Below are 243,709 nucleotides of genomic sequence, written 5' to 3'. Positions count from 1 at the left end.
GTACATTTAATATGGTGCTACAGTTTGTTTCTATACCATACTTTCTACAATTAAAAAAAGGGCTGTTTTTTCTTTTCTTTTTTATTGCCAAAGTTTAAGCCTCTCAGAAATGCTTGACATAAGGTAGCTGATTAACATAACATACATAAAAATGAGTCAAGATGATCTGAAATATGATTTCAGGTAAACACTAGCGATCAGTGCCATCTGGAGCAAGATTTTCTTTGCTTTGTCCCTTGTTTTACATTAGCAACCTACAGATTAAAAAAAAACCCACATCAGAAGTCTTTCTTATCTATTTGCTTTGGTCTCTCAGTTAAAATAATAAGAATTAAAAAAAAAAAAAACCATTACAGTCCTAATGGGATGAGCTATTTTTAAAAGAACGCCATCACATCTGTCATGTTCACTTTTCATAAAGGCCATTTTGAGCTAGTTTATAAACTGCAATGAAGCAGCAGCATGGGAGAAGACTGATGCGCCTCTCCATCACCACTCCACCCTCTCCCAAAAAGGAGAGAAATTAATTAAATTCTGGGTGAGACAAAGGCTTAGAACATAAAGGGCTGCTGTTAGCATTTTTCTAGCCCATTGATTCCTTGTTACTACTGCACATTATGGCACCCCGAACCCTCATAAATCAATTCATACCCTATTGTCCTTTTCAGAAGGCCCTCTTCACTGTTGGCTCTAACATGGCCGAGGTGACAATAATCTATTGTTTCAGTTTAAAGCTCAGTGCTGCACCCCAGACCCATGGCCGCTGAGGGCATCAGGATGTATGTGCTGCCTGCAGGAAGCCAGGGTGAGGGTGGGTGCGAGGACTACTGAGCAGTGGCAGAAAGACGGGTTGATCTCTGCAACACAGGAAATCTATCTTTGTCTTTCTGAGAGGTATGCATACTGTAGCAGAAATTTAGAACATGCTGGTGAACCCTTTGTCACTTGACTACTTAAAATACTTTGATTTCATCTAAATGAAGTTCAAAAAAACTTGTAGGAAGACGAAATTCAATCACCAGATGAAAGTGCGCGGGCTTGTGTTGGAAGAAAAGTGATTTCCTCGAGTGTGGACTGAAATTGAAAACTATTTAACAGAAACATAATGTGCCACTTCTCTGTTCTCTGCAGTTTTTTTTAATGATTGTGGCTTTAAACGTTCCCCGAGGTATCTGTTTGGTTAGATTATAATTTATTTTCCATTTTGGTTTATCAAAAGGTACTGCATGAATCAAAATGCAACTCATGTGCCAACATGTAGAAAGCTGGTAATAAAAATGTCCTCTTCTAGTTATTAAAAACCAAACAGAGCCTGGTACAAACTGCTCATTTTCAACAAAAGGTCAGGTATGCCGGAGAAGAAAAGCTCTCTAATTAAGATTTTTCCTCTGTTTTGTGTGTAAAACTAAATGGGTTATGAATTTCTTACAGTCATATTATATGCACACACCTTTAAAAAGACAGGATTTTAGTCATGCACATGTGTTGTGAGGGCATCCATCTAAGCAATAGGAGATTTCATTTCAGTTTAATTGCCTGTATCAGAAAGTTTAGTTAGAAACTCTTGGGGGTGAGTGTGTTATAGACTGTGACTCAGGAGGTAAACATGGGAGAAAAACCAACAGAAAAACTGTAAAAGTCCTTTTTTTTTTTTAGCTTAGTTGTTTGCAGCTGAGTTACACTCACACTCCAGATCGATCGCAACTGTCCGGTGGACTTTGGTGGACCAGTGAAGCAGCTCGTTAGACATCAGAGATTACCCTGGGATCGTTACACATGACAGATTGATAAAATAGTAATATATAATACAATTTTGATCTTATGTCACCGAAACATCCTCTGGGGATAGCGAAGTGAAACAGAAGATTTAATCCTATAAATTTAAAGCTTCTGTAAACCGCGGGCTGAAGTCAAAGCCAAAGAAGGTGTTGAGCTAATTTTACTCTTAAATTATTGTACAGTTTAATGCAGTTGTAGTATTTGGTGCATACAAGTTTAGATTTTGACTACATGGTGGCAAAGGAGGAAAGTCAGATGTGACTTTTTTTGGGAATATGAACATCACAGGTTATCAAGTTTCAACTGAGGGACCATAAGTATCAATAACCATAGACAGAATAAAAAGATGGCCGTAGTTACCATGACGTGGTGTATTGGTGTCTGAATTATTGTTTGGTTGGCTGGTCTGAGTGGGGGGGGGTCTGAATATGAAACTGCTTGCTCGTCCTCTAACAACTTGTCATTAGTAGGCTATTAGTCTTTGCACATACCATGAATAATCATCTTTTCGGTTCATTTTTTATTCCATATGATCCTGAAGGAGCGACTGAGTGCATAAACTCATCAGGTAAGTGTTTACAGAGCTCAAGGCAGAAAGCTATTTTCTGATAGACCTCTATAGGACCAGAAGAGTTATTTCAACCACAGCTGTTGCCATCTCTTGGCCTTCAGACAGAATGCAGGTTTAAGACACTTCCACAATGGTTTCATTTTTTCCGAACCAGTCTGCAAGAATTGGCCCAACAAAGACTTCAGTCCAGCCCACGGAAAGCTGCGGAAAATTTGAAGGAGTGCATAGATTTTAAACTTTTAACCGTTTTACAGCTTTTCCATTAATAATAATAATAATAATAATTAAGTAAAGTAATATATAAAATTAATTAACAGAAAAGTTCCAGTTTCTATCCGTCTACTACAGAAATATCTGCTGAAAGATTTGTCAAGGGAATGAGCTACCACAACCTTTTCTGTAATTTTACACATTTATCATGCGAGACTATCACATTGAAATTGCACTTCTTTTCCTGGTATTAAGACTTCTCGGGGATTAAATGTGTAGTTAAATGTCTGATAGGAAAGGAAGTTTCATTGGTCTGGCCCACTTAGGATCAAAATGCGCCGTATGTGGCCCACAATATGAGAAATGAATTTGATGTCCCTCTCCTACGAGCTACACAAATCCATTTACAGTGAAGCTAGTTTTTGAAATGTTTTGGTCTGGACCAAAATGTTGAACAGATGAATGTACTGTATACTCATTGCCCTCCATTAGATACATATTTTTATAAATATTAAGCTGAGAAAATCCACTGCACTCTTATAGTAATGTGTGAATGTTATAGGATAGCTGCCCCTACTTTGATTCATATTTGTTTCATGTATCATCACATTAAAAAGCCTATTAAATATGTAATATTGATGAAAACAATAGTTTTGTCTCTAATGGACATACAGTGTTACACGTTATATTTTTTTCCTCTCACGTAGAAGAAGCAAAATATAATATCTGACTAAACCAAAAACCACTCTTGCTGGATTTGTGTTCTAACATATTATATCTGCCAAATATAAAAAGTATAAAAAAACATGAGTGAATACAGTACTGTATTTTTATGTAATGTGTCATATTTGTCCTTTTACGACAAAACATTTTTTCCTGCTTTTCACTTCAGAGATTTGCCAATGAAATCTAAAATGTGCCGTTTTCTCATGTACCTGTCCACGCTCGCATTAATACTGATCTAAAATGCAGAGCCAGAGACACACTTGACGAACCACCTCAGTGACATTCAGCTGCTTTGGGAAAAAAAGAAGAAAACTTGTATCTGGAAACAAGCACTCACTCGAAGCTTGTGTTCACAAAAAGCACCACTCACTGCTCAGAGTGCACCAATTTAATCACCTGCTATTCTGTCACACTTTATGCATTCTCTGGAGTTCGATATCTTGACTACAATAAATCTTGTTGCTTTTGAATTGCAAGGTGTGATGGCCTTGAGATATTGGTGTGGGAGTGTGCTGCTGAGCTCAGAGAGGTCATTCGGGGCCAATACTAGCCTGACAACATCCTATGGGCACAGCTGTAGGCACTTAACTAAAGGTCACCCTGGTGTGACCACACATCCTCCCGCAAAGTCCATCACTGACTGCTCTGCCAAAAAAACTGACATGTGATGTTGCCCTTTTTTCTCTATAAATCAGACTTTGTACCTTTTACCCACTTTGACAATTTATTTAAAACACTTAAATATCTCACACTTTGTTGCAAATATGCTTTGTGTGACTCTTATCAGTATAACGTTAACATGATTTAAATAAACTTAGTGTATGTTTTAATGTCTATTTCTTAATTAAGAAAATATAGTTTAGAAATATTTTATTCTGGCTATTGTGCTTTTATTTTGAAGGTCAAGTTTTGCTAAGCTTTTTTGTGTGAGTGAGACTCTTAACTTAGACCTGCAAGCTAGTAGCAAGCAATTTTGTGCACTTTTAGAGAAGTTTATGCTTTCAGAAATGTTTTTCTTTTTTGAACTTTTTGGATTTATGTTTGGAACATCGCTCACTTAAGCAAAACCTTTTCTTGACCACCATTTTTGCAGTTCTATTCAGCAGCCCTGCAGGGAGAAATACATAATGGAAGAAATGGAAGAATAGTTGATACCAATTTTCTCCCCACCAGTAGCCACACGGGTCAAAATACACAGCAGCCACTGCTTCCACCTACTTCCAGCCTCTGCTTCCACCACAGCTTTTTTTTTTTTCCCTTTTGTCGGCTGTTTGCACAGCAGAGCATTATTGCTTTATTCTCCTTCCACACACTTTTCTTGAGTAGATAAATTATAGCAAAATTAGATTCTCAGCTGCACATGCAGAATACACCAAAGACAGCATTTTCTACTGAATGTCCAAAAGCATTTTGAGAACAATACAGAGCTAAAAATAAATATCTGTGGAAGATTGCGTTGGGTAAGAAGAAGTCAAAAAATAAGGCTCTTTTTCAAATAGCATGGCAGTTACAGGGAACAGCTCTGTGACGTACTCTACTGTAAAACGTGCACGGCATCACATGGTATGCCGATCTTATGCTTCACCTTTTCACTGCATGGTTTCTTTAGTGCATATGGTGCACAGGAAAGTGCAAGTAAACAGTCAGAACTTAGAAAACTGCTCCCTCCCATACCCCACCCACACATTTTGTAAAGATGAAATTAAGGCAAAAATGCAAAGTGTCTCAACAAACTTATTGCAGGAGACAGAAAACTAAGCACGATAGCTTTCAAACAAGATATTTGAGGAGGATTTAGCATTTCCATTAAGTGACATCTTGTAATAAAATTATAAAACTGTCCAAATATTTCCCAGAATCTGCCACCCTCTTTAAACATACTGTAGCAGATTTTTAATGGGTGGTACTGTTTTCTGAAACAGAGATAGCACATTTAATGGCACTAATTTAACTAAATAGTAGCTTGTATTTGATACTGACAAATTACTGACTATTAAGTGTCCATGGTGATGAAGAAAGCATCCATCCAGCCATGCAGTTGAGGATCATGGGGTGCTGGAGTCTATCCTAACTGTCACAGGAACAGGCGACAGGTACAACCTGGGCATATCACCAGTCTGATGCAGTGCAAACACATTCACCCCTACAGGGAGTGCAGAATTATTAGGCAAATGAGTATTTTGTCCACATCATCCTCTTCATGCATGTTGTCTTACTCCAAGCTGTATAGGCTTGAAAGCCTACTACCAATTAAGCATATTAGGTGATGTGCATCTCTGTAATGAGAAGGGGTGTGGTCTAATGACATCAACACCGTATATCAGGTGTGCATAATTATTAGGCAACTTCCTTTCCTTTGGCAAAATGGGTCAAACGAAGGACTTGACAGGCTCAGAAAAGTCAAAAATAGTGAGATATCTTGCAGAGGGATGCAGCAGTCTCAAAATTGCAAAGCTTCTGAAGCGTGATCATCGAACAATCAAGCGTTTCATTCAAAATAGTCAACAGGGTCGCAAGAAGCGTGTGGAAAAACCAAGGTGCAAAATAACTGCCCATGAACTGAGAAAAGTCAAGCGTGCAGCTGCCAAGATGCCACTTGCCACCAGTTTGGCCATATTTCAGAGCTGCAACATCACTGGAGTGCCCAAAAGCACAAGGTGTGCAATACTCAGAGACATGGCCAAGGTAAGAAAGGCTGAAAGACGACCACCACTGAACAAGACACACAAGCTGAAACGTCAAGACTGGGCCAAGAAATATCTCAAGACTGATTTTTCTAAGGTTTTATGGACTGATGAAATGAGAGTGAGTCTTGATGGGCCAGATGGATGGGCCCATGGCTGGATTGGTAAAGGGCAGAGAGCTCCAGTCCGACTCAGACGCCAGCAAGGTGGAGGTGGAGTACTGGTTTGGGCTGGTATCATCAAAGATGAGCTTGTGGGGCCTTTTCGGGTTGAGGATGGAGTCAAGCTCAACTCCCAGTCCTACTGCCAGTTTCTGGAAGACACCTTCTTCAAGCAGTGGTACAGGAAGAAGTCTGCATCCTTCAAGAAAAACATGATTTTCATGCAGGACAATGCTCCATCACACGCATCCAAGTACTCCACAGCGTGGCTGGCAAGAAAGGGTATAAAAGAAGAAAAACTAATGACATGGCCACCTTGTTCACCTGATCTGAACCCCATTGAGAACCTGTGGTCCATCATCAAATGTGAGATTTACAAGGAGGGAAAACAGTACACCTCTCTGACCAGTGTCTGGGAGGCTGTGGTTGCTGCTGCACGCAATGTTGATGGTGAACAGATCAAAACACTGACAGAATCCATGGATGGCAGGCTTTTGAGTGTCCTTGCAAAGAAAGGTGGCTATATTGGTCGCTGATTTGTTTTTGTTTTGTTTTTGAATGTCAGAAATGTATATTTGTGAATGTGGAGATGTTATATTGGTTTCACTGGTAAAAATAAATAATTGAAATGGGTATATATTTGTTTTTTGTTAAGTTGCCTAATAATTATGCACAGTAATAGTCACCTGCACACACAGATATCCCCCTAAAATAGCTAAAACTAAAAACAAACTAAAAACTACTTCCAAAAACATTCAGCTTTGATATTAATGAGTTTTTTGGGTTCATTGAGAACATGGTTGTTGTTCAATAATAAAATTATTCCTCAAAAATACAACTTGCCTAATAATTCTGCACTCCCTGTATGAATACTTTTGAATCACCAGTTAACTTAGCATGCTTGACTTATAGGAGGAAGACATGTAGAGTGCATGGGTAAAACCTACACAGACAGAGGACGAACATGCAAACGCCACACGGAAAGATGTCATGTCCCAGTCATGCAACCTGCACAATGATAATAACATAGCAGTAATATGTAATATGTATTGCATACAAGTTGGTATTTGGCATGATGATGATGGCAGAGATGGCATTCAAATTTACTCTCTGAGGACAACGACTAACTAAAATGATCCACGGCAGCTTCCAGTGGAATCGGCTCATTAGTTTTAGGATACATGAAGATACCTTATCCCTGAACTACACCACTAGCATAATACCAAAGGTCAAATTTACTAATCTCCTGGCCACCATAAATATTCATTATAAGCTTGCCAGTCAATTGTTGTTTACTTACTTTCCTGTGGACAAAATGTTCAGCAGATGAATGCAACTGTTAATCCTGTGACATTTTCTCTCTGTTAAAATGTTAGCAAGTGCACAACAGAGGGAATCCTCTTTGCACTCTTAAAGCAAAGTGTGAATACAAACCGAAATTAAGCACAGTGACTCAGTTCTTGCTTTATCACTCACCGCTGAACTTTTGCTGCACTGCGAAAAAAAATGCACCTTTTGATAACAGTAGTGGGTGTAATATTTTTAATCACCAAAATAGAGCTGCCTTGTGGCAAGAGATTATTACCTCCATTATACCTGCGTGAGATTCATTTGATTGTAAAAGGTCAAACAAAACAGCTTCTGGAACAAAAGAGTCTATTGTGTTGCTCAAAGAAAAACTGGAAATTTTCACTCGGGGTTACTTAAAATACAGTAAGTCCTTTGTTGATTTTATTAATGATGAGTGGGGGTGCTTTTTGTCCAGCTGTAAATTAGTAGTCTTGAATGAAACCCACATGTACAAGACAGAGATATAAAGAAAAAAGTTGGGAACAGGAAAATAGAATTTCTTCCAAATTGAGGTAAAGACTCATTTCTAATGCTATAACGTGCTCATGAAGGTCCACGCATAGGAACCCATTTCATCAATAAAGTAGGTAAATATTAGTATGACAAATAAAGGTTTTATAAAACATGAACATTTACTTTCTTTCTGCTTCTTTGGCCTCTTTGAGCAGTGCCCCTTTTCCATTTCCTTCATATTGATTTCCCAGCGATTTTATCATGAGGCTGGTAATGTGTTTTTGCCATTAAGAAAATTTCTTAAGAAAATAGATTTTCCTAAGCTGCATGTGCGTCTGACTGCCTGCGCTCCCTGCTGTTGTCACCATCCTGCAGATGTTTCTTGTAAAAGCAATTTCTGTTTCAGGCATCCCTATGAGTCAAGCTAATTTAGCCAGCCGGGGAGAGAAGAAGCAGCATGAGGAAAGGACATAAGGTTAAGCAGATAATGTGCTTGCTATACCAAGCTGTCATCCCTTGTGTCGCCACGGTTGTTCCTTTGTTTGTTTGCTTTAAATTTTCTAATAGGCCTTTCCATTCCCGGCCAATTTCCGCCCTCGGCTGTGCTGTCGGTGTTGGTCACCGTTTGGGGTGAGGCGAAAGATCGCTGTGGCCAAGGGCACGTCTGCTCGCCTGTGACTTTACTGTCAGCACTAATGCATTCAGGGCAGAGCTACATGCTTTTTCAGGTGTGTCGCGGTGTGCGGCGTCAGCAGATTGTAATCAAATCCAATCTGGTATTAAAAGACGATCTTGACACTTGACTCCGTCAAAAGAAAACAGGGAAAGTTAGTCCGTATAATGTGATTGTAGACGGGGTCCCCGATGATCTTCCCGCCTCTGGTCACCTTATAAAACTTAATATGGATCGCATGCTAAATTAAACCGTTTTGAATGGAGTCGATAATAATCCTTTGATCTGCATCACAGCATGGTGAGCCGCACTGTGTGAATTGTTGATGTGCAATTTCCACTGTTGGTCGGACGTGACTAAAATCCAATGCAATGCATACTTCCGTCAATGACAGATATCTTTAAAGGTGGTCGGTCATGAATTTGGAAACCTGTTTTTACACACATCCCCGCTGCTACATCAGGTAAAAAAAGCACTTTGAGAAGATTGGCGTTTGCAAAGCTGGCCTTAAATCTCAGTCACTGCTCAACAAGGAAGCGTTAAGCATTCATCTACCCTTTTCACTCATGTATTCATTCAGGTACACAGTGTCACCTTAAAGGGAGAAACTGAATTCAGAAGAAAATCAATATGATAAACTGCTACTTGTTTTGTCCCTAAATTGTTTCAGTTTGGAAATCGATACAGAAGCCAGAGCCATTCATCACCGTTTGAGAGAAGTGGGCGCCCCACGGGAAAATATTAGGGCCTCCATGTGGAGCAGAAAACAGAAAAAAAGAAAATGCAATGGGTGGGTGAAAAAAAAAGGAGGTAAGCTAATGGGAGACAGGGAGAGAAATAAGGAATAAAGACAAGGAGAATAAATACAGTGCAGTGAGACAGAGAGAAGGAAGAAAACAGAGTGGGATGAGGAGAATTGTAACATGCTTCAGTCTCTCCATCCTCCCACTCTCTTTTCCCTCACAAGGATGGATGATGTGCAGGGGTTCATCAGGCACTGACAGACACAATAAAAAATAACCTTCCCAATGTGGGGCCAGTTCAAATTAATACAGTGCAGCAGGTGACGTCTGAGCCGGGTCATTAGGGGCCACTGACAGTGTCATTAAGACAATGGGCAGATTACAGCAATTACATGTGACAAACTGTCGATGCGGACTTGGCCGTGTTCCCCAGATGACCTTTGGTAAACATTATCACGACTGTGTCAATCAGGATGGAAGGTTAAAAAAAGGGAATATTATGACTCGCTTCAACCGATGTCTTTTCCGGATTCTTTATTGCTCTTTGCCGTTCCCCAAATACTATATGTGGATGGTAGGATGATTTGTAGGATGGTAGAATCTAATGAAAATGTTGTTGGTGTGTTTTTGTTTAATAAACGGCACCGCAAATCAAGCGTTCAATTCACATTTAAAAGCTATAAACCGCTCACGTCCCCGTCTAAAACATCCGAGTGGCATATTACGTGGGAATTTATTGTGAGTCGGGGATGCTGTGAAGCTGCATCTCGCTGCCTCGCCTGTTGTTTTTACAGTAGCAAAGTTAAATCTCAGATGGTTAAGGAGACGGAAGTTAATTAAGCAAAACTGTAATTTTGCATTTAAATCAACTCTTGTTGTGTAAATGAGTAAGTCTGTTATACTTCGAAAGAATATGACCTTGGTTTTTGGTGTTAATTAGAAGTACATTTGGAAACTAATGCCCAGTGGTACAGCGAAGACTGCAACAATCTTTAACTTGCTAGTTTTTGCATATCATTTCATTTAGTGGGGGGATGTCTCTATGCGTCTGCTTTTGCAGATACAATAAAAACATAGAGGGCCTCGTCCTCTGCAGTCTGTTGCTTTGCCACGAAATAGCGTGTCTCCTTCTTTGGAGAAGTGATAGAAAGTCAAAATAATTAACTGCTGTGGTGTTACTACTGCTAACAACCTCAAAGGTCAAAATCAACATTACATTTGGCGTGGACTTTAAAAATGTAGTAAACATCAAAAAACTGATGTGTGTCTTCCCTCTGGGCTTAGAACAAAGAAAATGTCACACGCTTTTTGCTGTGTGTGTTTGAAACACAAAGATTAGATCCAGTGAAAGTGAAGGTCTTTATTGGCTTTGCTTGTTTTTTTGTTTTTAGTTTTTTCTCTGCCTCAGTCATGACTGGGAGATTTAGATGAAAGTGGAGGCTTTCAGGAAAGTCAGCATCATGTAAAAAAAACAAACAGATTCTACCCGGCCAGGTGAAATCTGAACAAGTGTTAGTCATTAAATGCACTGCAGGTTTGGTACACAAAGCATAGCAGGTGAACAGATAGACAGAGGAGAGAGAAATTACTTGGCAGCCAGTGTTGCCGTTTTTTTTTCTTTTTTTCATTTGCAAAAGTACAACCTGCCATGAAATTAGCTTAGAGTTCAGTACGCTGGCAGCTTCAATATTTGCTTAAGCAACACCATGAGTGTGCTGCAGTATAAATGGCTGCAGATGCTGACATACAGTGTTAATAAATCATGATAAGAAGCAACAACACGTGTTAATTAGGACTAAATACAAAGTGCCACTGAGGATGATGGGAATATTAATATTTAAAAGAAATCAACAGCTACTTGATAATATTTGAGCAAGATAAGATAATGCACATCAGTCCGTCTAATACTTACCGTTTGGGTATTTTTTTGAGCCATTTTTGATGGGTTTTGCTGTAATATCAAGGTCGTGACACTGCAGGTGTTGAGTTTAGCGTAAATGCAAAGCGGGGAAGTGTGTCATCTTTCTGTCCTATAGTGTCATCGCGTCAGATCCTCTCTGAGTCAGGCATTCGGCATTTTGTTCTACGCGTCTGTCACTGCTGCTTTGTTTCGCAGGAGAAGCAGCGGCAGTAAATAAAACACTGCGGTGGAGTGTTCACCCTGCTGTAAAGTACTGATCATAGAGTTCATTGCAGCACTTTAGAGCGAGTGCAAACATGACTTCTCATCACTGTCTCTTCAGCGTTTTGTAAGATAAGGCACTGGTGGGGGAAAAAAAAAATCCAATTTGTGTAGATGTGCTTTCAGAGATTCAGTAGCACATAAGAGTTTTGGGTGATGCCTGTTCAACAAATATCAATCAAAAAAAGAAAGTCAGCTGTTTTATGATGACATGTTTTAGTAATCCAGTGCTGATCCATGAAATATTGAAAGCAGAGGTATGTTGGTGTTGACTTTGATCACTGTTGGTCTTGCCTGTCTTCTGCAGCTCTCCTGTGCTGTCAGGCCAGATCAAAGCCTACAGCAACATGTGTTTCAGGCCAGAGTTTCACCCAGAACTCGCATTCACCTTGTTCTGCTTATCTGCAACAATGATGACTCTTTTAAATTCAGGGTGCTGCACGGACCTCATTAATTTATTTATTAGCCCACCTCATGCTGTGTGTCACTCTGAAGTGGAACCACTGGTGCGCTCGTGTCAGCGCCGGGACACGAGCTCTGATTTTCGACGCTCGTCGGTGAACCAACAGAGACAGTCGACTGCACACCGACAAATTAAGCCATGCATTGCGAGGCAGGCAGTTCTTAAAGAGCTCTTGTTTTTTTTCTCGGAGTGAGAATCAGACAGGATTTAAATGACACAGGTGCTGCAAAAATAACTCCTTGAACGTGAAATAGCTTGCCTTTTACATTTGTGTTTGCAAAGACTTTCTGGCGGGTTTTAGGCATTCTTCTGCGACATTGGCACACAACTGAGAGACCTTGTGTTCTAAAAACGTATGTTTCAAATAAGAGAAAATGCATTTAATGATGTTTGCAGTGGGATTAAAGAAAGCCTTGCAATGCAGACTTAATGGTCATACTCGGATAACTGTTGCATGCACAGATTTAGGCAAGAATTTACCATTTCTGAGGTCTCAAATCCCCAAGCAGTACCCGGCTTTGTGAATAATTAATACAACTTAATTAATCCATTAATTCGGTTGTGGCACAAAGAAAAAGAACACAGCAAAGTATACACACAAAGTAGACTTGGTAGTGTTATTAAATTGGTTTCACATTTAGAGCTATGTAAGAGAAATGCTTGTCATTTCAAATGAATGTGTTTTTCTGTTCTATGTACATGCACGTGGGGGCATCCGACAAGTTGGCAGAACTCGCATTTGCATTTTACCGGCGTTCTGTTTGGTCTGTAGACCATCATCTATTATTTGTTGCTTGATTTTGGTGATACTGCGCGTACCCCGTGGGCATATCTGGATACAGTAATTGCAATAGAAGGACAAAGAAGGCATTTAAAATGCACCTTTAAAATACTACACTGCGTACAAGTTGGCTGAAAAGATTTTCAAATCTCCATTCTCTTTTGAATATTTCACACCATTATATTCAAGCGTTTCAATGTCACTTTTAATAGTTTTTCTTCATATGAAACCACGTGTACTGTGAAGTTCGACCTTATCTCTTATTTAAGCTCTGTCTTTGCTGAGGGATGTGATTTTTCTTGGAAAATGGGAAACAGGTGCAGCAATTCATTGAAACATGGGCAAACATACATGCAATATATAAGGCAAGAAAAAGCATGACAGCCAACATTTGGTATGAACGTCTTTATTCTTCGACATAGCCTGAACTCTTTTAGCCAAGCTTTCTTGTTTTAAAAATAGGTTTTTCAGATGTTTGCTGCCTTTTGTTCCAGTGTACATCGAGACGATCCATGACTCATACCGTAGGTCAGTGGTAAGTGGCTTAACAAACAAAAAGAAATACCTCTAATAATGTGCAGGAACAAGGACTAGACTGAAAATGACAAGAAAAAAAGGAGATCTATTTTATTCCTGCTTTAGTTATATAGCTATAGTTTTTTACTAGCTACTTTAAAAAAATTATAAGAGAGTCTGGCTCCTCTGAAGCAAAATATATAGGGATGATGGGTGGCTTGAGACTTCTGCACAGCACTGTAGATGAGAGTTGTAGCATGAGCAGAAGAAATACTCATTAAAACTGCTGCAAAATCCTTTAACTTTCTTTAAATTGCACTTTAAATTGCAATTAATTTACTATTAAGGATAAAATCAGATTGTGAGTGATTCTCTGCAATGGATGCAGCAAACAGTCCAATGGCCACAATCTAAGCCAAGTGGCTTAGCGCGCTCAGAGCCTGGGAAGTGATTGAGAGGAACAAGAGTCCCGGGGGAAGGAGCTCTAAGTAAGAGCGATTCTCTCTGCTCTCTCAAAGTATGAACCACCATCACAGTGACCTTCTGCTTGCATGCGGATGAAATTGGATGATTTCTTGCTGGGGCTGAAGAGGAGTGACAGGTGGCTGTGCTCCCAAGCCTGAAGGAGAGCTGGTTTACTAAATCCAGTCCCTGACTCCTGCTACCTAGTCCCGTGCCCTCTTGCTGTGCTGTCATCAGGAAACATCTCACAACATCATCACTTATTAATGGATAGATATGAAGAGCTATTTTCCAATCTCACTGGATATTTAAGATGTTTCAATATATGCACTGGATTGCTCTATTTTTTTTTTAAGCGTAAACATATTTATCATCAGAGCTCTAATATGTCACGGATGCTTTGCTTCCAGGCTTTGGTTGTGTTTCTGCTCTTTTTCCGCCAGTTACTTACCTTGCCTCTAAAATTTGATCAGTTTAGGACACACAGGTTGTGAAGTGGAAAGTCTTCCACAGAGCATTTATCTCTGTCTGTCTTTTTTGTGCTTTTGCTTAGAAAACCAAAGAACAGAAACTCTAATCTGGGATGACAAGCTGCTGTACAGCTTCAAGCACCTTCACTGACCATGGATGGAAGACTGAAATTGTGTACTCACACTATGTTTGCCTGAAGTTTTGCATCCAACTGAGATTAATAATAATAGCGCTATAACTTTCAAAGCAGAAAATGTGCACCGTTTCCAGGAAAATAATTCAGGAAACTATTGTCGTCGTGTTCTCCGTCATTTGAAATTCATCTCTGCGGAGCTGTGCATCGCTGAAACATCAGAGACACACTTGAGTATTCATGCACATGGGAATGTGTGTGTGAAGGGAAACGTGCGAACAGATACAAGCGCACACCTTACAGCCGCACACATGCATAAACAGCGTGCCGAGAGCGACTTTTGTTTTGTTCAGGAGTTTGACTCTGCATCCAGGTTGCCATGCACACTGCATGCAAAATGTTTCACCGCTATCATCCTTCCTACCAGGTCATGTGAGGGTGCCAACAAGCACATAACCGCTTTTCTTTGTTGTGTGCTAATATTGTACAAATGAGTCCTTGAGTATTGTATTTCTTCAAAGGAACATAGATGAGAAGAACAATGGAGTCACCTCTTTCCTCTGTCATCTTTGTTCTTAATTTGCTCAGCATTGTGGGTGTAAACCAGCTCACGCTGATGTTCTATTCGAGTCAAAATAAAGAAAAAAAAACTGAAATAATTAATGAATAAAAACCCTCAGGGAGGGCTTTTAAATCTACATAATATCAAACTGCAGCTTTTTCTTTTTTAATAACAAGGCGTATTGGGTTCTGTGATGTATTTCTTGCATGCCTAATTACTGAGATATGAATTATCTTTCGTCCTTTGCAATTTAGTAAATAAATCCTGAGGGAGCTCATTTGAAGCAGGAAATAGGCCATATTTCTAAGTGGAGAAACCACCGTGTGAACAAAGTTCCATAGGGGAAATATGTAACCAAATCAGTCATGTAATGGAGGAAATCAAAGCGGTGCACAACCTTGTTTAAACCGAGGGTGGTTGCAATCTTTGGTCAGACAGAAACATAACCAGACAACATCTCTCCCGCTTTTCTTCAAAACACGTCGTTCTGCTTTTGCAGAGTTAAACGGAGGGGATTAGGATCAATAAAATAACAACGTGCACAGGAGTATCCAGAGAATTCAAGAGTAAAGAGATGCAAGAGAGAGGGGCGAGTCCAAAAAAAAGGTGAACCTATAGGCTGGTTATTCTGGGTTCTTGCACATACGTGTAGGAGATGGGCAGCCCTGCAGGTACTGCTCTCCCTGGGCCGAGACTACTCCAGACAGACTGCAGTAATTTACATTGACAAAGCTGTCAGAGGAGGGGTGGCCTCCTGCATGGTGATGGATGCTGACCTGGGAGGAAGAAGTGAGAGAGAAAGAGAAGAGGGAAAACAAGAGAAGAGGAGAGGAGAAAGAAAATTAAGGAAATTAACACACACAAAAAAAATCAAATGCAGATATATGATTTTTTGTTCTGCAGTACTGGAAAAATATTGAGCACCCGCAGGGATGAGATATTTAGCAGTACAATGTGGAGATTTCCACTTTGCATAAGAGATTGAATTCAAAATGAACCCAAAACTGCTACACAGACCTGTGTGTATGTCAAACAGTGTCATCAGTGCTAGGTTGTATAATTTTTTTTCCAGGCATAATACTATGATTGTGTGTGTTTGTGTCTCTCTGTGTGTGATTATCATGGCAAAATGTTGTCCAGGAAACACCTGTGGTAGCAAAAGTTACCACATAAGTGCAGTATAGTCACTTTACATGTGAATACTTATATATATATAATTTTTAAAGGAAGTTTCAGTATGGTCGTGGTTTGAACCTTGAGTCTAAAGTTCTCATGTTGTATAGTAACGATGTGAAGTACTGCGAAAAAGCACTTTTTTGTATATTTTTCTTGGAACTTAGGAAATAGGTGCAGCAATTAATCAAAACATGCAAACGTGCACTTTTATATAAGACTAAAACAGAGTTTGTGAAGTTCTAAAGAGCTTGAAGGTCAATATTTGTAATGGCCACCTTTATTCTCCAACACAGTCTGAACTCTCAGGCAGCTTTCTTGTAATTTCTTTAAGTAGTTTTCAGGAATAGTTCTGGGGCTTCTTGAAGGACGTTCAAAGCTCTTCTTCACTGCCTTGTTCACTTTTGTTCCATTGGCTGTCAAAATGAACCCAAACAGCTTCAATAATTTTCCGACTCAAAGAGTTCTATTTTGTGTTTTTCTATTCAGGCATGCTTTTACTGAACTAGCGGTGTGTTTGGGATCATTGTTAAGCTGAAAAACTAAGCCTTTACCGATCACACGTATTTCACAGTGGATCAAAATGTACTTTTCTGCATGCATAATTCCATTAATTTGGACAAGATTTCAACACTACTGGCTGAAACGCAACCCCAAACCATGACAGAGGCACCACCATGTTGTTCAGATGGCTGTAGACACACGCTGTTGTACCTCTCTCCTGACCTCCTATGAGCCACTGATTTTCAGTCCAGTTCTTGTGTAATTCACTAGACTTCTGACAGGTACACGGAAGTATGATCATATTCCACCCATTCTTAAACCGTGCACTGACTTTCTCAGAAGCCAGTGTTTTTGCAACAGACTCCTCGTAACAAAGTGTCCAGAGATATAACTTAAGGCAACACTGATTCATCCCTTGAGTCAGATGCCTTTCTATGGTTCAATTATGCATAACTTGGTATTAAGTGACTTAAGAATGAAAAAAAATCCTTGGATTGATAATGAGAGATAAAGCAGCCAGTGTGCAAAGAAGAACTTGGCACAACTTTCAGAAAGCTTGGAGAACTATTGCTCAAGAACACCTCAAAAGTGCAATAAAGTATGGCTCCTTGGAAGCAAAATATAAAGAAAGGAGGGGTGATTCAAGACTACTGCACTGTACTGCAATGACTACTGAGCAGATTATTCACAGATCAGAAAATCAACATTTTGACAGAGCTCACAGTGTGATCCTATAAGAGGCGGCCTTGCCACTGTCTTTCTCTCAGACAGGGGTTAGTGGAGTAACACAATAAAGTAGCAGTAAAGTGGGAAAGAAAGGAAACTGATAACTTCTTCCCCTCCCCGTTTTTCTATTCCAGGTTCCTGTAGAAAAATGTGCTGATGCTGCATCTCCCCGGGGCAGGTGCTGTATGGTGTCAGGGGCCCCCGGTGAGCAGCTTCTCGCTCCTGTCACCTCTACTCACACCGGCCCTCGTCAGCAGGGGCCGGCGCCAGCGCCGCAGCCTCCCTCTCCTCCTGTCACCTGTCCTCACGCAGGCCAAGGTGACTTTGTTCCCTCCTGATGGAAAAATGACAGCTACTGCAGCTACAACATCCGAAAAAGTCAGGGAGCAACCAGTTGGCATCTCTGTCCTTTTCTCACATTCTTTATTCCTCCTTTGCACTCCCTCTCGCTCCATGTCTCTCAGCCTTAGGTACATTATGCGCATTTACTTTTTCTTCAGCTCAAAATCCCAGCATGGTTCTGCTGTGTAAATTTCATGCTCACTGCTCCTTTGGTAGGAGAAAAAATCAAGTGAAATTAAAATTCCAGTAACAACGCATCAACCGGTAACAGTCCTAGCCTTTTTGCTAGCTAGCTTTAGCACCTCAATGCATATAAATATCCCAGCAACTGATGCTATGCTAACAGACGCTTCACTCCTATCCCTGTTATCATTAACAGGAACTTTACATTTTCTAATGTGAACATTGCATTCGAGAAGTTAACTACGCACGACTTTTGATGACTAGTTTTATTTTTGGTTAGACAAAGAAATTGGAGGCCCAGGGAGGAAATGTTTTAAACTCAGTTACTCTTTTTTTCTTTCAATCCAAATCACATTAAACCTGCTTCGTCCCAGCTCTCTCTGTCGCAGCTACACCTCTTTGCTGTCACTGTTAGTTGGGTTGATGCAGACCAAAATGGATCCGATTTGATAGAGCTCAGCTCAGGGACCAATTGTCCTGGCTGATTTAGTGTGGCATCATTTTTTTTATCCTGCAGCTACTTTGATGCAACAAAACAGACCATTAAAATACATTAATTTCTGCCATTAATGCATACTAACAATCCTTCTTTGTATTTTCATTATACTCCTTCTTTACAACTCACAAATGTGCCAGAGGGGATTTCCCCAAGCACTGCAGTCTAAATTATCTCACTTGACATGTTAGCTTTGAATTAGCATGATATACTGGCTTAGGAATCTGTGGAGTAAATAGTGAGATTTCCCTGTGTTGGTTGAAAATGCTCCATTTGAATTACAGATGGCACTGGGAGCATTGTGGCATGACTGAAGTGAGAGTAATTTGTGAAATGGAGATGACACACAATGCCGCACGCATTAGTGCTGCAACATATCCTGAAATTGAAGCCGCTTACTTCATTTCTGGATGCTCTTACTCTTTTTTTGTTTTCATAGCACAATGATTTGCCTACTCTTCTCCTGTTGCACTGCAGATTGCGTCTTGAGCTTTTGAGCAGCTTGCATGAAAAATGTCTGCTGTCAACACAGTGTCTCTCCTGGACAATGGTAGCCCAAATCCTGTTTTGAGTGTCCTTTTTTTTTTTAAATGGGTAGCAGAGACTAAAACCTGATGAAATGGAACAGTTGTGTTGAGCATAAGCGCGCACACACAAAGGGAGAATGGAAGGAGAGGGGCTGAGGCGAGAGACAGAAAAGATTTCTATGTTTCTCAGTCCCTTGAGCACTAGAAGGATGTTGTTGTGGGGACTCACGCTGTGATAAAAGGGGAGAAACGAGTTACAGTATCCCACTCTTCTGTCCACCTGCTGTCTTCCCTCACATTCATCATTAGATGAACCTGTCATATAGAGGCCATGCCTTGGTCAATTATCACCATCATCCATTTCATGCTTGAGACAATATATGGTGAGTGGCCATCTGCTGTAATATATCTGGAATTATGGGTCATGTAATTGGAAAGTGTCTTAGAGCACGGGAGGGGGGAAGAAATCTTTGGAATAGTTGACCTTTGGTAACTAAAGTTTTACAGCTCAGAAATAGGAAATGCACCTGGGGCTCTTTGAGTATTACAACACATTTTCGAGTGAAGACGCTGATGTGAAATTTTACCTCACGTGTTCGCTCTTTCCTCCTCTCGCTCTCATGTATGCCGCACTGCTGTGTGAGAGATATCTCTAACAGCCTCGTGTTGACTCATTTAGGATCTGGCACTGCTTGTCGCCAGGCTCCATGCATCACGGGCGGTGCTGCAACATGTCTATATTTTCGCCTAATTTTCAAGGCCTTTCACACCGCGGACAATGATGGCAGGTGATGACATCATCATTCATGCATGGCAGGGAAGGTAAACATCTGGTGAGCACTCTGCCCCCAACTGATGTATTCAACAGCAATTCTGATGCTAGCTCACAGATATTATTTTCTACTTTTCTAAGCTTTTCTTTCCATCAGGGCTTTTTTTCCCCAGGGGTGATAATATAACAGCACTGAAAGATAAACATTAGGTCCAACTTTGAGATGCTTTGAATGAGTACACAGTGTTTTCAATCTCAGGAGTGCACTAGAGGTGAGGGGATCAAGCACTAGTATTGGTATTGGATCAATACTGAATACAGAGGCTAGAAACAAAGTATGTAGCCCACTATATTATGTTACTTTTTACTTTTTAAGGTTTTATGGAACTATACTTCAAGTATATACTGTAGCAAATGTGTGAACCTTTTTGTGTTGACTGTCAGATCTATTTTATTTTTAAAACATTTAAACAATAGAAGCTGACCCAAAGTGTTTTCGAGGCAGGCACATTTACATTCCAGGTCTCCAAAAAAACAGAAAAAGAACAGTTTCAGAATAAAAGCCTGTATAAGCTGCTTTTACAGGTTAAAAGTATTGGTATCAGCTATACTGTATTTACTTGGCATTGGATCGATAAACTCCACCCATTTTAGGCATCAGCCCCTCTTTTTACACAACATTGTCCTCATTTATTGTGACAACTTTCCAAAGGATATTTTCATCATTCCAGTTGTTACAACAAAACCTTACAATTAGCCGTATTTCTTCTCACTGCAAATTTCTGTGGTTTTCTGTGGTTTTCTCCTATAAAGGCTTCCAATAATGTTCAGAATAAACTAATTAGTTTTGAATAACAAACACAGTTTTTCTTCCCAAACAATGTTACTGCTACCAAGGCGCTGTTATTATATGATTTAGAAACTGAAAATTAGAGCATCGTGGCCTTTGAAGATTAAACACCAGCTGATGTGCCTTCATCATCCTTGTAACGTAATGGCTATTCTTACAGGTAGCTAGCTCTTTATTGCAGCTTCATCATTTATTATGTTCATTATTCCCAAGGACCGGTAAGTGCATTTCCAAATTTCCCCATTTCTGTCTCATCTGTGACTTTAAAACCCGGAACTGGAAATCAAGCATCCCTTTGTTCGCTGTTCATTTGGAAGGCAGACTTTGCTGGCGTGTCCCTCTAAGCAGTGATATTGTGGAAGCGGCTCATGGCAAGCATCCTCGGAAAAGATATTCTGCTCAGCTTAGCGGGTTCATGAATACTGAATACATTGTAAAGATCAAACAGAACAAACGTGGTGTTCCAGCGTGCATGCTGGAGAGCAGTACTGTAGACACTTTGACACCTGCAATTGTATTGTCATTACTGCGGAGTGATGGTTGCGGGGAAATGTTTATTGAAATGAAAATTTGCCACGAGGTATTTACTGTAGTTAGACATTTTGTAATACTTGTGCTCACATTTACAGTTTGATGTGAAAGCAAACTTCTTTATTTGATCCGTCATGTGTGTAAATGTGCTGCTATATTAGAATTGGGCCAACTGTGCCACTTGGGTTTTTTTTTTGGCATCTTTGGAAATGATATTCTCAGCCTGATTCCTGAGTCACTCTGTCTGAGTTTTTTTTTTCTAAGTTTTGAATAACATCCAGATTTTGAAAAAATGAACCTCAGTATTTTTCTCTGAGATATAATAGCAATACCTGCATTAAATGGTGGGCTGAGGCTGTCATGTTCTTCCTTTAGATAAAAAAAGAGGGTGCTTACACCTGCCTGGTGCTCTGTCTTGGCTGTTGTAAATCCTTTACCTGTCCTTGTCCTTCATTTTTGTTTAGAATCCTTGGACCTGTTTTTGGGCAAATGAGGTTCACGACCCTGGCTTTCTGCATCGGCAGGCTCTCACATAGTTTCCTCATGGTCGAGGGGGAGAGGCTGGCACTCAGATGGAAAGCACTCTCAGCAGACGGTTTAGTAATTACACACTGGAAAGCAATCAGCCTGAACACTGCTTCTTAATTAGCAGAACAAAACAATAGTGCATGGATTGGAGGACCCTGGAGGTCACACACTCCCCTCAGGTGCCCCACTGAGGTGCACTTTAAAGAGCCTTGATCCATTTTTGGACACTCTTCACCTCCCTGATCAGGCCGACAAACTCCTGGTGATCACAGCTGCGTTTCAGCAGGTAAATAAAAAAACACTCTTGTAGACCAGATGAAGGAGCCAGATCCCACTGGATATGACACATGCACTTTAAAGGTGTGACTGTTTGGTTGCAAGAAAGGATGAGCATTTGGGTCTCTTCACGTGGATGCAAGCAGGAGAGAAGAGAGGTCACCTAATCCATTCTAATCAAGGCTACAGCAGCAACACACATGGTGTTCATTAGTAAACAAGAGAAAGAGCTGCTTCGCGACAAACAAGTCGGCCATAATTAGCATGTAGAGGATCTTGCAGTAGACAAAGCCCCTGATAGGGGTCAGGACAAATAAACCTTCAGTGCGGTGTGCAGTAAAAGCACCTTGTTTAATTCTTATAATCGAAACTCGAAATCCGTACTTTTCCACCGTCTGATTAATGCTCGATCTATAAATGGACTTGTGCATTTCTCTTGCACATTTGATATTTACAGAGATATTCATAATATCTCATAATGGACCTAACATACAATAACTCATCCTTGTAATACTACCCAGCCTAAATTATACCAGAAGAAGACTGTGTTCAATTTCCTGCGCAAAAGATCTTAGATGTCCACAGTCTCTTGATAAGGCTTTCTTAAAATGACAGTAAAAGCATCTCAGATGAAGAAAAAAAAGCAATATGTGTAGATAATAAGCACGAGAGTTAGTATGTAACAGAAGGAGTGGAGCTGCTGCAGTGTGACATGCAGCCAGGGAGTTTTTCTATTCCCTGCTATTAACAGTTAGGTAGAGCAGGCTGGTAATAGTTTTTTCCTGTCTATTAATGTCTCTCTCCAGAGCCAGCAGTTACATGCTGTGTCATTAAAGGTCAGAACAAATTGGATCCTCAAATGAAGACAGTGTGGAAAAAAAGCAGGATTCCTTAATAGCTGGCATAGGGATGCCAATAAATGCTCTGATTATTTTTAATGATTTTTCTCTATATTGATTTGGCCCTGTCTTGTTGTTGACGTCTTGGGTGATCTCCCACAGTTAAACTATAAATACAAAGTACTCTGAAACAGCCAAGCACTACTTTACCTTTTTTTCCACTTTCTTTTATAATATACAGAGTATACACTCACAGCCGCTTTATTAAGTACGTCTAGCTTTTACCAGGTTGGACTCCCTTTTGCTTTCAAACTTGCCTTAAATATTTGTGGTAAAGATTCAAAAAGGTGCTGGAAACATTTCTCTGAGGTTTTGGTCCGTATTGGCATGATAGCATCACACATGTTGTTGGGGTGGCTTAGCTCAGAAGGTAGCGCAGGTCATCTACTAATCGGAAGGTTGGTGGTTTGATCCTTGGCTGCTCCAGTCTGCATGCCAAATATCCTTGGGCAAGATACTAACACCAAGCTCACACTCTAATGCATCCATCAGAGTGTGAATGTTAGATAGAAAGCACTTAAGCAACGGAAAAAAAAGTGCTGGTGTGAACAAGGCATGGTGTATGAAGCCCTTGGACTGCTCAGGTAGAGTAGACAAGTGCTATGTAAGAACCAGTTCATTTACCAATCTCTCATTCCACCACATCCCTAAAGGTGCTCTATTGGATTGAACTCTGGTACTGTGGAGGCCATTTGAGTACAGTGAAATCATTGCCACATTCAACTAACCAGTTTGACATGATTTGAGTTTTGTGACATGATGTGTTATCCTGGCAGAAGAAGTGGTTGTAAAGTGATGGACATGATCAGCAACAAGACTGAGGTAGGCTGTGGCGCATAAATGATGCTCAGTTGGTAGTAAGGGGCAGAAACTGTGCCAAGGTAATATCCCACACACCGTAACACTCTGGCAGGTGAATGTCACAGCAGAAATCAAGACACATCAGACTAGGCGACCTTTTTCCAATTTTGGTGAGCCGGTGTTAACTACAGCGTCAGTCTTCTGTTCTTGGCTGACAGAACTGCTACTATTTGTGGTCTTGTGTGGTCATTAGCCCATCTGCTTCGAGGTTTGATGCGTTGCATGTTCAAAGATGGTCTTCTGCGCACCTTGGGAGCTGTTTCCTTCCTATCAGCTCAAAGCAGTCTGGCCATTTTCTTCTGACCTCTGGCATTTTTGCCCAGAGACCTGCTGCTCACAGAGTAGTTTCTCTTTTCCAGACCACTAGAGATGGTTGTGTGGGAAAATCCCAGTAAATCAGCAGCCTCTGTAACACTTAGACCAGTCCGTTTGGCCTCGGCGCTGTTTCTTGCTCATTCTGATGCTCACTTTGAACCTATTGGTCATCTTGACCATGTCTACATGCTGAAAACCATCAAGTTGTTGCCATAGCTGATTAAATATTTGCATTACTTGTACCTAGTGGTATAACATAGTACTGTATGTGGAACTGCTGCATATAGCAGTGGCAAGCATTATTTTTCTGAACTGGACAAGTATAAAACTAGGGTGAGCTATGTGCCTGTTTAAAAACAGTACATATACTATATAGGGAATTGTGCATTTCACATTTTTCACAACAGTGATGCCCACTGTTCGTCAACTCCTGGAGGACAGTAACTTTATTTTTCAGTTTTTAATATTAGCCACATGCAACCCACTGAGGAAATATGGTCCACTTGCAGATTAATATTAATGATGCGAGCGCTTTCTTCAGCATTAGGAAAATACATTATTAGTGGAGACACAACCATGGAGCTGATCAGGGACTATTAAAAATTTGTGACAAGCTGCAGTCAGTAGCTAAATGACTGCAGTTGAAAAAGTGTAAGCACCGAAAAAGAGACATATGTTTTTCTTTTGCATATCAAAAAAGGCGCCATTACGACCCAGAGCGAACCATCATTTATCACTGTCTGATCCTGTTTTTTTATATATCAAATGCTCTTCTGAAAAATATATTCAGTTTGACTAACTGCACTCAAAAGAGAAAAAAAAAGGAAATACAGCAGCAAAAAGCATGCTGCCTCTTTTCTGACTGTTCCTTTCCCACAGTAATCTCCATTAGTGTCAAAATCATCTTCACTTGCAGCTGGTGCATTGGAATGTAGCATTACTGCAAAAATTATTAAAATTGACTCATTCTGGTCTTTTCTGCTTCTGGTTTGCTGTCATCAATACACAGGGTGCCAGAGTCCAGCACTCACCTTTGGGGACAACAGGACAGAAGCACCTTCCCCCTCACCATCATTTCTCTGCCATATCGACTGCCAAGTTGGTATTTCAGGTTCTGTTATGTGACATTTGGCTGACTGAACAGAGGTGCTGGGGACAGTCATCACCAGCAGAGGAGATGGGGAGGGCGGATGAACGAATGGGGAGATAGAAGAAGCAAAGAAAAAAACAAAAAGAAAAGAGAAAAGAAAAAAACAAGGAAGGAGAATGTTGAAAGAGTCACAGAGAAAGAACTAAGAGACACTGAGTGAGCTGGAGAGATTGAAGCAAAGGAGGGAAGGAAGGGAAGAGAGAAAGAACTGTCATATCCACCCTTATCACAGCAGTCTGCAGTTTTCCAAATGTCTCTTTTCAAGTAGCAGCAGAGGGTGCATATTAACTGTAATAGTGTGTCTTTGTCCAGACTCCTGCTAGGCCATTCACATCCCGCACATTCTCTGCAGGCAAACTCCACCATGCAACTGCACACCCATCAAGCCTCGAAGCCTCACCAGCACTACAAATACTTGTCTCCTTGTTTTACGATCAAAGTGTTTCTTCTTTATTCTTTCCAGCGTGCCACGGGAAACTTTGCCATGATTTTTGAACGAGAAGTAAGAAGGAGAGCGGTTAAAGGCACAACGAGCGAAGATGCTGAATACTTTATGCAGCACCATAGATCAGGCGGATTCTGATATATCGTTTTATTAAAAAGAAGAAGAAGAAAAAAAGCCCCCAGTGACCGGTGTCATATATGATCTCTATAAGTGCAAGCACTTCTGGGTTTTTTTCGGGTAAACTGACCAGATGCAGTGTCCCTAGCCTGCTTCAAGTAGCTCACATGAAAGCTGTTAAGCAACGATAACCTTGAAGTCCAGCTCGATCTGTAGACGCAGTACTGTAGAAACGTGAGGCACATAAAACCGCGCATCAGATAAATACGCCGAGCCACATACCCAGGTGAAATTTTAATGAAATCCCTACATAAGATATCTACTTGGATCTGTAGTGTGTCAGGCAAACACACTGACTCACAAGTGTTTGTGTAATATAGGCTTGAGGGATATGTGAGTACACTTCATGTGCAGTCAGGGATTTATATGATTAGTTGAATGAGTAAGAGCAGAGTGTGATTAAGCCTAGTCGGGAAAACGTCTTTATCAAACAAATGTCACCACCAAGGTAAGACGCAAACAAGCTGGAAACGAGCAAAAAAAATGCACCCTGTAGTCTTCATACGGAGCCAGCCGTGTTTATTCGAATGCTGTTCTACTGCGCTGGGAGCAGAAGCCAATTTGTTTCTGCAGAAATTATGAGGAGACTAAACCAGGCTATATTGAAGGTAGACTACTATATAGGGCTGGCGCAATCTTAACTGTAAAAAAGGATTTGCAAGGATTGAGGAATGAACGTGTATTCAATTGAATTGTTTTAATTCATTCTAGTCACTTGAAGGTGGCAGAGTTGTGCTCAAAGACGTATGAAAGTATTAAAATAGTTTGTCTCCATTACCTAACCCAAAACCCACACTTTTAAAATTCCTACATGTGAGAGAATGTATAGTTTCCTTTAATGAAAAAGGGTAAGGCATCCAGACGCGTCATTAAAATGCTGAACTTTCTAACTTTTACTCAAATCTAAAGTCAGATTGCAAGCATCAAAGCGAGACGGGCTTTTTGTTGTTCCACTGATCGAACCGAACTAGCAGAAGAATGGTGTCTTTTCACTTTTAATAGCTGAAAACATCTCACATCAAATTTTAGACTTCAACCATGTCACGATCCTCGTTCGACTTCACGCTGTGCCTTGTCTGACAGCTCTGCTAAAAAAAAAACCCAAAAACCTTCCTTATGCCACTGTTAATTAAAATCTGTAGGTTTAACCTTTGTTAAGACTGTACTTGTGCCACCCACCTCCAATGATCCAAAGAAGAGAGGCCACTTAAACATATTAAACATAACTTCAGTGTTGTATACACTGCAAATTCCACACATGCTTTTTTACAGCATATAGGAGCAGAACGCTTGTCAGATACAGTGTAGCTTTTTAAATGTGTTCGCTTCATTTCCCTGCGAATACTAATCCAGTAACTCTGGATAACCTGTCCAAGTGTCAGAGTCCTCAGTCGTGATACTGAAAGACAAGTCTACTCTTGCATGCCAGCTCCGCTGCCGTTAGGTTGTGAATGCATGTGTGAATTAGAAACACTCTAAAGTGCTTTTTCAAGTTAAAAGACGCTGTGGTAGTGCATGCCACTTAGTTCAGATTTTCCATTCCCACATTTTTTTTGGACCCTGTCGCATCAGTGCTGCTGTTGTTCTATGTTTTCACCTTGTGTGATTAGACAGTTTATAATTAGCCTGGATGTACTCAAATTATTTCCTCACAGTTTATCATGAATATATTGTTCGCTTGGTTTTAAAAGCAGCAGCCACAAAGAGATGAGGTAAACGCATAAAAAGAAAAAAAACATCACAAAGGAGGAAATCCACTCTTTGGCGCTTAGTTCTCTTTAACCTTAATCTGAAAGTCTGCACTTTACTCTGTATTCATGTCTATATGGTGAACTACTGAGACTAAATTGTGAAAACTGTTTCAATGTCCAGAAATTTCCCAGACCTAAGTGCATCGCCTGATCGACAGGTTTCTCCTCTGGTCCCACACTTTCTTGTTCCATTTATTGGTTTTGGCTCTCTGACACTTTGGCTTGTCTAAAGCTACAGTTGTGTTTCTTCCTGAGGGCATAGTTGGATTGAGGAAACTAAAATCTATAGACCAAAGATCCAAATCAATAGAATTAAAGCTGCATAGAAGCAGTGATAGGCTACGTTCGCACTGCAGGTCTTAATGCTCAATTCCGATTTTTTGATCAAATCCGATTTTTTTGTCTGCTTGTTCACACTACAAATAAAATGCGACAGCAAACGCGCTCTAGTGTGAACGCTCAAAGCGGCCCGCATGCGCAAAAGAAGACATCACACACAACGTGCTCTGTTTAGACCCAGAGCAAACAATATTGTTTGACTAATGGCCCTTAATATAAAGACTTCGGACTTTACGTTTCCAAATTTTTGCTTTAAGTTATTTTGTTATTTACATAACAATGTAAATAACAAAATAATTATCCTTATTGCTGTTTTAGAGAGGAGCGGTGCTTCAAAGGATAGTTGCGGATTTCTGTCAGATTTCTACGTTAGGCTACATTCACACTGCAGGCGAAAGCGCATCAAATCCGATTTTTTTGACCCTATGGACCCATATCCGATCATGGTATGACAGTGTGAACGGCACAAATCCGATATTTTCAAATCCGATCTGGGTCACTTTCGTATGTGGCACTGAATCCAATACATATCCGATGTTTTAGAAAGCGACTGCTGTTTGAATGGTCATGTCGCATTAAATCAGTCTTTTACGTCACGGACACAAGACAGACGCCAATTATCAGCCCTGGAGAAGCGCCCGAGAAGACATCGCGAACGCTTCCTGGCCATCCGGTGAAACTGTTGGGAAGACAACGTTGGAGAAACGTTAACATTTTATTTGTACTGCATAATCTGCAGATTCTGACAGAAATCTGCAACTATCCTTTGAAGCACCGCTCCTCTTAAACAGCAATAAGGATAATTATTAGGTTATTTACATTATTATGTAAATAACAAAATAACTTAAAGCAAAAAGTCTTTATATTAAGGGCCATCAGTCAAACAATATTGTTTGCTCTGGGTCTAAACAGAGCGCGTTGTGTATGACATCTTCTTTTGCGCATGCGGGCCGCTTTGAGCGTTCACACCAGAGCGCGTTTGCTGTCGCATTTTATTTGTAGTGTGAATGAGCAGACAAAAAAATCGGATTTGATCAAAAAATCGGAATTGAGCATTAAGACCTGCAGTGTGAACGTAGCCTTTGTGACCTTCAGATTTATTAGTATTAATGACTGGTTGTATGAATGTAAGAGTAAAACTGAGAGAAACTTGCACCCAAAATGCTGTTTCATAACCTTTACAGTAGCTGGGTCTTTAAAGTGTGTGTGTGTGTGTGTGTGTGTGTGTGTGTGTGTGTGTGTGTGTTTTATTTATAGTGTGAGTTGTCAAGGAGGTGACCTGAGAATGGATTTATCCTACTTTGAGATTCTTCGTGAAGGCTGTGCTCTAAGACTAAACAGAAATCATATGAATTGCTTTAACTTGCAGTATGCACTTGGTCTGCAGGCCCACTGCTTCTCTAAAGAGAAGCTGTTGTTACACAAAGAATCATATTAGTCAACCCAACACTGCTGTCAGCCGCATTATAGAAACTGCCTTTTTAATTGTTAATTTCATGGCAGGAGATCTACCGTGACATTTATTTATCTTACACTAATAGGGCTGCGCATTACATTATTCACATTGTTTGCAGGTACAGGGCAAAAATGTCAGACACGCGCTTTCCCTTTGTTTATTGGTCTACGCCACACTAAAGACATTGGCGCATGAAAAAAAGAAAGACAGAATAAGAGACACAGAGTTAGTGAAATTAACCAGAAACTGAAATTTGGTCCTTGTGTGCTTGTTGTTAACTGAGTTATTAAAACCCTCAGAATCATTAAGATGGAAGACAGTGCTGTGAGATATTGCAAATTGTGGTATCGATCCGATACAAGGCAAATAATGCCAATACCAATAACAATATTTATATATTTTTAACTATATCAGGGAAACCTGCCTGTCATGACTTATGAGATGAATTATAATGAATTTTCAAATTCCGCGATCATTAAAATGACTGCGAAATCACTTTTATTTCTCACAATAATTAGTTAATACAACAAAGCGCACCTTTCAGCTTTTCATGCATTTTGAAACTGGGTTATCTGGAGACTTGGAATGTAAATGTGCCTGTTTCTAAAGAACTTTGGGTCAACCTTTGTTGTTAAATGTGCTATAAGATTTAAATAAAATAGATCTGACAGCCAACACAAAGTTATACCGATACCAGCTCTGGTATCGATGCTGTCGATGTTTGAATCGATCTGCCCACCTTCAGTGGAAGATGTCCTACATGCTCATAAGTTCAGTTTACTAAGTTACAAATTCACAAATTTTTCATAGCTGACTGGCAGTGTGATAACATGTCATTGTTTTATATCAGCTGTATACTGCTTTAACTGCCTACGCACCTTATAAGCTCAGCCTCTCATTGGACTCATTACTGAAACCAAAATCTCAGCGGTTGATCCACAAGCTCATTATCACATGTTTTGCAAGCACTATTATGAAGCATATATTTCCAGAACCCTACCTGTTTAAGAAGCTCCTTCAAGCTTTGAGTTGTCTTTGTTCACTGTAATAATAAGACCCGAAAAAAGCATCCCGGTGTAACTGTTACAAATTCCCGCTGACAGCAGCTGCAGTTTCCTGCACAGACCAAACCTTTTAACACCTTTAATAGGAGCAGGTTAAGAATATTGGATGGAATAATACCTTTGTGCATAGCTGAGATGTCTAAGTGGTTAAAGAGATAAGAACCTAACTGAGCCCATGTCAAATTTATTGATTACTCTCAATTTAAAGTGAAATAATGATTTTGAAGGATCATATTTTGTCTTTGAACCAGTTAAAAGTATGTAATACACACTCTGGTGTAGTGGAGGGCGTCTGGTCAGCGTCACTCTCCCATCGCCAGTGCAGAGGTCCTCTGTGATTCTCTTTGTCATCATCTGACACCTGACTCCATTCGCTCCGTGTCTGTTGGGCCAGCAGGTACAGGTGGCACAGATTAGCATGGCCAAGGTCAGTCTGAGTGCGTTGATCTGAGTGAGTTGCAGCAAAGGTGAGCGGATGCACCTGCTGGCCCTCACTGATTGATTTAATTAAGAATATGGGTGCACATTTGTTCCTGTGATATCATGAAAGGCCAAAGTGACTACCATGGGAGAGAAGAGAAGAGAAGAGAAGAGAAGAGAAAAGAAGAGAAGAGAAGAGAAGAGAAGAGAAGAGAAGAGAAGAGGTAATCAAAAGAAGAGCACAGCTGAATTGATGAATGAGCTTTTAATCTGCATAGAAATAGCTTGGTTACGAGACTGAGCTGTAGTCTTCATGGCCCGGCCTGATGTATGAGAGTGCTGTGGGATCCTGTGGATGTAACCCACACCCACTCTTTATTAGAATATTTTTGTCCTTCCAACATTGACCTTATTCCCGGCCTTAATTAAATACTCCCTTAATGACTTCCCTGTCTAAGCATAGCTTTGCTGACTTGTTGTTGCCGGCACATGCGTGTGCCCCCACACCATTTTAGTTTTTTTGGTACTTTGTTCATACCAATATAGGCAAAGGAAGGTTGTAGTACGTGTGCATGTGGGAGGTAGATGATATAAAGCATTATGTGTAACTGCAGCATGATGTGTGTGCCAGCTCTGCGTGAAAGTCCCAGCCACATATTTGCTTGTTTTACATTCTTATTTCATTAACCCACATGTCTCTAATTGCATTGCGGATGAGTTAAGGCTGCTGAAGTTACTGTGGAGACTTTATATGAACCACCAAAACCAGCTGATTAAAAGGAGGAGTGGAAGCCTGGGAGTGCAGGGTAGAGGGAGGCTACTTAATGAGATTTTTAACCCACTAATTCAATAGTCAAAAAGTAAACAGTAAGGAGCTGGGGAACGACAGGAACACTGGGGGCGTAGCCAGCTAGCATGGGAGCGTGCATGCAATCACTCTTACATTAGCACCGTGCCATTATTCTGCACCACCGAAGCAACTGAGTATTAGCGTGCACATGTTTCATTTCTTTCTTCTACTCGCAGGCCCCTCTTATCCCTCCCACCTAGCTTTAATCCATCAGCCAGGAGACTAATCATTTCAAACATTCAAAGCAAGAGCCGGGAAGGTTGCAGCATGATCAATTACAGACTTTCATCTGCTGTCTCAGTCCACGGCGTCTTGCAAACATCGGTGCAAACACGCATTCATTTTGTTGGCACCGGGTTTTTTTTGCCATTTTTCCTGCTGTCTCTTTTCAGTACGTGCCAACCTGTTTCTTTACATCGATAGCACATTGTAATTCTGCACCACTCGATACACTTTTGCATGAAAAACTTTCACCTGTGTATCTTGTCCGTGGAATGTCTTGTGATATTTCTCAGGAAGAAAAAGAAAACACTGATTTGAAATCCACCTTGGCTTGCAGAAAACTGAGCCCAGTCATCTGTACTTTTTAACCAGTAAAAGACAGAATAATAATGACTTAGAATTTGTTTTTCATGATGGTGTGGAACAAAATGTGTGTGTGTGTGTGTGTGTATATTTATATATATATATACCGATTTGTCTTCTCGTTTCGTGCTCTCTAACAAACACTTTACCGTTTTGCACACTCTCTCATTATCCTACTAGTGAGGCTAGGGGTGTAGGATGGGAAGCAGAGGGTTCGGGGCTTCAGAGTTAATTCCTCTGCTGTGTTACCCGAGCCAGACTTTTTCCTTGCATTGTTTCACTGTGGCCTACATAATAGCCAGTGTTCTGTTGAAAAGGATCCTGAGGGGCGACTCTAATAACCCAGATAGATAGTGCTGTTACATTTCTTTCTCAAGGCACTTTGTCTTTGCCTGCCAGCGCCCAGGTGCTTTACTCACAGCATTCACAGCACTTCCTCTGCCATGTAAATAGTATCTATCACCTGGAGAAGAGTTTGAAGCCGAGACTGGAGGAGGTTGAGGGTAGCGGTGGCAGCTCAAGTCAGGAGAGAGCCAGACTTATGGCAGATTGCGCATAAAGATCACACCCACGTGTTTTGTCAAACGGTAGCTGGTGTGATTATTCATGTTTTGCATTATGTTGTGTGAAAACGATTTTTAGAGCGTGCACGTGCGCTCTGAGATCAACTGTCTCGCTTGTTGTGAAATATTATATTGATAAAATATGGCTTGCTATTGTCAATGGGCGTACTCATGGCGGTGAAATGGACCGTGAAATGCATTAGGCTTGCGTCAGTCTCCAACTGGTCAGCCATTAAATCCTTTATTTTCTCAAGAAGGAAAACAGCTTACAAGAGATATCCAGTATCTGCTGCGAGACACCTGTTCGGTCAACTTGTCAGAGCACAACTGCAAACAAGGCAAAAACTAGCATTTCAAGTTATTCTGTGATAGGAAACTTATGGTTTACACTCAAACTCAGCAATTTTCCGGCATCTGTGCAATCTGTCTTAATTAGGACGTACAATTTTAAGCAGAAAATGCACATTGTTCTGCCTACATCATAAGCTTCTTATAATCAAAGCACGATACTAACCACACAGGACCACTTGACCCTGTATTTCAGCAGAGCCTGCCCCCGTTCCACCTGATTATATGTGAACACCTGAGCATATAGCGTTGACCTGAGGTCACATGTGTAGTGGCGTGTAAGAAATATCCATCACATACATACGTTCTGCAGTTTGAAAAATGGGGGCATTGTTCTTGAACGTTATGTTTTAAAGTCAGGGTCACATTCTGCACTGACTCTGCAGGTCTGCATATCGGATCCCTCCTTCTTTAACCAGGTGGATAGTTCATGTTTAGTGCTCTTACACACGCCACTGCATACCTAATCTAGATGATATACGACCCTACAGCATCTTCTCAGCATGCAAAGTGATTGAAAAGCTGTATTATTGGAGTAAATGAGATGACTGGAAACATTTTTTTTTTTCAGGAGACAATCCTGTGATCCTGAAGAGAATTATTTAGATAAACGTTATCATTAAATTGTAATAGATGATAAATCATTATCGCCAGAAAGGTGACAGATTTGCTTCTGAATCTGAAATTAATTCTTAGACTGCTGTGCTGTTTGATGGAGAAGGAAGAAAAGATTCACGAACTGGTACGTTCATGTGTTAACTTCCCGTACACTGACATGGAACTATAGCACAGCTTTCACAGTATGACCAGAGATGAGATGGATTTCAGAATGAATGTCAAAGCAGTCTCGGGTGTACAATTACTACAAGACCACGGGGCCTCTGCTGCTTTGCACACGATAGAAGGTGACCTGATTAACCTGCAAATTGACATTACCCATTAACTCTCTGCATTTCCATGCCACCCAATATAATTCGGGGGTTAATTAAGCACTTAACACATGAAATTGAATGGAACAACCAAGTAATAAAGTGTTGACCAGGAACCGAGACACATTTGCTCATAAATAAAAAGCACAGACAGTTGCGTGAGATCATATATCAAACTCCTGGTAGACCCCAAAAGAGAAAACGTGTTTGGGTTCCGTAAACACGCCTGAGTGTGTTTTGGAGGCATTGCACCACCATTACAGAACAGATAAAGGTTTCTTTTCTATAACTTCGGTGTGAGCAATGGTTGAAAATGATGAAACTCTGGGGGCTTTGTCTGGCCTGGCATGACAGATGACTCTGCGGTGAAAATAGGGCATTGTCCCACACTATCATTTATTATGAGTGTTGGCCAGGTTTGATGGAGGGAGCCAGGCAGTTGGGAGCGCAGATCATTCATCCAGAATGGGGCTGGACTTGGTAGAGATCTGCTCCTTTGCCAGCAGACGAGCTGCTACTGCTAACCTGCCCTGAAGACTACTCAGACGTGGAACGTGCCCGCTGACGTTTATTTGGTTGGACTGTGAGACGGAGCAGTCATGCTGGACTTCACTGTGGAAAACAATAACTGTGATTCTTTCCAGTGAAATCTGCAATTCGAAACAAAAGGCTCTCAGTGGGCTGGTTTTGTGTTTCACTGTCAGTTTCAGTGTAGAGTAGGCAGCTGTCACACCTCCTCGGTGCAGGAAAAGCTGTTGACTTTTGAATACGTGCTGTTAGCTTACAAATCCATGAGCTAGCTTAGATTTAGGCTTCAGGAGTTAGGCTCTCTGATCTGCTACTGGGATGTGTTAGCGGACTGATTGAGTGAAATAGGGCAAGGTGCTCTATCTCGGATGTCACTTGGGGGTACATTCTGCTAATGTATCTCGCTATCTTTTAACATATCGCAGAGGAAGAATGGTGCTCGGTTAAATGAATTGCACTTCTTATCATCAGTGAGTTTCCACAGATGACTCTGGCCACTTAAGCGCAAATATTACCAGCTTTAGCTCACTGTAAACTTTCTCTACCAGAAAAACGAACACAAAGATGCCTTTATAGCTCATGCCAGTGTTACACAGCAAGGAGAGAAAGAAAAAACAAATAATCTATTTTTTTAGGTTCGCAATGCCATCTGCACTGCACCTTAATATTTTATTAGGCTGCATGTTTAATGCACAATTCTCGAAATCTGAGCGTTTCTGTCAGTAAAACAATAACCCAGCCATTTGTGATTACATGGAGCCACTCTGCTGCTGCTGGAACAATGCTGAAACTTTCGAAAGCCTTTTCAGATAACCTGCTGAGAGAGCACAAACTCCGGCAAGCCACAGTAACTTCAGAGAGAACTTTGAATCTGGTTACAAACAAATAACCGGTAATGATGGATCAACCGAGCGAGGCAGCCAATTAACTATAATTAACGCAATCAAAGTACTCGCGGAAAAATAGCTGTAATGACGCGCATGTTTGGCAAATTTACATGGAAGTCTATGATTGTGCACATGCGAGCATGCACAGCTATTAAACTGTGTGTAATTTTTATGCCAGTGCGTGTATGTGTGTTAGGTGACGGGGCTGGGGGTGGGGTGGGGGGCATTTTGGGTTCTTCTCCCTTCCTCTTTTCATTAAATGCCTTTCCGTGCACACATACACACACACACAGTCGACTGCAGTTCATTCACATGCATCTCCCCGGCAGATGAGCTTGTTTGCTTTAATTCAACAATGGTGCGGTGAGCACTTTGTTTCTGGGTAGTGGTGATGGATAGCCACAGTGATGGACATTTATTAGCATGGCTTTTAGATAGGCCCATGAGTGCTGCACTTGACAGAAATAATCCTTCTCAATAGGAAAGATGCTGCCCTCTTTTTGCCAACATGACTGTGCTGCACTCAAACATCTCCCCAATCTGCACCGAGTAGTGACAGTTTGGCTCGTGCACATCTACTCCAACACACAAACAAACTGCTGCTGGATTGTATGAGGTCATGATGATTTTTCTCGAAAGGCTTTGGTGTCCACAACATTCCACTTCGATTGCAGTAGCGGTAATAGCTGTAATGACAACGCGATGCATTTAGCCTTTATGTCAAACAAAGCTCTGTTAATTACAGCGCATACTTTCACATGAAAACACCAAAGGAAGGAAGAAAAAAATTTGTAATTTCCTCCCTTTTTGACAAGAATCTTTTAGTTTTTGAGTTCTATAGGACTTTGGTGATAACCCTGCACACAGCCAATTAAGATTTTCTGACAATAACAAATACAGATACAGATAAGTGTTGGATTATCTTGGAGGTTTGTTCTTATGGAAAAGTCGGCTTCAGTCGATCTTTATTTTAACAAATCCAGAGTGTGAGATTGATATTAAACGTTAAATCAGCAAAATATATATATATTCATCAGATGATCCTATTTTACATGTATTTCATTTAGAATAAAATGGCTCCACATTGCGTATCTCCATTAATGTTCCTTAAATCTAAAAGAGATACAGTGTCATGTGAATGTCAGATAACAGCTTCATTTCATGCCTGGTCTGGAACGACTCTCTTTTTAAATGTAATGTGATGTACTGTGGGTCACAAAATATGCATTTCATAGCTGTGAACATCATGGCTGAGTAACTGACACATATCTGTTCATTTAAAAAAAAGCCCATCTGCTTCTTAACTGTCATCTCCAAGTGTTTTAAGTTACATTGATCTTCACCCATTTTCTCTGAAAATTCAAAAGACTGATGGAATCAATTCATCTGATAACCAGGGACGAGAGAACACAATAATCTTATTTTATTCTGTCGTATGTTTAACAGTAAATGAAAGGCTAAAATCGTTATTTTATCTTAAAACGAGAAAAAACATTTCTTCCATACACTAAAATTCTCTTGGCCTGCAGTGCCACTCATCGGCTAATTAGTCTTCTTCCGGACCTTCTTCATGCTTTGGCACGTGAGAGCTCAGAGGAGAAGCATCCAGAAACAGCCGGGCAAGACTGCTGCTGGGCATGTGGGTAGGAACACACTGAAAGCACAGTGTGTTAAAAAGTAATTATCTTCTCATATATAAAACCCAAAGTAGGAAAGTATGAGAAGAACCCAAAAAGAAAGAGAAGTTTAATACGGTGATGCATGGGCTAAATGATTTTATTCTGAAAAGTTCCAACAGCTTTGTTCATATGAAGCCATGAAGTCCTGAAAAAAGTGCAGACATGAAAGATCAAAGTGCAATTCAAATTAATTTACCTTGACAAAAAGCAATTTAGACATTAGGATGATAAATGAGTGCTCACTGATTAAGGTAATTAGCTACATATGTTAATTTTCAGTTATCTTTGTGTTGGTTTAGGAACCAGTGATCCCCCAGAGTCTTGTTGCAGTGCTAGTGTAGTAGATGTATAAAAGTGTTGTGTAACCAAAGGAGCTGCACAGCATTAGAATAGAAATATACTCTATTAAATTACACATTCCTTAGCCTTTGCAACCTTGAGTATTGGCCGAGGATTTCAACAGACTGCTAACAACACCATTAAGGAAGAAGGGTTATCCTTGGGGCCTCATACACCAGATTATTAAGGTGCTTCTAAAACTGCCATACCAATATTTTTTTTTTCCTTTCACATAACATTTTAAGGGGCCAATCAAACAATGCAGGATAATGATCATCTCTGGCTGTCAGGACATCTCTTCTTACACTGTATATTCACTCAAGGACCTTATTTTTCCAATTTAGCGGTTTTAAATGAATAAAACTGCAAAAGTAAATATACATATTAACACAAAGGATGTTCTAGCTTTGATTACTACGAAGCTGTAACAGTGTGTCCAACATGCGCTTTATCTAATGATGTGTGTGTTTTTTATGAGGTTTAACATGTGTGAAACTAGCAGGGAGAGAGACCATAAAGAAAGGAGACAGGCTGCAGGGCAGCTTCAGGAGCGATGGGAGTCCATTATAGAGCCTCTGCAGAGCTCTAACAGGTAACACTGCCAGCCATATGTCAGGTGCTACTGAATCCACATTTTTGTCTGGATACCCTAATTATAAAATTTCTTCTGGCATAAGGGCCACATGCCATTGCCATGGCTATAGATGCAACACCATGGCAACTGTATGCTTAGTTGCCATAGAGGCTTAAAAAGTTCAAGTCCTGGAGGTGCACTGAATGATCGACATTTCAGCTTGATACAAAAAAATCATATAGTTACAATAGCCAGAAGCCTAATAAAGTATATATAATACAGGCCTGCACACAGAGCTGCTGGATTTAAGCCCAATTTATTGGATTTTGTCATCTGCTGTGGATCAGGCGCAACCCAATCATTTTGAAACTCCATCCTTCCTGCCTGCTCAGAATGTTTGAGCACCGTGATTGATCGTACTTGATGGAGTGTCTGCTAAAAGCAGCCCTGCATAACCACTTGGATCCTTTAAGCAAAGAGATCCGAGGACAGTTAACTTCACAATCACAGATGAAAGCAAGACAAGACGTATAAACAATATGCTGGTCCTTTATCATGCAGTGCATGTTTTTTCTTTTCCGCTGTAATTCATTTTTACCAAGATGTTTGCTGAATTACTTTTTTTCTGTCCACCAGGATGGATTGCTGTGAAATCAGATACAGATCTTCATGGTTGCAGGAAGATGAATCTTAGTGATTTAGGTGACCAGTGGTGTGGGATGTTGGGTCAAAATTTGGTATAAACATATCTGATCCACAGAGGATGAACCTGAGTGACGAGTCATCATCTCGCTTTTCATGTAGCACCATCAGCTTGCTTATATATTTCCATATGTACAGCAGTAGTGTGCTGTGACTTTCACTGAAAGGCAAACAGAGGTGATGACGCCACACTTCCTTCACTGTTTAACAAGACAAACTCGGCCAGATTAAAACATAACCTTTTGTGCTGCATGTCCTTTACTGTTTTATGCTGACAGCCTCCTGCAGCTTGTTGCACTCTTCCTGGATGTCTTGACCTTCTGCACTTATTCCTGGCTGAAGAACTATAGAATACTGTTGCTAGTTCGATATATATTTTAGTTAAATAAATATTTAGTATATTACCAAATTTTTATTGGACAAAGACAAGCAAAAGAGGCAACAAATCACTTTGAAAACAACTCATTGGACATTACACTATTATTAGCAAGTTGTACACAAAGTTTTAAAGATAAAGAAGAATGTTCCCCATGAGTGGATTAAGCTTGAGCTCATTTTTAAATACTTTACATACTTGATATTGTTTAATCTCTAGTATTATATTCTAGAAAATACATAGTTCTTTTTACTATATTATATTACACATATCTCTGAAAAAGAGCTGTTAATTGGCTCAGAAACCAAGGCCTAACCCTGATTTTAACCATTGAAAAATTTAACCACTAGTATTGTAATGTAACACCTTAATTTTTCTATAATAGCTTTAATCCCCCTGTAAATTCATACCATGCCACTCAGAGCTTAAAGCTTTTTATTTTAGATTTGATTTTATTTAATGCTAATATATTTAATATTGGACATCGCAGGCTCTGACCTCTCCTCTCCATCAACGAGGTTTTGTTTGCTAATGTGGCAATGAAAGAAAGAAAGAAAAACTGCGCTCTAATTTGTTTGTATTACATCTTGTCCAAAATGGTCAGTAAAAAGAATTTGTATCTGTTAAGATGATAAATCTCAGAAGATCATCTGCTTGCTTAAGCTAGTTTTGTTTCTACAAACATGTGCTCACAGCGGCAGATTGTCTCGCATGCAAATCTCCCAGCAGTCTCCTCTCAAAGATCAGAGGTTTATCAAGTAACAACCAGGAAAAATCGGCTGGCTTCTGAGTAACAAAAATCAAGTCTTTCAAAAAGAGACACCACACCCATGAAATCGCTGTGGATTTCATTGGAATCAGAGGCAAGCTGGCTTACTGCAAAAATAGCCTACTGTGACCACAAGATGGCAGTAATGGATGCAAACAGGTGAGAAACTTTACAACAAAACACTATTTTTAGATTTTTGCTAGGCAAGTACTGCTTGCCTTGCTTGTCCTGATGAAACCTTACAGTACATATAGTGCATTTGTTTCTGTCCGTGCAGTCTACCTCTGCAGACTTCATTTCCTCATCAGAATTTAGAAGCAATAATGTTGCTTTTATCCCTCTGACTTTTTATAATAATAACATACTTCAAATACAAATAATAACATTCCAGTTGATAGGTTTGCTTAACTGCCATCAGTATTTTGTTCAAAGCCGATTATGAATGGCCAATCAAACACATACGGTTTGCATCGCTCATTCTCACTCTCATGAATGAGCTCCATGAAGTGGGTGCACTGCAAGTGATGCACAGCAATACAGCTTGTCAGCATGATTAGAACAGACAAAGCAGCTACCACCGGTACTGCTGAATACACTCCATATGGACATCTGAAGGAGTTTAATGACTGAGTAGTATAGACTCTGCTGCTTTTATGCAAATTGTGCAAAAGGTCTGAAAGGACAAGTCCGAACATCAGCAACATCTGCAGCAAATTTGAAACATCACATTGAACGGAAGCATCCCGCCGGTCTTGGCAGATGAGAGTGATAGATGATAACAAGCAATCATCACCAATTTGTAAGACCATGAACCAACAGGTGCATAAATCTTGAAGAGCTTAATTATATTTCAAACCAATCAGTTTTCAGTTTCTTTTAACACATTAGGTGTTAGAACAAATGCCTGCTTTGTTCGTGTTGTTTTTTTGTTTCTGTGTACTCTTTAATTCTGTTGTAGTACAGTAATCTATTTAGATTTGGCAATGGCTGTGGGCTGCATTGATATTCGATAGGTGGGGAGTTTCTACCTTTCCTACGGAAAAGGATTAAGTTGCAGTAGATATTTTTAAAAAAGAAAGAAAGAAATGAACTAAACTATCTCATTTTGGAGACTGTAAAAATAAAAAGTTTGTAACTGTGATTAATAACCTGAATTTTCAGCCATTTCTTGCAAAGTGTGCATTCACATTTATGAATTATTATGAATTTACATGTAGGTTTGCAGTGCACATTACTTTAATGTAAAGTCAATGTAAAGACTTTGTGGGTGAGAAATACCATAGTGAAGGCGCCTGCTGTCAAAGTCATACAGCAGGAAAAAATAAGAAAGTGAAGGCAAGATTAGATAAGCAACTGGAACACAGACATGCTCATACAGGCAAAAGTGTTCAAATTGCTGTCAATGACGTCTCTTAGCCCACTCTCACAGTATTCTTATAAAATATTTTACAGTTATATATTTATTTCCAATCGTGCTTTTCCAGCATAGTCTCTGGTCAACAGCACTCTGTAATGTGGCTTTCTCTAAATCTCAAGGTACTTCCTAACTTTTTTTTAACCTAAATGTAATTAACCTTTGTAAGAGCAGGAGAAAGTCTGCATGTGATAAAGACCTGAAAAATACTCAAACAATATATTGCTTTAAAAGAAATCCCTTTCTTGTGTTGCCTATTATAGAAGATGTAGTTAATTAATCATGTAGTTTATTTTCTGCCCCTGATAAATAATTTCTGGCAGCTAGGCCCTATGTTTTTACACAGTTCACCATTACAACTTCACACCACGCTTTGAAGCCCCAGCCCACAGAGCTTGTTTAATCTTATTAATCTTATTTGGTGTTTGATATGAACAGATCGATGTAGCTGCCCTCATTGAGAAACAAGAGCATCCTTATCTCACTCTGCCTCTCAGGCATGAAGACCCTCACTCACAATCTATGTTCACATGTTAACATATACACCTACACAGGTCTAAAACTTGGATGCTTACAATTCCTGAAAAGGAAGCAAAATTATCTTAGTGCCCAGGGTGCAGAGAGGGGGGGAAGCATGCAGGGGAACAAACTCACTGCTTTCCTTATACAGTGTGCAGATAACCAAGCAGGCTTCAATCCGCGGCGCGCTGATAAGATTGCGATGCGATTGCTTCCTATCAGTCACTGATGATCAGCTGTTTGGGCTGTCCAAGCAGACAAATCGCACATAATGGCTTCTCAAGCTGCTGGTTCCATCACAGCCTCTCACATTTAGCAAACCAACTTGCTTCTTTATGGGCAATGAAATGACTGCTCTTGCATCAGTTATGTTAACTTGCTTTGCTAGCAAAGACACTTGCAGGTTTCTAATATGGCACTTACTCAGCTGTGCAGATTAATTTACATGTAGATTCCTGTAAAGAAATGCTGAACGGTAAAAAGTAAAAGGGCTTTTGTATGCCAAGAAGAGGTGCGGTTCCAACTTGGTTTCAATCAATAGTAATGCTAAAAGCGCATTCAACCATTGATCAAAACAAGCACATTGTGAAACATAAATGAATACATGCACGACCACAAATTCACACAAAAAGTATTGGATTTCTTGGAGAAATCTCATCCAGAGGCACATTATCAGTTAACACAATTGGTCTGTTTTTTTGACCTACTTATTGGGTTGATCCTCCAGGGTTCAGCCTTTTTGCAGTTGTTAAGTGAGTACAATGGCATACTCCTTTGATGTGCAAGTATCGATTTCAAAGATACAAGGCTCTCACCTGACCTATAGCATATTGATTCCAGAAGGCTGTCTGCATTCTGCCTCGTCTCTAACTTGATAAAACCGATCTTTCAATAAGCTTGTAAAATAAATCTGAAATTTAGAGATGCATACAGAAAACAATCAGTGGAAACATTAAACCCAGGACACGTCCAGAATGTTCAGACTCTTATTAGATTCTCATCTGTTATTTTCAGTATGGGATCACTCCTGCCGTTTCTCCACCCCCCCTCCTCCCACCCTGCATTGCCATTCTTGACAGGGTTTACAGTGAAATGCTGGATTTATACCCATCTGCTCATTCAAAGGTCATTAGGTCGTTTCACATCAGCAGGTAATGGAGTTGACAGGGTTCATCTGAGCGCAGTGTTCTTACAGCCTGAAGGGCCCTGAGTGAGTCCACATTGTCTGCAATCAGCAACCAAAAACAACCTCACAGCTCGGTGGTTCGGTGATAAGCAGGATGACTGCTGGGCGAATTCTGCAATTCTTTATGCACACCGGGACAAAGGGTGTCGGTGCGGTGCCGATGCGAGGTTTGCCACTGACAAAGTTCAGCATGTGCATCAGATCACAAATCTGCTCATTCTGTCTGCAGTGAAGCTTAATGTGACAAAATGATCCAATTCAGGAAGCAGAATTATGGCAGAAACAGGACACCGAGCAGGATCATGGTGTGAGGAGGAATGCGTGCAAACTGGATTAGGATTGAATAGGATGGGTTTTATCATTTGAATATGAAGTATGCTCAAATATCGGTTTTATTATTATCTCTAAAAAAATAAAGAAAGATTTAAGCAGACTGCCTGCACTTTCAAGTGTGTGGAGCACAGTGGGGAGTGGGCATTCAGGGTTCAAATTAGAACCTGATGAGAGATTATAATGATGCTGCTCCATGGTTCAGTCCACATCCAGAGGGGCCAAATATCCAATTAAAACAGTCTATCACTCCCCTCTCTCTCTCTCTCTCTTTCCCGTTCAGGAGGTAATTACTGGAAACCCTGCATGTAAATTCAATTCAAGATAATATCTCTGGAGGAATGGTTCCCAACAACCCCACCAAATGTCACTGGTGCTCTGTAATTGTCATTTTACTGGATTTAATCCATCATACTGGGCATTTGATATCACAAATACCACCTTTATCTTTATGCTCTGCCGTATGGCGAATCAGAGGCAGGATGGTATTTAATCACAGGTAATTCCAAATTTTGTTGAGCTCCATTAACTCAAACAGCGATTGTAATTTGATGCTAATTGCTTCTGCATCCACCGTTACTAGAGGTGTTCATGTAAATTGATGACATTAAAGGGTGTAGTATCAAAACAAGCCCGGATCCATGGCTGACAGGTGGGAAAGGGCAGCTGAGCTAAGCTGATTGGTGGTACAATAAGAGTGAGAGCTACTTTATTTCCTGACCTTTTGCTGCTTGCTTTCGTGCCCCTCTCTCCTCTGTCAGTATCACTGATCAGTTTCACAGCTGTGTACAGGCCAAGTCCCGCATCCAGTCCAGATGATCTCGGTGCCCAATCTGTCTCTATAATATTCCTAACCCCACGCCCCTGTCTTTTCATCTCTGCGCTGAGATAATGCATTGGATGTGGCAGAGCAACCGAGCAGTGGACACTTCCTTTCATGAATACTGTAGATTTTACTGTATGTGCTGTTGTGGCAGAATAGAGAAGGACAGCTTTGTGCTCTCAGTATTCATCAGGCTTATGGTCACGGGCAGCTGTGTCACAGTGCAAAGGACGCACGTTTCAAGACTCATCTGAATCACGCCGCTTAGGTTACCTCTCGTGTTGTTTTATTTGTATGAGTCTCCAAACGGTAATTGGTTTCAAGCATTCCTCATGAGCCACATTCACATGTTATTTGCCCTCGAATTAATTATTCCATTCCTCTGGCTCACTCTGTCCAAAAAGCCCCTCTGTTTAATTGAATGACCTAAAATAACCATACTCATTGGCAAGGTTAAGATCAGTTTAACCCGTGTTTTACATACTATAATTATGCTTGACATGGTTTTGTTTGATGATTAGTCTGCAGAACTGCACAGAAATTTAAAATGAAATTGCAAAGCCTTTCACTTTAATGATGCCTCGTGCCTTCAAGTTGGAAGTTATCTCCAAGCAGATTTACTTCAGAGGTGTAAGAAAAACCTGAGAAACCTGAAATTAAAAAAAAAAAGAGCAAGAGCAACTGAAAGCTGAAAGTCTGTTTTTCCCCATCTGAAAGTGGCACAAAACCACCTGCTGAAAGTCAATTAACATAACCCTGACATAGACCAACACAACAGAGAGATACAAACAGCAAATTTAAATTCAGGAAACCTGCAGGCATTCAGATAAAGCTGGCGACAGAAGCTGCACAATTTACCTGCAAATAGAAAAGGTATGGATAAAGACATCCATGAAGACTTTTTTCTTCGAAATTTGGGTAAGGGAGAAGCTGATCTTTATTCATAATAATTTAAAATCTCACTTCCACTAAGTAACTTCTGTACATTCTTGCAAAACTTTCTGGACATGTGATATTTTTGTTTGGTGGAGAAAAAAAAGAAAAGTTTTGCAACCAGATATTTGTTTATGACATGAACATTCACTGTGTCCTCATATTAAATTATCCCAATATTTCTCTCAACTTTTTACCCTTGCAGTTTCTATTTGCTGTCTCTCCTACCCTATAGATCTCTCCTATAGAACATTTGTAATGGTGGCCCTGAATGGGCTCATTCAGTGAAAGAGACAAGGCTTTTTGGCTGTATCACCTATAAATGGCTAGGTGGACAGCAGAATAGGCTACCTTTCAAGTCTTGATTGCAGCTGCACAGCCCTCACCATGTTTTCATTGTGTGCAGCCACTGTTATAACATCAGAGTGCCATTAACAGGGAGTCTTTGTGTCCTTGAGAGGTCATTTCACCTCCACTAGAAATGGATTTTAGCATTTGCTACAGCCCACATTTGATTATAGGTACCAAACTGGCACTTGTTGGGCCTCAGAAACAACTGCTTTTATATGATTATCATTAATTAGGTGAATGTTGGCTTCACAGGTCTCTGGACCCTGACCAGAAAAATCGACCCGTGTGCTACGTAAATGATACTTACGTCATGTTTTACACTTTTGACCCACCACCTTTACACTGTCTTGCCTTCGGAGATATTCATAACTCTGATGACTTCAGAGTGCTCCCTCTGGGACTGATCATGTGATCTAACCACACTGGCTAATTGATTCATAGCTCGTAGGAGGCAGGGAAAAGTGTAGGCATAGTAAAATGTCAGCTAACACTGGCCTTTAATGTAGCCATCCAAATGTACTTGGGGGCCTGTGTGTCTGTTTATTCTCTTTAAAGTGTGAGAATAAAGGATTTTGGATTTAGAACCCCCTCAAGGACTCATGTCACAAACGCACACAGAAACACTCTAAACAAATTAAGATGTCCAGCTGTACAGCTGCGACTAAATATGAATAGTATTGCAGGGCAGGGATGGCAATATCTTCTGGCTGGTCTTCTGTTCATGTAAGAAGGAGCTTTGCAGTCACTTTAAAAAGATCCCTTGACTTAAATGAGGCACATTCTACAAAGGTCACAAAATCATAGGAACATGGCCTTGCGGGGCTGAGTTTCTTTACAATATTCACTTTGACAAGTGTTGCTGTCCCACGAGTAACGCTTCATGATAAAATAACTAAGCAGAATTGCTGTGTGCCTGACTGTCCTGTCCGGCAGACTGTGTGAAAAGCCTGTATGTGGCATGTGCTCCCTGATGGGGCCAAGAGGGAAGGCTTTGAATTCACCATGAATTTATGTTCACACACATGCTCAGTGTCAGGAACAAAGCCGGGATCCTATTGCTACTGCTGCTGCCGCCGCTCGTCGCCACCGCTGCTAGTTTTGCTGCCGGAAAGCAGCTGATTGTTTGTTGCTGTTCCTCTCTGTTTCGTTTGATACTGTTAATCATGAATTCTTTAAGGGCCGGGGCTGTTAAAGTACATGTGGTCGCAAGCAGGCCAATATCACACCTCACCCTGAACCTGCAGACTGACTGAACCTGTGAAATCTGTAATGCCAGAGTGGTGTGAAATTCTTGAATCTCATCATGGTTTTCTCCGTCATCAACTCGAGCGATGACTAGAGTCTTTCTATTAATACAACACTTCAAAAACAAAGTTAAAAAAAAAAATTAAGCTTATGACACAAAGGTTTTTTGGTTTTGTGGTTTCTTTTTCTAATGCAGGGATGTCAAACTCATTTTACTTGGTGGGTCACATACAGTCTGCTTTGACCTTAATCAAAACAAAGACCAGTGAAAGTCCCCTTTATGTCAGTGTAAAGACATTTATCTATGCATTTAATCCCTGCGATAGCTTAATATCAGGAAAAGAAGTCAAATTTCAACAGTGTGTGTCAGTTTTTTCTACATGAAAAAGAAGTGAATGAAATCTGTCAGCATGGCTCATACAAATAATCTGTAAGGTTTAAATGGTAAGAACGTTTAACATGTAAAATTACAGGGAAAAAAAGTATCCAAGTGTACAATGGATAGTGTGTTAGGGATACAGAGTATAGCCTTTGTATCCATAACAATAAAAAAAAAACTCCATTACTTTAGCACAGCATGAATGACCATGTAGAGAATCTCCATCAGTAAAGATAAAACTTTAAAATTTATGAAACTACTGCTAGAAGTACAACATTTAGGCCTGCCCAAAGCTGTCCAGCAGGCCAGATTGGGGTCTTTGCTGGGCCGATTTTGGTCCCCAGGTCTTATGTTTGACACCCCTGCTCTATGTGTAGCTAATCCCTTTTGCCTACTCTCACTATTTCACATAACACCAATTAAAATTGTGGTAGCTCTCAAAGCTGTGTGTTTGTAGACATTTAAACAAAACAATTAAAAGAGAAAATGAAAAATGAACACATTCAAATTCCTGATAAATCTAAATGAGACATGTGACTGTTAACTACGTGACACGAACTTCCCCTTGTGGGACAATTAAAGGATTGTTCTATTCTATTCTTGTTTTGGGCAAGTGGCAATCAAGGTGACAATGTAAGGTCAAGTGAATAAAGTTGAGTCACACAAGCCCAGGGATGGGTATCGTTTAGGTTTTATCCGATACCGGTGCCAAACCGGTACTTTTGAAACGGTGCCGGTGCTTAAACGGTGCTCGAACTGGTGCTTAAAGAATGGAGAACACAAACTTTGTCCAAAAACCTCTCATGTTTAGCTGTTTTTTTCTAAAAAGATAACAATGTTAGCCGCTTTGCCTTGGGCATTTTTAATCTGTAGCTCTGCTCTAAAAGAACGTACGTACCTGGGCCCGCCTACTATCCTTGGAAAGGTAAAATGATTGGCTAGAATCCAAAGTGTATGACATCTCAGGAAAAAAAAGCACCGAAATAAAGCACCGAAATGTGCGCTGCTTTTCGGTCTGGTTATACCGTTTATGTCAGAATGGCACCGGATACCGGTACCCATCTCTACACAAGCCTAGAGACTGGTCTGCAATCATGTGGTCTCACAAGGAAAACTATGCATTCTCCAACTAGTTAACAAAAACCTCCTTACAGTTAGTTTGATCGCCAACATATTACTGCAGTTGCTCATAGTTTGTTTGGTTCCAAACTTATATATAGTTTTTGAGAAGGAGTGCTTCCTGAATTCAGACTGTTTCTCCTTCAGGTACTCTTCAGAAGGTATACACATGCACTCAGACACTCTCTGTTCAAATCAAAAGCCTTTATTCTCATGGCATTGTCATGTTTAAGGTGGAAAACTCCAGTGTGTTTTTGGCACACAAACCAGTGAAGCTCCACCAGTAAGAGGAATCTTCCTAACCTGGACAGATGCAGGAGCCCAACGCATTTCGACACAAAGCCCACAGTTGTCGCCAAATTCAATTAACAATCAAAAAAGTAACGTACAACAGCAACAACCACATCATGAAGTCATCTCCAAAAGGAAATAAGGTTGATCAAAACCTGTCCAGATTTTTAAGATTTCTGACATTGGTGGAGTTTGACTGGTGGGATATTCCATTCTTTTCCAAGGGTGGAGCTTCCCATCAGTGGAAGATGTCTACTAAGTGGAATGTCACTAAAAAAGATGCAGTTTGTTCATGAACTCTCTTTGACTCTACGATTAAAGCTTGTTTGCTAAAATGCAGTGGAGGTTTGTAGGTTACAAATGACCAAGCAATGCAAAAATACATTAAAATTGTATTTGAAAACAGAGTGAATGGACTTGTTTCACAATTTAGTCTCAAAGTTTTTGTAACAGCTGCACTTCTGAGGCACGACTTTTACTTTGAAAGCAAACATTCTCCCTCTCTGCTTTGCATGGCACTTTTTCAAGTTTTACTTCCCCTCAGCTAGTTGTAGCTGACTGTTTAAAGACAACTCGCCATCACAGCCAATCCAATATGGCAGACAGCTCTTAAGGATTATGTACAGGAGATCACAAGTAATGAGTAATGTCTTCCTTAGGTTTTCTTTGGCAAGCAAGCTGTATCAAAACACCAAGGTGGGGTCTAAACAGTACAGCCTGAGATGCTGAACTTGGGGTCTAATTATCTCTAAATTAAATTATCTGAAAACAGCCTAACTATAATTTTTAGATGGATTATGGCAGCTGGACAAGAGGATACTGTTTAAAGACAAGAGCGAGGGATAAAAATTGGGACTCCGAGACCCAGTAGAAGTGGCACTCTCAGTTGCCACTCTGGAAAACATTTTTTCAGCGTTCACTCTGCTCTGTGCACCTGCTGTAACGGAGGAATACATAAACCATTGTAATTAGATAAACTGCACAATGATTTTGTGAGGATTTTACAGCTTCATCAGTGTCAAATAAAGCATCAAGTTGTTGTGAAGAGAGAAAGCATTGCAACCTGGATTCTGAAGGGAAAAGCGTGGGTGAAAAAACCACTGAGGATAAAGTTACAATGAAGACTGTAAGTGGCTTTTTGTACCCTTTTTTTTTTATTGTAAACACACCCCTGGTGCGTGGACATACAAAACCAGCTCACAAAGACACTTTATATCGAATTGGAGGCGTGTTCGGGGAGGGGGGGCTTTGATCGTTTGCCCCACTTCTGAACCAAACCTGAGGGGTATTGCTGATGCTATCCAGGTTTGAAATGCACTGTGTGGAAAAGGAAGGTGACTAAAGTGGTGGAAGAGCAGGGGAGGAGCAGCCGAGGAGGGTGCGGGTTGGGGGGGGAAGTGACCTGAACTTTAACAGGATGGAGCCAATTCCCTGAGGAGTAAACATTCAGTAAAAGCTGAGCAGCCCATATCTGTGGAGTAAATGGGCAGCAGAGTGGAGCATGTTCTCTCCTAACAGGGCCAAGGTGCACTGCCAGGAGATCTGGACTTGTAATTCCTGTCCACTACTTGACTCATCGTCAGGCATACTGGCTTCTTTTTATGCCAGAAAACACCACTGCTCTGCTAAAGATAGCCATTAACAGGATTAGAAAGGCTACTGTATCACCGTATTGAGATGAGAATGTAAAAAGTACTTGAGCTCTTGCAGGCAGGGCCAGTGATATTACCAAGAAGTAGTGAAATTGGACTGAAATAATGTCAGATCCGCTTAGTATCACTTGTGTGTTGCAGCTAGAGGCTATTTACTGGTAAGTCATGCACTTGGCAATATATTTATAGTTTTCACTTCCTGATGTGTTTCAAATGTGCTCCGCTGAAGCTACTCGATCCAGTGTTAAACCCTTTTCTTAGGTGTGTGCTGGGGAGCAGGCATATTGTCGGTGCTTATCTTACACATGTTGGAGTTATTGCCTCGGTGTTAATTCTTCTAAAGCATGTGAATATAAAGCCAAACACCTCTTGATAATTGCAGTCCTCTCAGGGAAGCTAAGGGCAGCCATCTGTGAATGGATGAAGAAATAATGGCGTGGTTAAGAAATGCTTGGGGGAACTAAACACATTTATTTGTGCAAAGTGCCACGTTCAGAAAGCCACAAATGAGTCGGGGACCTTTCATATGTGTGTCTCTATTTGAAATTCCGGTGCCAAGGTGAAGCAAGGAATATTTATTGTGTTTATAAATAGAGAATCATCTCTTTGAGAGGGTTAAAGACAGTGAGGGAAACAAAGCGGGTTTGATGCCTTCTCTGTGTCATGATCAAACTGTCCACAGCCTCGGGATGAGGGATGCGGGGCTGTCTCGGTTTTGAAGGAGGGGAATTTCAACCTGCCTTCTACGTGACACTCTGACAGCGCCATCCCCACCTTATCTGTCCTCTTTGCCCCCCTCACCCCCTTCATCACCACACACACACACACTCCCCCTTTTTTCCACACACCTTCCACTTCCATCATCCCCTGTGATAAGCGCACCGAATTAAAATGATTTCTTTTTAATTACCATTCACATGAAGTGCAATGTGAAGCGCATGCATTATATATGTATGTTTCATTCCATTCTGTGTGAAGATTAAACCGTTGTGGGCGAACCTTGCCTGGGGGCAAAATATACAAATGCAATTAAATTAATTTCAGTGGAGGAAAAAAACACAAGAGAAAAAAATTCACCCTTTTTCTCATAGTTTTTGGGAGAAAGAACAAATAAAAAGGGGATAGGAAGTGGGGTTCGTTTTATAACAAATAATGAGCAGAAAAACAGTTTGTTTTACTAATTAGGAGGAACTTGTTTTATACCTTCTAGTGTCCTGAAGGGCTTATATGACAGCTGAGAATTGTTGTACGTCAAATGCTCGTCAGCAGCATATGGAGACGTTTGGCCACCTTGATTCTCATTTCATTTTAAGACAGCATTAGCATGCAGGCCGTCCCTCGATTTCCTCTGAGGAATAACCCGACTGAGGTGCTTAACAAGAGTCAACTGTACTTCTTAGAGTGTATCCTGTGTATCCCGCTCGTACTGTGTGTGCTGAATTTCTGTGGCTAAATTACATGTCCTTTATATCCTTAAAGCACAGATCAATAATTTGTCTTTTGCTGTCAAGAGACTGTCAGAAAACTAGATAAGAAAGCAGATGGAACAGAGACCAATTACAGCTGGCAGATCTTGTGTCTGTTGAGAGGTCAGTAAGCTCACCTACACACCTGCCACTCCAGGCCCACGCTACCTCGCCAGAGCTGAAGCTGCACATCAAAAGGTACACTACTTGAACTTGAAAACTTGAATTGCCCATCCTCAACCCCGAGAGACATTTGTGTCTTTCAAAACCCGAAGGGAAGCGAGTCAATCCACACATAGGCTCCTTGATGACCCGCGAGGCATAACACGAATTCGCCCTCCTCCTCGCTGTCATGCTCTGTTTAGAAAGCGGAGACACAAAGATAACCTGATGTGTATGGATTTTCTTTTTAACAGTTGTAAGGGTGTCGAGGGTGGGGCTGTACAGGCTGCGCGAGGATTGGAGGGGTGGGGGGGGCCCACCAGACGGCGGTAATTGAAGATGACAGCGGGTTGAGCACAATGACTCTGTGGATAACAGCAATCATAACCGCCATAATAATCACAGCAGCACTTCACACTTGCAAAGTTCTTAGGTAAACAAAATTACCCAGCTGACACCAACCACCTTATTTCCCCATCCTCGTTGATTGTCGGAGCTTTTCACGGCTCTGGGCCTGTGAGCCTTTCGTGACGTGAAGGCTCCCAAAAGTTGCCGTGCTGAAGGTGTTGCATGTTTTGCAGCTGTTTTATCTCCAAAGCCCTTTAGCTGTCAGCACCCCTCAGGTACTCCTCTGCTTACTTATGTGTGTCTTGAGAGATGCCATCAGACTAAGAGTAGAGTTAATGACAGAAGTTTCAGAGGCAATTTCAGTAAACATAATGAAAATCTGCTTTAATTGGGAAAAAAATAAAGAAGGTGTTTTTCCAAGTCAGAAAGACGTTAGATAAATATAGCTCCTGTCTAAAGGCAGTATTAGATGTCAAAACAAGTGACACAAATTGCCATTTATTACAGACATTTAAAAATAAGGGAGGCCAATTATATCCGCCATTTGTTTTAATGGTGCGCAGCTTCAAATGAATCCTGGGTAATGTTTACTTTTATTTGTTATTACAACCTTTTTTTCTTTTTTTTCTTTTTTTTTACTATTATTGTGTTTACGTCTTGTCACAGCATTAATGATCTTACAGTTATAGGATTTTATATATGGTCTTAGTGGTTTGGGAATGTTTTATTTAATGAAGTTACAGCATAGTATTGAAGCACATAAACTCTCAAGCTTATCAAGCACAACATCAGCCGGCGTTAGCGATACCTAACCTGAATTTATCTCAGGTTGCTAAACATTTTGGTTTGGTTACTTGTAACTTACTAAAATGTGAATACATATAAAATTGGCAAATGGGCTGGTTCTTATATAGCGCTTTGCTATTCTATATTTGAGCACTGAAAGCACTTTAAACAACATGCCTCATTCAGCCTTTTACACAAGGAGTCGAAGGAGGTTGGAAAGAAAAGCATCTGGACTTCTTCAAGTTTCCTTGAAGACGTTTCACCTCTTATCTGAGAAGCTTCTTCAATTCTAAGAGGAACTGGTGTAGAGTCCCAAATTTTAAGCACTATGGGAGTGTCCCCAAGAGGGTCATGGACCACCTATTGATCCTCAACCTAATCACACGAGCCAAGGTGTGAAAACAGATGTGGGTCACAATCAGCCAAGGCCAAAACCGTTGTGACTACGTCTACACTAATCTGGATAAATTTGAAAACTGCGTTTTCCTGGTCCACGCTATTGTTTTCAATCGTTTCCGAACAGTTGTTCATCCACACTGAAACGACTGAAAACGCTTACATACGCTTATTGCACATGCGTGAAATGTAAGACGATTCGACCTGCATCATTTCTGTCTGCCGTTTATTTACTTCCCGGCTCTTTGAAACACCGTGGCAAAATGTCAAGAAAAGGAGTTTTTTAAATGGACTGACAATGAGGTGGAGTTGTTGCTGCGAGTAACACAAAAGTACAAAGTTGCAAAAGCGAGTGAGAATTAAAGAATTTAAAGAAAAGCTATCTAGAGCATGTACAAACTGATATTAATCTTTAATAGGGCTGTCAAAATTGAGAGCAAACAAAACAACTGCTGTATAGCAGTTAGTTTAACTGGTCATATGACTGCATCATATCACCAAAATACGTTGTTTTCAAATGTATCTGCTTTTCAAAAAGCTCTGTTTCCCTTGACCAAAAACGCTGTCCCAGTGTGGACGGAAGGACAAAACGGAGAGAAAAAGATGCGTTTTCAAACAAAAACATATTAGTGTGGACATGGCCTGCGAAACCTAGCCCCACCCTATCATGTCAAATGGCCCGGGGTGTGAGTGGGCGTTAAGGTGTCTGGGAAGGGATCTCAAAACTGGATTATAGATGGCAGACAGTTGGTGTCGTAAGCCACCGCCTCTGTTCAAAGATGGTTGTTCACAGTGGACATAGATGGCTTCTTTCATTCCTCTTTCAAACCATCTGTCTTCTCTGTCCAAAACGTGAACATTGGCATCCTCGAAAGAGTGACCTTTCTCCTTTAGATGCAGATGGACAGCCGAGTCTTGTCCCGTCGAGGTGGCTCTTAACACAGAAGAGCCACCTCGACCTGGATGACTGAGAACCTTCACAGACCTTTTTTTCTACACCTAAGTGCTTTCTAACGTTCTCATTCTAATGAACGTATAGGAGAGAAACTGGGGGTTTGGATATCTTGCACCGATATTTCCCAAGGACACTAGAACAACCTGAACCATCAGTTAAGAGTGTACATAGTTTATTCGGTTAATGCAGTCGGCGATAGGTGGTAGCATCATTTACATTTACAAAATAAAGAATACATATTGAAATCAAATAAAAACTAAAAACCCTTTGTCGTCTCACTAGGAGGAGATCCTTGAACATTGTTAAGTGTTTTGCAGGTGGGACTTTGCAGATCCAGTTAAGTTAAACAGGGACTTTTTCTTTTGGACGTAGGCATTTTGATGTCTTAACAAACCAAACATAAAATTTGCTCATTCTAGGAGCATGAATCGCAGGTTCAATATGCAAACGGATCTGTTTGCAGTAATTATAGATTGTGCATCTTGGTGCACTCGAAGCAAGCACCATCATATAAAAAGGAAACTTTTTAAGCAAAATGCATCCATGTGAACGAGTGTAAAAGAGTCAGCCGTGCCTGCCTCACGTTATGAACAGATATACGCACACTCCTTATAAAAAGAAAACAATCTTCTTTCCTTATTTCACTATTAATTAATTTCTGGTTTTGATGAAGTCAAAACCTAATTGCATGTGAGTCAGAGCAAACAGCTGTCCTCATCATTTTCAATAAGTTCAAGCTGTCAGGCATGTAATCAGAAAATCATCTGCTGTCAGTCATATTCCATTACAGTCAGCTCAGTTTTAACCAAGACGTGGCTTTTTGAATGTTTGATGTTGGTTTCCCTGTGTGAACAGACTGAACAGCTTCCAGACCTCCAGGACTGGTGTTGCAGTCCTATGGCGATGACAAGGAAGGAAAAAAATATGATTAATATGATTTTGTGTTCAATCACATTGCAGGTCCAGCTTTTTCCTTTTTCAACAGACAAGCATTTGAATTGCAAATTATTTGTGAATATTACTGTCACTGGCAAAAGTGTTCAGCAGGAAACAAAGTTAGCCGCCTCACAGCTTGGTGCTGATAGATGAAAGAGGTGGTGAAGTGTTATTATGGCTGGAGTGTACTCAAAGGAATGCAATGGATGGCCACTCTAGGGTCAACTCTGCTCACTCTGCCCTAGGGGAGAAATCTCCAGCTGAAGTATCACCTGCTTTGATATTGGGATGGTTGTAGAGCTTGTGCTTTTTTTTTCACCAACACAGACAACTGTCTGCAAAGATAGATGGGGAAGAAAAGGACAAATGAAATGATTATAACACATGTGTCTGTCTTGGACATATTGAAGTTGTAACATCAGTGCACACGAAAGCAAACAGCGATGTTCAAGAAATATTTGAGCGTCGTGCTGTTTAATTCACATAATTAAAGCAGTAAAATTTGCAGAGGAAGTAAAATTCTGAAGAAATGAGACAGTTTTTAAATCTTCAGACTCAGTTGAGGTGACTCCAGGCTATAAAGCCAGCAAGCAACCCCAGTTTATTCTACTTTTTTTCCTTTTTTTTTTATAAATCTCTGGTTGGCGACAGTCTTCCAACACCCAAACAGCCTCCCTCCAGTCCTTTCTGGCTCTCATTAGCCAGACCAGAGGTGTAGACAAATGGTGAGAAATGAAATGGATATGCTTTAAAGTCTCGGTAATGGGTTCATGCAATGCCGTGAACGCAGCTAATTAAGGTCAGGGGAGTTCTCATCACAAGCAGCCTACCGTTGTGTATGTTTTTATCAAGGGCTGGGCTGTCTTGCTTCACCAGAGTGAAGCAAGGAAGAATAATTATTATCACTCTCACACTATTACCAAACTTCTCAAAATGTTGTTTTGGCTTTCCTGGGCTGGCTAAACGTTAATGATGCATGATGAAATCACTTCATTGCCAAATATAGTGTAAAATGTAAGAGAACAAACATCTGGACAAGGCTATCGATTCTATTGTCCCCGGTTAACCTCGTGTGCTTATCTGTAACATGTGTAATGATGCTGTATCAATTAGTTCAACAAATAGCCCACTGGTCATTTAGGTAAAAGCTCCTATAAAATGCATAATAGTCCAGGTGATCACGCACACTAACAAGCATTAGGTCACACATCTATCACTTGTATCACTGTTTGCCATGACAGATAGATGAGACCATAAGACCTGTGAGATTGCTGCAGAGGCAATTAAAAATTTGGACTCATCACAACATTGCCATCCTTAAATAAATATTAGTTTGCAGGGAAAATGAGAAGCTAACGTTAAAGCCACAGATTCTGAGATTTATTTCTTTTACTTGCCTTTAATAACTGAAAATGGCTGATGTAAATAAATAATTGTGACAACACAATAAAGAAACATAAACTGCACCTCTTAAAATTTGCCATTAATGGTGGTGTTGTCTCCATATAAAAGGTATGCAGAAAGTAAATCACCTGTGCATAATTTGTACATAAACCATAGTAATTGCATAGTCAAGCCAACACAGAAATTTCCAAGTACTTGGCTGCAGGTTGCTAAATGTTTTGGCTCCAGTCACAAATCCTCTCATCTGCGGAATTAACCTTTATTTTAATACAAGGCATTATTATCTGTTTTAAACGATATTTTAAGATGAATTTGGATTCTGAACTTTTCCACAAAGGTAGCTTTTATTTTAGATCATCTTGTGATCACATTAGTCATAATCAGTCATTATATTTCTAGTTAAATGAAGCTAATTACTTTGAATGACAGACTTCTGCAGGACAGCTGCTGAGCAGGATAAACCCTTTGTTTCATCGAACAGTTAAGCCCAGTGACTTGTTACATTCAGACACAAACATTAAAGGCAGATATGAAACAATAGCTCATACAATAGTTTAACACGGCACAGATTTTTATTTTAGTAAATAAATATATATTTGTGTTATTTTTTAAAATTTTCAGTCTCTAGGTGATAAGCATCAGAGTGACTTATTTTCATGTTCACATTCAAGTATCGCATTACTGTCTAATCTCACGCTCTAAGGAGCAAAGCTAGATGAAGATCTGGGAGATTTTCACTCCCAGCCTGTTTTCGAATCAACCATTAAGATCTCTCTGTTTGGTAATCCTTTGAATGTCATTCACTTCTGATTTTAATGCTAGGCTGTGCACAGAGGGACAGAGGCAGGAAAAGCTATGCTTTGTGCAGTTCTTAGAGAAGTTGTAATGTGGAAAATACATTATCATCCGGGCAGTGTGGTAGCAGTTGTGCAGAAACTCACATGCTACTTTTTTATGAAAGAAGTCTATGCATCTTCACTTACCGAACAAATATAAAGCAGATTGTGTCTGACGGAATCGGGCACCCAGTGATATTAAGACTGTGATTTAAAAATAATTTTGGTTGCTGTCCTGTTAATGCATGTAACACAAAACACAAAAAGCAAATAGTAGCTCCTTTAACTATTACCATAAACCTTGAAAGATGTTGATGCGTCTTTTCCTTACTGCTACTATCACTCTTACAGCTGAATGTCCAAACCGACACTGACACCAGTAATTACATCTTTTTACTGAATTATTAAAAAGCAGGAAAACATTTTCAAAAGTGGTTACAATTTGTAAAACAAAATAATAATAATAATTCTTAATCATGATCACCCTCTGCACCAATTACTAGGCAGGTGGTGGAGCACCTTCTCTAATTGGCTGGGTGGATCTCTAAAACACGGTGGAGGCTATGTCACGGTTTAGGGTGTATTTCAGCCAGTGTTGCTGGGGAGCTTGTCAGAAATTGGTAGAACTATGGACACAGAAAATGGTTTGATTCACCATACAACACCATCTGGAAAGTCTATGATTGACAATAACTTAATTTTTCATAGTGACAATGATTCCAAAGGCACTGCCAGTGCAGTAAAAGCCTGCAATGATAAAAAAAAAAAAAAAAAAACATACAATGGACCTCCATGAAATATAAGAAGTTCAGACTGCCGTAATGCCATAACTTAAGATTCAGACACATGACCCTGAAACTAGTTTTATTACAGAAACTAGAAAATTCAGAGTTTGAGTTTAATAACAGGTAAAAGTTAGTGAGTGGTTACCTGTTTATCTCTTTACCCAGCAATGAGGGGAGTGAGCAGGCAGGCAGAGAAAGTTTAGAGAAGGCGAGAGGATGAGCATCAAAAAGTGGGCAAGCACTTAAGCAAGAGGAAAGTAATGTTAACGCTTTCTTGCAGGAGATGATCGGCTTCAGGGTTCAGTCGAGTGATTGCTGGCTTTTATTTTGGCGGGCTTGAAGGTTCCAGAGAATAAGCCCCAGCCGCCTTTTGAACAGGGCATTTCACACCACAGGGGTGGCAACAACAATCTGGCAACGAATGGAGGCTCAAGCAGGTCTTTAAATACTGCAAGAGAATGAGCAGATGGAAAACAGGTGTGACAGCTGAAGCCCGAGAACCCAGAAGGGCTCCGCCCGCAGGCAGGATGAGGAGCAAAAGCCAGACCAGCGGTTCACCTGGGAGAACAAGACAAAAGCCAAGATGGGAGAGGGAAAGAACACGAAGGACAGTGGAATAAAAGCAAGCCTGCCAGGAGTATGGCACAGGCTGTGCTGAACTGTAAAGATGGCCACAACAAATACTGTACAAATACAAATTTCATTAGAAATGCACAAACTTTTTGCCTTATACACCGCATTTTAATTTAGGTCTGCACTTTTCAATAAATCATTGCACCCATTTAAACATTAAGAAATGAATGTCTCAAGACTTCTGCACAGTACTGCACAGTTATGAAACTGTGAGCTATGTATATATAATACTCATACAATACTCATTAAAAGTGCTTTTATGTGACTGTTGTTTTCCACCGTTTGATCTCAAATTTTTTCTTTAGCTCAAAAGAATCATTAAGGAGATATTGCACAACCTTGTTTCAAACATCTTTGCAAAAGCACATTCTTTTGAACTATCTGAAACAGTTATGAAGAAAATAGTCTGTTTATTAGGATTAAGCCAATAATTCAAAATTACTATGAAAGCACTGAATGCATCCATATCAGGAAAGCTGCAATCGGAATCTTACCATACAGTCCTGAGCCAGGAAGAGAGCTGAAGAGTTAGATAATAACACGTTGTCACATTGTTTTCCCAGTGTAATTTCATAAATTATTCTAATGCAAATAGATGACAACACGAGGACAAATAATCAATAATTCAGGGAAAACGTGTGGTTAAGATTAACTTATTGTGAATCAATTCCAGGGTTCGACGATCACGTGGAGTTCAGCTTTGTCACACAGTTGTTCGTGTTCGTAATATGAAATGATATAATAGGATTTTTAATAGGTTTGTGACTTGGGCTCTAACAGAACACACTGTGCTTTGAAGCCTCTGCGACAATAAAAAGATGAACAGACAGGGTGTAATCAGTGTGTAATATAATGCAGTGGTACCCAGCAGTTTAGATTAAATAGATGAAGGGACGCCGACAGACTCTGCAAAAATAAACTTTCTCCTAACAGTTCAGCAAAAATAGAAAAGAGGAGGCAGCTGAGAGAGTGAGAAAAGATAAGGAATGAACAAAACCTTTAGTAAATACAGTAATTTGTAATATGTATGTGTGTTTCTCTGTGCGTGTGCATCAATTTAAGTACACCCAGTCGAAAAAAATGGCACACCACAAGTGAGAGGGTGTGAGAAGCAGCTGCAGCCACTGTGGAGTGCATAAGGCCAGTGGTGATTAAGCTATTGTAATAAATCAATATAATGTCTAGATATGGATAAGTTTCAGTGTAACAGAAGTTGTTGTGCATAGTGTTCGCTGCCATATAAAAAAGGAAATAAAGGCCCAGTTCATGCAGTGTTATGACAGCCTCCTTCTAGTCCTCCCCCTCATCACGGCTCCAAGGTTACAGCTAACGAGACGGCTGGAGTAAGAGCACACTGGCATTTTAACTTCTGGAGAAAACTTTCAAAGTTCATTTGAATCTCTGTAACTTAAGTTGCAATCTTCCAACAACAATACACATAGCAAAGTAGCCTGCTTACATTATTATTTTAATGGAGCCCAAACAGTTAGATTCTTACATTTCCTGCACATTTTTATGCCTCAACATCAGGGTTTTGTTAGCTGTTATAGAGGCAGAAATTACCACAAGACAAGATGTTAAAGTAACAGTAGCAGGTTGACCCACAGCTGTGGGGGTTCAACATACAGACACAAAGAACAGCTAATTACTTACTAAGTAACAGACTAAGGAAACACTAGAATGTCCCTCAACAAAAGTCGGACACAAACTTCTTCGACTTTTTGCTGTACCAAGCAGTAAGCTATAATATTTTGTCAGATCGTTGCATTAAAAATTCTCCAAAAGGCTCCGACAGCACAAACGTAGGGGAAAGATCCAGTTCAGTGACTCCAAGTAGTGGAGGTGAAGCCTAGCTGATAGGCTCTAGTTTCCTGTTGGGACACCTGTGTACAAATGAATACGTTTTTTATTTTTTATTTTCCTTTAAATCACCCCATGTAGAGTTGTCATGAGGGGGGAAATTATCCACAGAGGCCAAATCAGTATTTTTGTACCAGGCTGTAAAAATGTGTTATAATGGTGTAATTTGGGGCATTTCAAAAAGGAAGTTTCAAGGAACTGACTTGCTTTTGGAGCCAGTCTCAAGTGACCACTTTTGGCACCTTTGTGCTGGTTGCAATTTTCAGTGCTGTAGATCGCTGCTTGGTTGTGCATGTCAACACCTTGTGGTGCTGAAATTTAATGAAGTATGTGAAGTGTCATTAGTAATTTTTATGATAAAAAGTTGTATAAAGTTCTCCAAGGTCTTTAGGTTGAGTTTTACATGTGTAATATAAATGTACACTGCACCACTAAACAGCCACGTGTGAACATAAAAATGTGTTTTCTGTATGGAAGTAAACTCAGCTCACTCTGCAGAAGCATACTGGCACTGTCCAGACACAAAGAGGGGATGCTACCAATACTTTTCCTAGTAAATATTATTATTCCGTAATGTTATTCTATTAGTATTCTTGCCCAACCTCCTATCAGGTCCCTAAATCTCTTCATTTAGAGAATGAAATTCCGATAGCATACTTTAATGCATGTTAATTTGACAAATACAATGTAAACTCTCTATTTTGTTGCAAGTCTGGTGGTTTGCAAGTTTTTTCAGGAACTGCTCAGAGCCAGTACAATCTATTATTGCCAACCAAAAGAAGAAGAAAAAAATAACACAAGCAGAGGTGCAGTAACACTGCACTGTGTGTGCTATAATGATGCCACTTTTTCAAATTACATTTTGCTAATAAATGATCTGGTAAATAGACGATGTTAAATTTTGTTGATAAACAAAATTTAGCATGAATCTGTGTTGGGTTATTGTGTTCAGAAACACAAAGATATATTTATTTTACATGCATATAGTGCTTCAATCTCCACGTTTGTACACTGATAATTTAATAGTGGCAGTTGCTGGCAGTCACTGGGTGAAATCAGTTGCAAAGAAGGCGCAGCATCAAAACCTCCTGGTGATTGCTTTGGTTTCTTGTCACAGTTGACTGTAGTTTTTCATGTTTGTTTGCAAATACTCGCTAACTACTAGCCCAGCTGTTGTAAATCTTGAAAAAGTGCAACCCAAGTCAGAAATAAAGACGATCTCAGTTACTCCAGTAATGAACAATATGTCATTTATTTGTTATTAATTTAGTCAAAGGTTGCAAAAGCATTACCTTCTTATTCAGCATTAAACAAACAGATCTCATGAACTGAATATTCAACACTCTTGATTTGTGGAAAAAATACAATGTTTGTTCATGTGTGTGGTTTTCATACATGTATGTATTTACTTTCTTACAAAACACTGCATATCCTTTGCTTCACGTTGCATATGTTTGTATTTTAATGCTCATGTTGCTTATAGAAAATAATGTGAAACCCAATCATACAAAGTTCCAAATAAAGTTTAAAATTAAAAAATGGAGAGAGTTCAACTTCAAAGTAAAAGTTGTGCCTCAGCACTGCAGCCTCCATGCTTCAAAAGTCTTTTACTTTGAAGGCAAACCTTCTCCATATCTGGTTTGTGTCAGACTTTTTATCGTTTCCCTGCAGCTCAGAGAGCAGCTGAAGGAGAAACTGCAGCAATATGCTTGCAGCCAAAGTTGTGGCATACATGTTTTTCTTTAACAACAGGTGCTTTCCTGGGAATCACTGCCTCTTTGACTGGAACTTTAACAATAGTCTTCATACCAACTGTCATAAATCTCCAGGAGCCATTCACAGCTGTCGGGGATATACATTTTTCCCCTTACGACCAGTGGCTACCAGATGATTGCACACCAGTCTCAAGGCTTTTGTGACTAGAGCCTTATTCTGTTGATTCTACACTACATTGTTCAGAGGTGGGAAGTAACCAAGTACTAATACTTTGTTATTGCTCTTAAGTAGAATTTTCAGGTATCTGTACTTTACTTGAATAGTTTTTTTTCCTGACTACTTTGTACCTTTACTCCCTGCATTTTTAAATACATATCTGTACTTTCTACTTCTTACATTTTCAAAACAGACTTGTTACACTTGCTTTAACATATTTGAATTATTATTTTGTCACTGCAAGCCACATCAAACCTATTTGAGCCTAAACACACATGAAAGGCAGCGCTGTTCCCGTATTAATCACCAGAGGATGTCACATAAAAAGAGATGATTTGTGCCGAAGTCAGGGGTTAAAAGTGGGATGGTGGTTTTTTGCCACAACACCAGTGTCCATAAGTTGCGGTTCTTTAGGAGTGAGCATAAAGGGAGTGACTTTTTTTTAAGTGTCTGGTAATTTCAAATGCAGCATTTCATTGAGCTCAACAAACATCAGCAAACACACAAACTGTTTATGTGCAGTTTGTCTCACAGTGTCTTGCTAGCAAAAGGTCCAGCTGCTGAATTTCACAGGGAGAAAAGGAAAGAGAGCTAGCTTCACCCAGAGATGGAGAAAGATAAGAAAGACAGGACAGGAGAGGAAGAGGGTATAGATCAGGGGTCTCAAACTCCAGTCCTCAAAGGCAGATGACCTATAACTTTTTCATGTGTCCCTGTTGCAACACACCTGAATACAATTAGTAGGTCATTAGCAAGAGTATAGAACTTGACTGGATGCTGAGGTGGCATTTCAGCCATTTGATTCATGTTATAGCAGCTCATGAGTGAATTAACATGGTGAAGTAAAAGTACTTTTAGAAGTACATTTTCCCAATCATTTACTTAAATTTACTTGAGTAGGGTTAGGGGCTGCCACCTCAGCATGCAGTCAAGTTCTATACTCTTGCTAATGACCTACTAATTGTATTCAGGTGTGTTGCAACAGGAACACATGGAAAAGTTTCAGGTCACCGACCCTGGAGGACTGGAGTTTGAGACCCCTGGGTTAGATTTAAAGGTAAGGACTTCTCAGTAGGATTTAGTAGAGTGCAGATTTAAAGCTTACATGTAAGTTGTTTTTAAATCAGATATTCAATCTGTACACATATTTTTAATTTTGTAAAACATGCTGTAAACTGAGGAGGGATGATGGTGTTATTTAAAATTTGAATGAAACAGGTTAGTTTGCTGTAATGTGATGGATTTAAAGTAAAGAACAGTGTGTGTGATTGGTGCACAGTGGCTGTGGTTTCATGGCCACAGTAGCAGACATTTTAGCTGATGATGCTTGGATCCATTGACTGAATTCCACCTTCATACCAACTTTATACCATCTAGAAAACAGACAGCATAAACAGTGCACTGTCAGTGTAGAGGATGGAAATCAGCCAGGGTACTCATGAAACATCTGCTGACATCTGGTTGAATTCAGTTGTGTGCATCAACAAAATGCAGCAGGTCAGCTGATCACAGCCTGTACACTAAGAAAATCTACTGGAGCTCTCGATAGAAATTATTGAACTGAGTTATGATTCGTTTCCCCGCACTGAGCCATTACAACCAATTTTAGGGTTCCCCCACCTTCTGAATCCCACTTTAAACCAGTTTGATTTTCCTTCTTTTTCTTCAGGTTCAAGCTGAACACAATTAGAATTTTAAAAAGTTAGACTAAAGTTTGTATTCCCATCTACTGATATTATTTTATCATTATCTTAATATAGAACAAAAGTCAGTTAGTGTTGCACAAAAATAGAAACCTCCTCCAAAGAGCTACTTTTCACTTTCTTACTTGAGTAGATTTCAGAGTCTGTACTTTTTTACTTTTACTTGAGTAAATAAGTTGAATCAGTGCTTCAACTTTACTGGAGTATGTTTTAACAGTAGTGTTTGTACTTCTGCTTAAGTGCAGAATGTCTGTACTTTTGCCAGCTGGTTTCGTTTTTGTATGGTCTGTTTAATTCTAACAGACTAGTTTATTTACCTTATACTGGGCCTTAATGAAGACCCTCAGTTCAGCTGTCGTCCTCCTCTCCATTTGAGGCTGTGACCCATAGACACTCAGTACTTACACTGGATTATAGTCCAATATAGAGATGGATTTACATTTGCATTCTAGTTAAAATTACCTTTGGAGGAAAAACTTCACTTGACTTGCAGAATGTACAGTCACATAGTATGCACAGGAATAATTAGAATATGTAAAGGGATCAAACTTGCCTACAACAATCTATGTAAATGACCCATTTTTGCATCAATCTTTTTCTTTGTGTGTGCAACCCATGCTCATCAGTAATATTGACCATAAGACTTCTCACTGTGAGAAAAAATGTGGGAATGTTTAGGAACACCGCTGTCAATGCTGAAAGGTATCTTACTAGGGGGTCTTTCTAATTAAACTGGTGCCCAGACCAAGGCTGTGGGAGTTTGGGCATCTGCTATGCAAAGTGGTTTGAATCCTCCAGCTGCCCATCTGCAAAACTTTTCATCTGGCTTCCATCGAAGGAGGAGGTTTGGGAAAATGCCTTTATTTTTCATAATCCCCCCTCTCTCTCTTCTGCCTTATCCATATTTCATGAAGCGCTCTGGAGGTATGAAATTGTCTGAAACTAATCCACTACTGGATATTTAGTCCCAGATTAAAATCACTCGCTTCAGTGCCTCATAATTCTGTTCCTATTGATTGCCTGGGTCCAAATATAAGTCAAGGATGTACAGAACACTTTTCCCGGGACTTTCTGAAATTCTATCAGCACGTCTTCTCTGCACTGAATTCATGCAAATGGTGCCATCCACAGTGAGCATTTGTCAGGCTTTTGCAACTCAGCACTGCTTTTAGTTTGTTTATGTTCATGATTTAAACTTGTTCAACACCCCTATTACTCAAGAATCCGTACACCTACACCACAGTTTAAAGAGAATTCAAGCAAACCTGACTACAAACATGAATAATCCCTAATGATCAAATTAGACAGCGCGAAAGACTTGAATTTTTGAAGTTAGGGATTGTGCGAGGCTATTGTGATATGTTAGTGACACTCAGGAGAAGATCAAACTGCCATTGCCTAAAGAAAAAGTGTAGGTCTTTTCCCACAGGGCTGTAAAAGAGCCCTGTCTGTCAAGAACATTAAAAAAAAATCCAAGGTGCCACAGATCTTACACTAATTAAATCTACCATAAATAGGCATGTAGGGTTTATTTTAGTAATGTTACATACTGTTTTTTCTATGGCACGTTTTCTCCTCACATAGACTGTTGCTGCTTTTCTTCTTGAAAACAATCATATCAGGCAGGGAATTCTGTACAAGATGATAACATCGCCGCACAGTGACATCAGTACTAACACAGTCTTCAACAAAGTCTTCAATATATAGAAGAGACTAATGTAAGCACTTTCTGGTTGGCTGGTATAAGCTGCTGCTTGTCTGTCTGGAACTTGAAGTCCCACAGGATCTTAACCCTGGTGTTCACAACAACTTTCTAAGGTTTCTCCGACTGGAATTTGGTGGCACAGACAAACCTGTAGACCAGGGGTAGGCAACCTTTCTGATGACGAGTGCCATTTAAAATTTCCTCAGAAGTCAGTGTGCCATATGATTGCATTAGCAATAAATTTAATAACACTCTATATGAACAGTTACACAATATATAGAACCACTTTATAGAATTATATTTGTTCACAGATGTTGGCAGCTATCAGCGAATAGTTATCAGCTGTTATTAAACAAAAAAAAGACACTTTTTATCCATAACAAGAACTCCACAACAGCAAATGAACTGTACAACAGAAAATACAAATGCTATTTATGGTCTCCTCGCAACAATGATAAGAGAAATAAACTGGGCCAATATGGCATGTTTGTTAATATTCAACCCAACCCTTCAACTCATTCATGTCACCTAAAAGGTAAACCTGTTTCTCCATCACCTGTTCAGCTCTGATGATTCAGTGAGGACATCTCCTGGTTTCATCTTCATGTTTCCCTCTCACCACATATCCAAACTGATATCATGACCAGCTGGTTTTACAGCTGTGGCTCCAGCAAACATCAGCTACTAGAAAGAAATATTAAATAAATTCTAACAACAGCTGATCAAGCTTAAACGTGCTGCTGTTGTTTAGCGTGACATCCGGCGGTTCCCTCTTTCTGGCGCAAAGTGGGCGATAAACAAACAAGAGAGAAAAGCCGATCAGCTTATGATTGATCAGTTTCATGATTGAAGTAGCAACAGGAGAGGGAGGGGAGAGAATGAGAGAAGAGGCAGCTGTGCAGTGTAACAGAATAAATCCACCTTTGTGTCTTTTTCCATTCTAGCTGAAGTATGGGACAAACTGCTCCCTTCTCAGCTCAACACCAAACGCGTAATATTTTCTCTGAATACGGGACGATTCCATCTTTTTATGGGACGGTTGGCAACTCTACTAACTAACCTTATGAATAAAATAAAGTTCACTATCAGTAACATCATAGCACCCACCCAGCTGTATAGACACTCCGTCATGCTAGCTAGTACGCAGTACGAGTTATTGTAACTGACTGTAAAAAGTCAGCACAACGAAATTAAACTCCACCTAAACTTGGTTTATATCTGACCCAGATAGACTGTAGGTCATAACTTCTTACCTGAAGTTCAATTCACCTGACACTCGGACCAGCGGCCGCCTCGGGTCTCTCCTCTTGCCTCCCCTTTCTCTCATCCACCTGCTGGCATCCACCACTTATCAATGTTATTGAATCTGTGGAGGCTCCGCCATAGCCACCACCAAACAACTGAGTTAGTTTTTTACACACCGACCAGCATCTGGCCAGTCCACCACTTTCATTGTTTATACCGTTACAAACAAACAAACAAAAAAATCATCAGGCAACCGACCGAATGCCCGTCCAGCTATGGTCGTGCTACCACTTAACCCTTCGCGTGCCAACTGTGGCACGCGTGCCCAGGGTTGCTGACCCTGCTGTAGACTATCCCAACTGCTCGGCTGTTCCTCTAAGTTTATGCTGTCAGAAATTGCATCTTGCAACATGCTACATGTGCTGTACTGCCCATCGGCGTAACTTTGTGCTGAACATTCGTGGGGTCAAGATCTCTGTCTAAAAAATAAATAAATCTGGGTGAATTCCCAGATGATTAAACATGCAACTTTCGCTGGTAATACCTGAAATGAGTAAATAAAATCAACAGCCTATTTATGCAAGATAATTCATAATTTTATCGATGGGTTTATATTGGTTGGGCCTGATTATTTGGGGGGGGTCATAACCCCCCTGGAAATTACACCCCTGGTACTGGAACTTCATGCCACTTACTTCCATTATTGGAAGTAGCTTACCATTTTGGACTTGGTCTTGTATGATATTTCCTCTTCTTCCTGATCATCATCTGTATTCACCTATCTGAAGTACACTTAAAGCAGTTCGCCCTGTGAGGTTGCATGTTGCTGGTAAATTCATAGATTGTCACAATTTCATCTTGAATCATGGCTTTGACACTCAAACTGGTGACCTCCCTCTTTTCATTGCTCATAGAGTTTCAGGGTGCACTATTTCTATCTGTATCTGTTCTTTGTAATAAGTTAGCTGAGGGGGTCAAGCCTACATAAAACACCTTGGTAAATGCTACATTTGACGGTGACTTGTGCAATGACCTTGAAGCTGGCGTCCTGTGTTGCTTTCCACAGCCACACTGAGCTGTATAATTCCTAGTATAGTATCAGTGACTCAGTGCCCCACACAAGCATCCTTGTATGCCACACTGAGTCATGCACTTTCTTGAAAAAATTCCAGGCTGTGCTCAGGTTGGTCTGACTAGTCTTACAGTATGGTGCACTGATTTCATCCACAAGAAGCTCCTATTTTGGATCTTTGGGTTTTCTCTCCAGTGTTGTTCTGAGCTTTGTCGGTGTCAACATTGTCCTGACAACCTCTGAAGGGTCTCCTCTTCCCTTTACCTACGGCACGAGTCATGAAGGATTTTCACTTTCTCTACACATTCAGCCACCAGAGGGGTAAATGATAAAATGGTAAATGGACTGATTCTTATATAGACTGGTTGTTTGTCTCCTACCCTTGTCCAAGTCCTGCCCATGTCCAGTCCTACCAGTTTGACTTGCCTTGAGTTTGATGTTTCTCCTGCACTTTAGCCACCTGAGTTCCATATTTTTTCCCTACTTTCAGATGAATCATTGTTTTTATTTGTGTTGGCTCACTTGTTATTGTACTGCAATACCTTTTCTTGCTGTCTCCATGTTCTGCACGGTCAAGATCATATAAAAGGAAGCGATGTCAAGACAACTAGAGTCTAGTCTAGTCTGTTGACATGTTATACAGTTGTATTTTTCTAAAAACTGAATGATTTTATGGTGTTTGAGCCAAGCAGGCTAAAGAAAAACAGGAAGACCCACTCAAAGCTGACAAGATTTGGGCCTTCTCAGATTTGTGTTGCTGCTGTTTTCTTGCGAGGTAAGAAAACAGCAGCAGCACACCATTCATGAGACTCAATTGTCGGAAAGCTAAAGATGGAGATGTGTTGATGCATGCCTGCCAGAAAATTACAGTCCAACTATTCAGTGCCAAAAGCCACACGGGCACGACAGGTGAAACCTGAATGAAACGCCAGGGAAAAGAGATGATGAGGGAGCAATAACTGTGACAAGTTTGAAATGAAACCAAATTCAACAGAACAAGCCTGACGAGAACCGAAAGGAGCGTAATCTATAAAAACTACACTAATAACAATTAATTAGAATTCCAACTAAACATTTATAATAAATAAATGTAAATATAGGCTAGAAGAAGATAAACACTCAATTTCATTAAACCACAATAACAGTCGTTGTTGTTGTTGTTGTACAAGCCAGTGTTGAAATTCTGCAACAACCACTAGCTTATCTTTGTCTACATGGGAAAAAAAGTGAAGCAATTTTTATGTGCACTTGATTAATTATGGAAATTAGTATTTGTTTGCTTTCCTCGACTCTTTGGTGCAATATTCTGGCTGCGGATTGATTTTCATCAGGCACCAGCTAGAGTATCATGTCTGGTGTAATACAAGCCTGCTTGTCTCCAAAGATTTTTCAATGTATGAAGAGTTTGGCAAGTAAACAAAGGAACAGGTGGCTGGCTGCAAAGAGGCAAAGGAATAATACCACATCCAGAGTACATGAATTCATGTGTGTTGGTTGCTCTGGGCTCCCAAGCGCTTAAATCCTCACTGTGAGCATGGGTCTAATAACCATGTTTAGCCATCTCGTCAACTTCAAAAACATCTGAAAGCTTTGACAGAGATGCTGTTGCAGTGATCATTGTTTGCTTTTTCTTTCTTTTTTTCTCTTCACTCAAAAACTGCAGATCTACTTTATTTTATCAGAGCACAGTGAAAAGAACAGACTCAACATAGTCTATTTATTACACAGTGAAAACTCAAACATTTTGAGCACACCTGTTTTTGGAAGTCAGACAAATTAGAAGTGCCTATATATACAGCATATGCAGTTTCATCATGGTATAATTCGCAAGCTCTTCATTCTATGGCTTCTTTGTCAATTGTAAGTCAAGTGTAAGGCTTATGGATGATGTATAACTATGTTATTTAAGATAGGTGCAAATGTGCATTATTGTCTCTTTACTGTCTTATTGTTCTCTAAATGTTGCAGATTTCATGGTGCAATAAAAGTTCGGTGCCTCTCTACATTCTTTTTGGTTTGGATATGTGTGTATTCTTGTGTTTTTAATCAGGAAAGAACTTTTGCCATATTAGCATCTTCAGATGATATTGTTGGCTTTCCTCATTGGTTTTTCTGTCACATTGTCCCAGACTAAGATATCTCTAGTAGTACATGATAAATTGTTATTTATATTTGTGTTTTCCAATAATAATAGTAATAATCTGCATATTAGAGTTAGAATTTCATACTGTATATTACACATTACATTACATCATCACCTTTCTACGCATATTAATTAGTTCTTGTTGGTTCTCATCTCTCTTTTTTTTTTTTACCTGTTCACCAGTTTATCTCATCATAGTTTTTCTTATTGTGCATTAGCTTTAATTTTGTTATGGTCTTATTTTCATCAGAAACAAAAAGGTCAGTGTTGAAAATTGTTGGTGAGCAAAATTAACACTGGCGATCATCTGTTTTGCAAGTTGTAATGATTGAGGGGAAGATCTGACCATGAGACTTTGCACTCCTTGGCTGACAATTTGCCAATCACAAGTTGTTATCCGCTAAGCATACCTTGAATAATTCTCCTTCCTGTAGTAAACCCAGTTCTTTTATCCCCATGATAGAACAGAGAAAACCCGACTCAGGAGTGGTCAAAACATTTATAATTCTTTATTCAATCATCTTCCGAAAGGGAGAGAGCCCTGCACAGCCCAAAGCCAGTTGCAGAATCTCTACATTAGAAGCTAAACATGTGTCTCATATAGGTGTTATTTTGGTACCTCACACGTCACACACAGTTTCGATACAAACAACTCCTTTTACTCAGTTCCTCTTTTCTTTGTGTCTTACTTCCTGTGCAGCTTGCAATAACTTCCCCTTTCTGAGGTCTGTTGCCAGGGATGACCACAGTTTGTAAAATAAACCTTACCTTTTATTCAGTATGGCCGAAATGAGTGAAAGAGTCCATAAACTTGTTAAGTAAACATTTACCGAGGTCATAGCTGAAGGCTTTTTGCCCATAAACTTCTATTGGACCAAAGATTTTTGCAACCACACATCTTTCCCCCTGGTGGCCATTAAAAAGAATGCAAGTAAGGCACTTCCACATTAGCTTCACTTAAGCTACATTTATGTACTTATTTAATTTGCTTTAAATAGACTGAACCTAAACAGCTATGAAATCAACTATTTAAGATTTTAAAAATGTATATAATTTGAAAAGAAACTGATAAAACTAAAAAGTTGTTTTTAATTATTAATTTTTCAGTTGACGGATATGCAGGTCCTTTGTGATTCACCAGGGGGAGCTGTAGCACCTTCTACACTGCTATTTCCCATTATGTCCTTCAATTAAATTTTAGGATCGCCTCTTTGTAAATGATTTAAAAAGGGACTGACCCTTGCTAAATGACCTTCAAATTTGATATAGACTGAGCTACACTAAGTATTTTCCTTGTCTCTAACATACACAGACCTATATATGATCTGCAGTGATCACATATGTGTGTAGAGGGAGTAGGCTGTGTTTCCAAATGTTTAAAATTTTACATTTTGTAAGTGTGCCATAAATTCCAATTAGAGTGTAGAGATATTAAACTGTGTTCTTAGATACATTGATGTGCTTTGCAGTGTTCTGCTGCACTTTCAGTGACTCCCAGTCACAAGGCAAGCCAACAAGGACCCATTTACTGCAGGTACTTAATCTGAATCTGAGTGTGGCGCTTGTGTAACGATGATACTTAAGCAACACAATAACATTAAATCAAGCCAGAATCATTACTTGCTTTTCACATTGGGTCAAGTTTGTGGGTCAACCCTTTATATAACTCGTAACAAAACCAACAGAGCCAAAAATTCATCTTGTTTGTTGGCAAAGTCACTTGACTTTATTCTCATTCAGTGAAAATATAAAGCAGAGCAGACCTGATTAGTATAAGATGCATTACAGAGAGTTTTCTTAGCTGTGCTGCTAAACTCATCCAGAAATGACCAGACCCACCAATAAAAACCAGAAGCTCCAAACTGCTGCAACACACACATTGAAGTCAGATTAACAACAAAATCCCATGAGTTTGTGTACAGCAATAGAACTTGGTGTGAAAAATGTCTTAACCATGTCCCAGTAAGCTGATGGATCGCATGCTGTATGCTCTAGCCCTTGAATTCTCACACATCTGGATCACTGACACATCTCCAGCCTCTGTGTTTTACTTTAAAATCTGCTTGACAGTTACTTCAGTAATACTTTTTACTTATATATGCTTGATTTTTTTTGTAAAAATGACAGCCCATACACGTCAGCTTCCCTGTAAGATTTCAGCAGCTGTTTATGTTCGTATGTGTTTTCGTTTGTTGTGATAAAAATGTCTCTGGGTGCAAAAAAAAAAAAAAAAAAAAAAAAAAAAAAAAAAAAGCATAAACAATGCATGCAATTTTCCTATGCCATCTCCTTATTAGTTATTTTGCCTGAGGACTGTGTGAATTTGGCTTTCTGACAGATTATTTATTTCCTACATGATTTTAATGCTGCTATTTTTGCTATGTGTGTCAGCATGAGTAAGAGGGAATCCCCTGATGAAAGGAGATTAAAAATGTAAATAGGCTGTAAATAGGCTGTACGATAAGCTGCTTCAGTTACTTTATGGCTGATTTTTGTTTACGGCTGATTTTAAATGTATTTATAGATATAACCCAAAGAAACACAATAAAAAGTGTCAAAACATTTTTAGAGTGTTGCTATGGAGTAATCTACTTGAAAGGATAAATTTGCAGTTTTCAATTTGTGTTCTGCTGTTGTGTGTGCTGGCTCCTTTACATGTGTATTGGACAGTACATCTGCCACTAAACTGGAGGTATGTAAAGCTCAGCAGTTTGGCAATTATGACACATTGAGCCCAATTCAATTTCAGTGCTTCAAAAGAGAAGGGAAGGGGGAAAGCCAAGCATAACAACGACCGGAATAGATGAGACAGATGACATCAGGGATGGACTGGAAATGAAAATTGGCTGTGCACTTTATTATATTTGTAGTGCAGCTGCGGTGTATTATAAAAGTAGAAACATTCGACAGTCAGAAATCTGCAGTCGGAATTTACACTTAATGTTTGACCGACCATGGAAAAGATATGAATTTCCATGAACCAGAAATGGATGAGAGACCTGTTATTACTGAGTTTCCGAGGATCATATCTTTGCTCGGGCTTATTGAAGCTCAGTTATGTATGAATCCTCAAAATGAAGGGCTTGGATGAATATTTGTTGTCCAAATAAACATGTCGCAACAAGCCGCCTGCTCTCAGAGTCCTGTGATTTTCAAGTATTAACCAAGAGCTGAGGCTAGAACAGCTAGTACAGTGTCAGAGATTAGGCTAAGACATGTGGCCACTTTATTAGGTACACTTGTTTAATTCAAATGCAACTCAGTACAGATCAGAGGAGAATGACTCGAGAAGTTAATAGGAAGATAACAGTAACTCTGATTGCTACTTGTTACAACCAAGGTATGAAGTAGAGCATCTCTTAATGTAATACGTGTGAAGCCTTGAAGCTGATGGGCTACAGCAGCTTAAGACCACACTGGATTCCACTGCTGTCAGCTAAGAACAGATAAATGTGGCCAAAATTCACACGAGCTCACCAAAATTAGACAAAAGAAGACTGGCATAATGTTGCCTGATCTGATCTTGGTCTTGGTGCAACATTTGGACCTTAGAGTCAGATTTAGCTGATGCATCCTGCCTTGTGTCAGTGGTTTATTGTTCAAGGTGTAACAGTGTAAGAGATATTTTCTTAGCAAACTTTGAGCCCTTTAGTACCAACAGAGCATCGTTTATTACCTCAAACTAGTTTCATGAACACGACAATGAGTTCACGGAAGATTTCAAGGTCCTTTTGGATGCAGTGAAACAGGAGATTCACATGTGCAGCTGTCAGATGTGCAGCCAACAAATCTGCAACTGTGTGATGCTGTCATGTCAATATAGACCAGAAATCTCTGAGGAGTTTCTCCAGCACTTTGCAAAGTGCTGAGCTGTTCTGGGTCCAGCTCGGTACTAGAAAGGTGTAGCTAATAAAGTGGCTTCCTGAGATTGATCACCAAAATGTGGTTCAGCAAATAAAGAAAAAAAAAACAATATGAATTTAAGGCCCAAGGAAAGATCTTTGGAAAATATCTTAATTCATCATCATGTACTGCTAATCAATGGACATTTTTCAATGCATCTATTTTGACTTGTCACAGCAGGAAAAACACAGGAGGAAGTAATGACTGCTCAGTTTCAGCGAGTGTCCCAGTATGACCCCCACCCTCACCCCCATAAATTTAATATAAACACTGTTTAATACACACTAAGCTGAATTCTTTATCACAAACTGTAGGCAGCTCCACGAGGTTAATAAAAGAACTAATCTTATGAAATGAAGTAAACATGTCATAAATGCTTTTATTGTATATCACATTATAATCTTTTTCTTTTCTAGTTAGAACTTTTTTTTTTATGCCAAAGAAAGAACTTTACTCTTTGGCCTTTCTAAACTCATTATGTTCTTTTAATTTGTTCTGTTTACACAGGGACATGAAATTTTTAGTTGCTTGCTGTGACTTCAATAAAAACACAGCAATTTGAATTTATTTGCAAACTAATTAAGAGAAGATTTAGTCAAAGTAAAGAAAGTTGGCTGATAGACATATCGATCTATGATCTCTCTCGATGGCCGCTGCTGCTCTAAAAATTGCAAAATTAACACTGAGTTTTATTTTTTTTTATTTTATGTAGGGGGGTGTTTTTGCTTCTTTTTGCTTGCTACCAGGTGTGTTTGGAATATAAAAAGATGCAATCAGAATGTTCTAGAACACAAAATGTGCACTTAACCGCAGGTAATTCAGCAAATCTCTGAAATTGCCTGCACTTTATCTAATTTGTGCCATAATTAACAGGTTGGAGTCAGATTTATTGCCACGTTATTTAATAACCATGAAAATCCAAAACTGTGGCTGCACAGTGTCATTGGAGATGTTCTCCCGTGTCGTGCTTGGATACAGAGGCGGTGCTTTTCAGTAACCACTTTGTAATCTACTAACTCACCGACTGTTGTCCACTGTTTTTGTTCAAAGACGCCATTCTAGGTGAGAAATGGTAGAAGTAAAGCAGCCTGGGGCGTGTATAACCTCAAATCGTAGCAGCAAATGCTGATTCACAGGCTGATTCACGAATGATTATTGCTCACAGTTTGCTGAAGTTCTCGCATGAGTCATTTTTTTAATGGCTGTAAAATGTCAAAATTAAAACGAAAGATGTTATTCTTATGTTGCAAACCACATTAAGATGGACACGTCTCTGGCTTGCCTTCATCAGAAGAGGTCTGCAGATGTGCCACTGTTTGCATCCTGCACATCAGCAAAGCTAAATGAGCTGTAGTTGTTTATGATGAACATGCACGTAAATCTCGGGTGTCTTTAAGTGAACTGGAGCTCTGAGCAGTTGCAAACCTTAGTTAGGTGACACAGGCTATCAGTCACACTCAAACTCTATCGCTCAGTCAAGTAATGTTTAAATTAAGCTGCTGCGTGATGTATGACAGACGCTAAAACGGAACTATCCTATTATGCACACGGTGCAGCTTTGCTATTCCTAGCTGGTTTAAGGGGGGGATAATGCAGGATGTCACAGCTCACGTCCCGAAGGGGAAAATTAGTTTTTCTTGTGAAATATCACACAATAAGCTGAAAGGATCAAGCATCTGACCAGCTCTGTCATCAGGTTTGACATCCGGGCATTATGATGTTATTTATTGTAAAGTTTCCACTCTGGTGGTACGTAAAACAAATCCTTCATCGCGAGACGTTGCGTTGAATTCCAAAAAGCGGTTTACCGCCGGGAACTTTCAGTGAGGTGAGCATAACAACCAGCTGATGGATGCCTGCCTTTCCAGATGGCATGAAAAAAGCTAACCTGAGTTTGTCCTAATGGCACCATGCTCTGATGAATACACATCCAGTAATAGAATGTGTGTGTGTGTGTGTGTGTGTGTGTGTGCCTGTGTGAGCTCACATGGCTCATAAGAAATCCTCCATAGGGATAGGTTCCAGCAGATTGGGCTGCCGTTAGGGAAAGCACCGCCACATCCAACAATTTAGTACTGAGCCTCAATTTCCTCTCGGGGCTCGCGATGGTGTTTGTTTTTCCTAAACACTGTTTACTTTCTGGGGTATGTGTGCACATTTGTGTTTATATTAGTTTTTCATAGATCTGACACTAAAATTGGATGCCTAGCAGTAATAAAAATTAAATCCCCGTTGACTGTCATGCCATGAAAAATAGATTATCCTCACAGAGGCTAACTGACAAAGTTTGTTTCAGGTAATGTTTGCAGTGACTCATTTCTCAGTGTCTACTATAAGCATTATGAATGCCAAGACCAATCCTTCTACATAATTCACTATACTGTACCGCAGCTGATCCATTATAACCTCAAACCAAAGTGGAATGATAATGCAGCGATGTGCAAATCTTACTGAATTGAGAAAGACAAGACGTCACATGTTGAGACTGAGAATTATTTTTAATGCCTGTTACCCCTTTCATTAAAAAAAGCTGGGACATCTGCATCAACTTACACGACTGCTTCTTTTAGCAAGAGTCTGTAAGTGCTTGGAAGCTGAGGAGAGGCGGTCCAGGAGATGTTTGCTTGGTTTAGAATTTCAGGATTTTCAGGGCCTCGTCTGGCATGTTTTTGTTTCTTAGGTTGCCATGTGGTCAGAAGGTGACAGGGCTGGACTGCAGGCAGGCTATTTGTCATGTGATGTCTTTTGCTCCAGAGCAATGCTGTTGGAATATATGCAGAATGTAGTTTGGCATTGTCTTGCTTAAATTTTAAAAAGCCTGTGCTGGAAAAAGTTGTTGTATATGCTGCTGGAAAGCCTGTATATATTATTCAGCATTAACAGTGCCTTCACAGATGTTACCTATGCCATACACACTAACCAACCTTCATGGCAACATTGATGCAGGCCATTAAATTGTAATAAAACAGCTTCTCTTCTTTATAAAAGATTTATCAGTGTTTTCCATGAAGAATTTCAGATTGATTGCTCTGACCATAAGACAGTTTTCCACTTTGCCATTTTTTATTATTATTAATTTTTTTTGCATTTTATTTTTGATTTCTTTGCATGGTTGAGGGAATTTATGGGTGCAGCCAAAAAGCTGTCTATACTGGCAGTGGGCTTTGTGCGTGTGTTCAAGTGTTCTTGAATCTGTTTTTAAATGACTGTTGTTTGAGGACTCAAGTTTAAGGCCATTCAGTATAGCGCGGAACTCTTGGTCACTACATCTTTTAATGATATAGTGACCAAGTAGCGTGGCTGTAGCTCAGGTGGCAGAGCAGGTCAGCCACTAATCAGAAGGTTGGTGGTTCGATCCCAGGCTGCCTCCTGGCAGAATGTAGTGGAATGTAGTGTGAAGCGCTTTGGGGTCCTTAGGGACTAGAAAAGCACTATACAAATGCAGGCCATTTACCATATTATGAAATGTAGATAACAAAATCCAAGTTTTTTGCAGTTTTATATTGAGCAATGTTTTTCTTAACACACACTCTTTTTTTACTGTTTATTTTATATATGTTTTTTCACAGCTGGAGTCTGTCCCAGCTAACTTATGGAGACAGATCCACTCTCACATTCACACCTTCCAATTTGGACTCATGTAGAATCACCAATTAACCTAACATACACATCATTGGAACGTGGGAGGAAGCCAGAGTGCCTGGAGAAAACCCACGCAGGCATGCGGAGAACATGCAAACTCCACACAGGAATTCTCCGGCCAGCCGGTGGATTCAAATTTCTTGCTGCGAGGCGACAGTGCTAACCATCACACCACCACGCTGCCCACACTGCAGCATTTATAGCTGAAGCTAGTTTGCAATGCCCATCCCTAGCTGAGGTTTTAAAACACAAACGGGGAAAAAATCAATCACATGCACAATCTATACACACATTGGAAAGCACAGACTGCAGTATAATTTAATAAAATAAACAAGTATAAAACAAGAGGCAGCAGATTATTCATCTCTGATTGATTACACGATTGATTGCACTTTAAAAACCGCTTCAGTTTAACGTAAAAATGGTCCTATCAGGGTCCAGTTTGAGTTCTGTAGGTGGAGAATTCCACATGCTGATACCCTGAATGAGAATTTCCATAACAGTACCTTGCATTTTCCAATAGATCCTCCCTGCGGCACTGAACCCACAGCTTTAAGAAGAACCACGAGGTCAGTGAGCACCTGGGGAGCCCGATTATGTACGCATAATAATTTTAGATTAGCAAATGTAATGAAATTATCAAAACTTAATATAGTTAATTTGTTAAGAACACTGCAGTGGTGCAGCCTTACTGGCTTCTTATTCTGAATTTTAACTGCCTGACTGTATGTCATCATAAAGGGCCTAATTGTTCTTTTTAAACCTAATTGTGTTACTAACGTGTTGGAAATTAACTTAATTAGTTCTCAGATGTTCCATCACTTTTTTTTTCTTTTTTTTTTTTTTAGGGGGATGGTTTTTTGTTATATTCTCTTTTTTTTAGTAATTACACAACTTCTCACTTTTTCCATCTATCTCTAAACTCTTTGCAATTGAATCTGTTTTTCTTGTTCTTTCTTGTTCTTTTACAGGGTGTCCCAACTTTTTTTGGAAGCTAGTTTGTATTTCGGATCAGTTAATCACTCATATCGGAAGATGCTGGCCAATCAGTTAAAGAGAATTAAGTAAAAGGTCAGAAGGCCATTTAACATTTTCTTCTATCTATATTTGCCAAGCATCTTGTTCCCAGCTCTTTTTATTCATTTTTTTCCCTATTTGTTTTTCAAAGGCTGGCTTTTTTCCCCCTGCACTTAATGCAACTTTCTTCTTTGGCCTCATCAGCAAATATGAAAAAAAAAATAAAGAAAAATCGGTCCCTCTGGGTATGAAGTAGGTCAAACTGTTAGTGGTTAATTTGGGCTTGGCTCAGACAGGCTTGAAACAGCACTTATTTTTTTTCTGTTCACTTAACTCTCTCTCACTCTCTGGATAATAGATGATGCTGTCCAAAGCCCTTAATCTTATAATATTGCCATATTCCAAACTTAAATTTTTCGAAACTATAATTTCATGCTCTTGGTTAATGTGAAGAGCAATTATTTGTACTGCATTGTATAATAAACACACACACACACACACGCTTTTATGTACTGCGCCATTAACTCCAGATAGTGTAACCTGGGATATAAAATGAAGTGTCAGACACTGAGGGCTCACTGTGTTGTCGCTGCCGCTATACATGCATTGTTGATGTTGTTTCCAAAACTATCATGCTGTGTGTGCAGCACGTCACTCACTTGTCATGACACTTCAGGCTCAATATGTAATCAGCTCACCCACAAGGATACTCCTGTCATTTCGCCTTGTCTGACACTCCAACATCTCCATTCAGTGTTTCAGATTTAGGACGCATAACAGGAACGATTAAAACACTGGACATATTAAAAGTTTACAGCCACCCACCTCACACTCAAGCTGCTGCCCTTTCTTCGCTGTTCAATCCGTCAACGTGGCTGGTTAATATAGAAGAAAATCTAATCTGCAGCAGCTCTGTTGCTCAAGCCGTACACTTGCACTCTCTTAAACAAAATGACCACTATGGATGACTTTCCAGTGGCTAACAACAGGAATCTGAATACGAGCGAATATGAATGATACTATCTCTACATTGTGGGGTTTACTGAGAGTTTAACATTTAAAAGTGTAATGTTATTTACCCATGTTAAAATAAGGGTTTAATTAGAAAGTCTGATTTAGTGCTGCAAAGATAATTACTGTTATTTGGCTGCTAATTTGAATTCAGTCTTACTGGTTTCCTCCATAAAGTTTTAATTATGCCTTACTCTATATCATAGCTAGCACTGACTGCACAGTATATGTCAGTAATCCACAGGCAATTCAAAAACTAATATAGTTCATGTTGTGCAGCTCAGTGCTCTGCATATTTTAGTTTTTGATTGACAGACATTAACCACTCGAGAAAGAATGATGTCTTTTTTTCTCCAAAACACATTTCCCCATAAAAATCTGAAAAAGTACAATCACTGCAGCTCTCCTCCTCACACAGGACAGGTCACAGCCTTTAAAATGACATTACCTCTTTTATACCACACAGATGATTTACTGCCAGTGGCCACTGACTTTTACACATTTAAGCACATATATTAAAATTTCATGTTTTCAGACTATGTAGCCCTGAGCCTGGGTGTCTCGAATGTCTTCAAGTGTTAAAACAACTCAATCCTTACAGCCTGACCAACAAACTTAAAGTATGCGATAATTTGCTTTCTCTCTGAAAAAAATCCTCGCTACGGTATTTGCAACATACCACTCCGACTAGCACAAGCATCCACTCATTTTATATTTGTGACACCATAACTACACATTAATATAAAAGGATGACACAATGAAAATGTGTTGACATTAATGCGGTACATCTTCAGACATGCGTGACTCAGAATCACTCCAGTAAATCACAGTGATGTGTAGCCTGCACAATAAAGACAGAATCAGCTCTAAAGTTTGTCAGTTGCATTAAACTCTGAACTGTGATTTATGAGATCCAAAGTTAATGCAGGCAACAGGAATACCGCACAGATGGGCTGTAACTTAGACGCTAAGTGGCGTATATTGGCTTTAATAGACTGAAAACTGTCTGTGACTGTAGACTCCTTTGATTTAGATCCTTTTACTGCCCCAGGTCTCAGGTGCTTTGCTCACAGTCAACATTAATAGGATGAATTAGACCTTTATTTCTTATTTTACTGTTTCGGGGTAAAATGCGCTGATGCTGAAAATCTATTTTACTTTGCTTATTATCACAAAATCTACATTTTCTTTCTATTTGATCTCTTCTTCTAATCAAATTCAGGTTTGGTTACCCTATTGCAATGGCAAAGTGAACACTAGAACCGATTAAAACACTGCAGTACGTCATCCCTTCCATTTAGCACTAAAAAGCTAAGTTTTAGCTCAAGTAGTTTGATTCTTTACTGCATAATCTGTAAATCACATTAACAACTGTGAATATGGAAACAGAACTACATATATCCTGCTAAAATACTCTAGATTTGCATTTCTAAATGGAACAAAATGGATATAGCTCACTTTATGTCCAGCCATGATGACATATTAGTATCACCGAAACAACTACAAATGTATACATGTGCATATATAATATGAAAATATACATTTTTAAACAATAAGAGACAGCCAGGGAGATTCTGAGCCAAATGAGACTCAATTATTAATTAAGAATTAATTATTTTCATTGATGGATAAAAAGAATACAATTAAATGGAACTGGAAATGTATTTGATTGATCTAAAAATGCTCATAGCAGCATTAGCTGGTATTATATTAATATAATAAAAACGTTTTTGCCAATTGGGTATCTATATGTAAATTATATTCCTGCCTCAGTGTGTCACATGCTGGGTTTATTTGTATGGTACTCTGGATTATCCCTGTGCCAAGCGATGATCTCTCTGGGCTTCCAGTATAGGCAGTGTAACCCTTTGGTGTGCAAGAGCTAATGAGCTGTAGATTCATACTATGTTTGCAACGTTAGCTCATCGGTATAGTTTGTATGATGCATATTACACTGAAAAAACAGGTAACATAACTGATATAATTGTCTATATACATGTTCCAACAAAATTTTAGCCTAAAGAAATATTTAACAAATCTGTGTTTTTAGACTTTTGATTAATTTGTGAACACATTTTGATTAATTTCTGTCATAGTTATTTTGGATGCATGAGATTAAGCGTTTCTACATGGAGAGCTGCCTTGAAAACATGACTCTAAAAATCCTTATTTATCATCACTTTTCATACATTTCTATTTTTCATTATGTTAAAATCCGTAATAAAGTGTAGCATTCACTCATATGAATAAACAATGTTCCTCTAGCCTCGTTTTCGCCATGTCTCCATGGTGCCGTGCACAGCAGCAACTTTTCATCTGTTTTCTTATTCCTATTCTAACCCAGTGTTTAATTTGTAAATCACAAGGTCCTGGATCATAGCGAGGGTGTAGTTCCAGCGGGTCAGGGAAGTGAAAAAGTCACAGAAGGCATGAAAAAATTCACAGCGCCGGGAGCGCATGAGAGCCCAGTATTGTAATGTGATACATGTAACCACTCCACTGACAGCATGCACACAATCTACGCTGTCCATACAAATCTCAAACCAAATAAGAGAAAAAACTCAAAGCCCTTTTTTTATGGAAAAACTGGAACAAGACAAAGCCTGAACAAAGCCTGCTGTCAGAAACAAAATCATCGCAGTGAGCACAGGCACAGTTTACGTGCTAACTGTAAGTTGCCAAAGGGGCCCACAAACACCTGTCTATAACAGGATACTAATTAGACTCACTAGAATATATGAGAGCTCAATTTGTGTTTGTTTTTTTCATTTCTTATTAAGATTCATTCCCATCAGTCTATTCAATCACTGAAACTTCATACAGTTACCAACAGCAGCAGGCTCTATTATTCCTCCCTCGGAAAACAGTTTTAAATGTGCCGCAGACTGAGTGTTATTCTTTTTTCTTACTTTTATACCTAAACTCTTGGGGTCTTAAGAGTTAGAGTTGTGGCTATACCTATAAAACCTAGTGTTGCAGTACACAAGCAGCCTTCTTTTCACTCTTGTGGAGGGGGACGTGAGCACTGACAAAGACACTGACACGGGTATAAAGGCATGGCGCACTTGAATGGATGGTCTACACAATATTTTGAATTTAATGGGATCGTTAATTAGCTGGCTTCATTTCTTTGCTATTAACGCAAAATACGCACAAAAATAGGCACGAAGAGTAAGTCGTTTTCTAACCTGCACTGGCTCGCATGTAATATAAAATACCACTGTAACTTTTGTCCCGGTGTCTCATCCATGCTCATAAATTCTCCATCCTATAAAGGGGTATGGAGCCGAGGCATGAGGGAGAAAAATGAACTCCATCAGGAAGCTGGATACAATTTCTCTGACACACACAACCTTGGTCCAGTAAGAATATCTCTGTATCCTGCTGACATGTGATCTTCTGAATCTATTTGGGACAGCTTGTCTGACTGAACTCTAAACAAGTCCTTTCAAGCTGCATCATTTATCAATTTCAAACCTGTTTGTGGGCTGCAGATGATACCCCACAAGCTCAGGAGCTGGCAGACATTTAACGATATGTCACACAGGCACGCTCAGACAGCCTACACTTTAGGCTTTTACTAATCCACTGCTTCAGGTGTTGACAACATAAAATGCTAAAGGCACAGAGCAAAGCTGCTCACATGCTATTGTTACCATGACAGCAATTAATCAACATCTATCAGTGGTGAGTGTTGCCGAATTGTCATTACCGTTCCTGACTATCGAGCATGTAACCCCACTGACAAAGGCAAATGATTTTTTTTCTATTTTTTCGTCTTTTTTTTAAAGCTAAATCTGTCTCTGTTTGTGATGATGGTACAGTACCAGCAAAGCACTTTCTGCTGATAGAGAGGTTCAGCAGATAAATGATGAAAGGGATTTTCAGAGAACCGCTGTTATGGCTCTTTGAACTATTTTTACTGCCTTATTTTCCATGATTGCTTGAAGGTCCAGCTCTTCTAAGACAACCTTTCGGCACAGCTTTACAAAACCTGTGTGGTTTGTTTACATTTCATTGTCAGTGTGTTATGGTGTTGTAATGAAGAGATGAATTTATTGTCTTGTATGTACCATATTTACTCTGAAACTCTACTCTCAAATGTATACTAAAGTAATGCAGTGAATGTTTGCTTTTAACGCATTCTTTCATTGATTTCCAAAACTTTATCCTCTTTTTTGGCTTAATAGTTCTAAACTATATTAATTTTTTTCATAAATTAGAATTATATAAAATAAATGACACCTCTTTCTATATATCAGTGCAATAGAAATTTAAATTGTTATTTAAACCACTCTTCCTGTCTAAGCAGGCATGTAAAAGAGCAAAAATGTTGTCCATTATCTAACTCCAGAATGTGCTATTGGAAAAGGCTTAACTGCTGAGCTGCCATCTATTACAGTGACATGCACAGGACTCACGGGTTTTAACACTTGAAGAGACTCGCCCCAAGAGGAGACTTAAGTGTTTCCTTTAATGAATAAGGCCTGTAATACTGATGCCTGTCCACCTGGGTCATGTGATTAAGCTCTTCAGCCAGGGTCAGTGTTTTCAATTTCCATTAATATTCCACAATAATATATGCATTTTAACAGTTGTGAGTGCTGTATTCAGTTTATAGTAGCTGTGGGAAACCCATTATCTCAGTTAGACATTTGCCAATGTCAATATTAAGTGGATGTGAAGCATTTTTAAACTTTTGAATCTATGTGATCTGTGCAAGTTGTGGCTTGTACTGATGATGATTGAGTTCTTGGATATACTGTAAATCAAAAAACGGAAAAATGACAGTTTTTCCTGACATATTTTTTCAAAAGATTAAGGACATTGAAAATTAATCGTGTGATTTAAAAAATTTAAATTCCTTAATTTAAAAATAACTGAATTTTTGTTCAGTGTATGCATTTACAAGCAGAAAAAAATGCCTTATAAGGCCAAACTATCTAGGAATCTGTGATCATGTACATGTCTCTGTATGTGTATATGTGTGCGTGTGTGCACAGCATAAGAAAACATCAGGTGGGCTCTCTGCTTGCCTTCACCGCCGCCCTGTATCAAATTGAAGGCTGCATTTTTGAATTGAATTCATCGGTAATACAGCCATCTGTCATTCTGGCAGGTACAGTACAGGACGCATGAGCGCAGCACTCAAAAAAGTATCTGTGGCTGTTTTATGAAACCCATCATCCATACATAGTTAATAGCTCCATTAACACAAGCCACACAGGACTCAAATAATCACATGGTGTTGGGACCATACTAAAACATCCTGTTTAATTAAACGCCAGAGCAAAGCATTGGAAATGGGGGCGATTTTTGTAGGGAAAAAAAAAATGATTTTAATCTTTAGTCAAGCTGACTTAAAGAAATATAACACTTTTATAAAGTTTAAAACATCTCAGTCAAAATTTAAGTATAGTCCGAATGATTTTCTCAACCTAAGTGAAGTTTATGATATTGCAGTGGCTTTTTCAATTTCCATTTAAGTGTATCAATTATCCTACATTTATCCTACCAAAGTCAATATTTTTAGTACTTGACGCACAATCACTTTGTTTTCAAGCTGGAAACATGACTTCATATTTTCTCAGTGGCGTTTCCTTCACCCAGTGAGGTTATTTGCTGTAAATGTCACCTGGGATGCTGAGTGACAAAATAATGACAGCCTTTTTTGAGGCAGAGCAATTTCCCAGAATTGAATGAGCAGGATGTGTGAGGAGTGAACAATATGTGCGCTCGCCTCCCGATTGGTCTCTGTCAATAGCGTTCTGACATCTCTCCAAGAATGTGTTCAGACAAATAGATCGGACGTCTCAAAAACAGACGCTGAGAGGCAAAATAAAGATTTCAACGTATACAGGCGTCGTCCACTGGCTCCTGTTTATTTTCTAACTCCCTTCGGATGAATGCAGTCGGAGGCAGAAATGGATCGTATTAAGGTGATCTCGGGAATGTTGAACAAGGTTTCCAAGACATGCCTTTGTGCTGGAATATACTCTAGTTGCTGCATAAATCTAACCGAGAGCCCGCTTATACCTGCACATTCAAAAGATATTAGTTAATTAAAATGTCATTGAGCCGACTGGGTTGTGTGACAGAAAGATCCATCCATTCCATTAACACAGTAACTGTATCTATTTGCATGTCAAATGTCAAAGAGAGTATTGAGTTGTGATTTGACAAATGCACGTCTCATTTATTCTTGCTATATGACTTTTACCAGAGTAAAATTATTAGACTGAGCCACTGTAGGTCATTGCTCTTTAATTTGAAACTGGATGTTTTACATAAGCTTGCACATGTCTTTGCATCTTTTTAAGTGTTATTTGCACGAGTGGGATCATCATATCTTGAATTAAAGATATTCTCACTGGATATTTTTGGGAAGGTTGAACATGTACTAATGACAGCAGATGTGCGTATATATATCTTACATGTTAATTAAGTGGTTCACTGAAATTATTTTATAACTGTAACATCCTGAGAAAGCAATTCAAGTTTCAGATGTAAAAGTAAAAGGCTTCTGATAGTGTTGATATATTTTTATATCACTGGACTACTAGAACTCGTGCATTCATCTGTGCTTTAATGCTGCAGCTGGTTATGTGCTTTTTAGCGATTTATGTAAAACCGTGATCTTTGAAAGATAGCAGTAAAAGACGTGGACAAAAGAAATATTTAACTTCCACTGCAAGCTGATTAACTCTGTTGTCCTCTGATTGAACCTTTCAAGCTGTTGTTTCTGCTTCTCAGAATTCAATATTTGGAGATGTACATTTCTATGTCTGAAAATCACAATGGTTATTTATTTATTTATTTGCTATTTCTGATCTTTCATTTACCAAATGATTGGTGAGACTCTGCACAATAACAGACAGTAACTGTTAATGATGTCCACTGCTGAAGTTCAAACCAAGCATCAGACTGGGAAAGAAAGACTTGCTGGGTTGTGCATTTTGATCTACTGGGATTTTCCTGCACATCCATCTCCAGAGTTTACAGAGAATAGTATCCACTGAGCAGCAGTTCTCTAGGCAAAAATGCTTTGTTGACGCCAGAGGTCAGAGGAGAATGATTACATATCAGCGTTGAGCTAATAGGAAACTCAAATAACTACTCGCTATAACCAAGGTATGCAGATGAGCATCTCTGAATGCACAAGTGAAACCTTGAAGCGGATTGGCTAAAGCAGCAGAAGACCACACCGGTTGCCGTTTTTACCATGCTCATTGACGTGGGGTCAACAAATCACACATTAGAATAATGGGGGAAAAAATAACGTGAAAGCAGTGACCCATCCTATCTTGTCTCAGCAGTTCAGGCAGCTGGTGGTGGTGTAATGGTGTGGGAGATATTTTCTTGGCCCCTTACAGCCAACTGAGCATTAATTAAACACCTCAACCCACCTGAATATTATTTCTGACCGTGTCCATCATTTTAAGACCACACTGCACCCATCTTCTGAAGGTTGCTCCCAGCATGTCACAAAATCATCTCAAATTGGCTTCTTGAACATGAGGGTTAGTTAGAGTTAGCTGTACTGAAATGGCCTCTACAGTCAGCAGATCTCACCTTTTGGATGTTGTAGAATGGAAGATAACATCACGGAAAATACGCAATAACTGTGTGATGCCATCATGTCAATCTGGATCAAAATCTCTGAGTTGAATCTGTGTCACAAATAATTAAGGCAGCTCTGAAGGCAAAACGGATGCCAACCCAACAACTGCAAGGCGTGCCTAACAAAGTGTCCGGTGAGTGCTTGCTGTGGAGTGAATTGTACATTTGCTTTTAATAATACAGCTTCTAAAACAGCAGTATTATTAAAATGAGTTTGGGAATGTTTTTTGTTCTTGCTGCTATGGTTACCATTACTATTAACAGCACCACTCTTTGAAATTTACACTAACAAAAAAATATTAATTAAATTAGATCCACCATTTTTTACCCTAATATGTTTTCAGGTTACATTTTCTTAGTCTTGAGACCAGTCACGTTGAAAGGAAGTGTGCCTGGTGTGTGTGTTATTCCCACACTACGCTGTCACACTCAGCTGTGTTAGGCAAGGTTCTCCTATCAGAGTCTCAGAGCAGCTTTCCAAAGGACTGACACAAAAGCAGGGAGTCATAAAACATTCAACATCATTCAAAGTCTCCTCTCCCATGCACGCTTAGACATTGTGACAACAAGAGTGTCGGTCCAGGAAGCACACTTCAGGAAATCTTTTTTTTTTTCTTTGCTTTTTTGAGAATAATGAAATGTAGATGGGTGGAAAAAAAAACTTGTGGGAAAAAAACGTTCCGTCTGACACTTTTTACTGTCACCCATTGTCTGCTGAAGTCGTTCCAGTAAAGCTGTAATCTCATACTTTGTCAAGCGTAAAGAATTTTGTATCGGTATAAACTATTTTAAGTGGAAAGAATGAACGCACATCCTGTTTTTGGGCGTTGTTGGGCAAATCGCGTTCATTCGGACGTGATTAGATACCGTAGCCTTTGTTAACATTTGCAATCAGCTCCTTATGCAGATGCATCTTTCAGAATGAAAGTCTGCCCCCTGAAATGTGTCACTGTCGGTGACACTGTCGGTCTCTTCTTTATTTTATTTTGCATGAGGTTTTTAAAATGTAAGTGTGCCTTTTTTTCCTCTTTTTCACCTACGAGAGCACACAGCTGCGAGGCAACTCTGTGAAAAAAAGAAACCCACAAAAATAGGTTACCATGTGTTGAACTGTTTAAGCTCTGAGCAGTGGGTTTGATGAATTACAAGTCAGTTAGCCCATTTTGCTGACAGAATGCAAATTTATTTATGACCCTGAGACTGAAAGAAAATGAAATCATCATATATTTCCAAACGCTCGTGCAGTGTTTTAGATTAGGCAGAATCTATTTGGGATGGAAACACATTCAATGAATAAATTCTCTTTTGGAACAACTCTACGGTCAAAATTGCCGGGCTTTCTCTTAACAATCGAGTCCTTCCACTTACAAAGTGTGCGGGGAATCTCCATGACAGATAATCTTAATTTGAGGGACATATCTCGATTCCTCCGAGTCGGGAGAGGTGTACTTTGAATCAAAAACACAAAATCAACTTTAATTTTTGGAGTGTCTGCGTTTGATTTATAGTCATGGAATAAAATGTGGCCCATTTCATATGATTTGGTGGTTATCCCATTTTACATTTTCATCAAATCATATTCTCGGGCCATATCTGTAAAATTGAGAAATCATCAGAGCTGAAGTGGTGGGATATTGGAAGTTCAGCTTCATCAGCAGTCTGTGCTGCTGAAATGAGAGACCTTCAGTGGGCTCCTTCATCCCACCCCCACACCGCTCTCCCTTCACTTCACTTTCTTCCCTTCTGTTTTTTAAACTCCCCATTTCTCGCTCTCATTTGGTTTTGCTCCTCACTCAACTGCACAAGATGTGGTGAGATCACACGAAGGCTATTTTATCTCCACTTGTGTGAAATAATTTAATTAAACAAAGTCACAGCTATGCCTAGCATATCCAGATCATAACATTTTTACTAGTGTATTGAGAGCTGCAGTAGATACAGTAATAAGGAGTCGTGTTTCTAATGCAGCGGCGATGATGGCTTTTAGAGAACTCGTAGATAACCTGCGCTTTAATGTCTTTAATGTGAACCCTAAATATAGCTGCATTCACTGTGATTTCATTAAGGTCGGGGGAGTTGGTCATTTATTTATTATAGTGAATATTTTAAAAAAGAAGAAAGAAAAACACTCGAGATGTTATGATGTGAAGGCATTACATGTTGTTCCGACACTACTAGGTCTTATTTGGCTCCAAATTAATTTCCCTAACCCCATATCAATAATGTTTAATTAAAGTGATACACTATTGATCACCATACAGTCATTTTTGCATGGTAATGAATGGTTAAAGTGCTGTGGCATGCAAATATGAACCCCAGTTTAATTCTCACTGGACTGCATCCTTATAAGTGGTTTGCAATGTAATATGCAATCCACTGATGGCTTATTAAGATCTTTACAGTCATTTAATCTGAGACTGTGGTCAATTATATCTCTCTAGAGTAGCATTGCAGTTTAATTTGATATAAACAAAACAACAGGCTGTGAAGCTGTGGTCATGATGGAAGCTGATACACCCTCCCTCTCTCTCCACAAGCCGGTGCTGAAAGGGAGACTGGGTCCTACGTTGCATCCTCCTCCCGGGACTTCCTGTGTTGTTTGCAAACAATAAATAATATTAATTTCACGCTGGACACCTTCTTCGGATCAATATTTATTGACTTGGTGATTCCGTCTTAATAGGGTGCATATCCTGGGAGTGTAATTGTGCAATTTTAGGGAAGGATGCCCAACAGTTTATTAATCTGTAAACAGCAGCACGTCACACCCAAGTTTCCTTATTTCTTATCAAGCCATCAAAAGCGGTCGCGTAGCTGCTCTGAAGCAGTCGAGGTGATACAAAAGAAACGATGGCTCCGTCTTGGTTTTGCAATTGACTGCAGGAGAACAAGCTGCATCGAGTCTGGGGATATTCTAAGTCAAGCCAGTGGTGGAGAGAAAATTAATTACAACACCACAGATCGATGAACAACTGAATGTGTCAACTCTCCAAAGAGCTGTGATTGCTCATTGTAGTCTGATCGAGGGAGCAAAAGAGAGAGACGCTGGATCCAGAAGACTGTGGAAGAGGTTATGACCTGCCTTGACTCGGCAAGCTGCTCACCACGGCAAGAAAACACACTAATAATTCGTTTAAGCACATGTAGCAAGCTCTGCTTCTTTTTAAGAAAGTAATATGACCGACTGTGCATTTATATACAGTGACTGGAAGAGGCAGTCTCCAGCTTGCAGCGTCTGATAGGACTCAGAGCAGATTAGCAGAATGAGAAAGTTCATTACGAACAACCTCACAAGTGACCAAAGCTGAGTCATTCCCCTTCCATTCAGCTGCTGTACATCTGCCTTCCCTGGCCCGCCACATTCACGCTGCCTGTCAGCAGTGGATAGTGAACCATAGGGCCTTTCTTTATTTCAGCATGTGCGTGCATGTGTCTGTGCTTTGTTCTGCCATTCCGACTGTGACTCTGACCTTTAGGGAGAGATGCTGGATAGAGAGAAGGTCTTAATGAGTTTGCATAATAGCTGAGCTCTATCTAAGAAATCATCCATCTGCATGAGCCCCATAATTAGCTGGTAAGACAGTGGTCCAAGTCCTGTGCTTTCACTTATCATTCTGCTGACTAGTATGTGGGAGTGGAGAAATGGATAAACAAAGATACACTCCCCACCACCACCTCCATCACCACCCCCTCCCCTTCTGAAGTGTATTAATAATCTGCTGTCGATTTTTGGCAGCGTTGTAAAAGGCACGGCTGAAGAGTCTGATAATCACTCCACTGACACCCCCAGAAAATGAGGAAAAGCTATCTGGAACATAAGTCACATCCTGGTGTGAGTTTGCTGACAGGTGTACACTCTCACGGGAGTGCTAATCCTCGTGCTTCTTCGCCCATGTTTGTCCATCACTGATGCACACGCAGACGCACACGGACAAACCAGAGGCATATTTAACAGAACCTCAACGACATGCAGATGTGATTTGTGTGAATCTGTATGCAAAGCACTCATGTGATTCCTATCCTGCATAGCTGAATGTCATATCCATCATTTTCATGTAAGGCAGAAGATGTGGGAAAAAAAAGAAGAAGAAAAAACAAATTACGTGGATTTGAATGAAATCATTTCCATTTTTATGCGCATTTTTCCAGCGTGTGGTTAGTTTTGCGTATTATAAGATATGTAAATGTTTGTCTAAGAGAAAGCAGTAGGGCGCGCTCAGGGCGCTCCGATCCCAGCGTGCAGGCAAAATCCGTTCCTGGTTTTGCGCCTCCGTCCATCGCAGTTTATACCTTCCCCTGACTCTAAGCACTTCAGCATTGCTGTGCAAGCAGATGTTCTTTCTCCGATGCCAGTTCTCTCCCTTTTCGCGTTTGGAGAAGGTATTCTTTCGCGCGAAGGCTGCAAAGTGAGAAGAAAAAAAGCACAGAAACACCCTCCCCTCCTCGGCTCCGAGACGGAGGGAGAGTTGTGAACGGATAGCTGCTTTTGGAGAAATACAGTAGACTACAGTAAGACCCGCGGAGGCGAGAGCGAGGCAGCAGTTTATTTACCACACCTGTGATGCGTTGTTCTGAGCAACGAAGACGCACGACAGGGATACTGATGGCCACGCTACGGCAGGAGGATATGTGCTGAGGAAAGGACTTGGGCGTGAGGGGAAAAAACAGAACAGGCGTGAAGTGCTACAGAGGACACTCTCCGGACCTTTAAAAAGCCCAGTGTGCCCGTGTTTCGTCTCTGCCGTTTTGTAAAACTTAGGTGATAGAAAAAAAACCCCACGAAGATGCCCTTACTTCTGGGCCCCTTTGTCCGCTGTAGGCTCAGCGCCACGCTCCTTGCGCTCTGGCTCGTCCTCTCTGGCTTCACCTGCACTGGTGGTGAGTTGGGCTGCAATTAAACTGTTTCTGCTTTTTATTTGTATTTTATTTAATTCATTTTACTGGTAAACAGTTTGTGTTGTGTGTTGTAAAACCTAGAAGGCTTGCACGTGACAAGTTGTTTGCTGGTGTTTTCGTCGAAATTCCGGTGCGCACGTTGTTGGCGGTCGTTATTATTCCCTAATTTGCTAGCACCAGCACTCGTCAATTAGCCTACACCTTCAAGGTTACGGGGGTGAGGGGGTTCAGACGTGACTACCAAGGTTAAAACTTACAGACAAATGCCAAATAACCTCGTCCAGCTTTCTTCTTCTTCTTCTTTTTTAAAATTCGAAGCAGCAACGAGAAGTTTATGGCACGCGTTTTTATTCCTGCTGTCGTGTAACTTGGGGCTAACACCTGCCTGAGAGAGGGGGAAATCAGAACTATAATAAAAAAGATGATTGGGGCAGACACGGGGCCCGCGGACAATAAAAGCTAGTGCCCGGTAACGTCGCGCTCCTTTCCTCCTGCCACATAAACAACCTTCAGTAACGCCACCCTCGTGAATGTCTTATTAAATCTCCGAGCTGTGTGTGTGTGTGTGGGGGGGGGGGGGGGGGACAGAGCGCACAGAGCACACCGTAGTGTAGTCACAGCCTCTCCGGCTGGCTGCAGACAGCAACGTTTCTCTCCGGCCAGGAGTCATTCCTGCTGCATTTGCAGTATGCTGACAGCTTTACTGAGTTGGTAGACGACCTACTCGCACTGATGAGTTAGATTTTATGATGTAGCTTGGCCAGACGTTCCCCGATTGCATGCAAATGTACTAAACAATCATCAACAAGCGAGGTGGACTAAAGCACCGAGGATGGAAGTTTCTCACAGCAGCAAAAATCCTTTTTCGAAAAATTAGCTATAAGATACTCTTACTCTTTTAATATTGATTTTTTTTTTTTTTTTAAGGAAAAATGTTCTCATGATCACAACCAGCTGTGCAAATGCCTCTTTCATTTTTGGACAAATCCAACTCAACCGAGTGCTGTTCACTGACCCCTAATATTCACCATGGTGCACAATCAAACCAGCCATCTAACGTCCACATTAGTTATTCAGCCAATGCAGTCAATTTCACTGTTGCTCATAACACATTATTTCACAGTTCAGCACTTGGACTGTTTAAAGCACTTTATTTAAACATTCCCTCTGATGCTAAATATCACCCTGACTGTGCCACACAGCTGGAAGCTGCTGGTGAGTATCCAAAACCCAAGAGTTTCCACACACCATTTGCCTCGCGCTCGTATTCAAACTGTTAACCTTGCTTTGGACGGAAGGCAAAACATGTTAAAGTTGCAGTATTTGTGTCTTCTGCTTCAGGACACCGAGATGATGAATTCAGCGGGCTTTTTTTTTTTCCTCCCTTGCATTAATTAGGGTATAATTATGAATATATTAGGATTAAATAAACAGTCATGCTCGAGGGACCTCCATATATCAAGCTAAGTAAGTAGCAGTGTGCTGGCATTTACAAGTCAGTTTGTGATTCATGTTGGAAGTGATGGGGTTCCTGGGTGGCGTGGTGGTTCAGAGGCTTAGCGCCATTGCCTCGCAGCAAACTGTTTTGGTGTGGAGGTTGCGTGTTTCTGCCGTGTTCATTTGGTTTCCTGTGCGTGCCCTGGTTTCCTCCCACAATCCAAAGACCGGCGGTTGTAGGTCGATTTTCAAGACTCTAAATTCCCAAAGGTGTTTGCAGTTTCTTTGTTCGCTCGGTGATGGACTGGAGCTCTAACCGGGGTGTTTCCCTGCCTGTCACTCACTACTTTCTGGATAAGGCTCACAGCTTTCTCATGACCCCTGAAGAGAATATATTATGTATAGAGGGAGATGGATGTGGGGTTAATTGTGAAATTTCTTCTCACTTCCCCGTTCTTCTGTCTTTCTTTTATATCACATTTCCTTCCAGACCGCTCCTCTCCATGTTTCAGTCTTGTCACTACATCAGGTCAGTACAGGCAGCCCTCCAGGCACCTATCACAGCTTAGTGGCCACTTTTTTTTTTTTTTTTTAAGGCTAAAGTGAGATCCAGAAATGAATCGGAAGGTAATTTGGAAGCCAATTCTTTCGACATCAGGACTGGGACAGACTCGGCCGAGTTCAGTCGAGCTGTCCTCTGTAGCGAGGCAAAGAGCTGACTAGGCATTCGTCAGTATCAAAACCGGCTTGTCTTTTTTGCAGGGAAACATAACTCACTCAGTAATAAAGGTAGGCCTGTCAATCTAAGTTTGAGCTAGCTGAGCACTTTCCCTTTCACTGTGTTGTGAGTGATCTGACGGGCCGGACAGAGGGGGTAGGTACGCTTTCAGCCTCAGGAACAAAGAACCGTTCTGATTTGCCAGTTTGTGTGTGTATGTGCGTGCGTGTGTGTGCACAGCACTCGATGTTTTCAGTATGCAAGGTGCGTGTGTGTTGTTTTTGTGTATGTGGGAGGGTGTTTCCACAAGGATTTGCATACATGCATTTCTGCTCTGTGTGTGTGTGTGTGTGTGTGTGTCTCTAAGGTGGATGCCTCCAGATTAGTCCAATTCCTGTTCCTTCTGTTTTTTACCCTGTATTCAAACTTTGGTCTGTTGCCTGTTATTAATGTCCTGTTAGTTCCTGCATGCAGCAAGAATCAGAATTATTTGTTTGTTTTTCATCTGCGCAGTGAGAACGTTGCCAAGCGATAGTTGTCTGGTTCAGCGAGGGAGCATGGGATTTGGTATCAAGCACCTTCCTAGTTGTGCGAACAGTCACCTCAGAGCAATTTCCACGGGGTGTAAACCATGTGCTGATGCAAGGGGATGGCCATTAAACGACAACAACCACAAGTCTGTTGCATAATACAGCAGTTTGTGAGTCCCCGTTTCTTAGTACAGTATTGTAAGGGATTCTCTTGCCAGATGTCTCTCATCATTCTAATGTGAATCATCCCAGAGTTGTCTTTCTCACAGCCAGTTTTGTCTCTCCTCATTGACTCACTAAAGAATGCGATAAGGAGAGCGGAAGCAGAAATTAACATAATTTATTGGGGGAAATTGCCTTCTGGTCAGAGGAATTTAAAACCACTTCGTTTTTGTCCCGTAGCTAATGCATGGCAAATGATCGCCATGTATTTGCAGGGATATGGTCTTTTACGGGGAAGCGATAATTTACAACCAGAAAGAGTTTTCGTTCCCTGCAGTCGTGGGAGATGAATACAAATGACACAGACAAAGGGGGGAGACTTGAACAGTGGTGGGAGGGAAATTTTTGTTTAAAATTATTTTCTCAACTGCTGATACACGGTAAATTAGCATGATGTACAGATGCAGAACATATCAAGCGAGGAGGCAATTACACAAAAGGAACGGTAAGGAATTAAAACGAATTCTCTCTTGAGGAGTACACACGCGTGCGATGAATTTAGCTCGCAAAATTTGAATTGGATGATATCAAAATGACGGAGCGAGCTGGATTGCTTGTTTCTGAGAACGAACGGATCAAATGTATTGCGTTATTACTCACTTTTAATCATTTGTTTGCACGGCAGAAACGGATGAAATGAGTTAATCCCTTTCCTGTCCAAGTCCCACAAAAGTCGTTTTCTCAGTTTGAGTTACCGTGATTAATGAAGGCTGAGATAATAGTTCAGAATGAATGAATAAAAGGTAAACAGTGCACGTCAACAAGGGTCAGCTTTGAACAGCGGAGGAGCACGCTCCATTTGGTGACAAATTCCCAAGCGCCTTATCTTTCAACAGGCTGTGTCCCTACACTTATCATTTGCAAATGGCTATCTTGAGGAGTAAAGGAAGGACACATGGAGGATGAACCTGACAGAGGGGGAGGAGTTTGGGTTTATTTTCTGCAGTCTGTGCAGAGGCCCAGTGAAGGCACTACATCTCTGTCAAACTCTGCCCTTTTGTTTCAATTACCCCATTTCTATGATTCAGGTCTATGCGAGAGCACTTAGGGGTTGAAGTTGGGCTTTTTCCCCCCTTGAAACTTAGCACGCCATAGTTAGTATCTGTGGTTTTCTATCTAGGTAGCATAAAACTGACCTTTCACCCCTGATGTGGAATGAGATTACCCTGTGTCCTCAATGGAAACCTGGACAATAATTCACAGAAGGTCATAGCATCTGACAGTGTACTGTATCAGCAGTTTGTAGAGTGCGCTCAGTTTCTACTGTTGTTTCTCCTGCTAATTGTCCTGTAACAGCAGTCTATGGGGGCAGAAATTGCCTCTTTATTAAGAACCAGCCAACATTTTGGCAGATTTGATAACCCCTTGTTATGTTTTATTGCTAGAAGAATTTGTGGTAATTTCCATGGGAAGAAAACCACGGTGGTCGAAATCTGTGGGCTACATCTGCCAGTCATCAGTTAATTTCCTGTGGTTACCACTCCCATATCCTTTAACATCAGTGATTCTAACTTTGCACCCATCAGTTTTGTGGTGTTTTGCCAGTGTCAACGTTTGAGCACCGCCTCTGAGGTTGGTGGAAATGAGTGCAGCTGGTGCTTTGCTGGTGGAAAAGGTTAAGAGGTTGTTAAGTTGAATCCCGGGTCTTTCCCTGGATGTTCTAATCAAATGTTATTTTCCCTGGAACTTTTGTCTCTCACTTCCTGCATCATGAGGAGGAAGGAGATGTAAAGCAGAGCTTTAACCTTTGATGCTGATCTGTTCTTTTGCTGTTTATAAAAAATAAAATAAAAATGTGAAGACCCGTGAATATTTATATCCCAGAAATTATTCACAGTACGACATTTTTAGTGCTGCCAGTGTATTCTGTAGTTGCATTCTCCAGAGTTTCTTGACCATGACTTTGGTGACTTTTATTTAACCAGACAACAGATGGGGCCATCCAGAGCTGTGCACCCTTACTGCAAATCTGCAGTAAGAAAAATTAAATGTGAGTAGAACATGAGTACCGCTGAGGCTCTTCTATCCACACTGATTTGACTGACCCCCGTTTAGGCATCGTCAGAAGCAGCTGTGTCCCAGTCAGCAGCACAGAGGAGCTCTGAGCAGAGCTCTTGGACAATCTTCACCGGCCTGATTTACAGCAAGAATTTACAGTAATAGTAAAATTCAGAAAAATGGTTTTCATGTAGCCTCAGCGTGAGGAAATCAAATAGTTTTTATGTATTTATAGTAACACTAGGAGGCTTGATCATCACGGATACCATTAATAATCGGAGAACAACAACAGATTTGTGTGATTTTTAAACAGCTGTCTGTGGAGAATACACTTCATTACTATTAGCGGGAAAATAAATGTAGGGGTACCAACGTGACGCCTCGGAGTCTGTGTGGGCGGGTGTGAGTGATACATGGAAAAACCCATCTGAAAACACTCTCTTTGGGGATTGGCCTTGAGATGCAATCTTGTGTGATAAGGCTTTCCTGTATTTGTTTTTACTATACATGATGTACTGTCTGGTTGCTAACACTGCACAGTGAGAATAGCAGTGTGTTAGGAGACGTTTTCAGGTCTTTCCTGTTCTCCGGGTGATCAATACTCTTCTCCAAATGGTTAATTGGCCATCAGTCACTGTCAGAGGAAGTGCGTAGAAACCCAGAGGTGTCTTGGTGCAGCTCATAATAAGAGCCTGTCCAGTCCTCTGGGTCCTCTCTTGGCCTTTACTTCAGGCCAGGTGGTGGCTGGGGAAAGCAGATCTGAATGCAATATGGAGAGCTGTAGATTAATAGTTTCTTACTAAGGCCACCAGGGAGCGATGTGAAAGCCACTTCCACTTCATCACACAGTTGACTGGATGGAAAGAGTGTAAAGCTTGCAGTAGGAAAGGAAGCTTAAAGCAGTGTGAAGGTCATTTGACGTGGTCACACGTTGAAAAGGTTTGACCAGATTTGATCAAATTTATTGTGTAAATGTTTCATTTTTTTCAAATTCTCTGTTCTGTGTGGCAGATACAGTCGTATGCACGTTTGTGGCAACCCAGGGAAATTACATGTTTCGGTGTTTGTTGTTGGGTTTTTTGATTTGTTTTGAACGGAACTAAAGGAAATCTGTGCTGCAACAGTGTAATAAAAAATTTGCACTTTGCACTTCTTCAAATGTTGCTGTTATTATTTAATGAACTATAAAAATAATAATTGGGTTTGGGTAGCCTTGTACCTGTGAAGTCACAGAATTTCATTAAGCTCTTTAAGTCTTAAAGGCTTTAATTGACTCAGTAGGACTCATTAGAAATAATAGCTGATGGTAACATTGAACAATGACGGGTTCCTCCAAGCAAATGCTGTGCATCTAAAAGCTACTAAAGGTTTAGGGGGGGGGGAGTGTTATTTGGTCCAAAAACAGCATCTATTAAATAAAAAAAACTTTCAAGTAAAACTGAACCTTTGCAGGAAAGGCCTCCAACCATATTACAATATTTGTCAGTTTTTCATACAATCTGACACGACCCACATAAGTGTTACTGAAATAATGTTAAAGAGTGTTTGTGCCTTGTGCAGTTGCATTATAAAAAAAAAACATAATTTAAGTAGTTAATTTACTACTTGCTTTCCAAAGGAACATTTCTTCTTAAGTTCAATTAAAATGTACCAATTTTACTTTGGTTTAGTTGGTTTAAAAATGAATTTACTCAAAAGATTATGAAAAGCTGAGTTTTGTGGGGGGTTTTTTTTTTTTCCCTAATTAGAAGAACTTGAAGGTGGTGTGTTGTCAGAAGGCAAAGGTCCACGTTTTGGCATGTTTCCCATGCCCCATTGCTCTTTACACTAGACAGCAACTAGAACACAGCTGTAATTAAGATTTGAATATCAGCTCTGAACATGAACATTAGCTTGAAGTGATTAATTCATTGCCATAGGAGTGTAGTAATGGTGGCCTTTATTTGTAGCTAAAACTTAACACTATTCTCTGCTAAAAAGAACAGAAATCTCAGCATAAGCAAGTTCATTTCAGCACTAGTATAAATTAAGTTGCACTGTTTAATCTGAGTAATGACATTGTTTGCATTTCCAAGGTGCCTTGTTAGGGCCCAGAAAAAAAATATCTGGTTGGGGTTAAAATGGCTCTTTTTTTCTTTCTTTTAAAAAATGATTTCACATATTAAATAGCTCAATTTTCTATGTAATCACGGTGAGGAATTCCTATACGTTTATTCACATTACTGCTAGAGGCCACATTTTTAAAAAATGTAACTGCTTGCACAAATGCCAATAGGGCTGTTCTTTTTTTGCTGAAAGGCTGTCTAGCACAAGCAGAAAAGGCTCCTATGGAAAAGCATACAACCTTATGACTAAAGGCAGAATGTTAAGTATACAAAGTAACATATGGAAAAGCCAGCGTTGCTTTAGAAACATGTTCTGCGAACAGATGGAGTTGAAATGGAGATCTTTGGCCACAGTTACCAAAGGTACGTTTGAAGAACAAAGGAGCAGTAATTGATGAGAACAACATTAACGACAGAAATGTACATTTTCTGCGTTTGTGTTGTGTGGCTGTCAGATACTGCATGGAGGGAAGAATGTATTCAACTAAACATCAGAATATTCTGCATGTACAATGTAAATAGACTTACCCAATTCTAAATACCCAATTTGTTACCAAAACTAAATACTGATATATTTAAGCGTAAACTACTTTATCAAAAAGTTGTCTTAAATCACTGACATGGTGGTAGCAGACTGTTTATTTAAAATGTTAACATTATATTGGCAGTAAATGGGGTGAAATGTTACGGTTGTTGCCGAGTAGCCTGCTAATCTTATGCTAACGTTACTACTTAGCATAAAGTTAGCTACAGTACGTTAGCTTAAACATTTATGTAACCCCCGCTATTGCAAAGTGTAGCTATGTCTTAAAAAATGGTAATGTTTATTAATGTTAGACAAGGTCAATAATTTGATGTTTTGCACGTTAAACTGAAACTTACTAAACTTGAATTCTTCAAACAGATCTCAATGTCGCTCTTTTAGGTGCTTTGCTAAATTAGAAGCATTTCCTTCCTTGTTCTGCAAAGCTTGATAGCATTTTTTACATATTGTGTTTTGTAAAATTAGTCATCACCCCTTGGTCACTCGCCAAGTCGTGATAACTGCAAACTGCTTCAATACCCAACCCTTACTACCTTTCTTATCAATGAGTTGGGGCGGAGTTATCATGGAGGTAAGCACCAGTTGCCATATTTCATTTGCTGTGCTTGTGGGGATTCTTCAGTATGTAAGGATAAACTATAATACTTTATTGTTTTCAGAATTTTGGTATCAAAAGGGTATCACAAGAATTGGATGTAGTGAGATCCCAAGATGCGAGAAACTTCTATAGTCAAGAAGCAGAAAATAAAACTAGACTGGCTTCTACAAGAGGAAATAACTTAAAAGCAGTTTTTAAAATTCACCATAAACTATATAAAAAAACCCAAACTGAAGCTTTTGGAATAGTTCTCACAGTCCCCTAGCCTGAACAGGAGAGATTAAAAAAACACTATGTGCATGTTAGGCAGCCAAAAATCTTTCTGATATTTATTTTAATCAGCTCTGGATTATTATGGCGTCTGAAGTTTCACACATGCACACATTGCTCTTTAATGTCTTGTGTTAAAAGCTGCCCTTTTCACTTAAATTATTATTGAAAAAAACAAATAAACTATAAGATTTAAATTCCATAGGAAATTGTGTATTTTTTTTCGTGTCTGTTCCATTGCTATTTGTGAATTTTCAGCAGCTTCCTCTTAATTATGCAAGATAACACTTTAAGCTCACTTCACACCTACAGCCAAATGTATAGCTCATTGTTATGCTTTCCCCCATTTAGCATGGCATGTAAAAGACATAATTAGAAATCACCTAAGGCTACCCAGACAGCCCTGCTGGCGCTTGATTGACAAGGGTATCTGAGGGAGGTCTGGCTCAGCCTGAGCCAGAATTTGTCATCTTGAAGTGATTTTGTTGACAAGACAGGAGGCACAGTGACCTTTCCTAATTATATGTATGTGTCCAGGCACCAATGCCTCAGGCAAGCAATTCAACTGAGTCAACAGTGCGCTGACTTTGGGCACACATTCAGGCCCAGACAGCATGTTGTGTAGTAAGGTTACGCTTTACTGGACTTAGCAGTAAACTTGTTAATAATTCAGCATTGATATGACATTACAAATGTCACTTGTGTCATTTTCTGGGGGTTCTTACATTGCTTATAGAAACGTAAAGAAACAAACACAAGGATAAGGTCAGATCCCCTCATTTTTGTTGCCTTCCCCCTTACACTTGTACCTGAAAAATCATTCTGATGTTACTCTTTGCAAGTTGAGCCCCACAAAACATGAACCATTTATTATCCACCCTAAAAGCGTAGCAGCGAGCGAACAACCTCTCTGATCTATGTAGGTCCCCCTATTTTTTTTTTCTTTTTTTCCAAACAAACCATTTCCCGACGTGAAATGAGGTCTGAACATTACAGATTCAAAGCTTAAAGCTAAGCAGCAGATTTTCTTGGCAAGGCCATCAGGAATGCTAGGCTCACGGAAAACACATTCAACTCCTCACTCCAATAGAATTAATCATAACAACACAGCTTCCATTGAGGCTAGATGCGTCCTTTTTACAGCACGTATTGCACTTGATTACGGCTTCTGTGGATTAAAATGTCCGCTGACAAGGCATTCACGTCGAATCAAAGTGTGGTTTTGGGTTTTTTGGGGTTTTTTCCGCACCTGGAGTTTCTTGTCACTGACACTTGAATTTCAAAAACTGAATACAGAGCAGCTCTCCTCCGGCATTGTTGTTAATTGCCGACTGTTTTCCAGTCTTGTGTGTCAGGCAGAGTGGATGCTGAAGGTTTAGTAGTGTTAGTCAAGTAGGCTCTTATAATGTAAAGTAATCATTTAGGGTTGGCATGACATTGATGCCGTGCTGCATGGTGTTATGGTAAAACATGTCAGACTGAGAACTTTACAGAAAAAACTGTATTTTAAGAATATTGGGTCACTTCATCAATTCAGTATCTTGTAATGAATTTGAATTTTGAATTGGAGCACTCTGTGGTCATCACCTACTGGTACCATTAAAATAAGAGATTAATGGATGATCAGGCAATGGTTTTTCTGTTCAGTGGAGTCCCGTGTAAAGCAGCTTTTTATATTAAAAGCTTACACGGTACAAACCCTTGTAATCATGTGAAGTTCTCGTCTCCTTATGGCGTTTGGTTGGCTACATTTGCTCAATTATTGGGCTACTGTAAGCACTATTTACTTTATCACTGCGTGCCCGTATTGGATTTTTCTCAGCTACAAGTTGGCAGGCAATTAGATCCAATATCTCTTGGAAAGAACATCTAACTACAATCCATGTTAAAAACTGACACTGGTAAATGTTTGATCAAGCCTAAGGAAACAAGTGCTAAATTAAAAAAAGAGAGAAAAAGGTCTTGAAATTAAACACTGCTCTGAGAATTACTGGTATGCCCAGATTCCCAGTGGCTACCTGCAAATATATAATGTTGCCCATGTAGCAATATAACATTTTCTGGGAAAAAACAAAACACTGAAAACACCTCAATATGTGGATGCTGGTAAAGGAATGGACACAAATCGAACGATCACAAACACAATGTGAAGCACATGCTCTTTCAATTAGACAGGCAACTAAAAGAAAAACAGCTCAGGGCTGTTCACTCACACCTATCTCCCATCCATTATCATTCTTTGCTCCCACCCAAAGCTGTCTTTGCACCTCACCCCTCCCCAAACACACTTCAGTGGCACACCTATTGAGGTCTCATTATGTTACTAATAGAGGCATCAGTAGGATGTTTGAGAGAAGTTGTAAAAGTGCAATAAACTAAACTAAACGGGTATTGTTTAGTTTGTCTTTGTTTGGGTGGGGATTGTAATCCTTGCCTATTAATGGGGCTGTCTTCTGCAGTGGAAGGAGTTTCAAAATGTAAGGCTGTAAATGTTGCCATACAGATTCAATATGTGGTGATAGAAGCTTTTGTTCAGTAGGTTTATGTACCTTTGTTTGGCTCACAGGTTGCCAGTTAAGTCCAACTGTTGCTGTCAGTTTGGGAACTACTGTATATGTTGACATAAGCATTACATTTTCATGTGGGCGGATTTATTGAAATTGGGTTCTCCAGCCTCCTTTGTCAAAGACAGCATGATCTCACCATACAGCCTCCACTCCAGCCTAACAGATGCTACTTTAGCTTAATTGGACACTGAATAATGTGTATTTTCTAGTATGCTTTTTATGGACTTGAAAGTGCTTTTACAGATTATTGATTGTAATTTTGCCGTTGCTTCTTTTGGGCACTGCTGGCACTGTTCAACACATTTAGTCAAAACAACAAAGCTCGGTTCAGTTTGCTCATTTAATTAATTTGCCTACATGGAGTTGAGGCGGGAAGACATCTGGTGACCAATAAACAAGGATATGCAAAGTTATTTGTTGTATGGGGCTGTCATTTAATGAATGTGAGTTGGTGTCCAATTTTATGGGTTGATTGAATGTATGCTGGCCTCTGATCAAGCTCGGCTTGTACGATGTTGTTAACAGCTTCTCTAATGACTTCATCCAGCCTTTATTTATGTGCCACAGTAGCAAATTTTCCCTCCTAATTCAGAACATCTCATCACTCATAAGCAGAAGACACTTTAGAGTCTTATTCATCTTAGTTATCCAAGATTTGACAATCTAATTGGAGATGACAAGTCAGTTGGGAACATAACAGTTCTGAAGCACAGTGATTTTTTTTTTTTTTTTTTTTTTTTTTTTGAGAAGGGGCTTGTGCAGCTGGTTTTAAAAGCCTAAATTTCCACCTATTTCTGGCTTGCTCAGGCATGTAAACACACAGGAATTGGTCACAAAATGTTGCCAAATGTCTTATATATGTTTAAAGTGCCGTGCAGTAGGGCTGCACACTTATGCCCAAAATTACAATAAGAATTATTTTCATTAATACTCAACTCAGTTTTATTTACATAGCACCACATCACAGCAGCAGCCACCTCAAGGCACATTTTATTATAAGATAAAGATCCTACAATAATACATAGAAAACCCCAATAATAAGACCCTATGCCCTATGAACAAGCACTTGGCAACAGCAGGAAGGAAAAACTCCCTTTTAACTGGAAGAAACCTCCGGAGGGGCCCAAAAGCTGAAGGCTTTTAAACACTCTAGGAATCTCAAATAAGCCTGCAGTCCAAGAGCAAAGATGATATGATACTTTGAGGTCTTTAAAATAAGAAGAGGGAAATTAATTATTGAAGAATACTAAAGAAGAGACAAATTTTACATTTGATTTTGGAGGCAATAAAGAGAAGCTAATGTGGGACAAATATACCCTCTCTTTCCTGTCCCTGTCAGTACTCTCACTGCAGCATTCTGGATAAACTGAAGGTTTTTCAGGGAGATTTTAGAATGACCTCATAATAATGAATTAAAGTAGTTGAGGTTAGAAGTAAAAAATCCATGAACTAGTTTTTCAGCATCACTCTGAGATGTGATGTTTCTATTTTTAGAGATATTGTGCAAATCCAAGAAAGCAGTCCTACATATTTGTTTATGATGCATATTGAAGGACACATCCTGGTCAAAGAATCCAAGGTTCTTCAGCGTTACTAGAGGCTAAGTTAACCCTCTCAGGCTCAAATTAAGTTTTTGTTGCTAATGCACAAAAGAATACCTGCAGTGGTACTTCTTAGTAAAAAAAAACTCATAGAATATGTATGTGGGGTAATCAGGTTGTTAGCTTTTACTTGTTGCAAATCTGCAACGCCTGCCTTAAGAGGGTTAATGGCATTACCTAGATATTGAGGTCACAATTATTTGTCAGTTATTTATTGATTTAAGTGACAGAAAATGTGTTTTTTGTTCTGTCGCATTAACAGAACACTGCTTTCACATCTGTGCGCAAAATAGGTCCTTCCAGTTCACCTAAAGTGAATAACAATTAAATAATTCTTATTAATAATGAATATGGTGTATCTCTTAAAAAAAAATGAACACAAAAAGAAATCAACAGGGTGCTACATTTTCCTTTTAAGTTGTTACATTTCTGTTAATCAGTCTTTAGAAATTAATCTTTGCAGACAAATAATAGAAAGTCCTTCATTCATTTCACCTGCACGATGGATATGAATAAAACGGCGTGCTTGACAGCTGTGAGGTCCCTCTACATGTCCCCTACAGCGTTTTGCATACAGCACTGATATTGCCACTTTCGAAAAAATAACAGCATGAGGGGATAACAAAGCTTTTGTCCCGCACGTTGACCATTTTCCTGAAACATTTATTACTCACTGGGAGTAGTGGACTGATTTCAGGTGGATACGGTGACATGCTTTTATGGATGTCTGAATTGACGCTGGATGGATTTACATTGTTTTTGTTTGTTTGTGTGTTTTGTGGCCTCATGCATTCATCATACTGCAGTTTGTGGAGAGGTTTTCCGGTGGTTTAATAACTTAGTTGTGTTGCTTTGTGGTGCAGACACAACTCTGCAGCTCTTTGCATATCATTTTATTCTTGATTAACATCCCTTCTGCTAATTCCAAAGTCTTTCCAAACAGCGGATGCTGATCTGCTTCGAGGGACAAGCTTTTCACCTCCTGCTTGTGTCAGACATTTGATTTTTGTTGTCTTTTAACTTAGTGTTACTTGTCTAGACTAGTCCAGGAAATTTCAAGCAGCATAGTGCAGGGAACAGCTGTGACTGGCACATGTAGGCATGTGGTCAGGCACTGATTGTGGAGCACTTGATTTGCTTCTGCTTTGCATTTTAATTGATGGAGGATGTATTTTAAATATCCTGTAAAGTTCATTTTATTGTGCAGACCTGCTGTACAGTATTGTGAATAAAAATGTCTGTGAAATGTAAAAATAATCATAAGTAATGTAATGCTGAGTTATGATCTGTTTCCTGTAGCTATTTTGATTGTGTCACTATGGAGTGAAATCTATGAAATCCAGGCTCCTGATCTTGTCAGGTTAACCATGTGCCTGCATTGTACACAAGAAAATTTTCATTTAAAAATCTAGAGTAACGACGTTTTATGACTCAGACAGTTTGGAGGTTGAATTTCAGAGTTTCAATTTCAAAAGTCTTCCTTTGTGTCAGCAAGAAAACACCGGCCCTACTCTGTATTGTTAGAAGCCACAACAAGTGAGTAACACAGAAGTCCTTCATCTGTACTGAAGTGTTTCACAGAATTTCACGGACAATTTCTTAGACTTCAAAAAATTCCCAGTGTTGTAGTTATAAACCTTCCAGACTGAGAGCTGCAGTCTTCATAGATTCCTTTTGGTTTCAGAGCTTCCAACGGGACCTTTAGATGAACTCCCTCAGAGTCTTTTCGTACAGGGGTCTTGTGGCACCAGGGGGCTCCACTGAGTCAATGTGGTCTGGCACTGCAAGGGGAGTGGTTCAGGACCAGGTCCGCTTAATCTTTACCTGATATGACAACTTAATAAAGGCCCGATAATCCTCCATGAATAGTCTCCCTCTGGAGGGTTTAGGGGTCTCCGGACACTGGGAAGTATTTTTCTAAAGGTCTTATTACACTTCTGTATCACCAGGGCTCGCAAAATCGCTAGCCCGACGTCCCGGGGCTAGCGATTTTTCCAGTCGGGCTACCAAAATCTGTCTCTGCCCTGCCCGTCGGGCTATCATAGGAAAATATATTTCAATGCTTTTGCATTCTTTCGGAAATGTAGCTGGGTAATTATGTCATTGGCATCGGTGAGCCACTGTCAATATGTGACATATTGAAATCGTGTTTGAATTTGCGCTTGTTTTTTGCTTTCACTTTGCAATCGCGCGAACTGTTTTATAGAGAGCGACAACACTGATTGGTGAGTGATGATAATTTGCGCACCAATTCCTCTGACATCGTCTTATCAATCGTTAGCTTACTATGCAAACATGACAAGTGAAATCTCCCGCAGCAAGCTTAAACATGTGAGAGGTTGATCGCGCAGAGAATCGCTGAGCTTATGTGAGTCCGTGTGTAAAAGCAGCAGGATATATATTTTAGTTCTGCTGAGCCAAATAAGACAGGTCAGCGTGAAGAAGTGACAGCCAAAGAAAAGCTTACCACAAAACGGAAAGGTTATGACAAATCAGACTATAAGGCAAAAAGAAAGTGCAGCTTTATGGTTTCATGGACAAAAGAATTTCTGTGGCTGCGATATGATGAGCTATATAACCAGGGCTGCACATAAGTGGTCCGCAGGTGCGCATTCGCTGTCAAAATAAAAAACGCGCACAAGATAAGAAGTTGCACCGCGTGTTTGCGTACATAAGATTTTCTGGAGGAGGACAGACATTTGTTTAGAACTCTTAAAGATGTCGAAGAAGCTCCTTTAAGCAATTACTTTGGTTTTCCTCCACATCCAAAGAAATGTCAGAAGGACTCCGAACCACAAAAGAAGCACGTATTCTCGGAAAAGTGTTTGCAGGAGGTGAGCTGGCTTCAAACAAATGATGAACGCACAGAGGTGTGGTGCAGAATGTGCCGTGAAAATCCCACTCTAGCGGACAAAAACAGTGCCTTTTATATGGACGCAAACGCGCGTTGCAACTTCTTATCTGGTGCGCGTCTTTTATTTTGACAGCGAATGCGCACATGCGGACCACTTATGTGCACCCGTGTAAATAACATAATGTTCTGCCGGGTGTGTTGTTGCTTTTCCCTCGATTTCTGAGTCGACAAGCGCCTTTGTTACTGGGACCAGTCATTTTAAGAAAGGCCCCCATTAGAACCCATGAGAAATGCATTATTGCTCAGTCTGCAATATCTTTCCCAGAACAAACACCAATTGCAAATAACATACTAAAAATAAACCTGAAAATCAGTTTAGAATAGCGTACTATGTTGCAAAGAGTGAACTACCACTGGCACAATTTAGCAGTCTTTGCAAACTTCAAAAAGCAAATGGCCTCGATCTTGGTTCCACTTGCCTCTTTCCCGTGACTTCAGTGGAAATTTCAACTTCAGGATCTGACACAGACTGATTCATGTCCTACACAGTTCTTACAAGTTCATAGAAATTTCTGTTCAATTAGAACCAAGTATTTGAGTTGATGATTGTAATTTTTATACAATGTTGTAATTTGTGTTTAAACAATTTTTTGATTAATGTTTTGTTTCCGTTACAATATTATACTTTAATGTATAATATTGTAACGGAAACAAAACATCAATCAAAAAATTGCTCTCTTTTTTTATTCGGGCTACTTAAATTTATTTTGGGCTACCAAAAACTGAAGAGTCCCTGCCCGAAGGGCTACCAGGGATTTTGAAATTTTGCGAGCCCTGATCACCATTACTGTCTTATAAGACAAGCAGGAGGAAATGAATAGATTGCAATGTTAGGAGAAAGAGATCAAGGGGAGGGAAGTGAGCAGAAAAAGGTTTTCCTCTAACCTGTTATTTATAAGCTCTTCGCCACCTCCCCTTTGAGCGGATGTATCTTTTTTTTCACTCTCTACATGCACAGCAAAACAGCGAGCAGGTGCAATGTGTCATCATGTCGTGCTTGTTATTAAAGAAAAAAGATCCTGGAGACTTTAGACCTCATTTTGAATCATCCCTGTAATGTGTGGCAGAACTGCCGTCAATACAATTTAAAATTAATTATTTAATTTATTTATTTTTTACTGATAACTCAGACAGATTGGTTTCAGGCTAAATTGTCAAAAAGCCAAATGCAGTTTGCCTTAATTTTACTTTTTTTTGGCCTTGGACTCGGTGAGACTTTGTGTTGATATTTCCTCTAACTTTTCTGGCTGAGTCAGATTGCTGCTGAAAGTGTCATTGTTAAACTTTTTTCCCTTAGATACATATTTGTCAGTTATTTTCCTGCAGAATTGTTACTGTGAAATCCCAAGCTTTTACACAGAAGAGCAGAGTAATCATTTCAAGAAGATAATTTGCTACTCAGGAAAAAAAAAAGTCTTTTATCTTTGTGCACTCTGCTACGGAAGTCTTGAAGTCCTCCCCGTCCACATTTGTAAGAAAGGATTTGTCCCACTCGTGTTCAAAGGATCAAGATGAAATTGTGAAACAAGCCAGTCCCGTGTTTAAAAAAGGACCTCCGTACTTGGATAACATTTCTAAGATCTTACAAAGACGCTTTTCTCTTGCCTCAGCAGCCTTTAGCTTTGCCTTTTTATCGAGCTTTTCTTACCTTTCAGATTTCATTTTATTAATCAGCGGCATAGCTTAGTCTTCTCACTCATTACAGGATCCTGAGAAGCTGACAGGATCATTTGGAAATACAATTTTTGTCTTCTTCTGTGTCAGCTTTATCTATATAAAACCGCAGCTCAGACTTCAAATATGAGTCAAACACATTCCCAGCACTGAGCTAAGTAGCACAGTTTGGTAAAGATTCATGGGTCAACTTTTTTTTCCCTCCTCCCTCAAACATAAACTAAAGCATTATCTGTGCCCATCCTCTGTAACAGGCTGCCATTTTGTGTTAAGCCAGCATTGATGCAGAGCGCCTCCACAGCCTGTTGGAAATTGCCAGCGCCTAAAGCAAACAGTAGGGCCTCGAGTCCCACAAGTATGAAGCAGCCAAGTAAACCCATTAACTGCCTATAGAGTGGTTTGTGCATTTGTCTCCACATGATAGTATCCACAAATTAACCGCAAGCTGACTTTACTGTTTGTTTTGGCGAAGTAAAGTAACCACAGAGGGGTCAAACAATACTTCAGTCATTCCGCAGATAAGTGACGTGAGCGAAGCCTATTGCTGCATTTGTGATGAAAGTAGTGGGATAAATGTGTGGACTCTGCAGACGTGCTTAATTTCCAGTGTAAAAGTTGCATTGTGTAAAGTGCAGTAATGCTGGCAAATCACAGCCTAAGCATTTCGCTTGGAAGATGTAATTTGACAAGTCTGCAGCATTTCATTTTGGGGCACTGAGGCATGATACTTTCTTACTCTGAATACTTCAATGCCCCCACCCCACCTCAGCCCCCAAACATATGATGCATACTGTACAAATTATTTGAATCGCCAGAAGGTGTTTGATTTATGCTGAGTCTGAGCTATCAGCTCCAAACAGGCCATGTAGCTTCTCTTATCATCTTACCCAGCCGCTTGCAGAATTTCTGCATGTTTTTTTGAGCTCAGCCCTAAATGTGATGACAATAGTCATGAACAGCACATAAAGACAAAAACTGCCACTTGCAGCAAAATGAGTGCCTCCCCCTCTCGCTTAAGTTTTTTTAATTTATTTTTTTTCCTGATTCCTCTACAATGTGTTTGACAAGAAGAGCTGGCAGTGTTACACGGTGGCACAATTCAGGCTGTCGTGGGCGATGCCCACCCCGACCCCTGTCACGCAATTAGCTTTCTGCTTTCCAGATAGCGAGAACAAAGGTGAACTCTGAGGAACCGAGGCTGGGTTCAGTCAGAGTGGATGGGTGTGTGTGACACTCTGATGACTCCAGGGCGCTTTTCTTGACCAGAGGAGTCGTTGGCTGTCACTAAACATCACTGTCTTCCTCCCCACTAATGGCATCTCCAGATTGTGCTACGGTGCTATGAGGAACAAAGGCTGGTTGTATGAGATACAGAGGCGGGAGGGGGGGGAGAATAGAGCGACCCCATTAGGGGCTGTGGGCTGTGGTTTGTGACAGTGGCTGCAGACCTATAGAAGTGTCATGACAGATATGAACCGAGGAACAATTATGGGGTGATGTGCTTGAAGCTAAGCTGTCCAGTCCTTTAACAATAGCAGGGGGACAAAAGTGGTGAATGAATAGCAGAGCAATAACATTTATTCTCACCAAGGTGTTCGATCAACACACAGATGCATTCACATATGTGCAACTGTAGTTTATTTAAAGCATGTTAGGCTGCGGAAACTGCTAAAATTAAGTAATAATACGGGAGTAATCAAATGTTAGTGTTACGCTTCCCCCTTTTTTCTGTGATGTTTTATTCATGAAGTTAAATTCAAAAGGTGAGGGTGTTAACAAAACATAACCAAATGCAGAATAACAACAAAATGAAATGTTATGAAGAATAATTTGTAATTTTCCTGTGGCTACGGAAATAAATAAATTCAATTGACGGAGCTGAATATTTTTCCTGGTAATGGCTTGCTTCTGAATTAATTTTTATTATATGCAAATTTGCATTATCCTTCCAGTAATCAATCTAAAATGGCATATTTTTTTTGTACTGCTGCCAACAGTAAAATATGAGGCAAACAGCAGGAGTGCAATGATGTGATCCTTATAAAAGTTTGGTTGCCGTAAAAGAGTCACTAGGAGGCAAAGTAAATGGCGTGTTTTTTTGAAACACTTTTGATAGTGGTGATAGTCCAAAGAGTGCCGCTGTAGTTGGGAATCACAAATCCTTAAACTAAATCTAAACATGCCGTTCCTTATCTTTGCGCTCCCTTTAATAGCTGAAGTTAGTTGGATTGAATAACAAGGCCAGAATTCATAATAGTTTAAAATCACACGTAGCCCCAAACTAACAAGAGAAAGCGACTGACGTTAATGTGCTGTTTTAGCCATCAGTCTCTCCAGGATATTCTTAAACTCATCCTTTTATTGTCCGTGTCACCGTTTTTGTCCGAGGCTGACTCATGAAACCTAATGTGTTCTCTGGTTTTTGCTCCCCTTTTTTTGAAAAAAATATCTTTTCCTCATTTCGTCTCTTATTTGGAGCACCAAGGTTATTTTTTCCCCCCGCATTTTTAATTCAAGTCCCGGGGAATATTGTGTGCAAAGTCAGAATGCTATATGTGCCATGTTTCTGCAAAGCATTGCAGGAGTACAACACTTGGCATCAGCGTTGTCACAGTAAATCTCTGTCTCCATGACACTTGGAGTCAAAACATGAGCCTGGAAATGCAAGCCCACCCCCCTCGCAACGCACAAACACACACTCACACACTCACACACACATAAATGTCAAGATATTTGCTAGTTCTCTTTCCGGGGCTGGAGCTACTAATTGTTCTGATAGAGTTTAATGATATTGCATCCAGCTTTAAAAAAAAGCACTTTGGATATTTACAGCTTTAAGATTCGGCCTCTTCCCCCCCCCCCCCTAAAGGGAAGGTCACAGCATGTACTGGTCTTTATGTCTAAGTTTCCCCTGCAAAAGCTGCAAAGTCCCACAGGTTTAGCAGTAATACCCTGGTTAATTCCCCTGCATGTCGGGTTATTGCTGTCAAAGCTCCTGTGTCAGTTTATCCTCAAATTAGGGCTTATTCTTTAATTTTTACTGATGGCTCTATTGCTCCTAGTTACCGTGAATGCCCCACTTATCCACAGCCATAGAGAGAGATGCAAACACACTGGAGAATCTGCAGTGTATGCTTTTCTATGACACACAGATGCGAAATAGTGTGTGTTACTATAAGTTTTTATTATTTTTAGCACGTGTCGTCACTGGATTTGCTCTTTCGTGGCTCTCCCCTCAGTCTGGCTTTTCATAAAGATTCAAATGCCTCCTAAAATACTAAAAACAATGCAGTTGTAAATCTCTGTGTCTGTCAGTTGAAAGTCATGTTCATGATATGTTTATAGAAACAGAACTGTCCGCACAGTCCCCACCCACACATTTTGTTATTCACCATGAACAGTTGGTGGCACAGCGGTAGAAATTGAGGTTTCTGAGTTTAAAGTTTCACCCCAGTTGGCATAGTTTGTGGGTTTTTTAATAGCAACCGATCCTCAGTTAAAGTGTAATAATTTCCTCGATGTGAGAATTGAGATTTAAGAAGCTCTGTTTAAAAGCTAGGCTCTGACTGTTTATAGAAACAATAGGAAACGATGCTTGAAAATTATGACACACATTCGATTTTATTTCAAGATGATAATGTTCCTATAATCTACATCATTGATCTTTATCGTTTTGGGGAAAGGAAAAAACTGAACTGACTTCTGTAACAATACGGTGGTTATTTACTTGAACTTCACAACTGCCCCATTGTTATAAATGTCAGCTGACGATAACAGGAAGGTGTAGGCATCGCTGATATGACTTCATTAAATAAACCCTTGACCCCAGAGATGCTGGCCTGATCTATTTCCTTTAAGTCCATTTGCTTCACCAGAGAATGGAGATCCCAAACTGAGATTACAGCAACACTATCTCCCTATCTTTAATTTAGAAATGCAGGAGGACTTCACATGGGTATGATGGTTATCCACACTCTGTCTGTCTTGTTTCCTCATGCATGCTAGCTTTGCAAGCGCCTCCTCTGAGACCACGTACAGTATTTCAAAAATAGTTTTCTTTGTCTTTTCATTCCCCTAATGACGGCTGGCAGGGGCGATGAAGTCAGAAATCTCTAAAAAAATAAATAAATAAATTTCCATCTTGATGCTTTGGAAGCCTCTGAGACTAGACACAGGGAGGCTAACTAACCAGTGCACTAACACGAGCAGCATGGCTTTGAAATGAGCTCTTTTTCTCCTTTTTTGCTTTTTCCTCTGAGACGTGCATGTTTGCATTGCAGCAAAGGGGGTGAGCACACAGGGGCAGCCAGGAGCAGCTCCCCTGTAGCTGCAGCCTGATCAAGGGCGTTTCTGCAGGGGCGGTGGTAAATCAAAGCTTGGGATGATCTCACTCAAACCACAAAGCCTGCCCTGCCTCCAGAATTATCTAGGTGTATTCGGGGAGGTGGAAGTGAAGGTCTCCTAATTCTGGGTGGCATTGGCTGTTAGCTTGAATAGTCTACATCGTCCCAGCTTTGCAGCAAATACACAGCTGCCAAAATATCTGACATGACTAGAATTCCCCTTTTAATTAAATGGCGGCGTTATGAGGCCGGGAAATTTACTGTAATGTCTCTGTGTATTAAATTGATTATGTGGTAAAATTAGAAACCTTAGCATCCAGACATGTCAGAAAATACAGCAATTCAGGAGCTTTTGATCAGTGTTGGTAGATGTGTTAGAAAAAATGTGTTTTCTGCTTTGCAGAAGGGTTTTGTCTGTAGCTTAAGTTGAGACAGGGGTCCGCCTGTCATGATGGAGCATTGACTATGATGTCTGGAGGGCTTTCATCTTTGCTCTTTACATTTGCCTTCCAAACACTGAAAGGCTGAGAAAACAGTGCAATTTGTCTAAAAGGAAGCGACTCCGATCAATAGAATTTTCATTACAGTTATGTTTTCATACTGCAGCCGAGGCAGGGTGTGGAGGTCTGATGAATGAAACATTAACGTTTGAGGAACTCCTCGCCCCCCCCCCCCTCGCTTTCAGTCCTCGGCTCGCAAGTACTGTCACTGTGATGATGCGAAAGCACCAGGATGAGAGTGTGTGCGCTGGGACCTGATCCTCCTCAATGCCACGTCCCCGGTTAACAGCTGTCTGTTTTGTCATTGTAGATTTCAGGCGGTGTCGTGGGTTTGCAAAAGGGGAAAGACCAGAAGGCGTGATCTTTCTGAGAGCTGCACTTTATTGAATTATCCCCCTCTCGTCCCATTCTGAGAGGTGGAGTTAAGCAGCTTACCTGCAGCCCTGAAAAATACATGAGCACAGTCCAGCAAGGAATCAAGTTGGGTCTCCTGGGAATAGCAGTATTCATATTCGGTGTATATACATATAATACATTCATATTGTTATTGGACTTTCTGTCTCTGTCTGTATTTTGGCCAGAGGAAGAGAAATCAGAGTCAAAGTAAAGCATCACATTGTGTAAGCATACGTTTATTTTGGTGTAGTGTGTTTTTCCTGCTTTTATCTCATTTATGCTCTTCTAACCCCTTAGTTTGTCAATTCTGATCTCCTAAATTTAAAAGGCAGCTTTGGACACTACTATGCCTTAAACTTTGCTGCAACATGATACAGCCTCCATGCATAAAATATGGCCCATGAAAGGAAATGATTTTCCAGGTTCGATGAGTGAAAGTGCCTGTGACCTCATTTTCCAGGCGCTTCTCTCAAGAATTTGCTGTTGCTAAGTTTGGAGAAAAAAAAGTATTTAATACAAAATTGTAAATAACTGAGTTTTCTGTGACAGCCTGGATTAGTTTCACCTCTGCCATCGCTGACAGTGTTTGTACTGCAAATCCTGCCCCTTCTTGACTTTCACTGGTCTGTTAGAAAGGACTGACATTGACGAGCAGTTTAACTATTTTCAACTCAAAGCGCTGTGAGTGCAGCAGAATGAGGGGGGAAGAAAAAAACAGTTGCACGGAGCTCTGAGTGCTGTCAACGCTAAATTTTATAGGATTTGTATAGAAAATAGACTCTGCCAGCAAAAAAAAAGAAAAGAAAAGGGCACTCTGTGGACACAGATCCTAATGCTCTTGTGGATGAATGTGAGCAAATGTCTGCAGCCGTGTTCCAAAACATTATGAGTGCAAGCAGCACGGTTTTGAATAATTCGTTCAGCAGGGTTTTTTGTTATTTGTCTGTATTTGAAGCCCACGTACTTTTTGGCCATGTCGTAATCGCTGTTTGTTTGAATACTAGGGTGACATGCCCACCAACCCAGATTCAGTGTGAAAGCAACATTAGCATGTGCGCTGACAGCAGACGTGTGTTCAAATGAGACACCAGAGAGTACACTGTGGTAATTTACACACCGCACTGTAATGCTGATCAGCATCCGTGACAGCACAAGGTGTGGGTTTAAACCGCGACGGCCTGATCTCTAAATCCAGTAAACGTCCCTGTGATACAACAGTGACAGGTCGACCAGATAATGCAACACAAAGGGCAAAGCAAATTGAGCTTACTCTCACAGGGTGCCTATTGCTCATTATGCCCCTGGCAATCACATAACAAATGACCACAGACCTTACAGGTGCAACCAGTTCACACTCCTCGCATATAGTCATTTGCATTATCATCATTTACTATGTGTGTTGTGGCAGGCTAATATATTGCTCAGCGTTTGGCTCGTGTTTACATGTGCACGCCTCAGAAGAATGGGAAATTGCACTCACTCTCACATCTCAGTTTACGGACCACCACTCTGGCTGCGTTGCTGTCAGTGGTAGCAAGCAGCAGCTGTGAGAAATTGTCGAGCTTAGAGTTGGTATTTACTCCTCCTGTTCTATTCTGCTGTGCTTCTGCGCAATGCTTGTGTTTAAGGTTTAATTGTAATTTTTCTTTGTGCAGCTGTATGTGTTTATCTAACCAGTGATTAACGATCAAGCTCCCAAACTGTACTTTTCTGACTCGTTCACATAAAAACTGAAGTGGGCTAATTAGGTTGTATTTTTACAGGAAACAGTTGGCTGACATGATGGATTGAAAATGCATTCATGACACTTTGTTGTCTCAGCAATTTAAGGACAAAATTATTGAATCATTCAGTTGGCCGTCTTGCTAAGTAAAACAATTGTGATGTCAGCTTTATTTTTTAAAGACACACCTTCCAGTGAACAATTTGTCAAAGTACAGAGGAAGTGGGACGTGTGGAGGGGGATTTGTGATGAAACCTAAATTTTTATTCTCCTCACTGATTCCTCAAATCAAGTTTTGAACCCTCTCATCTTCATCTAGATTAACCACACAACAATCAACATGCACTTAGTCGTTTTGAGCTACAGTCACACTAGGGGAAAACAGTCGTTGGGGACAGCGGTGCAATCATGTGCAATGAACTTGCAATCTCATAGCCTTTGAAATGGTTGCTTTGAAGACAGGGAACAGGTCTGCGGCAACTGGCGGTTGGTCACCATCATCAAAACGACTTTGGTGCCATTACGACAGATGAAAACAGCAAAAACATGGAGTCAGTCTGCTTTCCATTTGCAACTGAATGGGGGTGAGTTGGCGATTACGTGCAATCGGTTTGTGACATGGAGCCATTAACTGTAATAAATCAATGAGAATCACAAATCTGTTGTAGTCTACATACACAGAAATTCATATTAACTACTTAAATGCAGCATCCAGGCATGTCCTCATAGGTCATAGTGACGATGTCGCTTCAGGACTGCAGTTTAGCTGCAAAATGGCACAGAAACTCGGCAGCCTTGCTTTTATGGCGCTGATTGGCACAGACTGAGTCCGATTGATTGCAATGTGTTGGCAATCTGTCTGCGTTTATAAATTAGACAGCAGTTTTTAAACCTTTGCCAAACTGAGAGTGATTGCATTCAGTCTCCAGGCAACCCGAACAGTTGCCTTGTGATCGAATGTGGTTGAGTTTGTGGGTGTTGCGTACTCAACCTCTGGGCAATTACTTGCAATCAGTTTCCTACAGCAAAAAATAAATAAAATATATAAATGTAATCACTGAACAAGCACTTTTTTTTTCTTTCTACTCGTGATGTTACTGGTGACGAATTTATTACATGAAAGGAAAACGATTCAGAAGTAAAAAAGTTTGTGAAAAATTAAGTTAACCTACCAGTGTTTTTCTAATGCCTACTAGGAAGTGCAGCAAGATGTAATCATCTAGTCAACTAGTTGAGCAAATGTCTAGTTGTTTATCGTAATCATGGTGTCAATTAACATAACTTTTAACAGAACGTGATTGCAGATAAAGTAAAAGTAAGCAGATCTTTTGGGTAAAAATGTTTATTGCTGCTATATTCTTGTACAAGGAAGATGGGGTGGGGTTGGGGGTTGGAGGCATCAAGTGACACATTTGCAAGATCAAATACAAGGACTTTCTGAGACTTTTGAATCCTTGGATTTCAGTTTTTACCCATCACCATCTTCCTCCTGCCTGGAAATATGTCTGAGCACACTAGGGTTTAACTGAGGTAGCAACAACAACCACAGCCAAGTGTGATTATCTGTAAGAACTGCCAAATAGGGAGACATCCTTGAATATAGATGAGTTTTTCCCAGCAACTATCCCCACTGTGATCTTCTGCATCTCTATTAGGGATGAGCGATAAATCGGATTTTAATTTCAATTACAATTTTGGCTTTTAGTGATTATGAAAACCTGATGATGGGAATAAAATGAGTCCTTTTTGCATTTGTTTTTACTGTGAAGCTTTCGATTTGTTTTGTGTTATAAATCAAGCGTGCCCTTTTCCTTATCTCCTCTACCTCAAAGCCCAGTCTCACTCATCATGTAGCTCAGATTTAGTCAAGGTGATGGAAAGAAGTCTTTTGTCAACAAGCCTGACCGAAAAGAAGTTAAAAAGTTTCTGGGTTGTCTAGTCTAGACACAACTCCCACTCTGAAAACCTTGTCGCCATCAGGTCCAGGTCTTTTTTTTTTTTTCTTCTATTTATTCATTTAAATTATATTTCATAACAAAACCCCTACAAGAGACATGTTAAAATCTAACAAAAGCATGTTTGTAATGTAAATGAATAATTGTGTTAAATATATAAGCTTACAAGCTCCTAGAATAGGATGTACCCCCCATAATAACTCATTGTAATGTATACATGACATTATTTTTTATTTGTGGATATAGTACATTTGTAGCATTCGTGCCATTGTTCAGTAAATTTGTTTAAATGTTTAATAATAAATATCAAGTGAAAATGGTTTGTGATCAAAAGGTTTATGTATATAGCACCACATCACAACAACAGTCACCTCAAGGTGCTTTATATTGTAAGGTAGACCCTACAATAATACATACAGAGAAAAAAAACCAACAATCATATGACCCCCTATGAGCAAGCACTTTGGCGACAGTGGGAAGGAAAAACTCCCTTTTAACAGGAAGAAACCTCCAGCAGAACCAGGCTCAGGGAGGGGTGGGGCCATCTGCTGCGACCGGTTGGGCTGAAGGAAGACAGGAATGCCCTCACGGTATATCATTCCATATATGCCTATATGTTGTCATAGGAACAATGGTTGTAAGAAACCTAGTTTTAAATACTTCTTTATAGTATTATTGTCAATTTGACCTTCAGATTAATCCATTGACCTTGAATTAGAGGTCAGATGTGACACATTTTTAATCTTTATTTTCAACTAGTACATCTTTAAGTTGACCTTGAAGACCTTAGTGGATGTAAACTAGATTTGAATGGATTATTAACTCGAGCTATCGTGTTTACAGACTGGTTGGCATGCAGTCAAATGCTACCAAAAACATAACCTCCTTGGCGGAGGTAATCATGGTACTTTAACTGACATTATGGTTTAAGGCTGCTTGATTACGGGAAAAATTATTTTTAAAAAGACTCAAAAGTGCTTTATAAGGACCAGAAGAGAGAGCGATTCAAATAGTTAGAGCCAAAATCACGTTTGCAGCAATACTTTGAACCCTTAAACTACAATTAACAAAAGTGGTTATTAATGTTAAAGTTCCAAAAAGGATTTGTCGGTTACCTCTTTTACCTCGCGTCTTCCCGTGTCAGTAAATCAAACAGCTTTTTGGTGATTGATCAGAAAAGCGTAGGACTGTGCTGACAGTGTTGTGATCTACTTTTTGTCTTCTGAAAGAAATTCTACTCTGATGGGTTGCAGTTCATAAGTGATAGACAGTTCTGTTGCGGCAATCTTTCTTTCTTCATCCAAAGACAGGTGAAGCAGTAAGCTGATGGAAGCACGCTTTTTTTCATTACTGTCTCGTTGTGCATTTTCTCTGCCGCGGCTCATTGCTGCCAGGACATGAACCCAACTTCTATAAGATCTGAGTCGTTTAGTTTACACGCTCTTGCAGTTTTTGTCCTTTTCTTGACATCATTTATCAAATAGTTTGAATTCTAAACTTTTAAAAGTCTTTTTTTTTTTTTTTTTTTTCGTTTTGGTTTCTTAACAGTAGCCTCATTTTAGGCTGGAAATGTAACCAAAGGTGCTTTTTAAAAAAACAAAAAAACATTTCCCTCTCCCTCCCACTCCAAACACACACTCACAATGTTCCTGATAAATTTCGAAAACAACAAGTGCCTGCTGTGGAAAAGATTACACTAAAGTACAGTATGCTAACATTTAATCTGGGATGATTTATGATTCATGTTTATTATTTCCTCTGAGGTCCAGTTTTCTTATCGCGGTCGTTCTGTTGTAGAAATTTTAGCCGTTGTTTTGTTCCGATAAGCCTAACTTCTGCATTTCCTTTTTATTGCGCTCATCAGTTATTTATTTACCTTCATTGTGGTGACTCATGTTGCCCTCACTGGAGGTAAATGGCAATAAGAGGCAGAACAACATCTACAAGGATCCAGAGCATAACTCATTTTCACAGGGGTTACAGGGTTTCTTTTGCTTTTCCACCACGATCTTATCACAGACTCTGACTGTTTTCTCTTTTGACCTTATTTGAATCCCGAGATAAGCGTCCCTCCAGCAAAATTGGACCAAATTAGTCTTTTATCTGTTGTGTTTTAAGGGAATGCTTTGTCACCAGGCTCGACCAATGTAGATGTGCTCGGCTGCTTGCTTGTCTGATTTGCCCAAATGCGTTTTAGTGGTTGTCAATGCTCATTCAGGTCACCCAAGAGAACTGACCCCTCAGTCTGAATGCCTTTAATGCTTTATCAGATCTAACAGAGAAACTCCTGCAAATCAGTTTTGGCTTAAAAGGATTCTAACACATTACAAACAGTTAAAACGAACACTCGGATTTGTGCAGACAGCTTAGCAGACTCCAGTATTACATTATCTCATTTATCCACATCTGTTAAAAAAAAGTCTTTCTTGACTGCATCAAATATTCAGAGGCTTTAAGTGTGCTGAAATTACAAGATGATTCTAAGCAGGAATGACTTGCAGTCCATATCGTTGTTTGAGAAATGTGAAGTTTTACAGCTATTCTAGACATAGACGCCCCAATATCAGGTTTTTCATGGATTTGATTTAGATTAAAAGTGTTAATCTGCTTTATTATTAGAGCTGTAATTGCACGAGTACATACAGAAGTTCTGCTCCTTCCATCACAAACAAATCTCCTTTTCCAGACTGTAAAGCCTAAAATTGATTTTGAAGTACTGGGGGAAAAAATTAACAAATGTTGTGTACTTAAACATTTTAAAGTGCTAAATTGTCCGGTAAAGGCAGGGCACACAGACTAAATACCTTTTTAAAGGGTGCTCCTCTGTAAAATGTACAGAGTACTTTGGAAGAAGTAGCAGACTAGGAATCAGCTGCCTCTTCAGTGAGCACATCATCTCACAGATGGACAACAAGTCCATGGCCTTGGACAGCAGATGGTAGTCCTTACTTTTCACTCCAGCCTCTGTTAGCTCTGCGTAGTGTCGCATGAAGCCGTTCTCCTGCTGCATTCTTGGTCAGAGTTAAATCCAGAGCAGAAGGATTGCCATTACCAGCTGGAGTCCAAGACGGTGGACTTGGAGTCTGCCTGGCCTGACTGGAGAAGCAGCTGAATGATAATCAAGAAATACCACAACAGCGGCCCGGCGTGTAACACGAGATGTAAAGTGCTACGGTCGGCTGGTTAGAAATGACTGAACTTTTCAAAATAAGAGCAAGTGGGTTGTTCATTAATAAATCAAAAGCCGATAGTGCTCCTGTAGTCATATGGAAAAATGAGTCACCAGACACACTTGGTTGGGTGTTTTAATATACCTGTGCAGTCAAGTGAAGTGTCTGTGCTGCTTACTTTTAGCTGCTCTCTTATTTTCCAAGGAGTCACCACACTGGATGGATCCACATGCTTGATTTGGCACAGATTTTACACCAGATGCCCTTCCTGATGCAACCATCCCATTTAGCCGGGCTTGGTAAGAGCACGTTAGCTTGTCATCTCCTGAGGCTGGGTTTTTATGCATCCTCCCAGTCTCAACCCAGAGATCTTTTGCGTGTTAGGCAAATTTGTTAACTACAATGCCAGAGAGCCAGGAAAGTACAGAAAAAAACAGCTTTCCCACTAAAAGCTGAAATGTTGATCAAATACTTGAAATTGAGGATAAGAAAATACAATTCTGTACTACTGGTTCCCAGTATTTTTATAATTTATTAGCATTTCAAAAAATGTAATAATAAAAACAGTCGTGTTTTTTAAGGATGGACCCATAATGAAGATAACTGTGTTAGATTCAGCTCTGGATTTCAGCCTTTAATTAGCCAGCCCCAATTATCCCCATTTCCAACAATTATATGATATGGTGGTAATGCAAGATGAGTAGACATGTGTTTCTTTTACAGATAATTTGAAGTTTGAATCGGATATGGCATCGTTCTGCAGGCAACAGGCCTGATGTGAAACAAGCACTAGGCAAACCGTCACCTTGTGCCAAGCACTTTGTGAGCTATCTGGTGCTGAGGCATGGAATGAGCAGATAAAACAATTCTAAAGGGGAAATGATTCTGCCCATAATCAGATTTATTTACGCAGCCCACTGAGGAAGACTGATGTCTTATCTGTGGCTGTGGATTTCAATTCTCTATGCCGCGATGCAGATAAACAATCAGTCCGCCGTCTCCAGAGCTTTTTTTAATTGTCTGAGTGTGTGTTCCAATGTTTTGTCTATCAGCGTGTTTTTGACAAGTGAGATGCTGTTTTTTTGGGGGGTTTTTTTTTTTTTTTTTTTTTTTTTTTTCTCTTTTCCTTTTTTGTCCTGAATAAAGTCACTGTCTCCCTTTCCCAGCATCTTCCATGGCTGTTAAATGCCAGACATATGCTCTTACATCTTTGTGACTAGCAATTGAAAAGTGGAGCTCAAGCAGAGATCAAACCACCGCTGTTGCTCCTGTCTAGCTGGGAGACATGTTTTCTTCCTTTCCCGATGTAAAAGAGTAAGCCACCATTTTGACTGAGAAGAGCGCCGGATGTCGAAATCCATTTTGCACTTTGCTCAAAGTTACTACTGTTCACCGTCTCACGCTCGGGTGCCTCTTTGTTTAAAGCACAGCGTTCGAATGCATCTCAAGCACGTACAGTGACTAAGTGATGTGCTAATATAGTTTGTCAGCGAACAACAGTGGAACACACTATATGTGTTCGCTAAGGGAGGGAGAACTCACTCCTCGTATGTAGGCCTATTATTCATGTGGCACATTATGTTAATTAGTTACAGGAATATAGACTACCTTAGTCCTTTTTACTATCACCTAGTTATGTGGTATATGAATCCTGAAGTTCAGGGTAGTTTCCATGGTAGCCACTGTATTTAATGGCAGTGACTGCAGTCTGTTGCTTTGGGATTTGTTGTACTGGGAATTAGGAGGGGAAAGCTTTCCATTCCTTAAAATAGGCCAGCAAAGCAAGGTGTGAAAGGAGAAACTTGGCATTACCTGCTGCTGACGGCTTCTCAGAAGTTAACAAATTGCACCTTTTTCTCTTACTCACAGCAGAGCTGATGATAGACAGCTCTCATATTTTCCGGGAATAAAAGGTTTTGTGATTTGTTATAAAGTCGAATTCTCATTCCCGAGGAATAAACTACAACAGAAGCAGTAAGCGAGATCTGAGAATGATTGTCTCCCCCACCCCTCTGCTTCCCCGCCCCTTCCCCAATCTTCCCCACTTAGACGGCTTGTCTTATTATCTCCTGAAATGGCAAGGTTACAGTACCTACAGGTGCAGAGGAAGGTGAGTCTGTTAGCTTTTTTTCTTTCTTTTTTTTCCATCTTTAAACCAGTCAACCTTAGCAGCGAAGCACAGCCACAGAAGTCTCATCAGACTCTGCAAGGAATAAACATTCTCTTATGTACAAGTTTTGCCATTCAGCTTAGCTACTTAGATGCGGAAATTGGAGAATGCTGAAATATATTAGATGTGTTTAATGGACCTGGAGAAATACTGGGAAAAACAACCTTGGTTACCTCTGGCATTAATATAAAATTTATGAGAAGGATTTAGGCCGATCTCCTGCAGAGCCTTGAGAAGATGTTGCTTTGTCAGTCAGCACACGTTTAGCATAAATCTCTCACTTCTCCCTTTTTCTGCAGCTACCTTGAATCTTCCATTCACTCAGTCCTGCTGTTTAACTACAGTTTGATTGCGTCCGTCTCCGCGTCTGTTGCCGTTTCAAAGCAGTTGGGTCGTTTTATTTGTTTTTTGTTTTTGTGGTTGTCCTCTCTATTTATTTATTTATTTTTGCATACTCTGTATTGAAGTACACAATCGCAAAATCCTTATTCCTGGTGACCAAGTGGCTACGCAAGCGGGGAAAGTGATCTGTGCGACTTCATTCATTGTAGTCATTCATATTACTTGTATTGTGTAGATCTCGGTAATGGCATAGCAATTAATTGCACGGGCCGTTGTGATGTCATTTTGTTTGACACCTTTTCTAACATTTCTAAACAGCAGTGTTAAATTTTTTTACTGTAGCTGGTTATTATCTAATTACAACTGTCTTCATCTCATGGGGATTTGTTCATTTATGTCCTTTGTAATTGCTGGCATTATATTAATGTTGGTGTATTTTTTTTTTTTCCTTAGGCCACTTATTATTAATGACATGTCAGACTTTGGACGTATTGATTGCACCTCATTTGCATTCACATGAAGGTGGCAATAAATTGAGCTATTTTCCCCGAGTACAATATGAGGCTATTTGCCTGTTAAAAGAAAGGACCATTTTACAGGTTAGCCAACTGCCATTTATCTTACTGTGATTCATTAGCTTAGTGAATGGATGAGCAGCATATTTCAGTCAATCTTAGGCAGGGCTCTCTCCTCTTCCTGCTGCCCTAATTGAAATAATCACACAAATGGTGTTACATTTTCTTTCTTTAAAAGCTCGCATAGCCACATTTTTAAAACGGAAATTTTGAACATTAAGAAAATAAATAGTGTCTAAATTCTTGTCTATATGCACAAAATGTCCTGTCACCTGCAGAGCACGACGCTAAATGATAAGGGAGATCAAAGCTTCATGGTCCAAAAATTCCACCGCTGTAGTCGGACAGAGCTTTAAACTGATTAAATGTTGCTGTTTGTTCAGTCGCAACCAGAGATGATCAGCAACATACATCATCGGTGAAGCACGAGTCTCCACAGAATGTGGCAGTCGCATTATTGAAATGGCGCTGCATATACCTCAAATGTATCTATACGTCTCTACAGAGAGCCATCTCCTCTGCATGATCTTGAAAGTAGGAAGCAGAGATGCAGTTGTGATCATTTTCGTTACAGCCCTGCATTTCTGCATGCCGTCTTTGAGTTCATTGTAATATGTAGTGTATTTAGAAAGCATTCTTTTCACTTTGATGACAGTAGTTCAACATTTCTAGAGCCCAAAATGGCTCCTGCATGCAATTGCACTCACTGGATGTTAAATTCAGCCTCGTAAATCAGCGATCTTTTCGCAGTTATATACATGACCTGCATCGGCCTCTGCACACAAGCGTTTACCCAGGTCTTGTGCACCGTAGAGCTTCTTTCCCGCAGAGACAAACAGGAGTTCGGGACCCTCGGTGGGGTTGCTCTGAGCTGCTCGAGCTGGTATTTCTGGACTAGCATTAGCAGCTGAGCAGTATTCAGTGTAATGGTTCAAAGGCTTTCCCTCCTGAACTGGCTGAGGAGCTGCTTAACTTTTCATGTGTTTACTTTTATTTACGCTTATAAATATGCACGTATTGCTACCACCGTCCCATAATGTAGCCAGCTTGTATTATGTTTTTTTTCAGACAAATTGCACTCAGTCGGCTGGAGAAAGCAAATGACATAAAACAGAAGTAAAGTTAATTGCTTTAGAAGAAAGCCAAGTCTTTTAATTAACCTCTTAATGAAGGCAGTCGCATCAGAGTTGAGGGAGATGCGTGTCAAGAGCTTAAGCAAAAATCCCCCAAAAATCTATTATTTGATCACAAACTTTCCAAAGTTCCGCCTCTTCTGCGTGCTGTCGCTATTCATCCTCAGCATCAAGAGAAATGCCACCATGATTAATTTACATCTGTTAGAGATGTAAAGACTCAACAAACAACCAAGCACGAGTCCAACTTCTGCACTGAGGAATGGCTTCCTAATTTCTCCTAACGCACATAGGTCAACCATGCAAAAGAAAACATCATAAATCAAAATTGCTCCAATATATCTTATTTTCCGGCCCTTCGGGTAAATGCCATGCATCATAATCTTCTCTTAGCTGCACTTGTGCCTGAGGGATGCTGCCTCTGGAAGTCATATCGCCGTGGTTGTAGAATTTATTCCAGGATTTCCAACTCCTGATAACAGCTAGCATTTGTATTCAAGACGATTGTTGACGCAGTGTACACACGTGCCGGACACAAAGACATTAAAAAAAGAAAGTGCAAATACACAGTAGCCATGACCTCATCATATTATTGTATTATATTAATTATTCCTGCATATTAATGAACTAATCTGCTGCTCATTAATTGAGCTGATGGAGAAATGTCAGTAAATATGGACAGCCTCAGAAGATGTTATCATTCAGTAATCGCCTAATTGATTAAAGATAAAGGTGCTTCATGTTTTGTCCAGCTGGTGGAAATGAAGCACCTTAACACAGTTATGCAAATGAATTCTGCCTCTAGGAGCGAATCCACAGATCCCACTAATTTCACTCAAGTTAACTGATTGCTGTCAGGAATGTTGCTGTTATAAATGCCGCTGTGATCAATCCCACAGACTCCACAGATGTCCAAGCTGTCCTGGTCTACTTACTGAGAGACCCCGATGAACGAAAGACTGATGATATCCTTATATCATACTGACGCTGGTGATACAGCTAAATTGAAACTCCTTCAAAGCCAGCAGGTGCATTTGTGCCATCCTGGCTTCACTTTGGAGGCTGTTAAAAAGAGAAAGCGCAGTGCTTCAAAAGGTTAACTTAGTTGCCTACCACCAGCCTTTCAGATCTCTTATCAAATAGTGCATGGGAATATCTAGATTTTGTCTGGAGTGGGAAGGAGAAAAGCAAATAGGGACCTTTCTGTGTTATTAAAGAAAGGCAGGGGAAAAAAAGGATTTTTCCTTTTTTTTTTAATAATCCAAGTGAAAGTTTCTGGAGGTTGAAGTGAGTGGGGGGTAAAAACTTGACTTTTTCTGCAAATTTCATGGAAGAGCAGTCAGAACAGACAAAACCATTGTCGACCCGCAAAATAACCATCTGTTCAATCCACTAGAATGCAGAAAACAGGGGGAAGGAAACAACACTTACAGCAGGCAGAATCCAGACTGTTCCAGTTATGACCCTGCATGTTCTACACCTGTTTCTTGAGGGTTTGGAGAGGAAACTGTGTCTGGTTAAATATGCTTTCAGATGATTTTGTCACTCTGTACCTCCAGTGAATTATACTGTTCTTCAACAAGGTGTTCATTACTTTGACATTAACATTTACATCACATTATCATACATTAACTGCACTGCGTGGTTAAGTATTGGTGATAAGAGTTTATTTAAGGAGCATTACATCTGTGGTGCTCTTGTTTGAAAAAATACAGCACGGTGTTAATTTAATTCCACTGTAAAGTCGCCTAATGAAATGCTTTGTTTCCACTGCGTTATCTTAGGAAAACTGTTGGATATGTGGTGTCTGTGAATTGTAGTCTGCATTGTCGTTGGTTTAGGTGACTGGTGCCGTTTAACCTCCAAAATGGGGGAAATTGTCTTGTCAAATTTGGTCTCGGATGATCTTGCATAATCTGGGAGACATTCTGTGTCATAACATTTTTATGATTCACGTCTCCAGATATAAACATCAACCTGTTTGAGCTCTGTATTGTCTCCCTATAAAAAATAGCGTTTGGGATCAACAAAATGCTTCTCATACCGAGGTCAGCTTCAAATAAGTAAACTTTTGAGATTCTATTTATGATCTGGTTCCTCCCACATGAAATATCCTACAAGTTCTGTCACGGGGAGATTAAAGACATTGATCTGCAATGGAGGAGAAGGGTAAAAATAAATGCATCACATAATATTAAGTCAGGGGTGGTGCAAGAATCTCTGACCAAGAACACATTTGTTTTAGTCATCACGTCTACTTTTCCTCAATATGTCCCCTGCAGATGGTTTTAGCAGAGCTTTGCCCGGGGTGAATGGGCGCCTAAGATACGGTAACAAAAAAGGGTCATAAGAGCTGTAGCTGTGTATCACCACATGGGAATGTGAGAAAACATTTGGTGTGAATGGATTCACACGTGCGAATGTGTTAAAACACTTTGATCAAATGAATTCAAATAGTTCAGTGTATAAAAGTATACAACTAAACAAGTGGATCCAAAAATAAGTACATGGCAATTCATGGAACAGCTGGGAAAAGATTTGGACAAATCATTTTTCCATGTATGAGTGCATAAAGAAGACTTATGCACAGAGACAAGTGTGTGTGTGTGTGGTAAGAGTTGACATAACTCAAGTGTATGTACAAACTCCAAGTTGACAGCTACAACTTAAACCTAAAAATACAAATACTCGTGTCCCTCATTTAACACGTCATGCTGAACAGCCAATCGAGATAAGATTGATTTAAAATTTGAATATTTCACTCGGAAATGTTGTTTTGCTATCCAGTCATGTTGCCAGGGGGCAAGCCTGATTTGCTGAGAGTCTGCGGCTGTAACAAAACTTTACCTTATGGAATAAAAAATAAGTTCTCTTCTCTCTGAGGATGTTATTACTTCTCACTGTAAGATGGGTTAACAACCCCAAGGTTTTCCATCTGGAGATGAAAAGTATGTTTTCTGCTTGAATAATAAGTTAATCTAGTTGTGGTTAGATGCCTGCAAGGGTTTCTCACTCAAGTTAATACAGTGTTGGAAAAATTAACAATTACATTGATTTTTTTTTTCTCAAAGAAATGAGAACAGGAATTGGATTTAAGTCCTTTTTGAAATAACAGTAATTGGGTTAGACGAACAAGCTGCTGGAAGCCTTTAGATTGAAGAGAGCTGTCATAATCCAATATCATCCCATTTGCCAAGTCAGTGCAGATATTTGATATATGGCAGCATTTGATGTTAGATCCAGTAACAGTAATGTAGCTACCTTTGCCATCATTTACTCTACACTGTTATGAAAATTTGGTTTTGGGATTCACACTAAGCTCAAAACATTCACTTGGTGCACTAACAGATACAGTGAATTAGAAAATGGGGTTTTATTCACCTCAGGGATGTATGATATACACTCACTGGACACTTCATTAGTTACACCTTACTGTTGCTGCTTTGGACCAGATTCTTCCTTCAAAACTGCTTTAATTCTTCGTGGCATAGATCCAACAAGTGCTGGAAACAATCCTCAGCGATTCTGCCAGCGTTACAGAGTTGCTGCAGATTTGTCAGCTGCACATTCATGATGCGAATATTTCATTCCACCACATCCCAAAGGTGCTCTATCGGATTGAGATCTCTTGACTGTGGAAGCCACTGGAGTACAGTGAACTCATTTTCATGTTCAAGAAACCAGTTTGAGATGATGTGAGCTTCGTGACATGACGCGTTATCCTGTTGGAAACGGATGCCATGGGTTCATGGTAGTCAGGAACAATACACAGGTTTAAATGACACTCAGATTCTTACAAAGGAGTCAAAAACTATTAATAAAAGGCAGGATAGAGCTATCCTAGCAAATATTTCAATATTGTGTAACCATCACTGTTGGTGTCATCAACACATCTAGTTGAAAAATGGTTCCAAAATGAAAGTTGGAGTTATGCTTTCAAAGCCACCTACACATCATTGTTTTGTTCTTTTTAGTGAGTTCATGTCCAAAATTTTCTACTTCATATCTATTAGATTAAAATGAAGTAAACAAAATTAAAAAGTTGGATAGAATGAGAAGACTAAAAAGTCACCTCGAGGGGGACTCAAACCCACAACCCCTTACTTTAAACTTAAATCCTCTACTTGTCATACTAAGCTAACTGTCTTAACAGTGGGCATGCAGCATTCCATCAGAGCCTATGATGATGATTATATGCAAGGAGGTAATGACTGTAAGACTCCAGTGTGTGGAAAAATGTAAATGCATTTAATTCTTTCTTGGCAGTTGGCAGTAATCTGATTTATGTTTCTTTCTTTCTTTATATTTGCTTTTTAAGAGATGGTGTAACCTGACCTCTATTTCATATGCAAACTATATCAGCATCTGTCTACTGTTCATTTTTTGCCATCATTCCACAGCCTGTTTTGACCAGGGCAGATGACATTTGGGTTTTGGTCATATTTGCATGGGTTGTTTCCCAATGTTCATGCCAAGTTCTGACTCTACCGTCCACGTGTTGCAGTAGAAATCGAGACTTATCAGACCAGGCAGCATTTGTAGCTTTAGTTTTCTGAGCTTAGCTGACAGGCGCGGTCTTCAGCTGCTGTAGTCCATCTGCTTCAAACTTCATATGTCCTGAATGTTCAGAGATGCTCTTCTGCATACCTTGGCTGTTTCAAGTGGCTATTTTCAAATACTGTTGCATTGCTATCAGCTTAAAGCAGTCTGGCCATTGTCTCTGATACCAACTGGGTATTTTTCCAAGAGAACTGCTCCTCACTGGACATTTTCCCTTTTCCAGACCATTCTCTGTAAACCTGTCATGCAAGAATATGACATTAGATCATCACCCCACATCAGAGTCACTTAATCATCTGTCTTCCCCATTCTGATCCTATGTTTAAACTTTATCAGGGTGCCATGTTATTGGCTGATTAGATATTTGCATTAATGAGAAGTTGATAGGTGGACCTAGTGAAGTGGCTGGTAAGTATATAATTTAAGCATCGACACTGCAATGACTATTTGTATAGTAGTCACAAGGCAGGATGTGTCATGTAAGGGAAATTACATACATCTACATATTCAGATGTGTTACCTTGCTGCAGTACTATGACCATATTTTGTTTCCATATACAAGGAATTGGGATTTTCTGAAATTGTCTAGTGGAATGTAAATATGATGGCAGCACAGCGTAAGGACCACATTTTACATTTAGTCATGTCTTTCACATGGTGGCTAAGCACAGGTGCACATCAGATGAAACCTCAGTGATGGAGGGATGGGAGCAATCAACTGAATCAAGCATTTGATATGGGGGTAATAAAGGGAGGTGAGATCATAGTCAGGCTCATTTAACTCTTATGAGCTGGTGGAGAAGGGAGAAAAAAATACTTTCTTACTTTAGTGTCCCACATCCTCCTCCAAACTCTGGTTTCTTACAGTTATTGTTTTTTTCAAGTGAAATATAATAATCCTTTCTGTGGTAGAGAGACTGCAACTGATCCAGAGGTGCAGTAAGCTAGCGTGATGCGGATCAGGCATACCACCCCCTAGGAGGCCTTTGGCAACTTCATCCCTAATGTGCTACTGAATATTTCTGCCCACTTCAATACCCGAGGGTTGTATCTGTTTATCCTGCAATGCTGATAGCACAACATTGAAGAGAGTTCAAGGCAGAATGTATCTCTCATGTTCAAATGTCTTCTCTGAAATGTCTAAATTTAAGGTGGTGTTTTTGTAGAATGGATGGACTTCTTAGCAGCATACCAAAGCACACATACCAAGCGGTGTAAGAGGCGAAAGCTGAAGCCTGCAAGACATTTACAAGATAAATATTACATTCCAGGCAAGAACTCTGCATTCCTAAGACGTAGGCGGCACACACTGTTTCGTAGTGGCATTTCTGTCAGAAGAATGCCAGAGTTGTTATGCATCTCTACAACCATACTGACATGAGTTGTCCTGTTTCTCGAAGTGGATGATTCACTATATGGGAGATCTTTAGTTCCGAATAAATCTTGGCAACAATGAAGTGATGGAGAGGCATTGTTATCCAGCAACCTGATATTTTTTTCCCTTTTATGCACTCCACTGCAAACCACAGTGCTTTCAGTCGCTATTAGTAACAATGCTTTCAATCCTTAGATGCTTATGTTGTCTGCATAATATTGAGTTTAACACTGTCATTACTTGAATTTCTTTACCCAATTAATAAATACGCTTAAACGTGTACAGTACTGTGCAAAGGTTTTAGGCAGACGAGAAAAAAATGCTGTAACCAAAGAATGCTTTCAAAAGTAGAAGTGTTAATCATTTCTTTTCATCAGTCAGCAAAATGTAGTGAGTGAACAAAAGAGAAATCTAATCGACAGCATCAATTTTTGTAGGTGCACTTGCACAAAGTTTTTGAAGGAACTCAGCTGGTATGTTGTTCCAAACATCTTGGAGAACTAACCACAGATCTTCTGTGAATGTAGGCTTCCTCACATCCTTCTCTCTTCATGTAATCCCAACACACTCGATGATGTTGCGATCAGGGCTCTGTGAGGGCCATACCATCACTTCCAGGACGTCTTGTTCGTCTTTACACTAAAGATAGTTCTCAATGACTTTGCCTGTATGTTTGGGGTCGTTTTCCTGCTGCAGAATACATTTGGGGCCAATAAACAATCATTTATATTTATATTTACTGCCTAAAACCTTTGCACAATACTGTATGTTTGACTGTGAACATTAAACTTACTTACAGTCACACACTGCATTTATTATTTAATGTATAAATATTAATGCTGTGCCACTTTGTATACATTATGTGGTTCTTAATGTACAGGTATGTGGAAAAAGAGTTCTCATGCTTGTATGCAGTCACGTGAAAAACAAAGTAAGCTCTTACTGCTTACTTTGGGATTAAGGTGGATGATTAGCAGCCAGGTGCTGCTAATCAGATGCACTTCATTGATCATCAGCATATGTGAGCAGTTCTCTAAAAGCAGATGTTTTGGCAGTTGCTGGTCTGGAGCATTTAAGTGTGATTGATGCCATAATCTTCGCAGGAGTGGACATCTTGGCAAATTCAAATGGTTACATCGTGCAATGCTCGGGGAAACAGCAAAAAACCCAAGAGCTAGATTGCTGCATGTTAAAGTTCATTACAGTACAATAAGAAGAAAACTGAAGAAGTATGGCTTGTTTGGAAAGGATGGCATATTCTCTCTAAAAAGAATGTGATAATGTGGTTTAGTTGCATCTGAACAAAACCACAAGACTTCTTGAACAATGTCCTTTGGTCAGATGAGATCTAAATGGAGATGTCTGGTCATAATGCACAGCATGAAGCCTGGCAAAAACAAAACACTGCATATCAGCACAAACACCTGAAACCAGTTGATGGTGGCGGGCTGATGATTTGGCCTTGTTTTTGTAGCCACAGGATCTAGGCACCTTTCAGTCATTGAGCCAAGCATGAACTCCTCCGCATACAAGAGTCAAATTTTGAGGCCATCTGTGTGACAGCTAAAGCTTGACTGTAATTGGGTCATGTAACAGAACGATGATCCCCAGCACAGCAGCAAATCTACAACAGAATGTCTGAAAAAGGAAAGAGTGAAGGTGTTGCAAAGCCCAGTCAAGGTCCAGACCTCAACCTGATTGAAATGCTGTGGCTGCCTGTCGAACTCAATGCAACATTGCAAAGAAGCCAAACTTCCTCAACAACAATACAACAGACAGTCATGCAGAAGACATTTATTTCAAGTTATTGCTGCTAAAGGTTATTCTACAAGCTCCAGAATCATAGGTGCACTTGGTTTTTCATAGGAGTCCTAAGAAAGTAAGTCAAGGTTGTGTTAAAATGTAGTTAAGTGTGCAGAAGCAATGATTGACATGCCATGTACTATAACTATAAAGGTATATTCAGATCGCTGTCAGTTGATTTTGATTGCAGCAAATTAATCAGCTAGCCATTTTTTTCTTTAGAGGATTTTCTTTTCACAAATGAAAAAACTGTTTGATATGCTCATTCTATAAATATATCCATTTTAAGCTTGGTTTAAATCTAATTTTCTGTCTGTCTGAGTTGCCGACAGTTTACACAAATTGAAACTAAAGAACAGCTTGAACAGATTTCAGTACACACACAATCACACAGTCATTCCTCGAGTTCTGTTATGTGGATAATCTATAAATAGTCGGCACTAGTTGCAGACAGGAGCCAGATGACATCTTCCTAAAGGATTTAAATGAAATCTCATTCAAAGATTATGTTTTTAATACTTCCTTAGTGAAGACTTTCCAATGCTGCCATTTATAATGGATTAATAATTGGAGATTTGATTGACTGTTTCCCAGACCTTACATGGGGAAATATATTTATAGGCTTAGAATCTGAGTGAAGAGACCTCCAGAAAGCACTGCCAGGGTTTTATACTTAGTCCTTTAAGTCTTTACCCCTTGAAGGCCGACTAGGAGTATAACTGGGTGTTGATCAGAAGTTGGTGAGGGTTGTCTCTGCCTATGTAGCTACCCTGAGAAAAAGCGAAAAAACTATTTTCATGGTCATCAAACCAAATCTTTAATTGATATGTGTCAAAACTCGTCATTAAAGGTACAGGGGGAGGTCGTTAGATGGTTAGGAGGGAAAAGTTGACCTGGGCTGGTCTGCTATCCATTCAGCTCGACTGTATGTTTTTGTTAATGAATTATTTGTGTTATTAAAAATGACACACAGTCATATGTGCTGCTTCCCCGCATTATTACCTTGCAGTGGCACAAATTAGTATCCTGTCTGTCTCAGGTGTGCTAGTATAAAATTATGCCTTCCAGCTCCTTGACACCTTAAACCATGACTCATTTGCGAACATGGGGAGCAATAAAAGCAAAAACATGTTGCTTCTTTTCAGTCTTAATGGCAGTGATAATGTTGAAAATTTAATGTTGCTCCTTTTTAGGCCATTTCTTTTATTTTAGTTAAGTGTTCTGTCCCTCATTATGATGTCAGTTAACTGAAGTTTCCACAAATGACCTTGGCCAGCATCCAGCTTCTTAGCTGTCCTGTCAAAGCTGGAAACACGCCAGCACACTGGGCTTGTTGTCCAACCAGAACCGGGCAGAGCGTCAGGTAGCCAAGTCCCAGTGGCACAGTCTGTGAGACAGCAGGCTGCCGACAGCCTATGCTAATGTCCATATGTTCTCCACTGCACTCGGCTCCAGCTCCCCTGGACGCCTAGCTGCCATTCAGTCATGTCATTCAATAACCATCAAAACTTGCAGGGCCGATTGAGGCTGCGATAGCACCCCGCAGAATATGCACGCCCGTCCTTTGAAGGTATTTAGACTCATCCTCAGGCTTCTAACTTCAAAGCATACATCTCAAATCAACTGATTTTAATTATTACAGTCTGTCACAAAGGTTTTTGTTGTATATTTTTGTTTCTCTCGCACTCTCCATCACTCCCATTTTTTTTCACTTGCTCACTGTCCCACTCTCATCACATGCTCAGCATCCATTCATGGGGCTAATTTTAGCAAGCTTAATTGCATGTGTGTAGTAGTCTATGTAAAATGCGTTCTAAAGACTCAGAAAGATAATGAGGTCCAGTGAAAACGTACTGTGTAATTGGCAGTTTATTCATTGTGCCACAGAAAAAGCATGGGTATCTAAAGCATGAAAATTTACTTGCGCTGTTGTCTTTTATCAATGTGATTATCATTCACTTTCAACGCATTTTTGATGCTGCGTGTTTTTTGTTTGGTTTTTTTGTAAATGTCACTTTTGGATTCTGCTTGTAAAAACTGAAAAATCCTGACCATCTGGTAATCCATAATCTTACTTTGATGTCAATTTTGCTACTGCTCAACTTTAAATGAGCTGTACAGAAGCCAGGTACTGTAGCTGGATTGTCTTTGACTGATTTAAATCTATTATGATTTGATATATTTGAGGATTTCATGTTCCAAGTTGTTTAACCCAACCCGTCTGTGTACAGCAGTGATGGAAAATTTACGACTTGCTAGTTTCTGGCATGATGATATTTTTTTGAGAGCCGACAGACCTGAATATGCTTTGAAATCCAGAAAGAGAAGCAGAGCTTATGATAGTGTTGTGTATAATTAGTCTTAAAAGCTATATGGTGATGCTTGTAAACGTGAGCTGTTTCTTTCTTTGATTGTGCGGATGTGCGTGCGCTGGCAAGATCTCGCATGTGCCGCCTGCCACAGGTTGGGCATCGGTGAATAGTCCTCCAGGGGCAAGTTTTCATTTCTTAGGGAAAGAGCCACATTCCTCTTCTCACATATGGCTTCTGTGTACATATTACTCCCAGTGGTCCAATCAAAGTGGGTTTGCACATTCAGACCAGCAGCTTCACAATGTTTTTATCTAAGCTTACCACTGCATGGATCTGTGATTATTCTATTTTTTTCTGACCTATTCCCTCTGTACTTCACTCAGTCATAAACCGGTGTCCATAAAGATCACGAACACACCCACGCAGTGCCCTTCCTCAGGTGATAAATGCTTGTCATTGATCTCCATCACAGTGTAACTCTTTGGAGCCGATCCCTCGCTGTTATTCTTATGGCCAAAGCCATATGGTTAGAACTCGGTGCCACCGAAACCTTGGCTGATTCAGCTGCGATGAAAATAGAAAAATCACAATGTCTCCAAACTGACTTAATGGACTCCCCCCGGTTCTGAGAACGGGCGATGTACCACACGAGGGCTTCAGCCGGATCAGAAGCCTTTCAGCAGTGGAACATTAGTAGGCCTTGTGTTAGCTGTGCTTCTGTGTATTTCCCCTGCACACAACTATTATTTAGTGTACCTTTGGCTCTCATTTATTCCATCTATGCCCCCTAGCCCCATGAAAAGCAAACAATTATAATACCCTTAAAGTACTGTATAAACACAGAGCACTTACAAATAAATATGATTCATTTTTACTTCAGCTTCTTAGCATACAATTATTTCTGCCCAAGCGCCATCTGGTATAAAAGTCGTCTCCTATCTAACCATATTAAATCTTCACTTAGACAAGGTGCTTTTTTCCCCATTAGTTTTAAAGAAGCCACAACAGAATTCCTATCTGTAAACAACAATCAGCAGTAGATGTGTTAAGTTTTTAGATCAGGAACATACATTTTAATGTTTAAATTGTTCCAGTTCTTTCTATCGAGTTCTTTAATGACAATAAATGGAGCTGTTTTTCTTCATATTTATAGCACTGTTTTCCATTTCACTAGCCATACTGTACAGTCCCATTATCAGACTTGCTTAGCTTTACATTAATATAACAGTCTTTCTTTTGACTTCATGACTGCATTAGAGCCGAATTTGCGCACACAGCCCGCTCGCCCCTCCCCAGCCTACACCAGCTTTGCATCCGAATCTGTGAACTAAATCAATACTTAAGGCCATGAGCTGTCAGTCATGAGACAATATCGCTTGTGATGCATTGGTTTCTGTCGTCTCCTTCATTGGTTATCAACATCATATTGACAAATCACATATAAAAAGACAGTTCTGAATGTCAAATCAAAGAGGCTTTCTATCTGCAAACAGCTCTGGCGTGCGCATGGAGAGGGTACCTCTTCGGGCGTGAAAGCAGCAGTTGCATGAGAGTTTCTCTTTAATTCAAACTGAATTATATAAACCAAAATCTAATAAGCAACTCTGCAATATCATTGCTTAAGATGTGTGTTACACAGGACAATGCCCGATAGTCTGCAGCAATAATGAGCAGAAACTCCTGGTTCTCTAATTGCATGCTGGGCCTCTGTATGGCTCATCAGAGAGGAGCTTAATTGGCCATCACTACCCAGGCAAGCATGAGGCTAAGGCTAGCCCTGTTCCTGCCTGCTCACTTTTACCAGGATGCTTACAGAATAAGTAAGCAGCTCCATTCATTCTGCATTGCTGTCACTAATGAACACTGTTTAGCCCGGAGGTCTTGATCATTGTGTCCCACTCCGTCTTACTCCGTCTCGGTCTCACCGCGTTTGCTGTGTTTGTAACCGCAGTTTGCTGGTGTTGTTCCAGTGTTTGGTCTTTTTTTTCTTACTGTTAAGCATCAACGTAATGAAGTGCTTCCCGGTTTTGGTATTGGGGTCTCTAGCGCAAAGCTGACTCGCTGGGAGATAAGTGTCTTCAGCTGCTGGCAATCAATTTATTTGCCCTCTAATGTTGAATACGTGTGTGGAATGAATATTGAAAGACATGAAAAGATGGAAGAGGAAAAGGAGGTTGATGTTGCTGTCTGTGTGCATTCCTTTTCTCGCTGAGAAATGTTCCTTTCAGGAGAACTACACAACTCTCCATGGATCATTACACCACCCTGAATAATGCAATCACACATGAGTTTGGAACCTATTTCAATAGACACCCCAGTTAATGTTAAAACATCAACAAAGGAATGACATGATTTTTTTTCATTTCCACACTCCAGCAGTTGTGCATTATTTGTTTTTTACTTTGTCTCGGCAAGCCCGATGTGAACCCCTGTGAAGGGGTGTGAGTCTTTGTGTTTTTGTGGATGCGTTTTGGACATGACAGACATTCCTGAACCTGTCCTTGGAAAAGTTGTCCAAACCCTGAAAGAGGGGGAAAAAGCACCCACACATAATGCAGTATTGATTGGTACTTAAATCAGTTTGATAACAGCTTTGTCAAATCAGCTCTTTTAACAATCAGATTAAAGCTTTTAGTACAATCGATCGGGGTGGGATTTCAAATCTACAAGATGACAGTTACAGAGGAGCACATTGCTAAAGCTTGGCCACCCATGAAAAGGATCTAGGAGTCCATCTACTGTTTACAATCACTTTTCTTATACGCGTCTGCTACCATACAGACAGACAATCGGAGAGCAGCACCTGGAACAGAGAGAATATAGCGAGGAATGATAACCGAAATTGTGGCCCAAACCACCGTATGACAATAGCTGTTCAGGTAACAAACTGCAAAACATTCTTCACAGTACATCACACACGTGTGGCAGCCTCATCTGTGCAGATCTGAAGAAAATTGTAACATTTTTTTTCTTTTTATTCTTTGTGCTGCTGGATAATGAAGGTTGTGTAACAGAGTTCAACTTGTCTGTTCTCTTGATGTCTCCCAGAACAATACTGCGATATTGATTCTCGCAGCCAAATCTGAATTAATGTCATGCAGTATGACATCCAGATGAAACAAATGCCACCTAAAATGCCACGTAGAGTAAATAAGATCACCCTGGCAGTGGCCCAATCATTGCAAAATAAAGCACTCCGCTAAGATTAGCGACATTTTAACTCAAAACGTGAGGTGTTATGCTGTTGCATACCTTTTTCTTTTTTCCCAGTGTTCTCAGTTAGCATGCATCTGGGAGAAATTTTAAGTGGCTTTATGAGTCACCTCATGAGTTGGAGAAATGGAAGTGGAGAACGGAGGTATTGAATGGTAATTGCTGATATTCTCTATATTTGATGTTGAAAGGTACTCTCTTGAGCCATAATTCTGGTTGCCAAGTCAGCGAGAGGCGACTGTGAGACGGTGCTAGCTTCTCTCCTGGGCTTCTTAATTGGCTTTGTTATTGCAGACCTGTGCAGGGTGAAGGCAGAGAGGGAGGATCTGAGCTTTGGTGTGTAAGATACAGAGCTTTCGACTGTGACCCTCCTCCCAGGGGCAGAGTTTTCACAGCTGCTCTCTCTGGAGAAGGTGACCTGGCTTTGGATCCCTCCCTGTGCTTCTCCCTGAGGAGCCCCCCCACCCACCCCCCACACACCCACACACCCATTCTCTGCCGCCCCAGTCGTTCGCTCTCTTCCTCTCAGAGGTCATTTTGTACACCGTCACGGAGCGTTGTCCTCCCCTCCCCTTTTTCTCTGCACCCATCGTTTTTTGGCCCAGCGGGGAGTCACTAATTCTCTCTGCTCTGCAAATTTCCTCACTTTTTTCAGCGTGGGATGCCAACACCTCTCCAATGCCTCACTCTGGCATCACCACCCAACCCACCGACGCACGCACGCACACACACACATTCACATAAGACACTATTCTCCACACTGACTCGTCTCCACCTTCAGTGGGCTTTTAGCAGTGAAAAAACAGGGGTGCCGTACGTGACAGTCATAGCAGACCAGCCTTGTATTATTTTGGCTCCTGCCACAGAGACATTTGATGTATTTTCTTACAGTGATGTTCACTGAACAATTCTTCTTTTGACCACTTTTCTCAAAAGCTTAAGAATAAATGTCTGGCACTAGCAGAGAACTCTTATAGGGAACGATGTATGCATATAACTGAGTGGAAAAGGAAGTGCAAGTACTAACTGGGTGTTTTATTATGTTATGGCATTGAAATAACACATGCAATCAACTCCCCATTGTCAGTTCTTGACCCATTTCTTATTACAGCTTATTATCATTAGCAGCCACGAGAGCCATTCCAAGTGAGAGCTACTGCGCTTCCATCTAAATTACAAACACTGTATATATAGGCAAGAAAGAAATAAACCACATAAGATACATTTTTAATACAACTTTGCACCGACGTGGACGTCTAAAGAGCTCTCAAGTAGACATTAGTGTACATGTGACTTGATTATGCAGCATTAGTCTTTATTACTAGGGAACTGCTTTTGAGCTGTCACAGCTAAGACTGTCTCGCTCCTTGTAAACACAGCTTTGGAGTCCATTTGCGGAATTAAAGTTGCAAATGAGCGGTTCTGGAGTAGACCAGGAGAGGGCTGTCAGATAATCATTACATACTATATTAATGCTTCTCGTTGGTGGTATTAAATGATTGTGATGTCTTATTTGGAACTGGAGCTATCGGAAGATGGGATGTATTAAGTTATTTCTCTGGAAAAATTCTTGTTGTTTAAATATAAAGAGAACCCTTCCTAAACTAAAAGTGTTCTTTCTCCGTGTTTTTGTCTAGAACTGTAGTGGAATAAGTATTTGTATCCATCCATGGTTAAGTTAAAAAAGAAATGTGGAAAAATTAAAAGTAATGCAATCAGTATCTTTAGTAAAGTAGCATCGAGTCGTACTTAAATAACACAAGTAAAAACATCCTCATGCAGAAAGGTCAGGTTTGGAACATTATATTAGTGAATGATAAATATTTATGCATAAGGGTTTATGCAAGTTTGTTGCAGCTGGAGTTATTTTACAGTATATGCTGCCAGGAAGTGTAATCTGTACTAATATTTCTTAGCTGGTATATGCTAGTAGTCAAAATAATCAACTGGTAGGGTTCTTATGATACTAGAATTTCAGAAAATAACCAAAAAAAATTACAAGGCATTTATAAAATAAAGTTTAGATCATTAATATCCATGAATTTTCAAAAATAAGGAAGATAAAAATAGCAAAGCATGTTGTTGTTGTTTTATTAAGATGCCAGATTAGTCTGTTCTGCATTCCTGCACAGAAAAAATGATCCTACTGGTTGATAGTTATGCTTGACTATTTTCTGGCTTTTCAGAGAAGTCCAGTGTGCCGCCTCAAATTTGTATATAAAAATACAAATTTAGTTTATTTTCCTAATAAATGACAATATTACTTTTTTAAAACAGGTTTTTTGACAGATTTCTAAAATGTGTGTGTTCCTGTTTTAATGACAGGTGGTCTAATAAATTTACCACCCTCATTCAGTCCTTTCATCTAACAAAAGTGTGCATTTAGCATAACAGCAAGTATATAATACAATATTTTAAAAAACAAGCTCACACAGAAAAAAAAAACCCTTCTCAAAAAAAGACAGAGTCACAAGTCACAGGCTGTAATTAGTGTACACGCTGGTGACAATAAACTGAGAATGATGGGCACTGAGAGTATGGATGCAAATGGATGGCAGCATTGATATCCTGCCTCTTGTGAATACAGCTTATGTGCATCAGCAGTCACATCTGCAGAGTCTGAATACAGCTAGATTTTGTTTGAAAGGCACTGCTGAATGTTTGGCTTTTCCGCTGTTTAGGTCCCTTGTTGCAGCCTAATAAAGAATCAGGACCCATTTTACAAGGGCCTGGTTGTTTATTATGTGGAGTTTCGACACATGGTAGCTTTCAGGGGAGAGAAATTATATGTAACACTTTATTAAACGCACAGTATAAAAGTCAGTATAGTGAAACCTTTCAGGCTTTTGCTAATGCCTTGTTTATGGTGACGCGTGACATGTTAAACATTTTAAATATGAAATTTCAAAATAGCATATTTTAACCCTAATATTTTTTATTTTTTTTTTATTTTAACCATCTTCAGCACATGCTCGGCGTATGCATTTACAAAAAATCAGTTTATAATTAGGTTCCTGTGCTAGAATTCCCTCTTTGTTCTCCATTTACAGTGGCTTCTGGATTGGCCTCTTCCTGCACCACCAATGAAACCAACCGCAGAGGTGAAAGCAATCATCTGAAAAGCACTCAGTGAGCCCAGAAACTTGATCATGTTTCAGCTAGGACACATTCATTACAAATGCAGCATAAGTCTTCATTAATGAGCTGGAAAATGGCAAGTAATCAAATCTCTGCAACATATGGAAAGACGAGCTAAGGTAGGACAGTTAAACGGAGTATAGGACACGGGGAGGGTGGTTGGAGGGCTCTCGAGAGAAGTCGACTGGTTTAAGGCCTTGAAGCTTGCTAACCTCACATTAGCACATCGTAATTCCTTTTCATAGTGTCCCGAGTATAAGTGAGGCTCTTCCATTAGAGGGTGCGTACCACTGGACAAGCAACAATAGGGCTTTTGAGTAGCTTTTTGAATCCCTGGAGGAGTGCTCCTAGCATTTATTGAATGTGCTTATCCAGAGAATTACCTTTGTCCTACTCTATTGTACGAGGGTGATATTTAGAGCAGGACGGCCTAAAAATCAAAAATCTGTCAACACAAGAATACCACGTCTTCATCAAATGTAGCAAATTGTTGTTCTATTAAGAGAGCTAATCAATGAGACTGTTTTTTATATCTTAACAGAGAGAGATTAAGTTCTGTGTGCTTGAAAAGGTCACTGCAAATGTGTTTTGTGTGATTTAATAAAAATGACTCAAATGGGATTTTGACCATAATCAGCTAAATCGATTTTATCTCACAAACGTATTGATCAGTGACCAGAATCGACTCTGTTTCAGCTAATCGAATGTAACCAGTGAGTGGCCGCTCAGTCTTGAATATGTCAGTCTATAATGGTCCATTGTAGCCTAATGTCCACCTCCTCACCAATATAAGAGCTGGATATTAGGCTGCACGTCATCCCAACTGCAACAACTCTGCAACCTACTTTGCTTGGTTGCCATATGCCGTGTAAAGTAACACATAAATCAGTTGACTCACTACATATTGATTTGCAAAATGATATTTCTTCCATGAATCACAGTGTAATGTGTAATGGGCTGTAATTGTCTCTAGCTTCCTGATAATGCTAACGCAGAAGCCAGTGCTCTGCCCGTTTACTAATCTGGCATTTCCTCATTTTCACAGTAATGTCATTTGGCGCTCAGCTATTAGTTCTCAAGTTTGTCTCTTTCTGTGTGTGGAAATTTTCAGTTGTACTTTTTGTTAAAAACACAATCTGTCCACCAACGTGGATCGCTTTATTTAGAGATTGGTGTGGGTAAGCTTAAGGGGTTTGCTAAGGATTGGAGTACCATCCACGTACTCCAAAAACTCCATGTTATTAGCATATTGCTGTAGTCTCCTGTAGTTTGCATGGAGGATGCCAATTTGTCTCCATGGTTTTTAGCATTATTTCTTTATTGTTTTAACTAGGTTTCCCTCGGTCTTTTCCCATGTGTTATGAATAGATCTTCTTTTTTGGGGTATCAGTGCTGGTTTTATTTTATTGTATTTATCTGCAACACCTTAAAGGACAGTCCGTGAAAATATTGTTGGTCATAAACCGGTACGTGATGCAAAAAAGGTTGGGGGCTGCTGTCTTACAACATTATATAATTGATGACCTTCAACAACCACTTGCATGTACTTGCCAGGGGGTCACTGCCTGAGACAGATTCACAAAGCCTGCATGAGTGATGTCTAACCTGCTGCAGATTGGGATAAAATGTAAACATGCATTGATTATTAAGTATAAAATCAAGATTCTATTAGAGAAAAGTTGCAAAAACTATGCGTGGTTATGAAATATGCATTTTAAAAAATTGTAAATTGTATTCAGACAAGGACAGTGCGACTGGTGCATCACTAATATTGTTCCATTATAAATGATTTTTCTTAGTAGCATGAGCCTCTTTTTGTTGTTGTGCATTTGTTCGATTTTAAGTGCCAAAATCCTGAAGGGTATCTATAAAAGTACAGATTCCACTTTTCCACTGTACTTGTTGCACACAAACTCGGCATTATCAGCGAGGGAGTTTTTACATGGGGTTTGAAAATCCATATGAATAATTAAATATTCCATTTTCTTTGAGAAAATCTTGTGCATGTATTTGTTGTTTAAAAAAAATAATAAATTGGTGTGCAGCTCCCAGCTGTGTCGCTGTCCACGTCTGCTCAGAAATATCACAGCAGGCGATTTCCACCAACATCATTGGTACTAATTTATGGCATGGCTTATGCTAATGCATTGTTTTAAGGGTTCATCTTTCACATTTCAGGATAATTAAGCTATTTTGTTAGGTTTAGAAATGTGTTCCATAAACAATCACCAGCAGGTGTTGAAACTGTTATTTTCTTAATGCTGCAGACAGAAGGTATGACCATCGTAGCCTCCAGTAATCACGTCTACGGGGAAGACGTTAGTATGCAGAACATGTGAAGGCTCAATCCATTCTTATGCAGTGAAGCACATTAGACAACCTTTGCCTTCCCCTTTGAGACTCTTGATATCCCTGTTTTGATTGTTAAATTCATGTCAGTGTTTTTTCTTTCCCTTTTCATACAGATGAGACCATTTTTCTCTCAGTAAGATTCGGCTTTTTCTTTGGTTGAAGCTACACAGGAAGCTGAAAACCCTTAAGACGCCACTGCCTCCTACATTAGGCACTTGTGGGTGTATCAACTGTTTTCTCAATCGAAATGAGATGTATTTTTGCTTTAGTACTCTTGGTGTTGCCTAAGAATCTCGAGTTACTGCTTTGCAGTTGTTAATCCTCTTATATATTACTGTTCAAACAATTTAAGGTTGATTAAAATACTGCAAAAATTTAAGAGTGCACATTTTAGGTGAATTTGAGCAAAGACGCATTACCACATTGATCAGTGTATAGTGCGCACTTGCAATGTAGCTAAACCACAAACCTCAAAGTGGATTCTACTATATATACAAGACTGGAGTATTAGTGGTTGTGAAGTACAATTATAAAGTAGGTGCAGTTAAATTAGAATTTCATCACATACTCACATAATTACCTTTTTTATAGGTTACCCAAAAGAGGAAAGGAATTACTTTTGTCCTACTTTCAGCTTCCCTACAAGAATCATCTCATAACTCTTAGTTGAACGTGTCTATAAATGTTCCGCTTGATGAGAAAGTGGAGCTAGGAGCTGATGTATTGAAGGAAATGTCAATCATGCTCAAAACACTGACCAATATTTGGAGTAATTTTCCACAAACTTTGCGGGTGCCGTGGTTGTGTTTTTCCCCCGCACACTCCCGTAAATGTGCTTTTCTGCCACCCCTCTCGCCCCCTACATCATTCGCGATCCCATTATTTCATGTGCAACAATTCACTGCTTCTTATAGCAAATTAAATGGAATGGCTGCAATGTCAGATATTGCACTGGAACAGCTCCACAGTTGGGCTGCTCCATTATTGCTGTGGTCACTTGTTTTTCCTCCTTTTTTTTTTTCCTTTTGCAAAACCGTTAAGTGTTTTAATGACGCACACATCATAGATTATATCACAGGAGTGGTGATCATGAGGTATAGCGAAGGAGAGTTGTTTCCCATTTTGTTTAATCCATTGACTTTTTTTTTGTAAGCAGGAAGAGATTGTAACATGAAAGCACAGCCCCCTTTTGACTGATTGTACCAATACAAAGGTGCTCTCCGTTCTGGCCTGTCGATACCAACATGCTCGGCTGAAAGATAAGTTCCCTCATGATGGAGCTGCGTGCTCTGTGCCGCTCTGCTTGCTGTGCGGTGAGGCTGTTTCAGGACAGAGTCGGTGAGTAATACCACATGCTGCCTCTCATTGCAGCCGATTACTTATCTATTGATTGAAGCCTGCGTCGTGCAGATGGATGTTTTCGGAGTGTGACAAGCGCTTTAACAATCCCGGAACCTAATGCTCCTTAACGTCACTCTCTGTCCATGTTAAATAATGTCCCGTCCTTAAGTCGCCAGGATTCACACACGGTCAGTTGCAGCAATGGCAAAGGGATCCATCTCGATTGGTTGTCTTCAAGCCAAAAGATCTGTGGACGCAATTACATGCAGCCACTCTTGTGCTGCAGCTGGTGAGATGTAATAAATGGCATTAAGGATTGTGAAAATCCTTTAAATACACTTTCCTCCTCCTCCTTCCTGCTTGATGGCTAGAAAGAGCAATGAATTCCCAGCGATCACTGCAAGCTGCCTGTGAGAAGCAGAACCCCGTTTCTACTGCTTATCACTTTCACTTAAGCTGCTCAGGAGATTCAGTCACGTGCACTCAGATGTGGTGCACACAGCTCCCCTAACACCTCGAAACACGGTGCCAGCTTTTTTATTGTTCTCACAGAGCATGGGATCAACCACAGTGCAACGCAGCATCCGGTTCCTCGTCCTGCCGAGGGCTTCCTTTTAGAAATTTGAGGTAATGTTTTCTCTGCCTCATCCTGTCAGGTTCTGGCACAGGTCCACAGTAGCCTTGGGCCGGTCGAGTCAATCAGTTGTATAATCTCAAAATGTTAAGGGTGACCCAACGAGATGAATGTTTAAGATGAGTCATAATTCATCAGACTAGTTGCTGTTTGAAGATTTAAGGCAGACTGCAATGCACAGGCTGTCCAAATATTGCATTTATACATTTCAGCCATTAGTTACGTCTGCAGAGTTTTTACCAGCACAGCTTGAATTGAGTTTATTCAGATTCAGTTTATTCAAAAAAATGGATGAATTCAAATACGCTCAAAGGCTGGACGACTTTGCTCTTTATGTAGCTCTAAGTCACTATTTACTTACTCACTTGCTTTACATAAACACTTTACCTGCAGTAGGCAGTTGAAAATAGGCTGGAAGTCATAGCAAAGAAAGTAAGTTAACCAGGGGCGTAATTTCCAGGGGGGGTTAGGGGGGTTATGACCCCCCCAATAATCAGACCCAGCCAATATAGCACCCCAATAAAATTATGAATTATCTTGCATAAATAGGCTGTTAATTTTTAGTCATTTCAGTTATTACCAGCAAAATTGTTGCATGTTTAAAAATCTGGGAATTTACCCAGATTTATTTATTTATTTTGACAGAGATCTTGACCCTCCCAAAGTTACGCCCATGAGGCTAACGCCTCTTGTCATCTTGGATTTTTTTTATTTTTTTTTAGCCTTGAACAAATTTTTATATAAGGACCTGTAGACTCACAACAATGGTGTCCTTCAGCCATAACGTTAATCTCTCCGTCAGCAGTACCACAGCCACACTCCTTACTGTTAAATCTGCTGCTTCCGTCGCTGTTTAATGTGTTTTTGGTGTGCTAATGTTTATAATTTGACAAGTGACAAAGAAATGTTTTGATTAATTGGAGGTGCTGACACTTTCTTTTTCCTTTCTGCTATTTGGCAAAAAAAAAAAAGGACTTTACGTATATGTTGTCTTTCAAAAGCATGTTTTCACTTGACCAGACTCCAGCGGATAGACTGTCATTGTATTTGTTGAAGTGTGGATAATGCTTTAAAAAAATATGTGATTATTTCACAATGAAGATGTCAAATCTGTTGCAGTGTTTAAAAAAAAAAAAAAAAAAAAAAAAAAAAATTGCAGTGTTTTTTGTGAACTGGCTTTGAGCTGTTAGCCCTTGTTATTAAATCTTCTAAATCAAGCATTATTAATTTGCAAACAAATCTTAGAGGGATTCAAAGAAGGAGGATATTTTTTTTTAATCAAACATCAAAGCGCCATATTTTCATAGAGCAGCCCTTTGGCGTAGAAACCACAATAGGATTTCAGTGTTGGTTCAGGGTGTTATTGCTTTCTTGTCTGGTTTTTTATTTTTAGGAAGATTACATTTTCTTTCAAACTCGCACATTCCCCCCCCCCTCCCCCCTCACTGGAGGGTGTTTTCCATTTGCACTTCCCCAAAGTACAGGAAAAAAACACCGTCTGTGAGCGACTAGTCTTCACTTAAATACGACCCTGACAATAACCGGACACCGTGGCCTGTCTATGAAAGAATACAGTGATAACTGAATATCCTGCTGAACTGGACCGTTTGCCGTCTCAACTCTCTCATTTACCATAGATTCGCCTTGATGATTTCCTGCTGAAAATCAATGATTCACTCACTTTCAGAATAGCAGCTCCTCTGAGGGTGTTGGCTAGGTTCTCCCAGTGGCAATGATTTCAATCAAGAGGCATGCGAATTCTCCTGCCTTTCACAATAGAACAGAACGGTCTCTAATAAATTGGACAAATAAGTAATTTCTCTCCAGAAGATGGCTTTAAATTGCTGCATGTAACGACCTCACAGCACACGTGCACTCTTAGACACATGCTGCATGTGCACAGATGTGCAAACGCCAGACGTGTACGCACGTTTGCTCACTGCCTCTGAAGGTGCATTTGTGTCTGCAACATTTTGCTTCGTGGTTAGTGTCGGGCTGCAAGCATTGGGGTAGCGTAGCGCAATACTAAAGGCTATCCCCGCGTACATACAGACATTTAACAATGTTGACCTTTAACAAGTGCAGGCATGCACTTTGGAATACTTGCAGCTTATAGCGTCAGAGGAAGACAGAAAGGAGACTATAGGAGAAGGTGGGCTGTGTTAAAGCTGCTGTAAATCTGCCAGCAATCCCAGAATGGTTTTCTATTACGGCGCACCATTTTTGTAAATGATTCATGCCAGTAGAAAGGTAATCACATTATTTTGCACCAATTGTTCTAGTTTTGATTAGATCGCATAAGTTCACTCAAATAATAAAAGTCATTATCGTGTGACTTTTATTACGTGCCACACGTGTGCTGGCCAGACCTCAGATTGTGGTTGTGCTAATATTAATCTGCTCGTTATCATTTGATTTCTTTTCTCCTAACTGAGCACTCTATGACCCAACATAGTTTTAAATATGCTTCTTAAATCACTTTTGTTATGAAACAATGTGACTAGGACCCAGATTTGGGAGAAACGTATGTTCCAACATGTTTTTCTTAAGGGATGATTTGTTCTCTTCAGTTACGGCTCAGGGTTGCCATGTAGTACTGTTTTAATCCTCTAAAACCACCGCAAAGTGCTTGCACTTTTAATCCTGTATTACTATTCAAATGAGAACGCGTTATCCCGCACAACTCATCTTCAGTCGTTACCAACATGTCTCGCATGTGATGTGACTTGACTGGACTGCTGCTTTCTCTCACTGCCGAGATGACGTAAATCTTACACTATGACTTGCAAAGACATGTGACTGCGGACAAGGATTAAAAACGCTTGTGGTCCTGAACTATTAAAGACACTGACTATAAGAAACGGGGAACTCTATATCATACTTTGTTATAGGCAAAATGACTCCATAACTCTAATTTTTACCAATAAGGTCACACAACCTTAACACTGGTTCTGAGCCTGTAGTCATACGCTGTGAAGAAATCTTGTTGCAGGCCTGGGTTTTTTTTCTTTTTTATATTAATGGAGGACTTGCTGCTCCTAGCCAGGTGGAAGCGGAGCAGTAATAAATGTGGCCCAATATATCATCCGCAGCACATTACAGGGAAGCTGGGGGTGATTATTCATGCCGGCAGGGGCATGAACAGACCTTTCAGGGGTTCATGGGCTCAAACTTTGAAAAGGGCGTCTCCCTCATCTTTCTCAACAGGGTAGGTAGAGTCTCCCCATGCCTCTGATATTGTTGTATCTGGTAGATCATATTTGGATAATGGCAAATGTGTATGATTTTCTTCTTCATCTTTTTGTTTTGTTTTTCTTTTTTTAGCTGATTACTTGATGAGTCTGGATTGGCGTGCACATGTATTTATCAGGGTCCTTTGTTTGTTTTCAACCACTTACTGTAATCATCATTGAATTCTTTAACCTTAATCATCAGTGTCAAATAAAGCAGTGTGCAATTTGTAATGTTCAGGCTGCATTGTTAACTCTTTGGACTGCAATTGCACGAACCGTTCTATTAATTCTCGCTGAATCCTAAATCCTAGAATTAGCTTCTCAGACGGGTGTAATCAAGACTTCAATTACGATGCTTGCAGCGAATCAACTTTTTTTTTTTTCCCCCCCATCAGCCACATTCTTGGACTCAGTTAAGACCCGACAACTCTCCACTCATTTAGCGAGGGGCTGGGGAGATGATGGTGTTGTGAGCAGCGGGACGCAGGGTGAAGGTAGTTGAAGCGTTATGTTTCGAGCAGCCTGTGTTTACTGTCTTTTTGTGGCTATCGGAGCACACACAGAGACAGATGAGGCACAACAGCTGGCTCTAATGCGTGTTGGGTAGCATCAGCCCGGCCCAGTCAGAGCACATCAATAGACCCATACGTTAGGTGACAGCAAGAGCACTAAACTGTGCTCGTCTAGCAGGTGCCACGGGCCTGGCCCCAGCACGGGCGATAGGAAAATAGGCAATCTGTCTTTCCACTGCAGAGGTATGGGGGTCATTTAGGTGGAGGGAGGGGGGTGGGTTGTTGGGTTGCCACTGGACATCAGAACTCTGATTTTTCAAAAAGGGAGAACAAAATATCATTTTTTACACAATGCCAGACATTTATATCCTCGACTAGCAGCACTTTCCTCAAATCACTGCAGGTGGTCACTGTATTTGACATTGTTGATCAGTCATGGCATGAGATGGATAGTTGATCTGCACTGCTTTGCTCATTAACTGTTTTGTTCTATGTTGCCTTTTATTTTCTTTGCACAAAAAAATTGCATGCTAATTCAGCCCTTTGTAATTGTAGCCAAATTAATACTGACAGACTTAAATATTTTTGATACTGTAATGTTAATGCCTTTGAGCAGCCGAATGTTAACACCAAGCTGTTGTGCAGTCTTGCAGTATAATGCTGTATTGTTTCTTATTCAGGTTTGATAGACGGGCTCTATTGCCCGAGTCTGTCCGTGTAACTCATTAGAGCCATATCACTTTGCATTAAGTCCCATTACCTCATTTAGCGCAACCGACATTTAAAAAAAATAAAATAAAACTGTGTTTAAAATAGTGCAGAATCCAAGGCGGTGATTTCTCCAGCTATGGAAGAGCAAAAACTCACAGGACTGCTGATGTGCATGTTAAAATAATGATTTATTTGTACTGTTGTGGTTATTCAGTCATGTTATGTTTGGACTTTGATTGGTGTGTGTGTGTGTGTGTGTGTGTGTGTGTGTGGGGGGGGGGGTTTTTCCATTGTTGGTAGTTCTTTATCTAACAAGGCCACCATTGACAGAGACGCCTGCAGTGAATAATAACATTGGGTCAGTTTATATGTTCAGAGTGGCTTTTGAAAGTCACTCCAAACACTGAGTCATATGTGAACCAAGACAAAGAGAATCTCATGTGCATTACATTGCAGGGGGGTTTATTTTAACATAAATAATTTCAATCTTTAGCTTCTAACAGGGTTATACTGTAAAGATTGTAATGCGCCTGCATGCAAAATCTTTTAAACATAGGCTAGGAGGGCTAAAGAATGATCACTTCTTTAAACTAAACTAAGCAGGTCTGCAGTGCTTGTCTGCGCTGCTCATGTATTAGAACACACATAACACATTTGTATTTATTTATCGTATAATTCTTTTTGTCTTCATTTTATTTATATATAAAGTCAGAAATAGCTATTCATAAACACTGAACAAATTATTAATTCATACATTTCTTCTTTGCAAGCTAAATATTCATTGTAAGTAAGTAATCTATTACAAACACTATTAGCTTCACTGTTGAACACATATTTAGAGATATGACGACACATTCCAGTGACCCCAAAATGTCGCTGCACTAAAATTTGTTTAGTGAAGCAAACAAACAACATGCGCATAATGTCACTGTTTATTATATAATATGACACATAATGTATATAATTTGTAATAATTTAAGTGTTATTAAAATAATTCCCAAATGCTATAGATGTTGATAATCCTGGTTGGAATTTTATAGTAAATCTAATCCAGACTGATTAGGAGGAGTTATGTAACAGAAATGCATAATTATGCTACGATCATTATGATAAGATGTAAATATAGTTTGTGGTAAGTGCTTTTGAATTTTTTGCCACTATTAACAAGTGTGCAACACATTCAGAACTAACATGTAAGTAGACAGTTTATACACTTAAGACATAATTGTCCTTATTGTATAAAATGCCGTGTTTTATTACAGATATGTAATATACAGTGTTATCCACACTCCTGTTTTGTTTTGGTTTTCATGCCTCTATGTTCATTAAACTGCACATCTTGTTTATCAAAATGGAAAGAGATTAATAATAAAAAAAACATGCAAATGTCAAAAAAAAAAATCACACATGGCAGGTTATCTTTATCCCCGTGAGGTGGACCTTGGCATATATGAGCTGTGCTGCAGACAAGCCAAGGCAGAACATCAGAGGAGCTGACTATCAGCCACCCTCTCTTGAGAGAGACATGCATGTCATTTCATCTAACAGGACGTAGATGAAAGGTGTCTGGTTACTTAAGCTTGTCCAACATAACCATCCAGATAGAAAGATTAGGGCATCCTGAGTACGACTAGACATACACCGTTTGTTTCATTGCCAACCTCTAATCAAACATCATCAGCCGGTAGATCAGCTCGGTGTAGTTTCTTTTGTTGACAGAAGAATTGTTTTCAGAAACTTTTCATTGTGCTGCTCGATGTCTAGCCAAGCCTGTTTAGCCAGCTGGAGCTCTGCAACCAAAAGTTTTAGACCAAGCACACCCCTAGTCTGACCTTTTGACAGATCGTGTTTTTGCATGACCCTGTGCAAAGTTTCCAAATCCTGCAAGTTTTCCAACTTTTTCTTATATGTGTTGAAATAAAAACACCTGGTGTCACCTGTATCGGGTGAATTTGATCTCTCTCTGCCCTTCTAGTTATTTAAAGCTGCTCCACAAGACAAAGTGAACTTCTTGTCACACATTTAAGTTGAGGTGATTAAACAGCGTCTTCCTGTTCATGATTAATCAGTTACCGCCACTTCTTAGTGCTTAGGAAGAAAAGGGTGTTGAGATCATTTTGTAAAATGTGTGTGTGTGTGTATAATCGAGACTGATATGGTAACAATGATGACTGACAGTGAGCGTGATCAAACATGCGCATCCTCTATCACTGCTTGACAGATCCCAGGTTTGGCAGTGATACATGGTCAAAACCAAGAAATGGATGAATTGATACCTTAGTGTGTTCCTAGCACTCATCAGTTGTTTGCCTGTGAAAGCATATACTCCATGCACCAGTAATGAATGTTAGTTTTTAGATCACAGTAGGTAAACTGTAGAATAACAGCTTCATTGTTGAAATGTGTTCTAGTGCAAGTTTTATGCATCACCTTCCCTGTGTACCCTGTATATTATTGCATGTGGAGACAGGCTATGATTTGATTAAAATGAAATAAAGTAGTGAGCTTTGTGTTGTGCATCTTTTTAAAGCTCTGTAATATTGAACATAATACAGAACAAATGACAACAGATTACAGGTCCCAGTCACTCTAATGGGAAAACGATGATAAATTGATAATTGGAAGGTAAAATGAAATCATTTGGAATTTTATGAAAGTGACTTCAAAGTGATCATTAGATCCTCTGAGGGGCTTATTTTTTTCAGCTATGGGTCACTAATATCTTATACCACTAATACAGTTATAATGATAACACAGCAATAATGGTCTCTGTATTTTTTGCACCATTTGCACTGTTTTACTGGTGCAATAGATCTAACATCATTGCCATTTTAGCCTGGAAGCTAAATTAATGCCGAGCAGACAAGATAATAACCAGTACATTTATTACAAATGTAGATTTAATTACAGAACTTGAGTGGCAATGCATTGCCACAGTAATACCGTAGTAATTTAAGGTTTCATCATAAAATTTGGTGGGAGAAAAAAAAGGCCCTCTTACTAAATCTGAGTGTGCATACAATCGGCTTTTATCTGATGAGATGCTTAACCACGATCATTTGTTCAGGGGATCTTAGAAACTGTGAAAATAACATGACAGTGGTGTCTGTGAAGCGTAATTCAAGTTGAAATGTCTTTATTTTGCACTTTGTTGTTTCCCGCACCTCGTTCTTTTTATATCAAACACTAGTGTTGGCAGAAATATGTCTTAATGACATTAGTACGCTTTATATGTAAAAAATTATTCAAAGCCTGGTTTGATGCAGACTAGACTATACAGACATGTGAAAAAGAGTACATTCTTTCAATTCTTAGGTTTCAAAAAGCAGGATATAAAAACATAATATGGCACTCAGCAGGAAAAGTAGTTAAATAACAATACAGCCTGTTATATTTAACAGAAAAATGTGTATCTCTGTGTGTATTGGGGTGGGGTGGAGTAGAATAAATATAAATACACCCTTACTGCTTACATAGAAATTAAGAGTAAGTAGGAGCCATTGCTGCTAACCAAATTCTCTTGATCATCAGCTGATCATCGCATGTTTGAGCACCTCTATAAAAGCAGAAGATTTGGCAGTTTATAGGCCTGGAGCATTCAAGCGTATGTTAACAAAATGCCAGTCAAGGGAGTGGACGTCCCAACAAATTCATCCCAAGGTCAGACTATACAATGCTCAAAAAAAATGAAACCTCGTGCCTCAGTTAGTATGTTAAATAATAAAGTTCATCAATACGATTATAAATAAACTAAAAGTTTATGGTCTGTTTGGAAGGGCTTCCAGGGGAAATGCTGCATTTTAACACACCGCAATGATGGAATATTGTCTTTTGGACAGAGGACACCAAATCCAAAGCACCAAATCTGGACATCAGCACAAACACCTCAAACCAGTAGTCGAGCATGATGGTGGAGGGGTGATGGTTTGCACTCATTTTGCAGCACCTGGGCACCTTGTAGTCATCGAGTGGACCAGGAGCTAATCTGTATACCAAAGTATTCTAGAGTCAAATGTAAGGCCATCTGCCCGACAGCTAAAGCTTGGCTGAAATTGGGTCATGAAAAAGAACGATGTTCCCAAGCAACACATATACAACAGAATGACTGAATAAGAAAAGAATCGAGGTGTTGCATAACAAGTTTTGCATAAACAAATGCCTGCAAACCTCAGTGAACTCGAAGCAACATTGTAAAGAAGAGTGGGCCTCCACAACATCTAATTTGAGACACAGATAAAGTCATGGAGAAAACAACTGTCTCAGATTGTTGCTGCTAAATCTGGTTCTACAAGCTACTGATTCATAAGTTGTACTTATAATACTCATAACACTACACAGTTCCTGGCGTATCTGTCTGTACTCTTTATTCCTGTTTTGGCCTAGTTTTAATGCAGACTTTCCCACACCCTAGGAAAATGCATTTAAACATTTCTTCAGTGTGCATAGCAAAATCCCTTCATCCACCCGGTGTCAATTAATTTTCCTTCTCTTTAGTTTAGCAGCCCTAAGGTACAGCCTCTGGTTGTTTCAATGGTTTCTGCAATTTTATTTCTTTCTTTTGCAATAGCATTTATCTATTCCCTACACTTGCTATTGATTTGTGCTTGAATTTATTCTCTCTGTTGTTTGATATGTCTGATTTGCCATGTTGCAAAGTTCAAACCAAATTCCCAAATGGGATAGTAATAGCTTCAACTAAGAACAGAAAAGGTGGAGAAAAAAATGCATGAATCTTTTTTTTCTTTTTCTTTTTTAAGTTGACCCAAGTTACATGTGTTGCTACTTTGTATCAGTGTTTTGCAGACATGTGACTGCTGTCCACATGACTTTAATTTGTCCATCTTTTTGGACAATCAACGTGACAATGTGAGAGCAAGTGAAAAAGACCCGAGTCACACTGGCCAAGAGACCAGTCAGCAATCATCTGGCAACCGCCAGTCATGGGAGACAAATGTGTACACCCCTTGACCACATTTAGCGACTAAACGAGCCTTTGGAACCACTAACAAGGGCATGCTAAGAGCTCTCAGGCAGTGGCCGAGCTCATATGGAGTCTTGCAGATGTGGGCAGGGGCCAGACTGTGTAGGGCTTTAAACCCCAGCGATAAAATCTTAAAATCAATTCAAAACTAACAGGTAGCCAGTGAAGGCCTGTTAAAAGCCTGGCTGCAGGATTTTTAATTAATTGCAGTCTGTGTATGTTATCACAGCTGATGCCTAAGTAAAGTGCATTACAGTAATCAAGTCTGGATAGAAATGAGAGCATAGATGACCTTTTCGAAATCGAACTGTGACAGTAATGGACAAATTTTTGCTGTTTGTCTAAGCTAAATGAAAGACGACTGCAAGACAGTAGACACATTTGTATCAAACGAAAGATAGGAATCAAAATTACCCCTAAGCAATGGTTTCCCTAAGTCTTGCAGACATTTAAAAAAAAAAAAAAAAAAACAGCAAAGCCCAGGCTAGAAAAGAGGTCAATAATCTTGCTAGTGCTACTGGTTAGCAAGTATTTGCAGACGAGCATGAAAAAGTACAGGAAACCAGAGCAATCACAAGGAGAATTTTTTGCAACCAATTTCACCTCAAGAACCACTGCCAACCAGTTGGGGAGTGGCTGTATCATTTCCAACATGGCGGATAACAAGCAACAATGTGCTCATGATGTCATGTGACAAACCTCAATAGCTAGATTGTTAGTTTCCCCTTACTTCCTGTCTGTTAGCTGCAACAGCCATATAGTATCTATTTTTCATTAACTGGATAAAGCCGAAAGGAAAGAAAAAAATCTAAATTTGACTGGAAACCTGATGACAGATCATGTAAAATGTCAACATTAATTGGATACAATTAGAACAAGTATTAGCTGGAGTGGTGTGTGTTTAAAAATGTAATGTGTGATTTGAAGCTTGTTGGAGCACCTGTCTTTTTTTTTTTTTTTCTCCACCTGCTCATCTAAAAAGGACTGGCAGCAGCAGGTCCACATTTTACCTTGAAGCCAAAGCACGTCCAGCTCTGAACAACGAAGTGGCTCATTATTTAGCCAAAGATCATCTGAAAGTGAAATCAGCTCTGTCATGCTAAATTTAGAACAGAGAACATTTCCCCTTTTTTCAAATTTTGAATTGTCATTAAAACCAAATCTTGTTGATGGTGCCTCTCGGGGTCTTCGTCTGCCTTGCATTTCAAAGCAGCTCCCCCCCCCCCCCAAAAAAAAACCTTGAATACCACTCCATTATCCAAATGACATTCAAATGCTCTCAAAGTGAGCCTATAGTTTGAGACTTCCATTTTCCTGCTAGTTTTACAGTCAAACAAGAAAAGCCCTAATTGCAGTTAGTCACAACGACTCTCCTTTCTATACTGCTTTCAAGAAGGAACAAGGTGACGTGCTGGCTCAATTTATAAAAAGTGTTCTTATTAATTTAGATAATGATCTTCCTTGCTGTTAAAGCACTTTGCACTGTTCATTCACAGTTTTCTGCACATTGGTCGACAGTCCCGATAAGATTACTGCACTACCCCCAAACCTGGAATTCTATTGGTATATTTTCCTGGAGCAAAGTGCCTCTTTTCAGATATTTATTGCTAGCCACCTAATGCTTTGCTATTGTTCATGTACATTACTGGGTAGGATGTGGAAGCAATTTGTGTCTCTGTGTAGTAGAGTGTGGCCATCAAGACTCCTCGTGGATTTGAAAAGGCAGAGGAAGAAAAACCCAGAAAATATATTGTTGGCATTGTTGGAGAGAGGGCTGCTTTGCAGAACCTGTATACTGCAATAACAAAGTATTTACTTATAGGGCCCTTTTGTATTCACAATGCACAGGTGACAGATTGAAAGCCACACTTCTCAATCGGAGGATCTCAGTGAGTTTCTGTGTTGTGTCCTGTTGTAAATCTGGTTGGAGGAAGGGGGTCCACCTATAAATTCAGATACGTTTGCTGTAGCCCCTGAAAGTGACTTAGTACAATAGCACCACTAAGCTTGAGTGTTTAGGCTTTGTTGAATGTAAACAGAAGGCACGCTTTAATTCTGGATGCCATTGTCACCTGCTATACCTCGGTGTATTTGTGGTTTGTTTATTTGTAGATTAACTTTGGAAATGTTATTACATCTTGCTATTTTTAGCATACCACACAGTAAATGATTTTCAATTTCAGAATGCTGGAAAACAGCCACTGCACAAGTTCAGCATGATAAATTTTTCAAGTGCAATTCGAGTTTACTACAGAACTGAATAATTGCATTTTAAACAAGGTCTCCGAAGGTAAACATGTAGAAATTCTACACCATCGTGTTGATTCAACGTACCTGCTGCTATTCTTTTTTTTTTTTTTTTTTTTTATTAATTTAAATTATAATTGCGCTGATAACTTGAGGGAAGATTGCAGAGACGAAAAAAAGGGGGAGAAAAAAAGGAAATGCTAAAAATTCCAGGCACCTTTTGCACATTGAGAGCTGCTTCCTTGTTATCAGATGGTGCATGTCTTCAGCCCTTATTTGCAGTGAGGTATTATTAGCAGCGTAGCGGCACTGTCCCACCTCATCACATCATCTGTCAGAAGATCATCAGTTGCTGTAACGGCCCAGGAGGAAGTGCCCTGTGTGCTGCTTATCTGGTTCAGGCACAAGGCCCAGTGTGTCTTGTCCTGGCGGATAAGGAAAGGAACTTGGTGTACTTTATTCCAATACTGCTTTGGTTTTGTTATTGTTAAGGTCACATGTTATTTGATCCAGAACTTGACATTCGTGTTCCTCTATTGTTGTCCAAAAAAGTCTATCCCAAAATGATTTGGGTACCAACAAATGTGTATTAGTCTGGAATATAATGAAGTCCCAGACAATGTTATTTCAATAAAATTAGCTAAATCCACCAGTACACATAGTTTATAAGATTATTCTGCTTCTTGTCCTTTTCTATTGCTTGTTTTTGTACAGATTGTTCAATTTTGTCCCTTTAATTTTTTTGAACAGAGTATAGCATCAGGTTAATAAACTTCTTGGATATTGCTGTGGTCAGTTAGGTAGCTGGGAGAGTTGATAATCAGTTTCAACTCCTTTGTTGTTAATGACATTGAAAATGAGACAACACCCAAAATGTGTGTGTGCTACAAAGGTTACACAGGTAGTCCAACCCCTCCAAAATGGTGTATTAATATGTGCCATTGCTAGAAGGTTTTGCTGCGTCTTCCAGCACAGTCTCAAGAGCATGGAGGATATTCTAGGAGACAGCCAGTTACTCTAGGAGAGCTAAACAGGTCCTTAACCCATCAGCAGGACTAAGCACCACCAGAGCCCTACAAAGTGACCTCCAGGAGGCTGCTGGTGTGAATGTCTCTGAGTATACAATCAGAAACAAACTTCATGAGGGTGCCCTGGGGGTCTGACATCCTCTAGTGGGCACTGTGCTCACTTCTCAGCCCGTGGAGCCCAATTAGCATATGCCATCGAATACCAGAATTGGCAGGTTCAGCACTGATGCCAATTTTCACGGGTGAGAGCAGGTTCACCCGGAACACATGTGACAAAAAGGGTCTACATAAGCCGTGGGGAATGGTATCCCTGTAGCATTGTTCAACATGACCATTTGGTGGTGGGACAGTGATGGCTTGTGGAGGCATATCCACAAAGGGATCCACAGACCTCTACAGGCTAGACAACGGCACCCTGACTGCAATTAGGTATCAGGACCCAATGCACCAGCATGGGTTCTGGGTTTCTCTGGGTGTGGGACAATGCCTGCACTAAAAGAATGCAAACATTTCTGGGAGGATGAAGGAACTGATCGACCTGGTGTCCAGGAGATCTTCCTGGACACCATCCGTCGTCTCATTAGGAGCACGCCCCAGAATTGTCAGACATGCCACACAAACTGCTGAGGACCATTTTGAGCTGTGGCACTGTAATTTGATCAAAGTAAGCCTGCCTGACGCATCAGTTTTTCACTTTGATTTACATGGTGTCTGTGAATTCAGCTCTCTGTAGGTTGATCCTTTTTATTTCCATCAAACGATGTGGCACTCTTTCATTCTTAACAGATTACCCAGTCCTTATCAGTGTAGATATCCCATTGAGATCTGATGTGCTGATAAAGCCTTCCTTTATTTGTTTTTTTGAGCAGTATAATAATGTCTAATGTCGTGTGTTTAGGCAAATAAAACATTACAAACCTACTGACATTTTGTATCTTTAAAGCAATTTTTATCAGGTGAAATCACACCTTTATTTTTCTCCAGACAAAGGTGGGAGTTTTGTGTTTAAATTGCATTGTGTAGGCATCACTAGTCGGAGCCTGAAGTAGCTTAAAGCCCACAACATCACATCTGATCTGCAGGGTTAAGGCAGAACAAGCACTGTGCTCAAGTGCGTTACCATCTTTTATCTCCTTTTATTCGAGTTTCATTGTTGTTAAAGCAAAACAAATTAGACTGTCTGGGAGGAAAAACAAGTAGAAACTCCATTTTTAGGAAGCAGTGGTTTCATTTGAATGTGTTGTTGAGCAGCTGGTCGTCAGATTTCTTTTTCTTTTTTTCGTTTTTTAAATTTCCTCCATTTGCAGTTTTTCATTTTTCGCCTCACTGATGGCAAATGTTTCGGTGACTGCGCATCAGCCTACGTCATTATTGTTATTAGTCACCTCTAAGTGTACAGGGTCATACTGCATGTTCTTAGGGCACTATTGCCATCACTCCTAATGTACATGACTAGGTAGGGAGTCACGTACAAATTACATGAGTGATTACCAATGCACAGTTAAAGGCCAAATAAGATGAGTCAGCCTCAAAGAGGAGAATATTCATTTAAGTGAGGAAGCTGAGCTGTCGAGCCAGCTACACTCGCTGGGATTTTGACTGAACCTTATCTGTCTTTTGTCTTTTCTTACATGTGGCTGCTGTCACACACTCGGGGATTCATTTTGTTCACTATTGTTAGCACTTCATTTGTAATATAACTTCCTCAAATTGGCTAAGAAAACTCACATTTTTTTTCTTAGGTAGATTAACCTGAAATGGAATAGACGGTGTGTTCTGAGTAATGAAAGCGGTACTTCTTCCAAAACAGATTTGTATTCATGCATTGCTAAGTCACAGCCGCCAGTGTGTCTTTGCTTTTGGTTGTCATGTCAGGGGGACTGGAAGGAGCTGCCGGAGAGGAGAGACGGAAAAAAAACTTAGAGAATAATCAGAAAGCTGTTCAGGTTGAAATGAGTTTCCCCACTCTGCACGCCGCCGCTGCCTTCGACTGATACCCTAAACACGCGTACAGTTCAGATGCGCTTTGGTTTGCTTTGGGGGAGAAAGTCATATCAGATAACCAACTCTGCCTTTCATTTCTATACAGGTTCACACTTATCTACATAATTCCCAGTTATATTTCTCTTTCAGGTCCAGATCCTCTGGATTTCAGTCTCTGCTGCTTGTGAACATGTGACATTGTGGTAAATGTGTTTGTTTTTATTGACGGTGCCTCTGCCACATGTCTGCATTTCTTGCCGTTAGAACATTCGTTAATCTTGTCATAGTCATGGATTATAGAAGCTGGGAGTTGGCATTTGATGTTCCTCTTTGACTTTCCTCATGTATCTGTGTTTATTGGCTCTTCAAATGAGGGATCAGGGGTGAACAGCCACGCTGGAGGCATGGCTAAAAAGGATAGCAGTTGCTGTCTGTCCACCACTTTGGTGCAAAATGAAATCTCATAACAATTATTGTACAGACTACCATGAAAATTTGTTCAGATATAATGGTGTTCAGAAGACACTGCAAGACCAGCAGTCCTCTGGCCATTGGCACTTGGGATTATTCTTGTTCACAAGGGGTCGCCACAGCAGTTAGCGTAGCCTGTTTGATTTGGCTGATCTTTCTGCACTATTGCCTTTCCTAACGCAAACCCAAAGGAATTCATCTCTTCCCAGGATAAAACTGTGAATCTTTCACTTGTTAGGTAAATGTGTAAACCGCTACACTATGGAAACATTTTTTATTAAGTATATTGTTCCTTTGAATTCCTGTTAGCCATTTGCGCATGCAAAGAAAGAATCAGGCCAATGGTATGACTTGATACCAATATCAGCTCCACACTGCTGATCACCTACTTTAGATCTTCACTTTAGGCCAGGTCATTCATTCTCATGGCTCTGATTCTTAAGCTTTTTCTCTTTATGACCATTTCCTCACATTTTTTATCACTCATTACTAATTAAAAATGAAAGTTGAATTCCTACTACACACCATCAGCCAACTCAACTTAGTTTCACTGCAGGCACTTTCCCCTAGACATCCACACATCACCTGCTGCCACAGTTTGAGAACCGCTGCCATATGTGAACAGTGTTAACTGTGATTCAATGCTTTCTTGCTGGCATAGACTGCATCCGGGAGATAAACTCCCCATTTGTAGTGGCATACTCACCAAGTCACTGTTGTCCTTGATGTCACTCAGCTGTCTGTCCTGCAGTCTCAGTGACTCCTGCTACCCTGTCTTTGACTACATCCTACAACTGTTTTTTACAGAGATTTGTATATAACATTGCTTTTTCATGTGTCCCTACTCGTTATGCTGAACTCACCAAGGATGCAGAGCAGATCAAAATGTGCAATCAGTTTTTTTTTTTTTTTTTAATCTTTCTTTAATGTTTAGTTTAAGAAAGTCTGGGTACTCCTCTACTGTGTGCACATGCATGCCCTGTCCCGTACTGCCAAAAATACAGTCTAAACACTGAGCATGTGCTTCCTCCACCCTAATGGTGAGTCATTAGCAGATCCAGTAGCATAGTGTGTCACCTCTACAAGTGCTGGTGGCATGGCAAATTGGAAAGCTGGCTCTGCCATTGTGTTAAGGTTATTAAAGTTGAACAGGTGATGGTTTGTCTTACCCTCATTATTGATCATATCTTCGTGTTGTGTTCTAATTTTCTGTCTAATGCCGAGGAGCCTCCGAGCTCCGTCACGGTAATTAGATAGAAGTCACCCTCTATTTGTTTCTAACAGGATCTTTACTGGGAAGGTGGTAAATGATGAGATGAGGAGGAGGAAGAGAAATGAATAGGCGGGTTAAGGTGGTTGGTAAGTGTCACAAGGGTGCGTTTAATATAGTTTGTGTCGAAAAGCCCTTGGAAAAACTTTAAGGAGCTTCTGCAGACATCAGCAAGTGTACGCTCTGCGTTTGGTTTGTTGCGTTGCCAACATGGTTTTTTGGACAGACACTAAAGTGATTTTTCTGTGTGTTTTCTGTGAGGACTGGTGCAAGGGCCGCGGAAAGAGAGCACATTTCCATCTAGTTTTAAAAAGGCATTTGCAGTATGAGCGTTGAAACATTTTACATTATAGCAGTTAGTGCCATTTTTCCAGCATCCCAGCCAAGCGTATGTTTAAATCACTAATAAACAAACAAAAACCTTTGGCTCTTAAAGTGAGGGGAGCATTTTTCTAGTATTTTTAGGGGGTCTTGTTGCCTTAGAAGGAAAGGTTAGAGCAATAGAATATTGCTCATATCTTTTCATGAAACGTTTCTATTCTGATCGGCACAAAAGGATCATGAATTAATGCTATAATGAGACTGAATGCCGATGGAAGAATTATGTTCCATCACCTCAGCAGGGTTTGAAGCTGGGTGCTAATACACTTTATTAAGTTTTGTCCTCCAGTAGTCGATGTCGCCATTCTGTATTTATTTTTTTATTCTTAAGTTTATAGTTTGGGATAATTCTGGCACTCTGGCTCACTTTCCTGATTGTTCTGCCCTTGTAAAATTCAGTGTGTGAAACCATTTTAGCTGTAGGCATACCTGGTAATTAAAGGATTAATTTGGTAATCTAAATTGTCTTTTGTCTTTTTCTTCCTCCTCCCTCTCATTATTTCCTAACTTCCATTTCAAAGATTTAAGGCCTCCTTTACTTCTCCGTCTGCGTTTCCATTTCTCCCAATGCCTGCTCCGAGTCCTATAATCAACTTGCTTCTGGATAACCTCGTTTCGGGCTAAGCGCAAGGGGACGACAAATCCGCAAGCGAGCGCGTGCCTCGCATGGCAAAGACTGCGACTGGCTCTGCCCCTCCTGCCAGCGGTGGATGTCTTTACTTCCTTTGAGGATTGTGTGCAGTTATTAAGTCAAATGTGTTTAAATCTCCGTGGCTCTTTTGAGAAACATCATGCACCGAAGTGCCAAACAGGTGAAGCTTTGAAGAATCGGGAGGCATTTTACATTGCGAGTCTTGCTACAGCAAGGCGTTTTGGATGTTCCTCTAAAATGAGCCAAATCTGTCAAGCGTGTCTCGTGTTTGTGCAGACTTTTACAGGAGAGCACTCAGCTTTTTAGTTTTTGAATTTTCCAAAAAATATTCAGTAGTTTCTTTTCATTTTCTTTTTAAAGTACTTGATCTTTGGCCTTTCATTGTTTTCTCAGTTGTATGTTTTGCTTGGTTGAAGTGACCTTTTTACTCCAAACACTGAAAAGCAGTTAGAGATGCTTCTGAATGATGATTTTTTTTTTTCCCCCTGCCTTTTATGCTGTTTCAAGGGAGCTCAAGTAATTTTTCGACATAAATGCTCCAAGAAGAGCACATTTCTACTCACAGTAATGAGGCAACTTGATATTTGCAATGCTCTGCTTTTGAATTACGTATTTTTCAGTTAAAACCAAGGCCTTAATATAAGGTGATGATCAGAAGTTTATTTATTTACTCATTTTCCTACAAAATGGCCAAGTGCTCTCATGCTTAATTTCCTGTGTACTCGAATTTGTAATCAAAGAGGATCGCATACACACATGAGTAGCACACCCAAGTAAGTGCAGTTGCTAAATAATCTTACTGGGAAGTTACAGCCAGCAATGAAATCACTGATATAAGAAGTGACTGTGTGAGAGGCCGATTCAGCCCAAAGACTGTTTGCATTGTGTGCAGAAACATCTGGAAATGAATGGCCACAAAGCATCAGCTGTGGCACTCGAGCAATGAATATGCATGTTTTCGTCTAATTTGGAGACCCTCAGTCCGCTCCGCCAACGGCACTTGCGACAATAAGAACGTGATTTCGGAATCACCACGGGCCTGTTTAAAATCCCAAGCTCTCTCTGCGCGCAGATTTCCACCTCCCAGCTGTGCTGCTCCTTTTTAAGCATCACTTTCAGCCATTTATTCACACACCTTTTGCACAAACTGCACATTTGCAAGGACAAGAAATCTTCGCATCAAGTCGCTCAACTTCCAGCGTGCTCTCACTTACGCTGCGCTCTCAAAATGTCAGCTCTTTTACCCTGACAGAAAACTTAAAATGGTCTCATAGGTTTCGAGGCAAATGCGCCTTTCATGATGGCGTCGCCTTGAAAGGTGAGCTGAAGCGAGGGGAGGTGGGGGGCTGACGCGGGGTGTCGGTGCTAGACAGCACAGAGTTGCTTCCCTGCCTAGATCCACCGCCACCATCGCCACCACCACAACCCCCCGCCGAGGTGTTACTTCAAGGAACAATGACAAGGAAAATTGATAAATAGGAATCAACAAAGCGGAATAAGTAAATGTGTAGGCTCCTGTTCAAAGGTGTAAGGCTCATTAATGGTGTTGTTGTGCACTATATTTACACAACAGCTCCACACTTGTTTTTTCTTTCCCCCCTCCTCCCTTTCCTTCTACTGACAAACTGTTTAATGACAAAACAAGCAAAAGCATTTAATCACATAAACAAAGAGACGCCTGTTTTTTGAGTAATGATGATTTATGTCTCTGGCTTTTGAAGGCACTTCTCAAAGTTGACGATGAGATTGAAGCTTCAGAAGCGCATCTATTATGGAAATGTTCTCTTCGGGAGCACTGTGGGCAGCACGTTATTAGTATCTAGGATGAATATATGCAAACACATGTGCAAGGGCCCGCATCACCGCTATATGCTTAGCATCCAATTTTGTATTCAATTAAGGGTGGGGGTGGGGGGGTTGTAATAACGTCATATGTGGTATGCGTGAGGACAATTTACATATTCATCCTCCTCGAGGCTCATATTCTCCTTCTGTCCTTCATACTCTTATTTATTAATATGGTTTTAAAGCATCTGCATCCTCCTACAACTGATGCTGATGCAAGTTTGGGTTGCAGTAGGTGCCGGTGCTAGTACATGTTTATTTAATGCATGAAAGCAGTTTCTATACTGGTGGATATCTGCTGACAGTAATTGATTGTTTTGCAGACCAACCTTAATGACCAGGGATATTGCATAGTGTGATTTTGCTTTTTAGCATTTCTGTTTTTTTGCATGCATAATTCTGCACCTCTCATTGATTGAAAGACAAAGCTGTTTGTGAGCAGCTTTTTTTTTTTTTTTTTTCGTCTGCTCTTTTGCATTGTTGTGGTCTTTTTTCTTTTTTTTCTTTTTTTTTGCATACATGCACTTTTTGGGGGTTCATATATGTGTCTCGGCTCCAGGATGGCGTGTAAGTGTACAGTATACGGGGAGCACGCATGCTCCTGATACCAAATGTGCCTGTGTTTGTGGTTCGAGTGCTTGTTGAAGCGTGTTTGTCTCATTGAAAAATGTACTCTGAATCCTCAGACATGTGGAGGAGTAAATATTTCTCATCTGGGGACAAACATACATCAGTCAGCCGTGCAGCAGATTATATATGATGGTGGAGGAAGCTTTTTTTCCTCCACCCCCCTATCACCGCACTCATCCCTTCGTTTTCCTGCATTTTCCACTCTCGATGTAAATGCCGTCACGGGCATATAGATAGCATTTCTAACTCGACCTGATCAGCGCTTCTCTTCCCAGAACCATTATGTACATACGTTATGTTTAGAGCGATCACTGAATAAAGACACTCGGTTGTTTAAGAGAGTCCGGAAACCCACTCGTACAAACCCAGGCACTCGGAGGGAAAACATCAACCAACAAAGCGGTCGAGACACATTTGATCTTAGCTTTGCTGTTAATAGCCAAACAAGAAATTGCATAATATTCTGGATTGTAATTTTAATTGAATTAATTTCAGAGGACATCGTAAGGCACTGATGGTGTCATAAAACACTTGTTATAGCTGCTGTTTATCACACTGATGTAAATTATGCCCAGTGATTGCTCAATGATGCTTTACTTCAGGGACCTTGACATGATGTTGGAGAAAAAAAAATGTAATTGGCTCCAAAGGGCATATGATGTGTTGGCGCTGTGAGGGAGAAACACAAAAGAGGGTTATTTCCTCTCCAGCTACGTTTTTCTTTTCCTTTTTTTTTTTTGTTTTGTTGTGTTTTGTTTTGTTTTTTTAGCCGGCTGACATCGCCGTACTGTGTCGCTTTCTGCTTTTCATGTAGATGGAAGCAAAATTTAAAAAGCGGAGCACATCTACAGTATGTTGGGTTTTATTTAGAAAAGAGACGTGAGCTTTCTGTGTATACGAGGGAAAAAAAGAAGCCTGCTCCTGCAAAGTAAATGATACTAGAGTAGAAATCATTATGAAGTATTGAAGATTGTAACGGTCTTGTGTTACCATCAAAGCTGCAAAATCGAATCCTGTGTGATAATATAAAACAAGCATATATAGTTGCAGTCGTTACAGGAATATAATTGTTATTATTATTTCATTTTTTAGATTTTAACATTTATATGTTATAAGTGACGGCATCGTAACAACTTTATCATCTTATCAGCCCCTGACTTGGGAGTTGATGTGGTCAGCAGGACAGATGAGTCATGGGGTCTGTGTGAAGCAAGAAATCTGCCCTGGACATCATGGCTCAGCACACTGACAGCTGGTGCACCCTTGTTGTTGTGTGTGTGCATTTGAGGTTGTGTGTTCTGAATTGTCTCCCAAGAGAAAAGCAGCTGCAGACAAATATCAGGGCAAAACTTGGCGTGTTTCTTTTAAAAACGACAAGAATTTAAAAAAAGAAGAAGAAGAAAGAATCCCCGTTTCTTTACAGGAAAATCTGCAGGAGTCCAAACAGTGGCCTGGCCCCAGGAACTCATCCACCATATTGTAGCAATTAAAACAGTGTCATGGCTATATGATCAACAAGGGAGACATTTAGCGTCCACTGTTTGTTGTTTGCGCGCGTACAGAATGATCTGGCAATGGGCTCGGAAGCATTTCACAATTAACAGCGGCCCGAGCCAATCACACTCAGCGGAATATAATGCAGGGCTGTACGTCTTGATTTGTGCACTGACCCGCAAGAAGTCAGTTAAGTGGCTGATACTCCCTATGTGTGCGAGCGAGCAAGCGCGTGTGCACGTTGACTTTGAAGTATGTTGTGTCGTGACAATAATCTAAGCCAATTTACTACGCATCAGCCCTCCATTATGGGTTTGACATAAAGCGGTGCGTGACTTGAATTCTCTTCCATAAAATGACAATTTGCTTCTCAAAAGAAATTACGTGTTTAACCTCATTAACCTAAAGCACATGCACTAAAACGGAAGGCTAACCGCCCTCCCTTGCACCCCTTGTGACACACTCAAAAACACAAATTGGCAACATCATCAAAAGTTGAGAGTTCGCTCTGAATGTGACCCCTTGCAAATGGGAAGTCAGTGGCGAGTTAACATCGGGAGTTCGTCGAGTCATTTCACAACTTGTCAGCCTTCTCGGGTGGCTTCGGTTTCACTCTGTTTCAATATCATCTGTCCTCTATGAGATGATTAACCTGGCAGGTGCGAGGTGAGTCTCGCCTACTGTTTTAGTGAGCTGTCGTCCTCGGTCTGCAGGGAGTACAGGGGGGTCAGCCCAGCCGGCTAATGGCCGTAGTCACAAAGCTGGAATCAGGCCCACTTGAAGAACCGGCCATCATTAGGAACAACACATTTTCAAACAGCCTGACCTGCCGGGCCCACGCTGTTTATTAGCAAAGTTTTTGGCTCTCCTTTAAAGCAATTATATTCTCCATTCAAGATGAACTGTGGCCTAAACGTACACTCGCATGCGCAGTCAGTAATGTCAGGCGCTCGAATAGAAAGCTCTTTTTTTTCCTCTGCAAATGCATGCAATAAGAAAATGTGTTCGGAAAATGAGGAAAACGGGGAAAATGGCAACGTGTCAGCAAGTGATGTATGTCGTTCATTGGACACAGAACATTTAGTTTTCATTAAGAGTTAAACATGTACACGCAACATTAATGGGGTTCAGTGACAGCAGCAGCGCCGCGCCTCACTGTATCTCATCCTGATAAATTAGCAACTCAGCACACAGGGGTACAAGGGAAAGAAAGGGAGAAGAAAGAGAGACATTAATATAATGTGTAGTGGGGGAGGAACTGACAGATAATGTCTTCATCTGAAGATTGGTATTTATGATGCAATGTAATATTATCCCTGACCCGGGCATCGGCAAGCTGTAAGGATGAACAAAGGCCGGGCGAGGGAGGACGACAGGAGTGGGGGTGGGAGAGAGAGGTCAGCACGAGTGCTGGCGTTTTCATTGTGTGAGATGTGGACCGCCGTCCTCTCCCTCCGCGCAGGGAGTGATGGAGAAGGTTGTTAATTCCTGGTTTGTCAGCCATATTGGATTCAGGGCAGTAAATTAATATCGCACTCCTTTTAGAGGGGTTTTATTTTGGGATTTACCGGTCTCCCTTGAGTGTCGGTGGTGTAAAGAGGTTATTTCCCTCTTTCTACTCCGTTCTGTGTCCTCTCGCTATCTCTCGCGTAAGGCTAATATGTTTAGAGAGAGCGAGAAAGTGTGTTCATGGAGGAAGGATGTGTGCGCTGCAGGCTCTTTTGTGTCACTCAGCATTTGGATAGCACATTTTTCAGCGAGTAGTCTGCCGTAAATTGTGGCATCATCCGAGCAAGGACAGCTCCGTATCTCCGAGGTGTTTCTCTCCCCCTCCCGCCTCCTTCCTTTACATGTCATTTATATGTCATGTGAGATTTTAAAGGAATGAAAAGACATCTACTGGATATAAGAAGTGATTTTAAGTTAACAGGCTGTTTAGCTGTCAGTCATCAACCTTCCCTGCCTCGTGCCCTGTCGTGTTTAATGTGGGTAGAGTTAGAGTCCCGGTTGAAGAACCATATAACACAGTGTGAAGTGGCCTAGTCGTTGAGATGGGGATTTATGGCTGCTGGTCCATCAGTGGTGATGTTAAAGGGCTGTGATTAAGAGCTGGAGTAAAGACATGGACTTTGCTATCCCCGCGACCCAGCCAAGAGTACGCGAGGCCGATCTCCGTCACTGCCAACTGTGCTCCACGCAGCTCCGTCTCTCTTTTTTTGCTCTTTGTCCATCTGTCTCTCTCTGTCTTCTTCTGCCTCGTTCGTGTGCATATGTATGAGCTCAAATTCACCAAGGACTCCCAATCCCTGCATTAGATATTTTCTTGCGTTTTCGCTCACCAGTCAAGCAGTCACAACAACGAAGTACGACAAGGTTCAGCTCCTGCTTTCATGACAACTTGAAATACTTTGAGAGCTTTTCTTTTTCACTTTTATTTGACATCTCTCTGAATATCTTTTTCTCCCCCTTCCTCCTCTTTATCCTCCAAGGTTCTGAGCACGCTGCCACGGCGACGCTTCCCGCCGCCTTCTCGGACCTGTTACCTCACTTCCTGGTAGAGCCGGAGGACGAGTACATCGTAAAGAACAAGCCGGTGACTCTGACCTGCCGCTCCACCCCGGCGACGCAGATCTACTTCAAGTGCAACGGCGAGTGGGTTCACCAAGATGACCACTTGATTGAACGGACCGTTGACCCAGCAACAGGTACACCAGACGCAAAATCTGTGAACCACATAGATAACCAATTGTCACTGAATTTTGCCTCTATTGGGACTCCTTCTGTGCAGTGTTTCAACCCAGATATGAGCCAGTTTTCTTTTTCTTTTTTTTTTTGCATTTTGTCTGCTACAGATGTATGACATGTGCAACTTCATAGAATCATTATGTAAAGTGTTTGTGTGCTGAAACCTGGATTTGCAATTTGCCAGTGATTACTGTGCTCCATCGGGCTCTTGGCTCATCCTCCAGCCTATTTAGCCTGCCAGTCTCATAATAAGCACATTGGTTTCAGTCTCAGAAATCTTCTCGATCACCTTGGAGACCTGTTTGTTTTTCTCTCCGTTGTGCTGCAGTCCCCCGCCTCCACCATCAGTGTCATAAACATGTATGACACTGATGTGGTGTGATTCAGCAGCGATCTGCAAAATTCAAACCACTCATTTACAGCCTGACAACTGATTGGGAATGAGAAACGTGGCCGTGACAGGTTTTTCTGGGGGTGGGTGGTTGGGGGGGGGGTACACGTGCACACAGGCACTTGTGGCTGGCTGTACATAGCAAAGCCATGTTTGAAAAGCGGATGAAGTGCAACAACTGAGAGATGCATGAAAAGATAGGCACATCAGTCGGCTTCTTCACACAGACACAAAGGGAATTCAGGAAACTCTGAAGAGAAATTTAATCAGAAATATATTAATTCATATGCAAACACTGCCGCTTTGTTTTAAGATGAAGAGCTCACAGTTTTAACGTTTTATCCATCTGGGCTACAGGGTTCGGAATTAACATTCAGCACCTCGGCAAATGTAGGCACAAAAAAAGGCATGCTTATCTAACTTTAAGTGTCTAGATATCAATTCAGCCTGAAACTTCGGTAGGTGAGGACGTCTGATCTAGTCTCCAAAATTTTCCCACAACGAGGCTTTGATTGGTGTACGTGCAGGCCTGTCCCTTCCCGTTCTGCTCTTTTCTTTTTTTCTTAATAAAACAAATCTCCTGTTTTTGTTTTCTAATGATCTCTTCTAACGTGAGCATCTTTGAGAAATGTTTGGTGATTTTAAACTTCAAATTCTCCCAGGTACACAGCTTGTTTATAGCTCTTCCTGTTGTGTCTCACAACCTCGCTGTCACTCACACGCCGTCTGTGGATGGCGGGCTGTTTTGGCTTCTTCTGTTTTTTCTTTTTGGCATCAGGGTCTTTAAATAATGGCAACAAAACAAAAAGTATGAAAAGTTGATTGTAGTTCTTTGCTGAAAATGGGAGGGGAAAAAATGAGCACACAAGGGAGCGCTTGTGTGATTTGCATCATAGAAATTCTCAGCGAGTCAACAGTGATAAAATTTGATTTCCCTTCTTGTGTTAACAGCTCTGCTCTCGCAGTTTGGTACAGTTGTTAATCGGAGTGATACGAATGAAAGTGCTTTAAAAAGGGCTTCTTTTTTTAGTTTGTCAAATAAATGGTCAACATCTACTAGCCACGGGTGAATGCAAACACTTAGCAAGCCGTGACGTGCAGCGGTTTTACTGCTATTCTGTAAACAAACTTCATAATGTCGCAGCCAATAACTGTCCAATAATCTCCTTTTAAAAACATTATTAATGAAAATGAAAAAATCAGAGAAACCTGGCCGCAGATTTCTCTCACGTGTGCACTGGTTTCTTTGCAGCTCCTTACTGGCACACGTGCTCGTGACAAAAGAAAGTAGAAAAAGGAAAAGTGTGGCAGCAGTGCAGCTGGCAGAAGAAGAGATAATTAATTAGAATAATTACACGAAAATTGCGACTGAAATTGAAATTAACACGAGCGCTCTAGAAACTTTTAAAGTGGCCTCTAGCTTTTGATCACTTTGAAATTCAGTGTTACACTCCCTGGTTATCGCGTCTTTTGTCGCTATCCTTCCATTCATCCGTCCACCCCACTAAATGCTTTTCCAGTGAGGTTGACGTGGGGCTGGAGTTTAGCCCAGCTGGACAAACAGTCCTATGCGCTCAGACAATCGGCCAATTACAAATGATCAGTTAATTTAACTTGTTATTCTTTAGTAAAGCCACTGGGCCAGCGTCTTTAAACAACATAGTTAAAATAAGTATTCATGTAAGCAATGTTCCTGGTTACCTGTATAACCTTGGGTTTCTCTGTTTAATTTATGGTCCGTCCACACTGCATTTCAGACCGTCTGAAACCCCCGCCTGCCAGCCCTCTCAGACGTCTGATAAGTGATGTCTCTTTAGCTTATTTTAACTCGGTGTCTGACTGGATGGGTTGTCAGAAAATGTGTTATCACTATTTTTACACAATATCTGCTCCTGTTTCTCCCTTCCAATTTATAATGGCTGTTCTTTTTCCCTCCCCCGTCCACTTTTATAAGAGCTAGAAAAACACAGTTGATCTCAGATCCGTTTTGAACAGTGCGTCTTAAGTTGAGTGACCTGTTTATTTAAATAGACACGCTGATTGGATGATGTACAGACGCTGATATGCAGCGAGCACCGGGTGACGTTGTGGAGGCTGCTCCTTAACTTCGATCTGCGGGATATGAATAGTTTTGTCAATAGCTAAAAAGAACATGACGTGCCCCATAAACTGCTGACTTTATGGGGAACAACATTACTAATGCGATGTTGCTCTGCCAACGTTTAATGATGATGGACCATTTGCCATGTCGTTATGAGCCGTTATAGTTGGCATTTATTTGTCTATGAAACAAATCCGTCGTGCTGGGTGCCACAGACCCCCCGCAGCAAGCGAGGGTCTCAGTCTTTAGAAACCCTGTGAAGTTCCAAGGCTTCCTCGCAGCTCCGAATATCAGTCTGCAGTCCCGCTGCCTTTGATGAGGGATGTTTCATATGTGGAGCTGTGCAGTTATGAAGGACGCGTGGTTGTCCAGAGGTACGGCTGCTCCAAGGTACCTGCATCGATCTCTCAAACACTTGTGCTGTTTAATGTCAGCACTGCCCCGAGGAGTTTACTGATGGCTCCGTCTAATCCCACTTCTTGCAAGAAATGTGTATGGTGCACACATCAAACAGTGGTAAAGTGTGCGTGCATGTGTGTGTGTGTGTATGTAGCACAGGCTTGTCAGGTTGTTCTTACCCTGGATGTCACACTCACATCGGACTCTAAACTCGTACCTGTTGCCAAGCAACCAGGACTTCTGTCACACCAGAAGCTGCCCGATATCAACATCCTGCCTTAAGGAGGGAGGAATGAGGAGTTTGGACTTGTATCCAACTTGAAAAAAATTGATTGACAATTTATACCTGGTGGAGCAGGGGGAAAAATCACCTTGTCAAAATAACACATTTCTTCGAGAGAAATTTTGAACATTTTTCTGCGTGATTGCAGTTTCTCCTGCCCGTGTTTTGTACCCAGTGCTTTTGCTATTAAGAAGGCCAGAGATGTAAATGGTCACATGATCAGCTAAAAGCTGTCAGAGTTATCAGCCTCGGTTTAAGCTGATTAGCATTCTTGTCAAGGGTCCTCCTTTCTTTTCTTATGCAAATGAAAAGGATGCTCTTAATTGCAACAATAAATTAATAGAAATTGCACGCAAACACATCAAAATCAAGAGTCACTGTCGGAGATGTTGTGCAGATTTATTGCTTATTGTCCTCTATTCAGACGGGCTTTTTCTCCCAGTCTTTGATGGATAAGTGGCTGTTCAACAATGAGGCACACATGCAGTTTGAAGTTTTGATTGTGAAAGAAGCAGCAGGCCCGCTGTCGTGGTCTGCACTGTCCGTCGATTTTTCTCCATTCTTTTCTCATGTTTTCGTGCCTCCCTTGTATACTTTGACAGCATGCACAGTGTTGACCACCGATTTGGACTCTTTGATGTATTTATTTATTTTGTTAGCATCAGTGTTGTGTCCTGGTTGCACACGTGTGCACCTGTGTACACACTCAAAAAGCATGCAGGCTTCTAAGGGTCTCCTCTGCAAACATTTCATATCATTTTATATCATGAGCTGTAATTGAACATTTTAATCAGCTGCCTCTCCAGCGAGTCCTGTTGGACTGCAGCTGGTAGAAGCTGGTTGCTGTGCTGTGCAGGCTCGGTGAGATCTGAGTAGTTTATGTGAAGCAGTTCTTTACCTGCTGGAGATTCTGGTCATAAAGGGAACGGAGGCTCAAGCGTCTGAAAATAAGAGTGAGGGGATTGTCCGCTAATATGTCAGTTGTTAAAGATGTCATTCTCTCACATCAGCAGAGAAAAAAAATATGTGTTGGTGTGAGTTTGTGTGGTCAGCAACTCTTCCTGTTATATTTTGAAGGATTACTGCATTTCTTGCTGCTTTATCGTCCCCTCTAGTTTACCTGTGCTTCATTATTACCGCACATCCATCTCTGAGCCTTCCCTCCACATTTTCCCCCACACCTTTGATTCTCCGTTTGGTAATTATTTTTCCTAGTTTGGCTTTGCCGGCTTTTTCCTGCCTTTTTCTTTCACTGAAGAACCTTTCGTTAATCTCCAGCACTTGCCTGCCTGAAAAACCACCACCAGTGATATTGGTACAAAAATAAATGAAAGGTAATAATTAAGCTGTTTGTCAGCAAAAGTGTGAAAAATTTATTATTCATTAACCAAGAAAAACACCTCCACCTCCACCCCCACCCCCAAATGTTTCTGAGCCCGTTTGAGTATTTTGGAAAAGGTTTTAATCGGCAGTGAAACTTATCAGGGTGAAATTAGAGTTAAAACTTAACCTTACTTATTATTGGAGTTTCACTCAGAGCCCTACTGAAACCTTTTTGCAGCATGCTCTGGCTAAGACATGCAGACTTAACAACTTAAAGACTTGACTATATATATAACTAATAATAGAGTTATAACACATTGATAGGCAATAATAGTGTTTGTTATATGGTGTCATTAAGTCCATACAAATAAGTCAAATCTGAAACAATATCTTCTCAATAGCAACTGAGCATTTTAAACTAGCACATTAAATTAAAAGCTAGAAGAGACGGTGCCTGCTTTCTGCAGCAGCGATTTGAACGTGCAGAGACGGGAAGAGAGAGATAACATTTTCCAAAGTTTGAGCAACTGTGGGAGGTTTGAGGCACGTGGAGCCGCGTGCAGAAAGAAGAGATAAGGTTGGATTGCACCAAAAACAATTTGTGTTACAGCTCTAAATCTATTAAACTGGAGAGCAATTCTTATTTGCCAAACATGACGGAGCAACATGATTACATTCTGTGCACTAGCATGTCAATTTGACTCAACAGTTTTTTTTATACCTTTTTCTAATGTTGCAAATCATTAAGTAAGCTCTATATTGCAATATTGGACTACAACAAGTTGTGATTTACTGTCATCGCTTGATGTCATTGTAAGGTATCACTAGATTATGTCATATATTGATACCGCGGACCTATCCTAGTACTACAGACCTGCATTTGTGGAATACGGGCAAAACAGTGAGCACCAGGTTGTGTGACATAAGTTAAGTTGAAGCAGACTGCTTGTTCTGAGCATGTCTGTTCACCGAGGCAGTCAAAGCATTGAAGCAACCTGCCGTTGTCTGCTGTGATTACCGTGGAGTGAACATCAAGGGATTCCCTCAGTCCTAATCGCTTTTGGTCATGCTGTTGTTCCTAAAGAATATCAAATGGGAAAACAAAACTGATCAAAGCGAGCCCAAGAAGTGATCGATGAATCCTTCACCTTCACGCAGCCGAACGGAGCTGCAGAAGGAATACGGGATACGTGGCTGTTTCTGACACGAGCTGGTCTGACCCAGCGCAGCAGAGGTAATATTCAGCAAACTCCAAACATGGTCGGTCCCAGCGCTCAGACAAACGTCAAAGCAACTGGAAGGGTTTAAATTAATAACTGACCCAGGTCTGACGTGCCGGCATGTTTCAGTCAGACCGCTCAGTATCCAGGCTCGGGCTGTAGAAAACATGACATGTGGATAACTGTCTACGGGAGATGTGACCTCTGCCCTCATCAGACAGGTCTGCTTATTGAATCTGATTCAGAGCAGGAAAGACAAAAGAAGCGCTCGGCCCGACGCTGTGCTGTTTAGTTACAGTTAGACTTGCTCACGCACCTTTGTGTTTCATAACACACGTACACGGAGCTGCTTTCAGAAACTCCTTTGAACATGGAAAAGAGAAGAGATGTCACAATTTGTCCTTCCTCTCTTGGTTTCAGTGTCCAGTATCGATCCGTCCTCAAGTCTATGGGTTCTCATTACCTGTCCTCAGTAACTTATCTCAATTGTTATGGATGTGACTGCTTCCGAAGCCTCGGACAGCTCTGCGTCTTTCCCAGGTCGGCGAGAGGAGACGTCTGGCGAGTCCTAATAAAGACATATCCCCTCTGAACAAATCAATGCTGACAGTGTGTTTGCATAGATTAGGAGATTCTCCCACTCTATGATTTCTCATCAGATGCATGATGAGGAGAAGGGAGATTGGCATTTGAGCGGAGGCTTGTTGTATGGGGCCAGGCTGATTTGATTGTGTTTGCATTTCATCTGCCAGCATTGATGGAAACGATTTTGATCCACGCTCCGCGTTGTCACCCAGCAGCAGACCCTCTCAGGTGGAAAATACATGCATTTCACATTCCTATTTCAATAAACCTCTGCAACCGCCTTATAAAGATGGGAGATTATATTTTCTTTGTTGATTGAACCGGATGTCGACAAGGCTCCTGAAAATGAAAGGAGAACATGATGGAGAAAATAGCAAACACTTTCTTTGTACTTTTTGAAATAGTTTATCGTTGAGTCATACGCACGATATTAATAAACTAATATTCTCTTTTTATAACACCGCAAATCATTTAAAAGGCCTTTAGAAAGGGACTATAGCCCATCCCTAAGAGGGTTTATCAGCATCTGCTCTTGTCCTCTGTCAATCCTTTGAAGTCTAAATACCGCATATGACGTAGTCGGTAAATCTTTTAAAACCATCTACCAGTTTTGGAAAATAACTAATAATGTTATGACAATACAGGGCTAGCCCCTGATGCAAACCTGAGAGGATTCATTTGTATAAAATATGTTGGGGGGGGGGAGGTTTGTTTGGTTTTTGGTTTTTTTGACTCACTCCATTGGATTGTGATGTGATGACATATTTAATTTCTGATCTGAGGGGGAGATAAGCTAGGCTAAGCCTAAATGACCTGTAACCTTTATTTTAATACCTGAATACTTATCTGTGGTATTAAAGCAGCCAATTGCCTCCCTAACACCAGCTCCCACCCACTCTCCATGTCTGTGTAATACACATTTTCTTTTCTTTATTCCCTCACATCTGTATAGGTCAACATCACGGATGCCTTAGAGGAGACAAGCTCCTTTTACACAAATGGCATTTATTTGAAAGCGGTAACGAGCAGGCTGTCATTTCAGCGTTGTCAAAATTCGGGTGAAATCAGGACAAAGGTGTCCCAGTGGTGCTGGGGCCACACAAAAGTGATTAAACGTGATCTTTAACAGAATATCGAAGAACAGTCCCGTTGCAGTTTAAGCAAAGCCTGATTGGTCCGTGAGCCAGGATCTAATGAACAGAAGGAAATAAGAGAATCAGTGGGGAAGAAGACAATATAGTCCTAAATGAACAAAATGGCCTTGTACCACCTGCTAAGCATCGATCAGTAGCCAAGGGGACTAATTGATAATGCATTATTAGCTGCTTCCACATAATGGGACTTGTATTTCATCCTGCCCTTGATTGCAGGACGGAGGGGAAAGGATTTGGCAATGAAGCACTGAAAAACAGATGGCAAGGTGAATTGTTCCCGTGACACATCTGCCAGTGTGTTCTATTAGACTTCTCAGGCAGGTCAGCCTGAGCGAGTGCGAGCGTGGACGTGTTTATGTGCAGGGAAGCAGACCTTTTTCAAAGCACAGCAACACAGCACAGAGTGAGAGGGCAGTCAAAGTGGATTTAATTGAAGCCTGTGTTTGTCTGGCCTTGAGACAACTGCAAGTGTGTTTGCAGCAGTCAGAGTAAAGTGTGGCAGGCTGAATTAAAAACCAGCCAGCTGTGCTGATTGATCCCACCAATAAAATCATACAAGGGGCCGCTCTCTCCAACTTTGTGTAAGTAGTAGTGGGGGGGGGGGTTCTTAAGTTTCAAATTTGGTTGGGTCTGTTTCTTTTGAAGTTGGTCTTGACATGTAGGAATAATAAATTTCAAAATTAACTGCAATTAGTGGAACAAAAGTGGGGAAAAAAAAGATAATTACCATTTGTCAAACAACAACACCACTGTTCCAATCTCCCACACGCACAGCCTTTGTCCTCCCACCAAAACATATCCCACGTCAGCTCAGCGCCATGCTTTCTCTAAAGTAATTTTGCATTTGTCAGTCTCACAAAAGCTGTGCCCTTGGTGGAAGTTGGAATGCATTCAGCAGTCTTAGTGCTTCGTTCGTTTTAGAGCGGTTAAAGTTATTTATTTATGCCGTCTGGTAAAGATAGACATGTTATCAATACAGTCCTTCAAGCTCGCATTTGTGCATGGAGTTTTTGTTTTGTTTTGGGGTTTTTTTAAAAAAGAGAAATCTCTTGTTATGGCCAGTTCCTCATTTTGAAATGGAAATGCACTGCTGGATATTTTCTCTTGGTCTGGGTGTGTTAAGTAATTTATCCTTCTGAATGCTTAAGAAAAGGCATTTAAAATGCATTTTCAAAGGCTCTCGGTACCTTTGTGGAAAGCAGCTAGGTTCTGAGAGCTAAATGGAAATATTGGCTTGGATCCTTCTTAACTACTTCTGAGCTTTTCCTGCCCTAACCAAGACATCTGGATAAAATGTGCTTTGTATGCTGCAGCACATGCATTACCCAGACCACTCGCACTTCCCTTGTGCCAAGCAAATAGAGGCCAAAGTTGCAAATGTGCTTAGATTCCATAATGTACCTCAGAACTGGACAGAGAGGAGCTGGTAAACTCCATCCATGTCCTGGTGGTTTGGTGTTCAGCAGTAAAGTTTCGCATTTATATATTTATTTTTGCTACTGTAATGTAATTTTATCTCTCAACTTACCTCTGCAGCCTTTGGAAAATGAAAAGCGCTAGTGTTATGCTGACAGAGGGAGACAGAGTGGGAGTTTGCAGTGTCAATCAGCATCTGCTTTGCTCAGATTCATTTAAAAATAGTGGAGCTGCAGGTGTAGTGAGCTTGACAGCTAAATAGTCCTCAGAGATTTTTGATAGGCAGAGGAACTCTGTGGCTGGGAAGTTAATGCTTTGTGTGCTTGGCCCCGAGGAGACTTTCACTATAGGTATTTTACACAGTCCTCAAACAAACATCAAGTCGCAGCTTTTCTCCTTTTTAAACTAAAAGCTGCGGGGTGTCCCGGGTATGGGATAGTGGTGCCGTAGTGAAAGGACTGTTTTGTGCAGCGAGGGGAAGAAGAATAGCTTCAATTTTGTCATGAAGTGCTGCGTAAAATATGAGTGGGAGAGGAGAAAGAAAGTGTCACAAATAGGTATTTCAATGGAGGTGGGATGGTGCTTTTACAAGCAAAGACATCTAAATCTGTCTAGTGTGTATTGTGCTTTAAGAATTTATTTACTCTAAAGCATTAAGTAAACCTACAGTGCATCGTCTGTGTACTTTTTATAGAGGCTGTTGGACTTTAGGTCGGGTGGGTGACAGAGTGAAAAACAAGCAGGCAAACGTTTTCTCCCTCGCGTTTCGGGAAATAAAAACTGGAGTCGGCAGTCAGCGTTTTCCTGCCCACATGTAACACTTCTAGACTCTGTGTTTGCGGTCAGCGTGCTGACCACACGACACGGGACAAAAAGAGGAATGCTGAAAAAGAGCGTCTGAGGAAACCATTGCATTGAAGCAGGTGTTCAATGAGGCATGCTGACAACAACAGGAGCAGACGTCCCAGTCTGGGAGCCATCAGGAAGCAATCTTGAGGATTTTATGTGATTCAAATGAATAATTCATTTGTGTTGTTTTAGCGTTTTTTCTTCTGAAGATGGTTTTTCTCTTCCTGCGTCTTTCGAGAGATTTCGGAGCGACGTGTATTTAAAGAGCACTCAAAAGCCAATTACTTTATTATTTAGAGAATTATTCAAATTATTTGTTCATAAATTGGGGGGAGGGAAAAAATGTCTTGCAAGACGGCCCATCACTTCCTCCTTAACATTTGGTTCGCTTCGGTTGTTTTGTGCATCTGTGCTTCATGTCTGCATATTATCCCAACACCACCTTCATAACATCTGCTACCTCTGGTATTAAACAAGGCTCAGGAGGTCCACTCTGTGTTTTCACCCCAGTTTTTTTTTATTTTTCAGCGTCAGGTTATTTATAAAGTTCACAATTCGCTTTCTTGCATCCGCAGCATTAATAATTAAAGCAGTTGGTTTCGAACAAAGAAATCAATATTTAAAGGCTCACTCCGTGCTCGGTCTGCAGCGCTTCATCCCCTCATGCGTCGCATTATACTTGATTGTGGACTCAACAACGCGCTTCGTGTTGGAATGAGAGCCTTGTAAGCTCAGCATCATGTGACCGCTGTGGTAGTTGGAGGGGATTTAAACAGATTACACACTGAGGCTGTGAACAGTTTCCAGGTTTAAGTCGGAGCTTCCATTTCTCTCACTACAGGAAATATATGCTCAGACTTTTTTTTTTACCACCTCCCCATTTTTCCTCACAAAAAAGGGCAAAACACCAAGAACTCTTAAAAGTGCATAAAACCTAAATAAATAAAATTTCAAATAGGTTAGGTGTGGAGCAGACCAGTGGAAGTCTGCTTCTGGTGGTGGACACGCTGTAATGCAGCAGAAGGGTTGGTATATAGGTCTGTACAGCTCTGTACTAGGGCTGCCACGATTAGTCGACTAGTCACGATTACGTCGACTATCAAAATCGTCGACGATTGATTTAATAGTTGACGGGTCGTTTGAAGCTTTGTAAGATCACAAAAGACGCGGGAATAAGTAGTAGAATTTAAGAGTGTAATAACGGACTGAAACAGAAGATGGCAGCACTGCATGTACAAGGATGCCAGCTGCCGTTAAACCGCGAAGAAGAAGAAGCTGTGTCCCATAATTCATAGCGCAGCCCAGCTCAGTTTCCAACAATAGCAGCAGCTAGTTAGATTTAATATTATTCTTATTACTCTTTCTGGGTCACAAAATAAACGTTTAACATATTTTCAGGCGAGAATGTAGCTGTGCAAACCTCAAATATCTGCTCAGTTTATCAAGACACCACAAAAGCGCTCCGACGTTTTCGGAGACGTCTGTTACCCACTAGCTCGATAGCTAGCCGGGGGCAAGGCTCACTAGAGCCCGTGAGAACACCGGACTCCCGGCAAATCCTTTTCAAACCCACTGCCGTCTTTCGCTACTCAGGTTAAACATATATAAGTCACTTAGATAACTTTAAAAAATTTATTGTTTGGCCTTTTTTAGTATTTTATTTGTTCCTGAGTAAATCAGTTTGGCTGAAATTAAAGTTATAGTTTTTACACAGCTGAATAAACGTCAAGCAAACAACTTGATTATTAGAAGTGTGAGATGCTTGAGAATATACTCCGGTGTCCCGTTATATTTTAGATAGCAAGGAGTTTATTAAACTTCACCGAAACAATCTGCAAATTTCATTAAAATTTAATAAACTATCATCTTGTCTTTATTTTTAGTTAGCACATACCTTAAACACTTAAAGCTGTAAGCTAATAATAGTTATATAAGAGCAGATGGATGCATGATCTGATTAGTCGACTAATCGCAAAAATAATCGGTGACTAGTCGACTATCAAAATAATCGTTTGTGGCAGCCCTACTCTGTACCAGTCCCTGATTACACCTTTGGTCTCTTTGTCTCTATTTGCCTCCAACCTGAGACAAGAATTGGCTTGAAGTCACACGGCCCATCGTTGTAACCCTATTGACTGATGTATATCTTGATGCATATGATTGTTCTTATTTTTTTGTATTATATTTTATGACTACTGAAGACCCCAATCCAGAACTCATGGATTCGTGGATATAGTGGACGATATGCAGAGAGTTGGTGTGACTGAGATCGAGGCAGGTGATCCACTGTGACGACCCCTGAAGGAACCGTAAGAAGAAGGCCTTTGGTGGACTTTTGTTTTCTGCATTCTCAGTTCCTTCCCCATTCCTCTTGAGAGAAGGTGAACCCTTACCCCTTGTTGTTTTCATTGCTGTGAGGCTCCCTCATACATCCTATTTCAGCTGCTGTTCTCTGGTGCTCTTGTAACACGGAGAAAGGTTAGTAAGAGTTGAGGCTATTATTTGCACCATACGTCTTGAGGCAAAATTGATTCTGTGACAGTTATGTATATCCAACATGGCACAATGTTGACACTCACTCTCCAGTGTTTTCCCCAGTGCTTCACTCCTGGTTTTCATGCCAGATGTGATATAATAATAAATGGTTAATGTATCATTTCTTAAAAGCACAGTGCACTCTGGCTTTTGTCTCGACTTAGCTGATTGCCATATGTGAACATTTGGCCAGGACCAGAATTGAGTTTGTGGTTTTAATCAAATGTCATTGCTAAAATATTTACAGTTTCTAAAGGATTATGTTGCACATTCAGTGCCCTTTTCCCTTCTTTCTTTTTTTTCCAAATAATTAACCACTTTTAATTACTGAATAAATTACTTGGTATTCACCAGAGAATTTTCCTGCCTGACAGCCTTTTTTTAATGTCACCAAAACTGTCATTATTCAGCTTTTGGCTCCATTACTGGCACAAAGATAAAGAGAAACCGTCATGTGTAAATTAATAATATGGTTCTGTTTAAATGTCTGATGCCACATCTGTAGTATATGATGTGAATTTTAAGTGGAATTGCAACTGTTGTTATTAGGAGTTTTTCCTATAATTCCTGTCAGATTTCTCAGTCCTGAATTTGTCTTTTTTGCCTGAGAATGCAAATCCATCCATTACATCCATGCATTTAGGAATGTAGACATGGGCAAACCGATCAGAATAAGGAAGGAACGCTATATAGACTGGCTGTTGAGCTACAAAACCATCTCTAGGGCTTAAAAAAAGAGGAAATATCCATTGAGCAGGGATGAATGCTTCAAGGTGATTGAAGGCAATCAGGCAATTGATGGAAACTGATGCAAAAGAGCACACAACACTTCAAACCTTGAAGCAGATGGGCTACGGCTGCAGAAGACCACATCAGGCCTCACTCCTGTAAGCTAAGAACAGGAAACTGAAGCTACAATTTGTACAGGCTCACCAAAATTAGAAAACAGATTGGAAAATTGGAAAAAGTTGCCTGACCTGGTGAGTACTGATTTCTGATAAATACTACCAGCTGGAAAGCACATCATGTCACAAAGCTCAAATAATCTCAAACTGGTTTTGAACAAAACAATGAGTTCATTGTGCTCAAATGGCCTTGACAGTCACCAGATCTTAATCCAATAGAGTACCTTTGGGATGTGGTGGAACAGTAGAGTCACATCATGGATGTTAAATCAATAAATCTGCAGCAGCTGTGCGATGCTGTCATGTCAATATTGACCAAAATCTCTGAGGAACGTTTCCAGCACCTTGTTCAATGCCGTGAAGACTTACAGCAGTACTGAAGGCAAAAAGGGGTCCAACCCAGTACTAGGAAGGTGTACTTAATGAAGTGGTTGGTGAGTGTGTGTATAAGCTTTCTATACAGACAGCTCTCCCCTTTGTGTTCTAAAACTTTTGGACTCCCATAGGAGTTTTGCTCACAAACAGGAAACTGTGAAAGACACGACTGACTGTTATCTTTGTCTCTAGTAATTATAGAAAAACTGTGTGTGTAACTTTGTGTCTGTTTCTGATGATCATGAGTGTCAGTAAAATGTGACTTCCACATAGAGATTTTCATTTGCAGTTTTTATAGAACTGTAAATAATATTTATGTTTAATGAAGCTACATTCTGAGTCATTATCTGCAAAAGCTATAAGTTGATATTAATACAAATTATAATCTTAATAGTTCTTTCAAGGAAAAAAAAAATGCAGAAAGAAATGGAATTAGGTAGAAAGACTTTTAGCCTCTGCATTCCCCCAGGCGTTTTACTGAACGCTGGATGTTGTTCTCAGTATTTACATTCGCCTACACACCTTCATTGGATTACCAAAAACTCCTGCCTTCTAACTGAAACAACACTGCTGGCCAAAGGCCCGAGAGGGACCAAAAGATCGTCAGGAGGGAGGAGGAAGCCTTAATGTAATTTGTATGGCGCAGAGCACTCAGCAACCAGATGGGAGCTAGGCTGGCTTTACCTGAAGCAGCTTTCCTTATTTACTTCAGCGCCCAAGGCCATGTCAAACAAGGGGGAGAGAAACATGTTAGCCCGAGCAAATTATCACGGCTTTCATGTGGGTAAGCTTCTATCAGATCCTCCCACTCTGCAAAATGTAATGGAAGCAGAAGCAAAGTGCTCAGGGCCTTCACCTCCGACGTGTTCTCATTCGCAGTAGGACAAGGTGTGTGTGGGAGATAAAGGAGCAGGTCCCAGTCACTCCCAGCCAGAAGACTGTGGCATCAGGAACATTTTGCTGTTGCCAATCATCGGGGTTAGGATATTGGATGGAGAGTAATTACAAAAAGGGCACTTTGGTAAGGGCACGGTGGTAAATCACGGCACTGCCTTTGTGCAGTGTGTGTGTACACGATTAAGAAAGGTTAGGCAAACTAATTATGGAGGGACAGTGTAAATAGGAAAATCCATTGCTTTGAATTAATATCCATTTGATGTAATCAGTTCTGGCTTTTGTACGGTAGCTAGCAACCAGATAAAAATGTGAAATACATTAATGGAAACTCGATTTTAATGTCTGGTTTTTGATGTCTTTGCTCGGGTGCAGAGAAGAGCTATTCTGAAGTTTTTGTAAATCATTATCACGTTCTAAACCCGTGAACACCTGTGCAACTAAAAACAACTTGAGCGTCATTTATTCCGCACTCTGCATTCTTGTGAGAATGTGTGTGCACTTAGCGTAGTGTTGTGTCACTGACAAATATGGCAGTGGAGGTTGGGATATTTTTCGTGGGGTTTTTCTTGCATTGTGAAGATCTCGCTCTCCTGGGGAATACAGAGTGTGTACATGATTATTCATTACTGGTGAGCTCAAATCATTTTCACTCAAAAATTTCATTTTCTTCCCATTGTGTTGTGGCCTGCTCTGCAGATTTTTTTAAATTTTATTTTTAAATGTGAAATTTTGTTTAAAAAGTAACTGGTTTGAATCTAATTAAGCTGTCTCGCCTTAGCATTCCAAGTAATCATTTTTATTGTGTTTGATTGCAAGTTAACACTGGAAAAGGACACATGAGGAAGAATTATCTTAAGTGGTGTAATAGTTTTGTAACCAGACAGAATACTGACCTGCTGTTAGGCTACTGCTGTTGAGCTTTTATTACATTACTAGTGGAAACGTGATGGGACACTGAGGGGATTTGGCAAATTTTAATGGTGTAGCTCAATCGGAGTGCGATGATTTCCCCCTCTATACCCTCCTCTGCTAAATTATTTCTATGCCCCTTGTGGATGGACTGTTTCAATGCCTCTTGACTCAATGTACAAAACAAACGACAATAATATCAGAAATTAACTTTCACTTTCAGCACTCCCAATCCCATGACAGTTGATGACACTGCATAGATTGCATGCCAATCCAACTTTTCATCATGCAACCAAGCAACTGTTTCAACGTGAAAACTACCACTAACTAAATAAAATAGAAATTAAAAGGATTCATTTAAAAGTGATAATCAAAGCCTTATCACCAAGATCAGAATTACCCTCAAAGGTGAGATCTGAAGCTTCTTATTCAAATCAAATCAAATCACTTTTATTGTCACATCACATGTGCAGGTACACTGGTACAGTACATGTGAGTGAAATTCTTGTGTGCAAGCTTCACAAGCAACAGAGTTGTGCAAAAATACAATAACGTAAAACAAGCAAAATATAAGAATGGCTAAATCTGAGACTAATAAATATATGTACAATATATAATAGTATATGCATTACTGGATGTGTATACTAAATGTTTTTCTACGTGTGTGTGTGTGTGTGTGTGTGTGTATACATATTTTACAAATTAAATAGAGTAAACAATAAAATAAAATATATAAAAAATATACAGAGTTGGTAGTTGGATATTGTGCAAAACATGGCATTAATGTGCAGTATGTAGTGCATAATGTTGAAGTTCCAGTAGTGAAGGTGAGGTGTCTATGACGTGTTCAGCAGTCTGATGGCCTGATGGAAAAAGCTGTCTCTCAGTCTGCTGGTACGGGACCGGATACTGCAGAACCTCCTTCCTGATGGAAGTAGTCTGAACAGTTTATGGCTGGGGTGACTGGAGTCCTTGATGATCCTCTATTTTGATTCTATTTCTATGATCCTATTTTAACTTGATGAACTGCAGTTATGCACTGGAGCTGCTGTCTGTGACATCGTACAGTTAAAAAGTGTTGCTATGCACAATTCTGTGAATAAATGTTATGGACAGGGTTGTTGGCTTTGCAGACGATGGCACAGCTTCTGTGACGGGCTGATGAAGAGAAGCAGCCACGCTCTGTGTGAAAAGATCAGCCATAACCTGGCTGTCATTCAATGCATCAGTCACAAGTTAGAGCTTGCGGTCCGAGATGCTGTAAAACACGTTACAAAGCACAGTTACTTTCACATATTTAATGACTTAAACTCAGTCTGTTTTTGATCTCTGTAAAGGGAGCAGGGCCTGCCTCCCTCTCTGTCAGGAGATTTGCACATGGGGGTAAAAGAGGGAACATGGCAACTTGAAGAAATAAGCCATTATCACACTGTTTTCTTATCTATCTACTATATTTAAAGATTGAAGTCAATATCACTGTGTGGAAAGGGAATTTAATTCTGGTGTTTTCATTTTATTGAAAGGTTTGATTGGATCGTCTGAAAAGGGAAAAATGAGATGGAGGAAATTGCAGATATTCATTTCATGAAAAATTGTTATATTTGTAAACACTTTTTTCTATTATTATTTTTTTAGCATGTTTAGTTGAAGTTTATGATTCTTTAAATGTTATGCAGACAGCAGTAACAAACGGGCTACTCCAACATGATTATGGTCCCTGAATTTAATGGGGGACGGGCATCCCTTAAGCTCCCTACATAAGTAAAGAAAGCATGTATATTAAGAATGGCTGCATTCCACTTATTATTTTTGTGCATGCTATCCAGTCTTTAAGTCTGACATCATTAGCCGTTTCCGGGTCCAAGCTCTGCTTCAGGTCCCAACGTCGAACAAACACTGCGGCATCACTGAGAGTTACAAACTGTCTAAATTCTTTGATCTTTAATAAAATGATCAGTGTGGCTGCTCTACCAGGTGTAACAATTAAGTTTAACATCCAGGCATCCTGGAATTTATATAATTCAACTGAGTTAGAAGTTAGCAGGAAGTCAGCTCGCTATTTTCCACCCAAACATAATATACCATGTTCTGACTGAGATATTTCTGAAAAAATTAAAATGTACAGCTCTGCTATCACTTTCAACATAAATGAAGACAAAAAACTACTGAAGTTACTGAAGTTGGGCTAGCTGGTGTATAATGATGTGCTACGACGTGGTGGCTAGCTACACAGCTATGGTTAGCATAATATAAACACATTAGCACAGTGAAGCTGGAGGATGAACGCTAACTTTTTTCCACTCGATAAAAGTTAATGTGAAGGTTTCCGATGGTATGGGACAAATGTAATCACATGGCAGGATGCTGCTGTAAACAGACCAAACTTTAGGGTGACCAACTGTCCTCTTTTCGAGGGGATTTTCGAGATTGATTAAAATGTCTGGGTTTTTCTATGGACCTACAGAGGACCTGCATGTGTGACGTCATCCCCCTGCTCCTTTGTGACTGGTTGTTCTGCCTCACAGATGGGATGCAGCGCGCCTGATGATGTTTAAAAGATGCCAAAGCGCAAGTGTAGCCTTTCAGAGGAACTTCAAATGAAAATTCCCTTGTACTGTCCCGGTACTGGTAATTTTTCTTATACAGATGAGGCCTTATTTCTTTACCATAATTTAATTTCAGAGGGTTTTGAGTTATTATTTTTTTTGCACGTGTTGACTTGCAAAAGCCTATATGACATTTTTTATTTCACCATTCGTTAACCGCACAGAGAAGGCATTGTTTAATATGTTAAAAATTTCTTTAAGCAAACAGTATTATTAAAGTTCTTCATGACTGGGCCAAGTGTCCTCTTTTTTGGAAATCAAAATATGGTCACCCTACCAAACTTTAGTTACATCGTAAGGTTTTTAAAAATTAGCTTTAAAATGAATAGTGGTAGTAAAAACTGAGAGATGCCAACAGTGATCACTGCCTTTTTTATTGGCTTGTTCGGATTAAAAATAACAAGATACAAATTATTAAAACATGTTTGTCTTTCATGGCTCACCTGGACTCTTACAGTAACTGCTGGCATTAATTCCGCCTATCCTTTACCTTCTGTGACAAGTCAAAATATCAAAAGTGACAGCCATGACACAGAAAGGAAAATATTGCATCATCAGTAGCTCAGCTACTAGCATGCTAAGAAAACTTTGCGGAGAAATACACAGTTTAACCAAACGTCTGTCTGTTCTCTATTAAAACACCTTTAGTAAATGAAGGTTGTGAAATACATGAAATTGCTTTGTAACTAATTAGCCATACACTCATGTTGCCTTTGCCAATTAACCATGTGAAGCTGTGGTTAATCCTTGGTTAAAGCTTTTCAGTCTGATGAAAGCCATCGTGTTTAAAGGTCCTTCAGATAAAGAGTGACCTGGAAGTACATCAAAATAATGGAGGTTATTTTATTTGTAATCCAATCATTTGCTAAAATCTTTTTTTTTTCTCTTTTGTTTTTTTAAACAAAAAAAAAAAAATGTTATGACTTGAACCGTGGATTTGCAAAATCATTAAACTAATTATCCGGAAATATTATCCTCATAAATGAAGGTAGCCTTCAGATAACAATTATAATTATTTGTATTATATTATCTGTCTTTCATCCTGCGTCCTGTACTCTTTCCCCCTCTGCTGTCAGATTTCCACCTGAGTCTCCTTGGACTGGCATTGGACTCAACCTGGCCGGATTGATTGGAGCACTACCTGCTTGCCTGTTTGTCAGCCATGAATAATCTGTAACGACATTCAGAGCATCAGCAGAGGCCTTGCAGCATGCATTCATTGTGAAAAATGGACAGCTCAATCAAAAGAAGCTCTTGAAAAGCTGGTCATAACCGGAGGCAGAGCCTTGACCCAGAACACTGTCCCACTGACTCGAGTCGCAACCTCACCAACATCCCTGAATGGAAGGTCCTAGTGTATTCCTTGTGAACCAAGCTCCCCGCTTCCTTATCCCCTCCCCCAGCTGTTCCCGTCTCTCCTGCTCTTTAATAGAATCATGCTTTATTCGGAAGGCCACGTTATCCTTGTCAGGAGAGGCACGCTTATGGCGCCACCTGCCATTTTCAGCTCTCGTCGTCACCTAACGTGGCCCACTCATCACTGGGCTGCTTTACATGATAATGGAAGTTTGACGACTGGATAAGGCAGTTGTGCCCTTGGTTCAGTGACATGGGGTTGCAGCTGTAAATACTGTATAGGTTGGTAGGTGACTGTGCTTTTGGATTGATTTTGACAGGCTGTTTAGTGAGCTCCAAAGTTGTCTTTTTTGCCAGCCTAGCTTGATGTCTGGACTTCTTTCATGTAGGAGAGGTAAATTGGCCGGCGGAAGAGCACATTGTTGGTTTCGTAAAAGGAAGCTTTGGACACTTGTGGTGCCGTTGATGACACTGATGCCATTTGGTACAAAGAAGAACCACAGGAGGAAATAAAACCCTTAGAGTATGGCTTTGACTGGTTGCCGGGATGCGCAGACAGTGCATTCTTAAAAGCGTTCATCTGTGGTGCCTCCCATCAAACATTGTGAACTCTCTCCCTTGAAATGGTGCATTCCCCTGATGTAGAGTCACCCAACCCTAATCCTCCTATATCCACTGATGAATCCCACCCACACACACTGTAGGGATGCTGCCTAATTGAATTTCCTTGGTCACAATGAGCGCACACTCAGGACCTGCAAGTTCCAGTCCTTGCCTTTGATAAGCAAATGACCCCTATGGAATTGAGGTCAGAGACTGCGAAAACAAGAGTGAGGGAGAGAAAAATAAAGTCCTGCACTCAGACAAGCCCAATATCGACTCACCCGGGATTGAGTCCAATGATGTTTACCCTGTGAGTGTTGAGCCCCTGTTGGCTCAGGGGGAGATTCATCCTACCCACACACACACGCAGAGAAAGATGTCTGTGCTCTCACAGTGTGACCCCGTCCCTTTTGTTCATCGTTACACTCCTTGCACATTTGAATGGAGTGCATGTGTAAATAACCTTGTCTTCGTTGCAGATTAAAATAAAAACACAATACAGTAATTCTGGATGTGGCCTGTGTGCGTATCTGTGCGTGTGTGCCAGTGGATCTAGTAATAGCTTGTATTGTACTCTGTTGCCTGAAGACTCCATCATACAATAGTAAGGTCAGTTTATTCATGAACTGAACCACTCTGCATTTGCTTCGGTCTTTTTTTATTTCTTCCATTTCATTTTTTTAAATTCAGGCTTTCTCAAGGCAGAGCCATATGTGTTTTTTGTTTGGGGTTGGGTTTTTTTGTTAGGTTTATTTGTCTCTGAGCCCGAGCCCGTGGCCTTGATACTTTTCCCAATCCTCCTTTTTGGATAAAAGCATCCTCTCTCTCTCTCCCACTCTCTGCTTTACACAAAGATTGTTGATTACCATAACTGTTTGTGTTCAGGTAAACGAAATCACGGGAAAATAAGGATGCAATTTTTTCTTTGGGAAATTGGATAATTTTCAAAATCCAATTTGTCTCCTCATATTTTTATGTTTAAGTTTGATTTGGGCACTAAAATCTCTTCAAACACCGTTAACTGTCTGTTTGAGACTTGATTTAATACTGTGCACCTTCAACAGCTCAGAAGCAGCAGCAGCATGATTTGCCGACTTTTTCCCCCTCTGGGTTTTGCCTCACTGGCAGCATTACATTGCCCTATTAAATTATTTTAAATTGAGTTTGTAAGCACCCTGTGTGTGCGACTCTGCTAAAAAGGGCACAGTACTCTTCCCTGCATGTATTTCAGGTAAATCTACAAATGTACATATGATTATTTTACAGTTGTTATGTGTTTAAATTTGAATTTAAATAATTACCAAGGAACAACACTTCTCTATCAAAGATGCTCTGATTGGGTCGGTTTAGTGTTTAAGAATTCAAGTTTGCTAAAATTAACGTTAGAATTTATTCAGGTGGCACAAGTCAGCCTGTTTTCAGGATCACTTGACAAAAATCCAAGCGGGATATTGTCATTTAGGCTTTCTAAGAACGAGCTAGACTTCTGGTAGACCAGGCTCCATTTGCACGCCTTAAAAAAATGCAGCTCATCATGCAGAAAATATGAGTGAGTGAGTCCTTTAAAGTAGTACAAGTAGTGAAACGATTTGTGAATGCATCAAGCAGAAGATTAGCAGAATTCAAATTTTATGTGAAGCCAAAAGTTTAAGATGAAGAGCTATCTGTACTTCTTTTTTTATATCTATCTATTGATCAATCGATAGAGATAAAGATAAATATACCGTTGCAGTACAGTGATCTCATTGTCATGTTCAAGAAACCAGTTTGAGATGATTTGAGCATTGTGACAGCTTCGTGCTAAGTTGGAGCTAAGGGGCCCAAAGTGTGCCAAGAAATGGTCCCCAGAACAATTACTCCACAAGTGCAAACCTGAAACTCGATACAAGGCAGGATGGATCCATGTTTTCATGTTATGAGAAATTCTGTCCCTACCAACTCATTGGATCACACAGTGTTTTTCCAGTTTTGGTGATCCTGTGTGAACTACAGACTCTGTTTCCTGTTCTTAGCTAACAGGAGTGGACCCCAGTGTGGTCTTCAGCTGCTGTAGCCCATCTGCTTTAAGGTTCAACATGGTGTGGATTCATATGCTCTTCTGCATGTTTTGGTTGTAACAAGTGGTTGCCTCAGTTACTGTTAGCTTCATATAACCTTGTGTGGCCGTTCTCCTCCAACCAATAAGATATCATTTCTGTAAATCTTTGCAGGGAAAATCCCAGTAGATTCCTAAATGCAATGAGTTGCTGCCATGTGATTGGCTGATAACAAGCATTTGAACAGGTACACCTAATGATGTGCCCAGTGAGTGCATGTGCTTTTTCTTTGTGTCTGCAGCTTTAAAGCTTGTCAGGCAGGTAGTTGGTGTGAAAAGTGATATTAATTACCACAGGAGGGGACTCCACTGCTGGTGGCATTTGTGTTCATGTTTTATTTTTCTGTTTTTCCCAGTCCAATTTATTCCCATGCAGTGTTACAATAGTGAAGTGTACTTTCCAGAAATTGTATTCAAATGTGGCCTAGTAAGTTGCTGCTCTACAAAAATGTAGAAAGGATCCAGCCCTGGATTCACACTGTGTCAATCACATAATCACCCTTTAAATTTTTCTCACTCATTTCACTGAGGTTTGGGATGTGAGCTCATTTAGAAAATGGGCTGCAGATCAAACCAAAGGCTGCAGGAATCGTGCCATGTTTTAATTATCATTTAACAGGAATGTTAAGTGCACACTTTCAGGCAAGGAAGTGTAAATTTCCTCTTTTCCGTTCCTAACACCTTGAAGGCGGCGAGCATACTATTATAAATCAATATTAATATAATTGAGTCATAAATGTGGCGGTGCTCCACTTTCAGAAGGACGGCTTTCTAGGAATCAATAATGTAGTTTCTCCGTCAGTTGTCTCTGAGTCATTTTCATAAAGTTTTGTTTTACTCATAGCTGTGTTGATGGAGCAGACTTTGGGGAAAACAACAGTAAATAGCAGCCTGTCCGATCGTTATAAACTGCTGTAAAATTACAGACGCGTTTTGTCCTCAAAGTGATGAGATTATTTTGTCCTACTTATTAATTGGAGTGAAATTGGACAGAGTGACTCACAGCAGTGTTACTGGAAGGTGTCAGACACAGAAAGCAGGTAATTATGGAGACAGGAAAAGATAAGGAAACAGAATGCAATTACCCTGGCAAGCAGAGCTTCAAATTGCTCTTCTTAGGATTTCTCACCTCAGGTTGCTATTGTTCATGCTTTGCATCTCCATACTGATCTTTATTCCTTTCACCCCCTAGCTCAAAGAAGGAGGAAGGTTTGCATTAATCAAACGAATTGCTACTGTAATTTGAGCCATACCGAGCACTGAATATCACTTTATACCAAATTTCAAATTCATGTATTTAAATATATTTTTCTAGCTTGCGCGCATAAACTGCTCGCTGTGAGCTCAATGTAAGTCAGGACGATCAGATGTTTCTGTACAGATTCCTCAAAATAAACGTTCGTTTAATGTTCAGGTTTTAGTGCATGCTTTACATAGATTTTTTTTTTTTTTTTCCCCAGTTTTTGCTCTGCAGCAGGTACTCACCCATATATAATGTGCGCTTCAAAGATTTTATTACTTACATGCACAAAAGAACAAGTACACACTTGCTGTGTACACCAGCAAAAATAAAATGTGCAACTTCTCCCTCTCAAAGCGCTTTCTGGCATACAAGATAGAATTTGCACATTACTGCAAAAGTAAATATACATCCAATAAGAAACGCTGCTCTCCTGAGTTTGACATTTCATTCAGTACTGTGCTTAATTTTTTTTTCTTTGGAATCTATAAGATGTAGCTGCTGAAATAAGCGTAATCCTTAAGTGATGTATGTAAAGTTAAAGCTACTGCTGTTGCGTACACGTGTACGTGTTTAAGAGGAAAAGCCAATTTCCCCATGCCGCTTATTTGCAGAAGGAAGGAAGGTTTCTTATGCTCCATTTGTTCATGCTCTGCAGTGCCCATTTTGTTACTTTGGCCATTTCTTTAGCTTTTAGGTGCTCTCTCAGCCTGCGCCGAACACTCTTGCTGCACACACGGAGAACAAACGCACATACTTAATAGAGGTAGTGGACCTTCAGAAAGAATAAACGAGGATTTCTCAATTCAGTCTCCTGTTGGAATTGAGTCTAACTTTTTTTGACAGTCTCTGGCAGGCTTTGTAAAAAGGCAGTGTAAACATAAGAGGATCACTTTCTCTACTTTTTAAATTAACTGCGAGCGAGCATGTTGGTGAAATGTTGCACACAGCACGAGGTGTTGTTGATGCTCGGAGTGGTGCTTCGGGGATGGATTCACTGCACATGGACTCACATTTACTGTGATCACATATAGCAAAAAATCTGCCGCATTTAGACACTAATACATGGCGGTCTGCCAGTGACCCTCACAGCTACTTATCACTCTGTGTGGCCTCCGGCGGTGGAGCCCGTCCTCCTCCTCTCGCCGACAGCTCGTGTCATCATTGGGCCAGCCTGGGCTCGTGCAGAGTCATGTGCAGTACGCCTCAAATTATTTAGCAAAAAAAATATCCCAATTTATGCTTTGCTGGTTTGCTCGGATACTCTTTGCTGTGAAGTCGTGATGGCGTAATGGAGCACTCCTCACTTCAGTCAGGTTCAGTCTGGAGCTGGAAATGATTGTCACCGACAAATCAAGAGTATGTCAGAGTGCTTTTGTGTGAATGGAAGCTTTCCATTGAAATCTGAATATAGTGCACTTTGTATGCGGCTCCTGTTAGTCTCCAGGATGTGTCCTCTGCGACTCTAAAATGTGTTCGTATGAACGCCTCTCTCCAAAAGACAACAAAGAGAACAGATAAGATGGGGTGGGAGGGAGAAAGCTGGAAGCTCAAGGAAAACACGGCAGTCTCTTTATCAGGGCGAAGACAAAGTAAGGCACATGGTAGGGATCAAGGTCGCAGCTCAATATATAAGAAATACCCATGGATTACAAGTCCCAAGTAGAAGGTCAAAAGAAAATGAAATGAAAGATTGCTTCTCAAATATAAGAAAAAAGAAAAGATACGACTCTAACAACGCTGTGTTGTTTGGACGGTTTAGCGGGTTGGATTTTGTCCCAATTTTTCTTTGTTTAAAGAAGGCTTCTGTTTACATTCCTCTGGAAAAGCAATAAAGCCACTTTTGCCCTGTGTTCCAGCAGCGTCACTTATATCAACACGGTTGTTGGGAAATGCTGAACTCGTCCCTCCTCCTGGATTTAATAATAGAGACGTGGGTTATGTTGAGTATTTTTGTTTGTCGAGTGCTTGTTTAGCACTTCCTTGTTCCTTCCTAACTGTTGCTGTATTCATGCCCTCCAAATTACACCAAGAATAGCTGTGAGGCTCTCTTCTCATTTTCCGCAGTTAACAAGCACTCTGTTTATATATGATTATAGTTCTCTGCTTGTTTATTCTTCCTCTCCTTTTTCTAAATTACTTTGCTGGTTTAGTTCAAGGTACAAAATGCATTTAAGGTATCAGTTCAGCTCTTTGTTTTTGTTCTTTTTAAAAAAAATTTCTTTGAGAAGTATTTCTGGCCTCTTAGCTCGTTGCTGCTGTCAAAGCCGGGCTTGTCTAACATTTTGACTCTTCTGGGTTTTTGCTCTCCAGCGCTGCCAGTCATGCAGGTGACAATCGAAATAACCAGGCAGCAGGTGGAGAAGATCTTCGGACTTGATGAGTACTGGTGTCAGTGTGTCGCCTGGAGCACCACCGGAACCCAGAAGAGCCAGAAAGCATACATCAGGATTGCTTGTGAGTGCACTGTCAAATGAGCACTGCATCATTACAAATCCAAAGCCTGCTGCCTAACAAGGTGCTCGTGTATTGCATGTCGGCATGTAATAAGAGAATATTGTGTTTTCACCTTGGGTGGTTGGGAGACTAACTTTCATTTAACAATTAGCCCAGAGAACATTATGATCTGTTGCACCACAGTGCACTACTGTGATTACAATTTAGTTAAATCATCTTCCTGTGATGATACTTGTGAGAAGAAAACATCCAACCCTGGCAGGAAGAACCCCAGAATAATGTATCTGCTCGAGGAAGGTCTTAAAAGAGAAAAGAGTGAAGCTCTAAATTTGAGTATTCATGAGCATATTTTCTGCTGGATACAGTATATCAGAAATGATCCCTATGAAAGTAACTGAAATAAAAACAGATTTGAAATTTATTGCTGTGCAGCAATCATAAATCTGTCTGGGGAACGCAGACACATCCCTCGCCGCAGCCTCAAAAGCTTTATTAGAAGAAGCCATTTTACATTTGAGTATTTTAAAACATTCCGCCTATTAATTCCCACATAAATATGTATTATTCCAGACAGAGCCAAACACGGCACAGTCTCCAAACCACCAGACGTTTTGAAAACACACATTCATTATCCATCCGTGTGTGAGAGCTCAGCAAAGTCAGTTAGATGTAAGATAAGGACACGCACATGCTTGAATAACGATGCATAACCAGGCGATCGTATCGGCGAGGTTCCCACGCACGCGCCTGTTCGCTCGCGTAGGTTCGAGCCTTCCAACGCTGTTACATCTCAAGTCTCCTCCAGTCCAAATTTATCAGCTTTAATTAAATCGAATGTCGTCAGTTTCTCCCTGCCTCTCTTAATGTTTTCTCTCAGTGTGATTGGTCGGGACAGGCTCAACATCTGTTTAAAGGAATTCTCACAGCTGCACCCTCAGCCTCTTACAACACAATAACACATTGCTTCGCTCCGAGTTGAAACCCGGGGTGAGCACATCAAATTTGTGCCAGTCCCGCCAGCTATCGGCGGCCTGTCTGGCTCATCTGATACAAATGGATCTACATTTATTTCCCCCGCAAGAAATGACTGTTCCCAGTTTTTACCTGTGTAATTCACAGCTGGGGCTTACAGACAAATATATACTAGGACTTTGTGCAACAGTAAGTATTCAATGAGACGTAATGTGAAGCCCCATGCAGTCAGCCAGGCTTGCAGGAGCTCTTGTCCAGGCGCCTCAGGGCTTTGTTTTCGTGTGGCTGCTCCAAGCCGTCATACAGATGGAAGCTGGAGGCTGGCGGATGCCGGGGAGAGGAGAGTGGGTGAGAGTGAGGGGTAATGCAATTGCTTTTGCTTGATGCCGGGCCCCTCTGGCAGCAGACAAGCATCTCTGAACCAGCCAGGCAGCCTGTAATAAGCAACATGGTTGGTGCCACCGATCCCAGTGTGGCTTAGGGGCCAACTAGAGTGCAACATGCTCGGCGAGGCCACTGGCGGACATTTCAAGAGCTGCAAATTTAGACACATCACCAGGCCAAGTTATTTGCAGAGAGAAGTGTTTCTTTCAAATCTTTGCAAGCTTTCACATCCTAATTGGTTGTTTCTCTACTTTTTTTTCCCGTAAGACCTGAGAAAGAACTTTGAGGAGGAGCCGCAGGGTAAAGAGGTGGCATTGGACCAGGAGGTGTTGCTGCGCTGCCATCCGCCCGAGGGAGTGCCACAAGCCGAGGTGAGACACGGATAGGGGAGATATTTATAGGCCCGAATCTGCCATCCATTTACCCTTTCCTCACCGAGGGGACAAAGACCGCAGAGTAGCTCAAGCTCAGCTCCCTGGCATATTCCACCAGGGGAACAGACAACCCTGTTCGGATAAATTACACCTCTAATTATTTGCCCTTATTGATTTATTATCTCTCTTACATCTCTGGGAAGCTGTATATCACGTCGTCTCGTCACATCACTCAGCATTGGCTTGGAGGCTTCACTCCCCATTTGGCATCTCTAAAGGCCTATGCATAATTAATGGATCTATTTGCCTCACTCTTTCCTTATCTCATTCGGTGTATCTCTCCCGCCTCTCCATGCACCGTATCTCTTGTTCTGCTCAAGTCACACTCGCTCTCTCTCTCTCTCTCTCTCTGTTTCACCGTGCCGTGCGTGTGTTTAGAGGACCAGACCGGGGCCAGCTGTTTCACCTCATTCGCTGCATCCTCCCAGTCCCAGATAGGCACTAACTGCTCTAATAACAGCACAAGAGGAGCTCAGGCCAGCCGCTCAGACAGCCCAGAGACCAGAAACCGCAGACTAGCCAATCGCAGGGACAGTTTGCAGAGAAATAGGAAGGAAGGTGCCAGCCGCAGTTCAACAGAAAAGAACATCAGAGTAGAAGTCACGACGGGGGGGGAAACGGGGATGGTCCACCAGAGGAAGAAGGCCCAATTATATGCGGTATCACAACTGGCAGTAATACCAACAACAATGCTGCCGCACTGTTGCTCCTCTCGAGACACAACAAGGTCAAGTGAGAGCAAGAAAACAAGCAAGCCAATCTGAGAGAACACCAAAAAAGAAATAACATCAGTTTTGGCTTCTTGCAAGAGGGCCCGGAAACTTACACAAAGCACGATCAGTCGTGTTCGCGGACAGCTACAGAGACATCCAGCAGCTACAAAATAAAAGCTGCAATCTTCCCCCACAAGAAGCGAATAAATATTCAAATCAGCAGGGTGTTAAATAAATTGTATCTCAGTACCACACCAGGCCGCGTCTGGTCATCTTTTGTCTGTGTGATTGCATCAGAAAAGAAGTACCTCGCTGCTTCCCCCCTACACACATACACCCGTCGACGTAGAAGTCTCTCATCCACATCACGTCTGGCCACTGTAGAGCTGTATGGGGTGGTGGCGAGCTGCTGTCTGTCGAGTTGCAGTGAATTTTGACCGCTGAAATCTGTTTTCAGGTGGAGTGGCAGAGAAACGAGGATGTGATCGACCCAGCGAGTGACCCCAATTTTGTCATCACGCCCGACCATAATCTCGTCATCAAAAAAGCCCGGCTGGCCGACACCGGCAACTACACGTGCGTGGCCAAAAACATCGTCGCTCGCCGCAAAAGCACCTCTGCCGCGATCCTTGTCTATGGTAGGTGACGACTTCTTTCAGCAGGTGTCAAAACTGTGCACAGAGACTAGTGCCGGGGTCCGGGCTCGATTGAGCTTCCAAATATACAAACGCAGAAAACGGCTCGGATGAATCCTTTTAAGCTTGCACGCCGCTTCCCTTGTCCCACATTTCCACATTAACCTTTGCATGCTGCTGCACGGAAGATGTGTGGGCGCAAGTCTTCCCGTCAGCTCTTCATACTGTTACATTCAGAGTTTACAGTGTAGTTTTTTATTATTACACTGTGTTTCACATATTTGACATATGGTAACAAATTGCATACGTCAGCTCTGTTTTTCAGCAGCGCAAGAATTACACTTTGATAAATCACTACATAAAGAGAGAGTGGTGTATCTGCACATTAATTACCACAACTTAAAATGTTACTGGCAGCCATTCTGCCAAAGCTGGCAGTCTCTGATGTCGAGGCTGCCATCTTCCTCCTCCTCTGTAGTGGATCCAGTATGAGAAGAGAAATTGAATTAACAGCAAACTGTAAATAATGACTTGGCTTGATAAGCAGACTGGCCTTTATTAAAATGCAGAGAAACAGCATATTTACTATCACAGAGGGTTCCACGGCTACTGGCACTACAGAAGTTTTGAATACATTACAGCCTGGCGTAATTCTCAGCTCCACGCGAACAGAAGATGGAAATCACGAGGGAACGATTGATGAAAACAACATTGAGAATAATAAATGGATAATGTGACACAATGCCTGACACGGGGTGTGTGTTTTTTTTGTTTTGTTTTTTTTAGTTAAGGCTGCCAGAGAAAGATGATACTGTGATGCACTGTAGGGGCAGAGCAGCAGTTCTTGTTTATTATCTGACACATCAGCTCAGAAAACACAGTGCATGCCACAAATAAGAGGCACTACCTGTTCATTTTCTATATTTAAATCTTTCTTGTTTTTTGATACCTGTGTAATATTGTAATAGGAAGTTATATAGATTAGGTTTACAAATAAATTCCACAGAATGGGCAACTTGGGATGTGCGGTGGGGTTTTTAAAGCCTTTGAATTTGGTGTTTGACCATTCAACCAAAAAGTGAAATGTGCCAAACATGGTAACAGCTCCGTGATGGTGCCGTTGCAGTTCAAATAAAGCAATATCAAAAATAAAAGGCGGTAAATAGATAAGTACTCGTAAATTAAGTAGTGAAAGATGATGATGGCAATAGTGATCGCTAAACATAATCCACTGGCTCATAATAATGCAAAATGAGGACTCTATTCAGTCCTGTGTAAAAACTAAGTACACCCTTAATGCTGTTATAGGGTAATTAGCAGCCAGGTGCTGCTAATCAAATGCACGTAATTAAAGGACCATCAGCAAGTGTGAGCGCCTCAATAAAAGCAGAACCTCTGACAGTTTGCTGGTCTGGAACATGCAGGTGTGTTAACACAGAGTCTTCCTGGGAATGGACGTCCCAATAAATTCAGCCCAAGGTCAGATTGTGTAATGAGAAGAGAGAAAAATGTATTTTTTTTAACTCAAGAGCTACATATCAGATTCTGCAGTCAGTATAGTTAAAGAAAGACTGGGTAAAAGGGTCATAAAAGTGAAAAAGAGTATGGCAGCACGACCAAACCACAAGACCTCTGCTACAATGTTCTTTAGATCAATGATGTTTGGTCATAATGCACAACACCACATATGGTGAAAAGCAAACACAGGTTATCAGCACAAATACCTCCTACCAGCTGTTGAGCACGGTGGTGGAGGGGTAATGTTTTGGACTTGCTTTACAGCCACAGGACCTGAAACCCGTGCAGTCATTGAATCAACCAGGAACTTCTCTGTATACCAAAATAATATATACAGGCCATCTGTCTGACAGCTAAAGCTTGGCCTGGATTAGATCATGGCACGGGACAATGATCCAGAGGAGAGCTGAAAGTCTATAACACGTAGGCGAGACTGATGAAGTCATACAGAAATTATGTAAAGTTATACGATTATGTAAAGTTATTGCTGCTAAAGGTGTTTCAGCGACTGAATCATTGGGTGTACTTAGTTTTTCACAGGAATTCATGGAGTCCTTTGAATATGCATCTTTCTCACTGTGGAAAAATAACATTTGTCTCAACAGAAAACTATGAGGACTTTAAAAAGATGTGGAAGATGCCCGTCTGTATAAATCCTCATTGAATTTTGGCTTTTAGGATGAAATCCCATTAAGAAAACATGATCTGAATGTGGTTTTAGAGTCTTTGTGCATCAATTTAGATGAATTCGAGTGAGAGAAAAAGTGTTTGCATGATGATTTTGCATGAGTTAATGAACATAATCATCAAATCAATATTTAACAATAAAAGCATAATAAACAGTAAGTGAGCCAAGTATGTTTCAGATCTTTGTCAAAAAGCTTTCGTTTTATTAGGTTAATTCTCTCTTCTTTTTTGTAATTCAACAAACCCAAAGGGGGTCCGAGAGTTACGGCTTTAAATGCAGCTGCAAATTGAGTCGTGCATTTTCACACAAAAAATGTGTTAATTTGGAGCATGCAGTCAGAACACATTATCATACATTCCTCTAAGCTTCCAGCATAAAACTAAAGAAGCACAATTATTCCTAATTGATTAGCTTGTTGTTAAAAGATGTAAAGAAGCAATCTAGGGCTGAATTAACTGTGAAGGCACGACCATACGCACTCTTTCTTTTGTTTGCCTTTCTTGTGTTGTCAAACAATGATTTCCACTCAAAGACCCAGAAAGTTGGGAGCAAATTGCTGAGTTGCTTGCATGTGCAATTTTATTTATTTCCATCACACTGTTTGCTTGATGTCGTTTATTACTGTTGCAGCACTGGTTTAGGATGACAGAGGGTTTTTAGCTAAACAAAAAAAACCCTCAACCAAACAAAAGAAACTCTTGCTGCTTTTCACTTGCGTTGCTCTGAGTTCAAGAGAAAAAAATCAGTTGGCTGAAGGTACCACAGTCTACTGTGCTAGTTAATCTAGCTATATGTAGCAAGTCATAATAACTGCTACTTTTCAAAGGGGGTTCAACAGGGGGCCAGAGATGCATTTTAACGAGGCCTGGCTGGTGTGACTGCACTCTGTTCTAAGAGGTAATCAGGGGCCGAGTTGCCTGGCAATTTACCTCGCCGTGGTGGGCAATCAATCGCAAAGAGAGGGCAAGGAAATGATTCAGCCACGACGAGCAGAGGAGAGTGTTAGGGGGAAATTAGGAAGGGAGTATGTACAGAGAGAGAACGACAGTGCTGTTCAAGTCAATAAATCAGGAATGTCTGAGGAAACACGGTAGATACAGGATGATTTGATGTAATCGCCTGGCATGATTGAGAGACATAGTACCAATTAAGTGGCAATGTATGGTTAAAGTTTGCTCCGACAAGTGGCCGTAATAACAGAAATTCAGAGTTTTTTGAGTTTCTCGTCTTAAAAAAAATAACAAAAGAGGAATGAATTATACAGATGGTAGTCTCTCCAATTCAAAGATAAGCCTACTTGATTTCGTTGAATGATATGTTGTGGTGTGAAATCAGTGGCGGACGTGTGAAGGACGCAGTCCGAATTTGCGGAACAACCGTGATGCATTTATATCTCAGCAGTGTGTTGGCAGTTCCCAGGAGTAGACGTTGTTGTTGGTTTTGTTGCTTTTACGCATGTATGACTGTGACAGTGTGGTTTTAAATTGAACGGCTTTACAATTATGTTATTATATCCTCGTATTATCTCTGTGAAATTCAGGGGGGAGATTCTGATATGTAACGTGCCCGCGAGTTACTTCGCAGCGGCTGTGCCTTCCTCAGAGGGGAAACCGGGAAAGCGCCGTCAGATTTTTCTGCTCCCTGTTGAAGCCATTTTGTTTCCACTGCAGTTCGTGTAACTCCAGCTCAGACACAGGAAGCGACCCTTTTGCTCTCGCGCTTCCGTTTGTTCACTTTGCAAAGAGTGTAACAGCAGTCTTGATTATTCTAGTGCAGCGCGCCTATTTTTCCTTAGTGCATGTCGGGTAATCCTGGCTGCTCTGTCCCTTCATTCATCCATCCCTCCCTCCCTCACAACCTTCCTCCCCCTTTACCTCACCCCTCCATATCCCCCCCCTCCTCCCTTGGCACTGGTCTGACAGTCAACGGTGGCTGGTCCACGTGGACCACCTGGTCGTCCTGCAGTGCCGTGTGTGGGCGTGGCTGGCAGAAGAGGAGTCGGAGCTGCACCAACCCCACGCCACTGAATGGAGGCACATCCTGTGAGGGGCAGAACGTCCAGAAAAGTGCCTGTGTGGCCACCTGTCCAGGTAACTCCCAGGCAACCCTGTTTGTCCTGTGGCGCTTGGCTTCCTGTGGCTTCCTTTTTGCATTTTTTTGCATCTAGAAGTCATCACTTCATCTTTATTTTGGCTGCTTTTTATGTACCAACACTAACAGTCTATTTTATTTTTTTTTAGATGTCAGGCTTTATTGCTTCCTGCAGTTAGACCGCTTACACCGCAACGTCAGAGCCTATTAGTCTGCACAGTAAGGCTTCATGCTAAAAGTGATTTATTATTATCGCACTTTGTTCACATACCTCTTTATCTTTTGCACTGTATGCAGACACCGCTTTTCTTTCAGAGACCCGTCTGCTTAAGGAGACACGGTTACAGCCACGTTATTTTGTCGCTATTGTTTGCTGCTCAAATTATGTAGTAAATACGGGCACTAAAAAGCTGAATATGTCTGCCTTTGTGCGATGTTTGCGTGCGAGGAGTTGAGGGCGTTTCATTTGCTTGCCCATCCTCCCTCGTGAGAGCATCGGAGAGGCAGAGAGTGTCCTGCCTGATAGTGAGCAACACATATTGATCCCTGGTAGCCTGAGATGGAAGTCAAGCTGCTTCATTTGCAGTCCCACATTAGGCCCCTGACAAAGGGAGAGATAGCGAGGGAGAGAGCAAGCTTGGGAAAAAAAAAAACGAGGTGTAAGGTGTAGGCAGGGATAGAGACAGGTGGAATCAGATACAGTGTAAGGAAGGCGAGAACAAAGCCCGGAGTGAGAGAGAGAGAACGGGGAAAGCTGAAAAAGAAGTAGAGAAAGCCTGACTGTGTGCGCAGGAGCTGGCTGTTTGTCTGCCAACAGATCAGTGTGCGGACGTATAGCTGGGGCACAGCAGCCATGCTGACCACAGGAGAAATCTCCCACGCGCAGTAAATAGCAGGGAGGGAAATACAACACCCCTGGCACTGGCAGCTTTTCCCTGTCTAAAACAGAGGTTATCTTCCTCAGTGAATCAGGGTGTTGTCTTACACATCTAGCATGTAAAGACATCACTAGATGTCAAGCACGACTGTAAGTAACATGGCCTGCCTGAATACGGCGGGAGGAAGACAAAAGGGAAGCAGGGATTCATAGTCAGTGAGGACCTGGGTGGATTTGGAATTACTGGAGTTGGAGCAACCAGTAATTGAATTAGAGGGGTGCCCAGGGATGCTTGACATTCCTCTACAGCAAAGCGGGATACTGACCTTCATGAGCTTAAAGAAATTAATGTCAGTCCAAGCTGCTATTGTTAGGCCAACCCACCCACCCACCCTCTTCCTCCCTCCCTCCATCTTCCTCTTGTTCCACAAAGAGAAAGTGTTTCATTTCAACTATTGGGAGTGCTGTGACAAAAATTACATTGTACTCTGTGAAGACAGTTTATAGAGATTTTGAGGGAGAAAGAACTCAATTTTTTCTCCTTTTGATGGGAGACATCTGAGCACCGCGACCCCGCTCGCACCCCTATCAGCCCTGTTCAGCAGACGCTCGTCTCTGCCCCCTTTTGTCACTCGTTACCTGTCTGCTGTGGGGAACATCAGTGAAGCCCCCAGCTGTCTGCTGGGGAGAGGGGTTCCCCCTTCACTCTCCCCCCCCACTCAAGGCCAAGAAGTCCACCGCAGCAAAGCTTGGGGAATGATGAGCTGTTGTTTCCCATCACAAGTGGCACCGACACTCGTGTACTCACAGACGTGCCTTTGAAGTTAGTCGAAGGTGAACCGACAGACAGCTCCTGTCGCTTTTGCCACCCAGCACGCACACACAAACAGATTCACTGCCCCTATGTACGCGTTTGTGTGTATACCTCTCTTTAATTAATAAAGAGCATGATTAACACACCTGCCTCAGGAAGGGGCGACAGGACAGAGCAGCCTGGCAGATGCATCACTTGTTACCGGATGAGAACTTTATTCATCCCCGTGCTTATAGCTCAGTCCATTTTAGGAGAAGGCAACTTGAGAAAAATGAATTGCATGAGAAGCTGTGACACTGCAGATAGACATGATGTTACTTATTTAGACGTAGCTGACATTTGGAGTCAGAAGTAGTGGGATTTTTTTAAAAGGCAACTTTTTTTACTATACCGGCTTTGTTTTTGAGCTATGACTTAAAAATTTCATGATTTAATGCTGGTCTTGTTTCAAGAGTTCATTAATTATCCAGACAAAGTTTTTTTTTTTTCATCATTAGTTCTCTCTAGTGCATTTAGCTCTCAGCATTAGGTCTTTGAAATGGTTTATAGAAAAAATATATTGAGTTTTTAGGTGCTTATACTGTGAAAGCCTATTATGAAGTGCAGAGATGGCTTCTTAGGTTTGCTTAACTCGTCCTTTAGGGATAAGAGCCGCATGAATATTGGCTGGAAACAAATCAGTTTTAATTTGGAACCGACGGCATGCGAAGGCTTTAATTTGTCTCTGCATCCTCCAGCCGAGCTTTTATGTATTTATTGGTGAAATGCTGATGGCCATGTATTGTTCCACAATCAAAAAGTAGCACGACTCCTTCAGAGTATAGTCGCTGAGGCATATTTCACCCATGGATTATATCGACCTCCGCGGACCGACACAGACGGCCTCTTCAGTAATAAAACCCTCCACGTATCTGTTCACAATGACTCTTGTATCCGAGCTCCCACCTCTCGTCAGGAAAGTGTGAAGCTCGAGAGGCTCATCTGTATTTTTGTCTAAGTCTCCAAAGTGTTTAATGAGAGTTGGCGGAGGCCTGTGTGGCAGATCAGATGGGCTCCATGCTGGGAGAGACACAGGGAGCTGTGGAGGAGGAGGCAGCTGAGGCTAAAGCCTGAGGCTCAGAGCAGAGCATATCAACACTTGAGACAGCAAGTAGCCAAGCTATGCAAAGGCTTATCTCCATTTCGCTTTCCTCTCGCTGCCTCCTTCATTTCTTTTGTCTCCATCCCAGCATATCCCTGCAGAAGTATCCCACATAATTCTGCAGTCCATCCATCTCCCTCTCATCGACTGCCCTGCGCTGACTTGTGGTCAGAGCCAATAGTCATGGCAAAATGTCAGATCACGCCAACATTTCCAGCAAAGACAAACATTAAACCTGAGCCAACAGCAAATAGTTAAGTCCCCGGTTTTGGAAGCGATTCAGTGACGCCCACCCCGCACGAATGAACTAAACTGTTGCTTGATTTGCGAGTGAACACCAAACAACCTGAAGAGATTTCGAACTCCTGTGAATTATTTAAATATAGCACAGATCCCTCAGGCTTGCCACAGGAGTCGTGAGAATTGAGCGAGATGGAAAATAAACAGACTCGGGGGGCTGGCGTATCCGTGCGCATTTCCGTGCACGTACGCGTCGTAGACATCCGAGTTAGCGCCCGTATGTCTGCTGTCTGCACTGCAGGCAAAAGTCTAATTCTACTCTGGGAGTAAACAGTCGTGTTTTTCTTCGTGTTTTATCATTGATTGTTGAGGCGACTCCATATTTTATCCGCGGAATAAATAAAGGCAACGGAAAATAAATGTGGCAGAAAAACACATTATTTCAGTGTGAAAAGATGGTGGCCATCTGGTGACAGCCTTGCATCATTTTTAATCACTTGGTGCCATTTGGTTTCTTTGTGTTCTTTGGCGCACCCTCTTCATATCTCACTCTGTCACTTTTTCGTCAGTTTTTGGTGGTTTCGTCAAAATCGGGGGTAAATGTTGCTTTTTCTCAGTTATAATTGCACACTACTCCTAAATAAGCAAGCAAGAAACATCTAATGTTAAGATTTCATTTTTATTACGTTTATCAGAAATACGGGCCTCCTGGCGGGCGATTAATCTCTGTTGCGTCACCCACTTCTGTGGCTGAGCTATCAAAGCCATCCGTGGCTGTTTTGTGGTTGTTTTTTGTCCCCCCCGCCACCATCAGCTTGTGAGCACTGGGATTAGTGGTGCTTACACACATGTGTGTTGACAGGACAGTGGAAGCAGAGGCCTGCTGGTCTCGGTGATAGTTGTCTACCTCCTCGGGTTCCCTCAAGGACACAGAAACCGTGGGTGCTTGATGATCTCGGACTGTGTCCATCAGCGGCGATTGTCATTTTTGTGAACAGCGAAGCTTTAAACAGGCCCTCCCACTGACCTTTAAAAAATGGTTAGATTCCTTTTGCTTCTCCCCTTGGCAACATGTCCAAACGGGCGCTTGCCACTGGGTTATTGTATTACTGTCCCTCCTCTGCGACCTGGCTGACCTGAAACCTGCGGTGCCAGATGATTGAAAATCAGCTGCGGTGCCTTTTGCAGGAGTGCTAACAATCTCTTTCTGGGGATTTGATAAGGAAAACTGTCTCTGTGGACAACCATTTTCTTATGTGGATTCTGAGAAGAAACAAAGTATGAGGTGTGGCTCTAATTTTAGTGTTAAATCTTGACTTTGTTGTTGTTTCTCGTTGCATTGTTCTAGGAGAAAACCTTTCGCCTTTCTTGAAATGGGAGCCGTGCGCAGAGTCGGCGTTCAGAGCCAGGCCATCAAGGACTGTTTATGCATCTTCATTTTTCTTTGATTTGCCTTAGCCTTGGGCCGCTGTGCTTCTGTCTCATCCACATTCTCACTTTGTTGCCACGCCAATCCTCTTGTTTGAAAATGTCATTTGCATGGCGATTAGTCTTGCTTTTGTGGTGGGGATAAGAGAAGTAGAATTTCATCACCTCATCAGGGCAGATGTTGATCTCATCCCTTTATTTCACCGTGGTGTGGATAAACTGAGGGGCGACATAATATATTCATTAGGATGTAATTCGCTATTCAATCATTCTCATTCCCAGCCTGGATAATCAGCCCACTGGCCCACGGATGGGTCCACTCAATGCCAAACAAGGACAATTATCTGATTGGTTCTGCACTCTCTGCCAAATGGATCTGACTGCAAAAAAAAAGGACCCAAGCTGTGTCAGCATCCTACCACACACATATGCTCTTGCACAAAAATAGTCTCGCATTCTCTGGTTGTCATTTCCGGACACGCACTCGGACCGACACATAGACTTGTGTGGGAGCAGGGTTTAATTCACCCTGTGCGCTCGCGGTGGTTTTCTATCTCATTTCTCCAATTGGAGATTTGCTTGCAAAGCAAATAAAATCATTAGTTGATACAGTTATGCAATAACAGGTACCCTCGCCCTCAGTAACATCTCACTTATGTTTTATTAACCAAAGCTTCATGACCTGCAGTGGGTCAGAGCTGCTTTCTGCAGGTCATGCCCCCTGCACTCTTTATTGCTAGGATTAATGAGCACTAAGGTTTCCTTGCCCTTAGGTCAGCCAGGGGAAGGGTTGCTGCTGTCATAGAGGTGTGCATTTACTGCGTGTGTGTGTGTTCAGGTAATTCTCGTCTGGTCCCCTTCACCCTTACATTTGGGAGAGAGAGAAAGAGTGAGACAGTGGTGTTTTTTTTCCCTTTTTTCCCCCATGAGAGCTCATTATTGCTCTTTTTCCCATTAGCCCTATAGTAACCTTCCCCAGACCTGGCGCTGTGTCACTCTCAATATTACTCCCGGCCACCGCCCACACCAGCCGCAATGCCAAATTACCCCCACCTTTGCAAAATGGCCTTCCTCTCTGTATGTGGTAAAGCTGCTGATATTTCTTACAGCCAAGCGTGCTCCGAACTATTACGGGCCCATTTCCATTGTGCTCATTGTGGGCTGTTTGAAGTTATGGTCAGGCTGCAGGTGTAATGTACTTTCTCTTCTTTTCAGAGTAATACCACATGTATTTTGTCATGCATTCGGATGCACTTCAGGCAACACCGCAGGTGCTATATTAGCATCTTGACAAAGAAATCAAACAAGGGTGAGATGGTTCCTTCTCTCAAATGTTATATTATGTTGTGCTGGGTGTATGAGAAATCTGAAACTTATATTCTTGCGTATGTATGGACCGCTTGCTCAGAGGTTACTTTTTTTTCCCTTGGTTTGTTGGCAGCTTGGTTTACCAGGCCGCACTTGCAGCAGTGGGGTTAAACTTAGTTGCATCTGATTTCCATGCTGAAAATAAACAAAGAAAACAGAATAGAGACAATATGGCTCTCCTCAGCAGCTCTACACGCTTCGGTTTCTCTGTGCAGCTGCTGGATTTGAGTGGGTGCAAGTGGATTTGCATGTCTTTAAAAGGTTTTCATTACCAGGTTTCCATTTTAGATTTACACAGGATGGCAACAGAGTGTTGAACCACTTGTTCTCGTCTCGCACGCAAATACACAGATAGTTTGGTGCCACCGTTTCCACCAGTTCACGTTGTTGCTGAAAAAAGGGGAGTTATGGCCCGGTTTATTGATGTTTTCCAATCAATAGTTAACCTCTGCGAGCTGAAATAAATTGTTTGAAGAGAATTCGTTTGAGTTTTAGCTGCTGTGCATGTGTTTCACCACTGTTATTTTTTTATTTTTTATATTGTTTTTTCTAGTGGACGGAGGCTGGAGCGAGTGGAGCAAGTGGTCAGCATGTGGCGCAGACTGTTCGATGTGGAGGAGCAGAGAGTGCACCCAGCCCTCACCTGGCACAGGGGGCAAAGACTGCCAGGGGCTTGATCTCCAGTCTCTCAACTGTACCAGCGAGCAGTGTCCACAGAGTGAGTGCACCACCACTCACGCACCACAAGCTAAACTCTCACTCTTCAACTCAGTGAAACAATACAAAACATCTACTTTAGATATGTTTTTTTTAGCCAGTTTCTGGCACAAGGATCAGTAGATGGTTGTTTTGTTATGTATTTGTGTATTAAAACTGAGCTGATGAGTGGCAAATGAACATTTTAAAAACCAATAAATGCACTCAAAACAGCATCTGAGAGCTTTTGCTAGATTATACACTGTTAATTTAAAAAAAAAAAAGAAGCATGCCACTCAAGGCTGAAGTGGAAAAATTTATTCAAAGGTAAATATTAAACAGGGTTCAGTCTCACAACCTCATCAGCTATAACAAGTAGATCACAAACAATACAAAGAGAACATGTGTACAACATTAGCATCAATTAGCCCCTCAAGTAAATGCTAGAAGGGGATAGGAGGGAAAGGCTTTTTACTTGATTTTTTAAAAAACATTTTCCATTTTGGGGGGAAAAAAAGGATCCTCTTCCTCATCCTCTTCCTTTTATCCGATCAAACGCTTGAAGCCTCCTTTTTGTCATAGATGTTGAGTTCATCTTACAAAGGGTTCGTGGAGGAAAGGTGTCCATCTCATTAAACACTCGTACAGACAAAAGATTAATCTGCAGCCCACTGCTGGCTCATCCCCACCTGTGTGACCTTTTCAGATGATCATTTCTAATTATCATTGGGTAATGTACCTTCTTTCCTACCTTGCATATTGGTGCCGTGTTGCTCTATGACCTGTTAATAAAACCAGGAATAAAAGCATCTCTCCTCTGATTACAACACAACCTATCAATTACACTGGTGCATTTAAAATTGTGATTAATCTCATATTGTGCGTATATTAAGACGTAGGGGAATGCATGTGCACTTTTCTGTTTAATTCAAGCCAGATTATACTGTGGTGCCACTCCCCTGCGTGTCATTAATAGGGCATGTGCATACTGTCAGGATGAGAAAGGGCAAGGCTCATATGGCCGGAGACGGCAGCTGAGTGGAAAAGTGACACCACGGGGTCCTCTGCAGAACAGATGGACATGAAGGGAGAGCTCTGTCACTTCCTACAGATATCAAAGACAGAAAGATACTGCATGTTGCCCACGATAAGTCTCTGGGTGGCGTCTCATAGAGAAAATGTTATAAATAGTGTGCTCTCTAGCTGATCTGCATGGTAAACACTGAGTTTTAATGGGGATTCAGTTGACATGGGCCACTGAATTAATAAACTGAATTATGTATTTTGCCGTGATTGATGTGATCAAATAGACCGATGCTTGGCTGGCGAGGATTGTTTGGAATTGCATGCGAATGCTGCATTGTGTGCTGCATGTGTTAGTGCAACGCGAGCAAGTGCACGTATGTGCGAGTGTCCACCGATAGCCGGGTTTGGCTGGTGCAGTGAACCAGGGAGTTCAGTCAGCCCATCATCAAAGGTCAGCAGCTCCTCCCAAGAGAAGCAAGATATATACACAAAGATGCCAGTCATTGTTCTTCTCACACACACACACACACACACACACACACACACACACACACACACACACACACACAGTCAAGCAAACGCACACACAGAGTCACTCAGTATTTACACTGACAGAGCAGAGCGGAGCGCCGGCCTCTGAAGAATGCCTGTCCCAATCTGTTCCCAGCAGATGCGTTTCCATAGACAATTGCTGTGTGAAGTATTATAATAAGCAAAATAGCAAGATGGTTTTGGCTTGTCAGCAACTCCCATACTTCAACCATGTCTGCAGGCTATTAGCTGAGATGGAAAACTCCCCCTCCTTGAAACAAAAGGCACCCTGCTCTCCCAGCGCAATCTAATACAACAACTGCACAGTGAACCACAGTCACTCTGCAACAAAAGCCGTCGTCCGTCTGAGGACCTCACAGACACGTCTAATCTCCCTCATTAAGCCAGAAATGAAACGCGTTCGATGAGGTTATTGTTTTTAGATGTCGCGTACATGAGAATAAATGTGCAACACAAAGCTGGAAAAGCAATCTGACCCAGGAAGGATCATTTTCATAAAGCAAACAAGTGAAGCCCAAACATATACTCTATGCAAAATCTGCGCAGGGGGAATAATAAATATGTGGGCAGCATGGCAGAACCAAAATGGGAGACAGGTGTTAGAGGGCAGAGAAAGGATAGTGGGGGGAAAATAATGGTGCTCGTTTTCTCAGGCGCAGGGAATTAGGACAACATAAAAACAATTATTCGGCTTAATGTGTGTAATGAAGGTAATGAACTTAATTTGCAGCAGCATCCCATTTTGGGATGTGTCACAAATTATTGAGCAAAACACATCGAACTGTTAATTTATCTTCAGCCTGTTCTTGGTTTTTTTTTTGTATTTATTTTTTTTATTTCAGAGCTAATTTGGCGGCGCGGAGGCTGAGATTTTCCGTCACCGCTTTGTTTGTCAGAGCGGGGTCACGGTGCTTTGTGAAAAATGGCCGGACATTTATTTTGGGCAATATTTCACCGGAGCCTGCTGAGGGATGGGACGACTGTATTGTGGAGATAGTAATAGTCACGTTCGCGTTGAGAGTTTTAGTAGCCATATTTCCCTGACCTTAAGAACTCCTGTGTTATTCATCTTCGGGCGAGTGACTAGGATTGGCCATGGGATGAAATATATTCTCAGGTGTCCTGATAAATGCCCGGGGAAGAGGCGCAGGAGGCTCCAAAACTCTTATTTATCAATGCAGGAGAGAGGGGGGGGAAAAAAGCAGGCAGAGAGAGTGGAGGACTATCAGGTGCGGTCATTGTGCTGACTGTCAATACAGCCAGAGTCCAAACTTCAACAGGAGCCAGATACACCGCCTTAGAGGAGATGAATTATACCGGCCCATCTCGAGTCAGAAACTGATCCCCTACCAGCCAGCCCCGGAGCGAGTCTGAGGAGCTGAAGCGAAAGCTCGTGGAGACGCAAAGAGAGATTGGCCTGAGGTCAACTCTGAAAAAAGCTCATCTCATCCACAGATTATCCTCAGGCGGGTGTCACTCATGACGAGAGGTCACACACAAAGAGAATCAAAAGTTTTTACCAGCAATTAAGTCAAGTGGAAATGAAAGATGGAATGACTGATGGCGGAGAGGAAGAGAGGTAAATTGGTGTGGAGTGCGATTGGAAAGAGAGAGTGTTAGAGAGGGACTAAAGTAAAGCCCATCCAATTATAAAACCTGATTAGCTATGTCAATTAAACTGTGATGGATGTCCTTTCAATTATTGGCTGGCATCATGAAAATCAATGAGTGGGGCCAGGAGGAGCTGAGAGCAGTTGTTGGTCAGGGTTGTTGTGAGCATCGGGATCGTTTCGCTAGGACACCTGGCGGGTCAGATAAAACTTCACTCAGCGATGCTCCGATAAGCCACTAGAGATTACAGCCAGAATAGAGAGAAAGGAAAGAAGGAAGAGCTGTTTGATTGACTGGCTGGCTTTATTGTCTGGGCGCGAGGATGCTGGGAAAAGGGAAGAGTCGAGATACTGGATCTTTGCATCTGAGGTTAGCCAGTTGTCTTTGGTGTGCCCTTAGCAAGTAAACAGCAACCGGCCAATCTAAGGCTATGTTTATCCAATCAGCAGAAACCAGCTGGCTCGTCTCCTTACTGACGGGTGTTGCTTTGTCTTTAGTCAAACTACACATCTCCCAGCGGACTGCACCACAAGAAGTTCAAATATCACGGCATCATCTGGCCTTTGGCTCGCCAAGACAATTGGATTTGGGAACTCTAATGAGAAGTTCAGCCAGAGTCTCTCTCATCCTTTTGTTCTTTCTTTCTTTTTTCTTTTTTTGGAGCTCATTGTGAAAGGGAGGGAAAGTTTAGCCCGGCTTCCTGCAGTTAAGCACCTCGGTGCTTCTCTAAGGCGAGCGAGGCAAAGGCAGGTAAATGGACAAGAGGAGAGGTGGAGGAAGGTTGAATGCATCAGATAAGAGTCCTCATGCTTTAAGTGTGTTATGTGCAGGTGTGCTACGTAGCATCACGAACAAAACACACAGTCTTGTGTTTATCTTCAGCCAGTCATTCGCGATCGATTACATGTCAAGAGATCTCTGGCATTACGAAGAGCTGCCATAGAGGTTGGCTGCATATAATCCGCTACTTAAAGTATCAGATTGTACTGAGATAATCACCCATGAAATAGATTCTGGCATTTCTCTTAAACACTTGGGTATGTCAGGCAGCTTTGTCCAAAGATGGATTTTTCAAGGCAAAAGGAGAGGCAAGGACAAATTGATGTAAAGAGATGAATAGAAATGAGATCTGCAGACAGAAAGGGAGCTTATTTTTTTTTTCTCCCTTTCTCTCTCTCGTCGACTTTTAGCGCTCCGCTAATTCAATTGTGGCGTTTTCGTGTCACAGATTTACAAACACCAATTAAAACTTGTCAAATCTGCGTTTCTAAGGTTGAGCGCGGCTCCTGTCATGCAGTAGGATTACACTGTGGTGACAGCCTGGAGATATTTATCAAAAGATGACAAACCTAATGGTAATCAGGTTGATTTTGACACAAACCTTTTGGACGTGTTACTGCTGCTCATTGCTGAAATGCAAATCCCACATGCTGTCAGTCGCAGGCACACGCTGTCTTCGCTTTAGTCTTCTTTAATTCTGCGTTTTCTTTCTTGTACACTTGCTCCCCTCGCGCTCCCTGCTCCTGTTCTCCTCCTTTTGTTGTCAACTCACCACATGCCAGCCTGCAGTGCTTTAACCTTTGCTGTTGTTCTCCATCCCTCAAAGCTGCGCTGTTCAGCGCGTCCCCTCCTTGACTGTGTTCAGTTGACAGCGCTACGCCCCCGTGGCTCACCAGCACAATGGCCCTCCACAAAGGCCCCAGGAGCATCCTCCACCTCCACCACCAAATTCCCCCAGCCCCGGGAGACAGCCATGGCAAATCCCATTCTGCTGCAAAACACATACTCGCACACGAGTGCATAGACAGAAACAAGCAGACACATTGATGTTTGTCTCAGCTTGGCTGTCAGCTTCATACTGTACTTTTGGGAGAAAGACACTCCTGTGCTTTTGTGAGACAGGCAGTCAATACGAGGAGTTAGAATTTCATAAGCAAATGCTTCATTTTTTCCCCTCTCTGTTTCTCTTGGGGTGTTGTGTGCTTAGAGAAAGAGAGGTAAAAGAACATGCTGGCCTAAGATATATTTATCCGGTGCAGAAATGAAGAAATGTGACAGTGAAACAGTGAAAACCTGCTTCAGAAACTGTTTTTTCCTGTTTAGCTTTTTTTCCCACAGCTTGACATCGAGACCTCAGAGTTTTAGAAATTCCGGCCTGCAGTATTTGATAATGTTGGCTCCCTTAACTTTTTATGAAGGCGTCAAGCAACATTAGGTGGCAGCGAAGGAATGCTTCATGCCATTAAACAGGTCCTCGAGTGAGACCTTTGCACAGAACATGTTGCAGCAGCTCAAAATGACATTAACACTGAACACCAGAGGGCATCCTCCAGTCTTGATTAGTAATTTTTCCTCCTCTTCTTTCTTTCCTCTTTTTGTCCTCCCCTTTGCAGCCGTGAGCGGAGCTGAGGATGTGGCGCTCTACGTGGGCATGGTGGCCGTGGCCCTGTGTCTGACCCTGCTGCTCATTGTGGTCGTCCTGGTCTACAGGCGCAAGAAGGAAGGCCTGGATGCCGACGTGGCCGACTCCTCCATCCTCACCACTGGCTTCCAGCCCATGGGCATCAAGCCCAGCAAGCCAGGTGTGTGGGCGCCGCGGTCACGCAGGGCTCCCCCCCACAGCAGTAGGACACTGTTCTTTGTTCCGCTTTCGTCTGTCCGTCTTCGCCACAGTGACTGTGCCGCACTCATCTACATGTACCACCGGTGCTGTTTGTTTGTGGTTGTGGAGGTGGCGCGAATGTGTTTGCAGTGGATTGTGGTCTAAGCGAGATTTATTATGTTGCGTGTGTGTGCTGCACGAGCTGTTTATTTGCCTGCCTGACACATTATGTTTCGCCAGCACCTTATTGTCAGGAAATGTACCCACTCTGTTTACTGCCTGTGTGGAGCCTCAGAGGTTTAACAGCGAGTAATAGAAATACAACTGTCTGAGTTGGATGGAGATGGGGGACTGGGTTGCTGTGTCTGTGATTCAGTGTGAGAGGGGGGGGGGAAAGCCTTTATATATTCTGGATGCTAAGCTGCATCTGAGTTCTGTTTGGAATTGATTGTGTGGTTGCTAAAGAGACAGACAGTGATAGAGAAACAGAGAGTGAGAGAGAGAGAGGATGGGAATTGACTGGCTTTGACTGGAATTTGTGTTTGTGTATTGTCGAGAGTGTGCGCGCGCGTGCGAGTGCTCTTGTTTTCTGCGCCATGTGTCTTCTTTTCTGTGTTTGTTTCAGTTTTCTGTGCAGCTCGCAACAGCTTTAGAGAGTGCGAGGTCTGTCTCTGTGATGTAGGGACCCCTTCCCTCCACTCCCCTCCCCACCCTTCCTCCCACCAGTCTTTGAGATTCACACGTTTGCTTTTGTCTTTTGCTGTTTTTGCTTTTTTTTTATCATCTAAACAGAGAACTCCCATTTACTCACCATCCAGCCTGATCTAACCACCACCACCACCAGTTATCAAGGCACCCTGCGCTCTCGCCACGATGCCACCGGGAAGTTTTCGATGACCAACGGGCCTCTGCTGGACCCGCTTCCCAACGGCTCACACACCTTGCACAACGGCAAGCTCAACTCTGACGCTGCTGCCGAGTTTGTAAGCAGGCTCTCCACCCAGAGCTACTTTAAAACGCTGCCCCGCGATGTGGCCAACACCTCCTATGGGACCTTCAACTTCCTAGGCGGCAGGCTGACTATCCCCAACACAGGTAGGTTCTTCATTAAGGTCTATTTAGGTTTCATTCTGACTCTCACACTGTTCAGATCAATTGGTTTGGCTTAAAAAAAAAACAAAAAACTTCCACTTAAGCTTTTGTTCACATATTGTAATCACCTGTAAACAAAAAAGCTCACTGTTGCTACATGTCTGTTATTGTTGTAAACAGAAAGTCATATTTATTGGCTATTTATTGGAGGCTTTGGTTGATGTCATATTGCATCATAATGCTCCCTTTTCTGAGACCAAATAACACCAGTGCAGTACATTACTGGGCCTTGATGTGTGTTTTCAGAAGAAATAATAAGGTTAACATCAGGAGGAGGTATTTACTACCCGGGGCAAGTAGTGTGGGATTACCAAACAGTTTTGGGTGCTTTCTACCCCCCTGAGGCTCTGCTGCTAACTAGGGTGGTCCCTCTGAGAACCTCGTACCCTTAAGGGATCTTTTTCTGTTTGCTTTCCAACCACCTAACATGATGTATTATCCTGACTAACAAATCCTTCGTGCCCACATTACCAGCGCGTGCGGGTCTGTGGCTAATGGTTTTCAGTAAACCATAGCCACTCTGCAGCCAATTTGACATAAAATGGCAGGGAAACACAGGTGTTACTAATAACATTAATAAAGGCTTTGTGCCTGAATAAAACAAAACCTCTGTTAATGGCATTAGTATGTGTGTTTCGCCAACATTTTATGGAAAAAAGCTGCTGTGAAATAGGCCTATTTGGATCCGCTTTGGTTGTTGTGGCCTTTTGCTTTCTTGTAATCCTATTCCATCCTCTCTGCATTTTCTCTCTACATTGCTGCACTGTTTGTTTGAATGCCCTAGGTAGCTGAGAGGAAATGCTAGGGAAGATTTTTTTATATTTTGCTTTGCTGAGTCAAAATTCCATTATATATCCTCTGCTGCATATAAAGGCTTAAAGCCTGGACCAATTTCCCTGTTTGTATCATTTTTAAAGCTATCTGTTGTTTACACAGCTAACATCAAAGTTCTACTATAATTGGTTTATTTATATAGATAGATAGATATATAAATATTATGTATATATTTCCAAATTGCTGTGCCACTCACCACATGAGGGGCATATAAGGCATAGACCAATAAATGTACATTTGGGTCACTCAAAGGTTCCCTTTGTGTGCATGTGAGAACTTGGCTAAAGTAGGAGCTAAAAGGACACAAATGGTGGACCCTGAGAACTTTGATACTTTCTTATTCCTGAAGTGTAAAAGTGCAAAAAAAAATGGGGAATTACATCAAAATAAATGAAAGTTATGACAAGAAAAAAAAAGAGTGCAAAAAGTAACATTGAAGAATTTAAAATGCATGCAAGCTGCAAGTTCTACAGACACGCAGCTTGCATTTTATTTAAAGGTTGCTCTAGAAATTGATCTTCACCTCAGTTCAGTGTTATTTGTATAGCACCAAATCACAACAGCAGTCATCTCAAGGCAATTTATACTGTAAGGTGACGACACTACAGTAATACAGAGAAAACACCAGTATTAAAATATCACCCTATGAGCAAGCACTTAGCAACAGTGGGAAGGAAAGATTTCCTTTTAACAGGAAGAAATGTCCAACAGATGAAGGCTCAGATAATGGCAGCCATCTGCTGTGACCAGTTGGGGATGATGGGAGACGGGACCTTCACAAACCTACTGTTATTTTTCAATAGCTCAGTTTTAACAGTAATTAACGTTTTGAATTTATCCTAAAATCAAATGTCAGGTGTTGGAAATGATCAGAAGGTCTGATCAGAAACCCGTCGTGATGTGGTTGCTGCCTCTCTATAGTCTGTGTTATTATGTCTCTTTGGTAACATCATTTGGATGGATGAAGGCTCACACTATCGCTGTCTATTATTATTTATTACCAAAGATGCAGTTGCTGGCTGAACTAATAGCACCCCATACATTATTTCTTTGTTAGCTCTTTGTGACAACAGGCAACTGTGCTGCAGACATAAGGTGCAGCAGACTATCTGTCAGTCTCGAGAAGTTGATTTTGCCCTGGAGGTCCATATAGCGGCTGATGCAGAATGACAGTCACAAACACTGCACAGAGAACAGCTAACCCACCACTCCGTATGTTTCTCTGTTTACAGCTCTTGGCTTCTTTGTAATAAGAAGTGAAACCTCAAACTTGAAAGCAATTTCCACTTTACTGCTCCCAAACTTATAAACGTGATTCATAAAAGTGGAATAAAAAAACAACAACTTTGGACTGTAAAAACAGTTGTTTTATTCGGGCCTTGTTTCACCAGACACGGTATTGTAAGTTTGTGTCATGCAATGGCATCTTTAATCCTCTGTAGGATGTTCCTCTGTTTACAGTTATACTTCAAGCTCACAAAGAAACATGATCTAAACAATTTAACATCTGCTCTGTGTTTGGAAATGCTGCGGGAGCGAGTCGGCTTTATATGTTTTATTACACCTGCTTTAGTGTCTGTGACTGGACATTTGCAAGGAGAATTGAACAATAACGGCTCAGTCCCATAAACATTACTGTCTTGTTGAAACCCACTCCAGACTATTCAGCCTTAAAACCCATGTTTCCTAATACGTTCATGCCAGGACAGCCATGAAGTGCACAGGCTGTATTTCTGTATGGGATACAAATTAGTTTCCATCAGTTATGAGGGAAATAAGACGGGACACCGAAAAAGTCACTAATCCAACATTAAATCACACAAAAAAACAGCGATTCTGCTTATATTTGTCAACAAGCCACATCTACACAGCAATGCATGAATAACTAAAAAGAACATTCAGTGCAGTGACAAGATGAGATATAATGAGTGTGTGCCGAAGACGCCGTGCCCCGAAAGAGATGTGGAATAAAATCTATAATAAATTATTCCAATTATTTCCTTGGCTAATGACAGAGCTGGTTGGGGGTTGTAGCCAATGTCCACAAGTGTCAGTTTTATGCTAAGAGAACAGACAGAAGGGGGAAAAAGACGGCAAAGATCGGCCTTATAAAAGATATAAAAAGTCCACCACGTCATCATTAAGTCCTTATTTTGCTTCCCCTCTTCACATTAGCCGATTAGAGCTTATATAATTATACTGGAAGACAGTGTTTTCATTTGGCTCATTGTAAGCTGTCCAGATTAGCCAATGCTGGTACGTCTTGTGGAAGAAAAGGGCCTTTTTTCCTTCCTGTTTCCTTGCCACCACTCTCTCTCTCTCTCTCTCTGTGCCTCTCTTCCACTCTCTTGAAGATGTTTTATGCATGGATTAACTCAAAGCCATGTTGACTATACCACGCATTGGCACCCATCTTCTCAGTGGGACACAGAGGGGGGAAAAAAATCTCACCACTTTTATGCTTCAACTCAAAGCAGATATACTGTCATTTAGCACAGTTTCAGAGTGGGCACATGGAAGACATGGTTTATAGATTCAGACAAGGCTGTGAGCATTTAGGCACCTTCGCCTTATTCAAACAGATGTTTTATGGTGAATAGAGGCCCAGTTTTACCATGCAGAGACTGTTGAGATTGTGTCACATAGTCTCTATTTGTACAACATTTAAAATGGGATTCTAAGTGGATGATTTTGGCACCGGAAACACAGCTCAAATGCCACAACACTCAAGCTATTTCAATAGCTCTGCCTATTCTCCAGTGTGCATTCCCACACTCTCCTGGGGAAGTGCAATTTTCCTGGAGTAGTCTGTTCCATGGTCTCAATTATCTACTTGGTGGCAGACGGAGGACATTTAAACTGCGATGCAGCGTGCGCTTTTGTCTCAGCTAATTGTTGACCGTGGGGACGTGTGCCGCCTCGGCTGCCGGTGCAGAGATTTGCATCTACTGTACCTGAAGGAGGCTGCCTCTGACCTTCAGAATAGATTTGTTTTTTGTTTTTGCAGCCTTACAGTTTTGTCGAGTAGGCTGGCTTCCTTTGTGGGATGACAAAAGCGTTGTTCACTCTGAACAAATGAGCCTGTCCCCCTCCCTCCCTCCTGCTTACCCCCCTCCTCTCTTCTCTCCCTTTGTTGTTATTTGCATTAGGAATCAGTCTGCTCATTCCTCCCGAGGCCATCCCCAGAGGAAAGATCTATGAGATTTATCTCACTGTTCAGAGGAAGGAAGATTTAAGGTGGGTCTCTTTAACGCTGTCTAACTGGCAGTCTTCCCTGCCACTAGGCTGTTTGTTTTGATGCTCTACTGTTCCATTAGGAACGGCTTAGCAATCTGTGCCAGTACTGTGGAGAAAGGATGTAAATAAATAACGTAGCCTTTTACCGGGATGTGCACTATTTAAGTTAAATGAATTGTTTGGGAAAACACTGTTTATCTGGCTTGCTGCACTTCAGTCTCTCGTGGCACAGCCACTGCAGCATGCCGCGGTAGTGTCATGTTATTACTCAGTCATCACAGCTTGGTGCGACAAGTCAGCGAGTCCAGCAGGCTTTTATGATTCTCTGTTACAGCTGCTAGATAATTTGCAGAGGTGACAGTATCATATCCTGCTTACAAGAGACCGATAAATTCTCACTTATATCTCAATGAGGAAAAGCATCCATCGCTCTCTCTTGCTCCTCTCCCCGGTGTAGGTTACCCGTGGCTGGCTGCCAGACCCTCCTCAGCCCCATTGTGAGTTGTGGCCCTCCGGGGGTGGTCCTGAGCCGGCCAGTTATCCTCAGCATGGACCACTGCTTTGATGCATGCCTGGATAACTGGGCCGTGCGCCTTAAGAAGCAGAATTATGAGGGCGCTTGGGAGGTAAGACGGCACTATCATTCCAGCACAAATCCTTTGGAGAAAGACAAAGTTGCCATTCAGTGAAGTCTTAGTAAACTTATTCAGAGCTTTTCTCCCCAAAAAAGTACAAACTTGCTCAGCAGTGACTTGAAAGGCACTCAGTGGTATATAGCGGAGATAGTTCTGACCCGGCACTCATCTACTCCATCGGGTTTAAATTATTGACCATCAGGTGTTTTCTCATCGGGGCTTGAACAAAAGCCTGGAAGCGCTGGCTCTCTAGCTGATGAGTTGCTAAGCAACATGTTTCTCAAAACAGACATTCTCTAAGCAAATTACTGATCCTCAAAGTACTCCTCTGAGTGCTCCTTGACCATTTCTGACCGCGGCTTCCAATTACAGAGTTCCCTCCCCATTTTTCTATCCATGAAATTTGAAAGTAACCAGAAGTGCCAGGCTCCAATAGGATGCAGTTGGGAAGAACCTGCCTACGCACACAAACAAGCACAGTTTGAGGTAGTGTAACCATCTCGACAATCCAGAGAGATTGGAAAGGGTGCTGGTGGGCTTCAGAGTGTTACTAGGTCTTCTTTCATGTTCGATATTGTGCATAAATTATTCAGCCTCCCCCCCCCCTGTGTGGCAGCGGTGGGGTGTCTGTGGGATGGATTGGCCTGTCTGAGGCAGAGGTTAGGCCAGCCCTTTTAATCATCGGCCGGACCAAATATAGCCCAACGGCCTGGCTTGCGTGGACACCAAAGGGGATAAAAGTGCCAGGTGGACAAGAGAATAGAAGACGAGAGGGTGGAAATAACTGCGGAGTGTGACGAAAAGTGGAAGGGGGGGAAATAAGATCGAGAGAGAGAGGAAAAGTAGACAGGCAGGTAATGCAGATCTAGAGGAACGCCATGCAGGCGAGGACGACGCAAGGCGAGAGAGTGAAAATGGATAACAGGCATGCAGAGGGAGAAAGAGGAATGAATTGCTCGTAGAGCGAGCGCTTAGTGGCGTAATTGAGCCACCTCGGTCTCTGTTCCACTCTGTAGAAATATTAAGATGATGAAAAAGTGAGACTCCATTGTGGTTGCATAGCAAATGAATTGTGTCAATACTAATTCTATTGATGTAGATGGTGTCTGGTTGAATCGATCCTACAGGGGCTCGCTGGGCATTTGGCAGGCAGAATGCTCTCTTCAGCTTGATTGGCTAATGGGTAGAGTCAGTCAACTGGGATGAAGGGATTTTAGAGAAAATGTTGTCACCTTGGGTCCAATTTGTCTCCATCAAATTATCTCAGAGAGCAGTGGAATTATCTCATGAAAAATATCCCGTACTGTGATGGAATGGGATATTTTCATAGGTGTCTCATCCTTATTAAGGATGGATTTGCGATGCAGGATTTCAGCTCTGTAACGACGATGAAAAATGCAAGGTGTTGTTTCTGAGGGGTTTTTTTCTGTTTTTGTTTTAAACCTGTCATTTTTTTTCTTCTCCGTGGCAAATTAAAGCACCAATTAATTCTTGTACTGCCTGTTAGTGTTTTTCAGCACTTTTCACCATCAGGCAAGACTGTTGTTTTGCAGATAAATTGGCAAGTTGTTTTCACCTTTCTTAACAAATCTAAAACAATCGTTGTAGGAAATTCCAGCAATCCCGATAATCCAATATTCAGCGCACCTCCAGTCTTTCCTTTCTGCAGAAGCGTCTGTTCTTGCCAGGAATCTGTTCGAGTCTCCTTTCATGTTAACTGAATACCTCGTTCATGCATTATTAAGGAAACTGATGGTGTTCTATAGGATGTATGTCTTTGTATGAGGAGGTGTGTGTCTTTACGTCAGGATGTAGTAAGTCATAGTGCGCCGAAAAAGGAATCTGAAGCGAGATCAAAGAAGACCTTTTTCCCCCTGATCTAAACATTACCTAAAGACCTTTTACCTTTGATGTTACTCTGTCACACAGCACGAACAATAGAGTTTGATACCCTTCTACTGCGCCAGTCTGCTTTCCTAAAAGCCTTTTACAAACACACATACACACACCAGATATCCAGGCAAACACATCGCCCTTGCCTCCTACATAAATTGGGTGCCTGACCTTCTATCCACACTTTGTTGTTTTTTCTTCCTCCCCCACCCCTGCCTCTTCCAGGACGTCCTGTTGATGGGAGAGGAGCTGGTGTCAGACCCTTATTACTGCCAGCTCGAGGCCGAGACGTGCCGGCTCTTCTCGGAGCAGCTGGGTACATTTGCCCTGGTGGGCGAGTCCCTGCACATGGGCGCCGCCAAGCGCCTGAGGCTGGTGCTCTTCTCGGACGCTTACTGCTCCACGCTGGAATACAACATCAGGGTATACTGCATGGACGACACGCAGGATGTCTTCAAGGTAAACTTGTGAAAATTGTGGCGCCGCCTGTTATTGTGTGTGACGGGCAGTTTGTGAGGCCTGAGATTGGCCGGTTTCGAATCAGCTGAGCGATAGGTGGACTATTATGTCTAACAGCTTCGTCTGTCACATTGAAAGGTTAGCAGAAACTGGCACAGACGTGTAGGAGGTAGGCACAGCCATGATAAATTGAATGATATCGCAGGCCTGATTACACCATGTACAGTTCGGGATTGTGCCATTTGTTCAGATGATGGTTGCCCCCTGCCACCACACACACACACTGACCCTAAGTCAGTTGAAACAATCCACACATCCAGCTTAAACACATAATATATATTGTATGTGTTTTGGGTTGTTGTTCTTGTTTTTTTTGCTTTTCTTTTTCCATCCATGTCAACGGAGACATCTCACTCCTTTCAGCCAAGCTGTGGTTCTGCTTGGCTGCCACAGGCCAAGAAGTTTCCCATCACTTTGTTCAACAGCATATTTCAACTTTGCTTTTTTCCCCCCCTCCACATGGACAGAGTATAATCAAGCACTAATGCCTTCCTCCCTCCCTCGAGGACTGCCTCTGAGTAGCCTGTTAAGATTTCATTTGCATGGTTAATTAGTAAATTAAAAGGAGAGCCTGTCCCAATCTTTTCCCAGCATCCCCTGTGCGCTCGCTCTCTTCTCTCTCTTGCTCTTTCCCTCCACACCTCTTTTTTTCCCCCTCCCTCTGAGCTCTTCCTCTTCTTCTGACACCACCCACAGCCACAAGTGCCACTTCCCGCTAGAGTCCACTTTCGCTGGCTTTAATGGCTAACCTCCCCTCCACAAGCGCAATCTACGGACGTCTGCGGGACATCGGCAAACGAAAGTCAATGGGAGCTTGCACTGAAATTAGCGCTCTCACAGTCAGGGAGTTGAAGATGAGATGGAAACTGTGTACAGACTCTCATGCCTTACGTCTGTCCGTTTGTGCTTCAGTTTTGCCCCTGCTGCTATCACATGATAGCCGACACACTCAGGAAAAGTCCTGGCGAAAAATCTCATGAATTGTGTATAAAAGAATGTGACACGGGAGCTAAAGAATCTTTTTCCTCAGATACATTTCAGCCCATATGTTTACTTGACATTAGAGTAGCTCTAACAGTAGCGTGCTCTCTTTATTCAGATCATCCGATGACCCAGTAGTGTGCGACTGTTGAAATGACCTTGTGTGTCTGCGTTGGATGCAGGAAGGCTGCTGGTGCACAAAGACTCTCTCTCTCTCTTCCTCTCCCTTTGGCTAGCTCTTGTTCTGCTATTCTCCGGCTCTCTTAGCCAAGAAAAGGACATCTGAGCTTGTTGACTCCAGCACTTGTGCTGCCATACTCTGCAGCTCCCTCGACGCCCTTGAGTGCATTAGCTCCCCGTCTCTCACACAACCTGGTGCTGTGGTAAGCCACGGCGTCTCCAGGGTTTTGTAGTTTTTAGTGAGTGATTTAGAACGTTGCCCACGCTGCTTAGTAATCTCGACTCCACACTGCTCTTGGTGCTATTATGGAGGGAGCAGTTCATTTAGCAAGTACATTAACTACTTTGAGTGGAGATTAAACTTCCCTGGAGAGGTTCAGACTAATCACTAATCACTATCTTTAAAATGCACCATTTATGATTAGACTTTCACTATGGCTACCATTAGAGTTAATTGTAGTGCATGAGAGTGGTGGACCAGCGGTAGGTGATGCAGTGAAGAGTGTATGTACTGTACACCTTCAGCACATGTGACTTTTATGACCACGCTTGCAACCTGCTAATGCACCGCAGATGTTAACTTTCCATGCATTAACCAGGCTGCTCAATGACGAGAGATAAAATGGATGTTCAGTGGCGAGAGGAAAGTGTAGAAACCAGAAGGGATGCTGAGCTTTTCTGACTAGTCCCATTGCTGGCTGTCACTCTGAGCTGACAAGCCTCCATCAGGGAGAATGACAGACACGCACAAACACAAATGCATTCAGCTACACTTATGCATGCTGTACCATTGAATCTCTTATCTCCCAATTACAGCAGATTAGAACCAATGTTATTGTCTTTGATCCTAAGTGTGCGGGGGCTCTGGGGAAACAGTGACATTTTCGTCTGATGCTTGCCGTATGTTAGCATGGCTCTGCTGGGACCAATTAAGTTAATATTTAATGTGTGTCCCACTCTTGATCGGCCCAGCCAAGGCTGGCACAGCAGCAGAGGCGACATAATCAGCGTTTGGTAGCGCCCTCGCTGTGCGCTCGCTTGTTCCAGCTAAACCTGTGGGAGAGCATCACTGAGGTTCTGCCATTCCACAACTGCAGTGAAGCAAGCCTCCAACTCGGAGCAGAGATACACCTAACACCTTTATCTAATTAACTGTAAGAGTGTCTTTCAGGACTGGAATATGGTGCAGCTGCTTTTCTTTATATGTATATGTTTAGCTGTGATATTCTTCACAATCTGACAGCTTTTGAAAGTCTGTATGTTTTTCTACTGAGCATAATCCAAATTTGAATAGCGGAACATTAATGAAAAATCTGTGTTTATTGATAAGTAAATGTGCTTCCTTTACACCCACATGTCTGTGTTTGTGAGGCCAGTGTTTTTTTGTACAGTTAAAAAAAAACATTTAAAAAATGATTTATAAACCACCCACTCCCTGTCAGTTTTTTTTTTTTTTTTTTTTTTTTTTTTTTTTTTTTTACTGAGGTTGAAGCACAGATTTTTTTTTCCGTATTAACCAGTACATTGTAAAAGAAACCATAATAAATACTGATGCAGTAGTGTTTCTAATAAATATCTGGATTGGATTTTTTTGTTTATTTGCTTGCTTTGGCAGTACTTGTCAGATTGAGCCACCATTTCAATCCACTCTGACTACTTGACAGATTTAAATGACATTTTATACAGCTAGGCATGATGCTCAGGTAGACTGTACGATAGCACCGTAATGTTGTTACAATTCAAATAATTTGTCCAATAATTTAAACTTAATATCCTCAGTGGCTTTGATTTTAATACTAATTAGCAAGTGATAGCATTAGCATTGCCAGTGACCGTTGTTAGCATGCTAATGGTGAAACATTGTGAAACGCAGCCTCATAGAGCATATAGTAAAGGTTTCTTGTTTAATTATTGTTGTAGCAGAAATAGTACAATTTTGTACTGTGTTCGACTTTTGAAAGAGCTCTTTATATGCTCCCACTGACATGCTTATCGGTTTTAGCTAACATTGCTAACAAGCGATAAGTATGCGTGTGTCCCAATTCCTTCAAAGACCACAAAGGCTGGAGCAGCTGTTAATTGGGACAGTCCTGCCTATGACATGCTGCTTAGGTTGTGTATGTTAGCATGACAATAGACAGTATAAAAAATGGACCCAGGTGCCTTGATAATCACCCATTAGTTTCTGAAATCCCGTGATGTGATAAGATGGGGTGGGACTGACTGTGAGACTGCTTATTAGTTGATTAACAATAACCAATGATTAAATGCAAAGTGGTGTATCTATGCATAGAATGAAAAAATGTAAATGAAGAAGAAAATCTCTTCCCTCTGCAATAAACCTAGACCTACTACAGGGTAAGTAATGGAGGATTCATGGTCACTTGATACAGCCCTAACTGTATGCTTTATCAAATAGGAAAGTTTTAATTTAAGCCTAATCTTAAAAGTAGAGAGAGTATGCCACCTGCGGTTAAACTGACCATCTTCCACATGAAAAACTAGGACCTACCCTATATCTATACAAAAAAGGTCACCACCTGGATTTAAGCAAATAGGCAACAGCCTTCCATTGCACTCAAGGTTTAGCAAGATGCCAGTGCCAGGATTTATCGGACAGAAATCTTGAGAGGGTTGTTCAGGGAGCATGACACATCATTTTCACACATGGATTAGCCACCACAGACCAGAGTCCAGACCTTAACCCCATTGAGAATCTTTGGCGTGGGCTAGAGAAGACTTTACGCAACAGTCTGACTCTCGCAGCATTAAGATCTTGGCACAAGAGTAATGCATCTCTAGACAGAAATAAATGTTTTAAATAACTCATCAAGTCTAAACATGATCCAGGGAAATATTAGTGGGACTTGTTTCTTCGAGCAGAGCAGTGTATATGATTATAATCTAGTGCAAGGTTCTCATCAGAGATGATTTTGGTGTACTTGTACACTTTCCCTATTAAAAATACTTAGTAGCTAAAATAAATTTGTGATAAACTAAACGCGTTGTGTAATATTGCACTGAAATACAAGATGGAGTTAAGAGATTTAAAATAACTTCAGTATCTTATGGTAGGGTAAGTTGGCTGGCTCAATTTAACTCCTGGCATGATGCTTACTTTTTCCCCATAACCGCTATCAATTCAGACTGATATTGAGCTTAACAGTTTGCATTGTTTCGTAGCAATTGCCTGTTATAATAGGCCTATGCTGCTAGGCAATTCACATGATGCACTAAGCATCTCTTCTTCTCTTATCTCTTTTCACACTCTGTGTTTATACACCACTTTAATCATTAGTAATTATTAATCTCTGGCTCTCGTCCACAGCGTGTCTTTCGTCCTGTCACCCCTAACTGTTTACAGAAGATGACTTTCCCTTCCATGAGCCTGGTTCTGCTGGAGGTTTATTCCTGTTAAAAGGGAGTTTTTACTTCCCACTGTCACCAAGTGCTTGCTCACTGGGGGGGTCATCTGACTATTGGGGTTTTCTCTTAACCTTACAATATAAAGTGCCTTGAGGCAACTGTTGTTGGCACCGTGCAACGATAATTGAAGTAAATAGTTGACAGATCACCAACATAAAAGATCATCTTAAAAAGCAAAGCATCATAAATACTTTTAGACTCAGATAAATTTGCTTAGATGTAGCAGCCATTAAAACTGGTTCCAAAAGGAATGGCTGCATGGCAATAAAAGGGCACGGTTGCCAAGATACAAGGGGTGGCTTACCTTGTGTGTCACGTGTGTATACAGGTGTTTGTCTAATTAATCATTGTTGTACCTTTATGTGGTTTTTAGAGTCATAAAATTCCAAGTCTTGATCTAGGAATTAAATGCTGAGGTAAAAGTGAACTCTCTTTGTATTCCTGGTGTTTTATTTCCAACTGCAGATTTACTCCCTCATCAGTAACACCTTACGAGTCCAATACATTTAGCTTCTCTGTCTCCCTGTTGTAGAAATGTATGTTCCAGGATTTAAATGGGTGTTTAATTGATGTCTTGCTGGTTAAATAGTGGCCCCTGGATTCTTTTTGTACAGTGTTTGACCTCAAGCAATGATTCTTATTTGCATTAAAAAAGGGCTCATAAACTGTTTATGTGCTCCCACTATGACGTTTCCTTGCTAGCTGCCGAGCAGCGAGCCATGTTTGAGCGGAAACTTTTTAGCTTTTATGTAACAGAGAAGAGAAAAGCAGCATGTACGGAGTGAAATACAAACTGTTTTTTTTTCTGATTCCTCCATTACAAAAGTTACTGGCAACAAATTCTAGAAGAAAAACAGAAGAGCATAGCCCAGTAATTGCTGGCATTAAGTTAAACAAGACAGTCAGCTTTATCACTGAGCCCAGCTGAGAAATTGTTTCCATATTATATTTCTGTGTTCCTGTGTGCTTTTTTTTCTCCCATCCTGCTCTGTGATTTATTAAGCAGAATGTGCATCTTTTCCCTTGCAAACACAGTCCCCATTTATAACTGAGCAGACAAGTCCCTTCTATTTGTAGTTATTAATCAGAGTTGACTGTAGCGGGCACGGCCACTGGAGCTCAGACCGATAGACTCTCAGTCAGAGAGGAAAAGCCTGTCACATCCTGCTGACAAATACACAGATTTATGGAGCCCACATAGCCAGGCTACTCTCTATAAACAAATGCATTTGCCTGAAAAGAGCAGCTCTGAAAATGGATCTTCACTATGAATGCACATTTTTAAACACGACGACACCGTGTCGCCGAGAGTGAGGGGCTGAGGACGAGTTTATGAGGATATTACCGCCCGTGTGCATGTATAGCTCCATGTTTCGGATGACATGTAGCTTGACTAATTAACTGATCAAAGGCTACTCATAATCTCCATTAGAGCTGGTTGTGTTAATCAGTTTGCTACACACAAAGCCGGCACAACACAAGGCCACAAGAAGCAGCTTGGCCTTGCTGTGAGGGGAAAGTCTGCAGCTTCGTGCCAGTCCGGTTCTTAATATATACGCCTCTGCTAATACTTTGATTTGTTTCGTTTGTGTTTCCACCCGGCATCCAAGGCTGGCTGTTCTTTTCTGTCGCAGGAGAGCGTTCGGTGCAGCCACTAACCTCTTTCTGTCATCACCAGCCCGGAGAGATTAGCTGTATGAGTGTCTCTTGTTTCCTGGTGGAGCCCGGCCCCCAGTCCATTACAGTCCCAGCTCTGGTCCATGCCGAGGGGATGGGTGGAGAGTGGGGTGGGGGGACATGAGTGAGCGTATAAAGGGGGTTGAAGTCATAGAAAACTGTGGCCATGATTGCAGTAATCCTGTTATCTCTCTTGCTAAAGCTGGCCACTCTAGTGACCTGGAGACACAAATGTTAAGCTGCCTCTGTCTCTCTCCTCTCCTGCTCCTGCTTTTTTCACTCCTCCCTCCTCTATCTCACTCTCTTTAGCCAGCCTCATTGAATGTCAGGGGGTGGTCTTGGCTTTGCCTGACTCTAAATTCACAGTCTTCACACACACCCCAGGCTATCTCGAATTCCGTCAGAACAAAAGGGGTTTTTCTCCTGCGGTACTTGAACTTCTTGCCCATCTCATGCATCTTAATGCTCCCATAGCTGTACAGGTTCAGGGCGCCTTAGGAGAAAACAGCTCTTATTATTTTCCCCCTGAATTGCAGGAAACAAAACTGAGCTGGTGCAATCATGATTAATATGTGATTTGATAAACTAATTCCAAACCTTGCATTGTTTTCCTCCCAGAAAGAGTAAATAATACGGTCAAATTTAGCTTCTCATCTATTAGCTCGCTCACACTGTCATTTGTTAACAGGATAATGGGGCGTAAAGAGGGCCATTATTCTCTCAGTCCAGAACATATGCTGAAATCCTGCAGAAAAAAGCCACTCTGCAATACACACAGTCACAGCCACTCGGACGCACACAAACAACATGCGGGCGAGACGGTGTCATTTTGAAAGCGAGGACATGAGCACACTTTAAAGGAGCAAATGCATCATCCCGTGTTGTTCAACCCCCCCTCCCCCTCAGTGTCCCTGTCAGGTAGCAAGAGAATCATGTCCCAGACCCTGTTTTGATTGTAATCCCAGTGTGCCGGCCTTGAACCTGACGTGCTGCTAGGCGGCACGAGTTAGTATTCACTCTAGTCGCCACATTTGATAATAGGATAATTGGCATTCTGCACTCGTTCTGCTGCTAGCGGGGCTATAGATCTGTTCTATAGGTCAAAACCTGATCAAAGTCCAACACCCAATTTGCAATGCTAATCGCCGCCCAACAAATAATTGTGCTTAAGAACTGTTTAAATGAACCTCTCTGGAAGCCCACATAATGTGGCTTTTGTATCTGTAAGAGACATAATAGCAGAGGGCTTTTCTGTGGAGAACGCGCTGCCCTCTGTTATTAACTCATTAGACCTCGACGCTTTGATTCAGCGCCATTGTCTGACCTTCCCTCTCTGAGTAAGTGGACTGGGTAACATCACAAGACTCTTGTCTGGCAGAGCATGGAGAAGTATATTCCAGCTAGATGCATACATTCAGATCATTTTAGATTTTTTTTTACGGTTTAAAAAAAAAAAAAAAAGTTAAACCAATGCAAATTCAGGAATCAATCTAGATAAACACAAGGGACATAATAATCACGTTAACAAGAAGATAAGCACAAAGCAAACATGGAAATTAACAATGCGATGAACAAACAGTGAAATTCAATTGTCGGCCTGAACCAAAAATTGCTCATTCGTCAAAGGGGAGAGCACATGAAATAACGCAGGTAGAGATTCCAAATGGATAATTAACAGCTTTCTTTCCATTATAATTGGAATCAGTCTAGCCTGTTCCTGGGAAAGAGGGCAGAAAATTGAATCAGTGTTGTGCAGATAGAAATTACCACCATTCTCCACCTTAATTGGATGTCTTTGCTGAAATCATACCATGGGCAACCATGCTGGCATGCAGCGTTCAACATATGGCAACCATCTATACGCACTTCGCCCTCTCAGAGCTGTTGTCTTTGAGGTACGACTCAGAGGAGCGCCCGGGCTGACTGTTTTCCTTCTGCTGCCATCTTGTTTCCCCTCCTCAGACAGATTAAAAGAACATGTCTTATTTTGGAGGTCTTTTCACACCACTAATTTCAGAGGCCTGTTTTCTCTGTTGTAGTATGCTCCTGTGATTGGAGTATGAGGCAGCACATGTGAATGGCAACCAAAGCGCTGGATTTCTGAGGACATGTTCAGCACAAAGCATCCAGCTCAAAGCGAATTGATAAATCAGAGGCAAATGTGCCGGATATTATCATCCCATTCCAGATGGTCATTTGGATGGCAACAAATGGTCCACTGAGCAAGTCCCACAGAGATTAAAATATTAAGCATGCATTTACAAATCTCTACTGGCACGAAAACAAAAATGAAATTAAGGAGATTCGCCATGCGAGAACAATGAGCAGTTGACTAATGGCTCGTTCACTTACTTCATCACAGCCCAGGTAGCCAGTAGGCTGGGAATGGCTGCAGTTCCTGCATGCTAATGCAGATGCAGAAAACACCGGCATATACAAACCGAGGCAGAGGATCAACCTTGCGATGACATTAAAGCACTGTGGAGACGAGTCGGTCCAGTCCTTTGTGGCCGCACGCAGAGACACTCTTCTTTTCCTCAGATGTACTGTACCCCTGCCTCATGCTCATGCTGTGTGTGTGTGTGTGTGTGTGTGTGTGTGTGTGCGCGCAAACAGGCCTTTGTGTGTGTCTCTCTCTGTTTGAGTTAAATCTATTCAGTGTCTCCACCATGTCTTTGTGTATTTCTTTGGACGTGCGCCCGTGTGTGTGTGTGTGCACTGATACATTTTCATTCCAAACCGGTACCGTTTTGTGTGCGTGAGTGATGCACCAGACAAAGTGTAAACAGGAAACAGTTATGGATTGTTTTTACACGTTTTCACTTACCTCTGCGAGTGTGTTGGTAAATGTACCCCCCGCATCCCCGAGCCCTGACACCTCTTCTCGCCTCTTTCTCTTTGATCAGGAGGTGATGCAGATGGAGCGGCAGCTCGGGGGTCGGCTGATTGACGAGCCTCACGTCCTGCTTTTCAAAGACAGCTACCACAACCTGCGCCTGTCCATCCATGACATGCCCCAGGCACACTGGAGAAGCAAGCTGCTAGCCGGCTACCAGGTGCGTTGGGCTGCCCTTGAGGGGCTGCAGGGGCAGGGAGTTGCTCTGGATCAGTGCGGGAGTAAGGAGATTTAATACAAGTGCCTGGCCGAATCTGTTAAATTTGTTTACCGGCAGTAATAAGGCCGTCAAATGTGTTTGTTTATGAGCTCAATTTAAAATCTATGCCGTTTGTTAGTTTAAATTAGCCATCCAGAAAAGTAAAAAATGAATTGAACGCATGTTAACAAAAGTTAAAAAGTTACTGACTATTCAGAAGCTATTTGGGAGAAACTTTTTTTATTGTTAATGAGGCTTCGTGGTCTCCTAATGTCTCTGGAAAGTTCTTTTTCATTTGAGTTGGGCCAGACTTTTTAATTAAGCATGTTTTGGTTTGGCTTCAGTTGATCACTTTAAAGATTCACACAAAGGAGTGTTTCTAAGTCTGTTACTGCAGGACTCTGCTGTCCAATAACCTTTTCTGTTCTTGGCACACTTTGGAACTTAGTCATTTGTCAGAGTAGAGGGAACCTTTTTTTTTTTTTTTTTTGGTGTGTGCACCCCTGTGCCTAGACCGCGAGTGTGCACGTAGTGTATACATGTGCATAGAGGACCTGAATTGCGTGCACTAACTCAGGGCTGCAAGCTGATTGATTATACTAGCTGTCGCTTTCTCAAAGGGGGCTCGTATAAAATATAGAGCAGTATGTAAATATCTCGAACTTTGCAACCTGAATTTTGGATCGGCTCCACCTTACTGCACTCCCCGCACCTGCGCGTGGCCAGTTACACTGCAGCCCGACGTATGCACACACAAGGGATGTTCCAGGACTAGAAAATGTTCTGGCTGTAACTATGTGAGCATTGAGTACCGGGTCCCCAATGAGAGCATGCAGACTGTGCCAAGCAAGCAAGGCGGCAACAATGCACCCAGAACAGAGGCTTATTCCTCTGGACTGTGCCTGTTCATTTGGAAGTGTTATTCCCCTCTCAGCAGTGCAGTCAAAAAGGCCTTTAGTCTCCCTGGGGCCCATGAAGACTTCTGTGCGTTTCACTCAGCTGCTCTGTTGCCAGTCTGCCTGGGTAACAGTGCCCCCATTTGGTTAGTAGGATGTGCTGCAGGCCACACTTCTTTTCGACTGAGAATCCTGGTAGCCGTTGAACTCGGGGTAAAGCGAGGAGTTAGTGTGCACTTTTTTTTCCTCTTTCTCCAGCATTACAACAGTGCTTCTCCTGGGTTATGCAAACAAGTCATGAATATGTAGCAGACGAGAGAGAGGGGTAGAAATTGCAGCCTCAAATGCATTCTCCCAAAGACTCCCTGGTATCCGTTTGCTAGACAGAAGCTGAAGCCGATACAGCAGCAATACTCAGAGCTATTGAGTATGCTTATGCATTTGCCGCATGATGTGCTTTAGCTTTAAAGTAGTGGTGTGATCTTTCAGCGTTTACACTAACGCCAACATTTGTATATCTGCCTGAAAGTTAGTACAAAGCTAAAGCAAGTTAATGAAAATAGATGAAAAGGGAAAAAAAAGAAATGCTTCCATTGCCAGCGTGACAGATTGCGTGTGTAATCTATTAAAATCCAAAGTTTGATTTCTTCTGTTATCAGCAGAGTCGGGCTGGCAGCTCTTAACTCCTATTAAAGATTCTATTTGTCAGTAACAGCGCATTTATTCCCTTTAACTTAATTGAACGTTGTCATTCCGCTGCCTCAGATATACTTAGCCATAATGATGACAGCTTATGTCAGTGTAATTAATGATAATCTCAGTGTATTCTAGGCAGGCGGTCGTGTTGTGGCGCGTTTCAGACATGCATTTCTGACTGTGCTGCTGCATGTGCTTCTTTTTTTCCTTCTTCTTCTACTGCAGGAGATCCCGTTCTACCACATCTGGAACGGTTCCCAGCGGTACCTGCACTGCACGTTCACTCTGGAGCGGCTCAGCCTCAGCACCTGCGAGCTCACCTGCCAGCTGTGTGTGTGGCAGGTGGAGGGGGAGGGACAGAGCTTTAGCCTGGACTTTAACATTGCCAAGGTAACGTTCGTTCTGCTCACTTAAAAGCTGCGGTCGATTATGCCGCGGCTACTATTTATCATTTTGGTTATTTGTAAAGGAGATGATTTTTCTGCTGAGCTCAGAAAACCTGTGTGGCTTTCCCCCCTTTCCAGGACACTCGAGCGTTGGACTCTGAGTTTCTGTTAATGGACAGTAACGCCACAGCTCTGGCGGGACCCAGCGCCTTTCAGATCCCGTACCTCATCAGGCAGAAGATCTGCAGCAGCCTGGACGCCCCCTGTCCCAACGGAGCCGACTGGAGAATGCTAGCACAAAGACTTAAACTCGAGAGGTAAAGATCAGCTTTACAATAACGCCTTATCTGATTGCTGATCTGATCGTTGTCAAGGCATGTCGGAGCCGGCGGCTTAGCTTTGAAAGCTCTGAAGAAATTCTGAAGAGCCTTATTTATCCAAACCTCTTGAGAAGTGAGGTTTCACAGCAAAGTTATGCACAATATGTGAATACAGCTCACTCAAAATAATGATAGTAAAGAGGTGTACTAATACAGATGTTGTCAGAAAAACAGTGAAATTTCAGTAATCAAGCACAATCGGTGTGGAGTGATTCACCTCAGCGGAGTGTTTTTCCTAAAGTTCAGGTAAACAGAGTAATGCTTTAGCAAGCTAATCCTCTTTTGACACAGCTAGTATTATAGGATTAATGCGGACTTGATGGATACAGCTATCATTTCTGCAAGAAAACATGACCCCCTTCTTCATTTCTCCCTCAGAAACAGGTAAGAAGCTTAAAGTCTGCAGCTAAACTTCTACCTGCTACATTCTGCTTAACAGCTGTAATTGGAAATGCAGCGAGCTAGCTGCCCATCAGCGGCAGGAAGGGGGGGGATAAAGTTGGAATAGGTTTGGATCTGTGCCGACCACTTCGTTGTCACAGCTACTGTACTCTATCACCAAAGCACTTGTAACAAGAGCGTAGTCGGGCATTGATCTCTTATCCTCCAATTTAATTTCTACCTGGTAATGAAATCAAATAGGTACACTTAATTTGTCCAATCAACTTTTATTTACCCCAATTAATCACAAATTGAATTGATGCACTACAGGTTTAATTAGCAATGTTTTGCTCAACATAATCAATTCTCATTTAGACCTCAGGAAGGAACAACTGCTCCGTTGTTTGATCTGTCCTTAACAACGCGTTTTCCTCAAAAGGCTGCAGCTCCTTGGCATTCTGTCATGCTGCATTTCTGTGTTTGTTTCTGCGCGTGTAAAGTGTTCAGACCGAGCGGAACGGGACCAATCAATAAAACTTAAAATGCCAAGAACCTTTTATTTGATCTTTCTCTCCCAAGACGGTGCGAGTGGCTGCGTCTGAGCCATACAAGATAAGCTCTTGTTTCACGCGGCGTGGTGAATAAGCAGGGTTGACACATTTTTTCTTTTTTTTAAACTTTAATAATGACACAGAGGTTCATTCCCAAAAGATTTTTTTTTTTTTGACCAACGTCTCTCTTTGTTGCGTTGTCCTGATGCAGAGCCAGAGCTGTTCATGTTCTATAAAATCCAGTTGACTTAAAATAGCACGGTGACGATGTGTTCCTGGTGCTTGTGTCCTACCGCTGCAGTCACGTGTTTATAACCTCCACATAATGCTTCACCAGGCAAACAGAAAGACACGAGGAAGTCGGACTCCGTCTGACCTTTCTCAAGGTGAAAAAGGCTCGGTGGCATTTTCCTGTCTCCCCTTTCCCCCCTCACTGAAACACCCACACGGCACGGTGATTCTTTGTGCTTTACATCGTTCTCCTTTTTAATGTCATGTGGGTTCTACATAAGAGTTAAAGCCCCGGACATTTGGAAAAACAGAGAAATGCCATTTAATCAAACAAGCATCTTCGGCTACCGCGGGGATAAGGTCCCACTCAACATCAAATATCCAGCTGACTCGGGCCACTGCTTTGTTGTCATTGATTGGGTTTGATCGTAAAGGTTCTGCTCCCAAAATAGAAAAGGTCACTTCCGACTTAACTGTGAAAGTCCATATAGGATTTACTATATGGGATTTTGGGGCCAATTTCAACATCAAATAAAGAGGGAATGAGGGTTGTGGAGTTAAGCTTCAAATGAGAATTGTTAGAGAGTCTGTACGTAACGGCAGTTTCGAGAGCTCCGACTGTGTTCTTGTAGCTTTTATCATTTTTTTTACTTAGTGCGCCGACACTAGATATCAGGATGTAGCAATATAACCCACAATAAAACCTGACATTGACAGAGTTAGAGGAAGAGGCAGCACAATAAAATACCTGGTGAAAGGTTTTCCTGACACTCTTTAGGTGGAGAGAAAATGAGAGGCTCTGCTTTCTGATGTGCGTGTCGCTTTATTTAATTAATTTTCTGTGTTCTCTGCTCTCTCTCACCTCGCAGACACATGAGTTTCTTTGCATCCAAAGCAAGCCCAACCTCTGTGATCCTGGACCTATGGGAGGCGCAACATTTCCACAGCGGCAACATCAACCAGCTGGCCACGGTCATGGCCGACATTGGCAAACAGGAAGCCATGATATTCCTGGTCTCCGATGGCGAGTGCTAACCTAGAAAAGAGGGACAGACTGGTGCCGAGGAAAAGTACACAACGTGATACACTAATACGCATTCTTACACGCATAAAAAACAATAACTGCAGCGGGAATCGAAGAACAGAGCTGTCCCAGCGTTCCTTTTCTTCACTTTAGAAGATAAGAAAGTGTTTATGTAGGATTGAGTCCCTATTTCCCATCAAACACAGTAAAAATCTTTAAATGACAGACCAAATGAGGAACAAGGGGGTAGAGTTTGGGTGTGTGTGTGTGTTTGGGGAAAACGTATTCACAGACTCAGTAGAGAAAGTACCTTTTATTTCCCATCAAAGACCCAAGTTAAATTAGTCCATACCCTAGTTCTGCTGCAAAGGTAACATCAAATTAACTCTTCAAAACAGGCCGCGTACGGCTTAACAAGGAGCAATATGCAAATGTAACGCTATTAGTAATGGCCAATATTGCAAATTCAGTCGTTAATTTTTGAACTTCAAAAACCGTGTGTTTTTAAACAGTCGGTTAAAAGGAAGGTGGCAAAAAAGGGTGCAGGTCATTTCAGGTTAAAGAGAACCAGCAACATATGCAATTGGCAGGTTCGTCACATGACATCAACTCAGAAGATTAGCCCAATTTTTTTTCTCTTTACCTTTTTTATTTTATTTTAAAGCAACCTAGTGAGACTGTGTGTGTGAGTCACATAATCTGTTTAACACACAGACGGCTTGTAGCGGATTCTGGACTTGCTGGTTTAAAAACAGATTGTGTGTCTGAGCCCCCCAAAAACCTATCTCATGTAGCTTGTGTGTGCGTTTGTGTGTGTGTTGTAGTCCAGCCGGTATCACTATTGTGAATCTAACATCTTGACATCTTGATTCAGTGAGACGCTTTTGCAGCTTTTCCTCCTTTTAAATCGATATATGTGAGGTTTGGGTTCTCTGGATCCTTTTTTTTTTTTTTTTTTTTGAAGTGATTAATATCTTGACTTAAAGTCATATTTTAAAGGAAATTTCTATTTAAAGCCTTCTGATTTTGATCCATAAGGTTTCCACATTTTATATTACCCCAATCATTCATCGTGGCGTTTCTCTGTTTTAAATTCCACAGCTTAATGAAGGAGCCATAGGGCCGAGAGGCACGCCGACTGCACGTGTGCGAACGCTGAATGTCGTCAAAGCTCATTTCTAAAATGACATTTTCCTCTTGATTACATTGATTTTTGTAGTCTAAAAACATGACCCGAAGGGTTATTATTCCATATGAATTATGTAGAGCACTTTCCCTCAGAAAAATCTGACAACAAATTCTTCAAAATCATCACAAGATTACTCATGTTGAAAGGGTAATTGTGCAGCTTTGTTTGTATTATTCATAAAGCAATGTTGGTGGGAATTCTGCATTTACTGTGTGGCAAACAGTATTTCCACATCAGAGAGAAGCCCGTCTCTCAGATAAAGTAAAGAGCAGCTTTTTCATAATGTCACCCCCTCTGCTCACAAATAGATGCTTTGAAAGGATTTTTTTTTTTTTTGGCTATCTGTATCCAGACAGCAACAATTATCCAATAGATTCATGCAAAAATCCATAAACTGCAGCGGCGCATTTGCATTCTGTTGTATTTCTCTAACAGTATTTTTCTTTTTCTCGTAACGAATCTGTCAAACAAACACAAAAATTTCTCGTTTAGCAATTTTCCTTCGGTGAGGTGTGAGCAGTCCCAAACTAGCCATAGGTTCTCTCTGTGTCTGCCTCAGGGTTGCATGTGAAGTTGTCTGTTCAAAGCTATAATGAAAACCCCGCCCCTTTTCATTCAAACAGCGAGGACGGCCCAATCCTGCGGGCTCGAATGGTTTTTAACCTTTAAGATGAAATGATTGTCAGATTTTTTGGAATGTACATTAGTTTCCTTGTAGCAGGCAGAAAGTTTGACTTTCTTTTTATACCGTCGCCCATCGCCTTGCTCGTTTAACTCATCTCGTTAAACCACATCTCCCCTCAGAGTCCCGTTACCAGTTTATATAAAGATGCCGTGAAAATGATCAGAAACTCAAAATCTTTTCACGTTGAATCAGATCGCCGTGCATAATTTGTAAATACTTTTCTATACCAGCCGTGTGCTGTCACTTTGCATACTGTATATCAGCAGAATTGTTAACCAAAGTTTTCTGAATATCATTTCGAGGGCCACCGCATCCTCACGCCGTGTCCACGAATCCACTGTTTTCTAGAGTAACTGTTCTCTTTCATTGTCTTTTCTTTTTCCCTCTTTTTAAGGCATCTCAATGCTGTTTGTTTACGCAGTACTCTGTGTCACCTTATCACTTTGTAAACAAATGTAAATTATATTTTAATATGAAGCCAAAAAAGACACTTAACTGGCGCAGCATTTGTCAAGTCTAAAACCGTGACGTGTTTGCCTATATACTGTTGTTTGGCAATCTAGCAGACTATTTGCAGTGTTAAGGGTTTCGAGACTGTTTCACAGGAAAGCTTTCTGTCGACGTTTTGTTCGTCCTTAACTCTGCGCACCTGATGATTCCTGTAACTGTAAGCATTTAAAAATCCAAGGTGGAAACTGTCACTTGTGCTTAACGAGTCACCGCGTCGGTGGGTGGGCTGCGTGGCTAATTGGAGAGCGAGGGCGTCGGTTCTCGGACGCTGATGAGCCGGCGTCGGTGCGGCACGTTTAGATGAGCCACGGCAGCTGTACAGTCAGAGCGCATGTGTGTTTCTTCACCCCCCTCCGTCATCGTCTTGGATATGTTGCCTAAGCACATTTCAGTAATGTAATTCACCAGCCGCCAGGATGTTGAGCATCTTAACTTCACATCTAGCTCGTCCGACAAATCTAACAATTCTGCTATGACTCAGTGTGTGTGTGCGTGTGTGTGCGATGAATACAGTTTGAGAGAAAACCCAGGCCTGATAATTCTGTGTAAGTATGTGTCAGTAACATACAAGCTTTGTTCAAGGGTTTATACTGTCAGTTCACCCCTGTGTTATGGGGAGAAATGTAACATCTCAGCACTGTACTTTTTGTGTCACTCATTACTATTCAGTGTCAAGGATGTATTTGAGTGTGTGTGTGAGAGAGACTGGGTGTGTGCATACCTCCCCGTCACTCTTACTAAACTGTTTTCTTTTTGAAGTAAGAACAATAGACTTCTGTACTTGTGAATGTTTTTTTCTCTTTAGTTCCTTGATTCAATGTTCCTTGCCTTTCTGCAAGTCAAAAATGCTGTATTTATTACATGCCACAGCGCTTATGCAATTGTATAATCCTCCTTTATGTTCCTTTGTTTTTAACCTTTTTTTTGTGTTCCCTATCGTTAATGTAAATTGTTGTCAAAACTTTTGTGGCGATGGAAAAACTTCTGCTAAGGGAGATTTTCTGTACTTTTTTGGACAATGATATGGATTTGTGGGTAGAATTTTGGAAATTCGTTTCTAAGTGCTTTCAAGTATTTACTTGGCCTTATGTATATATATCTATCTATGACATTTCAGAAAGGTATGTATAGTAATTCAATCCGAAAATTGTTGTAAATAAATTATATATTGTTAAATCAAGGCCTGGATCTTTTATGAAATGCGTCTGTTGTTCTTCTTGCCATGGGATTAAATGCAAAGCTTTTTGGCTGATTAACCTGGAGCCTTTCCTGCTACGGTGAAGGGATCCAGTGGCTCTGTGTGCTGTGTGGGAAATTTTGCTGTCATGGTTTGGATCATCTTGTCCCCTGAGATGGAAATGTCAATCACTACTGAGTCATCATTTTTACCTTATGATGAAACATTTCTGTCCTGATGGTCTCTTCCAGGATGACTGTGCTCCCACTCATAGCACACAAGGGCTCACTGAATAGTATGACTCATTGAGTATGACCTTCGTAACGTGACTGAGCACCTTTGGGGGAAAAATTTGGGACTCTGCTCTCCACCAACATGATCAAAACAGGAAATGAGGGAACACACTCAAGTCCACTTATTAGGTACACTTCCTATTATTGTGTTAGCTGTCCTGCCTTGAGTAAGCAAGGTGAACACATCGTTGCTCCACATTCGTCAGCTGTACATTCATTAGCTTTGTGACATGGCCTGTCTGGCCCATTCTGATGCTCCGGTTTGAACTTCCGCAGGTCATCTTTACCATGTCTGCATACCTACACGTACATCACCTTTTTATTAAACCTACACCGGAGCTTGTCATCAGAGGAAAGGGTACGCTGAGGGCAGGTCGCCAGTCTATCGCATAGCTAACACAGATGACTATTCACACCTAAGGTCAAATAAGCTAACAAGCATGGCTTTGGACTGTGGAAGGAAACTGGAGTAGCTGGAGAAAACCCTCTTGTTGTGAGATGGTGCTGATTTTACTAGATTTGAGAAAAACCCTCCTTGTAGCTCATAACACTGAAAGTTATAAGTAAAATGAAAAGAGCAAACTAAACCAGGAAAAAAAGAAAACTCCAAACAAAATAATTAAGTAGAAAACAGAACTATAAATACTCTGTTCAAAAGCCAAGTTTCAGAGCAAATAAAAGTTATTTGCCCTACAAAAATTATTTATTCAGTTTATTTTCAATCTGTATATATTTCCCCCTGGTCATCTACACCCCACCAGCAATAATCCTATGTCTTCCAGTTTGAGGAACCACTGTTCTACTGCCTCATCCTGCATTGAAGTTGAGCCAGAAAAGCTGATTAAAATATTCAAACTAAAATGTTTAGTAGACTGAACTTGCTCACTTGATCAAAGATACATTTTTGGCACATGTCATATCAATGCATGGTTCAGACAAAGAAGCAGGTTTTAACAGCTTGGCATCCATTTTTAAAACACCTCTGGGCACATAGCTGGGAATTTACTTTAAAGCTGTATCTAAACTCACTCTAATTTCTGTGGTGACCAGGATATAAACATTAAACAGAATCACCAATCGAATCTGATGAAAAAAAAAAATATATTGCAAGGGAAATCTTTTTCCCTGACAGATTTTGCTGTAAAATTTCAGGACTCTTTTAGAGGATTCCTCTCTAAATGGTAATGGTCTAAAACTCCAGTCCTCGAGGGCCGGTGTCCTGAAACTTCTCATGTGTCCCTGTTCCAACATACCTGAATAAAAT

General features: G+C 40.9%; 1 protein-coding gene across 4 annotated transcripts; it reads left to right on the top strand.

Annotated features, from left to right (window-relative positions):
• The first annotated feature begins 91,899 nt into the window (after positions 1–91,899).
• Positions 91,900–242,155, top strand: unc5a (unc-5 netrin receptor A). 4 transcript variants are annotated; one of them, XM_084942759.1, is made up of 16 exons: positions 91,900–92,514; positions 170,673–170,888; positions 196,484–196,627; positions 198,251–198,354; positions 199,588–199,768; positions 203,894–204,061; positions 210,484–210,648; positions 216,209–216,439; positions 217,210–217,512; positions 221,553–221,640; positions 222,098–222,266; positions 224,394–224,627; positions 233,858–234,007; positions 235,864–236,028; positions 236,163–236,341; positions 238,437–242,155. In XM_084942759.1, the coding sequence occupies exons 1-16, from the start codon at positions 92,421–92,423 to the stop codon at positions 238,600–238,602; spliced, it is 2,757 nt and encodes a 918-aa protein (XP_084798885.1). In that variant the 5' UTR covers positions 91,900–92,420; the 3' UTR covers positions 238,603–242,155. The 4 variants fall into 4 exon arrangements, with proteins under 4 accessions (XP_084798885.1, XP_084798898.1, XP_084798890.1 ...); XM_084942764.1 differs by having other exon boundaries at positions 91,901–92,514; positions 216,209–216,397; XM_084942772.1 differs by lacking the exon at positions 203,894–204,061.
• Positions 242,156–243,709: the final 1,554 nt, after the last annotated feature.

This window comes from Perissodus microlepis, chromosome 2 (assembly GCF_051167445.1).
Source record: "Perissodus microlepis isolate ML-2025 ecotype Zambia chromosome 2, ASM5116744v1, whole genome shotgun sequence".
Classification (NCBI taxonomy): Eukaryota; Metazoa; Chordata; class Actinopteri; order Cichliformes; family Cichlidae; genus Perissodus; species Perissodus microlepis.
Note: the sequence above shows the minus strand (reverse complement) of the source record. Positions and strands in the feature narration are given on the sequence as shown.

Excerpts from the sequence above, each read along its gene's own strand:
- unc5a (XM_084942759.1), top strand. The coding sequence starts at position 92,421 with ATGCCCTTACTTCTGGGCCCCTTTGTCCGCTGTAGGCTCAGCGCCACG. Across the intron at positions 234,008-235,863 it reads AGCTGCTAGCCGGCTACCAG|GAGATCCCGTTCTACCACAT; the intron begins GTGCGTTGGGCT and ends CTTCTACTGCAG. Across the intron at positions 236,029-236,162 it reads TGGACTTTAACATTGCCAAG|GACACTCGAGCGTTGGACTC; the intron begins GTAACGTTCGTT and ends CCCCCTTTCCAG.